General features: G+C 40.0%; 4 protein-coding genes across 4 annotated transcripts; 1 reads left to right on the top strand and 3 right to left on the bottom strand.

The window, feature by feature from the left end:
• Positions 1-56,321: 56,321 nt before the first annotated feature.
• GALNT5 (polypeptide N-acetylgalactosaminyltransferase 5) lies at positions 56,322-94,783 on the top strand. Its single transcript, XM_075180844.1, has 10 exons — positions 56,322-58,309; positions 70,171-70,337; positions 73,910-74,029; positions 76,452-76,587; positions 77,979-78,098; positions 79,351-79,468; positions 79,570-79,893; positions 81,727-81,807; positions 84,157-84,318; positions 87,089-94,783. Exons 1-10 carry the CDS (start codon positions 56,646-56,648, stop codon positions 87,227-87,229), a joined length of 3,033 nt encoding a protein of 1,010 aa, XP_075036945.1. The 5' UTR covers positions 56,322-56,645; the 3' UTR covers positions 87,230-94,783.
• Positions 94,784-96,743: 1,960 nt separating this feature from the next.
• On the bottom strand, positions 96,744-103,115 carry ERMN (ermin). Its single transcript, XM_075180843.1, has 3 exons — positions 102,612-103,115; positions 101,254-101,334; positions 96,744-97,184 (listed from the first exon to the last, which is right to left on the bottom strand). Exons 1-3 carry the CDS (start codon positions 102,829-102,831, stop codon positions 96,769-96,771), a joined length of 717 nt encoding a protein of 238 aa, XP_075036944.1. The 5' UTR covers positions 102,832-103,115; the 3' UTR covers positions 96,744-96,768.
• A 5,906-nt stretch (positions 103,116-109,021) lies between these two features.
• ACVR1C (activin A receptor type 1C) lies at positions 109,022-205,305 on the bottom strand. The gene is made up of 17 exons (XM_075180842.1): positions 205,101-205,305; positions 184,133-184,363; positions 168,527-168,766; positions 163,253-163,483; positions 160,303-160,470; positions 158,385-158,541; positions 156,280-156,404; positions 155,121-155,251; positions 151,368-151,489; positions 128,403-128,613; positions 125,343-125,398; positions 122,414-122,468; positions 117,197-117,293; positions 115,890-115,983; positions 114,862-114,928; positions 113,361-113,427; positions 109,022-110,711 (listed from the first exon to the last, which is right to left on the bottom strand). The coding sequence occupies exons 1-17, from the start codon at positions 205,171-205,173 to the stop codon at positions 110,236-110,238; spliced, it is 2,601 nt and encodes an 866-aa protein (XP_075036943.1). The 5' UTR covers positions 205,174-205,305; the 3' UTR covers positions 109,022-110,235.
• Positions 205,306-228,946: 23,641 nt separating this feature from the next.
• Positions 228,947-285,494, bottom strand: ACVR1 (activin A receptor type 1). The gene is made up of 10 exons (XM_075180840.1): positions 285,098-285,494; positions 254,301-254,376; positions 252,074-252,340; positions 248,462-248,679; positions 246,684-246,783; positions 243,972-244,118; positions 238,579-238,854; positions 235,644-235,841; positions 231,312-231,442; positions 228,947-229,882 (listed from the first exon to the last, which is right to left on the bottom strand). The coding sequence occupies exons 2-10, from the start codon at positions 254,365-254,367 to the stop codon at positions 229,748-229,750; spliced, it is 1,539 nt and encodes a 512-aa protein (XP_075036941.1). The 5' UTR covers positions 254,368-254,376; positions 285,098-285,494; the 3' UTR covers positions 228,947-229,747.
• Between the last annotated feature and the right edge of the window lie 2,864 nt (positions 285,495-288,358).

Here is a 288,358-nt window from a genome sequence, read left to right as displayed (position 1 = left end):
CACACAAATACTTGATAGCTTTATTTTTACACTAACATTAAAAGTTGATCTAGGACATGCCCTACCCCAATTATAAATCTGTCCTCACATTTTAAAGTTACCTCCCCCTCCAATGCAACATGGATTTGCCAGGGTTCAAAGTTACTCATTTTTTTGCTTTACTTTCCTTAATGAATCAGTCCCAGAGTCTATAGTGGAATCAGAGATTGGCCCAGTAGGTACCAACTGATGCGACCAATTTTAGAAATGTGAACAGTCAGCATTAACATGATATGAGATAGAAATAAGATTAAGATTGGCACAGGACAGGGGTGGGGAAGGGGAAGGGGAACCACGAGAGAGAGAGCCTAATGGGTATTCTCAGGATGAGTAGTGTGGGAATATCTGAGGATGCTTGTGGAGGAACATAGTGGAAAAGTTATCACCACACATGGGGCTCCGAGGAGTCAGCCATGGGGCGTGTTGGAGGGCTTTGTTCCATGAATAGCCAGGGAGCCCAAACTTGATTAAAAACATGACCACTTCTAGGTCAGTTTTTGAGTCTCATTTATTATTTTCCCCTTCTACAATCACACGGCAAACTAGTGATGTGAAGGTTTCTGGTGGTTGCTTTGTATGCTGGTCATCAGTTGAAGCTGTATTGTATACTGCTTTTCCTTTCGGGCTACAAAATATATTTTATCCTCCAATGTCACTACTATGTGTACAAGTCATCAGATGGGGGTCATAATCAGGGCCTGATTAAAGGATCAGGCCGCCCTAAGCTAATATGGTTTATTGCCCCCCTCGTCTTCTATAACATGCTAATAGTAAAATCGAACTCATCCTTAACTTAAAATTCGTCTTCTTTCACCTCCACATCAATGTTTGCATGTGCTTGGTTTCGGGATTCAGCTCCACTTGACTTTTTAAATGGTTTACTTATAGAGTTTTCATTAAAATCAGAACTGCATAGCGGAACAGAGTCATGAAAAGGCTACTGAGGAGGGGGTGGGTCTATTGCACTAAAGCGCTACGGAATATGTTAGCGCTATATAAATAATGATGATGATGATGATATTGCACCTGCGCTTATAGCAGTCCTTGTCTCACCTACTCACTTATCCTCAACTCCAGCTGTCTTGAGCCTTTACCATGAGAATACGGCAAGATTAAAGCCAACATTTCTCTTTCATGTTTTCTTTTTACTTCGGAGAACAACTATTCTCTTATATTTTGAAATAAATTTCAGTTTATACCTCTCCCTGTTACAATTTTGATGATGATGATGATATTGCACCTGCGCTTATAGCAGTCCTTGTCTCACCTACTCACTTATCCTCAACTCCAGCTGTCTTGAGCTTTTACCTTGAGAATACGGCAAGATTAAAGCCAACATTTCTCTTTCATGTTTTCTTTTTACTTTGGAGAACAACTATTCTCTTATATTTTGAAATAAATTTCAGTTTATACCTCTCCCTGTTACAATTTTACACCCCCAAAAAATCTTGGAGCCCCCTCCAAAGCCTTGCGCCCTAGGCTGCAGCCCAGTCAGGCTATGGGATAATCAGGCTCTGTTGGTAATGTATGCTAGTCATGTGATTGGGCTGCATTGTATATTGATTTCTTCACTACCAAATATCATACCATGAGCAGGGTCCTGCCTATCATGATACAAAGTGAGCATCTTGCTTCAGGCGGCACTTCTGCATAGGCTTGGAGAGGAGGCATTGTATGACTGCACATGCTGGCTAGAGCTCTCCATGCCTTCAGAATGTGGGCTATAGATGGTGGGTTCCAGCATTGTATACCGGTCCTGGGGCTGCACTGTGCACTGGGCATCAGGCTGTGTTGTACACGGCACACATAGGGCTCCGTTATATTTCACTGTAACCTTTTTGAATTTGAATGTTTTGTAAGTAAATTTCCCTGTGTAAAACCATTGGTATAAATGGAAATCACAATCATATTCCTGTAGGGCAAAATTGTGAAATCTTCTCCACAGACGCCCACAACAAGTCATGATTTCCCTGTGTGAGAAAATCAAGAAAAATTACCAGCCAAGCGACTCTGCCTAATTAATTTGTGCATGATTAAGGATTCCTCAGAAATTCCTCAGAAATTGGCAAATCGTCAGTTATTTGACACTTGACGGAATCTGCACCAGCTAATAAACTAAGGTCTAGTGTACAGCCCAGATCTCCGACACCCTTAGCTGTCCCCAATACTGGGTGCTCACTAATGTTACCAGTGCACCTCTCATCATATCATTATAAAATAATAATAATAATAATAATAATAATATACAGTACAGTAACATATATATATATATATATATATATATACATAGATCTGTACTATCACAAACTTTCGGCAGGATGACACCAGACGCCCTAACACTGACTAGACTAGACTTTTTCTGTCTACTCACCGGCCATTGTTTGGCATCGGTCACCCCGCATAGTAGCACAATACACGTTTTTATAGTTGAGACTCCTCCCACAACCTTAGCTTGATTGACAGGTGACACTCCCACCTAGTCTATAGAGAAGGAGGTCTCTTCAGGTGCTGTTTCTTCGGTCTCACTGCAGGCACGCCCAATCAGCTATAAAAGAAAATACATCCACCTCCACTATGCGAGTGGATCACACTTTATACTTTTACTTTGTTATACCTATGTCCTCCACTTGTTTATCTTTGGACTAGCTACACTGCTGTATAAGTGTGCAATGCTTGTAATGTCTTGCGCTGCAGACTGTCAGTGGAACAGCCATATTCCTCTCTTAGAGGCCTGTGACAAATCACTCCAATTGTGTGTATATATATATATATATGTATACAAACCAAGCAACACAAATTAATTCTACAGTAGTACATAGTACGTTTGTAAATGCCCTTGCCTTGCTCCTCGATGTTATTTCATGCATTACAATGATTTTGCATTTGTAAATATGTAGCTCCAGACAATCAAATTAAAGCATAATTATTTATGCCCTGAGAACCCATTTTAGCCTCCAGTGTCGTCAAAAGGTCAAACATTGCCTGAAACATTGCTCTGCATACAATGACCTGGAAGATCCATTGATAATGACCCCATGGCTGTGAATCTCCGTGGCTTAATCATCTGACATAGAAGCTGCCCTCAGGCATCTGTTCTTGGCATTTTCCTTATTGAAATGTACACATACAATATTTATTTTAAACTATTTCAAACTCAGAGTCCGAAGCAGACAATGAAAAGTGATTGCGTCTATATCCAACCTCACCCTGGCTTGGTTGGAGCTTTATTTTAACCATTATTATATACCAGAGGCCGTAAGTGCTTGTTCCTCTCTTCTTTCATGTGTACTTAATCTAAAAATTAGTGAAACGTATGTAGCAAAGAAAATCACTGAGACTCATGCTAATTAGGCCGTATATTCTTTGAAAAAAAAAAATAAGCACTAAAATATATTGGATTTACGCTCATATGTTGAACCGGAGGCACTCCAAGATGTATTCAGCTCTGCACCAGTAGCATTGGGCCAGGTATTACGTCAGGCGTACTTACACCCAGATACATTTATACCCAGCCAGGTCATAAGCACAAGAAAGGTTTGTTAACATTTGTTAACACATTCACTATTAAGTTTGATTTAAATAAATAAAAGTTTAAAAGTTCAGACTTTCACACAGCCTTCAAATCTTTAGACGCTCTTTGAAAACCCATCTCTTTTTTTTTTAGAGGTGACCTTATCCCCGATAACACTATTCACACTAATGCACCCTCACATATGTGCCAATCTCTACTGTGAGCCACACTCGTTCCTCTTCTTTCAGCTGCGCCCTCTTCCAATTAGAATATAAGCTCTGTAATGAGCAGGGTCCTCCATACTCTTTGTTTTCATGTCTGCATTTATTTTGTCTTCCTTGTATGCCACTGTTTTATGTATGAACTGTTTTCCCTACTGTACAGCGCTGCGCAGCACTGTGGCGCTTTACAAATCTACGATAATAATAATAATAACCTCTATAACACAGCAGGTGTAATCTTCCTTCTCACGTACCAATGAAAGTAGCTTAAATTTCATTCTAAAACACAAAATCATATACTATAGAATTAAATTTCAGAATCAGAAGTTTGTAGCTAGTGGTGGCGACTGTCACCATCATCAGTGTGTATCTGCACCTGCCCTCAGTCACCCCCAATTCAAACATGCCTTAGTCTGGGTACCCACTGGAGCATTTTCGTACAGTAATCGGGCAAATCAGTTGAAATGCGACTGTTCGGTCGAGAGTCGGATTAGTGTGTATAGTGACACGATGGTCGAAAATCATTCCAAAGTGTCGATTGTCGGATCATTTGATTGGTCTTACTGTTTAACCAATCCACCTAACGATCATGTAGTGTGTAAGCTTCCAATCGATCCACGAGCAACTTCCGATAGTTCCTCGAGCTGCGACCTCTTTTTTTTTCTTCCTGTCCACGGCGGAATACAGAGGGGGCACAGCGAGGGGGCACAGCGCGGATGCAGAGGGGGCACAGTGAGGGGGCAGAACACGGATGCAGAGGGGCAGAGCGAGGGGGCAGAACACGGATGCAGAGGGGGCACAGCGTGGATGCAAAAGGGGCACAGTGAGGGGGCAGAGCGCGGATGCAGAGGGGGCACAGCGAGGGGGCAGAGCGTGGATGCAGAGGGAGCACATAGTGTGTGGATGCAGGGGGCACAGAGTGTGTGGATGCAGGGGGCCCAGTGTGAGTGGATGCAGGGGCCACAGTGTGAGTGGATGCAGGGGGCACAGAGTGTGTGGATGCAGGGGGCACAGTGTGTGTGGATGAAGGGGGCACAGAGTGTGTTAGCTGTAAATTATTCTTTGACAGAAATATAATTGAAAAAAATATATATAAAAATATTCTTTTCCCTTGGATTTATGTGTATTATTTTTGCATACAACTAAATAAGTATCTCTGTCCTGACCTAAATACTTATTACGTTTTTTGGACTACTTATAAAACGGGACTGCTCGATTTTTTATAACACTACACCAGTGGTAACCACTGGTGTAGTGTTATAAAAAAAACTAGTACTATTTAACATGCTTTGCCCTTTATTTAAATTTATTGGGGATATTGTTACATGGACCTCATAAGTCGTTTCAGTGTGTATAACATTCTAATCTTTGCTCACGACAATATGGCTGTGGAAAGTCACTTTTTCGGACAGTCGGTCTTTCGTTAATCGTCTAAAACGTGTCTAGTGTGTACGCATTAATCTTCCGAGCGATCGGACCTTCGGTCGAAGGTAAAGTCGTTGTAGATAACACGTCAGTCTGAAAATTCTTCCTGTATCTAGCCTTAATGTACTACGTCTTTGTCTGCAACTTTCCTCCACCTAAGGAGGCAAAAGTGTCAGTTCTGCAAACCGATGTAGGAAGAAAATGAATGAAAAGAATGCTTTGTTATTTTAATGGGCAACAGTTTTTAAACATATTTTTATTTTTTATCTTTTTAATCTACTTTTTACAAATATTTATTTTACAAAGTGGAACTGAAAGCACAAGTCTAGGCGTTCAGTCCCACTGTACATGTGTGATTCGGCTAGCCAGGTCACGTATGTGCAGATTCCCTGAGACTGCCCCGGCGAAGCAATGAGATAAACCTCTGGGACAGTATTGTCAAGGCAGAATATCAATATGTTAATGATAGATTGCAGAGAGGTAATTTACTATCGCAGCAATAGAAAATCAGCCTTATTGCTACATTTTAATAAATAGACCCCCTTAGTGAATTATTTTAATAACATTTGCAATTTTATTAGTATTGGGAAGCACTGTGGCACAGTGGTTAGCATTGTTGTCTCACAACACTGGGGTCATGTGCTTGAATCCAACCAAGGCTCTATTTTTGTGTAGTTTGTATGTCCTCCCCGTTCTTGCCTGTGTTTCCACCGGGTGCTCCGAATTCCTCCCACACTCCAAAAGACACACTGGCAGGTTAATTGGTTTCTGATGAAATTAACCTTAGTTAATTTAATCATCCTTTATTAATGTGACATAACACCAGTAATTACTATACGAAATAAATTGTCTTTTTTTTTTTTTTTTTACCTTAAGTCAGTGGAAATACAAAGTAGAAATAAAACCTCAGCCTACAATCCATGTATTCTCTTTTAATAAACTGTGTGTTAGTTTCATTTACCCTCCACTTGCCTCTGGCACTCCGTGGCAGTGAATATTAGTTTAAATACAGATTGCTTGTTACAATAACACAGTTCTGCCTCAAGTTAAGGAATGGTTAGGATGGTATTACATCCGCAGTTTTCATCGGAAACATTTATTCAATCAAAGCAAAAAAATAGATGTGGCTCCTCAACTCTGTCAAGATTAAACTGTTATTGATCCTTTAAATGAAATTTGTTCATACTGATCGATCAAACACATTATCTTTTTTCTTCCACTCTATTACCAGCAATTGGAAACTCGGAAGCGTCAATACCAGTCTGACCACATGAAGGCTTAAATGAGTCATATGATGTTCTGGATTGTGAAATATTATATAACTCTGCTGCAGGCCTTGAGAAACTCTGCTCCGAGTCAGGGGAGTGCTGATGGTCAGGAATTAGGCCATAGCAGAGCTTTGTGGTACAAGGATGAATGCGTATATCAGAGAGATTCAAGGCTTCATCATCATCATCATCTATTTATTTATATAGCACCACTAATTCCGCAGCGCTGTTGTTAGGAACCCCTCTAGCCGATACAGCACAACCCGGAGTCTGCTCCGCCAGTCAGGTGTTCACTGGAGCCCCTAGTGGTGGGGACAGACTTGGCTGCAGACTGACAGAGGCTCGTGAAGTGTGTACCAACTAGGGAGAACCCAGGCAAGCGAAGTGGAGTCCAAGCAAGGGTCAAGGGCTGGCAGCAGACAGCAGATCCAGTAAACAGGCCGAGGTCAAGGGTCACAAGCAAACAGGAAGGTCGTAAACACGCCAGAGGTCAGGGTCACAAGAAACACAGGCAGGGTCCAAATCCAGGCAAGGGGTCATACACAGGCAATCAGTCCAACAGGATTCACTAATACAATGCAGGAGCAGGAGCAGGAGCAGGAGCAGGAGCAGGAGCAGGAGCAGGAGCAGGAGCAGGAGCAGGAGCAGGAGCAGGAGCAGGTTAGGCTGACAGGCAAACTGGACGCTATAACCGGCAGTGAGGCCCAGATCTCACTGCCTTAAATAGTCCTAAGAGCCAATCAGGACAGAGGAGGATAGGGCTGACAATCAGCCTATCAATTACTAGCTAGAACTAGCATAGGTAATAACATAACCAGGAAGCATGTATAAAAATATAAGTGAACCAGTTTAAATCATATGAGAGCTCCCCCTGGTGTTGGAGGATGTCCCTACACCCTCTAACATCTATGCCACAAGGATAATAACAGAGCACAGAAACTAAAGTACACGCCCGGCTGCTAGTTCACGCAGCTCGTGACAGCTGTACAGAGAACTCAATCAAATCAGTCCCTGCCCCATTGGAGCTTACAGTCTAAATTCCCTAACATACACACACACATAGACCGAGAGAGACTAAGGGCAACATAATTGCAGCCAATTAACCTACCAGTATGTTTTTGGAGTGCGGGAGAAAACCAGAGCACCCAGAGGAAACACACGTAAACACGGGGAGAACATACAAACTCCACACAGATAAGACCATGGTCAGGAATCAAATTCATGACCCCAGTGCTGTGAGGCAGAAGTGCTAACCACTAAGCCACCGTGCAAAAATATTGAAAACAAAGTAGAATAAATATGTTTTAAACGTTCAACAAGGGATTTATTAGTACAAAATGTACACAATACTACTTATTTTCACACAATAGGGGGTACTCAGCAAACATTTACCATCATAAAGGGTGACGTGATACAAAATGATTGAGAAACCCTGATATAGAAGGCGCTAAGAGGCTACAAGGTCCTAATACAAAGCTCTAGATTTTTTTTTAAGTCCCATGTTATAAAATAATAATGTATGTAGTGCATCAGGGATAAAATTAGAGTCAAAAACTAGTAAAAACTTTGCAAAATAATGGGATTAAACATATAAACACTTTCCTGTCCAGTAATTGGTGAACTGAACTCCGTTATGTTAATTTGTGGCACATTTTTATGGGTGTCATGGGATCCGAACAACAAAGTCCACCTGGCTGAAGACTAATTTAAGGTATTAGGAAACCTTATATGAACAAGAGAACCCCTTTAATTTTATTTCATATTACATCTGTAAAAAAATTATTTAAAAAATTGTAGTTTGACGACACATGTTCCCATGTAGAGTTGGGAGTAGATCCAGCTATAAGGTGCAAACTGTTTTCCTTGGCAAAGCCATGTTGACCTGCAGGGGAGAAAAATGCAAAATGCGCATACAGATATTGAGATGGAGGGTGCGTGTCCTAGCGTAACGCTAAACTGCAGTATAAAAATTGAGCTGTCCAGGATGTGTGTGTTACATGGAAAAGCAGCCAGTGTTTTCCCTGCATGCAAAAAATTGCATTTGTACCCCTTCCATCGCAGTATAGTTTGTCCAGGCGCAAGTTTGCACTCTGTAGCTGGATTTTCTAGAACTCTAATGAGATCCATAATAATTACCAACATTAAAAATGCTTGTGGGTCAAGACAATCTTGCATTCTTGAACATAATACTGACTATGCTCTAGGATAATCTTTAACAAACAACATCACTTAAGTGGTATAGAACTTCTATATATTTATATGAGTTCCAACATACCCATACATTCAGGGCCAGCAAAACGCGTACCGGGGCATCCCGCCAGCCCACCTGCTCCAAAGAAATATTTTGCTTTGGAGCGGGTACCTTTCCCCCTTTGCCTGCGAGTCCCCGCTCTGAGCAGAATAGACAGCTGGGTAAGGGAACCCCAAAGGAGACGACCCTGCATATATGCCCCAGTTCTTGAAAGTTAACCACAATAAGCCCACAGCAATATATATCCACAGTATCTAAATGTCAAATATCTAGGTACTTAAAAAAATAAATAGCGTAAAGCCAGGCTTACCTCTCCAAACCTTTATCTTAAAACCAGGAAGATGAAATTGGAAGGTGCAGTTAATTACATGCTATAGACAAAGAACTGATACAATGTATTTCATTCACACAATTTTATGAATGAAGAACATTGTATCAATGCACTTCATTTAGTCGCTTTTAATCAATCAAAGCAGCTTTCCTACACTTTAACCAATCAGAGCAAAGCCACTCTATTTAATTATAATGGCTTTAAACCAGTCATTTGCGCTGCAGTTCCTGTAAGGAGCAGTCGTTTCTTCGCTTATGTGGGTTTTTTATGTTAAATCCTTGGAAGACAGAAGCGGACTCCCTTAGATCTAATTATTAATAAGGGGGTTAAGGAGTGTATGTCTCGGGGAGTGTTTATCTAAGTAAAATAATTTTTCACGGTGTTGGTGTCTTTCATTTCCAGGATTTTTATAACAGGCGCACTACAAGTTGCAGCGGTCCCTACAAGTGCCAGCATGTTCTGGCAGCTATGGGGATGCTGGTACTTGCAGTTCTACAAGCGCTAGCATACTTCTCTTTAGTCCTGACAGGGCTTGCTGGAACCAGTAATTTGCCATTAAAAAAAAAAACACTTTGATCTACTTCGTAGCCATTACATGACCCCACACCCACCGCACCAGGGGCCAAGTGCAGGCGACTGGTATCTCCTACGGAGGAGGTCCACGTTTTTTTTGCAGGACTTATTCCCCTAGGGAATTCAGCTGCATGTTGATTGGGCTAGGGCTGACTGATATTATGGTAGTCCCACCCAGTCATAACCTAATGCTGGTAGCAGCTTTTTCATTGGGGGGGAGGGGGGCATGCTATTAGTGCTCGTATCTCTATTTTTTTGTGGAAGGGGGTTTCATAGTTGTTTTTGTAACACAATCTTCATCAGCACGTATCTTGCACCATTGGATGAGCACCCACCACAGATACGTCACCAGACAGGTGCATCTGCTGCTGGTTTCCATTAGGTGGAGCTCCCTCACTGTGTATGTAATACATACAAACACCCCTTCATTCCCCTGTTCCACGTCTGTAAGTGTAGAAGATAATAAGTGTAAGATGCCTCTGAGTCCACATGGGAACTAACACTTAAACATTTTTCATGGTTATGAGCAACAGGGAAATGCGTATTTTACACACACACGGTGGCTTAGTGGTTAGCACTTCTGCCTCACAGCACTGGGGTCATGAGTTCAATTCCCGACCATGGCCTTATCTGTGTGGAGTTTATATGTTCTCCCTGTGTTTGCGTGGGTTTCCTCTGGGTGCTCTGGTTTCCTCCCACACTCCAAAAACATACTAGTAAGTTAATTGGCTGCTTTCAAATTGACCCTAGTCTCTCTCGGTCTGTGTATGTTAGGGGATTTAGACTGTAAGCACCAATGGGGCAGGGACTGATGTGACTGAGCTCTCTGTACAGCGCTGCGGAATTAGGAGCGCTATATAAATAATTGATGATGATGATTTTACACAAATAAAAAGGACTTGTATAATACTACATAAGGTCCTATATGCACAAAAGATTCCTTGGTTTTGAACTAGTACCTACATAAATCCTTTCTGCTGGCACCATATGGGTGAATATAATGCATTAGAAACCTTATACGATAAAAAATAAGTAAATCGCAGCAACAGAGTCACATAATAGTCCCACTTATATTACAGGTACAAAGACGTCAGTTTTAAAGCTTAAAGATTATATGGTGGTTTGCAATCGGTGTACTACAGCTGTGCCGAGATGCAGAATTATATATTCCACGAAGAGGTGATTAATCACGCTGAAGCAATCCATTTAATAAGGATTTAATCCTTCTCTGGTGAAGTGTAATACAATGGCTCAATAAGACTACAAATCTTTAAAATGAACTTAATTTGGGATACATTGAACAAAACAAAAAGAAGTCTTCTTTCTCATAACCCACTGGGGAGTTTCTTTCTTTTCATGTCAATACCCTGCGAGCCAGTGTTCCGTCTTGATGATATCTAATATTTCTCAAACGCGGCAAGAGGTTGTTTTATTGCAACTATGGAAAAAAAAAACACTGAATGATAAGAGTGGACAGCATAGAGAAATCATTCCTGACATTGTATGCGGACATTGTATCATCAAATAGATACAATGAACTGCTTACAGGAATATGTCAGTCCACTTTTACGCAGTTCTGATATATATTTTTATATAGCTTAGATGAACGTTTCTCAAACTTCCTTTAAGATGTACCCCTGCGAGATATAAACTGTTTACTAGTGTGTTTGTTTACACTGAGTACCTAATCTAAGTAAATCAATTCAAAGTACCCCCTAATTGGAGTTAGTTCATACTAACCACTATATATGCATTACACTGTTTTCAAAGTACTTCAGATTAGCGTTGTTTATGGTTTATTCTTTTACCAGTTTATATAATGTTATTTCATTCACATTTAGCAGGCTTAAGGCTAGGTACACACTGAAGAATTTTCCGATTGATGTGTTATCTCAAACGATTGTACCTACGACTGAAGGTCCGATCAGTCTGATGATTCATACGTACACACTGACACGATTTACATTCAGATCTGTTCTCTTCATCTGGTTCTCTAGTCTTCAGAGAATGACAGCACAATATTCATTCATTCATTCATTCTTGTCACATTGTCACACTAATTAATATCACCTTGTTATAGCTATATACATGTCCTAATGAATTTCGTTAGCTTCTGTGACTCTGAAGCAAAATATTCTGTCTCAGAACGAACAAATGAATTATTCCTTCTACAGCAATCTCTACATTTATTCCCCGGGACATTCATCGCTAGCATCTGCTGAAAAGAGTCCAACTCTGTAAACTCTATAGGGATTGTGAGTATGACGCATACACACTACATGATTGGTCGGTAATTGGTCGGGAGATATTAAACAGTACGACCAACCAAATGAAACGATGATCGGCGCTTTGGGACGACTTTAGATCATTGTGTCACTATACGTACTCACACGAAATCTGACAAAACAGTCGAATGTCGACTGATTGGAGCTTTTTGGTGCAATCATCCGGCCAGTTTGTACCTGGCCTTGTTTATGAAAGACAGAGTTGGAAGAACCATCATTCATCCGAAACAATAGGATTCATTTTATGCAGACTTGCTGAGACGTAGTGTCAATGGATTAAAAGTTTGTAGCCACGTTCTTTGGCTGTGTTCACTCCAACCTTCAACCAATCCACGTCAGATACGACTTCCCCAAGTTCGGCCTCCCTGGCTAGTTTATGTGGGTCTTTTAAGGCCTGATTCATTAAGGAAAGTTAAGCAAAAAATTTTGGAAGTTTTCTTATTCAAGTTTTTTGGACAAAACCATGTTGCAATACAAGGGGTGCAAATTAGTTTATTATTTTGCACATAAGGAAAATACTGTCTCTTTTTTCATGTAGCACACAAATACTTGATAGCTTATTTGTACACTGAAAATTAAAGTTGATCTAGAAAGTACATACTAGTAGTTTAATTGGCTCCTATTAAATTGACCCCAGTCTCTCTCTCTCTGTCTGTCTGTGTGTGTGCGTTGGGGAATTTAGACTGTAAGCTCCAATGGGGCAGGGACTGATGTGAGTGAGTTCTCTGTACAGCGCTGCAGAATTAGTGGCGTTATATAAATAACTGATGATAATGATGATGATGAAATGCCCTACCCCAAATATTAATCTGGCATCACATTTTAAATTGACCTCCCCCTCCAATGCAACATGGTTTTGCCTTACTTACTTACTTTTGCTTAACTTTCCTTAATGAATCAGGTCCTTAGTGTGGACCCAGGTTTGATGAGCTGATTAGTTCAAGTTGAAACTAAAACATCTGTTGAAGCCTCAATCGTCGCAAAATGAGCGACTGTCTAAAGCAACGATAACAGATCTCTGAAAGAGCCTATGTTGGAAATATTGGTAAAAAGTTTGTTTGGTAATATTAAGGTTGTAGTAATATGTTGAATGGACTTGAATCTCAAAACAATAGCGTTTGTAACAGATAGAGAAGCCTCGGGGTATATTTACTAAACTGCGGGTTTGAAAAAGTGGAGACGTTGCCTATAGCAACCAATCAGATTCTAGCTGTCATTTATTTACTACATTCTACAAAATGACAGCTAGAATCTGATTGGCTGCTATAGGCAACATCTCCACTTTTTCAAACCCCCAGTTTATTAAATATAGCCCCTAAACAGAATGTTCATTTTCACTGTGTCCTATCCAGGATATAAAATGTTTGCCTCATTTAGTCAGATCCGATTTTATTTTTAGTTTCCATAGATGCCATTTAAACAAAAAATATCTCCAACATTGTTGGCATAAAGTTTGATCTTATGTTCAGTTTTTTTGCAATAAAATTATGAAAGTTATCTGTTTCTGGCGGGGATGAAGGCTCTAGGCTTTTATGGCTCCTGAGATCTCTTCCGCCCTAATATCTGCACTCAGAGGCATGTCCTTGTGTGATTTTTGGCAGCAGGGTTGAGGTAAGATACCTATTGATCTTGTCATTCAGCTTGACAGCTGAGAGTGAAGGCCTGGGTAAATTATATAGTGTACTGTAATAATCACTGAACTCCTCGAGAACTGAAGTTTGATCATATGTGACTGAGTGGAAGTTTATTTATAACACTGTATTTCATGTCGGTGGTCATCTGGGGGGTAAATGTATCAAGCTGCGATTTTCTTCAGTGATTTCAAATCGCTGCAAATTCGTTCCAGATCACCAGCGATTTTAGGCGCAAAGTCGTCATATGTATTACCCTGCAAATTTTAACATTCCAAAATCCAATCTGTGTGTCCATTTTAATACACTTATCCCGCCGGCGGTATAGTCAAACTCGCCCGAGATTGAACAGAAATAAAAGCATCCAGCTATCTGGCCATTCTTTACATAACAGGAGGAATAATATAAGGTTTAATTATGAGGGCAATCATAATTTCTTGTTAAGAGGGGCAAAAAGTATTATTAATATTAAGTGTTGCCACAACAGAAAAAAAATATTGGCCCCCTGGTAATGAAATAATAATAATATAATAAAATAAAATTTCCTCACATATAATCCTTAATTAAATTTGTCCCAGAGATGATTCTGACGATTTTGAGAGCAATCTCGGGCGAGTTTGCAAAACCGCAGCTTCATACATATGGCGACTTGTATTCTTAGAATGGCCAAAAGTAGGGACAGCGATTAGTAGTGTATCGATTTTGGTTACATGACTTTACTGCCGATTTGCTATCAACTCGCACTTTCATACATCGGCGGTTTCAAATTCGCTCGAGAAAATCGTGGAAAAAGGCAAATCGCAGCTTGATACATTTTGCTCCTGGTATGTATTTATTCAGATATACAGTATTGGTTCGTGCTGTCCAGGCACCAAATTGGAGCACAATCACAGTAATTGTAAATGGCATTACTCCAAAATCCATTGTCCTTTCAGAATATCTTACCTGTATTCTCTAGGAAGTATACAGAACAATGGAACCTAGCATGACCTAGTCATGGCACATTAGACCCTACCTGATCAGGTCTAGTGGTTTAGAAAAGAACACTTAATCTGGAATTATTATTTCATTATATTTTTGTATTGTCCATAATGTACATCTGATGATTTGACTTGTGTCAGATCCCATAAGGACACTTCATCTTCAGTGGTCTGTAACAGAAGGGAAGGTCCTACTTGTCAGGGTAACACAACTTGTTACACATACATTGTTCATATGTGAAACTTATGAGTTTCTTTCAACTCCATCAATTGTTTTCGTCAATGTATACAAACCAAAAATAGTGATTTTGTGGGACAGTCCAGACCTTCAGTCATCAAAAAGTTTGGGTGTTACCAAATTCTTTTCGTCAATGTATACAAACCAAAAATAGGGATTTTGTGGGACAGTTCAGATCTTCAGTCATCAAAAAGGTTGGGTGTTACCAACTTGGGGATGTAGTATCTGTACAATACGCCATGGGTGTGCAGATAAGAGTTGTGCTTAATTAGATCAGAGGATTTATGTCATTCTTGCCAACTTCTCCTCGTTGGCTTCCGGGAGATCCCGGGAGAGGTGGTCGTAAGGGGGCGGGGCTTGAAAAATTGCATCATTTTGGCCCTAAACGATTGTCGCAATTCTGGCCAATTACAACAGGGGGTGGGGCTAACACGACACAATATTTGCATCATTAAGCTCCCCCCCAACTTATCTTTTGTGGGGGCGAGAACGGGCAGATCTCCCAGATATGCGGGAGTCTCCGGGACGTTTCGGGAGAGTAGGCAACTATGCCTTAAAGAAAAGCAGATAATGAATCTCTAGAGACTGAAGTGTCTTTTACATTTCTGTCTCCATTACTGAAGTAATGTTATCTTGCCTGTCAGTTTTTCATGGAATCTTGGTCTCCATGAAAATAGCCACCTCCATAGGCATCAATACATGGACATAGGACACCATTTCTGAACTGTGTCATCATGCTACAGATGGCGAAGCCAACCACGTCTTGTACTGGCTCAGCATCAGGGAGAATGCCAGACTCTTCAGGGAGTGAGGGAGATCACCCCTGTTTCAGGGACTCTCCCTGACATTCAGGGAGAATTGGCAAGTATGATTTATGTCAATGGCTAATGCTGTACAGCCCTATACCACTTATTTTATTATTATTATTAATTTTTATTTATAAGGCGCTACAAAGTGTCCGCAGCACCATACAGGAACAAAGAGTAGGACAGTACAAGGTATAACAGTAAAAAAGCAGCGTAATAACTCAGGTAGCTCAGAGCTGATAAGAATGACTGAAAAGGTGAGTGTGAGGGAAAGTCAGCACAGCAGGAAACCTGTGCCCAAAAGTGTGGGCGCAGCTAACAGGTTAAGAACCACTGAAAAGTTGCAGAGAAAAGCAAGAGAGGAGTGAGTAGGCAGAAGGCTCAAGAAGTGGGAGGGCAGAGTAGTTGGAGAGCAGAGTTAAAAGTGAGGGAAACAGGAGGAGAGAGGGCCCTGCTCAGAGGAGCTTACAATCTAAAGCGAAGGGCAGACAAATTGAAGACATAAGGGAAGTGAAATGGGGACGCGGTCATATGGAGAAGGGGATGAAGGGGAGAGAGGGAGAGGTAATCAACAGGTGGGTATTTAAGCGGATGATTGAAAGGCTTTAAAGAAAAGGTGGGTTTTTAACGCCCATTTTTAATTCCTTAAAGCAAAACTGCCAACCATATGTCAATGTGTTGTGCAAAATTAATATTGATTAAACCATACAAAAAAAATGCATATTTTGACATACGTTTGCTTAACAAACCGCTTTTCAGTCGCAGACTAACCTTCTATTTCATATCACAGCAGAAATAATAACACTGACACACTGAGAACAATATGATATCCTGGAACTTAAAAATAAAGTCAAAATAAAATAAATACATTCATTGCTATCCTCTTTATTAGATCATTTGTATAATTAAATTATATAACATTTTATATAATATATTTAAATATACAATTTTTATGTATATTTTTCTTTAAAACACATCTTCTGCCGAATGTTTTCAGTGTGTTTTTATTTCAATTCACGCCTCAAGTTTCATGTTTTCCAAATAATTCCCTTATATTGTACCATGCTAAGGCAGGTACGATAATAAATATTGTCTTAGAACCTGGCATGCTAGTTGGTAATCTAGAAAAGGAAGAGAATAAAATCAGATTAAATTAACATATATCCCATATTTGCAACAGTTGCAGCCAATTTGTTGTTAATTACAGTTAATAAAACCGTGAGCAAATTTCTGACAAAATCATTATCGTGTATTTATCAATCTCAGAAACGTAGAGGCTGTGTTTATACCTGATGAATCATGAGTTCTATGATATATTTCTACCATTATGTCTGATATTTAATAACTGACATTGTAATAGAGGGTTATGAATTGACATTGTTCAAAGTTTAATATAACAATTCAACAATTAGCTTTTATCTGCCTAGTTCAAGTTAGACAATAAAAGCAGATGTCTGATAGTTAGCTATGTTTTTGTTTCATATATACCAGGGACAAACGCAGGATTTGTAGAGGGGGGTTTCCACACCACACCACACCACCAGTGGGCGTGACCAGCATGCATGGGGGCGTGGCTACAATATTAGACAGTGCTTGGCTGCTCTCCAACTCTTCCTATCCCTATAATATACATGGGCAATGCTGCATGCACTACTGTTAGGTGCAAGCAGCTCTCCCGTTTCAAGTAGAGCAGTGTGAAGCGGGGGCAGGGTCCAGCCACCTCAATTATACAGTGCCCCAGGCTTGGAGGGGGTTTCCAGGCACTAGGAAACACCCCCATCGGTTTGCCTATGTATACGGTATATTTATATATATATATATATATATAATAACACAAATAGATACAAGTGGCGCTATGACACTGCACCAGTAGATTAATATTAGAGTCCAATGTCTTGAAATGATTCCTTCTTAAGTAACACTTCCCCTGTGCGGGCGGCTGCCAATCCTCTGTAGCAAGCGGTGTAGCAGGAATAAATCTAAAAATAAAATGAGAGGAGGCGCACAATAGTGTAGTATGGCGGGTTAATTGAGCCAAGTGGAAAAATCCAGAGAAGGAACCAAACCACCAGAAATGGATAAGCCAGAGCTTCCCACCATGTGGATATCGACAGTGTCTGGAGTAAATATGATTAGTTCATAAAATGAAAGATCACACAAGGCCAAATAGCATTCAGGAAGATATATACACAAACAGGTCACACCAATGAAGATGTATGCGTACCAGAAGCCAAAAGTGTAATGGCTTATCTGTAGGATTATCCTGTGGACTGTGAGGGTGTAATCAATCTTCAGCCAACCTTGATTATCCAATTGGTTACCTCAATACACGAAAGGACACAGATGTAGTATCCAAAAAATTCAAGTTTATTAAAAACAGTAGTAACTTACACATCCAGAAGCAGATAACAAGCCTATCTGATCAGCGATGGTAGTGTAGCAGCAAATACTCAACGCGTTTCGTCTGTAAAACAGACTTCATCAGGAGCAAACACAGGTATAGCTGTCCAAAACAGCGTCTCTATATATAGTGCCTAGCGCCATTTTGCGCGTGCGCACTCGAAACCGGAAGAGGGGCATCCGCGCATGTGCAGAACTCATCTGCCAGCGATCTTATTAGGCACAAATGTACAGTAAAAACATTCAAATAAACAAATGTATTGCCCAGGTAACATTCTGCCAGTCAGGTGAACAACAGCCTTTAGAGACATGAAAGACAAATAGTAGGCATAATAATGAGGGAAAGATGTCATATGCGTGTAGAAAATACATTGCGCTGCTTCGCGCATGCGCACTGAAAACCGGAAGTGGGGCACATGAACAAGCTCCGTGACCCAACCACCGGCATCATCGTCTGCGCAACTGCAAAAATTCTATACCAAGCAATAGCACATACAAATGATATGAATCAGAGTCGGCAATATGCCAAAAAACGGACAAAGTCCATACTAGAGGCAGCGTTATCACGCTATGCATACATAAAAAAGTAAATACTGAACATTCTACTCATATACAGCCCACTTGGATGAGCCATAACCAACCTCATACAACATAACCAATACAGTTATACACAGTTAATAAATAACTATAATGAGTAGAATACTCTAGGAGCTAATTAAAAGAGATACATGATACATAAAGAGAGTTACAAAAAGTTATAAAAAAGGAGCCACTTCAAAACCTTCATTTAGTCCAAGTGGTGACAGCGTATTAAGTGTGTATATCCAATACATCTCACGCTGCGCTGATTTCTTCCCTAAGTCGCCACCTCTAGGACCCTGTACCACATGTTCTATGGCAAGAAATTTAAGATGTTTAGGATCTGATTGATGTGCATATATATATATATATATATATATATATATATATATAAGATCATACATAGGCATATATTAATTTGAACTCCATTTTTTCCCTTAATGTATAAAACAAGGGGCCTGAATCATTAAGGATCTTAACTTGAGAAACTTCTTATTTCAGTCTCCTGGACAACACCATGTTTAATGCAAGGGGTGCTACATGAAGAAACAGTCAGTATTTAACTTATGTGCAAAACAGAATACTAATTTGCACCCCTTGCATTGTAACTTGGTTTTGTCCAGGAGACTGAAATAAGAAGTTTCTCAAGTTAAGATCCTTAATGAATCAGGCCCAAGGTGAATAAGAGATTACGAAAAAAATTATGGGTGGGAAAGTCATTATTAACATTAAGTTATGACTTACTGTAGCCCATTAGGGAAGGTTAAGGGGGGTATTTTGGAGAGGGGTAAAGAACAGCAGTGAAGACAAAGCAAGAAGAGGGAGTGGGGAGAAAGGTCCATGAAGTCCATGTCTGCAACCCATAGTGAGCGAATAGATTTCTACAGTATTATCTGGGAAAGTGTCGCATAGAGTAGTGCAGAGATGGAAGTGGTCTTGACCAATATCCTCAGGTGTCTAAGAGGTTGAATTCTGAGTTGCCAGGTAAGAACCATTAAAGGGCAACCTTTAATTCCAACCACCTAAACTAAGTACCATATACAAGCATACTGCTAATGTATATGAGAGCACTGTGATGTGAGACTCTAGTTATTGTCTAGAAACATGTGATTGGTCAGATATCTCATTAAATGTTTGAAGGAGAAGGTGTGCTAGCTTGTCTTTGAATGTTTTACAGTATGCGATGGAGAAAACATTAAGGCCAGAACTCCTTTCTTGGGGCGAGGAGTTGACGACTTCCTCTAATTCTTGTAAGATGAAAGGTTGCTCTAGCGACTCCTGTGCTTCTGCCGAAATCTTCGAGAAGCCTATATCGTTTTAAGGTAGTCAGCTATCTTGCCCTATTTAGCCCAGCTTACCACTCTGGGAACTTGTGCTGAAATATTATACAACCTGGGGGTAAATGTATCAAGCTGAGAGTTTTCCGCCTAGTTTGAAAAGTGGAGATGTTGACTATAGCAACCAATCAGATTCTAGCTGTCATTTTTGTAGAATTTACTAACTAAATGATAGCTAGAATCTGATTGGTTTTTGAAACCTGCCGGAAAACTCTCAGCTTGATATATTTACCCCCTGGAATAATACTTGTACAAAGCCATCGCCATTTCTTTATCAAGATGCCCCCTTTCATCTCTAATTGTTTGAATGTACGTCAGAGTTTCGAAGGTTCTAAAAATCTTTCGCTAACATCCTACTTTGCTTATTTCCCCACTGGTGACCCTCATCTCTGCTAGCTCCTCATAAGTTTAAGTAAAGCTCTCATTACCTCTTAATCATCCCTGTAATAGGGTACGGTGACTTTGAACAACCTACTAAAAATGGTGGGCTACTCACATAATAATGACTGCTAAAGAATTTACCAGTTGGTCCACAATATAAATGGGGCAAGATAAAAAAGGGAACAGAGAAGAGAGATACACAGAACACAAAATACCCCCCCCCCCTCACTCCCCAGTCTGCTATCCTCCTGTTCCTCACAAGTCCTAGTTCAGCAGCATCTGAGAACTCAGACATTATGTCGCAAAGACATCCTCAATTAGTCATTGATTTAGTCACCAGGTCCAATGCGGAACCAACCCAGACTGCGGTATCAAATTAAGAACTTTAAGTTACCTAAAACACTGTCTACAAAGCAAAACCTCCAGGCTTTAGGCTGGGTACACACTACAGGGTTTTCAGCTGATTATCGGGCCAATCACATGATAAACGACCATTCAGCCCGATATTGCATTAGTGTGCACACTGCAACAATGAGCGATTATCGTTCTTAAGCACATCGTATCGTTTCATTTGATTTTTAAACCGGACTAAAAATGTTGTTCAACGATGGAACGATGTCATTCCAAACCTACAGTGTGTAGGCACTCACGATCAGAATCTCCATGGAGTTTACCGAGTCATGATCTTTCAGAGGATGGTTATGACAGATGGAGAGCAAAGATCTGGAGGTAAATCTTGTAAAGTATAGTGTGTACACATGGCTCAGCATGCTGATCGGGACTGGGGTATTTTTTTTTTATCAGTCGTTGGTAAAATCGTTATAGATAACACAACAGGAGAACATTTCTGTAGTGCGTACCCAGCCTTTGAACAGAGACTCCAAGATACAATGAAATCACAAGTCACTCTTTTTCAGTTAGACTTTACTCAGGGGAAAGCTAGGTTGTCCCGTTGGAGGAGAACAAGGAGGAAGTAGTGGACCTACCTGCCACTTGAACTTGATGCAATTTGTTACTGGTTCACTTCTCAAAGGCTACTGTTTGTGTGTTATATGGGCAGCATGGTGGCTTAGTGGTTAGCACTTCTGCCTTACAGCACTGGGGTCATGAGTTCAATTCCCGACTATGGCCTTATCTGTGAGAAGTTTGTATGTTCTCCCCGTCTTTGCGTGGGTTTCCTCCGGGTGCTCCGGTTTCCTCCCACACTTCCAAAAACATACTAGTAGGTGTGTGGTCAATGCCTGGGCATCTAAACACACTGCTATTACAAGATGTGTACTGCTAGGTACAATTGGAGGAGAAGCTACATGAATACATCTACCTGAATGACAATGGTGAAACTTTGAAGGTGAATGTATCCAGCTAGGTTTGTTCCTTAAAAGCAAGGAAGTGCAAAGAGATAACTGTTTTAGGGCAGATTTGCAACTGTGAGCAATGCCAGTAAATCGATCTCATTTTGCCAGCTGACCCTAATTTCTAGTTTCAGTCTCAGGTTTTAAAGATCTGCTCCTGGAATATTTTATTTTAGTGTCAACTATGTCAGAATTTGATATCTCAGGAAAACATAACTCTTAGGGAATCCAGGAAATATATAGATCATGTCTTCCCTTAAAGTTTAAATTTCCAAAACATTCCAAAGAGTACATATTCCTCAATCCAAATGACCATGTCAATAGGATTTCAACCTCTTACCAAAACTATCAAAAAGCACACACAGACTCTCTATGATGTTATAATACTCTATAACATCTATTAATGTATAAGCTAGGAGAAAAAAGGCACGTAAAGTGAGGAATTTGCTTTGAAAGTATACTGGGTCACTTCATAGGTAATTATAAAATGCGACACGGGAACTGATGATGGATTGTCATACTTGCATGACACTCCTGAGATACTTGTGTGGCATATCTAGCCTTGTATTGTGACATACAAGCATGTCCTGATATAGTATATTGCAATCACTGACTTACCATGTCATTAGAATCAAAAGTTAATGTATTTTTCATTTAGTTTGAAATTCTGCTCTTCAAAAATATCTATGTATCTATCTATCTATCTATATATATATATATATATATATATATATATATATATATATATATACACACACACACATATGTGTATATATATATATATATATATATATATATATATATATATATATATATATATATATATTAGATGACATGGGTTCCCAAGACATTTGGTACAGATTTATTTAAAAGGTAACTTCACACAAAAAACATTAATACAGGTATGGGAATGGATCGACCTAATATCCAGAATGCTTGAGTTTTCAGGATAAAAGGGTTTTTCCAGATTTGAAGGACCATGCTTAAAATATACTAAAATGAATGTAAAAATGAGCCCTGTATTCCCCACACTGTCCTGACATCCTTCTTATTATTACAGTATTTATCATACAGTATTTATTACCGCTCCATACAATGGCTTCAGAGAGAGGTGATCATATCTTGGCGTATAATCAAGTATCATCATCATCACTATTTATTTATATAGCGCCACTGATTCCGCAGCGCTGTACAGAGAACTCATTCACATCAGTCCCTGCCCCATTGGAGCTTACAGTCTAAATTCCCTAACATACACACACAGAAAGACTAGGGTCAATTTTGATAACAGCCAATTAACCTACTAGTATGTTTTTGGAGTGTGGGAGGAAACCGGAGCACCCGAAGGAAACCCACGCACTTTTGGGAGTCAATCTGAAATTGAAGAGTGTCCCATTTTTCCTGCTTCTCCCAGCACCAGAAACTTGATTATAAGTTATGAGTTATCAATTTTGTGTTTTATCCTTTTTATTTTATAAGAAACAATTGCATTATATTTGTATGCCTTTTATTAACTGTTTTATCTTAAGCATTGTGGATGTATTTTCCATATTAAATTACATTTAATAAGTTCAAGTCTCTGTGTTCTTACGAATTCACGCGACAGTTTGGTCAAGACACTACATAATTGAAACGAGAACATTCGTGGTTTATGTTAACTGATTGAAGTAAATTGTGCTATATTAATTCTAGGGAGAACTGAAGGCTTCCTAAGTAAGAGTGTTAGCTCTTTATAAAAAAAATCTTGGTGGTGGCATAGTTGGTACAGCAAAACTAGTGTGTGGCATAGATAGGGATGGATTTAATCATTTTAGACAGACCAAGTGGTTGTTTTTTGGTTAACCCTTTGTCACACACGCATCACGCAGGCTCAGGTGAGTGTTGTTCGTGACAACAATAATTTACCTTTTCCTGGATAAAAGATCCCATACCAGTAATAGATTTATTACAGCAAAAGAAAAAAAATTGAATTATTGTATATCACAATGAAAAAAATATATAAATTCTGACTTATCTATATAGTCCGACACACATTGGGATTCCTGGAATTAGGCAGCCGTTGATGTCACATTGTATAAAATCAGCCCCCGATAACTGCCTAGAATCCTAAACAGAGACGAGCTATATGTGCCAAGTGCAGGAACGTCAGATTTATATCTTTTATATATATTTGCTTGCATGAGTGATATACTGTATAATATATTTTTGGCTCTATATTTTTTTTTTTAGTTTTTACATTTTGTGATATTTCCATTTAATTATATATTTTTTTTATTAACACACTCCTTTAATCAATTGTTTTAAATAGCACAAATATTCTATAATCCATAACAAGGAAACCACCTGTTATGTAAGTGGAAATCAGACTAATTAAAAAGAACATCTAATTGGTTGCTGTGAATCAGGCTATTTTTGGCGTGTATTAAATAAACCTTGTTATAGTTTGACGGGATGGGAGAATTTCCAATAGCCTATGTTTTATGCTGGAGAGGACATTGAGTCATGGATTGCATATGTAAATCCCCTCATTATTCTGTAACTAAAGAGATATATTTTGTAGGAAGCTGAACTGCACCACTTTATACCAACATTATTATACAGCAGTAGATAAATCTCGAAGCACTTACAGGATACAACAAAGTTTTTCTCTACTCAGTATCTCTGAGTAGATCTAAGACACACAACTAAGATCAGCTCTTACATCACAAAGCACAACTTTTAATTGCTCTCTTCAGCATCCTTTAATCTCGGGCCTTTTGATTGGCTGCCTCCAAATTCTGCAGCCCATAATTAAATTATTATTTTTTAAAAAAAAATGATTTTAAGCATTAAGATGCACAAAGTTCACTTTGTCACTGCTTCTGTTACTATTACCCAAGCTATTGATAAGATGTCTAAATTTATTGCAGAATAATTCTGCAGGAAAGAAGATAAAAGGTTCCTGAATATAATATGAGTTGAAAGCTGTAAATTGTAGCAATGCATATCATTTCATTCAAATGTAGGAAGCAATTACCATCTGCTATATTCATCAGTTCCCTCCTTTATGACTTAATTATATGTTTAATGCTATCAGATCAAGCAAAGGGCAGAACAGATGAATGGGAGTGAGACAAAAGGTGGATGAAAAAGAACCTGAGAATAGAATTGATTCCATTTGTTGGGAGAGAAGTTAATTTAAATAGTATATTCTATCATCTCCCGTGCTTTGCGGAGATAATATAAATCACGTGTTTGCGAATTTGCTTCATACAATTTTAACAAAAGCATTTAAGTTTCTGAAAACCGAAGGTCTCCAGGTTTTGATTTATTTATGAAATGGGTAACATTTACAAAGAAAGAGCAGTGACTGACAAGCAACGCATTCAAATGGTTATTAAGCAGGAACTTTCCAGGGTACTAAGTGACAACAGAACATCTGACTATCTGCCTTTGTTTTATTTTACACTTTCATTTATGGGAAAACATTTATCCATTCGTGGCACCGGGGTATAGGTTAGACGTTGACAGTTACATCACCTAAAGGCCAGGAGTACATGCCAAAGTAAGTTTTTAACCAAGGCTAATTAGTGTAGAATTTGGCTTTTAAGTCAGTTGGTCTTGATTGTCCTCAGAACTAAGGTTACTGCCTTTCCTTAATAAAAAAAAGTCTTATATATTTTATACATGTGATTTTAGAGATGCAAAAAGTTTTCTTTTATGACGGTTACTGAACATATCAACGTATGAAGTTGTGCAAATCAAACCCATCTTTTGCAGAGCTTTCCAAATAGATTTTGTACTGAGAATTTGCAGATCCGATTAACATCTGTAAACATCTATACCAGCTAAGCTTTAGATATAGGAATAATAGTTAATAGTTTAAATTAGGCAAATAAATGTAATGCAAATTCATTTACGAAGAATAATTTTGCAAGTAAATGGTAAAACAATGAAATAGTCACCTAGCAGAAGAGGCAATTTACACCCAAAACTGAATTTTCAATAAGTAAAACCTAAATGTAAAATATTACTTACCTGTGTTTAGAATAGAAAAGCCAGTGGCAGAACTGCCAGAATTGGTGCAGCAGGTGCAGTGCACCGGGGCCCATGGAGAAAATGGGGTCCACTGCATGGGGAACTAGTGAGCTGTGGGTCCCAGTCCCCCCCCTACTTCCCTCGACCGGGGTCCACAGCTCGCTAGTTCCGTCTCGGAAAAAGGCCTCCAGTAATGCCGGTAGGTCAGTCCCTACTTGTGGTCTTCTCGGTCAGTCCCTACTTGTGGTCTTCTAGGTCAGGCACTACTTGTGGTCTTCTCGGTCAGTCCCTACTTGTGGTCTTCTCGGTCAGTCCCTACTTGTGGTCTTCTCGGTCAGTCCCTACTTGTGGTCTTCTCGGTCTGTCACTACTTGTGGTCTTCTAGGTCAGTCACTACTTGTGGTCTTCTCGGTCAGTCCCTACTTGTGGTCTTCTCGGTCAGTCCCTACTTGTGGTCTTCTCGGTCAGTCCCTACTTGTGGTCTTCTCGGTCAGTCACTACTTGTGGTCTTCTCGGTCAGTCCCTACTTGTGGTCTTCCCGGTCAGTCACTACTTGTGGTCTTCTCGGTCAGTCCCTACTTGTGGTCTTTTCGGTCAGTCCCTACTTGTGGTCTTCCCGGTCAGTCCCTACTTGTGGTCTTCTCGGTCAGTCACTACTTGTGGTCTTCTCCTTTAGCAGCCCCTTTCCCATGTATCTATGTGTTCATGCGTTCCTGGTACTCAGTTGCCCAGCAAGTCTTGTACACAGAGTTATAGTCATTGACCGATATGGCTGCAACCAGCAACAACAAAGGCAAGAGAGGTCAGGTAGGTTGAGTAGGTTGAGTCATAATCAGACAGACAGAAATTGTATGAATTCAGCAAAGAATCAAGCTCAAAACAGGCACTAAGGTTAGGGAAGTCAACAAGAAACTATGGTCAGGAACAAAACAAAGTTCAGAAATAATGATCCAATAAAACTATAGCTGCCACGGCAGGAAGAAAACCCTATAACGGATATTTAAGTGATGACCCCCCTGAACATATCGAGGCGCCCAGGTGAGATGTTACACTGGGCTCCCCTTCCCCTTAGTAAACAGTGTTTATAAAACTAATCTGTATTGGTGAATTACATGTAGCTTTGGCCTACAGGTTTTTAGATGATGACACCGTAGATTTATTGTTGTAATTGTCTTTATGTGAAATATATTTTATTGAATTTTAGTCTCACATATAGGTGTTGGGTTTTTATAACAAATTTATTTTTATTACTTTAGTGCTGTAAAATGTTATTATATGTGGGTTATTTTTCTTTTTGGTGGTAGCAACCTCCAATTTGATCGCTGCTTGTTTAGTTTATCAGGTTTTCATTTTTTAGTTAGCGCCTATAGGGAATCTTTTTGACATTTATGGCTTTGCCAAGGTAGTTTCAACATTCCCCACTAGAGTCCTAAGGGTTATAGAATCTGAGAGGTGGCAGACGCTGACAGGTGGCAGACGCTGACAGGTGGCAGATGCTGAGATGTGGCAGACGCTGACAGGTGGCAGATGCTGACAGGTGGCAGACGCTGACAGGTGGCAGACGCTGAGAAGTAGTAGATACTGAGATGTGGCAGATGCTGACAGGTGGCAGACGCTGAGAGGTGGCAGATGCTGAGAAGTAGCAGACGTTGAGAGGTGACCTCTTGCCCTGCGTAGTGCATACATCGTACTTTATTTTTCTTTCAACAGTACAAAACAATGATTACAGGAGATTAACTGATGGGGTGGGGTTAATTGTGCCACATTTTTCTGCTCAATTAGTGAATCTGGGAAGTGGCGAACAGGGCAACATACTACGAAAGATGTTACAACTATTCACATCATTTTGAAACGAGAAGAACCGGGATATCCATATGACCCGTAATTTTGTTATGTCACAAAAGTCTTACAATGCTTCTACTTTGGTGCAAAACACTACCCAGACTGACAATCCTGCATGTGCACCAGTGGGCCAGAGAGTATAAATGGGCAATTCTGGGCCTACCACATTTTGGCAATATGGGCTGGTTAGCATCAGTCTCTCTCAACCAGACCCTTTATTAAATAAATAGTCGCCTGCTACAGAGCCCTCTGCACTTGGCATGACTACAGCACTGTATTGGTGGTAGTGCCGTTAGATAGATACAAACTAGAGATGCTCAGGCTCGGTTCCTCGAGAACCGAACACTCCCATACTTAGGGGATCCGAGTATCGAGTCGGCTCGGTACTGTCGTGCGCCCTAGGAATTTAAAACGAGGCAAAATGTCATCGTGACATCGTCGGATCTCGGATCTCGCAAGTTTTGAATTCCTTTTAAAGATCCAACATCATGGAGGGTGGGAGGGCGGACTGCCATTTATCTTGTCTGCCACTGCTGTGTGCCAATGTGTCCTAGATGTGCCAGGAACTGCGGTGTGTTTGAGTCATTGCTCTGTCGCTTACCATCCAGCCAGGTCGCTGCAGTATTTGTTTTAAATTGTATGAAAATAATATTGTGACCTGTGAGGTGGTCTAAAATGACTGCAAATGACTTGAAATTAGTGTTATTGAGGTTAACAATAATGTAGGAACAAAAAAAGAGCAAAATGATGTGATTTTAGGATTATTTCTAAAAAAAATCCAAAACCAAAACCAAAACCAAAACACACAAGGGTGGTTTTGGTTTTGGCAAAAAAAATCACGAAGCTAATCCAGTTCACGGGGTTCAGTGAGCATCTCTAATACAAACATGTGCTGATGTGCATTGTATATCAGTAATGTTGCAGCTCGACCCTTTTGTAGAATGCTTACAGGAACTTAACCCACTTCTCTTGTTGATTTGGATGCATCAAGGATGCGTCTAAATTATACTAAAATTTACTTTATGAATGAACCATTTTGAATTGATAAAACAAAAGACTGTCCTGGGAAAACAGGGACAGTTGTGATCCCTATCTATAAGTGTTTTACTGCTTTGGGCATAAATGAAACAAAATCAGGGGCTACAGTTACAGGCTATACATCGTCATGCCACATGTATATCCTGGTTTTCTATTTTAAAAAAAATAGGTTCTATAAACACACAGCAAAACATAATGCAAAGATGTGTTAAGAATTAAATCAATGAGTGTTCAGTTGCTGCGCTTTCTGTTCCACCAATTGCCCCACTGACTTCTACGGTGTCATCTTAGTTTTTGTCAGTTCGTAATTCCATAATATTACTTTAATTGTAGGTATTTCATTAGAGCACTTCCTAGCAATGTCTATTAATTTATGCTCTTCCGAGTTTAACATTTTTGCAACCATCTGGTTAGTAAGTCATTAATGGGGTATTTTAGACGATCTGTTCTCTCAACACATGATTCTCTGACATTTTTCAGTGGTTGAAAGAACATATTTGCAGATGCATTTGGTAAAGGTATACAAAACAAATTAGAAGATTGATACTAATTTGTCTCATTTAATCTAACCAAATGTCAATGCAGTGTTTTACAGAAATATATTATGAGCATCTCACAAACTAAACCCCAGGCAGAAATATTATCCAGACATACTTGAAAACTTCGATGTTTTGCTACTTTTAAATTGGAGAGAAATTATAACTGACATTTAAGTTGTTCTATTATGCAAAACATACTTTGGGTTATAGTTACAAAGGAGAAGTATTCTTCATATATCAACACATAATAAATGGGAAAAATTAGACACATTTCCCCACACCCTCAATTACCCAGTTTCTGTCCAGACTGTGGGGTAAATGTATCAAGCTGTGAGTTTCCGGCGAGTTTTGAAATATGGAGATATTGCCTATAGCAACCAATCAGACTCTAGCTGTCATTTTGTATAATGTACTAAATAAATAACTAGAATCTGATTGGTTGCTATAGGCAACATCTCCACTTTTCAAACCCGCCGCTTGATACATTTACCCCCATGTCCCCAATGTACCTGTGTATATTAAGTACAAACAGCAGACTTTTGGCAAAGAAAAGGGGTGTGACCTTTCATCAAGGGCCTATCTGGGTGATTTGTTCCACATTTCCATTGTTGTTAGATATGGTCTAAGCACTGCCTTACAACCAACACCCGCATTAATTCTGGGTATTGTTAAGTGCTCATTTGACCCTCACTTTAGTATTAACTCCGGGAAAGAAGAGGACAAAGTGCCTATAAGTCATTTGTGTCATTAATGTTTAGTTTGTTAGTGTTTTTTGTGGACATAACATTCATGAATGTTGACCTGTTGTCTACGCTCAGTGGAAGCATCCATTTTTTTAAGCTATAACTATATCCATTGGAAGGCAACCTATGAATTCACTATGCACCGTAACATCACTGAGGTACCTCATGACTAATATTTATTAGGTCTGACTAATATTCATGAGCTACAGGCTCCTATTGGATAGACTGCTTGCATGCTCATGAATATTGACTCAGCATGCAAAATAAGTGACAGGTGCTCTCTGAAAAAGCAACTACTCACATTCTGCAGTTAGATTGAATACTACTTCTAGTTTATTTACATCTTTGTTTCACGCACAGTTAAGACACTTAAATCCTGCCTAAAATTTAACCCCAATAAGTGAGTTTAGCTCAGTAAAAGGTAGACCATAAATATTAACCTTCAAGAACATATGAATGTTAATGATGGACATTTTGCATTAAAGTACTGTACAATTAATTAAGAGAGAATTGAGTTCTCAAAACTGAGATATTGTCTTACTCGCTAATTCTTAAATTGATAATATAGAACAAATTTAAAGGACAAATTCTGAATTGGTAGCAGTGTACATTAAAAGTGGCCACAAACGCTAGGATATTGTCCTTTTAAGAAGGACATTACAATAGGAAAACAATGGGATAATAAGCAGTCCTACCAATATAACAACAAGCAGGCCATGCTCACATAATTGCAGCACAATTAGGCTAGATCCACCCACAGCTTTTAGGAGACATATCTCTTGCAGGTACTGGAAACCTGGTGTAAAGATACGCAATGATGTCTATCTACAGCGCTATTTAACCATCACTGTAAGTAATGTAAGTATTTACACTTACATGGGTGGAACACAGCATCACCCCATAGTAATATTGCCGGTCCATCCTCCCAAGGCCCCTGCTACGTTTGGGGCGTTCCTGCACATGCGCCAGCCCCCCAGTTCCTGCAGAGGGTGGACCGGAATTTCTGGGCCCCAATCACCTCTGAGCTCTGTTGTGGCTGCACCCAACTGCAATGGTGATAGTTCCACTGCACACTTGTATGCCTAACGTTAGTCTGGCCAAATATTACTGGAGGACGCATCTGGAGATGCGTTTAACTCAGCATATAATATATATTATATTATGATTATATTATATAATCATAAGTACTTTTTTTGCGTTAGTCATTTACTATGTTCGTTTGGTGCACAAATTAATTTCAAATCAGTGGTTGGCTAGCCCTTCCAGTGAGGCTTTCTTACCCTACTCTGACACAGCTCAAACACTGCTCAAAAACTCTTTTTGATGCACTGGTACTTACCGTATTTTTCGCTCCATAAGACGCACTTTTTCCCCCAAAAAAAGTGGGGGGGAAAGTGTGTGCGTCTTATGGAGCGAATACTGCAAAAAGAGTGCACGTTGGGGACCTTAATGAAGCCGTGGGGAAGCCTGCAGCCAGATCAGAAAGCAAGGACTGCATGGAAGGAGAGCGGGTCCAGGAAGGAAGGCTGCAAGCGAGGAGTGAGTGCTGTTGCTGGCTGTGTTATTGCCGCGCTGATTGGAGAAGAGTTTGTAGTAGGCGGGGTTTCCTAGTAGACAGCGGGAACAGCAGTGCGCATGCGCATTACTCCTCATTCAACGGCTGGGCTTGTCTGAGGTACTATGAATGCTGGCTGCAGGGGGCACAATTCATTAAAAAAATAAACTTTATCACTCATTAAATCTTGATTTACCCCATACATATGATGTTCCACTTTGAGCATTAAATATGGTTCTTAATGCCACTGTTAAATGCTGTTCACTTTACATGGTTCAAATGTTATTCTTTTATAGTTTATTAAATATTTTATTACACTATTTGGTTCAGAATATTTTTTATCCTGTTTTCCGACTCTAAAAACTAGGTGCGTCTTATAGTCAGGTGCGTCTTATGGAGCGAAACATATGGTATATCTATATATTTTTCTTTATTTTATGCAAATTGTCTATGCAATCTCTACTCTAAAGTGTGCCACTCTTAGGCAGACAAGTGACCCGGACATCAAACTGGAGTGAACAGATGAAGTTGTTTGGTCATTGAGTTAAATAACCGGGTCACCAAGTTCCATAAGCCAGGACCTACAGCAGGGGGGTTACAGGGACGTAACCCAGCCAAGCATTAAACTATTTTAGTTTACCTGATTTTTTTTTTTACAAAGTTATCAGTAGTTTGGAGCCAACAAGGTGTTTGAGTTGAAGGGGCGGGGGGCATTTTGCATTCTCTGTTGTATAATGTTTTGTCAATTACACCAAATCAATCCCAAAACAGTACAATTTTCCTGAAAGGAGAGGGGATATGCTGCTAGGCATTTATTAGGTCTGATCATCCTTTGACGCGTTGAATCAACATTGAGTGACCTCATCTGATCACCGCATGATGAGATAAGTTAGGAACCCATTATGCACTTAAGGGCTGATGCTTATTGTATCTTGCATTAAGTCGCTCTAAGTGAGGAACTAGAGTGAGCAAAAACATAAATTTCAGAAGACTTGGAGCCTGTGCAGCTTAGTAGCCAATAGTCAGCCAATTGTTGAAACCACACAGGCTGACCATTATTATTATTACCATTTATTTATATAGCGCCACTAATTCCACAGCGCTGTACAAAGAACTCACTCACATCAGTCCCTGCCCCATTGGAGCTTACAGTCTAAATTCCCTAACACACACACATAGACAGACAGACACACAGACTAAGGTCAATTTTATTAGCAGCCAATTACTCTACCAGTATGTTTTTTGGAGTGTGGGAGGAAACAGTAGCACCCGGAGGAAACCCACGCAAACACGGGGAGAACATACAAACTCCACACAGATAAGGCCATGTTTGGGAATTGAACTCATGACCCCCAGTGCTGTGAGACAGAAGTGCTAACCACTGAGCCACCGTGCTGACCATATCTACACACGCTAAAGGTACCACGTGTAAATCTCATTGTGACTCTTACTGCATTTATCTGTGTATACAAAAAGCTCTATAACGTAACCTATATGATACACAATTATATAACAACATCAAACCATTCATAGGACACAATCTGTCATTTTAGTTGAAAAGTTAACTTTAAAAGCCACTGACAGCTGACAGGTTTGTAAATCTCGAACAAACATGACACCAGTGATAAGAATATGAGATAGCTCCAGAAAGATAGGTGCGCAGTTAAAGGAAAGTGATAAACACAAGGTACAGGTCAGTAAAGTCACATAAAGGACACAATTATATTGTAAAGGACATTTCTATTAGTGCCAGTTAAATGTTTTATTAAAGACATTTGGTCTGTTAAGAAATGTCTGACTCGTTATGAAATGCTGAAAAGGGCGCCGTTTGATTCATTTATTTTTACAGAAATAAATCTGTTGTGAAAGAGGCCAATTTGTTGCACTATTAGCATAATACACTGGTAATTATCACATTACATAAATTATTTGTTCCTTTAGAAGGAGTCAGGTGTATCAATCCAGTGGGCTCGCTAGCAGTATAGGAGGGTTATGTATTTACGTGTGTATTTGTTACACATCCCTACATATCATCATCATCATCAACATTTATTTATATAGCGCCAGCAAATTCCGTAGCGCTTTACAATTGGGAACAAACATTAATAAAACAATACTGGGTAATACATACAGACAGAGAGGTAAGAGAACCCTGCTCGCAAGCTTACAATCTATAGGACAATGGGAGTTTGAAACACAAGGGTAAGTACTACATCATATTGCACACTGGACCAGCTAGATTACAAAGGTAAAAGTACTGAGTGGGCTGTGTGTGTGGCAATGTTGGTCAGAGGGTTGTTGTCTTGTGTTAGCTGTGTAGAGGGTGGTAATAGGGAGATTAAGATGGTGGTTGAGGAATATCATAAGCTTGTCTGAAGAGGTGGGTTTTCAGAGAACGCTTGAAGGTTTGGAGACTAGAGGAAAGTCTTACTGTGCGAGGGAGGGAATTCCACAAAGTGGGTGCAGCCCGAAAAAAGTCCTGGTACAATAACACGTTCGCTGAATATAGGCTGGATAAGATAGACAAGCAATCAGCGTTTCTTGACAGTTACGAAACTACAAGTCCCAGCATGCCCAGCCAAAAAGGATCAAAGTGTTATTTAAAAATCCTTGAATGCCATGAGTCAGTAAAAGGCCCATCATTCAGTAACTCTTAATGAATTGCAAAATATCCAGTTCAAGTAAAACAGCTATGAGATGGCCCATATATAGTATAGATTATAATTGTATTCCCAAAAAGCTACCCCCCCTTAAGTCCATAAAGTGTTTAGCCAAGGTAAGTGTTGCTGAAACATGGCAAAATACAGACAGTGGTCCTTAAATTAAGAAATTTCTTATTTAAGTCTCCTGGACAAAACCATGTTACTATGCAAGGGGTGCAAATTAGTTTTCTGTTTTGCACATAAGTTAAATACTGACTGTTTTTTCGTGTAACACACAAATACTTCATAGCTTATTTGTACACTGAAATTTACAGTTGATATTTGTGTGTTACATGAAAAAACAGTCAGTATTCAACTTATGTGCAAAACAGAATACTAATTTGCACCCCTTGCATTGTAACATGGTTTTGTCCAGGTGACTTAAATAAGAAATTTCTTAATTTAAGATCCTTAATAAATCAGGCCCAGTGCTTATAAGCTGAAAATAAAAGTATTCCAATTTGTAATATCTATTTAATAAAAAATAGTAAATGAAAGGAAATGTGGCAGAATATTTAAAAACAATAATAAAAAACAGGTTTCAATAGAACATTTAATAAAACACGAATAAGAATACACACCACTGTACTTCATGTTAAAATATTAATTATATATCTGTCTCTACAAAACAGGATTAGCATAATGCATATACCATGACTAGACAAAGTTAATAAAATTATAAGCACAAGTGCTCTTAGAAAATGTTCCAAATTTCCTTAAGTAGTTATCGCTTTGCAGCAGAGTGAAAATGGCTAAATAGCCTCATATATTTGTAAATATAAAGTGTCCGTAGTTTGTAATCAGCTGTGATTAGTGTAGCTAAACCAGTCCAATGATGAGAGAAGCTCAAAACTGAAAAAGATATGTAATGTCCAGGCTCAGATATTAACGAACATGCATGGTATATTGTATATTGTATATGGCATAATAGTCTGATATTCTCAGCAGGTATTACTGGTATTATAGGTAGAGGGGGGGGTGACTAGCTCATCTTGCCCTCACCCATAGTCCTAGGTCTCTGAATTCTGACACACGGAGCTTTGCTTATCTGCTTTTAGACAGGTAAATATAGATTACTGACGCATTTCGTCACAATAGTGACTTTCGCCAAGATATAGTACAACAGTGTCCATTTAAAGGTTAGATATCCCCTTAGTCCAAAATCTACCAATTGTGCATAATAGAATTTCAGCTGCATTTAATATTGTCATTCAAATATAAAGCATGTCTTAACGTGTACATATTGACCACATAATATTATAGAAAAGGAACTAAGTACCTACATTAATATAATAAGCTTCTCCAGAGTACAAAGAAATATAAAAAAAATGTTTTTGGACCATATATCATTTTAATTCTCAGCAACCTTGTCTAGAAGCTGATAAATTTGAAGGCACATAGCCTCATGTAGAGTTGGACACATTTTATGTGAAACGTACAATGCATCTAAAAAACAATGCAATTGCTTCTGTACGCTCAGCTGCATGCATCTTATAATACATGTGACTCAGCATACTACGTAAAATGCACGTGTTGCATGAAGACACATTTAAAGTGTATCGTACGTTCAAATCTGCTCAGCGACATTTTTTCATGTGCATGCATAATACGGAGATATGTTTTTTTATGCAAAAAAATTTAAATTGCGTCCAATTGTACGTGAGCCCCATGGTGTTCTAAAAATTTTAATGCTGCATTTAAAAGTTGAGAACCCGGCAATACCTATTTCCCATGCTTTAGCCCGTGCTAAAGGTACAGTAGATTGGTGAAAGTTAACAATATTCCCAGCACATGGGTGTGAACGCTAAGCTTAATGTCCCTTTAGCTCATAGTTGCCAACATTGGCAGGTTAAGTGCCGGGAGGTCAGGGTGGTCAGGTGTGTGTGCGGGGGCGGGGGCGGGGCTCAAAGAATCGCGCCGCTAGCCCGGCCCCCAAATCTGTCACCACAATGACACGTCCGTGACACCGATAAGCCCCGCCTCCTCCATTTACTTTCCACAGCCGCCCGGGAAATGGGAGAATTGCCCTCTCTCCTGGGAGCCCGGGAGACTGACCCAGATTTCGTGAGTCTCCCGGATATTCCGGGACAGTTGGCAAGTATGCTTTAGCTCCTATTGTTTTTCTCACTACCCCTCTGCCCTATGTCTCATGTGTGTCCATTTCCTGTTTTCCTTGTTTGTTTCTGTCATGTCTTATGCTGACCTGTTTCTGCATCCATGCACTTATTATACTGTTCTATATCTATGTACATGTAATTATGCTCCCTGTTTTACTGTATGTGATATCTATACAACTATGTCAGGCGCTGCAGAATCATACAAATAGATGATGATAATGATGATGATGATGTTGATGAACTATATGTTATTTTTAAAACATAAGTCTTTTTTCTAGCAATGAGGTAATTTAAAATTAAAGAATTCCACTTTCAAACAAGCAGCTTAAAGATATATACATACATATTTGCTGACACCAATGGTACCTGTGAGCTTAGTATAGAAGAGCCAGCAATGCCTGTGAGGAGATATATTTGTGTTGGTTGCTAAGGGTGACACACACTGTCTGGCCAGACCACTCCCTAGTCAAACTCCATTTTATACTACCTTCTCTGCAGGCGTTAGCTGTCTGTTAGCTTGGACCTTGGCAAAACCATGGTGTATTGGAGGGGGGGGGGGGTACATTTAAAATGTGAGGACATATTTATAATTGGGATAGAGCATGTCCTAGATCCACTTTTAATGTCAGTGTAAAAATAAAGCTATCAAGCATTTGAAAAAGCATTCCTGTATTTAACTTATGTGCAAAATAATAATCTCATATGCACCCCTTGCATTGTAACATGGTTTTGCCAAGATTCAAAGTTACTCATTTTGTTGCTTTACTTTCCTTAATGAATCAGGCCCAGTGGGGGTCTAACTCAGAGTTTCACATAAAAATGCGACCCAAAAGTACATGGAAACGGGTGCAATTCTACAAAATAATAATAATGGCTGCCATATATATATTTATAGTGTTAAAAAAAATATATATATAATAATATATATGTATTGGAACTACCAGCATGTCTGGCAGCCAATAACTGTGTGGGCACTGCAGTCTGTAACTTGTGGAATTGTAGCCATTGTCTGTTTGAGTACATAGTTTCACAATAGTATCTATTAAAAAAAAATGGTCTATAGAGATCTTTCAGTCATATCCTGGGCAACAACACCTTCAGGTTATGGGGGGAAGGGGGGGGGGGCATATTAACGAAAATCTAAAAGAGGAGGACTCCATAGACAAACCTATCATTTTTTTAACATGTACATGCAAGCTACAAACATGAATGTTGTTTCTGTACATCTAGGTGAAAGTTTTGTTTCAGTTGTTGCTTAGTAGTATCTCCAGGGACAGAACAGTGGCCTCTAGGTATATATAATAAATTCTATTTTTGCCCACAGATGATAAAAAGTAATTGAATTAATCACACAAACTCTTAGCATGAAGCGACATGTCAAATAACTGCTTTTGGCCGATCCTGTATTCAGTACTTACTAGAATCACTACATTACTAGCTTAATGCTATTCCCAGCCACAACCTGGTTCTCTGGCTCTAAAGGGGATATTTATGGAGGTATAAAAGAAGCAAGACTATGGTAATTTACTAACTGAGGCTCAATTTTTCACTCGCTGCTTCCGATCTCTTAACTACATATTCTGAATGCAGAGGAACTATTGTACATAGGCTCAGTTTATCGGTGCGGCTTCCGAACACTTCACAAATAAAGTTGTTGAACAGGGAGCTTTGTCGTACATTGACAAGGTTACAATCTAACATGATTGTGTTTGACATGCGGTGTCACTGGTGTTTAACGCAACACCGGTGGGTAATCAGCCTTATAAACTGTGAATAAAGAATGGGGCTTTATGTCTTGATAGCTTGCAAAGCCTGAGAACCTACTTAGCATTAAATGTAATATTTATATACCTTGTTTTCTACAAAAATGATTGTGCATCCATTCTACTGTCTGCCACAGTCTACCAGCCTGTGAGTGACAGCTCCATCGTAACATACTAATGGGGATGGCATCAGGATATCAAATATATTTCAGAGGAACAGATGAAATCGCAACTGTTGAAGGAACAACTTCAATCCTGAATTTGTCCACCTCCATTCCATAAACAATTGTGTCACTATATCCATAGCAATCCCATTCTTGCTAGCTTTGTAGGCATTTCAGACATGACCTCCATTGATTTTTATCTCTCTGCCTTCCTTCTATGTTTTTCACCAAGGATTTTATATCATCCTAGCAAACTTGCCTCGTGGCCTTTTAACTTGCAGCTAGTTTTCCTTCTCCCTGGCAGGAGCTAATGAGTACCTGCTTGTCACATATTGTCATCATTCATAATACATCTAGAACAGTGGTCAGGGAACAGGGGTAAATTACCCCAAATGGGGTAAAAATGAAAATCCTGGGGGTAATGTAGCCGATTCACATGCTGTCATTTGGATTGTAGACCCTTTTAAATGTGAAATTGCTGTTGAAGAGCCTCAAGGGTTGGCAGAGGCACTTCTTGAGCTTCGATGCAATAATGAAGCACGTATTGCATTTGAAAACAAAGCAGATCTGTCATATTCTTGGATGTCAACGGCTGCAAAGGCATCAAAATTGCACATGAGGAGGCAGTCTTTTGCAACAACCTACCTTTGCGAACAAGGATTGTCCACTCTAACGAACATAAAAACAAAGCATATAAATTGATTAGACGCTGAAGACTGTATCCAAATTGCTCTGGCATCAAAATGCCCCAATATTGATGCTCTCGTATCAAAAATGAAGCAACATCATTTCTCCAAAACCTGAAGTTTTGAAGTTGAAGCTTTCAAAGAAATTTTGAATAGATTAAATAAAATTTTGAATTCCAATAATTAATAATATATGATTTCCTTCCTTTCAAATCAAGGGGCTAACGTCGGCGCATCTAAATATATTTTGGGGTAAAAGGTAAAAAGGTTCCCTGACCCCTGATCTAGAAGATAGCTCCTGAAACAGTATTATCTACATAAGGTCACCTGCATTATAGTTTAGCAGCTATCCCCATGGAGCGTCTGAAAACATACATGACAAGCCTTAGTTTGTATGCCTGCTGAGAAGACATGTTGTTTATTATGGCTGGTCTGTGAAAGTGTACAATACCCTGAGTTTCAGTATCAGTATACCATTAGTACATGTGTCAAACATATACAATTAATGGATACATAAGAATATTTTGGTAGATTTTTTGTAAGAAACAATATAGTTTAGCTACTACTTTTAAAAACGATTTAGCAGCATCGACAAAGATTGTTACTGCAATTATCAGGAGGTTTCCGATATTTAGTGCTTCAAAACAATTTAGTCATGAAATGTTGAGTACGCGCATAGCACAAACTAATTAGAAAAAAATATGATCAGATCTTAGAAATGTCTTAAACGGGATCACCAGAGAACTGCTGTAATTTTGCATTCAGAACAAAAAATGTTTCAGAAATGTGACTCAAAATATTATATGCATATTGTTCATCAATGATCAATTTAAGGTATGGAGTGAATACAACTTAAAACCAAATATGTGTGATGTTTTTATTCACAACAGAAACAGATGTGGAAATATATTTATCTATGGCACTGTAGTGACATCCAGTGGTCACAAAACAATGGTGAATTACATTGTTCCCTAAGATATCTGTAATATCCCTGTTTATATTGTGCTTGTATGGATATACAGTCAGTATCCCTTGTTTTTAGTGGAGAGTTTAACTACATATGTTCATTTTGCTGTAACATGAACAGCTGATTGGAGTTTATTTATTAAAGCTCAAAGGGCAGGTGCTTTAAAGTATACAGCAAAATGTAGCCTGCACCTCCTTACTATGAAAAAGTGTCATTGTCTTGCATGTATATTACAGGTTCAAGGTATATTAATTCCAGGTTTTTAACATTGTACTTTCTGAGCATTTGAGTAAATTGTATTTTAATTCTACTGTTCATGGGTTTATTTAAAAACAAAACATAAAATTGATGTATCCAAATATTTAGTAGTGTTTGTTTACTTTGAACAAACAGCTGGTGCTTGTGGGGTAAATAATGTATGTATGAATGATGAATATTAACTTAAATGAAGAAAAATATGATTTTATCCCAGGTTAAGGGTCGCAACCCGAAGGATAAGGCACTGTAAAGCCTCAACAATATCTGGGGGGAAAACATTTTTTAGCCAGGGGGAGGCATAGGCAAACCGAGGGGGGTTTTTTAGTGCCTGGAAAGCCCCCTCAAAGCCTGGGGCACTGTATAATTGAGGTGACTGGACCCTGCCCCCGCTTCACACGGCTCTGATTGAAAAGGGAGAGCTGCATGCACCTAACAGTAGTCCACGCAGCATTGTCCATGTATATTATGGGGATAGGAAGAGTTGGAGAGCAGCCAAGCACTATCTAATATTATAGCCACGCCCCTATGCATGCTGGTCACGCCCACTGGTGGCATGGTGTGGATACCTCCCTCTACAAATCCTGCTTTTGCCCCTGGAAGGGGCGGCAAATTTTAGCCCGAGGGGCAAGACTTGACTCAACAGCCTATTAGGAACATTTTAAAGGAAAAAAAATGCATATGGCCCAGCCCAAGGTAGCCCACTATGGGACTGTCCCGGGGGGCAAATGTCCTCGTGCCCCCCCCCCCCCCAGCCCAGCCTGCCCCTGCTTCTAGCGCTGACCTAACACTGGGAAAAAGAGCCACTCTCAGCCAATAAAAATCACTAAAATCAATTTTAATGCAACAATAATAACATAATACTACTCAATTAAATAACACTGATCACTAGACAAGACATTCATACATATGTAATCTCCTGTATTACCCAAAAATCATAAATTCAAATTACTGATCCAATTTCAGGATATAAAGGTAAGAACTTTTCACTTCTCCTGTTGTTAATTTTGCTTTTCATCATGCAGATTGTTTTATCATCAGTCCGTTATCTGTGACGCATGCTTAGGTGCTCATTGGAATACAGAATGACCTGACACTATTTTATTGATTGGGGTATTTGTTACTATCACGCTTTGGATAATAAGCTATATTGACTTGCAAATATATACCAGCCGGCACTGAGTCATTTGAGGGTATATTTACTAAACTGCGGGTTTGAAAAAGTGGAGATGTTGTCTATAGCGACCAATCAGATTCTAGTTGTCATTTTGTAGAATGTACTAAATAAATGATAACTAGAATCTGATTGGTTGCTATAGGCAACATCACCACTTTTTTTAGTAAATATACCCCTTACACTTGCAACAACTGATAACTTATTGATAAAATGTCAGTATGAGACAGCTGGTTACTCAAAGTTAAAAACTTAATGTACGGATTATGCAATTGTCATATTTACCTCCCATGTAATATATGTTTTGCTCTAAAATTAACACATATTAAAACTTTTCGCTAAAATATGTAACCAATGAACAAGTAATTAATGAAAGTGTAAATAAGCATCATATTATGCTGAAATAAATTACTGAAGCATAATGTTATGCAACAAATTACAGTTAACAATTATAGAAAATGACCTACTTACTTGCATAGGGCTAACTAGGTTTTCTTACTCTTCTGTCCTAATTAATTTGTTAATTATTTTAATGATCACTTTATGCATAATTTGAAATTTAAAAATGTCACTGTGTCAGATTCTACCATTCGCTTTTACATGCTGTTTCTACAAGATACATATTAACAAAACATGACCTCTATGCAAATGATAAGGACCTGCTGGTTTTTTAATTCACAGAGCTGATGAACATGTTCTAAAGAGATCATTATTCACAAAGAATCATTCATGTTTTTTTTCTGCAGAGAAAAGGAGAATTATAGAAGGATCACTGGGTAATTATTACTATAAAACAGGCAACAGGCAGAATGTAGTTATACTCTAATAAAAACACTCCCCGTTTGTCCCGATTTCGGCAAGACAGTCCCGAATTATGGACTTTATATGGGTGGAGGTTCAGCCAAACATGGGCGTTTTGGGAAGGATCTTGGTTGGTTTTGGTGAAGAGGAGGGGGGGCCTATTTTGTCCAGATTCTGTGGGGGTATTCAATTATCAGCGAGTTGTTGTTTTTTTAGCGTGTTAAGTCATTTTAACGCTGTTTTTTTTATAATTTTCGAGCGGGTTAACTTTACCCGCAATTCAATTCCATTTTTAACGCTACATTTTTTTTTCATGAAACGCTCCTCTCGCACTCCAGTAGATGGTCTATTGTAAGCATAGGGTGTGCGACAGGCAGCCGCGTTAAAAGCTATTCAATTGTTTTTTAACGCAGCGGGTAACACAGGCAAATGTGCTGCTTTATCTGCTTGGGGTGTGTTAAAAATAAAAAACCTCTGAAAAGTATTTGAAATCATGTAATAATGTTGAAAAAAGTTAAACTTATGTTTATCACTAATGCCTGACTTGTGTAAGTTGATTTTCTTGTGAAAAAAATAATGGGAAAAAAAATAACTAATTATTATATTTATGTATGTTTTTTGTACAAATATGAAGGTAGTAATGTGTTTTGACATGGTATAGATGATTGTATGTTAAAAAATAGTTCAATTAAAAAATATGCTAAAGAAAGTATTTAAATGTAGATATTATCAATGTGTAATGCAATCTAATGTATGGAAATATATGTAAAACCTTTTTTTTCGTGTTATACATGACAGCGTTAAAACTCCCCTTCACTCCCCTAAAATCTCGCAAACACAATTTTTAACCCGCGGGGGCAGCGATTCCTCTTTTTCAATTGAATTGTACGAGTTTTCCCGCTGCGCTAACTTAAAACAGCCGCTATTGCCGGCAAAAAAAACGCTTACTAGTCCCATTTTATGATGAGGATCATTCCCAATTTCCACCAAGCCAAAGTCTATCAGGTCAGGGTGGTGGCCTGGGCAGATCGAAGGCATGTATTTTATGTTTTGATTATTCTTCAATTTTGGCAGGTATGTACCCATAATACACAGAGTGCAATTAATTTGACCAAACAATTAAAAGCAATTAATATAAACATTCGTGCACATTTCAATATGACAGTTTTATTTGAACTCAGCGGCCACTTTATTTGGTACACCTGTACATCGGCTCATTAATGCAAATATCTAATCAGCCAATCATGTTGCAGCAACTCAGGCCCCTTAATACCAATTGAGTATTGTTTAAATGCCATAGCCTACCTAAGTATTGTTAGTGACCATGTACGTCTCTTTATGGCCACATTCTGCCCACTTTCTAATGGCTCCTTCCAGCAGGATCATGTCACAAAGCACACGTCACCTCAAGCTGGTACCCCAAATATGACAATGAGTTCAGTGTACCCCAATGGCCTCCACAGGATCTCAAACCAATAGAGCACCTTTGGGATGCGGTGAAACAGGAGATTTGCAGGATGAATGTGCAGCCATCAAACCTGTAACAAATGCATGATGCCATCATGTCCCCATGGACCAGCATCTCTACGGAATGTTTCCAGCACCTTGTGGAATCCATGCCACAAATAATTCAGGCTGTTCTGGGGGCAAAGGGGGGTCTACCCAGTACTAGGAAGGTACAACAAAGTGGCCATTGAGTATAGATACCTACATTGCTGAGAATTATCCCTATGAACTAAAATTACAATGCTTTAACTTTCATAATACTCTCAAGCTTAAAGTTTATATATAGTGAGCACAGTGATGATTTTATATAACTAATTGATGTAATTTATTCTCACTCTGCCCTCTTCGCTGTCTTGGTGTCATTCTCGATTTCACTCTCCCCTTTATTACTTACATTTAAACAATCTTGAGATCATGCCGCTTCCACCTCTCCAGAAAGTGTCCCTTGCGCACACAAGATGCCACCAAGCTTCTGATCCATGCCCATATAATTTCCTGCCTTGACTACAGCAACATCCTTCTGCCTATTCTGCCAATGACAAGACTATAATCATGAATGCTGCTGCAAGACCCATCTACAGTTCCTGCCATTCGTCATCTACAGCCACTCTCGGTTAATCCCGTCATTGGCTTCTCATAAACTTTAGGATAAAGTTGTATTGAAACTTGTTTATGAATCTCTCCACGACTACTGTCCAAACTATATTTCTGGCAACATACATACATACTCTCATAGGTGCCCTCTTTGTTCCTCAAGAGACCTTCTAATCTCTTTCCCTTCTCATAACCTCACCCCATGCACAGACTCCAGCAGCGTCAACCACGTCTTGTACTGGCTCAGCATCAGGGAGAATGCCAGACTCTTCAGGGAGTGAGGGAGATCACCCCTATTTCAGGGAGTCTCCCTGATATTCAGGGAGAGTTGGCAAGTGTGCCCTTCATGTTTTACAGTTAAGTGCATAAAGTGCATAAACCTATTTGTTATTATGAAAATTATACTCACTTTACCACAATTTTCGTATAGCCTAATATTTTAGTAAAATGCAGTTTAGGCATGATAGCGTGCCAACAGTAGGCTATTTTATAAATGTCTTTAATATGTACATTTGAAAAGGCATAAACTGATGAATTTAAGAACATAGAAGTGATCTGAGAACGTCTTATTTCAAATTCATGTTTTCAAAACCTATTTCCCTCATGAGAAGTGAATTCCTACTGCTTGTTTACATGAACATTGGGAGTCATGTTCAGCTATCTAATCTCCTGCTGCTGATAAATGATATCACATATGGCACAACTAGCAACAGCTAGACAACTGTCTGAAATCTATTACAGCTAAAGTACAATAGGCCTTCAGATAAGCTGCAGAAAGGGCCACATTAGTTATTCAGAACATAGTTAAGGAAAACTCTTAAAAGTACTGGTCTGTACTCTGCAGTAAATCTAGAGTAAACAAGTCAGTTAGCTAAGTGGAGGAATGTGTGTTTAACACTTCATGGCCTGGAGCTAACGAAGCTCAGTACCAACCATCTAACTTCTTCAACCGGAACTCTTGAAGTTCCATTATGTCAATGGAAACTTTTTTTCCAAAGGATTCTGCCGTGAATGAATGTGGCTCTGATTTTGCCAGCCAATTTGTCCGACGTAGACTGAATTTGCCCAATATCAGTATGTGGGTCACAACCAACCAACAAAGTTATTTTTATTTTGAATTTCAAATTAATTATTTTCTTGCTGAAAACTGTGACTGTTGCTGTCATAAGTGTGTCTTTGGTCAAATGTACTAATATATCCCAATAGACAATGGCCGTTCAGCCTGGGTGCTGATTGGTTTTGTTGCAGCAAGCCCCTCCCCATTTGGTGATGTCATTCATTCTGACAATGTTGTTCATTCCCATATTTCCTGCGAAAGACATTTCAACATTATACTGTAGTCCACCTAATGGGGGGCTTGTCCCCTATTAGAGTTTGCTAAAGTGGTTGCACTGGTATGATGTGGCCTAGGCTAATCCACATAGATTTATTTTAGCTATGAGAGTATGTTGATAGGTGATGCTGCGCAGGCTCCTTAATTGTTCATTTAAGCGACTGCTGAGAAACAGATTCTTCCCCATAGGTCAGTCTATGATTTATGCCAGGAAAATGTCTGGCTCTTGATATAGATTTCGGGTGGGGTGAGAAGATGTGTACCCTTAGGCTGGGTACACACTACAGAATTTTATGACCAATATGTTATCTACAACGATTGTACCAACGACTGGAAAAAAAGAATAAGTCACGATCAGCAGCCGATTCATTCTTACACACTATACATGTTTAGAAGACTTAACCTCAGATATGTGCTCTTCAACTGTCATAACCAAAAGATTGTGACTCTGTAGACTCTATGGAGATCCTGATCGTGAGTGCATACAGACTGCAGGATTGGAACAACATTGGAACGAGATTTATAGTTCTGCTGAACAATCAAATGAAATGACGATCGGTACTTTGGAATGTCTATCGTTCATTGTTTAAGTATAGACACTAATGCAATATTGGCCCGAATGGTCGTTTATCATGTGACTGATCCAATAGTCATCTGAAAAACCTGTAGTGTGTACCAAGCCTAGACAGTTATTTCTCAGCAAGGAGACATGCATGTTTTTACAGGGGACTTGCCTAGGACAGTATGTTGCAGAAATACTGGGATATCCAGGGCTCCAAAATGTAGGGGAAGAGTCAGATCTGGATCAAACTAATCTCTGCCTCTCAGACACTTGCCCCTGACAAACTGATGTTTACAGGGGCCATACTGGGTAACCTGGTATGGCCATACTTACCTACTTTCTTCAGCTCCCTTCCGGGAGCCAGCCAGTGGAGGGGGGCGTGAAGGGGCGGGGTGGCCGAAATCGCGTCATTTCGGCCCCGCCCCCTGTGACGTCATGACGCAAATTGCGTCATTTGACAGCGGGGGCGGGGCCAAACGCCGCGATTCACCGGGAATCGCGGCGTTTGGGATCTAATTCTGCCCACTTCACTAGGAAGTGGGGCACTTCCTAGTGAAGTGGGCAGAATTCGGGAGATTGCCACACTCGCCCGGGAGTCCGGGAGACTCTCACAAAATGCGGGAGTCTCCCGGACATTCCGGGAGAGTTGGCAAGTATGGGTATGGCCCCTGTAAACATCAGCCCTGGCCAGAGGTGTGGTCCAACTTCAGTCAAGTTCAGTGTTTGAATTCCCAAATTCTTTATTAGTGTAAATATTGCATAATCATGAAGTTTGTTGTCCTCAATAACTTCCACGTCCTGGACAGTGTAGACACCGAGGTTACTATGAATAACTTTACCAGATTTTCATTAGTGTTGGAATAATTTATGACCCTAATCTTCTTGATAATCCAATATGGTGCTAGGGTGGGGACAGATTAACTGCTTTAGAGCAGTTTGTCAGAGGGAAGTGTCTGAGAGGCAGAGATTAGTTTGATCCAGAACTGACTCTTCCCCTACATTTAGGAGTCCTGGACATCCCAGCACCAGTTTACAAAAATGGGCATCAGACTATTTAAAGAAAGTTTTATATGTAATTAAAGCTGGGTACACACTACAGGTTTTGACTCAATTATCTGAAGCTAATTCTTTAACCTACTATGGCCATTATCAAACATATGGACAAGTCCATAGGTTCAGTGTACACCCTGCGTCTGTAACACAGCACATGTTAATTGGATGAAACTGTATTCATCATGAAATGTAAACAGATGTACATATATGTACATAATCTCAATAAAGTCTCCTTATTTACTGGTGTGTTATGTGTACATTTATGTTAGATTGTTTCATATACCTCTATGTGCATTTAATAGCATGATATAGATATATAGATATATATATATATATATATATATATATATAATTGTCACACATCAGACTCTCAGGATCTGTCACTTACCTCTTCGCTGCCTTTCCAAGTTGTCCCTGCGGTTCTCAGGCTCTGCTGGTTTCAGACCTCTCTGTAAGACGCTGTCCAGTCTGTATCCACTCCGGAGATCCCTCCAGAATCAGAGTATGGGCGCGTCCATCTTGAATTCGGTCACATGATTCCTCCCGGCCAATCAGGTGATAAGAAACTTCATTTCAGATTCCCTCTAAAACCAGTTCATGGGAGCTGCCATCTTGGATATAGTCACCTGATCTATTTTAGCAACTCAGAGTGCTGCTTCTGCCCAGCTGATTGCAGTCTCCAATCAGCAATCAACAATTATAAAAGGACTTCCTGGAGCCCTTACCTGTTGCCAGTGCAACGTTGTATTCCAGACGCCAACCTGGTTCCCAGCAGTTTGCAGTCTCACTATCTTGCTACAGTCTTGCTACTATCCCAACTCTGACAGTGCAGTCTGCATTCTGGCTCCAGTCCATTCCAGCACTCTGGTTCTTTACAGCATTCCGGTTACAGCATTCCGGTTACAGCATTCCGGTTCCATTCTGGTTACAGAAATCCTCTTCCAGCATTCTGGTTACAGCAACCCTCGTCCAGCATTTCGGTCACAGAATTCCGGTCACAGCATTCCTGTTCCATTCCGGTTGCAGAAATCCTCTTCATGCATTCTGGTTACAGCATTCCGTTTACTGTCTGGTCTAATATTCCGGTTCCAGTCCGGTCCAGCAATTCAGTTCCTGTTTGCTCCCCCCTGCTAGTGTAACCATCATATGCACCAGTCCATTCACTATATGCAGAGGGACATTATCAGGCCACCCAGCTTTGTCCAAGTAGTCACCAGTCCAGCTCCAGAGACACAACCCAGTCTGGGTGCAGACAGATCCTCAGGCATGACAATAATTATGTAATGTATATAAATATGTATAAATATGTCATATATATATATATATATATATATATATATATATATATATGAGATGCTCGGGATTGGTTTTCTGAAAACTGAGCCCACCTGAACTTTGGGGATCCGAGTAGGTTCGGGATCCGCCTCGGTACCTCCGCGCGTCCTCGGATCTGGATTGAAACAAAACATCATTGCTGCGTTGTCGGATCTCGCAGGTTTTGGATTCCATAAATGCCTCCTTCCCCAGAAGATCAAGTGCCATTGCTCACACAGAAACAGGAGGGGTAGCAGTGTTCTTGTCACTTGACAAACATTGACTGGAAATGACTGGAAATTACTGTTATTGAGGTTAACAATAATGCTGGGGGAAAAAAGAGCCAAATTATGTGATGTTAGTAAAAACTAAAATCGAGATTTTATAAAAAATAAAAAAAAATCGGGATGCAAAACCAAAACCAAAACACGCGAAGGCGGTTTTGCCAAAACCAAAACCAAAACACGAAGTTAATCCAGATCCAAAACCAAAATCAAAACACGGGGGTCAGTGAACATCTCTAATATCTATATATCTATAATATAAATGTCTAGTGGCGTGTGTTAGTCTGTCTGTGTGTGTGTGGGGAAAAAAAACAACAAGCTGCAGCGCCACCTGCTGGGCAGAGTTATACACTGACCTATATATTTCTTGAAGGAGAAGTGACAGTTGGGAGTGGTTGGTGGTTGCCGGGGGTGACAGTGGGGAGTTTTTAACACCTTAAGTAGCTTGATTTGATTAAAATGCATGAGTATCATGCACGGGTTAACTGACCTACTAAATTCTTAGTGTGTGTGGAAAAAAAACCTCAAAAAGGGCTGAAATTTGGTATACTGACATTATTGACGAGTTGAGGGGTCAAACTCATTTTCGTGAGGTAATTTTACTTCATGAACACACATGTGTACAGTGGCGGATCCAGGGGGGTGCGATCGGGGCAATCACCCCCCCCTAACAGGGGCTTGCTGCCGACGGCTGCACAGTATGTGCAGGTCCGTTTGGCAGTGACAGTGTGCTGCCCGGCTGCTCTGATTGTGTTTTAAACACAATCAGAGCAGCCGGGCAGCACACTGTCCCTGCCTGTCACTGCCGTGCGGACCTGCACATACTGTACAGCCCCCGCCAGCCTCAGAAGTCGGAACGGGGGCGGGACCTAAATCACCCCGCCCTAACATCCCCCCGGGGAACAAACATTTTCTAGATCCGCCCCTGCATGTGTAGCGACGTGTGTTAGTGTGTGTGTGTGTGTCTGTGGAAAAAACTATTTTCTCAGAAAGGGCTCATCCGAATGACCTGAAATTTGGTATACTGACATTATTTGACAAAAAAATGCATGAGTATCATGCACGGGTTAACTTGTGTATATATATATATATATATATATATATATATATATACACTATATGGACAAAAGTATTTGGCCACACTTGTTAATTATTGAATTGAGGTGTTCGAAGGTGTTCGGAAGACGGTTCGTGAACTTTCATCCTTGCTGCATATTCCACGGTCAACTGTAAGTGATATGATTATAAAGTGTAAGCTTTTAGGAACAACAGCAACTCAGCCACAAAGCAGACCACGTAAAGTCACAGAGTGGGGTAAACAACTGCTAAGGCTTATGGTGCGTAAAAGTCGCCAACCCCCTGCTGATTCCAGAGCTGAAGAGTTCTGAACTTCCACTGGCATTAATGTAAGCACAAACACTGTGTGGTGGGAGCTTAATGGAATGGGTTTCCATGGCCGAGCAGCTGCATGCAAGTCTCACATCACCAAGACCAATGCCAAGCGACGGATGGAGTGGTGTAAATCACACCGACACTGGACTGTGGAGCAGTGGAAATGTGTTCAGTGGAGTGACGAATCACACTTCTCTGTTTGGTAGTCAGATGGGCGAGTCTGGGTTTGACGGATGCCAGGAGAACATATAACAACCTAGCTCAGCCCACAAAATGACTGCCACACCCCAGTGTGTATCAGAAATGGGTACACACTGCATTAATGAAATATTTTATGTTAATAAATGATTATATCATGAAAATACTCCAAAGTTATAAAACAGTACAAACATTTTCTAGTCATGCTGTAGAACACATTATTTTGTGTTGTCCCTGTGGAGTGTCCCAAACACTGGCACTAAATAAACTCATTCTTCATGTGCATATATGATGTGAGAGATTGACCTGGAGTTCCAGCTACATCAGCTTTGGCACTAACCCAGCCATGTCACTGATTACACAGCAATATTTCTCTATGCAGGTTTTCAGTGACAAGATCTGGGACCTCATTACATGTAATATTATGATACATTTATAGGACAAATCCTGAGCACAAAGTCACATTATAAGCGTTTTCCTCCAATATTCACAACATCATACATGCCAACAGTCCTGATTTTCAGCTGCCAAAAGTGTGTGTTGTTTCGGGAAAGGGGTATAAATTTGTCGCTTCTGGGTGTGGTTCTGGCAGATTGGGAGTCGGTATATTTTGCCCAAATTTTCCAGTATTTGTGGATATGTGCAGGTCAACATGTCTTGTTTTATACCTCCCATTATTACTAATGTTGCATAAAAAAATTGTAAAATTATCCATCTAACAATCCACAGAGTGTGTATAAGCGATAGAGTGTCTGTAGCTAGGCTGGTCTGTCAACTTTTTGGGTATTTTATTATTGTGGTAGAAAACACTTAAGATTCATACTGAAAAAAGTGTGATCTTTCTTGTGGCTAAATTTATTTTTGTCTCAAAAGCTTGGATCTAGATATAAATGACATAGTTTGAATGCATTTAAGGTTTGATTCAGTTTGTTTTTCCTTTAATCTATCTATACTTCACTTAAAGTATGGATAATAAATGTGTACTTATTATTAGAGATGCTCAGGCTCAGTTACTCCAAAACCGAACACACCCGAACTTAGGGGATCCGAGTACCGAGCTTAGCCGGCTCGGTACTTTCACCCTTTTTTTTAATCGAAAACGAGACAAAACGTTATTGTTACGTCATTGGATCTCGAGAGTTTTGATATCTATAAATACCGCCCTCCATAGCAATCTAGCGCCATTTGAAAGAGAGACACAGAAGGGGTAGCACACTGTGTAGAGCAGTTGGTCAGCCAAATAGATAGAATTGAAAGAGGAGGGGGTAGCAGTGTTCAAGAAAGTCTACAGTGACATTCAGGAGAGCTCCATTGCTAATTCTCACTACAGAAAAATACAAATACTAGTGTTGACAGGGTTGGTGTAATTCTGCAGTCAAATTCTACTATGTTATATAGGTAACACACAAAAAGGAGAGCTCAATTGCTAATTCTCATTGCAGAAAAACACAAATACTAGTGCTGTCAGGGTTGGTGTAATTCTGCAGTCAAATTCTACTGTGTTATTTAGGTAACACACAAAAAAGGAAAACTCCATTGCTAATTCTCATTGCAAAAAAATACAAATACTAGGGCTGGCAGGCTTGGTGTAATTCTGCAGTCAAATTCTACTGTGTTACATAGGTAACACCCAAAAAGGAGAGCTCCATTGCTAAGTCTCATTGCAGAAAAATACAAAATACTAGTACTGTCAGGGTTAGTGTAATAGTTTATTAGAGTTATCAGGTGTGTCTCTCTCACCTTATAGAATTCCCCAAACTCTTGGGTAAAGAAAACTTTGAAATCTCTGTCAATATCACCACATAAACAATTAGCAGTTGTGTGCAGTTTGGAGGATAAGGTGGGTTTAAAACTACATAGAGCCAAGAAAATGAACTCGGTGCACAAACAATAGGCCTACTGAAGGTATAGAAATAGTGATAACATTCTTATGTCGACATTGTATATACTACTATAAACATGCATGATGTATTGAGTGGGATCTGGCTAAAGATCTCCAGGCATTAAGAAGGCACATTGACAAAAGTCCGGGCGACTGACAAAACGCGTCGGCGTTATCACCATTGATCCAATAACGGAGGTTTGATACACCAAACACCGTTCACATTTGTTTGAACATATGCTTATTATGGGCAGCACGGTGGCTCAGTGGTTAGCACTTCTGCCTCACAGCACTACGGTCATGAGTTCAATTCCCGACCATGGCCTTATCTGTGTAGAGTTTGTATGTTCTCCCCGTGTTTGCGTGGGGGTCCTTCGGGTGCTTCAGTTTCCTCCCACACTCCAAAAAGAAAAACATACTGGTAAGTTAATTGGCTGCTAACAAATTGACCCTCGTCTGTCTGTCTATGTGTTTGTGAGTTAGGGAATTTAGACTGTAAGCTCCCATGGGGCAGGGACTCATGTGAATGAGTTCTTTGTACAGCGCTGCGGAATTAGAGGTGCTATATAAATAAATGGTGATGATGATGATATATGTCTATGTGAGAACAGTGGCATAACTTTACATTTCTTGTGCAGTCCTGAACCTGTCAACCATTACCTGCTGAGGATTCTACCCACCCATCTGTCAAAGAACTGCGATCTGTTAGGTACATAGGGGTATTTCCCATTATCATCAGGCCCTAGTTCTTGCCACAACCTTTGATCTTTGTTATGCGACTATATGAATGGGCACATTGTTATGTCCGTTACTATCATCACCAATATTGTCCGATGCAATCAGTGTGGTTCCAACGCACAAAAGAGATATAATAGCAATAAGCAGCAAAATAAAATAAAATAAAAACGTTATAAAGTATATCCGATACATACACAGCGCACCCTGGATTCAGGAACAGTCATCAAAGTTGAAGTCTGTTTTGGCAAAGAGGCTGTTCCAGTACCAGTTTATGTACAATGTGGTTTGAAAAAAAACAGTGATCATGTCACAATTATACGCAGATAACACTAAGAAGTTCTTCATTGGTTCAGGCTTTATGATGTTCCAGTAGAATGCTGGCCATAAGTCAGTTCAATCGATCCTTTTTCCAAAGGTGGGGGCAACTCATTCCAACAGTTGCAAACGTGTCTTCCCAACGAAAAGCTGGTTTAAACTGACCCCTTAACAAAGTGCTTTTGAGAATTAATCTTATACTATTCATAACTACCGATCTCTATATGCGATCGCTCCGCTGATGAACCGCTACCGGATTCTAAAAAACGGGCATTGAATATCGGGGGTGGGGTTTATTTGCGTCATTAAGCCCCGCCCCTGCTATTCAATGCCATGAATTTAGGCATTTTATTATGGGGGCGTGGCTATGGTGACACAAAGACATCACCACGCCCCTCCTACCCCTGTCATGTGGGCATCTATGCACTAATACCATGAATATTCATGTCTCATTGATTTCACATGCCAAGCTACATTTGGCCATAAAGGGTTATATGGAGTTTTATGAGGCTATAATGTACTATATAAGCAGAGCTTACATCATTTTAAAAAAATAAAACAGGGACACTTATGTGACCTGAACTTTGCTCAGCCCGTAATTTATCCTTTGTTTTCCAAAGTAAGTTCAAATAGTTACAGGATCCTATTTCAGCTTGTCCTGATAGTTTGTGCTCTTAGGGATCTTAAATTACTGTAAAATAAATATTGTGAATTAAAGATTTTTGACCTTATCTGTTTAGAGTGTGCTCAAGTTTCCTTGCACACTCAAAAAACATACTAGTAGGTTAATTGTCTGCTATTAAATTGCCCTTAGTCTCTCTCGATGTGTGTGTGTGTGTGTATGTTAGGAAATTTAGACTGTAAGCTCCCATGGGGCAGGGACTGATGTGAGTGAGTTCTCTGTACAGCGCTGCGGAATTAGTGGCGCTATATAAATAAATGATGATGATGATGATAACCTAACAATAACTCTGAACTTCTGTGCTACATGAAAAAACAGTCAGTATTTAACTTATGTGCAAAACAGAATACTAATTTGCACCCCTTGCATTGTAACATGGTTTTGTCCAGGAGACTGAAATAAGAAGTTTCTTAAGTTAAGATCTTTAATGAATCAGGCCCTAGATCCCTATCTCCATTAACTTTTCCTATAGTATTCCTCATAACCTTTCCCTCTCTGTCTGTGTGTGTGTGTGTGTGTGTGTGTGTGTGTGTGTGTGTGTGTGTGTGTGTGTGTGTGTGTGTGTGTGTGTGTATGTTAGGAAATTTAGACTGTAAGCTCCCATGGGGCAGGGACTGATGTGAGTGAGTTCTCTGTACAGCGCTGCAGGATTAGTGGAGCTATATAAATAGCTGATGATGATATTTTTGGCATATGTCATTCTGTTTTCCCCTTGTCAGGTATATATTCTTTCACAGTAAACCACACTAATTTAATAGACTGTATACATTGTGGCCTGGTTCATTTAGGTGCTTAAATGCTGATATGTACCATATTTTGCTTAAAATCACACCGCGCATGCCCATACCCTGCGCATACGCCAGAGAACGCAGCAACGTGTAAGGGGTCTGGGTGTAAGCATGTAGTCATTCTACAATAAAGGCATGCCACGCTCGAGCACACACAACCGATTCAAGCGTTGGGCATTTCTAAGGTACGTGATTTTCTGTTGTATCATTTGCACCAGCGACAGCTCTAGTGTAAGTGCCGAGTGATAGTGATGACTGTCGTGTATGCTAGAACATGTGTTTGCAATTAGGAGCAACTGTAAAAATGCATTTTATCTACAACAGATATTAAGAAAATCCTAATACATGTATATTATGGGGGGGGGGGGATTACAAAAAAAACTTTTTAAAATTTTTTGATGTTTGTCATTAATGACTATATTATGAACAGGTGGCATTAATTGATTGTTTATTTTCTGTGCGTTCTTTTGGGACTTTATATTCCACATATGTATCGGACGTATCCTGCAGTGTCTGGTCTGTTAGAGCAGAGCGGACCTAGACCGATATTCAACAAGAGACGTATCTTTACATCCGCTCCTTGTTGAATATGGACGTGCGTATACCTGATGTATGTGCGTTTTAAAAAGAAAAAAAATGAAAATTACGTTTGTTTTGCGTTTGTTAATGAATCAGGCCCTGTCTGTTTTCCTTATTTATTCTCTGGAATCCAACTGTAAAAAAAAGTTGGCAAGTCTGAATTATTTAACTAGACTCAGGATACTGAAATCCAAAAATAAGTTGGACAAAGAGTTGTAGCGTAGGTGAAATTGGCAGTATTGTAATATAATAGATAAAACATGTCCTTCATCCACATCAGAACTAGACTTTTAACATTCGCCATGACATTTTAATAGGAAAATAGGACATTCTGACTCTTAGGGGTATATTTACCAAACTGTGGGTTTGAAAAGTGGAGATGTTGCCTATAGCAACCAATCAGATTCGAGCTGTCATTTTGTAGAATGTACTAAATAAATGATAACTAGAATCTGATTGGTTGCTATAGGCAACATTTCCACTTTTTCAAACACACAGTTAATTTATATCAGCTGGGACACATAAGGGCATGAGAGGAATAAACAGAAGTATTGGAATATAAGTAGTGTGATGGTAAATACTCTTGTGTCAAAAAATACAAAAGTATTATAGGAGTGATACCTTTATTAGCTATCCAAAAAAATGATTATATTTGCTAGCTTTCAAAGCACAGAGGCCCCTTCATCAGGCAAGTTTATAAATAAATGAGGAATACTTTTTGATACTTTTGCCTTTTTTGACACAAAAGTATTTAACATCAAATAGATTTTTCTGGCTAACACGGTACTGCAATAATAATAATAATAATAATAATAATAATAATAATAATAATAATAAAAAATATATTTTTGCTACACATTTGGAATATAAGTAGTAAATACATGTGTTCACTTAACTAGATAAACATACAGATCTTAGATATGTTAACAGATTTGACTACTAGGTTGTCTATGTACAGAAATGACAGATTGCTTTTCAGTGCAGATTTGTGTATTGGATTTTTAGGTCATTGTTGCAGTAATAACTTCTCATGTTATTCCTGCTCCACATGGCTCTTCCTCCAGCAAGGAAGGAGTTACACCACCAGCAGCAGCAGATTAAGGTGAGGGCTGCTCTCACTGCTGGCTCTCACACCAACACAATTTCCTCATATGTGGCGGCTTCTCAAGTTTCAATACAAGCTAAAAGAAGAATGGGTGGGGAGTGTACACCACGTCTGCTCTGCAACCTCTGAAGTGTCCCCCGATCAGCAGGATATGGGATGTGATAAGATGCGGTGCCCTAAAGTTTACCCCAGCGTGGTGCCCATGTGTCAGGAGCAGAGGAGAGCAGGACGGAGCCCAGTGTGTGTCTGAGATGTGCCACGCAGGCAGGAGTGAGCCAGGCAGACTTACCCATGTGCAGGAGCAGCTGTATGATCAGTACCTGTAGTAGTCCTGCAAGCAGCACTGAGGATGTACATGGCAAGGAAGTACTTTCGTGGCAGTGGCAGGGCCCTGGCATTTATCTTCATAGCCTCAGTCATCTGGCTGATTTTTGACATGGCAGCGCTGAGGTTCTCCTTCAGTGAGGGTAACAGCCAGCGGCAAAGACAGGAACTTGTCCGGAGAGAGAGAGTGGGCTTTGCAGCCTGGAATCCTGCACAAAGAAGCAATGTGGACAGTAAGTGGGCAGAGGCACTGTACCCCCTGGGCAATGAAGACACCACTAAACTAAAAGGCAAGTTTTATCCCCCATCTGATGAACTAGCCCCACCAGATAATGCACCACAGAGTGACTCTAGAATGAGGGCTAGGCAGAGGAAGAGGACTATAAAGCCTTTAATCTTTAATGAAACTATTTCCCCAGACGCCAAATTGCTGACTCCCAAATTTGTGGCTCAGGGCAAACAAGAGAAACTGGACCTTTTAAATGTCACAAACCTGCTGGTGGCAAAATCGCATTTGTCTAAACCTCCACTGAAAACAGTGGCTGCTGCAGAAGACAGGCTAGTGATCAATACAAAAACTTTTATTATAGGGGTGGGGATGGTGCAGAATCTGGGAGACCCTGTGGGTGCTGGAGACTTTAAGAGTAAAGTGGAGTCTAAGGGTGCAGGGGAGCAGCCTAATGTTGCAGGGGTGGAAGCAAAGGATGCAGGAGCAGCCAAAAATGTACTTGAGTCCAAGAATGTAGGGGACTTTAAAATTGCAGTGCAGTCCAAGGTAGCAGGGGCTTTTAAAGACACAGTGGAGTCCGAGGATGCAGGCGCATCTAAAAATGCAGTGAAGTCCAAAGACGTAGGGGTCTATAAAGAGACAGTGAAGCTGAATGATGGGGGAGCCTCTAAAGAAGCAGAGAGGCCCAAGGGTGTAGTGGAGTCTGAAGTTGCAGTGGAGTCCAAGGAAGCAGGAACTTCTAAAGACGCAGGGGAGTTTAAGGGTCCACTCTCTGTCACTATAAAATTAAAGGGGTCAAAAGAAAATGTGGAGAAGTTAGAAACAGAACATCTTAACAAACTACCTCAAGTTAACGTTGTTTTGGTCAATAAGTTAAACTTAACTAATGACAAAATGAATGCACTGCCTGCAAAAAATGTGTCAACTGGGATTATAAATAAAATTGCAGCAGCTAATAGTAATGTATCTGCGGCCAAGGTACATGACCCATTGAATGTGACCATTAAAAAACTGAATGATTCTGTACGCCCCATATTGCCCGTTGCCCATATCACCACCAAAGTGAAAATCTCTAATCCGCTGCTTAGTTTCAAACAAGGGTTTTTAGGAAACTCTGAGAATAAAAGAATCAAAGGCGTCAGCAGCATAAAGAAGAACATTACAAACAAGCTGGCGAACGCAAACTTTAGTCTTCCTATCAAACCCAATGCAGAAAGCAAGCAGTTCATTAAGCGGGATAAAGCAGCACCAGCCGGTACTGGGATGCACAAAGTACTTACTGTTGATACAACGCTGAGTCCAAGAGACCTGAGAGCTCCTGGGCAGTTGGGGAGGCCTTTGGCCGTCCCTAAAGACAAGGAGGAAGAAGCCAACAGAAGATGGAAGGAAGGAAACTTCAATGTCTATCTCAGTGACCTGATCCCGCTGGACCGAGCTATCGCCGACACCAGGCCTAAAGGGTAAGATCCTTCTCTGAATCTGATTGGTGTGGACAACACCTCCATTTTTCCTTGTTAGAAGTTTTAGTAAATATTCCCCATTGACTCTAACAGTGTTCTTGTTTATTTAATATTGATGCAACGCGTGTTATCACTTCTCTTGTTTTGTATATTATATGAAGTTTGAACATTTTAACACAGTGAATCCCAACTAGTTTGTTCAGACACATCGATGCTGCCAATTGTCGCAACGGACCATGCATTCCAGACTCCAAATGCTGTATTTATTAATACAGTAAAGCAGAACAAACATGGTGCAGGGCTTAACTTTCCGCTTTGCTGGGCAGACGGAGAGCATATGTGCATGCGTGACCAGGCTAGCCGCTTCACTCGTGGGCAGTGGAACTGAAATCCCAGACTTAGCAATAAAAAAATAATAGTTGTCAAATAATAGTTAAAAATGATCTAAAAAAAAAAAGTTAAAACTATTGACCATTGATAAAAATGCTTTATTCAAAGAATAAAGTATGATTTTATTGATTTTTCATCTGTTATTGCAATCCTCAGAGAGAGATAACAGATTAAGTATTGCGGTAGTACATGTACTGCTACAATGTTTGTTAAATAGACTTTACATGGAAAACCTATCACCCGGTGAGACTCAGCAATCTAAAGAATTCCCCCCTTCAACAGAGAGCCCAATTAGGAGTTGGGCGAATAGCAGAGACCTGTGACATCGTTACCACCTGCTCCAGTCATCATGGCCCCGATTCATTAAGGATCTTAACTTAAGAAACTTCTTATTTAAGTCTTCTGGACAAAACCATGTTACAATGCAAGGGGTGCACATTAGTATTCTGTTTTGCACATAAGTTAAATACTGACTGTTTTTTCATGTAGCACACAGATACTTGATAGCTTATTTGTACACTGAAATTTAAAGTTGATATTTGTGTGCTACATGAAAAAACAGTCAGTATTTAACTTATGTGCAAAACAGAAAACTAATTTGCACCCCTTGCATTGTGACATGGTTTTGTCCAGGTGACTTAAATAAGAAGTTTCTTAAGTTAAGATCCTTAATGAATCAGGCCCCATGTCACTAGGCAGCCCACATAGTGGATCCAGCTCGTTAACTATTGGCGCTGGGGCTTTGCAAGTTATCGGTCTTAAGCAGCATGATCGTGATAGCAGGAGGTGGAGCCAACATTATGGCTGTTACTTGTGGCCCTCTAGCATATTGGCCCTTCATTGTGGGAGCCTGATATCAACTTTGACTGTTAATCACTCGTCGGGCATGCCCCTAGTCTGTTGGAAGTGCTAAGAAAAGGTTGAGAAACTGATATTTTAATGTAATTTTAACAGAATTGCATTCCTATCAACAAGATTTTCACCCAATATTCAATACTCTGTTCTCTTTTCTTTCTATTTTTTTTCTCCAGTTTCAGTTACTGGTGAAAAACAGTGTTTAATAAACCACACTATTGACAATGAAAATGTTAGCATTAGCTTTAGTATCAGGAGAAAAGAAGATATACATATATGTATTGCCAACACCTTGCCTGACATACATGCAGCTAATTTGGAGCCATAATTGAGATATATGCAGGTATTATAAAGCACCCAGTGACCTACTTCTATTGTTTTTGTGCCATGTCTATTTATATCACCTACTTATGTACACTGGGAAGATTTGACACAGTGGCAGATAGTATTTGATAAGATAAAGTCTGTTCTCCTCTTTCCAAAGCCAGATAAGTATTGAAATAGTTTCTGATCAATTTAGTTTATTGCGCTGGGATAAGGTGTTTTTTTAAAAAATAATTTTGCAGAACTAAAATGTACTGGCATTGGAGTTTAACAAGCCTGGCACATTGGTGAGCCCTGGCGCCAATCCCCCCTCCCCTCCTCCTAAAGTAACTTAAAATTTCCTCACCGGCGATAGGAGGCTTTGACCCATGTGTGGCTGTTGCGCGTGCGCAGCTAAGGTCGCACGTGCGCCTGGCGTTGTCACCCAGTGACGGATGTGGAATGGCTATGGAGTCATACGGACTCCTGAAAAAGGTAAGCGTTATGGCGTTAGTTTTTTAGGGCTGGGTCAAATCGCAGTCCCCATAGAAGTCTATGCAGTGACCAGCGTTAAACAGGTTAAAGCAGGAGATATATCTGCTTTCTTTTGCTTTAACTCCTTGATAAAGGGCTGTGATGACAATTCTCAGTTGTTTTCTCCAGATTTTTGGCTCATCGCAGCTTAGTAAATAGGGGCCTGATTCATTAAGGATCTTAGCTTAACAAACTTCTTATTTCAGTCTCCTGGACAAAACCATGTTACAATGCAAGGGGTGCAAATTAGTATTCTGTTTTGCACATAAGTTAAATACTGACTGTTTTTTCATGTAGCACACAAATATCAACTTTAAATTTCAGTGTACAAATAAGCTATCAAGTATTTGTGTGCTACATGAAAAAACAGTCAGTATTTAACTTATGTGCAAAACAGAATACTAATTTGCACCCCTTGCATTGTAACATGGTTTTGTCCAGGAGACTGAAATAAGAAGTTTCTTAAGTTAAGATCTTTAATGAATCAGGCCCTAGATCCCTATCTCCATTAACTTTTCCTATAGTATTCCTCATAACCTTTCCCTCTCTGTCTGTGTGTGTGTGTGTGTGTGTGTGTGTGTGTGTGTGTTAGGGAATTTAGACTGTAAGCTCCAATGGGGCAGGGACTGATGTGAATGAGTTCTCTGTACAGCGCTGCGGAATTAGTGGCGCTATATAAATAAATGATGATGATGATGATAACCTAACAATAACTCTGAACTTCTTTGCGTTTCATAGTAAAGTAACTGTATCAGTATAAGATTATGTATTGCTAGTTATTGTAGACTAGAGTTACAGACACGTGCTGCCTCTAACCAATACTTTATACTAAGACTAGATTTATCCAAAATTCTAAAAAGGAAAAGTATCAGTGTTTCCCATAGCAACCAATCATAATCGTATCCATCATGTATCTAGTACATTCTAAATTCTATATGATAACTAGAATCTGATTGGTTGCTAAGGGTAACGCATCCATTTTTCCTTTTTAAAAGTTTTGAGAAATCTACCTCTAGGTATCCAAAACAACCAGGAAGTATTGTTTCGCTAGCTAAGCCTTTCAGTACATGTAACTCATACTCACCACTCTTCCAGAATGTCCGAATATCAGGTACTCTCCTGGAGCATGCTGGGAGCTGTAATTTAACAACCCACAAGTAGCTTGCTTATGCTAAACTACTGAAAGTGATAAATCGCAAGCTCTTATCCACTGATTTACTGTGGTTACAAGGGCTGTAAGGACGAAGGGTTGAACATGATGGATGTGTCATTTTTAAATCTAAACAACTGTTATGTAACTCATACGATTGGAGATCACAGCTCGTAGTATTAGTCAATTCATTTAACCAGTGTTGAATATTTATAGGATGACTTTCTGCATTGTTTCGACATGTGGAAACAATTCCCAGGGAGACTTTGCTGTCAGGCAGGTGAGACAGCATCTGTTCCATGCAGAACATAGGGTGGAGATTTAGAAGCAGGACCAGTGTTTTGGGGGCAAACGGGATAATTGTTAGTGGCCCAATGCTTTTGATGGGCCCATAAGCCAAACAATTGCATTGATTTATCATGCTTGCTACTGATGCCTCATAGTTGGGAGGAAGGGGGGCAGATGAGCACTGCCCAATGTGTAGGTGCCCCTGTGTCCTAGGGAGGCATAGGCAAACCGAGGGGTGGGGGGGGGGGGGGGGTCCAAGTGCCTGGAAACCCCCCTCCAAGCCTGGTGCACTGTATAATTGAGGTGGCTGGACCCTGCTCCAGCTTCACACGGCTCTGCTTGAAAAGGGAGAGCTGCGTGCACCTAACAGTAGTGCACATAGCATTGCCCATTTATATTATGGGGATAGGAAGAGTTGGAGAGCAGCCAAGCACTGTCTAAAATTATAGCCACGCCCCCATGCATGCTGTCATTCCCACTGGCGGAGTGGTGTGGAAACCCCCCTCTACAAATGTGTTTGCCCCTGGGAGGACTATCATAATGTCTTTTTCTTATACCCAAACCCCATGCCTGAAATTCTTCTTCTTCAAACCTGGCCTCTAGATCCTTATTGATTATCTCCTCCGTTAGCTCTCAAGTTGATCTGTATGAATCCAAAATGTGTAATAGAATCCTCACTGTGTGCTGTAGCAGGTATTGCATCTACTACCCAGCATGCTTAGGGCTTTGATTTTCCCACACTGGCTGGCTTTCCCGGTCTATTTTGATTTAGCAGTGCTCCTCACAGTGGCTCTAGGTGGTATTTGGTGATCCTGGTTACATGTATGACTTTTTCACTGAGCAGCAGCAATTATTTACCCCACACCTGTATATATTTAGGCCTTTCTAGTATGCATAGTAAGGGGCATTTATGAGTTTACACATGTGTATATTTACATGCTCAGCTTGCTTTAAAAAAAAAAATTGTCATAAAAGCTGAATGAGTTTATAACTTGTGCAAACACTTCCTCTAACTCAGCAAAATTAAATTTTTACGAATGTTTTGTGGTTTTTCTTGTTTTTCTAGTTGCGCTGATCACTCAGTAGCTGTGTTCACATTGTCTCATTGTGCAGTCTGTTTACTTTCAGGGAAGTCTTTCCTACCAGTAAATGGTGCTTAGAGAATACTGAAAAAATTGTGTTGGTTTTCACATATTCGCACATACTCTATGGGTGATAAAACCAAAAACAAATATTTATAGTGTAGTGATGTCTTTGTACCATAAATGCAAAAGCTTAGTTATGATTGCAGTTAGTTTTGTATTGCAGTTAGTTTTGTATTGCAGTTAGTTTTGTATTGCAGTTAGTTTTGTATTGCAGTTAGTTTTGTATTGCAGTTATTTATGTATTGTCAGCTTTTGCTATCAGTCATCAGACCTCCTCTTTCATCATTCTTCCCTCCAGGAGGCAGGTCCGAGGGTGGGGTGCGCCATGAGGCGATTTGCGTGACTTAACGGCTCAATTCGCCTCATCGCAAAGCAAGCGGTGCTGTGATGAAGCAATTTGCTTTCAAAGTTGTCATCAAGACTCTGCCCAAACAAAATGAAAAAAAATTACAAATGCAGCAGGATCTGGGAGGGAGACCTGACCTCTTGGGAGACCGAGAGGACTCTTTGAAATTCGGGCGTCCCCCAGACATGGTGGGAGAGTAGACAAGTATGTTGTATAGTTATTACTGTTCAGTTTGTCTTGTTATTTGTAAGGTGCAGTACACAGTGCGTTGGCGCTATCTAAACAAACAGCTAAGGGGTCTAGAAAGGCTTCACTTGATCCCTTGCTGGGTGAAATCCATAGCACCTTTTGCATTCAATGGCAGCACTAGGCTGTCAGAGGGGTCTTCACTCCTTTAGGAGCCCCCGGCATAATAAATTACAGCAGTATATTATTATTATTAGGGAATGCTGGGTTGGCCCCACTGCCTTAGGGCCCTGGCCCCGATGTATATATGGGTTTAATGGAGGGGGAAGTCGGTGGTTGTAGGGCAGACTAGTCATGCTTTCTGTTGACTACCCCCTTTTGCTGGATCACATATGTGCAATGGAACATAACTTCCAGTTCAACTTTCAAAAAAAAAAAAAATTAACAAAAAAAGTAGCAATGAAGCTGTCATTCAGGATTCCAAAAAATATTTATTTAAATAAAGAATTGTTTATATAATATCTTTAGGATTATGAGGAATGTGGAGAAGCTTCTCTTGGAGAAACCTGACAAAACTCTGGCCATCAGGGTCTGCCACCGGCATTAGTCTGCAGTAACCCCTTGATAGGGGAGATCCTGGAGGGGAGGTCAAAAGCGAGGGGGGGAGGCATCATCATCATCATCATCATCATTTATTTATATAGCGCTAACATATTCCGTAGCGCTTTACAATTGGGATAGCAAATAGCAACATTTTGGCCCCTGTAATGGCAAGTATATTCTAGTGGCAGGACTGGCCCGTGCCTGGCCGGTTTAGAAGCATGCTCATTCATATATAAATCCTAAGCATTATTATTCATTAGCGTTCAATGCTGTGCAGTGTGTTTCACTTGTGAATGTAGTCACGGTTCTGTTTGTGAATAGGATTTTGTGTAACCATTTTTGGCATTCCCTAAAGACATGAACGCTGAAGGGATCACATACAAACAGCTGTTTGAAATACAATGAAGTGAAACGTTATCCACCTATTTAAAAAAAAAACACACATAGTTAAACACTGCAGAGGAATTGGATATCTGTGATGTAGGACAAAGCCTCCATTCTATACCAGCGCTTTCATGCATCATTTGGTTACTTAAATCTCCCAAGTCTATGCTGTCATCATACAACGGTACTAAAGCTAACATGACAACAGTATAGCGGAAATTAATATCCCCCAGCAATTTGCTTTGGTGAATACAGTTTACGCGCCATTAAACACATTTTATTATGGGTGGATCTTATATTTTTTTTATGTGTCTAATTATATGCCAAAGTAAGTCTAATTTTTGATTTTACTAATGAAGTGGAACAGTTGTGACCCAGATTGTTCCCACGATTCACCCAAAATGCAGCAATTTCATCAAAACGTAGATGTGGGTAAAATGAATGCAAGTTGTCATAAACCTATTGAAACATCAGTTGCTGAAATTGGCCTATCAACCCCACAAAATAACATTGTTGTGCCTAAAACCCCAAATATAGATGTATCTAAGTCAGTGATGGACAACCAGCCGCATGGTGCGACCCTCTAACCTTCAAAAGGGAGATGATGCCTATAGCAACCAATCAGATTCTAGTTATCATTTATTTAGTACATTCTACACAATGACAGCTAGCATCAGATTGGTTGCTATAGGCAACATCTCCACTTTTTGAAACCCGCAGTTTAGTAAATATACCCATTAGTCTCAGTAATAAGTTAAAGCAATATATTTAATCAAATAAAGAAACACCTCTCTGTAATAACATATTAGCAGTTAGTGTTACAAGATATAACAAAAGATATCTGACAATAAACAGATTGGAGCCGGGGGACACAGGTGACGGCCCGGGGGCCATCACTGATCTAGGTGATTGTGTGTTAAGTAACCATCTTTATTTTTACTCTTTGTACATTTCAAATAAACATGTTTTCTCTTGCTATTTTGTATAAGGTTCCAAAGGCATTATGGAGAGGCTGGCAGCAGCTAAAGAGATACATTAGGTAAAAAAAATATAAAACGATAAATACATAAAAAAGAGAGTAGTGGATTTACAGATATGTTGAAATTTGTGCTGTGTGGTTACTACCGGGACTGAACGGCCATGACCCTATTAATTTGGCACAGTATACATGACCTCATGGGGTATAGTTTGGGCACAGTATCCGTGAACCTGGGGGGCATTGAGTTCCCCGGAATGCCCCTCTCCTTAATTTAGTTAGATTGTTAATTTGTTAATAAAGGCTGTGGCCATTTTGGCTCCACTGAAGGTGTCATGTGACTTTTATGAAGGTGTCATGTGACTTTCGTGAATTATTTCAGTTTCTTTGGCGGGATGGGAGATTTTGATTAGTTGGTTGTTAGAGGGGCAGGAAGCTTACCCGTCTATGGTCCTGTCATTGACTTATGTCCCGACTGATCACTAGTCCACCAATCGTCTGTTTTTTTGTTTGTTTTTTAATCAGCGCTTATCGATTCTGGACTGAAGTGGTAAGAGATCACTTACCTCTCCACCGGGATAGTCTTTGCATATGCGTTGACCAGCTTCCCATCTGGGCTTAAATAGACTTCTTCATGCAAGCCACCCGGAAGACTTTGATGACAAAATCCGATCCTGCCACCAACAGGGTTATGACACTTGTACGGTTATCACCGGCAGTATACCAATAATGTATAGGTGTTATTGCCTTTTCTTCAACAAAAGGGCCTTTAATAAACCATCCTGGTAGCCGCAATACCCGCTAAAACTCCAGTGTTGTATCTCATGACAATATGACATATGTCAGCCTGGGTATGCTGGTCTGCCTCTATTATTTCCTAAATATATCCAAATTGACTTATCCAGGACTAAATAAAGTAACTGATGTGTTAAAGGGAAAATAACACCTATAACATAATTTATTGAGATTTATTATTTTGGGGAAAATAAGACTGTTGAAACAGAGCATTAAAGTCCCAGGTAAAATGAGTTGTGTTAGAAAGTATATGACATACTTATCAACTTTTGAAAGTTGGCTTCCGGGAGCCTACCGGGGGAGGTGGGCATGATGGGGGGGGGGGGCCTTCAAAATTTGCATAATTTTGGACCCGCCCCCGCAACGTAATGACGCAAAGGCGTCATTTTGCAGCAGGGGCGGGGCCAAGTGTCGCGATTCATGGTGAATCGCTGCATTTTGGACCTAATTCTGCCCTCTTCACTAGGAAGTGGGCAGATGCGGGAGATCCCACCCCGAGTCTGGGACTCTCCCGGACATTCCAAGAGAGTTGGCAAATATGAGGTATTGAATACCAACAATTGTTAAAACCTTGTAGTTTGTCCTCGTATAAACCAGAATTTTGTCCAATCCTCCTTGCTGCATAAAGTGCTACGTGCTTAATAAGCCCCCATAGAACTCCATTATATTGTACTAACATACCTCCCAACCAGAGGCGGAACTAGCAAGCTAAGGGCCCCGGTGCAGGGAGGCAGAGAGAAGGGAATCGGGGCCCCGACCCTCTGCATCTGTCATGCAGTGGGCCCCATTATCTCCATGGGCCCTGATGCATGACACCTGCCCCACTAATGGTAGTTCTAACACTGCTCCCAACATGTCTGTCCCCGACAAGGGTCACGGCTACGGTGCTACAGGGGTGGCCACGCCCCCAGAGGTCGGCCTAACGCTGTAAAGCACTAGCATGCCCATTACATACCTTCCTCCCCTCAACATTCCCACCCAGGGGACAGGGCATTAAAATTGGGACAGTTGAGAGGTATGTTTTTGTGTTGATGTTTGTATGTTTTTCATGCTTAGAACAATTATTGAATGCATAATAATGACACCAGTTGGAACCCCCTGGGATGCCAGTTCACAAATAGCAGATGTGTGTGTATGTATTTTCTTTTAAGCAATAACTCTGTAATAAAACTATATACATGCTTATTTCTTTGCGCCATTTCTACATACATGCGTTACCCGTGACTGTTATAACCTGTGTGCATGTACATTTCTACCTTGTGGAAAATGTGATTACCTCATGTTTGTGTGCATCAGGTCATTGCTTAATTTGATCTATTGTATCTCATATTGTCTCTGCATGTAACGCCTTTATATATCTGGTACCTATGGTTAATATTTTCAGTATGACTCAGTACATATCTGCGTCACGTAAATCCAAACCACAGCCTTATCACTCACATTGTATGACGTCACGGTGACTTCAGTGTATGGTGACACATCCAATCACACCTACTGCGAGAGGCAACTCCTTGTAGCTGCTGTATACAAAGGCCAAACAATCTCTAGATCTACAACAATGGGAGTACCTTGAGCTGCCCAGAGAGTAGTCATCTTCAGAATAGAATTTTGATTTGTATTACAGATTTAAAGCACACTTGTCCCCTGCAGCTATATTGTGGCTTGAACCAATATTCACGGTTTTAACTCTCTGCATTGTGTGCATTTTCGGTCATTTGTGGACTAACAGGTCCACAAATTTAGACGCAGGTTGATTTCTGGTGGCTGTACCAAATACCTGTGACTGTGCTAGGAGGACATTATACCATACTTGCCAACTCTCCCTGAATGTCAGGGAGACTCCCTGAAATAGGGGTGATCTCCCTCACTCCCTGAAGAGTCTGGCATTCTCCCTGATGCTGAGCCAGTACAAGACGTGGTTGGCTTCGCCATCTGTGGCATGATGACACAGTTCAGAAATTGTGTCCTATGTCCATATATTGATGCCTATGGAGGTGGCCATTTTCATGGAGACCAAGATTTAATCAACGACTGACAGGTAAGACAACATAACTTCAGAAATGAAGACAGAAATGTAAAAGACACTTCAGTCTCTAGAAATTCATTAGCTGCTTTTCTTTAACGTATAATTGCCTACTCTCCCTAAATGTCTGGGAGACTCCCGCATTTCTGGTTGACCTCCCAGGCTCCCGGGAGAGCAGGGCAACCTCCCGGTTGTTGTCCCAGCAATAGATAAGTGGTGGAGGGCAGGGCTTAATGATACAAATATCGCATCATCTTAGCTCTGAACCCTGCTGTAATTGGCCAAAATTGTAACAATCGTTTAGGGGGCGGGGCCAAAATGATACGATTTGTCAAGCCCTGTCCAGACACGCCCACCTGCCTCGGGTCTCCCTGAAGCCAATGAGGAAAAGTTGGCAAGTATGCATTATACAGAAATACAAATGCTCTACACATTTACACATTCATAAATGACCTTTGCTGTCTTTTATTATCGTCATAGAGAGATGAATTGCAGGTGCAACACAATCCTATGTCACATAACTTGAGTTCTGACACGTGATAGACACTTTCATGTTGATCTGTAAAAGCTACACGAGCGTCTTTCACAGAAAACAACAAATATTTAGCTATAGTTTTCCTTTTTTTTTTTTTTAAAGCATTAGTATATGACCTTGTGTGATCCTATGCAGTGTAACCATGCCTTAAATTCTAATATGTCAAACCATGCCTACAGCTAATACTAAAGCTATTATTGGATATTTTTGTAAATGTATTGTAGTGTTGGTTTTATATGCAGTGAATGTATGAAACAGTTTAGTCCCTAAGGTTATTGGGAAAATTAATAAGTTTAGTTTTGCTCAATATTTACATATAGGGGCCTATTTAACGAAAGGGATAATGGTTCTATTAGGTTTTATAATGTGACAAGCACAGATTTAATACATGAAAGCGAATGTGTGATTGACTGCTATGAGTTTCAGCACATTTAGATACCTCCAAAAATTGTAAAAAAAAAATTCAGGACACAAATCAGCCAGGCCTCTGACCCACCCATGACACGCCCACTTATGCCCAAATTCCCACCCACATCATTCAAGGCCGCACCTCTTTCTGCCAAAATACGGAGATATACATTGGTGCACATTGCATCATGTTATCCGTCACAACTGTACTGATATAGATGGTTGGGTTGTGATTTGTGGGCCCTCAAAGGGGCGGTGCTTGCAGGGAAGTGGGCAGGGCCCCTAAGAAAGTGTGTGCGGTTGAATGGATTAGGGTGTGTTTCGTGGGAATTGGGGGTGTATCTTGCATGGATTGGGGTGTGGCGTATTTTGTCATGATTTGGCTTGTGTAAATTGTGGGAGGTATGCCATGTTATTAATTTGGCTCCATTAAGTAATTTATCAGATATCCCTGCTACTATTAAATAACTGTCAGTGGTATGTCCATTTTATTTCTGTTGGAATTGATTCATTTACTGAAATAATTGTTATTCATTCAGTTTAATATTTGATATTATATTAAAGATTATAATCATCATCATAATTTATTTATATAGTGCCACTAATTCCGCAGCACTGGACAGAGAACTCACTCACATCAGTCCCTGCCCCATTGGAGCTTACAGTCTAAATTCTCTAATCACACTCACACACAGACAGAAAGAGACAAGGGTCAATTTTGATAGCAGCCAATTAACCTACCAGTATGTTTTTGGAATGTGGGAGGAAACCAGAAAACCCACGCAAACTCCACACAGATAAGACCATGGTCAGGAATCAAACTCATGACCCCAGCGCTGTGAGGCAGAAGTGCTAACCACTGAGCCACCGTGCTGCCCTTTTTATAATAGATAAATATGGTGGCGTTGTCCTTAGTAACCCATTGTATGTTTGCTTTCAGGTGTTCAGACCAACTTGTCCACGACGATCTCCCTAACACCAGCGTCATCATCTGTTTCGTGGACGAGGTGTGGTCCACGCTCATCCGCTCTGTTTTCAGTGTCCTCAACCGGTCTCCAGCTCATCTTATTAAAGAGATCATTCTGGTGGATGACTTCAGCACAAAAGGTGCAGTGAGTGTTGTACAATGTAACGTCATAGACCGCTAACTAGTGGAGAGAGAAAGATGACCATGAGTTAGAGTCTCATAGAGAGATTTATCCAACAACATAGTGCAGAGATCACATATGAGCTGTAACCCATAGCAACAAGATTTATTGGTCATTCTAGTGCTGTGATTGTAACAGGTGGCCCCTGTGCTATACGTGGCCCCCTGTGCCATCACTTGCGGCCCCCAGCTGCTTCCTGCTTTATTGCATACTTACCAACCTTTTGTAAGTTAATTCCGGGAGATCCCAGGTAGGGGTGTGTGGTCGGTGGGAGGGCAGGACGCGTTAATTCGCGCCGTGGCTCCGCCCCTCGCCAAAATGCTGGTTTTGTCATGGGGCGGGGCCAAAATGACGCGAATCACGTCATTTTAATGAGCAAGATGCCATATGCGGGATATTTGCCTGCTCTCCCGGGGGACTGGGAGACCTACCCGTATTCGGGAGTCTCCCGGACATTCCGGGAGAATTGGCAAGTATGCTTTATTGTCAGATTTGTTAGTTACAGCTTGCAGCACTAGTTTAAAATGACTGTTCTTATGTTGTTCTAGACATGTGCCTTTGTCTTTGATTAAAAGTAGTGTTATTATAAACTTATTAGTAAGATTAAGGGTAGTATATCTTGCAAAGGTTACAGGGCTGCCCATGTGGTGTACAAAGTTACTTATGAGTGTTCTAGTGTAAGTTAGACCAATAAAAGCTAATTTATAACATGTTATAACTAGTTACAGCTCGTGTCTTGTGTTTGAACTCTGCCCTTAATAAACCTGTTAGAGGACAATTGTTAATGTCATCTCTTGTTATACAGTATATCCATTGGCAGTTGTGAGTTGTGAAACACAGTAATAACCATACCTGCAGTCTCTCGGGTCTAACTAAGAGTGAGAATTGTAATTACATCTCTGCTATAACTGCCAGGGTTCTTCTGGTTTTTAAGATGTGACCCTGGAAGTATTTGTGTCTGTTTCGATCCCTATATATTTATTTTTTTAAACTGGGGATTGCAGATTATTACCTGAGGTAGAAGTAACCTTAATGGATGGGATGGGAAGGTTGGGAGATTGCGCAAAGAGGATTTAGAATTTATGGATTTAGAAGGACTGATGGACTGACCACTGGAAGGAGTCACAACAAGAGTCAGACAGGCCAGGAGTTGGGAGTGGAAGCACTGGGTTCATTAGTTCGATTCCTGACCATGGCCTTATCTGTGTGGAGTTTGTATGTTCTCCCCGTGTTTGCATAGGTTTCCTCCAGGTGCTCCGGTTTCCTCCCACACTCCAAAAACATACTGGTAGGTTAATTGGTTGCTTACAAATTGACCCAAGTCTCTGTGTGTGTGTGTGTGTGTGTGTGTGTGTGTATGTGTGTGTGTGTGTGTATGTTAGGGCATTTAGACTGTAAGCTCCAATGGGGCAGGGACTGATGTGAATGAGTTCTCTGTACAGCGCTGCGGAATCAGTGGTGCTATATAAATAGCTGCTGCTGATGATGATATATAAGTACCAGGATTCAAATTAAAACATCAACAGGACACAAATACAGCAAAGACTATTAGACAAGACTGGGGGCAGGAATGACAGAAATGGACACAATGGGGAGGTTGGGAGATTATACAGGAAGAGTTTATGATTTATGGACATATCAAGTAAACATACACAGTAACCGAGGCAAGGTGTCACAGCAAGAGAATAGTCAGACGAGTCTGCAGCAACTAGTATCATATCTAAGGGTCAAACCATAGTAGTCAGATTGACTGGGGTCAATTCCAGGGGGTAAATTTATCAAGCTGCGGGTTTGAAAAAGTGGAGATGTTGCCTATAGCAACCAATCAGATTCTACTTATAATTTATTTATTACATTCTCCAAAATGACAGCTAGAATCTGATTGGTTGCTACAGTCAACATCTCCAACATCCAACCCGCCGTTTAGTAAATATACCCATAGGACTCAAATAAAAGCAAACAGGACATAGGGAGATATATACCAATGGACAACTCTCTACAGTGATAATGATGAATTTTATATCACCACTTATTACAGCAATAAAAAAATCCTTATCTCTGGGGTGGCTGGGCAGTACTAGCCCCCCTCAGTAAGGGTTGACCTACTGTTTTGCCTGGCCAGTCTTTATATATATATATATATATATATATATATATATATATATATATATATATATATATATATATATATATATATATAGTTTAGAAGTTTCATTCTCTCATATTATCGCCATTAATAACAGAACCAGTATTGCAGCGATATAAGTGCCGCCACAATACTTGATAAATAGGCTTACCCATGCCGGCAGTAGCTCTATGTTGTATTGGATGCAATGAGATACAAGTCCGTAGTTGAGTAAAATACATGTCTTCACCACCAGTAGGGCTTTGGACCCTTTAATAAATCTGACATATAGACACAAAGTACATTAAATAAGATTGAGGCAACAATAATATAAGGGAGGGGAAGAACCTGTCAGTCAAACCTCTAGTGGATAAGAATTCCTGATCTCAGCATGGTCCTGAGTCTATAGCAGTCGCCTTTCCCAACAGAGGTGGGTAAGGTATTTAACTGCCCCCAGCACTTGGAATAACAATAGGGACATCAGAACCACAGGAGAGGATAATAGAGAACCAGAGACAGTAGCAACAATAACAGAGCAGGGCAGGCACAGGCTCAACAATGGGGCAGGGAAAACAGAATACTTGGACACCAGAAGGCACAAGGACAGGATTGGAACTAAGATGCAGCACTGGACTCAGGGACTGACCACAAAATGCTTCTCAGCCTCCAGTTGCTGGATCATTTATATACTGCTGGAGGTTGCTGGTATCTCATTACATGAGGAGAGAAACACCACAGCTCCTGCCCTAATAACCTATAGCAGGCTTGGCTAACCTGTGACACTTCAGGTGTTGTGAAACTACAAGCCCCAGCATGCTTTGCCAATATATAGCAGCTTATTTCTGGAAGGGTGTGCTGGGATTTGTAGTTTCACAACACCTGGAGTGCCACAGGTTAGCCAAGCCTGACCTAGAGTCTAAGGAGCCAACAATTAATCACAGTGGTCCCGGGTTCAAACCCCAGCAGAACACTATGAAGTAGATTTACTAGACCTTCTAAAACAGAACACTGGAGGTGTTGCCTATAGCAACCATTCAGGTTATAGCCATCATTTTCTTGTATATACTAGATAAATGATAGCTAGAAGTTGATTGGTTGCTATGGGCAACACCTCCATATTTACTTTTCAGAAGGTTTAGTAAATCTACCACTATGACTGTACTGCAGTTCTGCAAGATGTATTAAACTCATATGATCTCTTCTTACTCTCTGTGATATGTTAGTGAAAGTGTTTTCCACCCACCACATCTGTTTTTGTGTTTTTTTTTCTGCTCTCTGTGTTTTGTGAAGGGCAACTTGACATTAATTCATGGGAGTATTTGAAAGTCAATTACTCATTGTTCAGTTAGAGCCGTAATTACGTCCTGACGTTTTTCTTATTCTACTCTGTCCCTTGCTTTGTTTAGCCTACCTCAAGGACGACTTGGATAACTTCATAGTGAAATTTCCTAAGGTCCGAGTTCTTCATTTAAAGGAAAGGCATGGGTTAATTCGAGCCAGGCTTGCTGGTGCAAATGTTGCAACAGGTAACAACAACACTTTGCTTTTTGTTTCTTGGGGCTGTTTTTAGAAATTGTTTGTTTTAGCATTTGGGGGTGCATGTGGTCCAGCATGACTTTGAAATCTTAAATATATCAATTTAATCCAGGGATGTGCTCAGAATCTACTGAAATTCTGCATCAGATTTTTTTCTGATTAATTTTATGTTTAGGATGAAAATAATCCGACTTCAATATTATTGAGTGGTATTTTGGAACTGAACCCAAAGTGAAATCTATATAAGTGGAGCATAATAAAAGTGCAAATTGTGATACATTAATAAAGTGCAGAAATGGTGGAAAGACATCAGTGCATTAGCCACTAGGAGAATTACTTCCAAACACTGTATTGCTCAATAGCGAAAGCGCATTCTGGTGTTTTTAGTAAAGATAATCTTTGCTAGAATGTTGCAAAAGGAGCAGAATGTTTGCTAAATAATCTATACTGAAAAATAACAAATAAACAGAATAGCAATTTCATAGACTACAGCAATTTAATACACACACAGAAAACAAAGGCTCTAAATAAAAAGTCTAGCAGCACATTAGGATATTTGTAAAGGATCCGATCTTCCTTCCCTGGCAATCACTGGCACAATGAACTACACCCTGATAATACGGGGAGAGGGGCATAGCTAAGAATAAAGGACCCCCATAGACCCAAGTGTTGAAGGGGCATCGATCTTAGTCTTCCCACTAAAACCGACGGGAACACCAGTCAGTGGGTTAACCGCATACGGGGGCTTATGGTAGCCATGTTTATTCATGGGCAAGGCCAAAATGACCAGGAGACAAACCTGGAATTTGGGAGTCTCTCCTGCCCATAGCTGGGAGTGTAAGCTCTGTACATCTGACACATTAACAATGATTTGTTCTGTGAATGTTGTATGTCAGGAACAGGGCACTTATTCTGCTGCTATGTGCAGTAAAACAGACTCACAAGTGTAAAAGCACAGAGTTCCCTAGGCTAGTATACATGGGTGTGGAAGTTACCGCATACTTTTAGCTTTAGGGACCTGGAATTTCCCGTGTCCTGTAGCAAACACAGGGCCTACTATTGCTATTGTTACGCCCCTGTATGGTTATTATATATCTAGTATAATGTGTCAGCAATTGTCGGAGTAGAAAGAACCTTATACAAATAAAAATTTATAAGGAGCTGAAAAAATATTTCCTATGATAGGCTTTATTATACATCACAAATCAGACGTCCTATCACTAACCATTTTAAAGTATTCTACAGGAAAAGATTTTGGTCCCTTTAATGGCAGATTAAAGGATAAAAACTTGCAGTAAAGAAGATATGATGGTTACTTAAAATGTCAGCTCTTGTCAGGGAACTTTTACATATATAGTTGTGAATGATAATGCAGGACTTTTCCTCTAGTATCAAACCGTGTTTAATTTGAATTCTCTTATACACTTTTCCCTGCCATCAGCACCGTTAGGAGGTCCCAGAGGTACCTCCTAAGTCACATGACATTATCCCAATGTTCTAAGCTGCAGCTATTGGCCACAGCTTAGGAGCTCGATGAGTTGTGTCTTAGACTGGGATGCCTATGTCGTCTCAGCCTCTGGTATTGTAAGTTAATAATACTATGCTGTGGCAGGTAAAACTTAATACAAAATAAAGAGAAGTCGAAAATTAAAAGGATAAAAAATGTAAATATTATAGTAAAAAACAAATACAAACAAAAAGTGGAAAAAAGTGCACATACAAATACATTTTGCATATACATTTTATTGTGGACGTCAACAGACACCAAACATCCACTAAAGAAGTGTTTCTCAACTCCAGTCCTCAGGACCCCCTAGCAGTACATGTTTTCCACATTTCCTTGCTGGAGCACAGGTGTAGTCATTACTGACTGACACATTGTAGCAGGTGGTATAATTATTTCACTGGTCACCTGGTAATCCTGCACTGTTAGTGGGTCCTGAGGACTGGAGTTCAGAAACACTGCTCTAAAGGGCACATCCATGTGAACGGTACAAGTCACAGAATACAGATTGCAATATTTCGTTAGTTGAATTCATCTTGTGATAGTAAATATTTGAAGAATGAAAAAAGTGCATTTTTTCTTAATTGTTATTCTCCTATTTTTTCCTATATAATGTTCATCAGTTGAAAAAAGCTATTTACAATGTAGCCAAATTAAAAGAAAGCCCTACATTATCTGTCCCAAAGAGACAATATAAGATGTGCTTGGCAGAATTATCATTCTAAAACAGCTATTCCCGGCAAAAATGCAATAAACTTCACGGCCTTGTGATGTACTACTTAGGCACAGACCACTTATAGCAATAGGGAATAACAGACAGTCCATAGTCTGGGCCATTTAGGGCAGATAATTCATGATTTAGTCTATAAGTGGTATCGGTGCGGTCTAATAATCTTTGATTCTTGTAGGGGATGTTTTGACATTCCTGGACTCGCACGTAGAGTGCAATGTTGGATGGCTTGAACCTCTCCTGGAACAAGTTCGAATAAACAGAAAGAAAGTGGCTTGCCCAGTAATTGAAGTAATTAGTGATAAGGACATGAGGTAATGTTTAATTTTCTTCTTTTTTTTTTTGTTTAATATTTGTTTCTCTAATGAAACTAAATAAGATTTATAAATCAACTAAAAGGTCTGTATAACAATTATCCTAACAACTGATTATTCTAAGGGAACACAAGCACTTTAAAAGATTCTATTTCAACATGGCAACATAACGTAAATGGACATATTACTCATCTATAATAATTAATAACTCGGACTATTTATCATGGAAAATGGTAGAACACTTACTTGCTTTTACAAAACATATTTTCAATAGAAGATATCTTACATATAAGAACATTTTTATTGTATTTCGCAAGAACGACTCTTAAGGGATGATTTAATTAAGCGTGAGGTGTTATGCTCGCTGTACTGGTAATTATGGTACATAAATCTGCGCTTATTTTTGCTCACATCTCTCTGAGGTACCAGCAAAAATAAACAAAGATTTTATCACTGAACATCCCACGGAGATACCTTGTGCAAGGCTCCTATGCAATATTGCTCTTTATTAAATCAGTCACTTGCATAGTGCTGGCAGCCATTTTGTAAGCTAAATTAATATTCATTAGAATGCAGCCAATTAACTGACTAGGAACTAGTGATATCATTGAGGCATGAGACACAAAGTAAGCGTAAGGTTCAGCTGTCGCTTACAAACGATGGTTGCAGCCATTTAAGTGAGCTGAACATCAATGCACTAGTTAGTTGATAGGCTGGGGAATACAAAATGGCTGCCTAGAAGATACTCAGTGATGTAGTAAGTTCCTATTAAGTTCATAGGCTACATTCAGGGGTGCCAAGACTTATTCATGGCCCCGTCTGAGCCGCATTGTGGGTGGCAGAAAGTGACTAGGAAGCTATTGATCCAGTCACTTACACCCCCCTACAAATATCATCTGCTGCTGACAAGACTACGCTCACAACCTAGGAGATGGGCTCACAGGAAGTGGCCACATCAGGGTCAGAGGTTACTCTTGGCGCCCTGTCTGCAATCTCACAAAAAATTTTTTTCAGAAACACATGGCTGCCTCCACTATGGTGTAGTACAATCTAAAATCAAATAATGTCTTCTATTTTTAATAAGAAATATGTTTTGTAATGTCCTTTAAAAGCATTAAACTCTCCATCACCCGTCTGCTGTGCAATTTCACCACTCCCTGACTTTTAGCTGCCATGGTAAATTATCACAGTTCTGTACAGCTTATACTCGGAGTATTGTTCCCTTGCCATAAAAGTGCCATTATTGTCCCCCAGAAAATAGCACAATTTGCAACAGCTTCAATGCATACTGCCCAGTGCTGTATATAATATAGATCCACTTTCACAATAGAAATCTTGTCAAGCTCATGGTTATCCGATGCTTATGCTGTCGCTGTTCCGTTTATATCCAGCTACATGACAGTGGACAACTTCCAGAGAGGTATTTTTTCATGGCCAATGAATTTCGGTTGGAAGCCGATCCCTAGGGAAGTACTTCAGGAAAAGAAAATAACAGAAATGCATCCAATACGGTAAGCAAGATTCATAATCATTTTATCCTACCCACAAAAATATGATGATGTGTTCTGAGAACAGAAGTATCTGAACATTCCAATACTGGAAACCATCCTTTACTAATGAGTCCTGATAAGGGTGGAGCTTACATTACAGGCAGAGCCTTTTTAATAAATGCAAAAAGGGAATTTGCCTTCGGCCCACCAGACCGGGAGGGATGCCCCCATGAAACCACAATATTCTTTGTATTTTAGCCCCTGGTATCCTAGGACAATAAAGACCCTTGTTTTAAAGAGGAGAATCACCTTGTTGTAAGAGAGTTGCTTGTCCAAGGTGATCTGAAGACATACAAATATTTGTAGTTATTAACATCTTTGTACTGAGCCCAATAATGGCCAAGAGCTGACCCGATTATAGGTGCACATACATACCTGTGGTCACGATTGGCGGACAACTGATTAAATTGAGGGGCATTTTGGTCAGAGGGTTCATAGTTATAAATAAAATTGATTTATTTGTAGAAAAAACAGTCAGTATTTAACTTATGTGCAAAACAGAAAACTAGTTTGCACCCCTTGCATTGTAACATGGTTTTGTCCAGGAGACTGAAATAAGATACCTCTTCATTTAAGATCCCTAATGAATCAGGCCCCTAGTTTGGGAACATCTTCCGAGAGCTGAGAATAGTACAGAGAAATGTCCTAGATGGACAATGCAGGTACTCCAGTTCAAAACCAAAGTAATTTGCAGCAGGCTTCATAAATAGATTCTATGTGTGCTTTTAGGGGGAGGGGGGGTTGTTTATAAATATAAAAAGCCCATTGCTCTCAAATCGTGTCCTGTGTCCCTTGGCAAATAGTGGGGACTACACAGCTACCCACTGTTCCCACTGACAGCTCCAGAACAGTTATAACCTCAAGCAAACAACAGGGTGGTCTCTGTATATAGTGGACGGGGGTGGAACTAAGGTGTAGCCAATCCGAGCATTAGAATGTTAGCAACAGCCCAAAGTATTTAACCCTCGTGTATCCATGTGTAGACAAGTTTAACATAGGAAGAGGTGGGTCAGCATCTAACCATTAACAGCAGCACAGAGTGCTGTAAACCTGGTTTGGGAAGATTGGGTGTAAACCTCACCTTTTATATGAAATAAAGTTCATACATATAATTTGTTTATGTATTTTTCAGTTATGGGTTATCTTTATTATGCAGCTACATTATATTACTGTATCATTTATGCTGTTATTTTTTCTGTTTTGAATGTTTCAGGTGTCCAGTCATGGCCGGGGGACTATTTTCCATTGATAAGAAATATTTCTATGAACTTGGTACATATGATCCCGGTCTAGATGTTTGGGGAGGAGAAAATATGGAAATATCATTTAAGGTATTCCTAACAAAAGTAAAACATTGTATGTACCCTGTTGGTCTGTCTCAAGTATATAGTAGACCAATATTACCCTGAATAAGTATATCCTATATCCTTAGGTTTGGATGTGTGGAGGAGAAATTGAGATCATCCCTTGCTCCAGAGTGGGCCACATCTTCAGGAACGACAACCCGTACTCTTTTCCCAAGGACCGGGTGAAAACGGTAGAGAGGAACCTGGCTCGCGTGGCCGAAGTCTGGCTGGATGAATATAAGGAGCTTTTCTATGGTCACGGTTATCACCTCCTACAGGAGATTCCAAACATCGGGGACCTGAGCGAGCAGAAGGAGCTTAGGAACAGGCTGCAGTGCAAAAATTTTAAATGGTACTTAGACAACGTGTTTCCAGATCTGGAGGCCCCACTGGTCAAGGCCACTGGAGTGGTAAGTATCAGCTCAGAAAATGAACCTAAGTCTGATGGTTAATGGCGTGCAGGGTCTAGTCTAGTTCAGTATCAGATGATCACTGTTTCTGCCTATAGAAATCATTTGATTGACCGTTAGGCCTCTCCATTGACGTCCATTGAAGCCATACCATGTTCAGACTATAGAACATTGTTATACATATGTTTACCAGTGGCACAGAAGATTTATTGGGTAATTCGATTCCTTTTTTTTTCAAAGTGTGTATATATATATATATATATATATATATATATATATATATATATATATATATATATATATATATATATATATATATATATATGTGCGCATGGGGGCTTGCTCAATTGGGCCCTCTCCAAAAGGAGAAGGACCCTGTTCCTCCACATCCCCTAGGAGACAAAAGACGGCGAGAGGGACAAGGGTCTTCAGGCCCACCTTCGATGCAAGGCTCAAGTGAGCCCCTTTTTCCAGGGGTCAGCCGAAGCCTTCCTCTGAGGCTGGAGTCTTATTCCCCCTGTATGGGGGGGGCATTCAATGACATGAGTACCATGGTGGTCCATAAGGGTCCTACCTTCCACCCCCCCCCCAAAATAAAAACGGTGCCGCTTACCTTCAAACGTGCTTCAGTGCAATGTGCCTTACTCTGTGCATGGGGGTGCTCCATCACCAGTGCATTTTTGGACACCCCCCAGGGGGCACACAGCACCTGGGGCTTCAGGCAGCGAGCCTAATGACCAGGTAACGGCCCATCACCTACAGTTGGCACCTTTAAGCCTCCCTGCGTACCTAGGCATCTACTCCTAATCTTATCCAAAAGGCAGAGAAGCTGCCATTTAAAGACGGTGTGCTGTATTGATTTACCGTTTCTGTCTTCTAGAACCGTCCGGTCCCAGAGAAAATCAGATTCATGCTGCAGCCCTTGGGCTGAAGCGAGACGTGATGGGGCACCTTAGGGAAATATCTTCCTAAGTGGTAGTGCAGCTTTAAGATTCAAATAAATTGAATCAAATCCCTCTGTGTCCCCTGTGACCATGTAACAGTGGAAGCTTAGATTTCTTTTCACTTATATTTTACTGTTAAAGCTTTTACATTTCTAAAATATGTTATTGACACAAAATGACTTTCCTATGCTTATATGCATTGTGGATGCTCATATCATCATCATCATCACCATGAACATTAATGTAGCGCTTTACAATTGGGTAGTAAAAAAAGAAAACCGATTGCTGTATTTTAACAGCTTCCATAGTGCAAATACCAATTGCGTCGGTATTGACACAATGCAAATATTATAGATTACAAGAACATAGTGATAGCGCAGAGGTAGTATGGGAGGAACTAGACAGATTGGGGATGTTCGTTGTTGTTCGTGGGCTTTTTGCATCCACAACAAGAGTATTTAAATGAGAGTCAAAGGGTGGAGAACATGAATTTATAGGGGTGGAGAACATTTTTCTTCCTGAAAACAAACAAATATTTTTTCTGCACATCCACGGAGACTAATGAAGAAGGTGGTCCGTTTCCACTCGGACGTGCAGTTCTGCAAATTGATTGATTTTGATTGATAAGTAGCGGTTTCCAAATCTGCAACATCGGAGGGCATCTGTTTAAGCATAAGGCGGACAGATAGACGCATTTGTGCACAATTAGAGCAAAGAACATCTGCAAATCACCTGTTCTCTGCAGTTTGCTCATTTTTACAACCTGAATTTCTCAGACTTTACCACTAGAGTGCACCAGAGTACAACTTTGTTTAATCAGTAAGATCCTATCTTTATTGTACAGGTGATATGTGTAAAACTTTTAATTGTTCATTTTTTTCTATTTTAGATTATAAATACTGCATTGAACAAATGCCTTTCTTTAGAAAACTCTAGTGTGGTCATTGACTCATGCGATGCCAGTAAACAGGTATGATATTTAGCTAAGATATTTTGCAGATTAGTGGTTTGGAAGTTATATGGTTGTGTGACTGTTGAGATCATTTGCATGTTCGTGTAGTGATAAATGGGTTTTCCCCCATAGAAAATTACTGGGCAGGTCAACCTTGTTTTGTTGTACCAAAAACACTCAAGTTTATAGTTAGTTATGGTATTGGGGACATTGGGAGATTAAGTGACTTTTTTCCAAGGTCACTCAGAGCTGATAATTAGATTTCAGCCAGTTTCTCCTTGTCATTGCTTTAGAATCGTTGTAATATGCAGCAGCTTCCTTAAAGTGTACCCATCAAAATCACACACTGGAAGCAGCCATTTTATGGACGGAACCAGTTTTCATGTTCATATGTTAATTGCTAGAAAGTAATGATATCACTGAAGCATGACACACTAAGTGCCTCAAGGGCTAATGACATTTTTTAGCAATATTTAAAAACAAAATATTCTCTGCCCCCTTAACCTCCTTTCCAGCTTTGGCCACCTCTCACTGCACTGTTCGGGCCCTTGAAGAAATTGGGCCCCCACCCAGGAGGGCCGGATATGCCAGTCAGGGCCATCTTAACAAGATTATGGGCCTCCGGGCAAAGCAGTGCACCAGGGCCCATATATATATATATATATATATATATATATATATATATATATATATATTAGTCGAATCCTCTTCTGTTCTTCATCGCTGTTTTGCGCTCCTCCTTGCTGTGCTCGCAGTGATTGTCGGGCGAAATGACATCACGTCCGACATTCACTGTGAGCGCATCACGGAAGAGGGGACCAGGGAGTGAGCCGGATCGTCACCTGAAAGATCAGGTGACCGCAAAAGGTAAGTTTTTTTGTTTGTTTTTATAGGAGTCCTCCTCGGGCCCCCTTGTCCGCTCGCCCCCCGGGCACATGCCCATCGTGCCCAGTCGGAAAGACGATCCTGATGCCAGAAGGCCACATGAGAGTTCTGTGTCTCTCCCACCTCTGGCCACATAATCACACCTCCTCTAAGTTTCAAAGTCCCAGCAAGTTAACTATTGTCATTAGAAGTTTGAAAAATAGCAACCTGGAGCGAAGTGATGATTACACTGTGATTGTGGAACCAACGATTGGGACTGTGGGTTCTGCGGGACAGCTTGAAATATTTTTTACCCAACTATGTTTGTGAATATGGTCGTCAGTTCTACAGAACCATGAGAATATATCCTTATATCCCTGTGTCCTACGCATTATGTATCAGATTATTAGCTGATTGGGTATAGTGTTTGTTACTGCTCCATAGCAGAGGTGCAGGTCATGTGACCACTATGAGGCTCACCTGCCCATTATACAATACTGAAACCTGTGTTTCTACATTCTACCTTGTACATTAATAAGTGCTGTACTGTGGTATCGTATATCTTGCCCTGCTTAATCTATTGTCACGTGCTGCTCACACATTCCAGAGTACAGTATAATAATTACACAAGTGATAATACTCATATGTTCTGAAAATCTGAAATATTAATAGTATTAGATTTGTATTTATTTGCATAAATATAACCAGCTGGTATATATCAAACCAGTTCAGAACACTCCCATAATTTTCAGTAATCGTTAGAAACCATTTTAAAACTCACCTCATAAACCACTTACTATCCATTGCTAATTTATTCCCATGCATGTATACATATACATAAATAGGGTTAAGATGTTAATGTCGGGTTCCTTATAGCTCTTGCAGGCCAGTTGTGTTTTGGCCTTAACACAGTGACTAGTGCTATAAGCACACTCACGGGGGTAAATTTATCAACTGGCAATGTTGTCTATAGCAACCAATCAGATTCTAGTTATCATTTATTTAGTACACTCTACAAAATGACAGCTAGAATCTGATTGGTTGCTATAGGCAACATCTCCACTTTCTCAAACCCGCAGCTTGATAAATTTACCTCATGGTACTGTAACCTCTGTTAATTTTGACATTTCTTGCTATTGGTTACAGCACATTGATGTACTTTTCTCCATTTAATTACATATACCTCGTGGTGTTTACATTGAACAATACAGGACAGTTCTACAAAGTAACATCTCTCGCTTTAAACATTGCCACTTCCTGTACTCCAGAGCCCACATCTAGCTGTCTGGTCTCAATATAGTATGTTGTGTCACATGGACAATAATTTGGGACATTGCCTGAGACATAACAAAAGACAATCTGCTGTATCGTCCCCTCGTTGTTCTGTCCTCCATGTCCCAATCACATACATTAGTCCTCAGTGTAAGAAAAACATCTCCAAACAGCAGAATAGGTTCTGATTAATCTAATATTAATACATATTTTGTGTGATTCTTACCACAGAACCAGCAATTTAATTTCACTTGGTTAAGATTGATTAAACAGAAGGATCTCTGCATTGCACCCGCGGATGTGAAAGATAAACTGACCGTACGAGCGTGCGACAATATGAACAGTGACCTCCGGTGGTTACACAAATCCCTGACAGCCTTCCAGCCATCACTGGTAAGTAAATACCGCTTAACGCCATGTATAAACAGATAAAGGAGGAGGAAGAAGGGAATCCACCCATCTAGAGTATTTGCCTTATGTGCCAGAACCTCTTTGCTCACCTTGTGGCTGGTAATCAGCTGAGCTATAATCTGGCTGTATCACCGTACACGCTGGTATCTCAGTCCCTCAGTTTATACTTTTGGTGGTTGAGTTGGCCACCAATCTCGCCCAGCTCAGCTGTGTGCACAAACTAATCTTCTCTGCTCTGTTTTTCCTTTTTGATAGACGGCATTTTTTATAAAGATATAAACTGATCGCAAACATGAATATAGCACCAGTTCAACATGTAAATCGCATAAGCACTTTCTACCATTGTCCCAAAAACACTGGAAAGAAATAGCCGATAAACGTAATGGGAGTGCAAACCAAAGTAAGATTAGAATTGTAACTCACTGATATGTAATTATTACCTAACTGGCATGTATTGTTGGTTAGGTACACTCTCAGAGAATGTATCTAACAGCTATTCTTCCCCCCTCGGTGTGCAAATTGCTTCCATAGTAAATAATTTCAGAGGTGCAGTGCCAGGTACCTCATCATCATCATCATTTATTTATATAGCGCCACTAATTCCGCAGCGCTGTACAGAGAAGTCATTCACATCAGTCCCTGCCCCATTGGAGCTTACAGTCTAAATTCCCTAATATAGACACACACTCACATACAGACACAGACAGACAGAGAGGGAGAGACTAGGGTCAATTTTGATAGCAGCCAATTAACCTACCAGTATGTTTTTTTTGTGGTTTTTTTGGAGTGTGGGAGGAAACTGGAGCACCCGGAGGAAACCCACGCAAACACAGGGAGAAAATACAAACTCCACACAGATAAGACCTACCTGGGACTTGTTTACAGCTGTGTTATTTGTCTTTCAACGCCGGGGCTTCAAACAGGCAGCGCGAACAGCTGTACATGCTGGGCGTTTGTGTGCCCTGTGATATGGGGAAAATCACGCACATGGTGGTAGGACCTGTATACCTGTTCCCCACAGTTCAGTTGGTTTCCATATAATGTAAATACACTAATAATATATAGGGTCTGATTCATTAAGGCAGGTAACGAGTTGTGCATTTGTTTTTAAATGTAAATCAGGCATACGTACATCCGTATTCAACAAGGAGCGGATGTGAATATACGTCTGGTGATGAACACGGGACTAGGTGCGCTCTGCTCTAACAGACAATACACAGCAGGATACGTCCAATACATAGTTGGAATACAAAGTCACAAAAGAACGCGCAAAAAAACTATTAATGTCACCTGTTAATAATATAGGCCGTGATTCATTAAGGATCTTAAATTAAGAAGTTTCTTTTTTCAGTCTCCTGGACAAAACCATGTTACAATACAAGGGGTGCAAATGAGTTTTCTGCTTTGCACATAAGTTAAATACTGACTGTATTTTCATGTAGCGCACAAATATCAACTTTAAATTTCAGTGTACAAATAAGCTATCAAGTATTTGTGTGCTACATGAAAAAACAGTCAGTATTTAACTTATGTGCGAAACAGAAAGCTCATTTGCACCCCTTGTATTGTAACATGGTTTTGTCCAGGAGACTGAAATAAGAAACTTCTTAATTTAAGATCCTTAATGAATCAGGCCCTTAGTCATTAATGACAAAACATTTAAAAAAATAAATACTATTTTTTAATTTATCCCCCCCCATAAAATACATTTATTAGGACGTTATTAAAGTCTACTGTACATAAAATGCATTTCTACAGTTGCTCCTGATTGCAAACACATGTTATAGCATGTATACACAGCCATCATCACTAGTAATCGGCACTTATGTACTTTAGAGATGCCCAGAGCATGAATCGGACACTGCTGTGTGTGCTCAAGCTTGACACGCTTTTACTGTACATTGACTACGTGCGCACGCCTATTCCCCTTCCATGAAATATAGGCTGAGTTAAGGGTCCTTTGCACTTAAATATGAATTGGATGTTGCTGCGTTCTCTGGCGTGATCTCCGATTCTGGGCATGCGCAGTGCGATTTTACACAAAATACTGCGTGTACGGCATTTGCGTTCCTTGATGAATCAGGCCCATAATATATATATATTTTGAGAGCAGTGATGTCGCTTGTGTTACATGACAGATACATCCAGCTTGTGAGCTGAAGCAATATGTAGTCTATCTATTTGCTAAGGAACCAGTGACATCACAGAGGCGCTGCCTAATATTCATGAGTCCTCACTTAATATTCATGAGGCACGGGATCCTAATGAATTGATAGGCTACATTCTCATGAATTATTAGCTCAGCCCCCAAAACGGATGCCTCCAATCAGTGAAGGTGACAGGTTCACGTCAAACCTATTGGGAGACGTAAGTGAAACCGGTTCTACCAGTAACTATGAAGAAAACGTCCTGTAGCCTATAGCAACCAATCAGATTCTAGCTTCTACTACAGGTTAGGAAATGAAAGACGATTGGTTGCTACGGACAACACCACCTTTTCTTCAGAGTTCTCTTTTGGAACTATTTTCATAAATGTTCCCCATTATATTTTATTTTTATTTATATTTTTATTTATCTGAGGTACCAGTGGTGCAGGATAGGCCATCTCCTGACTTTATAAAAAGGTCCAAGTTAGCCGATACCTCGTTTCTGTCTTTCCACCTTAAAAGGAACCTAGTGATCTACAGTACATAACTTTATTTCCCCTGATAATTACCAATCACTGAATCTTGTGTATGTTTTTCTGTTGTAGGCAAACCATTTTGTTGTAGAAAACATTCAGCAGCCGAGGTGTCTGGAGGTGGATCCTTCACTGGGAAGAGTACAAATAAATGCTTGTAACCCCGAAAATAAACTTCAAAAGTGGCAGTTTGAGAAATACTTTGCTGAGTGAAGACAAAGTTATCCCAGAGAGAGTGGATATATTTTTTTTAACACGGAGCGTCACCTGGACAAGATCATGACTCAAACCTTGCCCGTTTTTTGGGATTTATATAAAAAGACTATGGTTCCCATAATTTGGAAGTTAAAAATCGGCACACCCCTGTTGACCTCAGGATTGCTGGGGCCATAAAATCCACCACGTACAACCTTTTAGATGCCAAGCAAGATGCCAAACATGTACAGGAGCCTATTCTACACGTTCCTGTTCACTTGAGTTCATCAGTTGCAAATGTGGGAAAATAGATATTTTAGATTAAAGATTTTTGGTGGAAAAAAGGGGACTATCCTAGGATAACCAGGAAACGTGGAAACCGTCATCACAGACCAAGACTTGACATAAGACTATGGGGAGAATCTAGTAAAGTTCCCCAAAATTATACCAAGATTAAAGGGGGGGAAGGGTGCTGGAGAATTTGTAATAATGAGGGTTGCCAGGCTTTCATAGATTTATGTTTATGCTAATGAGTACATTCTTGTTACAGTGGGGTTTTATTTTAGGGTAGTGATTATATGTCCTTAGCCACAGGGAAATTATTTATTTATCTATGACAGTTGTTGTGTAAGTAATAACACTCTCGGGGTAGGTTCATCAAACCTTCTAAAAAGGAAAGTGCAGGTGTGACCCACAGCAACCAATCAGATTCTAGTTGTCATTTAGTTAGTACATTCTACAAAGTGACAGCTAGAATCTGATTGGTTGCTATAGGCAACATCTCCACTTTTTCAGACTCGCAGTTTAGTAAGTATACATTTATTGTTTAAATGTAAATCAAATTCACACTAATTGAAACTGTTTAAGCATTTTTTGGAGAGGTTTAAATACTAAGACTGTTTTTTTTTAAACTTGCTAATGTTACCTTGTTTAACAGGAAGTAACCGATGATCAGAACATTGGTTGTAGACCTTGTTATCCTCAGTGATAAATATTAGCCAACTATCCTAATGTCCACGACACGCTCATATTGTAAATATTTGATAATGGAAATGTTTGTCCCAGCAAATATCCTTGTTTGTCAATACTGACAACTGTACTGTATAGTACTGATTCTGTACAAGGGAAGCAATACTCATTATCTTTTCTTTTTCTCTGGGTTTCTAATGTAATATTTATGGAAGAGAAGAGTTTAAAATGGAAAATAAGTACATAAGAACTAGAAAAGTATAGTGGGTGTGACGTGTCCAAACAAGTTATAGGGTCCAGCAAGGCAGATGCCCCCACCGCTGAGGGCCCAGCAGGAGACCCACCCCCAGGTCCCCTAAATTACTCTGCAGGGCAATCGCTCTGCAGGACAATCGCTGTGCTCTGCAAAGAGCAGAATCCTCTTATGAGTGGGGCACGTGCGTTAACGTGTCCCTGGAATGATGTTACAGTTTTGGCACCAAAAATTATTAGAACATTCGTTAATGAAAATGCACTTATCTTGCTGAATTAGTAATAATGCAGACTAGTATTGTGGTCTGCTCAGTTAAAAAAGTGCTCTGTAAAAGAAATCAGAAGTTAGCACCCTCTGTTTCTAGGAATGATATCTGAATATTATTTATGTAACCTCTATTTGTTTTTAATGTGCATCAAAAGACCCAGGGGTATATTTACTAAACTGTGGGTTTGAAAAAGAGATGTTGCCTATAGCAACCAATCAGATTGTAGGGGACATATTCAGTTGTCAGCGGAAACGCTGAAAATCTCGCGCTCCGCGCACTATTACCGTAATAACGGTAATAGTGCGCGGAAAAAATGTTATTATGGTATTTTTCTCGCTGGATTTCAGCTCGCTGCTCCCTGAGCCGCGAGCTGAAATCCAGCTAACTATTACCGCAATAACGGTAGTAGTTTTTATGCAGCTGGAAAAATAAAGAATTGAATATGCCCCTAGCTGTCATTTTGTAGAATGCATTAAACAAATGATAACTAGAATCTGATTGGTTGCTATAGGCAACATTTCCACTTTTTCAAACCCGCAGTTTAGTAAATTTACCCCCCCAGTCTCTTTTAAAGGGAAAATATACATACGTCCCAAGCTGCAGGTTACATCCACAGTACTAATAGAAGTTGCATGGTTATTGTTCAGATACTAGAATAACACCAATAAATGTCAGTACAGAAGTGCACCCTGCCCTAGCTTAGGAATGGATGGATGTGTACAATTTGTCTTCCACATGTGTGCCAAAATTCCTAAAAAATCCAGCCATTCAGCTATCCGATTGCAACCTACACGGACAGATTTTAGTTCAGCTCTTGCCTACACAGAAAGGCGGTAGCCATTTGGTGGGTTGACCAAATACTTGTGATAATGTAGCCCATCAATTCATTCTGTTCCTAGTGAACAGATAGGCTGACATAATTAGTTTATTAATAAACGATAGCCTCATGTTGCTAATTCCTAGTGCATTGATAGGCTGACTTTGCTAGTTCCTATTTATTTCATAGACTGATGTCACTATTTCCTAGTGAATATCATGAAGATTGGTCCAGCCAACAAAATGGCTGCTCTCGCTGTGTCTGGATGAGGTGATCTTTTACCATTGGTCCACAAATGAGGAAAAAGTACATAGCTTCCATTTTCAAACAATATTTAACTTCTTACAAACTTGTTTGCCTTGGGAAGAAAAGGGTTACCAATATATATATATCAATTTGATTGATTTGTTTTGATGTTCCTCTTCCCAGCACTTTTGGCAGACAAATTTCAGCAGTACAGCTAATGATATGTTTTGAAGCACTAAGTACAGACAGATGTCTATTATTTAAACATGTATTACTGTAAACAAGAAATGTTTCAGACCTGAGGCTAAAAAAGGGAAACACCAAAATCTGGTAAAAAAATACAAAAAACTGGAGAGAGAATATTAGAAGAAAAAAAAATTGTCTTTATTGTGGCGTGCCAATCTATTATTTACATATTTTATAAATTAGTTTATTTAACAACAGACAAACTTTTTAATAGCACAATAAAATAATTCATCCCTTGGCTTTATGATGCAGCTTTAAACCACAAGGGGTATATTTACTAAACTGTGGGTTTGAAAAAGTGAAGGTGTTGTCTACAGCAACCAATCAGATTGCAGTTGTCATTGTGTAGAATGTACTAAATAAATGATAACTAGAATCTGATTGGTTGCTATAGGTCATAGTTGTCTACTCTCCCGGAATGTCCAGGAGACTCCCGAATTTATGGGAGTCCTCCCGGACACTCGGGAGAACAGAGCAACCTCCTGGTTCATGGCTACTCATTAGTAAAGTGGTGGGGGTGGGGCTTAGGACTTCAGGATTCACGCATCATCGTGGGCCCGCCCCCTGCTATAATAAGCTAGAAATTGTGATGTTGGTTTAGGGGTGGGGTCAAATGATGCAATTTGCCTAGCTCCACCCCCACACAGCCACCTCCCCCTGGATCTCCTGGAGGCCAAATTGATAAGATTGGCAAATATGCTATAGGCAACATCTCCACTTTTTGAAACCCGCAGTTTAGTAAATATGCCCCCAGATCTCTCCCCAGAAACATTCAGCCAAACTGGACTCAAATCAGCATCCCATAGAAAAATTATTCATATTTGCATAAATTATCAAGTTAAAATATATTTTATTTTAACAGGTGCTGAGTATAACTGAAATGACAACTTATTTTAAAAATAAACTTTTTTTTATTTTTTTTATCCTATTCCCCAGTTGATATTTATTATAATAATAAAACATTTCTACTGCCTTCTTGTGGAAAAATGAGCACATATTAAGTTGTGTCAAACCTATCTTCATGTGGGTTGAAGAATTCAGCTGACATGTATCAGGTGAGTTTGAAGAGATAGTTCTCTATGCCAGGGGGAGCCCAGACTTAACCACCCCAATAAGTACAGACTATACCCTCGCATTCCTTTCGCTTTTCCTATTCACGTGGCAGGCAGTCACAACTACTCTAAGGGGTATATTTACTAAACTGCGGGTTTGAAAAAGTGGAGATGTTGCCTATAGCAACCAATCAGATTCTAGCTGTCATTTTGTAGAATGTACTAAATAAATGACAGTTAGAATCTGATTGGTTGCTATAGGCAACATCTCCACTTTTTCAAACCTGCAGTTTAGTAAATACACCCATAAGTTATTTTTTGCCAATTTGTTGCAAAACTGTTGCTGCTCACTGTGTTATTTTTCAGCTATAAAGCCCCATTCCCACTGGTGCTTTTTAAGACTAGTAAAAGCATGTAAATGGTGATAGAATCTATTGGTTTCAATGACCCTGTACCCGTAATATGGCTGCTTCCACCAACACATATACACATGCTGAATGTAAACAATGTATTCTGAGGATTTTGTGTCCCAAACTCATTAGGTGCATTGAAAGGACCATATACCAAATAATTACTTATTTTAAAACACATCTTTTTATGGTTCTTCAGCAAATCAAGGGTGCAAAATAAGGTGTTGGCAAATAATGTATTTTTTCCCTTTTAAATCAATGATCTCTTCCAACAGGTACAATACAGTGATTATTAAATGTCATAGACTATTGTTTAATACAACTGGATGTCAAATTCTAGAGTGCTTTCATTTACCTTTTTTTTAGAATGTTTGTTAATTAATATGTAAATTGGGGAAAAGTTGCAATAAATTATTTTTGACAATAGAAAAAAAATAAAATTGCTTTGGATGTATAAAATGTAACACAATGTATCACCTGTTTGGTGTTTAAGATAACAAAGATTCTACCAGTACGTAGTTGGTGGTTTGACATTCAGGGATCCCTGTCAGGTTCGGAAGCAGGAAATCTACACTGCACAATGGACTTTTACTGATTGGCTAGTTTTCCAGGCTACCAATATCAGAGTATATAATTAACAATGAACGCTTGCCCAATAAAACCACACCCACCCTATCTCTACGACACCTAATTTTGCCAATGATGTTCTTTGGAAATGTTGGGAAGTACCGTATTTTCACCCAAAAGCCCAGTTAGTTATTCAGACACTATTGAAACTAAGTTTGACATTTACAATTTTTTGTGGAATTCTTTTTTTTAACTGACTGCTTCTACGGTATATACACCCAAAACCCTAGAGTTTAGGACAGCACGGTGACTAAGTGGTTAGCACTACTGCCTTACAGCACTGGGGTCATTAGTTCAATTCCCGACCATGGCCTTATCTGTGAGGAGTTTGCATGTTCTCCCAGTGTTTGCGTGGGTTTCCTCCAGGTGCTCTGGTTTCCTTCCACACTCCAAAAACATACTGGTACTTTAATTGGCTGCTAACAAATTGACCCTAGTCTGTCTGGCTGTCTCTGTCTGTCTGTGTCTGTGTCTGTGTGTGTGTGTGTTAGGGAATTTAGACTGTAAGCCCCAATGAGGCAGGGACTGATGTGAGTAAGTTCTCTGTACAGCGCTGCGGAATTAGTGGCGCTATATAAATAAATGGTAATAATAATAATATTAATAGTTGTCCTCTGCTCTAGGCCTCATTATCCAGCCTGTGTTTTTGGTCCAATCAGACATTTGCTTTAATTTTTAAGGTGTGTTTGACTATGGTCTGACCACTTTGTTGTTTTCCATCTTTGTTTCCTGCTCATCTGTGTGTACCTTGCTTATTAGCCAATCAGATCACTAGAATCTAGTTCCTTTCAGCAGGAGATGAGTGTTCTTTTCTTAATGGTGTGATTATGTTAGTGAGGACAGGCCTGTATATGGCACAACAGGAGAAAAACACAGACTACGATATAGGTGGTGGAAGGCTCCTGTAAAACTAATATAGGAAAACATAGTTTAGAATACACTTGTCTATAAAACAAGGTCATACATACAACTTCCAAATGGTACTAGAAAATTACAATTACTACAAATTATAGTACTTTTTATTTAGTTCTTAACAGTTACAAGTGCACCGGTTCTTGAATGTAATACAAATTCAGAGCACAGGAGTAGAAATATTAGCAGTATGCAATCGCTCAGCATACTCCCCACTCATATTTTCCATAGCCTGCCACATCAGTACCAAGATACTGTAAACAAGCAGCGAATACAAACAAAGACCCTGTTGTCTTGCCAGCAGAATGCAGAATTGTCCATTCAATACAGCTTTGTAAAGGTTTTTGAAATAAAGACAAAAGACTTGTTTTGATTTTTAATGGCGTGAAAAGATAGATTCTTCTTACTGGAGAATAGAAGACAATTGCCATCTCTCGTTTTTATGTTGCTAGTAATTTTTGCATAAAGTTTTAGCTTTCAAAAAAACTTAATCTGCAATAATTGTTGTCCTGATGAAGCTGATGACTCTAATCTGAACAAGCAAACCTTCAAGAAATACAATTATGGTTTAGGGTATTTAGTAGTTAGTAGATCAATTGTTTACCAGTGCCAATATAATCAGCATACTGTATGTAACAGTTTCACCTATATTGTATACAGTATATCATAGCATATTTTATATTATATATAACGTTAATAGATTAAACATCAGGATAACTGGCTACACACCAGATACTCTTAAGCCCACATTCCTTATTTTATAAGCTGTACCTATCTTACTGGGGGTCTGATCATGGTAAAACAGGGCTAGTGGGAAGTCAGTCATGTTATATGCATAGTTTAGTATGTAGTGACCGTGTAAATATAGTTTGTCATTACCACTGCTTTTAAAATGTATCTGTGATGAAATACTTAAAGATAGCAAGGTCTTTTAACAGATGTGTAGCACAGTAAACATAAGCACTAGTGTGTTTGGGTGTTAGCAGTGGGATTTCAGATGCCTACTCTCCACCTAAAGTTAGAAGCAGTAAGGGTAATTTGCAAACTCAAACACTGTAGATCTGCAATGCTTATTTATGCGTGTAAATGTGCTTACTTATCCGCCAAGAGTATTTCAAGATCACACCCTCTTTATGGTTTTTGGAATCACCCCTTTAAAATCATTCTCAACCACACATTGTGAGTTGTGGGATGCTTCAAATAATGTGTAATCTGTACACAGTAAAAATGTCACATCAGAGTCCAACTCCACCTACTACCCCCTTTGTTTATTTTAACGTTTTAGTTTTATTGCTAAAATACTGCTCAGAGAGATTCATTTTTGTGATGTTATCAAGCAGTTTTACACTTTTGCAGGTCGTAAATGACTATTAGTTTAATAAAATGCTAAAGAATGAAATAAAAAAGTAAGTACACATATAATGCAGAACTTCAAAACTATAAATGATCTGTAGTTTAGATTTTGCAGACTATACTAGAGCAGGACCCATATATAGCCAATCTCATGTTTCTGTTATATGTCTACTATGTGTGTAAAAAATGTAATGTGGTATGTGTAGTAATGTTGGCATAGCACCCATGAACGTCATGTATTCAATCTGTGATTGTTCCCATTCTACTATATATTTGACTTTTGGGATCCCTCTTTCCCCAAGAAAAATCATGTGCCCCCCCCCCCCAAGAAGCTATTTTGGGTCAACACCATCACTGATATTAGGCTTCATATCAACCTGCAGAATATGCAGACACACCATTTAATAGTATTTTATTATAATGTTTTTATGTATTACCATTTTTCCCATTTATTTGCAAGTACAACACAATCTATAAAATAAGTGAAAGTATGAAACCCTATCAGGTAAAGGTAAGCAAATCAATATAAAGAATATATAAACATATACAAATTATATGGCTAATACTGATTCATGAAGGACAAATCCATTTCTAGGAAAAATAAAACCTGAACCGCCCACAGATTAATTCACACAATTTTAAACATGTAACAGAAAACAGAAATCTATAATTAGTTCAGTGAGCAGACCACATAAGTGAGAAATACGTGGGACACAAAACACAATTGTTCATTTGTTCACCTGTATCTGACTAAAGCAGTCACCACAAAATGTCTTATATTTGGCTCCTGTAAATAAATGGCTTGAATGGCAAAATATATTTAGTTGCATTTCTAGGCAGTATAATGGTTATGTGGATATTTTTTAAAAACAATGCTGTATGTCCACACAGAAATAAAAAAATTGTTACCAGGCCCCTCACCGATGAAAAAATGGGGTATCATGCCAGGGAGTAGGGCTGCACCCACTTTGTGGAATTCCCTCCCACGCACAGTAAGACTTTCCTCTAGTCTCCAAACCTTCAAGGGTTCTCTGAAAACCCACCTCTTCAGACAAGCTTATAATATTCCTCAACCACCATCCTAATCTCCCCTATTACAACCCTCTACACAGCTAACACAAGATAACAACCCTCTGACCAACATTGGTACACACACAGCCCACTCAGTACTTTTACCTTTGCATTCTAGCTGGTCTATTGTGCAATATGATGTAGCACATGTCCTTGTGTTTCAAACTCCCATTGTCCTATAGATTGTAAGCTTGCGAGCAGGGTTCTCTTACCTCTCTGTCTGTATGTATTACCCAGTATTGTCTTATTAATGTTTGTTCCCAATTGTAAAGCGCTACGGAATTTGCTGGCGCTATATAAATAAATGATGATGATTATGAGTATGGGAGTACTAAATTTTGCGGTATTCTATCTGGCGCCAGTCCACTTTTATATACCTATCCTGAAATCTGGGATTGTATTATTATTATTATTATTATTATTATTATATATGCATTTTTATCGGTAGCCCTTTGGTACTTATTAAATAACCATAATATTCAGCTATACATGTATATTTTAAAGCTTACAAATTTTGCTGCAAAAAATCTACACCTTGGCAGTAGCTTCCTTCTTCAGAAAATACTTTTTATTTTTTTATGTTCACATATCACAATAATGGGTGTGTACTACAAGAAGATATGTGTGTACATGTATATATATATATATATATATATATATATATATATATATACACACAAATCTCAGCAAATATGTTTGTGTTATTTTTGTAGTTTCCGTAAATGATGTCCTATAACATACAAATACTTGTGTTATCACTTCAAACAGGAAGTAACATCGACCACAAAACCATTGTTAAAAATATTGCAAACTAAATACTGTGTATTGTATATGGGGTTTTTCTGTTATGTTTATATATGCTGAATGGAAGTAAAATTTCCAACAATTAGCCATGTAAAAAGGAGATTGCGGGTGAATTCCTGCCAACAGTGCAGGTTTTCATGGGATAGTGCTTAATTTTTTTAGCCGAAAGGGATGTGGCTTGTCAGATAGGGGTTAGGTTTCCCTAAAATGGGTGAGGTTTAGGTGAACCTGGGTGTGTCCTGGGAAAATCAGGGTGTGGTCTATGTTGGCAGGAGTGCTGGAAAGTATATGGAATATTTGATGCTACACTAAGATCATACCTCCCAACATGTCTGTCTGGAGGCCTGGTCACGTTTTGACGGGGAAGTGGCCATGCCCCCACTGGGCTGCCTAGCTCTGTAAAGCACTAGGCTGCTCATTACTCCCAACATCCCTTACGCCAACATTCATACTTGTGGGACAAACATGTCCCCAGGCGGGAAATCCCGACAATGCCCTAAAATTGGGACAGTTGGGAGGTATGCTAAGATTACAAATTCATCATAGACTCAAACTCATCGATCCTCTGTTTTGTGTTTCCTTTTCTAATCTTGCGGTATGAAACAGTGTCATATCTGGAATAACTGTGTCTGGAGATGTCAGGTTTGTTTCCAGACTGTTCTTCATTTGAACCAAGATGGCCACCACCTGGACTGACTGAACGGAATCCATATTCTTGTTCGTCATGTGACCCCTCTCCATTTTCGTTGTCGGTCTCAATGGATGTGTTTTCTTCCTCGGTCTCAGTCAGCGTATCTTCTGGACTAGTTTCATCCAGGTGTTTCCTTTGGCTATGCAGCAATATATCTGGTGTTTCTGTTTTAACTCCCTCATGGTCCCCGGATGGTTCATCTAAATCTTCTTTACCAGGAAACGTACACGCTGGAGCACTGTCAACCTCCGTTTCTGCATAAAAGTTTTACATAGTCATAAAATAAGCATATATTTAATTTGTTATATATTCAGGTACTAATATGACATTTGTGATGATTTGGATCTATGCAAAATGTACTATAAAATATATCTTTATATTTGGTGAATAGGAATACTGTCACTTATGTTTGAAGAGTAGTAATATATAGCATATTACAATATACTACTGTATTATATATTATATTAACTTATATAACATATCTTATATTTGTAGACTAGGGATGTGACTTGACTCCAACATGTTTCATGATGGAATGTATAACTGTCATTGAAGGTAAAACAAACATACACATGAAATTTCCGCAAATAAGTAACTTGCTCTGTCATCAAATTGAAACATGTATTATAATGTAACCCTTACTGCAAATTAAAAAGATTAGAAGTCACCTTGAAATTACATGACCTGTATAAAAGCACTACATAATATAACAGCATTATACCCATATTTACCAAATATATACTGTTTCCCGAAGGGAGATTCCAGGGGGGGAGGAGTGTAAGGGAGGAGGAGGAGGAGGGGGAGGCGGCGCCGCAAATCACGTCATTTTGACCCCGTCCCTGCAATGCATTGACGCAATAATGCCACTTTGCTGCCAAAATTACGCGTTTCACCGCAAATGGTGTCATGGAGATGGATGCGGGAGAATAGTCTGCTCTCAGGGAGCCCTACCCTGGAATACAGGAGTCTCCCAGACCTTCTGGGAGAGTGGGCAACAATGATTATACTTAGCATTGCAGAAAACACTACTCACACCCCTGGGGGCCGTGGTTATGCTACCCATAATGATGTGGCCACGTCCCATTTGTAAGGTGGCCACTCCCCCTTTTCTCAGGCTCAACGTTCCCAAGATTGCATGTTGTGGGGTATGTAATACTGCTGAACGTATCAGGTGCAGGGTTTGGTCTCTTGTAGTTCTCTGGATGCTGTGTGGTAGTATTTGTAGTTCCACAACAGCTTACATTAATAATATCACTTTTTAATAGATGACATAGTGCAAAATATTTGGATTAGTAGTAGCCACCAATACTGCCTGTTACCCTAAGACCTTAGTAAAGTGCCAGGTGTCATCTGAAATTGAAAATGCTGTTGATGCTAACAAAATATAATAGTGAAACTACAAAATCGGGTGTCAGTGTCAGATGTTATTTTAGACAGTTATTACACTAACAATGATTGACAGTCAGATGTTATGTGTCAGCGTTAGACATCAGCTTCAGAGCTAATTTTAAATGAAATATTAGGTTAACTTTGAAAAGTAACAGTGAAGACTATCTAAGGCAGGTGCCGGGGTCAGTATTTAACATCATGTGACGTTTCAATCAAAGTGACAATGAGTATCAGGTGTCAGCTTTGGTCAATTTTGAAAATGAAGTTGCTCTGACATTTGATGTCTGCATATGGACGTTGTACAGGGCAGCACATAGTATGGATGCGGTACAGGTGAATGTTTTGAGGAGTGAATACAAAGTAATAAAGGGAGGACTATAGTCAGAAATCATTTGCAGACCAGCTGAGCAGGTGTATAGAGCATAAAGAAAAAATGTAAGTAGGTGCAGGGTACTAGATTACATTATCTCTAGACAAATACCTAATATATATCAGACAGTGTCAGAACTACTATTGGTGCTGCAGGTCCAGTGCACCGGGGCCCATGGAGATAATAGGGCCCGCTGCATGGCAGATGCAGAGGTTTGGGGCCTCCAAAGGCTCAAAAAAGTTGCATCATGTGAGACCCAGGAAAAAATTTATCTTTTTTATCTTTTACCAGTTGCAGTTTACCCATACTTGTCAACTCTCCCGGAATGTCCGGGAGACTCCGCATTTTGCGAGAGTCTCACGGACTCCCGGGAGAGTGTGGCAATCTCCCGGATCTGCCCACTTCACTAGGAAGTGCCCACTTCCTAGTAAAGTGGCCAGAATTAGGTCCCAAACGCTGTGATTCCCGGTGAATCGCGGCGTTTGCTTCATTATGCCACGGGGACGGGTCCAAAATGACGGACATTTTGGAGCCCCGCCCCCATCACGCCCACCTCCCCCCGGCTGGCTCCCGGAAACCAACTTTCTAAAGTTGGTAAGTATGAGTTTACCAGGGCAGAGGGATCACATGCTCATGCTCTCCCTCTTATGATATAAACCAGCCCAGGTTCTCTAGTTCTGGGGCAGGTTGAGGATTTGGGGAGTTGGGGCAAGTTCTCTTGGGCCAGCTGATGGTGATTATTTGCCCATCCAAAGGCCCAATATGAGCCAGATTATGTGCGGAGGGAGTGACTGGGCAGAGCTATTTTTCACAATATCAGACACCTCTGTGCACACGGGGCTCTGCCCGGTCATACCCGCTAGACTGTGCACAAGAATAACCTTTGCCAAAACTGTGTGCGCAGACCAGGGGAGCCACCAGGAAATGGCCACAAGGGGGCACCAGATTCCTCCCATCGGCCCTGATTGCAGCACACCACTAACACCCCCATTATACTAACACAGCACAGAATATTTGCATTTTAGTGTATAATTTCACCTGCCATAATTTGTCTGCAATAAACTAATATTGTTATTCAGCTTTAGGTAATAACACACAATGACAATGAGCAATTACTGACTTTGTGTGGCATTATGTAATATATCAAATATGATTTATTATCTATAATATAAATGCCTAGTGGCGTGTGTTAGTCTGTCTGTGTGTGGAAAAAATAAAACCAAGCTGCAGCGCCACCTGCTGGGCGGAGTTATACACTGACCTACTAAATTCTTAGTGTGTGTGGAAAAAAAACCTCAGAAAGGGCTGAAATTTGGTATACTAAGATGTTTTTAATTTGTTAATTTAATTTGTTAATTGTTAAAAGTGTTTATAAAGATTTAAAAAATATATATATATATTTCTTGAAGGAGAAGTGACAGTTGGGAGTGGTTGGTGGTTGCCGGGGGTGACAGTGGGGAGTGGTTGGTGGTTGCCGGGGGTGACAGAGCGAGAGGAGTGTGATACTCAGGACCGCTGAGAGAGATCCCTGTGTCTGGATAGACATCTGGATAGATGTGGCGATGAAAATGAAGGATGAGGTGATGGAGAAGAATGATGAGGTGGTGACATGTGGACAAAACCACGTTAAAAAAGGGCGCTTGCGTCGGGAAGTAACGCTCTTCCCCTGAGGAGGCCTGGGCTAGGGCCCAAATGCATGACAAGAACCTTTTTAACACCTTAAGTAGCTTGATTTGACTAGAATGCATGAGTATCATGCACGGGTTAACTTGTATAATATATTAACGTAGAGTCAGAGGGCAATGTGTGCAAGCGTTACATTAGATACAGAGCATACATTAAAGTAGTGTGCACTTAATTCACTCACTGATCTAGCATTAAACTAGATTGCATTTCTCTCCATATGGTGTCCATGATCATAATTTATTTATTAATGTCATACACGGACGGACTCCTCATGGACCCGGAAGAGTAGACAAAACTCCCGAAATTCGGCGAAGTTCACGGCAGTGAATGGAGGGTGCGGGGCATAATCGTGCCGTGAAGCTCCGCTCCCTCCATTCAATGCCGTGAATTTCGGCTGTTTATAGTGGGGGCGGGGCTATGGTGACGCGAAATCTCACCACGCCCTCCGCCCTCCACCCTCCTCCTACCCCGTGTCACATGACTTATAGATCTTAAAAGTGGGCATGTATAATTAATGTTTATTTGTATAGTCCGCCGGAATTGGACCAATGGCTGGTGTGTTGTGGGGCAACAATGCTAACCACTCTGCTACTTGCTGTTGATCTCATGAGACAGTGAATACCCCTCATGCAGATTTAGTGCACCGCATGTCATGTGGCTTAGGCCCAGTCACGCAGTAAGTCTAAAAGACACACACTTCATCTGTACGGGATAATCCTCATAGCTAGGTTAGTTCACCATAACTCTCTGCGTATACAATGCATTGTGGACCACTTTCAGGATAACAAGAGATGCAGGGAAGTAGTACACAAAGTCAAGTAAGTTTTAGATAAGTTATTTCATATCACATAAACATTTGGAATCATGAATTGTTCTACCTCGTATCAGTTCACATTCTCCTTTCTGTGCATCAGATCCTGTTTGGCTCGTTGACGCTGGATCTGTTTCTCCCTTTTGCTCTAAAAAAAGAAAATTAATCACTGCAGCATCTCTGTGTATTTTGTGTCTCTTTAATAGGCAGTCCCCAACAGCTCATGTTTTCAGGATTTCTTTAATCATGCACAGGTGACCTAGTCTACTTGTCATTAAACTTTATCAGACTTGTTACCCCATCCTTAGGGGATGGGGCAGCAACTCCAGCAAAACCAGCACAGGCCGGAGCGTTAAGGCGCATTACCAGTACAATGGATTATATTTGTAAACCACAACACATGAAAAGTACATGGAGAATGCATAAATGCACTGCAGTAATATGTATTTAAAGCGCAAACTAATTTAAATGGGTTTTACCAATTTTCCAGGACATGCATGGGAACAAGCCCCGAGTGTTCAGTACAGTACAGTAATCTATGTTCTGGTAATCTCATATATATAGTGTACAGTATACACTGACTGGATGTGTTTGCTCAGAAATGGGACAAGCTTTATTTTATTTTGTATGTATGTGCTTTTATCTGTGTCAACCTGCTTAACAACATTAAACAATGATATCAGTATCAATTACAATTACTTGAAATTTGGAGTGTTTGCAGACTTGAGATAGATAGATAGATAGATAGATAGATAGATAGATAGATAGATAGATAGATAGATAGATAGATAGACAGACAGATAGATAGATAGATAGATAGATAGATAGATAGATAGATAGATAGATAGATAGATAGACAGACATATATGAGATAGACATATACAAAAGGGAAAAAAAACATCAAAAGTATCAACCAAACTGTTTCCACTAACACTGCTAAACTAATGGCCTCATTTACAGTTAGGAGCAAACAAAAGATACAAACTTGTTCCTGGACAAACCATGCAGAGCGTACACATACATGTATTTATTTTGTATACTGTCTGCTTTGTTTTACACTGCAATGTACAGCTGACCTAGGACACGCACCCTCTGTCACTTTCTATACCTGGGTTTGTTGTGCTCCTTTTTGGCTTTGCTCCTATCTCTAAATGAGGCCCTAGACGTGCAGGTTCTGCAGTAGTGATTAGGACAGGGGGGCGTCCTGCTGGAGTGCTAAGTATTATCTTCTTAAACTCATGATACCAGGTGATACCTGTCAGCAGAAAACTCCAGCACTAAGATAGTCAACTTCTACACAAGGTTAGCACACATGTATTTTCCTTCAGAGGCCAACATTACATTTAATAAACAAAATTTGCATTATTATCAATGAAGCCATATGAATAACGTTTAATGGATAGATTAATTGAAAAGCTAGAATACCTTCCTCAATTGTCTCCTGATTTATATCCAAAATTGGAGTAACAACTTTGTCTGCTAGATGGATACCGGTTCCTTCTGTAATTTTGCTTGTAAACACTGGATCACGCGTTTTGCATACAACAGAGGTGTCCATTTGATCTATAATATCAGTTATCTGCACTGGAATTATTTCAGGCTGGGCATTTCCATTATGTTCAGGGATCTCTGTTTCTTCTGACATTGTAACAGTCTTCAAGATAATTGTAAATCCCAATAGCAACAGCAAAACGCGACAGTATTAGATAATTTTCAGCTAGTAAAATACCAGTTTAGAAGCTCTTTGTCATCTTAGCATCTTCTTTTGGAGGCTCAGGGCTAAAACAAAAATAACTCAATGACATTATGAGAGTTTGTCATATCTTCAGCAATATTGCCTTTTTCCAGAGACAGTTCCCACAAGTTTCCTGGAGTATTTGTTGAAAAATAGCAGACACATTTGCCTTTCTTATAAGGGAACAAATAGCGCAATCAAGCCTTTGTCTAAGCAGCCAGTAATTATCATACAACGTTCAGGCCAATGGCATGAGAGATTTTCTATTCTTTCAAGAATAGCCCTTTGTGCTTTCATTGTAAACAGCAGCAACAATTGTTCCTAATCTTTAATCCGTAGCAAGTGACCATTGCTAGTCACATTAGATCACGGCAACAAGCTTATAATTCACACTAGTTATTTTGTTCTTTTAATCCTCCTAGGAACGTCATTAAACAAGTGCTTCATATTTGTAAAGCTTATCTTACCCTGTAGTCACATTAAACTTTTGACACAATTATACACGAGATACACTTTATCCTGCAGTGGTTTGTAGATTGGCTACATTATAGAATAATCTTTTCTAAAAGATGTATTACATTGCTACATTATTAGAGAACCTTTTATTAAATAGTTTCTCACAATATAAGAATTGATAGTTTATTTGTGTAGTTGTAATGTTTAATATGTTGCTGCCTGTGGTCATTGAGGATGTTTCACCTATGATTAGTAAGAGCAGATTTCACATTCATAGAATGTGTTGGTAATTACAGAAATAACCATTTGATTACTTAGGGGTATATTTAACAAAGTGTGATGGTGCACTAACATAGAATCCATGCCCCGATGTGTCCCCCGCAAATTTATTAAAGATGCATCGCAGCAGATATCGTGGATATCTGCTGCTTTGCATTCTGCTTCGTTTTGGGGAGTAGTCACCATTCAATAGTATGGTGACTGCTCCCTCTTGCAATCTAACAAGTTCCGAAAAATAGATTTTTTTCGGGAACTTGTCTTGATAATGTTCACCAGCTGAAGCTGGCGTACATTATCATTAATGAGAAATCTCAGTGCTGTCAGCTCTGCTCCGACGAGCAGAGCTGGACAGCGCATGTGTGGAGGGATCACATGATCCCTCCCTGTCATTGACACTCTCTCTCTGCAAACTATAATTGCCGATAGAGAACAGAGATGTTTGTGCGCATGCCCGAGGGTTTCACTCGGCGCATGCGCACTGGAGTAAGAACAGGACCCCCGTTGACCACATACTGCTTCGGGAACGAAGCAGCTGTGGTAAGTATGATTTCTACTTCACAGGCACAGCAGTTTTTCGGAACTGCTGTTCCTGTGTTGCTTTTTTAATAAATATGAGAAATAGTTCAATCCTTATCAATGCGATAAGGATTGAAAACTATTTTTCATATTTTGCGAGTGATGATAAATGTGCCCCTTAGTCTGTCCAAGTGAATTTATATATTTTCAGGGACAAAAAGGGCTTTCTTTTAATATCGTAGCAGAATGAATAAATTAGCTTCGGATTACATAGGAGAACAACAAGCATAAGTGAAAGAGTGCAGACACAGCTCAGGATATTAGTGTGCTGTTACCTAAATGAACGTATTTATTTATTTATACTAAAATGGAAATGAATATGAAAAATTGCTATTACAGTACTAAAAGATTATGAGCAGCAGCAATAAAAAATAGTTTAGCAAAGATATCGGTATGTAAGTTAGCCAGAGTGTTTGTCTTAAGTTCTTTAGTTTAATATAATAATGTTTTATTAGAATCAGAGCATTGAAAATAAATTTAGATCAAACAGAATATGCCGCTCTTGTTGAACATCTAGTAGGGTGATTTGGGGGCATATTCAATTAGCTACCGGGATCGCTACGCACGGCTGCTTCCTTCCCAATACCGCTACACCACCAATTTCCCTTTGCACCCCATAGGGTTGCGAAAGGAAATCTGCGATGTGGCGGTATCGTAATTGCACTTTTTTGGGGCATATTTAATTAGCTGCCAGGCTCGTGGCATCGCTGCCGCGCACATCAATTGCAATTATGGTACGTCACATCGCAGATTTGCCTGTGATGTAGTGGTATCATGGAGGGGGTGGCTGCGCATAGCCGCAATCACGCAAGCTAATTGAATATACCCATATGTGCGCTGTCCGCGCAATGTCGCTATCACGCAAGCTAATTGAATAAGCCCCTTAGAGTTGTACGTCAAAGTTCCCCTTTTGTGTACATGAGTGTCTGCACACTTGCTCTTTCATGTCTGTATTTTGAGTAAGACTCGTCTTAGGATAAGTGCAGCCTTAAGCATAGCACAGAGATGTGTGCTGTGCAAATTTGTGGCAGCAAGGTGTATGCTTTGCACCCATCTTGTGCAGATGCCAAATTTACACTTTATAAGTAACGAATTTATACAGATATAAGGATATGTGTAACCCAAAATATCCATGCATCTCAAAGGGCTTAACTAAAGTGCACATCCACACCTATACTGCATTCCACTTAGAAACGAACGACCCTGAAAGACTGCCGTAAGTTGTGCACATACGCAGTGCAACAACATTTTGCATGAGATGCATATTTATTTCATGCAAATACACTTCTGTACATCTCTAAATCACGTTCCATTTTGTCAGTAGCGCACGCAGGTGGGGTTACTGAGTCTCTCGAAACACCCCCTCCCTGCGCTAACTTAGTGGCCACTGTCCTATACAGCAGCCGCAAGGCTGTCAAAGACGCGTCCGCGGCGGTGCTATTGTATACAGCACCGCTGCAGACGCTTCTTAGACAGCGCCGCGGCTGCTGTATAGGACAGCGCTGGCGAAACGGAGCTGCTGCGCATGCGCAGCAGCTCTCTCTCAGGTTTTTTGTTTTTTGGGGGGTTGGCGGGGGGAAACCCCCCTCCCCCGACAATCCTCCGTGCGCCGCTGTTTGTTTATTTTTATTTTTAATGCAGCAGCATATGTTAACACAGACTTGGATATAAGTGTTATATAAAGCCTATGTTAGAGCATTTAGACACTTGGTGAGGCATTGTGGGAGAGTTATTTCACAACACTTAGTTTTCACAATATCCAGGAAGTGGTTCCTGCAACAATATTTTAAACAATCAGCTTCTTTGTAGATGTAAGGGTTAAGCGCTTTTCAAAGAGCTGCAAAGATGAATATTTGAATTTCTCAGGTTGTACCCTGTCCCTGCAAACAATTTCTAACAAGATCAAATGTTCCACTTTACTATTAATTGCTTTTCTTGCGGACAAATACTGTATCCAAATTAATTGCGAAACTGGTAAAAGTACAGCTATTCTTGTTGGTAAATTTTATGATATATAATAATTCTGTCTTCACTCATCCCCTGTGAATCATTATTATATCATTAATGAACCATTACTTATGTTTAAATTGCTTATTGCTTTTATTGGGAGCTATCACACCTATTATTATAGTTAATTAAATAAATACATTTTAACAATTAAAACACAGAACTGAATGCCAAATTCACCTTAAAAATTCTCCTTAAATATGTATACTAAGTAATGTCAGATGATGACTCATGGAAGGGTGTGAATCATGATTAATATATACATATAAACTGTATGTGCAAACACTGCATATGGAGAAAGATGTTTGGAAGTACTGTATTTTCCTGTGCTCTCCAAGTGACATTTTAACGTTCGTTACCTATGAAGACATATAGCGGATGTGCTCCCTCCCTACATAAAATCAACATCATCTTGCACTTAGATGGTACTACACTCAAATAAAATGTTTATGTACATGTGCATAACCTTTAAAACATCATATGTCACAACATTCTAGAACACAAAACAGAGACAAAATCATCATGCCCATGATCTACCCAAACGCGCCCAATTTTGTCAGGATTCATGGGCGCAGACACGCTCTGCCACAAGCTTCTGTTCCTCCTGCTGACTTCTCGGATGCTATTGATTGTCCTCAACTACTAGAACCGCTTCTCAAGATGTTTGTTTTTAACAACCCCCTTTCCGAGGGACTAGACACTTTCCACAGTACCCAGTTGCCCCTAGAACTTAAGCTCAGGTAGTAGTAGTTGTTGATTTACAATTGCCCGGTGGAGTGAATAGAACATGGTAGGAGGTAGTGAGCAACCAGATGGTATAGTGTTGCAAACTGACAATCTCACAGGCAGGGGTTAACATGGATTGATCTGGCACTTGCCTGGTGAAGTGGACAGCACATGGTAGCAGGTGGTGAGAAAGCAGATGGCGTAGTGTGGAAACTGACAGACAGACAGGGGTTAATGCAAATAACAGACAGGCCACAGTCAGGAGTAGAGAAGACAGCAGTTCCTATAAACAAGCCAGGGGTCATGGCAGGTAGAGATATTTATGCAGATCCATTAAACAAGCCAAGAGTCAGAAGTGGAGAAGACAGCAGAATCCTTCAAACAACCTGGGTTAAACACTGATAACAGAACAGGTCAGGATTAACGGCACACTAGGTCAAGCAGGAACTATCACCAGCATTGATATGCTGCCAGGAAGAGGTTTACAAAGTCAGGAGCACCAATCAGACCTGCAGGAAGATTAACTGCATGGGTGTGGTAAGTGATTGTACAGCTGAGCTGCCAGACTGAGAGCTGAAAGAAGCCTGTAACTGTTTACATAGCAACCAGCTGAATGAGTGAACTGCAGAAATGATCCTACATATGGTAACTGCAGTAATTGCACATATGACACATCAGACAATGAAGAGAGATCCTTATTACTTAACATTCATGCCTTCAAGCAGCTGAAAGGGTAGTTTATTTATTGGCTGTCTGCACCTTTATAGTGCAGTAAGCTCCACTCCTCACTGCACAGTACAGATGCAGTGTAGCTACCCTGTGTGGGTCCGTTTGTTGCCAAATTTTTATTCCTGCATCCTGGTTACCCTGGACACTGTGTATGTTTCCCTTTGAACATACACATCTGTGTATTTTCCTGTGGTGGCACCTGTCTCACAATAAGCCTTTAATAGCAAATGCACAAGACCCGTGGGCAACTGAGTGCCAGTGAGCTCGTCCAGCTCTAAGGGAAAGCTAATGGCAATGACCGAGACTAGCCAGGTTCTAGAGATTTATTCTGGGACTTGGGGATTTTTAAATCACAACTCATTTGATAGACCACACCTTTTAGATTCTAAGAATTGGGACAGCCCTTTCATGATCAAGACTATAAGGAGTAATGGAATAATATGTTTTTCAGCTATGGGAATACCCTCATTTTCATTAGCAAAGCAAGCCATATTATGAAATGCTCCTATAATATTATGAATTATAAAATGTACCTATTTTCCATTCAGTTTGCAGGAAAATATACAAATAAACGGATTTATTTATTTTTAGGTGTGAAAAGATAACTTCGCTCACTATTTGGGGCCGATTTAATTTGATGCAATGTTTGGCCACACACATTTCCAGATACCTATGGGGTGCGAGGAAAATCTGCAATGTTACATCGCCGCGGAGTGTTGCCACAATCGTTCTGGAAGCACCCCACGGCACATTGCCGAGAACTGAATCGACCCCTTTGTGTTAAAGCACCACTAAGCACAAAATACAAATTGTATCCATTTATTATAATTGTTTATTTCTATAGCTCCAATCATATTATGCAGTTGTGTACTGAGAATATTAAGTTATCAGTGTGTTTTTGGACTGTGTGGGAAGAAAAGAGACTAACTGGAGTAAACATACGCTAAGTCAAGGAGAACATACAAACTCCGCACAGGGACATGGTAGGACTTAAACCCATGATCCCAGCACTGAGAGGCAGCAATACTAACCACTGTGCTTTCTGGAGTTACTTTGTGAGGGTCAGACAGTGGCTTCACAAGCCAGTGAGATTCCCCTTGATGTTTAATGTGATGTCACAATTAGTAATAGCATAGCAGGACTTTCTAGTGAGCCGTGCCTAACACAGTAACATTGCAAGTAATATATATGTATATATATATATATATATATATATATATATATATATATATATATATATATATATATACATATATATATATATATATATATATATATATATATATTATGCTGTAATATTAAATTCACAGCTACTAAGATGTGTTAGTGTGGTAACTATAAAGATAGTTTTAGCTTTTCCTGCCACAAGTTAAGCGTGCTTTATTATATTCAAAAAATTAAGATACAAAATTTCAGATAAAGACTTTTGGAAACTTGACCACATTTAAAAGTATCTCTGTACAAAATAAATATATATAGCTGCCAAAGCACTGACCTATTTCGTATTAGTACACATTACAAACAACACAAAAAAGAACATTGTAGGAAAGATTTTAATCTGTTTTGACCATATCATTTGACGAATTATAAAAAGACTTTTAAAGTGTATCTGCAAAAATCACCTGCCTGGGAATGATAAAAGGAAAACGATTGGTAGTTTGTAGTGGAAGATAATTGGAGGGGAATGGGGGTAAATTTGTAGAGGAGAAGGGTGAAACTAGAAACAATTAAAGTGTACCCATGGCCTGTGTGCAAGGGGGCAGCCATCTTGTGCTCATGAGAAATCAGCAGGGGCACTAATAGGAGCCAGTCAGGCCTTCATTTGGGTCCTGACAGTGTCAGATTAGGATGTAGGAGCTCCTTCTGGGACCCCAGCTAAGCCACATTAAAAGCTGGGTAAAACGACTATTGGTCCCCTTGGTCACAACCCTCATAGGCCGTGTGCGCAGATTCAGCTTTGGCCCATGCTGTGCCCATGGCCTGGTGGTGGCCATTCTGGCAATCTGTGCTGACAATCTCAGCGGCCCTGGTTTGGGGCTGGTCCCATCAAGGTAAGAGCAAAATTTTGGCCCAGTGATGCTACCGGTTCCCTAAATGAATTGATAGGTCGTACTGTGTGAATATTGATTACAAAACCTAGGTTGAACCTGCTTGGAGTTAGATTATTATTATTTACTTATAAAGCAACAACATCTTCCCCAGCGCTATACAGAGTGAGTAATACATACAGGTCATGATAACAATAACATGAATCTAACATTTATACAAACATGAGACAATAGGAAGGAAAGCTATTACTAAAAGATATAACATGGACGTGCAAAGCCAAAGTAGGGGACTGTTCAACATAATCTGGCTTTGGCCACCAATAGACCAGACTAATATTCCTATTTATATATCAGATTGTGCATTTAATAATAACACTTTTGCCATCCACTTTGTGTCTCCCAATGGTACAAAGGATTCATAGAAGTTCTGTACATTACACAATTTTTACAGATCCTTTATTAATGCTGTTAATGTAGAACGATACCGTAGCTGTTACATCGGGGTGTCTTCTTCTTCTACTGATCTGTGCAAACCAGGGATGAACTTCAAGAAATTTTTCCTGACGCTTCCTCTTCTTCCTTTCCGTGGCAGTGTCCCGAAAATGTTTGAAAGGCTTATGGAGTCCCAGTTTGGTGACATTGGTTCACTATCACTACTTGTTACGCTGATGCTTCTATGGCGAGTTAGTGAAGACCTCAGGAAAGAAAGTCCATTGGCCTTATTAAGGATACAGTCTTCTTCTATGCTAGATTGACGACTCAAAGTTTCAGCTCCCGAGTCTTCGTCAAACTCGGACATTGATCCCAGCCCGGCCTCGCCGTTGAGAAACACAGAGCTAATCCAGCTTTTACTGCTGCTTGAGCTCGACAGTCGGTGTTTATTCAAGAAAGAACAAGTTGATGGGTTCTCAAATATCTTGGAATGAATGCAGTCCAGCTCTTCCCGTATTTTGGGTTCGCTTATTGTCCCTGCAGAAACGGCATTAAAAACATGATTAAACAATCATCACCATTTATTTATATAGCGCCACTGATTCCGCAGCGTTGTACAGAGAACTCAATCACATGAGTCCCTGCCCCATTGGGGCTTACAGTCTAAATTCCCTAACAAACACAGACAGACCAGGGTAAATTTTGATAGCAGCCAATTAACCTACCAGTATGTTTTTGGAGTGTGGGAGGAAACCGGAGCACCCGGAGGAAACCCACACAAACACGGGGAGAACATACAAACTCCACACAGAGAAGGCCATGGTTGGGAATTGAACTCATGACCCCAGTATTGTGAGGCAGAAGTGCTAACCACTTAGCCACCGTGCTGCCCCTAACAATGGATAATAATTTATTCTTACTATATCTCCTTTACGCTATGTAAAGGGGCACTAACCATTTTTATTTTCTATTTATATGCATGTAATGTAAATATGAATGAATGGATCTATAGAATATTCTTGCAATAGGACTTGAAGGTGATAGAAGTTTTTACACAGACTCAGCATTCAGTGGAGATGCCATTGTCTGTTTTCTTTTACCCATAATCCTTTATATTCCCCCAGAGCTCTCCTGTCATTTAAGGTGTGACAGTTATCTCACAATGCAATAGCTTGGGGGCATGGCTTAGTATCAAGGGATATATATGACTTCTTTGGGGTGGAATATGATGTCACTGGGGGCATGACTTTGCCTGGAAAGGACCCAAAGTAAGATAGACAGCAGGCAAAGGTGTAGACGGGCAGAGTATAAAGTTAGGTCCAGTGCATACATTCCCCTGTGCTATATGCAATTAATCAAACTAAATTGTGAGGTTACAGTCCCTTTAAAAATAAATTCCATGCAAGAACAGTCATAGATCTGGATAAATCCCCCCCCCCCCCCTCCCCACCCCAGTCTCTGCATCTCTGTGATACTCCATGGATTCCAGCCTGGAATTTGCATGTGAACTGCTGCAGATAGAGGTTGTCGATGCGACTTGTACAGTCAGATGTGTCACACTCACAACCAACCGTCTGCAGCAGCTTATAGCAATTCTAATGCTGTGAACCCTACAGAAGCCAGTAGGGTAGAATCCCCCTTTAAACTCCCACTGCAGTCCTGCTAGTTGCAGGAATCATTCTCCTTTAACCAATTTATAATTAATTGTTACTTTGCATATATATTTTGCCCTTATGAGCAGTCATTATCTTTTGTTCTTTGCCAGTTCTATGTCTAAGTGTACAGGCAGTGTGGTTATAAACCACACACAGGTGAAAGCGGATGGGGGCATACTGTACACAACTCTTCAATATTTTAATAGCTGTTGTCTGGTAGAAATTGGGGAAGGAGCTGGGGAAGCCACACAAACAAACAATCAAACCTTCTTACAACATTGTTTTCATGCAAAGAAACCAAGGACATCTCGTTTCTGCACTGCCGGCAAAATGAGGTGCACCAATACACTCCATACTTTACTATACAAATATTATCATTAGATAAGTAAATGTGTACATATAGGAGCTTGACACATTTACCCCCTGATCTTCTGCCAGGTCTAAACTAGTGCAAGATTTAAGTCCTTTTGCAGAGTAAGAATGGCACTGCGAGGAGCCCTTCTGAAGATGCACCCCTCCATCACTTTATCTCATTTGAATTATCTCACTTTCACTCCAGTGGCAATAGTACACCTCTGCAAAATGAGTTGCACCTATGCACATACTGCGTACTTCAGTAGGAGCAACCTCACTCCATCCAATGCCTCCCCTGTCATAGGCAAACCAAGGGGGGGGGGAGGTTCTAGTGCCTGGAAACCCCACTCCCAACCTAGGGTACTGTATGCTTGAGGTGACTGGACCCTTCCCCGGGACCAGCCACTTTGCAGATTGTGTGCAGATCGTTTCTGTCTGCACTGTTCACAGCCATCTCTCCCCAACAAGTATTGAAAGCAGCAAGAACAGGTAGGAGAGAGCAGGACAGTCTGTCAACTGTTCTGTCACACTCAGTCAGGACGATGTACTGATTGTAGGGACAGTTGGGAGATATGTCCCGCTTCACACGGCTCTGCTCGAAAAGGGAGAGCTGTGTGCCCCTAACAGTAGGGCACGCAGCATTGCCCATGTATATGATGGGGATTAGGAAGAGTTGGAGAGCAGCCAAGCACTGTCTAAAATTATAGCCACGCCCTGAAGCATGCTGGCCACGCCCACTGGTGGTGTGACATGCAAACCCCTCTCTACAAAACTTTGCCCTTGCCTGTTCCTGATCAAACGTCTCCTTCTCTGGCCATTGTGTTCTGCCGACCTATAGGACCTAGCAGAAATCTAGTTGCATTGTGGGTATAAAGCGACTTTTGCGCTGAGGAGCAGCCATTATGCCATTCGTAAATGACCTCCTCCAAGTCTGATATTACTGATAACAGAGAACAGTAGCTTGCACTCAGAGGCATAGCAAATACAATACAAATATCTCTGCTCTGTCATATTACATAGACATTGACGTATATCTGTGAACGTTACAAGACGTATTTTCATATTTACTCAATTTGTAGAAATCTTTTAATAATCTCTGCATTACGGCACTGATGTATAAAATGAAGAAAGCAAGATAATTAAACAAATAATTATAAAATGTGATTATGTATTTTACCATGAAGCAGCTGATGTTCTTTTCTTAAAGTTATTTGTAACTCTTTCCACTTTGACCGGAAATCTTCCTGTAGATAATAGAAATGATTTAGCTTGTTTAACACCAGCTTTCAAAGTTAAAAAATACACAAATGAAAGATTGGTTCAACAGTAAACGCAGTAACTGTCGAATTACCACAGGAAACCGACCTCTCACAGATTCCTGTACTGTGATTCGGCGCTATGTATGGGTGGAAAGTACCTAACTAACGAGATGTTTAATCTCTTAAGAGCTACACGGTGAAACTATACTTTTTTTGTCAACCTTTCATTCTCCCCAGTTATGTAAAGCAACAACAGAGTTAGACAAGTTGTGCACTCTGCCACAGATGTACCACACACAATTATGTCCTACAGGGGAGCGAGTCTTTTGTTAACACTCTGAAATCTTTCAGACTATCTAGAAACCACAATGCCAGGAAATGTAAGTAGACTAAATGTTTCCGTTAAGAAGAGTTTTGTCACGCAATGCTACAAAGTAGACTAAGAGCATGCAAATTGGGGGGCTTTGTCTTACTGTCACAAATCCCTTTGATCAGACTGTTGTATATTTGCCCACTGTCCCTACTTTCTAGGGACATGTCCAGGGTTTGAAGATTTATTCCTAAATTATTTTGTCCCAGATAATATTATCCAACTGCAGAGTACTCTTGTCCCGTTTGTTAATTACCACTCTAAATATACTATACTAATTACTATTTTAGATTATCCTTAATTTATGCAATACCAATATGTTATGTATCATTGAAGAACCCATGTCTGAGGGGACTTGGGGTACACAGGGGAGAATGCTGGGGAAGCAGTTGTCACATATGCTTTCTCCACTATCCTACTGTCACATAGATCACCCCACCATTATCTCCTATATGAGAAAGGGTGGGTTTGACAAAGAGCCATATCTATGGCTGAGAGGGGCAGCTCCCCAATAAATTCATATTTTAGGTTAATTTGGTTAAACTTAAAAGCAAGGTGATGTCAGTTTCCTTTCTTGCCACAAGAGCTAACATTTCTAGATACTAAATTTATAAAACACCCTTGTGTGTAGGCTAGAAAAATCGTACTGCCACGCAAAGAGAAGCCAGAGAAATGGTGGGGGAACCTATGTGATAGTAATAGTAATGGTAATACAATAGCTTTTATTCGAATTCTAAAGAAGTCCATCCATGTTATTTAGCTTATAGATGCGATTCCAGACATTTCTAATCCAGCCCAAAGCTTCCTATGGTGAGAGCATGAGTATCATAGGCAATCATCCCGATTCCACCAAACCAGACCCGGTTTATGTAAGGACATGGCCTTTCTACAGTGATTGCTCTTTTTTTTGGGTGCCACAAAAAGTGGGACTGTTGGCTTCTGTGACTAGATGGGAATCTGGAGCACTTGCAGCTTGTGGCTCTAGGTGATAATATGAGTAGTTGGACAGTTTATCCATGTCTATTCTACATAGAAATACTGTAACTTACCTTTAGGAGAAGCAGTTTAGCTTGTAGCGCTGACAGTCTAATTTTCGCACTATTTTCTGTTTCAATTCTACAAACATAAAAAAGTGTTACATGTGAGAGACTTCACGAAACAGCTCACAGACACCGGTGAGTTCTGAATTAACGCGTACGTACCCATCGACTATACAGAGTACAGGGGCTTAAACAATAGTCATACAGCCTATCAATTTATTAGGAACTTGTGACTGTGTTGAGGTGTGAGGTACAGAAGCTGATTAGGTATGAGACTGCACCCTATTCATTCACTAAGAACTAGTGACATCACTGTGCCTCATAGCTCAGTCATATGGCTACTTCCTGGGGAATTGATTGGCTGTTTCAAGGGCCGGATTAACCATAGGGCTAACTGGGCTACAGCCCAGGGGTCTATGGCATCCAGGGGGCCCTTGAAAGTGCTCAGCAGCAGTATTGATCGGTCGGGGGCAGGGGCGCCGCCGGCCTGATCAGTGCTGCTGAGCACTTTCACTGCGGTCCTTTCCCGGCGCGCTGTAGTCTCCTTACTGAGGAGATCTCGTGAGTCTCACTCTCACGAGATCTCCTCAGTAAAGAGCATACAGTGCGCCGGAGAAGGAGGTAAGTGCCGGGGAGGGAGGGGAAGGAGGGTGCGGGCAGCTTAGATCACAGGGGGGGGGGCGTGGGCAGCTCGGATGACAGGAGGGGGGATGCGGGCAGCTCGGATCACAGGGGGGGGGCGTGGGCAGCTCGGATCACGGGGGGGGGCCTCACGGGGGAATGGAGGCCCCCTTAGCCCAGGGGCCTCCATTCCCTTAATCCGGCCCTGGCTGTTTCTCATGAATGTTCTCATGAGTTCAGCAATGGAAGAAAAACATCTGAATTTGTATCTATTACATGCTAATCACATTTGTTCGTACATGATACGATTCTAACCTTGTCACTAGTTACTTCACTGCATTAGAATTGTGAATAAAGTTGTGTTATACTACAATACCAAATGTCTCTTCTTTGACCTGATCCATTATCCCACTTACCTGAGAAAGTTCCCCGATGATCGAATTAGTTCAACTGTCTGCTGGTGACTGAAGCCTTCTGTGTTCATTCCATTAACATTAGTAAGCATATCCCCTAAACACCAGAGCAAAACAACACATTATACAGTATATTGATGTAACTCCATACAGGAAAAGTCAGATAGATGTAGAAATATAAAATATTTTATCTGTTTAGGGACAAATGGTTTACTGCAGGAAACACAGTTCCCATATTACCCTCTATCTTAGCTAAGCCTCTTATAATATTTATATTTTATCGAAATTAGAAATGTTTTACGTGACCTAGAGACAAAATATTCCTGGGAATGTTCAATAATTGAGAAGAGAACAGCTGTCCACAAGGTGGTGCTACTGAGCCTCATCATTGGCTCATTTCTGTATAAAGTATTTTAAAGTCTGTTACAGACCCAAGTTTATATTGTCTATGTTTAACATTTAAAGGTCACATCATCATCACCATGTATTTATATAGCGCCACTTATTCCACAGCACTGTACAGAGAACTCACATCAGTCCCTGCCCCATTGGGGCTTACAGTCTAAATTCCCTAACATACACACGCACACAGACAGAGAGAGACTAGGGTCAATTTGATAGCAGCCAATTAACCTATCAGTATGTTTTTGGAATGTGGGAGGAAACCGGAGCACCCAGAGGAAACCCACGCAAACACGGGGCGAACATACAAACTCCTCACAGATAAGGCCATGGTCAGGAATTGAACTCATGACCTCAGTGCTGTAAGGCAGAAGTGCTAACCACTGAGCCACCGTGCTGCCCATGCTGTCACATTATAAAAACCCTACATCTATCCTTCATCATATATCTAAATATATGAAATATTGGTATGCAATAAAATAAAGAATGTGATGGTGGCTTAGTGGTTAGCAATTCTGCCTCACAGCACTGGGGTCATGAGTTCAATTCCCAACCATGGCCTTATCTGTGAGGAGTTTGTATGTTCTCCCCATGTTTGCGTGGGTTTCCTCCAGGTGCTCCGGTTTTGTCTCACACTCCAAAAACATACTGGTAGGTTAATTGGCTGCTAACAAATTGACCCTAGTCTCTCCCGCTCTCTCTGTCTCTGTCTGTGTGTGTTAGGGAATTTAGACTGTAAACCCCAATGGGGCAGGGACTGATGTGAATGAGTTCTCTGTACAGCGCTGCAGAATTAGTGGTGCTATATAAATAAATGATGATGATGAATCCTATTGTATAAGGTCAGCATTATAATTATTACGTTAAGTAAATGTAAAATAGGGTCAGTGGAAGAGGGAGGCACTGACCAGCTTTCAGACCGGCATGGCTGGACGGGCTGTCTTCATGCACTTTGCACACGTACGTCCTCATCTCTGACCCATGTTCATACTGTAGTTTGTAAGTCTACAGGCAAAAATATGGAAAGAGAAGTAAATAAAAGGTCCGACATTGAAAACACTTTGCTATTATGTAAAACAGTTTTTATTAAAAAATCGTAAGGCCCAGTCAAGTTCACAATCCTTTAAAAAGCCAGGATTACATGGAGACAATAGTCCGCCACTTGTACACTTATATACCGCCACTTCTACATTTCCATACAGCCACTTGTACACTTACATACTTCCACTACTACATTTCTATACAGCCACTTCCACACTTAAATATCGCCGCTTCTACATTTCCATACAACCATTTCACAATTACATAACTCCACTTTTCCATTTATATACACTTCTATATTTACATACCGCCACTTTTACATTTGCATACAGCCACTTTTACATTTATATACCATTACTTCTACATTTACATATAGCTTCATCTACATTTACATGCAGCCACTTCTACACTTACATACCTCCACTTCTACATTTACATACAGCCACTTCTACATTTACATATAGCCACTTCTACATTTACATATAGCCACTTCTACATTTACATACCGCCACTTCTACATTTACATACAGCCACTTCTACATTTACATACTGCCACTTCTACACTTACATACTACCACTTCTACATTTATATACCGCCACTTCTACATTTACATATAGCCACTTCTACATTTACATACCGCCACTTCTACACTTACATACCGCCACTTCTACACTTACATACTGTCAATTCTACACTTACATACTGCCACTTCTACATTTATATACAGCCACTTCTATATTTACATACCGCCACTTTTACATTTGCATACAGCCACTTTTATATTTATATACCATTACTTCTACATTTACATATAGCTTCATCTACATTTACATGCAGCCACTTTTACATTTCAATACCTCCACTTCTACATTTCCATACCTCCACTTCTACATTTCCATACCTCCACTTCTACATTTCCATACTTCCACGTCTACATTTACATATAGTCACTTCTACGCTTACATACCTCCACTTCTACATTTACATATAGCCACTTCTACGCTTACATACCTCCACTTCTACACTTACATACCGCCACTTCTACACTTACATACCGCCACATTTCCAGTTGTATACCGCCACTTCTACACTTACATACTGCCAATTCTACACTTACATACTACCACTTCTACATTTATATACCGCCACTTCTACACTTACATACCGCCACTTCTATACTTACATACCGCCACTTCTACATTTATATATAGCCACATATGTACTTGAATTGCATTAGTAGCTCTTTTATCTATATCAACGTATATTTCAGGGGTTACTATATGATACTATGCGGTAGATTTATCACTTCTAAAAAGGAAAAGTGGAGGTGTTGCCCAAAGCAACCTATCAGATTCTAGCTATCATTTTATAAACTGTAGTAGATAAATGATAGCTAGAATCTGAGTGGTTGGTATCTACCACTAAATCGAAATTTTGCCTTTTAAAATTTTTGCTCTACCTATTGGGAATAAATTGTATTAGTAGCTCTTTTATCTAAATAAAATTATATTTTAGGGATTACTATATGATATATGATTGCTATGTACAAATCCATTAAGAGTCAATACAGAGAGCTTTCATGGGAACTTTCTACCCCAAGGACTGTACACAGAACATGCGGTCATTCCCTAAGGTTAGAGGAGAGGAAGTTTCACAACCAGCAAAGGAAGGGGTTCTTTGCAGTAAGGGCAGTCAAGATATGGAATTCACTGCCAGGGAAGGTTATGATGGCAGATTCAATAGATATGTTTAAGAAAGGCTTAGACAAAAATTTTTAGCGGAACCCAGGGTTATGACCATTAATTAAAATGAAGGATAGTAGTGCATCCTGGGAGAAATACGACTACAATATTGGGTCAGGAGGGATTTTTTCTGATTGAAACAGATTGGCGTCCTTTATCTGGATCAATTTCAAATATAAGTGCAGGATCGCAGGAGATCCAAAATAGGTTGAACTTGATGGATTGGTGTCTTTTTTCAGCCTCATCAACTATGTTACAATCTAATCTGGATGCTTCTGTGGCTAACCTGGTTGTTTCTGTGCCCATCTCCTTGGATGCTTCATCGACTCCCTCGCCCTATTTTCTCCCCTTTCACTCCGTCCTGACCTCCATCACCTGTTGCCTCGTTTGCCCTCACCCCCCCCTCTCTACTTCCACAGTTTTCACTAGACCTCCCACCACTTCAACTCCCGTTTGACCCACTTCACCCTTTGAACACTCATAGACCCTCACGCTGCTACCCTCCTGGTCATACATCCACCATCCCTGCCATTCTCAAATACCTTTGCCCCTTGTGCTCTGCCCTGGACTCACCTGTTCTCTGACCTTGACTCACCTGTTCTCTGCCCTTGACCCACCTGAACTGTGCCTGGGACACACCTGAACTCACTTGTGCTCCTGCTCACCACCCACTACCACCGCCTGACCACACCAGCTCCTATGGTTACTCTTGATCCGTCCAGATTCACCAGTTCCTGTGGTTTCTCACCATATGTTTTTCAGTACTCTTTCCTCCCTGCCTGTTATTGTCTCACGGTAGCACTACATAATTGTCATTGCCTTGCATTTTTATTTTTATCTTATTTGAATTCAATTTTAATTTCAATTTTTATTTATTTTATTTGATTGTCATTGCCCTACAGTTTTACTTTCTTTCAATATTTGGTCTGTTTCACTGCGGTTTGCCTTTTGCTTCCCCTCACCTGTTTTACTCCCTGACCCCTCTTCCTGTTTCCTTCTGTCCCTGTTTTTCTCCTCAACCACTTGTCTCCCGGTCTCTCACCATGTGCCTTCTCTCTCCTTCTCCTCCTTCAGAGTGCACTCTAACCGTCTCTTCTACTCCATCCATCTCCGTGTCTCTGTCATTTATTGCCACCCTGGTCCCACTTCTCTTTTCCTTGACAACTTAGCAGCCTGGCTTCCACAATACCTTTCCTCTGACCTCCTCTTCATCATACTTGGTGTTTTTAATATCCCTATTGATAACCCGTCTGACCCTGCCTCCATCAAAATTCTCACCCTTTCTTCCTCCCTTGACCTCACTTTGTGAACCTCACCCTCCACCCACTGTCTTGGTCACTCCCGTGACCTAGTCTTCTCTCATCTCTGTGCTCTCTCTGACTTCTTTAACTCTCCCTTCCCACTCTCTGACCACCATCTCCTCTCCTTCACTCAGTCCTCCTTCCCTGCTTCCCCCTGCCCTAAACCACCCTCACTAGGCACAATCTTGATGCTATTGACCCTACTTCTTTCTCCTTCTCTCTCAAAACACTCCTATCCTCTCTTCCCACCCTGATCTGTCCGGACCATATGTCCTTTCTCTATAACCACTCCTTCACCACTGCCCTGGATGCTGTCACCCCTGCATCTTCTGTTCGCCGGCATCGCTTAATTTCCCAACCCTGGCACTCCAAATTCACCCGCTTCCTTCAGAAGTGCTTTTGTGCTACTGAACACCGTTGGAGGAAATCTTGCTCCCTGGCTGACTTCCTTCATTTTAAATTTATCCTCTCTTCCTATTGCTCTGTCCTCTCCCTCACTAAACAATCTTTCTTTAAGTCTCTTATTTCTTCTCAGTCCTCCAATTCTCGCCGCCTCTCTGCCACGTTCAATTCTCCCACCCTCCCCCTCATGTCCCGCTCTCCCTCTCTGCTACTGACTTCGACACCTTTTTCTCCTCCAAAATTGAGGCCATCAGACTTAATATCTCCTCCTCCCATCCTTCTCCTGCCACCCTCCACTTTCCTCCAACAACCAACCGTGGTGCTCCTTCCTCCCTACTTTGGGTGAAGAAGTTCACTCAATTATTATTTCCTCTCCCTTGTCTACCTGTCCCCTTGATCCCATCCCCTCTCATCTCTTTCGCTCTCTCTCCCCCACTGCCTGCTGTTACCTAGCACACATCTTCAACCTGTCACTCTCCTCCGGCTTCGTCCCCTCCTCATTTAAACATGCCCTTATCTCTCCCATCCTCAAAAAACCCAATCTCAATCCCACCTTACTTGCTAACTACTGCCTCATCTCACTTCTCCCCTATGCCTCTAAATTACTTGAACAGATTGTCTGCAACCGTCACACCAAACACCACTCAGACAATTCCTTCATCGATCCTCTAGCCAAAGTCACTAACGATCTTCTATCATCTATTCTATCTCGTTCCATATTCAACATGGCTGCGAGACTTATCTTTCTTTCACACCGCTCATCTTCTGCCTCCCCTCTTTGCCTTGCCTTACACTGGCTGCCATTCCCCTACAGAATCCTTTTCAAATTCCTCACCATCACCTTCAAGGCCCTCTCCCACTCCACCACCCCATATATCTCTAATTTCCTCTCTACCTCCCGCTCCCTGCGCTCGACCAATGACCGTCGCCTCTCCTCCACTATTATCACCTCATCCCACTCCAGAATATAAGATTTCTCCCGTGCTGCCACCCTTCACTGGAACAATCTCTCTCGCTCCATCCGTCTGTGTCCTAATGTGTGCTCCTTCAAACGTGCACTTGAAACTCACCTGTTCCTTAAAGATTACCAGCCATCCACCTAACCCTTTCTCTTCTTCTCCGCTTGTTCTTATCTCCTCTCTCCTCCCAGCCCTTTTCACTCCTCCCGCGCTATATCCCGTCAACTGACTCCCCTCTGTGCCTGATGTTTGTTTACCCTCCCTTAGGATGTAAGGCCCTCTTCTCTCCTGTCTCTATACTTCTTCTTCTGCTCCAACTTCTCTACAACAGCCATGCCTGGAGTTTCTGAAGTCTTGGTATTATTTGTTTATTGTTCTGTACTGTATCACCCTGTATAGTCGACTGTTTGTATAATGTACGGCACTGCGGAAATCTTGTGGCGCCTAATAAATAAAGGATAATAATAATAATAATAATAATAATCTAATTTGTGATTTAGAAACATTTTAGAGCAAATGGTTTAAGAGAAGAGATCATTAGGAAGATTTAGAGGACAGAATAACACTTAAATAGTTTACTAAATCTGAAAACCTTGCAAGCTATCTGGCCACCTACACCCTTTTATCAGGCAATATATACATGGATAGGTACAAACAGACGTCTTATGTGATATGTTACCTGAATTTCAAATCCAAAGGGTTCATTATCCTGTTTGGTAATAACCACTATCCTCCTGAAATACAAAATACACCATGTATAATAAGAAAGCTAAGCAAATATACAACTAAGTAAACACGTAACAAACATTAATGACATTTTCAACACTTTCGCAAATTAGTGAATTGCAAACAGATTACAAATGTGTAAATTAATCGCTACAAAAGTGATCTATGCAGTTTATGTAAAAAAAATACAAATATATTTACTTGGTCTCGGTTTAGAGACGGCAAATTGTGGCTAACCGGCTGTTTAGCTACTCCCAGCATGCTCTGCAAATTCATATAATACATACTGGGGGCTGTACTTCAACACTAAATAGTGCAATATATTTCATTGCAAAGTGTTCATGAAATATTTACTTGCTTACTAGTTTTGCAAATGTATTAAAAGACATCACAAGTTGATTAGTATCTGATGCCAGCAAGTCAGGAAAGACAGATGAGTAAAGCCGTGGAGCCATGTACTATACCAAATTGATATCTGTCAGTAAAAGAATGTACAAGCATGGGATGTATCATCTCAAAGTCTAGGGGCTTTCCCAGATAAGGGGTTTTTGTGTATATTATGAGTACCATATCTAAAATATAGTACATTACACTTAAAAATTACCTCTGTCTTTTCCCACACTGGATGTGTATTACTGAGATGAATGACATAACATGGGATGATTATACTATAGCTAAGTATGGCCACAACTCTCTGTATCATCATTTTGCAGCAGGATGTGGTGTTAGGGGGGAGGGGCTTCTCTAACTAAACACCAGACAATGACTGACAGCTAGCTAGACTTGCTTTACAGAAATGGACAGTGTGGATTGGCTGATTCCTACACAGGAGGCAGGACCAGTGATGTCACAGCAACTCAAATACCTGCAGAATAAGCTTTTTGTTCACCATAATATCCCATCAGAACACTGTCCTATCGGAAAACACTGTCCTAAGTATATGCTTCAGCTATCTGTACTGAAGTGGGGGAGTTAATTCTTTACAATTAACAGAGCTGCAGAGGAACACAAGATAATGTATTTTATATTCATGATTTATATCTGAAAGGTTCACTCGTTTAGTGGACCTTTGATCCGATCAATTAAAATGGCCTTGGCAGGACAAATATGGAACATCACAGAGAGCAACTAGGAGGCCTCAGGATTTTACAGGGAACTTCAGAATGATGTTGAAGAGGTCACCAGATGGCGCTCATTCTCTGTATAGGTGGCTCAGTGGTTAGCACTTCTGCCTTACAGCTCTGGGGTCATGAGTTTGATTCCAAGCCTTGGCCTTATCTGTGTGGAGTTTGTATGTTCTGCCCACGTTTGCATTGGTTACCTCTGGGTGCTCCAGTTTCCTCCTATTGTCAAAAAACATACTGGTAGGTTAATTGGATGCCATTAAATTGACCTTAGTCTCTCTCGGTCTGTGTGTATGTATGTAAGAGGATTTAGATTGTAAGCTCCAATGGGGCAGGGACTGATGTGAGTGAGTTCTCTGTACAGCGCTGCGTAATTAGTGGCGCTATGTAAAATAAGTAGATGATGATGATGATGAAAGGTAGTGTGACACCATGTCAGGACACCTGGTGGACTCTGTTTTGCATCTATGGTGAGCGTGGTAAGTAAACATTAGGTTCTAGACGTTTTCTTCATTTGTTTACACAAAATGGTTGAGAATGTAGACGTGGGGTCATTGTTTCCTTGTTTCTGGAAGCAGGTCACAAATGAAAAACTTGGACACAAATGATGTCCAGAAGTGGACTTGGGCCATAGAATCCACCTCCTACATCCTTTTAAGTTCTAAACATAGTAAAACCTGTATCAGAACCTATTTATCCATTTATCCTGTTAATTTGGATGCAGTAAATAGAAATTGTGACTTAAGGATTTTGATGCGGATCTACAGTTGTGCACAAGTCCATTTGTGCATCCTAATTCCTCAGTGAGAATATAATATATTATAATGCACTGTTAATACAATAAGATGTAGTACAAGGAATAAATTACTGACAGCACTGATGTCCCACCACAAACAAAACCCACCTATAGGTGTCACCGAAATTTAAAGGTGTTATGTGTGAGATCTTATAAAAAGGTGAAGAAGTTTTATAAGGAATATTAATTGTGGTTATGTAAAGAAGAGAAGCCAGAAGCGGCAGAGTCACGTTATAATAACAGTGACACTAACATGTGGTTTTGTGAACCCCCAATTTTTGTGTGGCAAATGCGGGTCACTGATTATGCTCCCATTGTGAACTGAATCCACCGATAAGAAGCCGTAAATGTTGTCACCTAATATTGTATTCAAATCTGCCAACAGTCCTGATTTTCCAGAGACAATGCCGATTTTTTGGCATGGACTGCCAAAAAGGGGTGTGGTCTTGTCCAAAATTGTTGTGGTTTGGTTTTTTTAAGTTTCGGTAGATCTGAGAAGATCACAGGTGTGGTTTATTTTGTCCCAGATTTTCAGTAAGAATTGGTATTAGGTGTAATGTCTGTACAAGAATTGTGATATTTGAATCCTCTCCAGGTTCAGCTATTAGGTGCTCGGTTTTATAAGACTCACTCTTACTATACCAGAGATGTGATTCAGTTAATAGCTTATTTACAGTCTCAGAGATTAGTTACCTGGGAAATGGCAGCTAAGGTTGAACTACAGAACCCAGCATGCTCTACCAGCAAAAGTAACAATTCCAGTTCTCAGCGGCCTGGAATAACTTGTTCATTTTAGGCTTCTGAAGCTTAAACGATGACTTTTATATGAATGATGCCATCAGAATTCAAAATAAGTAATTAGCAAAGAGTAAATAGATCAGACACTATCAGCTGACATAACAAATCTGCAATTATTCAGCACAATCCTTATATATGAATTATGAAGAGACCACAGCACTAACCTGTTTGGTTCTGATCCAGTAGAGTCAACCAGTGAATTTGATCTTGACTTGACAAGCTGTGAATAACGGGATATTATGTAATATGCACACATCTGTTCAAATTTCACTGACTTAAACAGGCAAAACACTTCTAAGTAACCCCCCCCCCTGCCTCAATGATGCCACTAGTTTCTAGTGACTGGATAGGCTGCATTCTCATGAATTGTGGCTCCGCCCACAAAATGGCTGCTGCCATTATGTGTTGGTGACAAGTCCGCCTAAATCCTTAGTTCTTTTTACATTTAGCAGCTAGATCTCTTTTACAGTAAAATGTTTTAGTTTATAAATCAGTCTTAGGTCCTCATTTCTTGGTAAGTACCTCCAGTCTATGTAACTAATGTTTGTTTCCTCTATAAATGATGTTTGCTACCTCTGTAAATCCTGTGTAGAAAGCATTTTACTAGGATTTTCCACTGTTTGATGTGTTTATGGCTTAGACATGTTCTTATGCAAGTTTTATTCAATATATAGAATCTTATTTTTGAAGTGCATTGAACATGCACTATGATATGTAGCACATCGCCTCCTGCTGGTTGCTTTACAAATTGAATTGTGAAACATCAATAAAGGCTATGAACAAATCTGTACCATGTATAGATGAAGCAGTGTAGATATACTACGCAGCCTGTAGGAGGTCACATTTCCTTCTGTTTTCAAAGAAAACAATTGCAATGGCATGTGACGGATCTGGTATTAGAAGTTCAATGCCAGAGTGGAAAAACAAGCCAAGGTCAGGGCAGGCAGCAGCGGAACATAGTTAAACAAGGACAAGTCAGTAGATGGATATTTAGGCAAAGACTTAGTCAAGGCCAGACATAACCTGCTGAGATCACATTTACTAACCACAACATTCAGGGCAGATATACAGGAAGGGTTTAGTACCCCGGTGCTTCCTCTGATTGGTCACTGATTAGAACCAGTAGTTAGTAATCCCTTGGAATAGTCTCTGAATTGACACAATAACTGTCAGTGGCAGAGGAACTATGTACTGGATCTGCAAGACAAAGTCCAGTTTTAGGAGCCTCTGGTACGTTCAGCTCCTGATGTGTCTCCAGCATGATAGCAAAATAACAATTTCAGACAATAATAATATTTTACAGTTACACATTTGCAATGTCCCCTAACCCATCTTTTTTTATTCTTTCAGCTCTTTGTCAGCTATTTAGTCGTAATTTTATCTCCTGTCAACATGTATTTCCTTGTCACATTAATTATACATTTAGTGCTGTCACTGCCTACACAGTTGGCAATTACATTCATTGTCAATGCATAGTAGATTTTTAAATTGCTTTGTCTGCTTGCTGGTGAAATCATGTCGCCAGGATGTCCCCACATGCCCGTCACATAGCGAAAAGTTATTTCTTTAATCTTTGTGAATTGAAGGAAGTGTTTCCATAAAGCAGCACACATAAGGGATTATTATGTATTACCTGGTCATATATTACATATGTACCATTGTTTCATTTTAGAGGTATATACCACAGGCCTTTTAAATGAGACATTTGATCTACCAAGCAAAAACTTTGGAGTTTGGTAAAACTATTTCAACCATAACCGAATCAGTGATTTCACCATAAAAAAGGTCTGAAGTAGTTTCATGACTTAAATTCACTTCTGGGGCCTGATTCATTAAGGATCTTAATGTAAGAAACTTCTTATTTAAGTCTCCTGGACAAAGCCATGTTACAATGCAAGGGGTGCAAATTAGTATTCTGTTTTGCACATAAGTTAGATACTGGCTGTTTTTTCATGTAGCACACAAATACTTGATAGCTTATTTGTACACTAAAATTTAAAGTTGATATTTGTGTGCTACATGAAAAAACAGGCAGTATTTAACTTATGTCCAAAACAGAAAACTAATTTGCACCCCTTGCATTGTAACATGGTTTTATCCAGGAGACTTAAATAAGAAGCTTCTTAAGTTAAGATCCTTAATGAATCTGGCCCTTGTTTCTTATTATATACAGCCTTTGTAGCTGTATAAAAAGCAGGCACAAAATATCTTCCTTTCCACCTCTGCAACTTCGAAAGCTTGGAAAAATGTTTTGTTTTGGGTTTTTTATTAAATAAAAGAATAATGAACTTATTAATAGTCCTAGTTCTTGTTTTTGCCGGATAGATGATAAAGGTGATAATGTGACTGTGATTACTATTTGTCTACCTATCCTTTTCCTTACCACCCTATTTGTTTGATGGCAATAATAATAATTAGAGATCAAAAATAGCCCATTAACATACTGAATTATTTAACTCATTTTTTTACGGAGAAAAAAAAATGTTACATACATCACTGTTCATATCTGGAATTAAAATCATTTGTAAGAACTGACAAACTGATTAATGTTAGGACTATATGCACCTCTTTTCTAAAAAGATCTGCAAGGGAATATCATAAATATATCTCTCTAAATATATATTTTTGAGATAGGAACTATATGGACACATACCTCAAATATTTTCTTTTATTATTTGCGCTGTGTACAGAAAAGTAAATGTGAAAATATCGTCTATTTTTTGCCTTTGGACAAAGACGTTTTTATGGCACAATAAGACTCATTTACTAACATTGCATTTAGGTGCAACATTTGCACAAACCATAGCAACCAGACATCTGATTTCATTGTTGTTACACTACACCGACAAAAGTTATCGCTGACTTAGTTGATGGGGTACAGTGCAAATTTTGTACCTAAATGCAGCAATAATGAACTAGGGAATGATTTTGCAGAGCAATTGTCATCTTTATTTGCATTATTTATGTTACATTTTTAACATATTTTATAAAGTGAAATCCTATTGCAAAATTCTACATGTCTGAATGAACTCCTGCCTCTGTCTACATATTTGTTTGGCACGATATACAACAACAGTAGTTAGAAATGTTCATTTTTCAGTATAAGCTTTTATTCAGTAAATAAATTGTTAACTAAACTAGGTGAAGCGCCATATTAATAAAATGTTTAGCAAACAAGAGAGCCACAAATAATTAACAAGACAATGGTTAAATAAGCCACTCACCTGCTTTGCCCTTGGTAGCGTTGCTAGTGATCCTGCAAGACTGTGGATTCTCTTACCATCCAAACCATTTCTGCCCAATGTTTTGGAACAAGCTCCAAAATTTCTAAGGACCAGGCTCTCCAGCTGGTGGGCATCGCCGTCCTGCATGCTGTGCCTGATTGTAGACATTTTGATTGTCTCTAAACTCATTTCTTTCACAGATAAGACATGTCTGCTGAAAAGAAAAAAATCTGCATTGCCTGCTGTAAATGGGAGCGGAAATATAGTGTTTGTGGTTTCCTATGTAATACACTTAAACCTTTACTGATACCAGGGAAACGTTGTGTGTGTATATTAACCCTTGTGCAACACAATCTGCCCAGACAACACATTATGGCTGGGTCTGTGAGCATTCTGTAGCTGTACAGGGTCCATCCAAGGAAGTTTGTATCCCTTAAAAATATACCTGTATTTAATCTGGTTCAGCTGCACAGCACCACTTCTCTCTGTGTAGAAATGAGCAAGCCGCAGTTGTACTAGTAACAGAGTATAACCCGATTCTGGAAATTAAGAATTTATGGGGTGAAACAAATAATTCTTTTTTTTTTTTTTTCCTGGTTGCTTAATGTGAAAATATGCGCAATATATACATATTTATCTTTTGATGGGTAGCTGGATCAGGTCAATCTTGCACAGAGGTTTTAAGAGGTTACTTGATTAACAATATGCTAATTATCGATTCAAAAAATACAATGGATGGGACTAGGGGCTTGGTAACTGATGGCTCTGACAGCTTAAACTTGGAAATCTCACTTGACCTGAGTTCCTGAGTCGGTTTTGAATACCATTGCTTACCACAGAACGAACTTCTTAATAAATGTTACTTACCTTCCTCTTACCTCTTTATCTCTCTCTGTCTCTCTCTCTCTCTCTCTCTCTCTGTATATATATATATATATATATATATATATATATATATACAGTTGGGGAAGTAAACAAGAATATGGTAGTATGCCATTTCCACTTTGACCACTACATCTATCTATCTATCTATCTATCTATCTATCTATCTATCTATATAGGAAAAGAGATGGGGGCTCTATAGTGCAAATTAAACATATGTATTCAACAGTTAACCAGCTTCAGTAAATTGATTCATACCAGATTAAATATAAATGCACTTTGGGTTAGCACAATGGATGAGGACCCACCAGTAAAGTTCATAAAGCCAAGCCGCACACCAACGCATTTCGCCTTAAGAGGACTCATGAAGTCATGATGATATAGGTTACAGCTGTCATTGAAAACAGATTAGTATATGTCATGCCACGGTTGTACAAATTCAGGCCTGATAATCTTCCTCTGACTCTCCCCCCCCCCCAGCACTTGATCAAAGGTCAAATCTACCAGAGGAATCAGAAGAAATTTGAAATAAAAGTGTTTTAACACCTCGCTACTGTCTTGTGTCTAGAGAAGCAGCAGATCAAACAGTGATACGAGGCAGGGGGAGGGGGGGGGGGGGGGGCTTAAACTTCAAAACTCTTTCCATTGTCAGAATTGACCTGTGACTATATGAAAGAAAGTGAAGGCCCAGACCACAGATTTTAGTGATTCTGCTTGCTGGAGCGGGGGGTGTTTCTTTAAAGTTTTAGTTACTTAGAGTTGTTGTACACTCACTCCTTAGTAAATACTGAGCCCTGTAAAAGCTAAGTGATCGAACTTTTGAAAACTGCGATATTCAATGCCTCCTGATTGTCTACACCCAAAACAATCCTTTCCTTTATAAAAATTTATTCGGCTGATCCCTGTAAAAATGAATGATTCTCCGTGTAGTGAGCTCTTCCCCTGGCTGGTGCGGTGCACTGCCGGCTAGTGCCCGTTCGATAGACTTTCTATGGCTTCCTGTAGTTTGGATCGCACCAGCCGGGGGCAGAACTCACTACACGGAGTCCCTGGATGTTTGGAGTGATCCTTCGCTACCGAAACCACTACTAGAGACTATATTATGAGCATCATCACTTATGTGAGTACTTTTGATTTTTGTTTTTTGTGCATGCACACATCAGACTTTATTTTTGGACTATACTTTGTGTTTGGCCTTTCCACACACCACCAATGAGTGGGAGTGCGGATTGGGATTAACCCTAGAAGTCTAACCTGGACCATTGGATATAGACTTTTAGGTATTGAGCTATTGATTTATTTTTACCTAACAGAAGGCACCATTTTGATGTGACCATGCTCTATATATTATTCATCGTAATACCTCATTCTTTGATACACTAAATATTTTTTTATATATTACTGCTCAATTGAAATGGTTTCTATGAAAGGGGTTTGTTTTGAACAACATCAAATAGTGAGTTTTTCAGACCTAAATTAGGTTTATACCATAAAATAAGTTTCCAGTTGTAACATGCAATACATTTGCGCCGTGGGACAAGGATTGTTTTTGAGTTGTGCTTATAGATATACAAACAGGTCTTTTTACTTTACTTGAAAAAGAAATAAAGTTAATTTCCATAGTCCACTTCAACAGTTGATATGTAAATATAATATAGTGACATTGTTACATTTCTTATTCACATTGATAATACATTTCCCTGTAATTATCAGCAGCAAAATCAAAGATGTCATGTTGTAACCATTTCAGTTACCGTAGTTTTCTGGGGATATGAAGGTCAAATTGGCAAAAAAGTGTCTAGCACCCTATATGTCCTGCTTTTCCCCTATATACTCTTCTTACTATATACCCTCAATACACAGGGGTCATCCAATCAGATACTAGCTCATGTACTCAGCCACGCCCCTGGATGAAACATCTTATCTAGGGCTGCACCTGCCTTTGTAAGGTGACATCCTGTTTGAAGCTGCCATGCGTATGTACAGTACAGAGTGTATTCTGGGGGGAATCAGAGAAGAGGGCAGGTGCATTGGATGCTGCTTGATGTTAAGTTACAGGGGCAAACGCAGGATTTGTAGAGGGGTTTCCATGTCACGCCGCCAGTGGGCGTGGCCAGCATGCTTCAGGGCGTGGCTATAATTTTAGACAGTGCATGGCTGCTCTCCAACTCTTTCTACCCCCATCATATACACGGGCAATGCTGCGTGCACTACTGTTAGGGGCACACAGCTCTCCCTTTTCGAGCAGAGCTGTGTGAAGCTGGACATACCTCCCAACTGTCCCTACAGTCAGGACAAAGTCCTGACTGAATGTGTCAGAACAGTTGACAGACTGTCCAGCTCTCTGCTACCTGTTCTTGCTGCTTTCAATGCTTGTTGGGGAGAGATGGCTGTGAACAGTGCAGACAGAAACGATCTGCACATAAGCTGCAAAGTGGCTGGTCCCAGGGCAGGGTCCAGCCACCTTAAACATACAGTACCCCCCCCCGGTTTGCCTATGAGTTAAGGGAAGGGGGTTATAACAATTCTGGTGCATAAGATGCACAGGGGTGTCTTATGGTAACAACAATATGGTAGTGGTTTCTGTCTCATTGACAGTATGTTTATGGGAGTTAGTGTAAGAGATGAGAGAAGTAGATACTCAGCTGTTGCCTCAGGCATCAAAGTTACCGGACTCCGGATGTCATTCTTGTTTAATAAATATCAAATGACTACTATGGCTGCATAAACTGCCTGAGATGTCTTCTACATTATCATAAGCCACAATATTGTACCTAAACCTGCTTGTTCTACACATTTTCATCTTACCAGAATCAGAGTTTCAATAATGAAATGAGGTCATTTCCTAGATTAAGATGAAGCTTTTTTTTTCTAGTTAATGCTAAATCCTTTTTATGATTAGGGGACCGAAAAACCCCGTCTCATCAGCCTGTGTTGTTGAGTCATTATTGGTAAAATATAGGTAGTTATTCCAAGAACTCAGTCTTATTTTTATAACTGAAGTGCCCAGATGATTAGGGGACCTGAATGATAGACACAGGAAACAGGGGTTAGAGTTTATCCTGGTAACACAATTTGTGGGGAGCAAATGATTGAACCAGAGACAGATGAACACAAATGAACAAGTGAATTGTGTGTCTGAAATGTACAATAGAGGTGTTTCCACAGAAAACTCCACCACCGGCATTGTATTCAAGTGATGCTGATGGAATTTCTGTTTTGCAGTGATTATGTCATATCTACATATCGCTTCTAGAAATCACATAAGTTTACTAAGCTGCAATTTCAGCTTCTACGAAGGAAATGTGGAAGTGTTGCTCATAGCAACCAATCAGATTCTAGCTACCATTTATCTAGTACATTCTAGAAAATGATAGCTAGAACCTGATTGGGTCCTTTTAAGAACATTTGATAAAGCTCCCCCTAAAACACTTTGGACCTTTTTCACATCTTTTGAGACAGGGTCAAGCAAATAAAATGTATTGAACATTAAGTAATAAAATGAGCAAGTTTTAATGTATTTATTTTGATTCACTGAGAGGTAGATTTCACATGTATGCTCCAATATGACATCTCAGACATCCTGCCCACTTCTTAGTGAAATAGGCGGGGCAGTGGCCTCAATAACACGATTTGCTGCAGGGGACAGGGCCTAAAGGGCCCAATTTTAGAAACCACGTCCCCTTGCACTTTTCACATACTTGTCTTAAAGTAGGCAAGTATGCTGTAAGTCTATGTACTACATGATACCTGTTGCAGCCTCATGAAGTCACGGGGCAGGCAGGCAGTTACAATGAAATAGAGGATGTCACAATTGCACATCACTGCTGTCCACCTCCCAAGTTATAGAACCACAAAATCTGGGCCAAAATAAGCCCCACCCTGTTCCTACCAAACTCCGCCCACAAATGGACAACTTTGGGTAAAGCCACCTACTTTTTGCTACGTACCCCCTATTTTGCAGCCTGTAAATCAGGTTGTCCTGCCAAAATCTGGGCGGTTGTGAGGTGTACAGGCTGTTCTGTGGCTCCCGCAGTCACAAGGAGAGTCCAAGAAGGGCCTTGGTTCTGCTCTTGCTCCTATTGTTGCTCCTCTCCATAGGCTAAGGTGCCGAACTAAGTCCTCGTCTCCAAACCCATGTTGTGTGCCCATAATTTTAGCAGTCTGTATGAACTAACAGCCAGAAATATATCCTCTGTTACATGAATTGCAGGTCATTTTCAGTTATTTTGTTATTAAATGATGTGCTCCTGCCTTCTTACAGACATATAACTGCTCTTAAATATTATTAAATTATTATTATTATTATTATTATTATTATTATTATTATTATTATTCATTCCTCTATATAGCACCAACATTCTATAGAACTGTGTAATCAATATAACTTTATTCAATGACATCACTCACTGTCCCAGTTCTGCTTACAATTAATCTCCCTACCACAGGCACACAAACAGTATACAGCCAGTTTAGTCAGAAGCCAATTAACCTCCCAGTGTGTGTGAGCTCCCAGGGGAAAACCCACAAGGATCACAGAGAGAAACTGGGTCGGAATTAAAATCTATTATGAAATGTAAAATAAAACAAACTGGTGCAAGCACCAGTGTCTCCTACGGATGCGACTCATCTCTCGGCTTTTGAAACTAGCAATTTCTTGATGATGTTTCAGGGGTTAAAAAAAGTTTGATAAATTCTTCAGTCTGACTGTCTGTGTTAAAATCTCCGCTCTAAAGTACATCTCTGGGGCGCCACAATTTACAGCGCGTGCTCTCCTAACACCTAATATTAATGATTGACTTCAAATGCCAAAATTGTTGGGAAATTGGCCCATAAAGGAAGTGCGAGATGGTCTCTTTGTGCTGAAATATTGGAGGCTTTCATCCACCATTACGTTTGATAAATCTTACCATCTCAGACATAAATTCAACACTAATTATTAGTCTCTAGTTCCCTCCCCTGCCGGCTCATCTTATTCATCGACCCCTTTCATTATACAATCTTCTGGATGAACGGTTTGATCTCTCCCAGGGTATACTATGTCTGGTGCATTATGAATCTCCTCTTCTTCTTTCTTTTTGTTCCACTTTCAACTTATGTTGCTTTTATATATTTCCAATTACAATTTATTACTTATGAGCTGACAGTTTTTAGTGATGCATGCTAATGTTTCTTTCAACAAAATTGTGTTATATATAATGTATACTAAAACGGAACTATCATTTCATATAAAACTATATTGATGCCTTTAAATCATCTAAAAAAAAAAGGATTTATCTACTTGACTGTAAGTTAAACTTGCATTCAATCCCCACAAGCCACAATAACAGCAGCCATTTATTTTTTTATGCATGTAACACTAGGGTGTGAGTGCCTATTGTAATCATCTTCAAGCTCAATGAGTGTGTATAACTACTTAGGAACAACTGCAGGTGTAGACATTAAAGTATGTAATGTACTGGTTTCATACACTTTCCATCAGTAGTATATATATATATATATATATCAGTCCTGTCCACTTTGTCACTTTGTCACACAACATATACTAACAAAAAAAGTAAAAAAGAATATCAACAATTATACAAGAAGTCCCAATTAAGATAAAATAAAATAGGCCCATCATTGTATAGCTCAATGGTTCAAACCTCCATCACGTCCTATAAACTATATGTAAAAAATAACAAAGATGTATTTTGCTTGTAATTGAAATTATGATACCTTTGTTACACTGGTATGTATGGTTTAATAAAAAAAAAACAATGTGATACAATGATGGAATTGGCCTGGGTCTATTTGGCATTTCCACAAATTCAGCCCTGAATGGAACGTTAATTCCTATTGAATAGACATAACGTTTATATATTTTGAAAAGAAGAAAGTTTTTTCGATAGCTTCTTCTTGAGTAAAACAAGATTTCACCAAATTCCGAGTTACGCTGTTCTCAATCTCTTGGGAAGTTTAGATCAGCCAAGCCCCTGATCAGCCAACCCATGTCAAACCCCCCTTCTGCTGTGGAGATCGAGTCCATCCTACCAAAATTGGGCCTAATGCTAAAATTCCTACCTAATGCTTGTATCTTGCTACAGTTTCCCTTTAATGTAAGCTCTGCCCTTAATTTGCTTTGTATTGATATTTAGCATGTGAAAAATGCATTGAAGTGTGCTACATATTCACACTTTATTGAAGAGAAACCACAGTTTCTCTAGAAAACCCTTCTCTGAACATTACTACTGAGAATGATCAACACAAGCTTAGCCCCATAGCAGGAAGTGAAGATTCTTCTTCTTCTCTTCAGATATCTAGCAGAGCAGAACTATTAATCTGGTGCATTGAAAGCCGTGGTACACAACCGTTAGTCGGCTTATTCAATCACATGTTGCACAAACCCATATCAACAAATCAGATGTCATCAACATTTCATCAACATCATCAACATTTATTTATATAGCGCCAGCAAATTCCGTAGCGCTATACAATTGGGAACAAACATTAATAAAACAATACTGGGTAGTACATACAGACAGAGAGGTAAGAGTACCCTGCTCGAAAGCTTACAATCTATGGGACAATGGGAGTTAGAAACACAAGGGCATGTGCTACATCATATTGCACAATGGACCAGCTAGAACGCAAAGGTAAAAGTACTGAGTGGGGTGTGTGTGTTGCAATGTTGGTCAGAGGGTTGTTGTCTTGTGTTAGCAGTGTAGAGGGTGGTAATAGGGTAACCTAGGGAGATTAAGAGGGTGGTTGAGGAATATCATAACCTTGTCTGAAGAGGTGGGTTTTCAGAGAACGCTTGAAGGTTTGAAGACTAGAGTAAAGTCTTACTGTGCGTTGGAGGGAATTCCACAAAGTGGGTGCAGCCCGGAAAAAGTCCTGTAACCGAGAATGGGAGGATGTGATGAAAGTGGAAGAGAGACGCAGATCTTGTGCAGAACGGAGGTGTCGAGTAGGGAGATATTTCGAGACAAGTGAGGAAATGTATGTCGGTGCAATTTTGTTGATGGCCTTTTATGTTAGTAGAAGAATTAACACATGTTTGTTAAAGTGCACTAGGAGAATGTTAGAATATGATTGGTTAGTATAAGTCACTACATATTTATGCTCATGGACCTATGTTATTAAATAAGCCCCGTTTACTTTACGTACACATTTGTGACTGGCGATGCACATAACTAATATCTAAGGAAGAGCTTGTCTATCCAGTGGATATTTTACAGATATATTCATATAAAAAATATTTAGAGCAGAGCTGGTCGTGCTGGATAAAACATGGTATCACAAAAAGCAGCACTTTATCATGTGTTATTCACATTTGGACACTAGTGGCATTGTTCCGTTATAGTTTATGGATTATATATTTATTATATTATTATATTATATATTTAATTTGCCTTTTAAATTTGACAAAAAGCTTCAAATTCCAAGCAAATATAGAGACAAATTTTGATGCCTGTATATGTTGCTGCATGTCTATGTAAGAAGTGGAAAATAATTCCTACTTGCCTATTAGGCTACTTATACAGACAAACGAAGAGATTGATGGGTAACAGGTGTCATCAGCCAATCATGAAGCTTAGAATAAGACTGAACTTAACCAGCCAAGTCCACATCACATGACCTCCTTTACCATGCAGCGCCAGCAGCAGTATACACACCTTGGGCTTCCTCCACAGGAAAGACCTTCATTAAACCAAGGTAAGGAATATTTTTGTGGAGTCTGAGTTAAATGGAGTATTTGAAGGGTTAATGGGGGGGGGGGGGGTGCCTATGGGGTGTCTCAGTTCAAACTGGAGGTATAAGAGGCATTTTGTGGTAAATGAGGTTCTAAAGGACATGTTTTGGGTTAGAAGGCACTGTGGGGGGGGGTCTGAGGGGTGTTTTGGGACGGAGGAGTTTGAGTGGCATGTGGGGAAATCTTAAGGGTATTTTGTTGATGAAATGTATTGTTCTAACTTATTACTGAAATGAGGGTAATGTGCGGCCCTTTTGAAGTTTAGAGGACCATACATGCTTCCTCGAGGTGTATCAGGCGAACCATGACTGGGCTAGGATTGGTTAGTGGCAGTGGCACGTGGCAGCCGTTGAAATTGAATGCTCTTTCTGGCTTTGGCACGGTATGCGTTTGTAAGCACCGTTTAGAGGACTGAAGCCCGTGGTTCAGAGGAGTGGAAGTACCACCCTTTGGTTGTCATTGACTGTTAGCGGTGTCATCTGTATATTTAGAAAACCTCTTTCCAATCCCAGGGAGCTGCCGCTGTACATCCATCATGTTCTTAATAATCAAGTACAACTAAAGTCTGAGGGGTATATTTACTAAACTGTGGGTTTAAAAAACTGGAGATGTTGCCTATATCAACCAATCAGATTCTATCTGTCATTTTGTAGAATGCACTAAATAAATGACCGCTAGAATCTGATTGGTTGCTATAGGCAAAATCTCCACTTTTTCAGACCCGCAGTTTAGTAAATATACCCCTGAATCTAGTCCAAGTTCAAACAGATCTGTATAGCCTGGACCTTGCCTACTAGTAAAAAGTTTATTTAAGGTCTCATAGTTGATCACTACTTTTTGTTAGATGTAGATGTGTTTATCTGGTCAACTGAAAATAAAGTCAGACAAACTGAAAATAAAGACAGACAAATTGAATGTAAAAATGAAAATTGTACAAAGAAATTAATAATAATAATAATAATAATATATATATATATATATATATATATATATATATATATATATATATATATATATATTATACACTACAGATGCTGCTAAAACATGCATGACTGTCTTTTTGTCTGTGAACACAGGAAACTTTTTGTTCTCAGTTGTCGCACCCACAACTTCAGGGTAGGTGCAAAAATTTTGAAGCCTGTTTTTCAAGAAGATGGCTCTGTGAATTAGTTGTGGGTAAAACCACATAAGTAGCAAGCTGTCGTTATATTTTCTTTTAACAGAAAAGCTGAAACCCCACATACACATTTTTTGTTGCTGTGTTTTGTACCTGTTTAACATGAAGCTGAATAATTGTTTTAGAATGTCCACATATCATTCGCTCTTCTCTGTGCACAGTTTCTGTTTCAAAGACTGATATGCCTACCTCTACGAGGCAAAGTCTTTCAGCTGGAAAGCATTTACATCTCAGTACTCAAGCCCATTACCGAGGAAAGAGCCACCTGATCTTAAAGTCAGAGCCCTCCCTCCATGTACATGATGGCAGAGGAAGGGGTGAGGGTTGTGCTGTGAACGAGCATGCTGAGAAGAGGGGTATCATGTGACTGTGGTTGCCATAGTAGTAACATGGCACTTACCAATCTGTCAACCATTAATTGCAGCTTGGGAAAAAAATGTAAAGAAAAAAGAACATAACGTCTCCACTTGAAACCAGTGAGTCATTTATGTTAGAAAAACACATTTTTTCCATAGGATTGCAGTTTTCATGTCTTATTTATTACTGGAGAGTATAAACGGAGTACACTTTATAGGTCACTACACACTAGTGTAGTGTATTATTTGGCAGAAATAACCGATAATACTGCTCACACTAGCAGTATTCCTATATGTATATCAGGAATGGGGCTGGTCACCTTCACAATGCTGTTCCTGCCTATATATCTTGTCTCCATTTATTTCCGCAACTGTATGTTCTATACACCTGTTATCCTCCTTTGTTACCTCAAAAATGTTCCCACATCCAAGACTTCCTCCATTCATTACCCATACATACAGCGTTTTTTCAATCGGTTTAGGAGATCATTGAAATTTTGTAGTAGCAAAGAGGTTTATGAGAATACCCAGGCACTGTGCCATATGTTTCATTAATCCCACACCTTCATTATTCTACTTAACTTAGTCCCATTCTGTCTGTGGTCCTCAAACATTCAACATCTGAATCCAAAAGCACTAGGGTTGGCATGCCGAAGGTCAAATTTGGATTTGGATGTGCAGATGGAGATTATGGTTAGACAGCTGGAGGGAGCTTAGGGCTATGGTTTGGCTGCAGGGCGGATGTTAGGGTTTGGATCTGGGGAAACATTAGGGTCATTGACTTTACCTTACAAGTTTCAACAGTGACAGAGGTCACATTCAAACAAGTGAGTAACATGCAAATATGATAGGCAAGATCAATGTTCTTTTAGGACTTCATGGTACGTCTAAAGTTAAGTTCAAATTTACATTTTAGGCTAATGACAGTGCTATGTAAGAGTGGGGCTTAAGACTATTAGGTTAGTATGAGAGAACTCACATGAAAAATAACCTTTAGAAAAAGGTGTCTTCTTAGGACTCAGTTAGTAATATGGACTTGTCAGATTCATATGCCTTCTCATTTCAAAGCCTGGGATATTCAAATGTTTCTATGTGGGGGAAATTAATCCCAATAAAACTGCACTACTGCTATATTCTGGCGCTTTTGTTCCGTTATTCTCACATCTGACAATCGGGGGAGGGACTAGCAGTCATGGGTGATGGGGAGGACCAATCACAAGCCACAATCAATATATTGCTCTTCTGATTATTCCCCCCACTCACAGACCCGCAGTAATATAGGCTGCATGTACAAGCCCCTTGAGCTGTAAGTGGCAGTGGACAGGGCCATCTTTTCCATTGGGCACGATGGGCAGCTGCCCGGGGGCCCCACGGGCAAGGGGGCCCCATAGGCACGGCTCTTAATGAGAATAAATAATCCTGCAAAAGAAAAAAACCTGCAAAAAAAACCTTCAAGGGTCACTGAGCAAGTACATCTATCTATCTATATCTCTATATATCTATATCTGTATCTGTATACATCAATATATCTATATCTATATCTAGGAGCCCCGGTGCACTGCTTTGCACGGGGGCCCATAATGTTGTTAAGATGGCCCTGGCAGTGGAGCTTTAAAGAAGTTCTCGGCACATACTTGTTGCCATTGTTTGTGTTCCACCTGTACATGCATTAAAAGTATTACATACAATTATGTGGAATTCTAGAAAAACAACATATACATTATAAATACAGTTTTCATTTTTTTTATTTAAAATATATATATTTTTATTTCACTGAACACTGATAAGATTTGACTATAGATACCACTTTACAAAACAATACATGTTCATAAAAATAATGCTTGAAAAAAAAAAATACATTAAACAGTCCAGAAACATCTAGAAAAGCCATTGAATACCTTGTAAAACAATATACGCATTTAATAGCTTTGGTTATGCTGTGCATTGCCTACGAATTATGTTGGTATATAGAATGAACATACAATATACATCACAAAACAAAGATACATAATACAGTATAATTAGACCTCATTATAATCGCAGCTAAATCAATGTAAAAACAAAGCTGACAGAACATTTCATGTGGTAGTAGTGTGTTTCATTTGTTTAAGTGATATTGCTTGTGGGGGGACGTTCATAATTCAGGAAAAGGAGGGCAAGAATGGGGTGGGGGCTTATATTTTAAATCTTTTAACATAAAAGTGGAATTATCCTTTCAGCTGTTAGCAGGGCCGCCTTCAGAAATTATGGTGCCCAGTACAGGCCCCACCCTCCCGATGAGCACCACCCCCCTTGATGAGCGCCCCCCCCCCCCCCCCCGCAACACATACTTACCTGGGGGCCCGCTGTTTTGCAGTCCGCTCTCCGCTACTCTGTCTTCATCCTGGCTGTTGTCACCGTGACAGCCAGACACCAGAATGCGAACGCAGGGGTGGAGGAATCATTCATGTGATCTGTCACAGGCAGAGCACATGATCGCAGGGGGAATGATTCCTCCACCCCTGCGATCGCATTCTGGTGCCTGGCTGTCACGGTGACAGCCAGGATGAAGACAGAGTAGCGGAGAGCGGACTGCAAGACAGCGGGCCCCCAGGTAAGTATGTGTTGCACTGTTGTACCGGGCCCCCTGGTGAGCCCGGGCCCGGTTCAACAGTACCCCCTGTACCCCCCTGATGGCGGCCCTGGCTGTTAGTGTCTGCCGGCGAACCAATCATTCATATATTAGCACAGGTAATATGGACAATGAGATCAAGGACAACATACCCCGGAACTCATTTCGTTACTATACAATCATGGTCTATTACTCCAGATTAGATAAAGTTGTCCATGCAATGTATGGTCTTTTGGGTCTAATCAAAGAATAGTCATCAACATCATCATCATCAACATTTATTTATATAGCGCCAGTAAATTCCGTAGTGCTTTACAATTGGGAACAAACAGTAATAAAACAATACTGGGTAATACAGATAGACAGAGAGGTAAGAGAACCCTGCTCGCAAGCTTACAATCTATGGGATAATGGGAGTTTGATACACAATGGTAAGTGCTACATCATATTGCACACTGGACCAGCTAGAATCCAAAGGTAAAAAGTATCGAGTGGGCTGTGTGATCAGTCACACAGCAATGTTGGTCATAGTGTTGTTGTCTTGTGTTAGCTGTGTAGAGGGTGATAATAGGGTAACCTTGGGAGATTAAGATGCTGGTTGAGGGATATCATAAGCTTCAGCGAAACAAAAATAGATCAAGGGCCCCCCAATACCCACAGCAGCTTTGAACAAATCGAATGGAATACCACTAAACCACTAAATCAATTTGAACATACAATGGTTTGTACAATGGCGCTCAGTAACATGTCATACAAGGTGCAAACTAAATGTCAGAAAAACATATAGGAAAATTCCCCATAGACACATATAACATATATAATGAATTGAATCAAAAAAGTTCCATAAAATCTTTAAAACACTCCCGTGTCATATCTCCTGAAAGGATAGGTGTCTGCGATCCCCCTAGGTGTTATGCTTTTCAATAAAGGGTACGTTCTTTCTTCTCTTGTATCCTCTTATATTGATGAATCAAGAACATCTCTACATCATAGATCCAGATGGTCTCCCATCCAAGTATTAACCAGATTGAATTCTGCTTAACTTCCAAGATCAGTCAAGATTCGGCTTATTCAGGGTAATGTGGCTAACTTCAATCAAGGGTATCCTCTTTCTTCTTACTCCCAAATATTCATTCATGGAATAGGAGACAAAAGAGAACAAACGCTGAATCTAACAAAAGAATCAGAAAAAGATCTATTCTTAGGTTGAAACGCGTTGGTATTTGTTTGGTATATATTGAACTGCCTTCTGTTCACCAATACCCTGGAGCCACTGTACAAGCAACATTGGATGTAGAAAATATTGGATTCTTTTATTATATGCGGCTGAAAGGAGAGATTCTGGTAGGAAGATTGGCCGTTAGCAATAGTACCTTGTAAGGGATGTATTTTGTTTTTTAAAGTTTTAAAATATTTTGCAATAAAATTTTTAAAAGGGTAATCCGTCTTGATTTGGCCCTTTGTTCTCTTTTGTCTCCTATTCCATGAATGAATATTTGGGAGTAAGAAGAAAGAGGATACAAGAGAAATAAGAATGTAAAGAGCCTTGAATGAAGTTAGCCACAATACCTTGAATAAGCCTAATCTTGACTGATCTTGGAAGTTAAGCAGGATTCGGTATGGTCAGTACTTGGATGGGGGACCATCTGGATTTATGATGTAGAGATGTGCTTGATTTATCAATATAAGAGGATACAAGAGAAGAAAGAACTTAAAGACCCTTTATTGAAGTTGATTGTCGTCTGTCTGTTGATGTAAGCATAACACCTAGGGGGGATCATCAGACACCTATCCTTTCAGGATATATGACAAGGGAGTATATTAAAGATTTTATGTAACTTATTTGATTCACTTCATTATATATGTTATATGTGTTTATGGGGAATTTTCCTATATGTTTTTCTGACATTTAGTTTGCATCTTATATGACACGTTACTAAGCGCCATTGTACAAACCATTGTATGTTCAAATATCATAAGCTTGTCTGAAGAGGTGGGTTTTCAGAGAACGCTTGAAGGTTTGAAGACTAGAGGAAAGTCTTATTGTGCGAGGGAGTGAATTCCACAAAGTGGGTGTAGCCCGAAAAAAGTCCTGTAACCGGGAATGGGAGGATGTGATGAGAGTGTAAGAGAGACACAGATCTTGTGCAGAATGGAGGTGTCGAGTTGGGAGATATTTTGAGACAAGTGAGGAGATGTATGTTGGTGCAATTTTATTGACGGGCTTGTATGTTAGTAGAAGAATTTTATATTGGATTCATTGAAAAACAGGCAACCAATGTAGAGACTGACAGAGTGGCTCAGCAGAGTAATAACGGTTTGCAAGGAAAATCAATCTAGCCACTGCGTGCAAAATAGATTGTAGGGATTCAAGTCTGATTTTGGGAAGACCAGTAAGGAGGGAATTACCATAGTCGATGCAGGAGATGATGAGTGCATGAATTAAGGTTTTGCAGTGTCTTGTGTGAGATATGTGCGTATTCTAGAAATGTTCTTTAGATGTATGTAACATGATTTAAATAAAGAGTCAATGTGGGGAACAAAGGACATTGTGAGTCAAGGATTACACCTAGGCAGCTAGCATGCGGGGTGGGATTTATGGTCATGTTATCAACAGAAATAGAAATGTCAGGCAGGAAGCTTCTGTTTTTGGGTGGGAATATTATTAATTCAGTTTTTGAAAGACTGAGTTTGAGTTGGCGAGGAGACATCCAAGATAAAATGGCAGAAAGACAGTCGGTAACGCGAGACAACACAGATGGTGAGAGATCAGGAGAGGATAGATAGATTTGTTTATCATCCGCATAGAGATGATATTGCAATCCAAAAGAGCTTATTAGTTTTCCAAGAGAAGTGGTGTAGATAGAGAACAGCAAAGGACCTAGGACTGAGCCTTGTGGTCTCCAACTGATAAAGGAAGTGGAGCAGAAGTGGATCCAGGGAAATTAACACTGAAAGAGCAATTAGATAGGTAGGATGAGAACCAGGATAGGACAGTGCCTTCAATACCTATGGATTGTAGCGTTTGTATGAGGAGAGAGTGGTCAACAGTGGCAGATGCAGCAGAGAGATCCAGGAGAATTAGAAGAGAGTAATGGCCTTCAGTGTTTGCTGTGATCAAACCATTGACAACCTTGGTCAGCGCAGTCTCTGTGGAGTGTTGAGAGCGAAAACCAGACTCAAGGGAATCCAGTAGGTTGCTGGCTGTAAGAAAGTATGTGAGGCGAGTGCAGGCTATTCTCTCGAGAAGCTTGGAGGGGCGTGGGAGCTGAGAGATGGGGCGGTAATTTGAGAGATAGTTTGGGTCAGAATTTTGTTTTTTCAAAATAGGAGTAAGCAATGCATGCTTGAATAGTGATGGATGAGAAGAGAGTAGAAACTTCCTCTTCATTTGTCGGATCAAATAAGGAGAAGGTGTCAGAGGGTGCTACAAAGAAATTAAGCTGACTGCTTGTCGAGGGAGATGGTCTCATTTCAAGTCTGATCTTATTTATTTTGTCCTTGAAATAGGAAGCAAGATCCTGGGCACTGATGGTAGTCGGAGAGTTTGGGGTGGGAGGGTTTAAAAGAGATTTCAATGTGTTAAAAAGGCGTTTGGGGTTAGAAGCCTGAGCATAGATGAGAGATTGGAAGTAGGTTTGTTTTGCAGTGTCCAGAGCATTTCTATAGGAGAGGTAGATACCAGTATATGGGATAAAATCATTAGAGGTACAAGATGTACTCCAGTGACGTTCTACTGTACGAGAAAGTTTTTGTAGAGTTCGTGTTACGGATCTGGAGGTACTTTGAACACTCATGGGTGGCCGAATTGCACAGATCTGGCACTCAGGCTTTGTGTGGAGTGATCAGATTGCACAGTGAATCTACACAATTGCACTCGTCACTTCAGACAGATGGTGAATCTCACCATGACTCATTCATCGGCTCTCCAGATTTAACGTCTTCATGGATAAATTGTAATCTGACTGGTTCATATTTTCATCTGTCAGTGTTGGGCCACAAGAGGTGCAATGCCTGGCCAATTTGGTCACAAATGATCACATCTCTACTTGTTGGGGCAGTTTAGTCACCTAATTCACCAAATTAGCCCAATATTGGCACATAAAAAGTTATATTATATGTATTGGGGCCTGATATAGGCCCAAAAACAATCAGTGTGCATGAGAACGATCCAATCAAAATTGATCTGATCATTTTCAGGCAATAACCAGTAGTCAGGACTGGGATGTTTGTCTGGGATTGGGATGTGTGGGCGGGACTGGGATGTGTGGGTGGGACTGGAATTTATGGCCGGGACAGGGATGTGTGGCCGGGACTGGGACGTGTGGCCGGGTCTGGGACGTGTGGCCGGGTCTGGGACGTGTGGCCGGGGCTGGGACATGTGGCCGGGGCTGGGACGTGTGGGCGGGACAGGGATGTGTGGGCGGGACAGGGAAGTGTGGGCGGGACTGGGATGTGTGGCCAGGACTGGGATGTGTGGTCGGGACTGGGACGTGTGGGCGGGACAGGGAAGTGTGGGCGGGACAGGGATGTGTGGCCGGGACTGGGACGTGTGGCCGGGTCTGGGACGTGTGGCCGGGTCTGGAACGTGTGGCCGGGGCTGGGACATGTGGCCGGGGCTGGGACGTGTGGGCGGGACAGGGATGTGTGGGCGGGACAGGGAAGTGTGGGCGGGACTGGGATGTGTGGCCAGGACTGGGATGTGTGGTCGGGTGCGTGATCAGGACTGGGATGCGTGGCTATGACTGGGATGTGTGGTCGGGAATGGGATTTCAGGGAGTGGCAAGGATAGTGATGCACAGCCAACTATGAATGGGAATAGTACATGTTTTGTTCAGTACAGTTCATTATGCTTTATTAATAAAGCACCAATATTTTACACCGAGTTGCCAATTTAATTTTAAAAATGGCAAATTAAATGTAGCAATGAACCAGCAAGACCTGAAACTATACTACTGTAATTTAAGTGTTTTCTAATTCTATTTTTGCATTACTAGTGTGTCTGCTCTGCAGGAGATTATTTCTGTTGTCTCAAATTAATCCAACACCTGAGGCATTTGTTAAATAAATTGTGATCGCAGATAATTAGTGCATCTGACATGGTTCATTGTGCTGATATAACAAATATAATTAAAGTCTTGATTGTTAACTAGAGAGCTACTGTAAACATAAAGAAGGTAACAAAATATTATTACGTTAAGAAAAATTGGAATTAAAAGCATTCATATTCAACTGCCCATACCAAGCATACATGCAAATATATTTAATTATATACCTTTCCGTAAACTGCACATGTCACTAATTCTGGGAGTAAATATATCAAAACTTCTAAAAAGTAAAAGTGTAGGTGTTGCCCATAGCAACTGATCAGACTCTAGCTATTTTTTTCTAGAATGCACCAGATAAATGATAGCTAGAATCTGATTGGTTGCTATGGGCAACACCTACACTTTTTCTTTTGAAGATTTGATAAATCTTCATGAAATCTTCATGGAAATGGCTATTAAAAGACAACGGTTACTATAAGTAGAAGCAGATAAAATAATTTCCTTAGACATTCTAGGAATAACTAGTTTAGTACATTCTAGGTACACAAAAATAGTTTTCAATATATGTAATAATCAGCATTGGTATATCTAGCACAGTAAGGATTATTTGGTTGATTTCAAGTACCGCCAAACCTAAAATGCAAGTTGTTTTATATCCTAGCTCGAACCATCACACAGTTAAAATATTTAATTTAACACTGAGAATTGTGAGGGAAGTCGATTAAAGAACAGATCAGAACCCAATATATAAATTACATTATTTAACCAACTTAGTCTAAATTGTACATTCCTTTTACGGAAATTTTACTAATTACAATTCATCAATCTGTGTTTTAGGTTTAGTTTCCTGTAAGGAGCCCAGACTTGACATTTGTTAAACATGAAGCTAGCCACTTTCTGGGCAGGTAAAAGTATTGAGTATTAGGAATGTACTGCACTCCTAAGAATATATCTATGATATAGGAAGTCTGCCAACTTTCATCCCTTTGGTTCTAAATTATTCCAGTAGATTAAGGATCTAGGGCCTGATTCATTAAGGATCTTAAATGAAGAGGTATCATATTTCAGTCTCCTGGACAAAACCATGTTACAATGCAAGGGGTGCAAACTTGTTTTCTGTTTTGCACATAAGATAAATACTGGCTGTTTTTCATGTAGCACACAAATACTTGATAACTTATTTGTACACTGAAATTTAAAGTTGATATTTGTGTGCTACATGAAAAAACAGTCAGTATTTAACTTATGTGCAAAACAGAAAACTAGTTTGCACCCCTTGCATTGTAACATGGTTTTGTCCAGGAGACTGAAATAAGGTACCTCTTCATTTAAAATCCTTAATGAATCAGGCCCCTAGTTATTATAGTGTGAGAAGGACTTAGGGCTTGTCCCTAGTTAATAAAGCCCCCAGGCAGTGAAAACCGTCGTCGGTAGCCTGCACCAGGGAGGCCTTCGGCAAAGCTTGCTCCTGCTAACGCATTTCTTTTTCCAGAAACGGCCAGCAGAGGCAAGCAGGGCAGGGTTAGACATCTGCAACAAGCCCATCGCCCCCAGGTAAGTGAACTTTTCAGATCTGGTTTTAACTAGGACATTGAACCCAAAACTGAATTTTCAATTTTGTGTGTAATTATCCTTTATTAGAAGTTGACAAATGAATGATAGATCACTAGTTAAAAATATTTATGCACTAACAAATGGGTAATGGACCATTGATGCAAACCAATTATTTTTTGCATCCACTTAATCTGTTTTACAAAACAAATAATAAGTATGCGCAGACTTATTTATTTTTTTAAAGGGGGACCCATGTTCCATTCGTCACCACAGCAGCAGCAACCAGACGCACACTTTCTTTGGACTTAATTTACAAAGTGCAATGAAAACCCAACGCGAATGACTATAGGGCCTACTTGATCTCACAAGCGCATTTCGCTGAAAACTCTGACGAAACGAGTTGTGCAAAAGTGTGACTGTCACATGCAGAAGGCACAGTTTTGGTCTTATTGTGAATGACCCTTTGTGATAATAATTAAGCATTGATGCGTCAGATTACCCAGCCCTGTACTGGTTCCATACCTTATATGACAAATATATGAACAGTGTGACCATGCAGCGATAATAGCTATAATAAATGGCCTTACTGAAGCTAATATTTTGCTTGAGACACCGTTCCCAGTGTCATTTTTGTTTGCTTAATTGCAAAAATAAAAAATGATCATAGCTTCTGACCCTACAACTACCTTAAACCTTATTTATATATATATATATATATATATATATATATATATATATATATATATATATATATATAATAATAATATATATAATAAAACAACGGGGTAATTTTTGGGGACTGGTAGAAAAATAATTATGGGAAGGACTCAGGATGATTAAATATTGTTTTTGAATATGTCAATTTTCTTTATCTAATAGCCATAAAATACAAATATATATAATCCAGAGTGCTGCTCTATAAAAATATATATAAATGTTGCTTAGTTTGCTGAAGGCGAGCAGCATGCTCACACTGGGAATAATGCTAATTAAGCATCCTACAACAGCTGTTGGTAAAATATCAGACTCATCCCAATGTTGCAAGAGGAAATTTTAAACCTATGGGGTACATTACATTAAATGTCCCTGTGGCATCTCTGCACCCAAACCCCACAAAAAGAATTCCAAACTAAATGGGTAACACTATTAAATAAAATAGATGTCGGCATATTAATAAAGTAAATAGGCCGTGTTAAACAAACGTGAACCCTTATCATGGGTGGGACTAGTAATATGGGTAGTAATTCTGAAACAGAAAATTAGAATGTGGTCATGTACCAGTCCTCTATAAATGTTAAATCTCCTTTGGTGTCTCAGCAATAATGAGCTAATCCTCAACTCTACCTGGTTGCTGATCACGGGCTTGGGGTGCAGAAACCTTTTGCGGCTTCTCACCCGCCCACTAGCAATGTCAAACGTATCAAGGAAGCGACCATACTCTCGCCGTTCAAAGGCAGCCACTTTTAGTTTTCTTATATTGAAACAGTATCTTTATTAGCAGTGATAGCAAAAAAGTAAAGGGTACAATTCAACTCAGCGGTAAGGTGAAGCGATGTGTCTCTGGAACAGTCCTCCGAGACACATCACGTCGGAGTTTTTACTAAAATCTCCGCTGGTTATTCCTCGCGTCCCATAGAGATGCGAAAGAAAATGATTGGAGATGATTAGAGACTTCTGTTCTGGAGGCGATACCTGGTGGCACCTTACGGCTAATTGAATCTGCCTCTAAGAGTTAGTAGGTGGAGGTCTAGTTAGCTTTGTGCTTGGAATGGCCACGTCCTCAGAGGTATGGACCCTTTTTATGCCACTTTATCCTTGATACGTTTTTTGCTACTGTGTCAATATAAGAGGAACAACAGGCACGGTGTGAGTGCTTTCACTTCTTTGTTACATCTTCCAAAATAGAAACCATACAAGCGTCTGAAGACACATTCCTCCCTCACCTATTTATAACAGACTGTTAAATTCCAAATATAGTTTTTTGTTCAGAATACAACAATCTCCCCTAACACCACCACAACAACAAAACATAAACAAACTGTATGAAATGCTTGAACGGACCCTAACCTCAGCACTGTTGTCTCTTTGTGTTATAAGCAGTAACGGAAATATGAAAATATTGTTGTAGGTTTTTTTTCATTCTATCTTTTGGTAACAAAAAATTTAAGCGGGAGACAGTGAGTTTGCTTAAGCCCTGCAGGCAGCCATGAGTGGTTCTTGGAGCTCCCTCCTATCTCTCCCTTCCCCCATGATCAAATGTTTGATGAGAACAAAAGGTACCTCCACCTACAGTTGGGAGGGGCAGTGGTAAAACGGGGGTCAGAGTGAGTGGTCATTTTTAACAAACAAACCAGAGAAAGACAAGCACAATGGTGGTGCTTCAAGTGGGCTGTTTAAGTAAAGGAATATACCAAAAGCTGCTGCCATGGAACGTACCAAAAGCCGCTGTTATAGAATGTACCAAAAGCCGCTGTTATGGACAGTACCAAATGCCGCTGCCATGGAATGTACCAAAAGCCGCTGTTATAGAATGTACCAAAAGCCGCTGTTATGGACAGTACCAAATGCCGCTGCCATGGAATGTACCAAAAGCCGCTGTTATGGACAGTACCAAAAGCCTCTGTCATGGAATGTACCAAAAGCCGCTGTTATAGAATGTACCAAAAGCCACTGTTATGGACAGTACCAAAAGCCGCTGTCATGGAATGTACCAAAAGCCGCTGTTATGGACAGTACCAAAAGCCGCTGTTATGGAATGTACCAAAAGCCTCTGTCATGGAATGTACCAAAACCGCTGTCATGGAATATACCAAAAGCCGCTGTTATGGACAGTACCAAAAGCCGCTGCCATGGAATGTACCAAAAGCCGCTGTTATAGAATGTACCAAAAGCCGCTGTTATAGAATGTACCAAAAGCCGGGGTCATGGAATATACCAAAAGCTGCTGTCATGGAATATACCAAAAGCTGCTGTCATGGAAAGTACCAAAAGTTTTTCTGTACAAATCCTTCTATAAATATATTTCTTTATAACTCCATTAGATAAATTATGAGAAAGCTTTTTAAAAGTAAAAAAAAAAAAAATAGGGTTAGTGTGCCTTTAAGTAACTGCCAAACCTGTTCCCTTAAACAAAACACAGTCATGTCCTTGATAAATAAATGACTATAGACATTCAACAACATTATTTTTTCATATAACTCCATTATCTTTCTATGTAAATACCCAGCTGATCTGGTTAAAAAAAGAAAATGCTTGCAAAAGTTAAAAAAATGTAATAATTAACAAATTTTATATGCTTATACTGTTCAAATAGTGTATTTCTGTCATTGTAAATATATAATTTCCTAGCAAACTTGAGCTGACTTTAAAAAAATGTGTAGCCTTCTCTTTTTGTGGGCTAACGGAAATATATACATATTAGACCTCGATATAAGGGCCAGTTAGTCAGCAAAGTCATTTGCAAACTGCTGCCGTCAAGAAGCTTTTTTTTGTTCTGAATCTTCCAGTCTGGCCCTTGTTACGTTTGAGGTAGAGCAAACACGGCTACAAACCAATCCCAAGTACAGATTGTGACTGTTGTAGACTTATAAACGCGTAATTACAGCTTGAAATCTTCCTCCACACAGAGCTGAGAGATGGTCTTCTTTATACGCAGAGCTGTCAGACGGGCTTTGTCGTTGGCGTACCAGCACTCTCGCATGATCCGCCCTATAACTCGAAGAGACTGAAAGTAAATGAGAATTTACAACATATTTCTGGTCCTTTAACATATATGTTCAATAAAATATAAGTGTAAATAAAATAATAAAAATTAGATCCAAGAAAACTATTGCCACATTTGATTTTTACAATTAAAGCATGAAATTTTTAAATAATAAAAATCTTAGTTTTGCATAAAGTGGGCCTGACGGGTCCATCAATTCAATAAATAATGCCCATAATAATACAAATATAATTAGCCCTATCCTTATCTAATCGTTTACATGATTACTTCTGCTCGTGCCATTGGACAATAAATGTAAATATTTGTTGATGATCATTTAAATTATTATATGAGTGGGGAAATACATTAAAAATTAAATCTTTGTTTCACATATCCTATATATTTTATTGCTGTCTCTAAGTTGACTAAGTTGACTTTTGTGTGCTGAACATTGCAATGATTTGATGATTTGATTGTCTACCCTGGTTCACAGATGCCCATATCATTCTACTCAATAAGGGTCTAGAATTTGCACCAGAAAATAAAACAAATACATTTGAAGTTTATTTGGATTCTCAAAAATTCATGAGGAAGCTCCTTTTAAAGAAATTCTTCATGAACCAAACTAAGCTTCATCATGTACCAAACACAGAAAGGCCCTGATTCATTAAGGAAAGTTAAGCAAAAAAATTTTCTTACTCAAGTTTTCTGGACAAAACCATGTTGCAATGCAAGGGGTGCAAATGACTGTGGTGTTTTGCACATAAGGAAAATACTGGCTGTTTTTTTTATGTAACATACAAATACCTGATAGTTTTATTTTACACTGAAATTTAAAGTTGATCTAGGACATGCCCTACCCCAACTATAAATATGCCGTCACATTTTAAATTTACCTCCCCCTCCAATGCAACATGGTTTTACCTTACTTACTTACTTTTGCTTAACTTTCTTTAATGAATCAGGCCCAAAGATACCACCCTACTGAACTAAGACCAACATCCAATTTCTATCCAAGTTATCGAACATTAAACTTTACTAACACATTCGAGAAACTAGTTACAGATGAACCAGATCAACTGAAAATAACCAACGGGGACAGAAATTCCAACCTCACAAAATTAGAATATGACACTTTGAGGGATCTAAGTGAAAACAGGGACATAGGGCCTGATTCATTTACAATACATTTACTACAATTCCTTCATTCATAATATTCCCAGAGGAACTCTTCAAACGGTGGTAAATACAGGTCAAGTACATTGTTTACAACGAGACTAAAAAGAGATGCGAGACGGAAGATTTCTATTTTTACATAGGATTGGAACACATACGAGACGAGCAAGCGGTACATAGTTTTCTTCATTAAAGCGCTGCACAGCTTGGATTAATTACTGCAAATACAGCATTATGGCAATAGCTTATGGTTTTCATAAAGCCACCACAATATTTATATTACTTTATTTTTTCTGACAAAAGAAAATGCGCTTTGGCCAAAAATCCAGCTACCTGGTAAGAGATCGATTAGCAGTCTAATAACTTTATTGTTCTTATTGTGGATCCACAAAGATTTTGATTGTATGTTGGATTGTTTATTTTGTCATTTTATATCTATCGCAGCTGATAATTATTGTGTCTTAGCGTTTCAAAGTGAACATAAATTACAGACCTGTGCATCTATTTTTACTTTTTTGCTATTAAATGTCTAGTTTTCAACATTATTATATACTCCATTGCCCCGACTCTCTATTCAGCCATTTACATTTTGTAGACTTGTAATGACGTGTGCTCAGGAATATGTGTTAAATTTTAACTAAGTGTGTTTGTGCGCCACTTCACCTGCCTGCTCTATACACACTTCTTCACCTATGTATGTGTGAGGACACTTGTGTGTCCACTCTGACCTGCACGACCCTCAGGTGAGAGAGAGTGAGCTGCAGATGAGTGGCTGACCTAAGGGCGTTACCAGGAAGATGGCATGGGAGATCAGCTACCACAACACACACTTACAAAATGGTGCCAAACTTGGGGCAACAAAAAAGAAAGTTGCATACCCTTAAAGCTTATGGCCCAATGAGCTTGGACAGGAAAGTGGCATAGTTGAACTTGGGCAGAGAGACACCTTTTTGGTATTCCGTTAGGTCATTTTAGGAAATTACCAAACAACATTGAAGGTGTATTTAGTAACCCTGTGATAGCCTCCCTGAAAATGGGGGGAGTGAAAAGGAGAGTCACTGTGAAAGAGGCCTCCTATTACTTGACACAGTACAGTAGGCCTAGACAAGATGGAGGCTACAAGTTGCCTTGTAGGTAAGGGGGCGTCCAACACCATGTACAAAAAGGTTGGAGAAGTGTTGTTCTCCCAGAGAACAAGGGGGCAGGGGGAGGGGTGAAGACTCCAGAGAACTCTGAAGAAGGCTTTATCTGACTAGACTAAATACAACCTGCCTATCCAAGATGGAGGCAACGTTTGACCTTAAGGAGTAGTCTTCAGGTAGAATGGTGGAGCCCACCAAATTTTACATTGACGGGCAGTGCTGACCTTGCCCACTGGACATATGGGGAAGAGAGGGTCAATGGGTGATATGAGAGAGAACCCCACCCAAAAAATACATTTGCTCCATACTATAGAGTGAGAAGCTATGCCATGAGGAGCAGAGATGACGCACAGCCTACACTGTGGAAGGTGAGGTCTAGTCCAAGGAGAAAAGTTCTATAAAGTCTTTAAAGTCACTTAGTAGGAGTCATTATAGAGATCTTTTCCAAAGGGAGAACATTTCTGTAGGTGCTCAGTTTAAAGTGTGGTGAGTCAAGTGTGCTCTTTGTTGTAAAAGTCCAGTGCTAGCAATGTGGTTTGAAGATGATACTGTCTAAAGGAGAGCATGAGGCAGCATGGACTATCGGCCAGGGCTGGTGGTGGAGGTATAAAATAGATCGCCATCTCCTGAGAAATAGGACACTAAGATTAGGTCAAAGCATCCACTTCAGGGGCGCACGGAGGATTGTCGGGGGGGGGGGGGTTTCTCCCCGCCGACCCAAAAAAAAAAAGAAACAGAGAGAGAGCTGCTGCAGCAGCTCCGTTTCGCCAGCGCTGTCCTATACAGCAGCCGCGGCGCTGTCTAAGAAGCGTCTGCGGCGGTGCTGTATACAATACAGCACCGCCGCGGACGCTTCTTTGACAGCGGCGCGGCTGCTGTATAGGACAGTGACCACTTAGTTAGAGCAGGGGGGGGGTTTCTAGAGACTCAGAAACCCCCCCTGCGTGCGCCACTGCACTTCACCTGTTTGTACTGTGGAGAAAATGAGGATAGCCAATCAGCAAGGCTATCCCTGACAAGAGGGTCAAGGTCACTTCAAGCCTAGCACCCTTGCTTTAAAGTGCAGATGATCCCACAAAGGATACAATAGTTTGGTCCTGTGTGGCCCATTATGTGCGCATTAGCCTAACGTTCTTAAGGGGTGTGGCCCATCATGTGCGCATTAGCCTAACGTTCCTTAGGGGTGGGGCCCGTCGGATGCTAATTGGGTAGAGTGTAACAATTCATGTGGAATAAGTGGTTATTTAACGTATATTGTTCAGCTCAGCAAAGCACAGCACTTGATATACATTAATCTTAAATAGTTTTCATATTTAAATATAGACATCACTTACCTCAAAACTTTGCCACTGGTTTGGTATGTTGGGTCGAAGTTTCTGTTCACAAACGGCCTTTCTCATGTCTTCCAATGAAGGATCAGAGGGTACAATGTCATAGTAAGGCAACTGGTACTCATCCACAACACCTGTGAAAGGATGATATGTAATATACTGTACATACATCTATCTAAAATGTCGTAGACTAAGTGCTGTTACTTGCATCATAAATATTTTTCTATCAATTTCCATAAAACTGAGAGCAACGTAAGCAGAAATGGCCTCGAGTGAATTTTAAGACATGGCGAGCCTAGCCAGTGGTACGACAATATATGGTGGGGGTCCCTTCTCTGGGACCCCGAATCTCTGCGTTGTGTGACCACTGATAAAATTAGTAGCCAAAGTAGATTGCACCATGCTATATGAACCCCTGCCGCATTATAATACCGCTTGAGCTATACAACGTAATACCTTGTGAAAGTACAAGCATGGTTACCATTGGTGTTGGGGCTCAGACATGCCATTATATTGGCCTGTTGAAGCTGATGCAGGGGTAGAACCACCATGCTGTAGTCTATTCTGCCCAATAATATCATTAGTTACGCAGCACAGAGGAAGGTGGGCACAGGGATGGACTCTCACCGAAACAGTTACCAAATTGTAATAATTTCATGTAATAAAAAACTTTAAAAAGTGGAATTTTCCTTTAAAGCTTATATAAATACAGATTTAGGTCATGGGTCATATTAGGATTATGAGTAACACTATACTGTTTAAGATTACTTTGGGCAACTAGTCCCCTCTTTAAAACTGGAAGAGTCTTGACTATTTAGCAAACCAGGCAATATAAAGTGTTATTAGGGTTTCGTCAATGAAGGCCCTGTTAATGCTGCCCCCCCCCCCCCACACACACACACCGAACCTCCGTAAGGATGTTCCCAAAACAGAAACCATATTTTGTCCTGTTATTAAAATGGCGTAGCAGGAATATCTACATTTCCTATGTTAATTTATCGAATGCTAAAACTCTGTCTTCACAGGTCATGGGGAAAGGGCATTTTAAATAAATCAGTCATCATATCTCGGTAGCTTTTATGAGATACAAATAAACAACAGGAACAAGCTAGTAAATATAATAAAAATAAACTAATTTAATTCAGGAAAGAAAGATACTAACCGCCCACAGAACATCTCCGTGCTATTTCCCAGTACACTAAGCCCAGTGAGTAGATGTCTGCGCATTTGAATGACTCAAAGTGATTTATTTTTATAGAATCGTCGAGCAGCTCTGGAGCCATGTACCTTTTTGATGAAAGAAAAACAACATATTTATTGAGATCAGGAAAAAGAACAAATCTGATAAGCGCAGAAGGAACATTGTTAATTCAAACAGTCAGTAATGCTTTTAACCAGTCAATGGGTCATGGGTTGCTAGTGTTGTAGCTATATTCCTTCATTCCTAGCATAACAAAATAAATTTAGCAGGTTAAATGTTAGGAAAATTTGTTGTTCTTTACAATATGATTGTAACCTGGGCCCCTGGGGGCTCTTGTGACTGTGTAAGATCCAGGGTGGCTGGCAAGGTATGATGGGACTTTTAGTCGAACATGTTGAAGAGGAGCGCTGTGCTCCGTCTCCGTTGCCCTGGTGGTCTAGTGTGGCACCGCCGGGCTCCGGTCCGCAGTTGCATTCTGCACATGCGCGGACATCTCTGCCCAATAATCCCTAATGCGCATAAGTGGACCCTGTGTGAGCGATTCCCAGCTCTCAGTTACAGAAGCTAAGCAGCATGTAAGCTGCGGTGGGGGCAATAATAGCAGAGCTTGCATGGAGGTGCAGTATGTGCAAGCAGGCTGCCCTACATATGAACATATAAATAATACATGTGCTACATAGCTGTATACAAGCTGTGTTCACCAACTGTAAATATACTTCAAGGTGTATGTATGTATATACCTGCATCCTGCATATAATATACATCCTGCGAATAAACCAACATTCCTGTTTAAGTTTATAAACTTGTCACATTCCGCTGACACCTATTACAGACACCTGCCAATAGGTTATCGCAATAGAACAGGGCATCATGGGACTTCTAGTTGAACAGCAGGTCACATAAGCCTGCTATATACTTATACAGAGTAAATAAAAACAACAGAAGTGATAGTTTATGGTTCAGGATACCTGTGAAAGTGTTACATTTGTTTACAAAGGTTCTTTACACTATGATCTATTTCACTCACTGGTGTATTATGGGCATTTTGGGGTAGTAAGCCAGGGCCCAGTCTTGTACTGGTAATAAGGGGAAGACATAATTAGCATATGAGGAGAGGGAGACACAATCGCCAATCCCTGAGCGTGCGTAATCTATAGCGTTTCGGAGAATTGTCTGAAACGCTTTGATATTATCTTTTAGTCATTGTGCATTGGAAATGCACCTGTGCCCCACAGACAGGCCAGTGAGCAGAGAAGAGGGTGCTATATTGACCTAATTTAGGAAATTGTTAATACCTATTATTTTGTGACTGAGAAGTATTGGATCAATCCTCCATGTATACATAGTAATATAGGGGGGGGGGGGGGGGCGGCTTTAAACTGACTTATTAATACTTCTAAAAAGGAAAAGTTGAAGTGTTGCCCATAGCAACCAATCAGAATCTAGCTATTATTTTCGACATTGTAGTAGATAAATGATAGCTAGAATATTATTGGTTGCTACGGACAATACCTTCCATGTTTCCTTTTTAGAAGGTTTGATGAATCTACCAATTGTGGACATTGAATTCACATCATCGTACTGTTACTCCTTTATATCTATACTACACCAAATTAATAAGAAAAAAACAGTTTTCTGTTGATTTGGATTTATGGCTTGTAGCATCCCACCTGTATCATTCTTAGGTTTTTATTTGCTTCATGTCGGCCCTTCAAAATAAAAGATAAGGGGTAAAAAACAGAAAAATCTGTCTTTTTATATCATTTTTTGTTTTTTAAAAATGAGAAAATGTTTTTTATATTTGCACCAAAACATAAGAATACAAAATACATATCATATGTACTAAATATGACAGCTAACAAGAAAAGTAAAAGATGCATATTCTGCCCAATGGTCAGTGCAGAGCCCAGGCTATGCATGTCTCATGCCTCCATGATGTCACTAGTTTCTAGCAAACTGATTGGCTGCATTCTCAGAGGTTCAGTCAACAAAATGGCTGCCCCCACTGTGTGTAAGGGATACTCGCATATTAAAGTGACACAAACTGTGCATATATGTCTTCTTACCGTTTTGTCCCCACTCGTGGATTTTGCGGTATGTCTATGGTGTTTGTTATTGAATCGTGTTTTACTGCCAGACCCAAATCAGCGATAGCGCAGGTCTCATTCCTCTTCACTAGAATATTTTTGGATTTGAGATCCCTGTGTGCTATAGCTGGCTTACCTGGGGACATACAAATGTAAGTGTATTAGTATCACAGCATTCAGTTTAATACTTTCTAATTAACTCTAACATTACTAAACATATGTTCCAGAAACAATTAAAATTATTCACATTTTCATTTGTTACTTCTATCTCCTTTTTCTCCTTTGCCACTGCCCAGAGTACCAAGCTACTATATCTATGTCCACTTTGGCCACACATGGATGTGACCAAATTGAACAGATCCAATTGTTCAGTGCTCGAAGAAGACAATGGTTAGATTACAGTCAGAATACAATCCTATTTCCTTGGACTAAAGCTGGGTACACACTACAGAAATTTCAATCAACTTTTTATGCCGAGTGATTTTACATATGATCGATGATCCGATCGCTCGGTCCATGGACTGCATACACACTAGCCTTGTTTAGGACGATAAAGGGAAGAGCGGACGTCCCTTTAGCGACTTTCTACAGCCATGTTGTCGTGAGCAATGACTGTAATTTCGTACTCACTGTTGTGGATCGGTCAGAAGTTTATACACACTACACAGCGGAAACGAGATTGGAACGAAAATATTAAATGGTACGACCAACCAAATGAGGCGACAATCGTCCATTTGGGCAGACTTTTGACCATCGTGTCACTGCACACACTGACCCGACTTTTGAACGAGCGGTCGTATGTTGGCTGATTGAGCCGATTATTGGATGAAAACTGTGTAGTGTGTACCCAGCTTAAGTAAGTATGCAGGTCATTGATTCCTGAAACTTGTATTTTGACAGCTGATTATTTCAAAAGAAATAGTTTTGCTAAAAAATAAATCGCAGTCCCCCAATAACACTATAATAATCTAATAGATCCGTAAATCTGAAATACCAGTAACCTTAGAAGACAGAGTAACATTCATACAGTTTTAGAAATGTATCAGAAAGGAAGGTATTTGAGATAAACAGCTGTTATCATGGGGGAGGAAATTTTTGTATGCACACTAAACTTCCTGCCTGTAAGAATAATAAAGAAACCAGACACAGGCCTCTCAGAGCCTAACTTGCTGAAAATCAAGGACAATGGCAGCATAGCAAGGGCATAAATAATACTGTTCAGGCTATGTTATGGTAAATGCATACTTGCCAACTTTTCCTCATTGGCTTCAGGGAGATCCTGGGGGAGGTGGGCATGATGGGGCGGGGCTTGACGAATCACATCATTTTGACCTCGCCCCCTAAACGATTGTCACAATTTTGCCCAATTACAGCAGGGGGCACTTATCTATTGCAGGGTTGAGAACCGGTAAGTTGCCCTGCTCTCCCCGGAACCCGGGAGGTCTCCCAGACATTCCGGGAGAGTAGGCAACTATGCGTTAAAGAGAAGCAGCTAATGAATCTCTAGAGACTGAAGTGTCTTTTACATTTCTGTCTCCATTACTGAAGTCATGTTGTCTTACCTGACAGTCTTTGATTAAATCTTGGTCTCCATGAAAATGGCCACCTCCATATGCATCAATACATGGACATAGGACACAATTTCTGAATTGTGTCATCATGCCACGAATGGCGAAGCCAACCACGTCTTGTACTGGCTCAGCATCAGGGAGAATGCCAGACTCTTCAGGGAGTGAGGGAGATCACCCCTATTTCAGGGAGTCTCCCTGACATTCAGGAAGAGTTGGTAAGTATGGGTAAATGGTCTATAAAGCACACATTTGTAAATAGCACAGGATGAGTTTTCATTGTGTACTTCTTGTATCTTAGATTCTATGTTGATTTAAGTATTACGTACCTCGAGTGCCAACTATTTCCATGTGAAGGTGTGCCAGCCCGCTGACAGTGGATAGCGCCAGTTTCATCATCCCCCCGATAGTTACTGTGTTGCGGTTCAGGTAATCATACAGCGAGCCTTGCTCATGGTATTCGGACACAAGCCAGAGCTGGGTCCAAGTGCCGTTATCTACAAAGGAGGTAGCGGAGCATTTAAAGCACACGTCAGTCATTGCCTAGAATGTTGGGTAGCAAGAATCAGCCAAAATTGTTTAGAAAAATGCAGATGTAACTTTTCTCAACACGATTAATGTTCAATCTGACGTGTTCCCAGGGATGTACTAGTAGATTAATGTGAGTAGTGACCTCTAGTGCAGTACAGAAAATAAAAGTCCCATATCTCACATTATAATACTAAACAATATTTCTATCTTATACTTCTTATATATATCTCCTATATCTGTTCCTGTTTCCTATATGCTTCCTTATGACTGCTCCCTACATCTCTTACATGCTTTCCGAACCTGTCTGTTATGAACATCTCTTATATATTTCCCATATCTGCTCCCAATGTTTCTTATAGGCTTCCCCATGTCTGCCCCTACATCTCTTATGTTTTCCCCTGTCTGCTCCCCATTTCACCATGCTGGATGCCACATCTCCTTTGTATCCTCTTCCACTGTGTATCGCTAGAGCATCCTCCCTTGTAGGGCACCTTCTCCTCTTGTGTCAGCAGTGCAGCTCGTCCTGTAAGTATAAAAGCTTTTCATGTTTGTTTTTTTAAAGGAAAAGTTATCTTATTGTGAATTCTTTGGGCAGCACGTTAGGCATTGCTGCCTCAGTAGAGATGAGCCGTACGGATTTGGAGAAATCTCACAGAATTTTTGGGGTACCGCGTTGAACCGAGCCATGACATGGAATTCGGATCTGAAAACGAGGCAAAACGTCATTTCTGGGAAAATATCAAATCTCACGTGTTTTGGATCGAGCTCTTTTACATATCTTTTCCCTCCTGTTCTCATCTTGCTATTTTAGAATTAATAGCATGTGCGGAGGTCCATTGATGGAATTGTGTTCTGATATAGTGGGTTGGAGATGGTTAAATAGACAATCAGTGTGTACTGGACTGCAGAAATCTTTACAGTTTATTTACAGATCAGAGTCTGCTGGAATTGTGTGTTAAAGTCGGTGTGAGGAAGTAAAGTGTAGACAATCAGTGTCTACTGGTAGTAATATTAGTATATTAGTAAGTGAATTAAGAGTGGGCAAAAAAACACCCCAGAAAAACAAAGTGTTTATTGATTTTAAAACCCAAGTGTTTTCATCTGAATAATATTGTGTGAGGGACAGTATCACATCTGTACTAGCAAGTGGCCAAAAGACAGGGTGCTGTGTTTAACTATGAGCAGCACATCCCCCAAAAGAGTTTAAGGTGAAGACTTTTTTTTAACAAACCAATTGTATTCATTTATATGATATTGTGGAGCAGGGTCTGAATTGCACTGGGAAAGGGACTGATGTTAATGACTTCATATTTTCTGTACAGCGTTGTCTAATATGATCGGCGCTATATAAATAAATGATAATAAATAATAATTCTTTCTGCTGTCTAATTATCACACAACTACCACACTGACAACATGATCAGCTCCTCTGCGTACAGGATGGACTGCACTGATCACAGAAGAGGAGGAGGTGCCCATGCAGTGGATCTGGGTCATGGACTTAGTTGCAATGTAATCCGTGTCCCTATAGGTATCCTGTCACCTAATAATGTCTAATACGCCCCCATCTGCAGAATCCGCACACTTATTGTCTAAACCCTGCAAGACACAAAGAAAATGAAAACAATAAGTAAACCAAGTCATCCTGGGCACTATAACCAATCAGGTGCCACCAGGGCATGTGCCCTCCAGTGCCTGTTACCATGTTACTGTGACAGAAAGTGACAGCAGAGCATTACCTGAACCTGGACAAGACAATGGTCTGAAGGACTCATCACCATTCTACAGGCGACAATTGAATTTGTCAGATCTTAATATAGGAGGAGGGAGCACATAGTTCAGGAAATATGGTAAAGATGTAACTAGTGTGTTGGCTTCTCCTAGCGCCCCACTGAGCAAGGAATTACCCTGGTTACAGCGATAGATAGATAGATAGATAGATAGATAGATAGATAGATAGATAGATAGATAGATAGATAGATAGATAGATTCGATTTGAAAGAGATGTATAGATATGACATAGATTGATGGATGGATAGATAGATGAGAGATAGATAGAAGAGAGAGAAAGAGAGAGAGAAATATGACATAGATTGATTGATAAATAGGAGAGATAAGTAGATAGAGTGGAGAGAGAGAGATAGATAGGTAGCTAGATAGATATAGATAGATAGATAGATAGATAGATAGATAGATAGATAGATTCGATTTGAAAGAGATGTATAGATATGACATAGATTGATGGATGGATAGATAGATAAGAGATAGATAGATAGGAGAGAGAGAGAAATATGACATAGATTGATTGATAAATAGGAGAGATAAGTAGATAGAGTGGAGAGAGAGAGATAGATAGGTAGCTAGATAGATAGATAGATAGATAGATAGATAGATAGACAGACAGACAGACAGATAGATAGATAGATAGATAGACAGACAGACAGACAGACAGACAGACAGACAGATAGATAGATAGATAGATAGAAGAGAGAGTCATAGACAGATAGATAGATAGATAGATAGATAGATAGATAGATAGATAGATAGATAGATAGATAGATAAAGTGGCAGAACTACCATTGGTGCAGCAGATTCAGTGCTCTGGGGCCCATGGAGATAATGGGGCTGCACAGAGAACTAGCGAGATGTGGGCCCCTGTTCCTTCCACCCTGATTCCTTGCACCAGGGCCCACAGCTCGTTAGTTCCGCCTCTTGTCACAGTCTTGTCCTATGACATATGTATCTTACCTTTATTGTCAGCTGCTATAAAACCCAGGATATTCTCATGCCTCAGCATTACAGTCTGGTAGATCTCTGCCTCACGGAACCAGGACCTCTCATCTCGGGAGGAGAAGATCTTTACAGCGACATCTTCTCCACACCATTTTCCTCTCCAAACTTCTCCAAAACGCCCTTTGCCAACTACTTCCTGGATGATCACGGTCCTTGCAATGGTTCTCTGAACAAGTAAAGGTAAACCTACCAAGAGACAAGAGATGCCCCTGAGTATAAATGTCCAGCGGGGGCCACAAGCTTCCATGAAACCTTCCACTGACTGCACAGCATCCCACTCACAGATCCTAGACACATATGTACCCCTGATACTGTTTTTCATTTTGTTTAAATCAAGCATTTTTATTGAATTTTTGCATTAGACAACAAACAGAATCAAACATAACACAACAAAACAACAACACCTGAGGTACAATTACAAATGACCAACTAACCCAAGGTACCTAGGACGGAGTCAGGTAATAAGTGTCCATTACAAATTACTGCCGTAATGATTATCAAAACACAATGAAGGGATAATACAAGAGTCAGGTCAATTTTAAAAAGAGTTAATGCTGTAAGATGCATGTGAGATTATGCAGCAACCTTGATACTGTTTACATCAAGTTACAACGCTTAGAACTGTCTTTTTAATCACCTTATCCAGCTGTCGAGGTGTACAGATGGAGAATAGTTTATTTCAGTGAATAGTGTAGCATGACACAAAAAGCTTCACATAATTAAAATATTCTTAGCTAATCAACCCCTACTACATCTTCAAACTTATGCAGAAATACTCCACTAGCATAGTGCCGGGGAACCCCCATCCAAGTCTGGGGCTCTGTATAATTGAGGTGTCAGGACCCTGCCCCCACTTCACATGGCTCTGCTTGAAAAGGGAGAGCTGTGTGCACCTAACAGTAGTGCACGCAGCATTACCCCTGTATATAACAGGGATAGGAAGAGTCGGAGAGCAGCCAAGCACTGTGTAATATTATAGCCACGCCCCCATGCATGCTGGTCACGCCCACTGGTGGCGTGGTGTGGAAACCCCTCTCTACAAATTCTGCGTTTGCCCCTGTCTAGACTCCCACTACATTTTGTCACCTCTCCCCCTCTCCTAACACCACCTCACACTCTAGAATTCAGGACTTCATCCGCGCTGCTCCCAACTAACTTACATTCCTTAGTGGAATGCTAAACACGCTCTGCTAGAGAATATATATCAAACACGCTGAAAAATGTATATACAGGGAGATTCACTGGAAAAATTAAAATGTGATAAATAAATTAAATTTCTACCCCTGCAGCCACCACCCCCCCAACAGTCCTGATTTTTATAGGACTTCCGATTTGACTGGAAATGATTGCACAGATTCATGTGTGTTTTGGGCTGATTTGGGAGTGACCTATCTTGCCGCCATTTTTCCCCCGGGAATGTGTTGTAAGGTATGCCTGCACGTCACAAAAAAAGACAGCACACCCCTCTTAATAAGTCCAATTTCAATTCTTGGAATGGGGCAGTTGACTATGGAAAATCCCTTCAAGAATAAAGACAAAACAACAAAACCAAACAGCACACTACCGAATAACCAGTGTGTGAATAACAAATAATTATATCAGGGTAATATAACGGATTTAAGTAGGGATAAGAAAGGAAAGCCAATCAAAATAAATTATATATTTATCATAAACTCAAGCAAATATAAACCAATAAATGCATAAACATAAAGGATTAATCCTCATAGCAATATTTTAATTGCGACTCAAATGTAGTCAGCGCACAATATCTTGTATAACTGCGTCTATGAACATTGTGTAACATGAAATAATCTGTAATGATCTAAATACGTTTCATGAGTAATATCAGATTATTCTATATATACTCTATATCTATGTCTCCAATGTATAAATAAAACCATGTATAATTTATAGATGGCGGCAATGTAAGATATAAGCGATAGAGAATAAAAGTGTATCTAAGAATAACACTTAATTATCTGATTATATGCTGGAGCGGTTTGTGAGATCGCTTCTTGCAAATGCTTGTGAGCATCCTCCTTCTTATCTAGATTATTCAGACACGTTTATATTTGTTTCTCAATAATAGTTCAAACACTTATGATATAATTGTTTCTCAATAGTCACTTATTGATCTCTATTCCGGTAACCAAACAGGAATATATACACAGATAATGCTATACTGCTTTGTGAATAGGCTCGATACTGGTGGCTTTAATATATTGTGGATTATGAAAAGCCCTAAACTGTGTAGAGATCACAAGTCCCTACTTTTTGTATAATGTTCCGCCTGTGTTCCAAAAACCTGGTTTCCAGCTTGTGTATATTATAGGCTATATATGACCGCACGTACATCCCAATAAACAGACAACATATTTTGCAAGTGGTGAAGAGCCAAAACGCTACCGGCAAAACGCTCTTTCACCACTTTTTGTTAGTTATAAAAGGGTTAACGCCGGAGAAATTATAGATTTTTCTGGCATTAACCTAATTACTGGTTACTGGCATATTTAAATGGGGTCCAGCTGAAACCTCTCTGGCTTTGCAGGATCTTTCCCAGGAGAAAACGCTACAAGAATGGGCATAGTACTTTCATTCACCGGCAGTGTTAGTTTGCTGGTCAACAGAACATAATCTTCGCTGAGAACGCCGATTCTCCTAGATCAGTGGTCAGGGAACAGGGGTAATTTACCCCAAATGGGGTAAAAATGAAATCCCTGGGGGTAATGCTGCCAATTCACATGCTGTCAGTTGGATTGTAGACCCCTTTAAATGTGAAATTGCTGTTGTACCAGAAGAGCCTCAAGGGTTGGCAGAGGCACTTCTTGAGCTTCGATGCAATAATGAAGCACGTATTGCATTTGAAAATAAAGCAGATCTGTCATATTTTTGGATGTCAACAGCTGCAAAGGCATTCAAAATTGCACATGAGGAGGCAGTCAAAAAGTTGCTGCCTTTGTGAACAAGGATTTTCCACTCTAACGAACATAAAAACAAAGCAGAGAAATCGATTGGACGCTGAAGACTGTATCCAAATTACTCTGACGTCAAAATGCCCCAATATTTTTTTTTGTATAAAAAATGAAGCAACATCAGTTCTCTAAAACCAGAAGTTTTGAAGTTGAAGCTTTCAAAGAAATTTTGAATAGATTCAATAAAATTTGGAATTCCAATAATTAATAATATATGATTTCCTTCCTTTCAAATCAAGGGGGCGCATCTAAATATATTTTGTGGTAAAAGGTACAAAAGTTCCCTGACCCCTGTCCTAGAGCATCCCTGGTACAGTAAATTGCAGCCCCCATAGTTTGATTCTGATAAACATTTTAATATAACATTATCCTTTTGCAACATCACAGAAAGTCATATAGTTGTTGGAAATATATTGGCAAGCAGTGCAAACAGTTTTATCGCACCTAGAGCATCATGTGGGCTTTAGTTTAGGCAACCAAGTGGTGGTAGATAAGACCATGGTATTACTTTGAAAAGGGACATAAAACAGCCACTTGTTTAGCTCTATCTAATGAAGACTACCTTATCTGATTTTGGAGGTTAGGTTAATTGTTTCTGAACATTGTTTAGTTCCTATTGTGAATGATGCTGCCATTGTAATTGCTGTGTCTGCGATTGTAATCTACAAAAAAGCAATGTATGTAATTGTACGTGAGTCCTACCTAGAAAAGAAGCTGTTTTACAGTGTAATCACCCATTAAGTGAATAAACAAAAAAATATTTGGAAATATCAACTGAAAAATTGAAACCCACATTGTGGTTATTATAGGTAATGCTCATCGATTGGTATTTCTTATTTATATAGTTGAGTATATAATGTCAGAATAAAGTATTCATACAAAATGCCAAACATACAAATATTTATTAAATACAAAACTACTGCAATACATTATTATGTGAATAGGTATAATGACAGTCCAGTGGGGATACGGGACAGTATTTATTATGTGAATAGGTATAATGACAGTCCAGTGGTGATACGGGACTGTATTTATTATGTGAATACTTATAATGACAGTCCAGTGGTGACACGGGACAGTATTTATTATGTGAATAGGTATAATAACAGTCCAGTGGTGATACGGGACTGTATTTATTATGTGAATACTTATAATGACAGTCCAGTGGTGACACGGGACAGTATTTATTATGTGAATAGGTATAATGACAGTCCAGTAGGGATACGGGACAGTATTTATTATGTGAATAGGTATAATGACAGTCCAGTGTTGATATGGGACAGTATTTATTATGTGAATAGGTATAATGACAGTCGAGTGTTGATACGTGACAGTTTTTATTATTGAATAGGTATAATGACAGTCCAGTGTTGATATGGGACAGTATTTATTATGTGAATAGGTATAATGACAGTCCAGTGGGGATACGGGACTGTATTTATTATGTGAATAGTTATAATGACAGTCCAGTGGGGATACGGGACAGTTTTTATTATTGAATAGGTATAATGACAGTCCAGTGTTGATATGGGACAGTATTTATTATGTGAATAGGTATAATGACAGTCCAGTGGGGATACGGGACTGTATTTATTATGTGAATAGGTATAATGTCAGTCCAGTGGGTATACGGGACAGTATTTATTATGTGAATAGGTATAATGTCAGTCCAGTGGGTATACGGGACAGTATTTATTATGTGAATAGGTATAATGACAGTCCAGTGGGGATACGGGACAGTATTTATTATGTGAATAGGTATAATGTCAGTCCAGTGGGTATATGGGACAGTATTTATTATGTGAATAGGTATAATGACAGTCCAGTGGGTATACGGGACAGTATTTATTATGTGAATAGGTATAATAACAGTCCAGTGGTGATACGGGACAGTATTTATTATGTGAATAGTTATAATTACAGTCCAGTGGTGATACGGGACAGTATTTATTATGTGAATAGTTATAATAACAGTCCAGTGGTGATACGGGACAGTATTTATTATGTGAATAGTTATAATAACAGTCCAGTGGGAATACAGGACTGTATTTATTATGTGAATAGTTATAATGACAGTCCAATGGGGATACAGGACAGTATTTATTATGTGAATAGGTATAATAACAGTCCAGTGGGAATACAGGACTGTATTTATTATGTGAATAGATATAATGACAGTCCAGTGGTGATACGGGACTGTATTTATTATGTGAACAGGTATAATGACAGTCCATTGGGGATACGGGACTGTACTCACCAGATCCAGATCCCGATGTTGTCATATCATAAATGAGATCTTTCAAGCATTTCCCGTCAATGTCCAAGTTACAGTCAGTGAGCGGCTCCTCGATGCACTGCCGCCTGGTCTTCTTGTATGCGCCATACCGCCGCTGACAGGTGTAGACCGTGAGCATGATGGCTAATGACAGGACACATATCGGAATGGTCACCATTACCGTCAGTTCCACATGGCCGAAATGGGACGCACCTGGAGATGCTGCAGTTAGGAGAAGAAACTCAAAATTATTACCAAATTAATAAAGACACAGGGCCATTGCTGTGGAAAACAGTGTATAATACAAAACACGCACAGCGGTAACATGTGCAGCCATTTTGTGGAGGTAGCGGAGAAATTGTTGAGGCACCAATTTAGACAACTGGCTTCCCTAATGAATAAGCCACGAAAGTCCTACTAAATGGTAGGATGCTCTGTACCTTTCCTTTGCATGAATAAATAATACAATAATGCTGTATGGTACTATTGCAAATGTAAACAATAGGGGGAGCACGGGGGCTCAGTGGTTAGCACCTCTGCCTCACAGCACTGGGGTCATGAGTTCAATTCCCGACCATGGCCTTATCTGTGTGCAGTTTTATATCTTCTCCCCGTGTTTGCGTGGGTTTCCTCCGGGTGCTTCAGTTTCCTTCTACACTCCAAAAACATACTAGTAGGTTAATTGGCTCTTATCAAAAAAATTGACCCTAATCTGTCTGTCTGTGTCTGTGTAGGTGTGTGTATATTAGGGGATTTAGACTGTTAGCCCCAATGGGGCAGGGACTGATGTGAGTGAGTTCTTTGTACAGCGCTGCGGAATTAGTGGCGCTATATAATTAGATGATGATGATGATGATGAATAGGTACTGGACCGTAACTAGGGCTGTGTGAGAGAGGTGACCGCACTGAGGCACAATGCTGATTAAAATAGAAGGCTAGGGGGCGGTAGTTTTCATTGACAGAGAGCTCTCTTTAGACCACAGTTTTTTGATTGACAGAGAGCTCTCTTTAGACCACAATTTTCATTGACAGAGAGCTCTCTTTAGACCACAATTTTCATTGAAAGAGAATTCTCTTTAGACCACATGCCAAAACAGTTGCTAAAGTAGGTTGGCATTAAAAGGAGGTGACTTATAATGGAATTAATACATTACAGTGAACTTCTGTCAAGTGGTATTAATACAGGGTTGATATAAGCAAGGGGCACTATGTATGTATACACAGAAAGCAATCTCAGGTCTTACAGTTGCTGAAACAAACCAGGTGTGTTTTATTACAAGATCCGTCTCTCTCTCTCTCTCTCTCTCTCTCTTTCTCTCTCTCTCTCTTTCTCCCTGTCTCTGTAATCTCTGGCTCTGTAATCAGTCTACAAATCCTACTGTAAACTACAAGGACTTTAGATGTCACCAAAGAATTATGTGATCATATAATGGTATAAGGCTGCAAGCGCAGTGTTTTACGTACGTCACAAAACTCTGAGGTGACTTCTAATATCCTGAATCGTTTACAGTACGAGGTACGTTATTCCTTATGAAACAAACGTTTTCCTAACGCACACTGAATTCATGACAACATCACTCACTTATTATAAACAATAACATCAGAACTCACTGTTTGTAGAGATAATGTTTACAGGTGTTTATATAACTATTAGCATCAGTTGTGTATTATAATATATTAACATGAATCATAACATACAGTAGAACAGAGCAATCTCCTATTCTTTCATTCTTGAACAAGAGCACCCTCTACTGGATAGGGAAAGGTAGTGCTTATGTGGTTCAATACTCTAGTGATGGTATCAAGTCTAGTTTTTGCAGCTGCCGTCATGTAGATCATACATAAAGATATTGTATGTCTCATGTAGAGTGACTAGAAAAAGTATTTTTAGAAATAAATAAGGACCATGGGTATTTTCATATTTTATTTTCTAATATCTTGGTATAAAAATTATCAGGAATTTTTACCACTAAATAGCACAAAACACAACGGAATGTTAAATAAAAACAGCTGTGAGGTCTCCTTCACACCTATCTGCTATTTTTGCACTTTCACATGTTAACAAAACAAATGAAAAGCGTATAAAAATAGACAAGTGACAGTCACTGGTACCTTTTCCACCATCCTATAGATTGTAAGCTTGCGAGCAGGGTTCTCTTACCTCTCTGTCTGTATGTATTACCCAGTATTGTCTTATTAATGTTTGTTCCCAGTTGTAAAGCGCTACGGGATTTGCTGGCGCTATATAAATAAATGTTGATGATGATGATGATGATTATGTCCTAAAATTATTGGCATATTTGAAATATCAGCCCCTTTTTCTCCTGCACTAATGTGTAATTATCATTACAATAGATTGGATTGGTTAAAAGCGCAATGCAAAAAAAGCATGTGAAAAACACTTCACTAATGTGCCAGTGTGAAGGAGCCCATCAGCTATTGCTCAATTAACTGCCAATAAAAAGGCAGAAAAAACTCATTGATTAAGTAGTTACCCCCTTGTTTCATTACTTGATAGAAAGACCTGGGACTGTATTTACAGATGTGAGTCTATTGGGTAAGTCTCTACCAGCATTTTTTCATCCAGAGTTCTACAGAAAAGAAAGTCAGAGAGCTTGCATTACGTTACGTTGGTTGGGGACCGTTGGTGAACAGCAATTTTGAAATATTGCCACAAATTCTCCATTGGATTAAGGTCCAGGACATAGATTGTTTGTGTTAAAGCTACTCCAATGTGTTTCCCTGTATGTTTTAGGTCATTGTCCTACTAGAATTATAATATTCTCCGTATCTTGCAGTCTGCAGTGGGACTTATTCCAGGATATAACCATATCTTGCGCCATCTGCTCTGCCCTCTGCGTTGACAAGCTGTGCAGTCAGTGAACCAAAGAAGCATCTCCATTGGATCATGCAGCAGCCACTTCAGGGAGAGTGTTCTTGGGATGATGAGTTGTGTTAGGTTTGTACTAATCAAAGTGCTTAGTGGTAGCACAGTGACACAGTGGTTAGCATCGCTGCCTCACAGCACTGGGATCACAAGTTCGGTTCCCGGCCAGGGCCTTATTTGTGTAGAGTGTCTATGTTGTCCCCATGTTTGCCTGGGTTATTTCCCACAGTCCAAAATCACTGGTAAGTTCCAACAAAATCTGACCCTAGTCAGTGTGTATGTGTGTGTGTGTGTGTGTGTTAAGGAATTCAGACTGTAAGATTCAATGGGACGGGGACTGATGTGAGTGAGTTCTCTGTACAGCGCTATGTATTATGTTGGTGATATATTAAAAATGATCTCATCAGACCATAGAATTTTCCCCCAATTGAAAAGTGTGTTTCCCATCTACTTTACGGCAAGTTTTCAAGTGATCGTTCTTCGTTTTGCCACCATCCCATAAAGAGCGGATTTTCGAAGTGCGCAAACAACTATTTTCCCATGGACAGTTTCTCCCAACTCCGTCATGGAAGATTGTAGTTATGTCAGAGATTCCTTTGGATTTTTGGTGGACTCATTCAAATTGCCCTTCTTGGAGAATTGTATGTTCTATATAAACTCTCAGATGTAATTCTCTCCATTTATTTTTGATGAGCTTAACAATGTTATCTTTCCCCTGATTGGTGCTTTTCAGTAACATTTTCTCAGATTTTCTTTGACTCTTCTTCATGATGAAGCTCTTGCTTGAATTAAACTAAACAGAAGTGGGACATCTCATAGACAGGTGTATTTATTGTGAAATCAATTTAAAATATTAGATGCACACAGGTGGACTCCCATCAATTATGTGACCTCTGAAGACACCAGGGTTTATTTATGTACATCCATCCCAAAGAGTTGAATACATATGTAAGCAACTATCATCTGGTTCCCAATTGTATTTCCTTCCTTTAATTTAGAGCAATTTTGAGAAAGTGTTCAAACTTCAAATCGTTCTTGAAAGTAGCTGCAATGATACAATACACCAGTAGGTGTCCCTGTTCTATCATATGGAGAGCACAGTGCCAAAACTATGGATTTCATTGATACATTTTATGTTCCCAAGTAAGAGTATTCCCCAGGGAACCTCTATAGGTTGACATAGTGGGCTACATTGGGCTGGCTCACTGGGCCATTTGCATTTTTGTCCTTTAAAGTGTTCGTAATAGACTCCTGGAGTTTACCCCCCCCCCCTCCCCCTCCCCCAATTTGCCAGCCCTCCCCTGTATATCCTGTCTTGTCTTTCGCTAGATTCTATCTGAGAACCCATAGAATTACTCACGCTCATCTGTGCTACTTATGTGTATTCTCGTAGCGTATCAATAGAACTTATGTGTATTACCTCGTCTGTTTGTGACTTGCTTCTGTATCTGGCACTACGGAATCTGTGTCGCCTTATGCATTAATAATAAAAAAAATAATAATAATGGTTTAAGCGCCCCTTAGCCATTGTCTAGGATCTCCTAATGGTAGCACCAGCCCTCCGTTTGCAGTTTGCTCCTTTTCAAACAAGCCCAAAGACTAGAAAACTGGGCTTAGGATTGATTAAGGGTTGGTGGCCCAAAAGTTGAAAAGTCATTGAATTTTAATTGGACATTGCAGTTTTTTGCATTAGCAAATAATGTCTAATTATATGGGGGGTATTCAATTGTCAGCGTTAACGCTGAAAAACGAGCGCTCAAAAAATATTACCGTTTATACGGTAATCGTGCGAAAAGCGTTAATACGGTAGTTTACTCGCGGAATTTCAGCTCGCCGCTCAGGGGGCTGCGAGCTGAAATTCCGCGAGTAATTACCGTATTAACGGTAAGATTTTTTGAGCGCTAACAATTAAATACGCCCCTATGTCTTGTTTTTTTCTTCTTCTTCTGTATAATTTTTGTAACTTTTATATCCTATTGGTGTACTTGTTGCAATTGCTGTCTATGGCAAGCATTTAGCCGATCTATAGAGTGATTCATCAACCTTTATGACCTAAGCAACCTTCATGTAACATGGGTGTCCCAGTTTCCTGATTACAAATACATGTACTGTATAACTGCATCCTGCATCGTCAGAGGTTGCGGGAAATAAGTGATGGAACTTATAACAACGAATAGCGACCGTAGTCTAAGACACTGGGCTGCATTTGGACTTTTTCTTCACATGTCATATGGGTCTATGTAACAGCCACCAGGCGCACTAGGTCAACAGCCAATATTGCATAATATTATTATTATTATCTTTAGTCATAAGGCGCCACAAAGGGTCCGCAGCGCCGTACATAACATACCAAAAACAGTGAGCCATGGCACAACACGATACAGAAAGAACGCAAATTAAATTTTTACTGGGACAATGAGTGAAAGAGATGGTAGAAATCAGCTATGATTGCCGCTATATAAATAAATGATGATAATAACAGGCATGCACTAATCTGCCGTTTCATAAAAAGAGAATTTGGTGTTAAAAACGTGTTTGGATACAGCTGTCATTTCCTAGTACAGTTTAGAATATTAAATCTCTGGTTGCTATGGGAAACTTGGGGGGAGGAGTCAGGAAGTTGAGACAATTGTGTGAGAGAAGGGGGGTTATTAGATGGTCAAGGGCTATTCTGTTTATCTTTAATAGATGTGACCTGGAAATATGTTGTCATCTGTGGTTTTTATATTAATCGTTGATATTAATGCTCGGACTCTCAGCAGTTATTACAATTTACATATTTGTTTTACCATTTTTGTATGTAATATTATCAAGCACGAGATACCAATGAGGTCAATATTTTATATGGTTTAAAATGGTTATCATACTGGGCCTGATTCCTTAAGGAAAGTTAAGCAAAAAGTTGAGCAGGTTTTCTTACTCAAGTTTTCTGGACAAAACCATGTTGCAATACAAGGGGTGCAAATTAGTTTATTATTTTGCACATAAGGAAAATACTGTCTGTTTTTTCAAGTAGCACACAAATACTTGATAGCTTATTTGTACAGTGAAATTTAAAGTTGATCTAGGACATGTCCTACCCCAAATATAAATCTGCCATCACATTTGAAATTTACCCCCCCCCCCCCTCCAATGCAACATGGTTTTTCCTTACTTACTTACTTTTGCTTAACGTTCCTTAATGAATCATGCCCACTGTGTTAGTTGTTATTCCTCAGAGAAGGTCCCCCATTTGTACTGTACATAGGTCTATAGAATCAATGTATTTAAAAACTAAAATGTATGTTTTTTTTAACATGGAGTTATTTTCCTTTTTAATCTATATTTAATCATCATCTGTTTATTTATATAGCGCCACTAATTCTGCAGCGCTGTACAGAGAACTCACTCACATCAGTCCCTGCCCCATTGGAGCTTACAATCTAAATCCCTAACACACAGAGAAAGAGACTAAGAGCAATTTAATAGCAGCCAATAAACTACTACTAGTATGTTTTTGGAGTGTGGGTGGAAACCAGAGCACCAGGAGGAAACCCACGCAAACACGGGGAGAACATACAAACTCCGCACAGATAAGGCCATAGTCAGGAATCAAACTCATGACCCCAGTGCTGTGAGACAGAAGTGCTAACCACTAAGCCACCGTGATTTTTAATTGCATTCATCCAGGGAAGCCGTCTCCACTATTATGGGTTCCCGAATCAGGTATAGCGCTTGAATGCTTCGTTTGAGTGAACAGGCACACAGTTATACAGGGAACACCTGAGGATAAACTTCTGATAATTACTTGTTTAATTATATATTTCTGGTGGTGATTAAATATATTGTACAATCACTGGGATCTTTCTCTGTGTATATACATAGGAAGCAGTTATCACCACTTGGTATTTCACAATGATTCCCTAGATGTTATCCCATTTGTTTTGGCTACATTATGTTCTGTTATCAGTAAGAACCATCTCCAGCAGGTTTAAACTGGTGGAAATGTCAGCTCATCTCTTTACAAACATGATTTCTAACATCATGGCCTTAAATGCTTGACCCCTGCTGCAAGAAAAATGCACTGGCATCCAAGGGAGATCTCTATGGAACGCACTCGTTCAATGTGTACAGGATAGCACTGACAGGGGTACAGCAAATCTGAGTCTTGCTCCTAACACAACACCACAAGATTCCACCCCAGAAAGCTCAAACCTTTATATTTTATGTAATTGTGACAAGTCTCAGCTCGTGGGCTACAGCAAACTGAATTGGGGGCCATTCCTAGAAAAATTGATCATTATTTTTTAGGTGTGAAATGAGAATTGGGGGCCATTCCTAGAGAAATTGATCATTATTTTTTAGGTGTGAAATGAATGCATTAAATTCTGGGGTGAGAAATAATTGCAGCAATTCATGGAGAAATAATTATATATTATCCACAACATAGGAGACCTGGGGGTAAATGTATCAAGCTGCGAGTTTCTGTCGGGTTTGAAAATTGGAGATGTTGCCTATAGCAACCAATCAGATACTATGGCCTGATTCATTAAGGATCTTAAATGAAGAGAATCCTTATTTCAGTCTCCTGGACAAAACCATGTTACAATGCAAGGGGTGCAAATGAGTTTTCTGTTTTGCACATAAGTTAAATACTGACTGTTTTTTCATGTAGCACACAAATACTTGATAGTTTATTTGTACACTGAAATGTAAAGTTGATATTTGTGTGCTACATGAAAAAACAGGCAGTATTTAACTTATGTGCAAAACAGAATACTAATTTGCACCCTTTGCATTGTAACATGGTTTTGTCCAGGAGACTGAAATAAGGATCCTCTTCATTTAAGATCCTTAATGAATCAGGCCCCTAATTCTTATTTATTTAATACATTCTACAAAATGACAGCTAGAATCTGAGTGGTTGCTATAGGCAACATCTCTACTCTTTAAACCTGCCGTAAATCTGCAGCTTGATACATTTACCCCCTGGAGGGGATAACGCTTCCGCCAGTCTTATGACCACAACAAGCCTATTCCAAAGGCATGAAACGTTTACTCTCCCTTCACTTCATCCTGGCTGTGCGCTAACGGTGAATAAACCGCACAGAAAGCGGAAGCATAAATAGCTACAGCCACACACTCCGTAGCGCATGTAAACACTTCAATGAGATGACAACAGAGCAGGTTCCTAGTGTGTGGCCCAAAGTGCAAACAATGGATGTGTATATTTATATTTCTCTTTTTTTATTACGGATATTTCTGCAGTGATGGTATTTGCATATTTTCACTTATTTATTTTCTGTTCCATTAGCTCCAAAAACCATTAAAAAAAAATGTTGCTGTAAAAAAAGAAAGAAAGTGGAAACAATAGGAGAATTTGCCATAGGGAACAACATTACTATGGCTGCTATAGCTGCCTCTGGATTAAATCGGCTTAACCTCAATTCATACATTGAGGTCAAATGCATATTTGGTGCTAATATGTTAATAGAGCATTTGTCTGGTGGTTAATAAAATAATTAGAGCATCATTTCTCGCCCTTCGCTTCAAGTATAAAAACAAGTCAGGATGATCGTATGCGGAATAATTGCTCCAGCTCCACCGGCCCCATCCTGTTCCCATCTTGCCTACGACATCAACTCATAGATCCCTCTCCTCTGGTACCTTCCCTTCCTCCTTCTAACATGCTCTCCCTAAAACTGTCCCTTGACCCTGCTTCTCCCTCTAATTACCATCCTATCTCGCTCCTTCCTTTTGCCTCCAAACTTCTTGAACGGGTTGTGTGCAAGCGTCTCACCTCTTTTCTCTCATCTCACTCCCTCCTTAACCCTCTCTAATCCAGATTTAGCTCCCCCCACTCCACCAAAGCTGCCCTCACTAAAGTCACCAACGACCTTCTTTCCCTTAAATCTAAGGGACATGCCCCTAGATTGTACATGCACTTACCTACATATGACACTCAGACCTCCCCACATGCTCCCACCGGTGGCAATTATTTTCACGATTAACACCATTTCCGACACCGAGGAGTACTACACTTAAATTCCAAATGTGGGAAAAAACGATTGTAATATAAGCAGACTCACCTCCAATCCGACGCTGTAGATGTCCGAGCGCAGCAGGATGGCGACTAGACGTTATTTCCGACTAGTCAGGTGTCCGTCAGTAGATTTTCACGTCATTGCGACCTTTATCACTTTTAATTTAAAGCGGCAATTTGGAATTTAAGTGTAGTACTCTTCGGTGTCGGAATTATCCGCACCGTTAAAGAGTACCCAACCCGCTCCCACTCACCGGTGATCACTCACTACTAATTTAGTAACCCAATTACACCAATCAAATCATTCATTTAAATTATTTTTATTAATGGCAGCCTAATTACTTACTTTCATTCCAGAGCCCCCAGTGAAGGGAGGCAGACCACAAGGTAAAGAATACCCTGCACCCCCCTCTTCCTCGGACTGTGATCGCCCTGTGTTGTGCAGAAGTGATCAGGTGAAATCGGCTGCTCCCATTCATTCTTATTCTCTGCTTCATGACAGAAGGGGATTCCAGCCCCACGCTGACCGCCCTAAGGCTGGATGCCGCTATAGCAGGGGGTGTCCCTGCTGCAGTACCCCCAGCCCTGCTGGCATTGCTGGTTGCTGGTTCTGGTAGTGTCAGGGGGACCTCACTCTTAGTGTCCCTCTGATTTTGTCAGTACCCACCCACAAAATGCTAAGTTCTGTCCATTTCCACAATCTAGAAATAAGGGCACACGTGAGTATCTTACAGTATGGGTAAAGGCCACTGTGTGCAATGGATTTCACAATGTCTGGCAACAGCTAGAATCACAGTAGCGCACAGTTAAGTAATCAATATGTTGCAGCATGTTCTGTCTACAAGTATCAGCACTTCACAATGTAATTTATCATTATGTGTGTTCAATTAGATGTAAAAGTCATATTGTGATTTTACAATTGAATGCTTTATCTAATGCTACATACTTGAAATGCACCAAATATCTTTTTTGACAAGGACTGGAAGAGCCACATGTTATGGGGGGGGGGGGGGGGGGGGGCAGAGTAACGTGTTAAGGGGCCACTACAAAAAAAATTGTTTGTCCAATACTAAAAGCTTTGTTCTAAGTTTCACAAGTATATTTAAAGATCCTCATAACTGGAAAAACATGATCGTCATATACATTTCATCTAGCTATGGTGATCCACCAGTGTGAAACTGTTAAGGAAAGGGTTAAATGGTAATGTAAAAAAAAAAATGCTTTGAGTTTTGTTGGGATCTGATATATGGCATTGGTGCCCATCCCTTCTAATGTGTTAAGCTGGGTACACACTACACAGTTTTCATCCAATAATCGGCTAAATCAGCCGACATACGACCGCTCGTTCAAAAGTCGGGTCAGTGTGTGCAGTGACACGATGGTCGAAAGTCTGCCCAAATGGACGATTGTCGCCTCATTTGGTCGGTCGTACCGTTTAATATTTTCGTTCCAATCTCGTTTCCGCTGTGTAGTGTGTATAAACTTCCGACCGATCCACAACAGTGAGTACGAAATTACAGTCATTGCTCACGACAACATGGCTGTAAAAAGTCGCTAAAGGGACATCCGCTCTTCCCTTTATCGTCCTAAACAAGGCTAGTGTGTATGCAGTCCATGGACCGAGCGATCGGAACATCGATCGCATGTAAAATCGCACGGCATAAAAAGTTGGTCGAAATTTCTGTAGTGTGAACCCAGCTTTAGGCTGCTGATCAGTGAAGCACAGTTTATGACACCATTCAGTCCTTGCTTTCCCCTAGCCTTACTTAAGCTGGGTACACACTGAAGAATGTGCCACCAACTTTTTATGCTGTTCGATTTCACATCCGATCAATGGTCCAATCGCTCGGTCCATGGACTGCATACACACTAGCCTTGTTTTGGACGATAAAGGGAAGGGCGGGCGTCTCATTAAGGACTTTTTACAGCCGTGTTGTCGTGAGCAAAAATCGTACACACGACCCCCAGGTCGAGGAAGTATTGGAGGATTGTCATGGATCGGTTGGAAGTTTATACACACTACACAACGGAAAGGAGATTGGAATGAAAATATTGAACGGTACGACCAACCAAATGAGGCAACAATCGTCCATTTGGGCAGACTTTCGACCATCGTGTCACTACACACACTGACCCGACTTTCGAACGAGCGGTCGTATGTCGGCTGGTTGAGACGATTATTGGACAAAAACCCTGTAGTGTGTACCCAACATAATTTTTTTCTCAGATCAGCTGACCGATTAGCACAGATGTAGCTAGTTTGTATTCTTCCCAACTATATCTTAGTATTGACTTCTGCCGCTCATACTGGGCTTACCGTGTTGCGTCAGCCCTGAGTGTAACATACAAAAACATCCTCTGATGCTGCCAACAACAAACTTCACATTCTGCAGCAGCCACTACACTTCTTATTTCATATTCCTGGACATTGTAACTTGTAACGGTGATTATATATTTGTTTTCTCTGTTTATTTCCCTGCTTCACTCTCACCATCCAGCTATTCAACTCCTGCACTCTCTCTCTCTGACCCCTACTCCTAATTAAAAGATAATAAGAAATAATAATATCATGACACTGCCAACATGTGTCTTGTACTTACTCTTTGCTATCAAGGCCTGATTAGCCAATAGGCCTACTAGGCTGCAGCCTAGGGCACGAGGTTTTTGGGATAGTGCAACATTTTTACGGGTGCAGAACCATTACAGGAAATGGTATAAACTGAAATTCATTTTAAAATATAAGAGAATAGTTGTTCTCCAAAGCAAAAAGAAAACATGAAAGAAAAATGTAGTAAGGATTTAATCTTGACGTAAACCCATGGCAAAGGCTGAAGACAATGAGACATTCTCAGGCGGACACGTGAGGATAAGCGAGTAGGAGAAACAAGATGGCGACAGGCGCAGCTGTGACAGTAGAGATGTTCACTGATCCCCGTGTTCTGGTTTTGGTTTTGGTTTTGGATCTGGATTAATTTTGGGTTTGGTTTTGGCAAAACCACTCTTGCATGTTTTGGTTTTGGTTTTGGATTCCTGTTTTGTGTTTTTTTTCTAAAATCCCTATTTTATTTTTTGCTAAAATCACATATTTTTGCTTTTTTTCCCCCCTACATTATTATTAACCTCAATAACACAAATTTCAAGTCATTTGCAATCAATTTTGACCACCTCACAGGTCACAATATTTCTTTCATACACTTTCAAACAAATACTGCAGCGACCTGGCTGGATGGTAAGCGACAGAGCAACGGCTCAAACACACGGCAGTTCCTAGCACATCTAGGACACATTGGCACACAGCAGTGTCAGTAAAGAGAAGTGGTGCAAGATGGAATTGCCCTTGGATCATGAAATTAGCTATGGTTCATTTGATCACTCCACCCGTTCCTTGGATAACTGTGGTAATTCTACAGCTAATACATGGCGACGAACGCTGCCCCTTCCCCCCCCCCCCCAGGGAAGCATGCTTTTATCAGACCCAGACCAATCCAGGGTGCCAGACAATGCACTTAAAAGAGCCATTGTAATTCACAGCAAAAAGCAAGTTCACCACCGAGCTTCGAATCAGCCCCAATTCCCCAAAAAATGTAATATAGTTAGGTACCTTTTGAAGTGCAGATTACAAACACTTTGTGCAATACTGATGAAACAGCAGCAAAGTGGAAGGTAATACATATATATATATATAATACATATATACGTCTATTTAGACATCCATGCTTACATTGCAAAGATTTCACTATTTCTGGTCAATTCTTTTACAGATGTCAAAATGTTGTGCTGAGTCATCTGCATCATCAATAGGTGCCTAAGATTTTTGCAAAGCACACAACAGTATATAGCACATGTAGGTAACATTGGCACACAGCGGTAGCTGAAAGGAAAAGTTGCGCAAGATAGAATTGTCCTTGGGCCCTCTTATGTTGAAGGACATGCACACTTTAACAAACCAAGCACTCCAGCGACATGGAGTGCCACTTTTGAGGCTGATATGCTTGGTTTGTTTGGGCCCCCACAAAACAAGGTAACAATGGCCTTAAGGCACCTAAGGTAACAGTGCTGTCAATGAACTCTACTGTGGCAAGATGTTGTTGTTGTCATCATCCTCAGCCTCATCATCACCCGCACAAGTTTGTACATCATCCTCACACATTATTAATTCATCAATGGCTGGAATCCACCATTAAAGAGGTCTTCCTCGTGGAAATTGAAGTCATTTTTTGAACATCATCTTTTCCACATTTTCAGGAAGTAGCCTCCTACGCCGATCGCTGACAAGGTTCCCGGCTGTACTAAAAACTCTTTCCGAGTACACACTGGAGGGTGGGCAGCTTAGACAGTGCAAAGCGAGTTGGTATATGGGTCTCCAAATTCCCTTTTTTTTCTCCCAGTATGTAAAGGGACTGTCTGATGTGTCTATTTCTATGCTATCCTTGAAATAATCCTCCACCATCCTTTGGATGTTGATAGTAGGATCGGGTGGAGTTACGGCAGCTGTCATATTTTTAGGTCAATTCTTTTGGACCAGACCAGATGTCAAAATGTTGCACTGAGTCATCTGCATCATCCCTGGGTCTTTTGGAAAGTTTTTTCCTAGCAGCAGTTCAGTGAGAAACTGAAGGAGGAGACACTGTCGTGTCACATAACACTTGAGCTTTCATCTTGCTCACCAGGAGCTCCTTGCATCACTTCAGATCTGGATCAATTGGAAACAAAGAGAAGACATAAACCGAGGATCAAGCACAGTCGCCAAAATGTAGTGATCTGATTTCAAGATTTTGATAACTCTTGGACCTTGGCGAAGTGAATAAAGTACTTGATCTACAAGTCTAACATACTTAGCGTAATTGCTTTGTTTCATCTCCTCCTTCAGTTTCTCAAGCTGCTTTTCCAAAAGTCTAATTAAGGGAATCACTTGGCTCAAGCTAGCAGTGTCTGAACTCACTTCACAGGTGACTACTTTGAATGGTTTCAGCACCTTGCACAACACAGAAAGTATTCTCCACTGCGCTTGAGTAAAATACATCCCCGCTCCTTTCCCAATGTCATGGCTTGTGGAGTAAGCATGGATGGCTTTTCGCTGTTCCTCCATCCGCAGAAGCATATACAGGGTGGAATTCCATTGATATCCCTTAGTTTTTGTAACAGATTGTCAGCTGTATGCCCCTTAGTGAAGCCGGTGATACACAGAGTATTCTGCCTCTGACAAAGGTGACGTACTTAGGTACATACTCTGCTGTTCCTGCTGGTGAAGGCGAATCACCAACCCAGTGGGCTGTCACAGTCATATAATCTTTAGTTTAGCCAGTTCCGCTTGTCCACATATCTTTGGTTAAGTGTACAGCGGGTAGAATGGCATTTTGTAGCCCAATAATTAAATTTTTACGAATCTTCTGGTAGAGGTGAGGAATAGCTTTTCTAGTAAAATGGTGTTGTGATGGAATTGGTAACAGGGACACAAGACCTCAAGTAACTGTCTAAAACCAGCTGCATTAATAGTGGATATTGGACGCAGATCTAACACTAGCATAGTCGCCATGGCGTCTGTGATCCACTTTGCGACTGGGTGACATCTTTCATACTTTTTTCCTCTTGCAAAGAATTGTTTGACAGTCGATTGTTGTAAACTACCATTAGTCTTCTTCTTGGTCTGTTTCTGGCATGAAGATTCACCCCCAGCAGCAGCAGTGGGACTAACGCTCAAGAATGTAACCTATAATCAATTGCTAGCAATAAATGCACATCATTGGTTAAGTGTTTACTCCCCCCTTCCCCAACTGTCCTAATTTTCTCAGGACAGTCCAGATTTTCAGGGGGGTGAAGATTTATTGCAATATGCTGCTAATGGAAAGATGACCTTTCAGTTTCTGTTCTGAGAGATTTTTATCTCATACATAACAAGTTGATTAACACACCTATTTTAGACTTATCAGAGTTACTAGTCCAGTGTGGACCTTTTTCATAGAATCCTATCACCCCCAACGATGAACTGTGGCTATAGCTGGAGGACTGTCAAGCAGTTTATCCAACGTCTGCTAAACTTAATGACGACTCAGCAGTGCTTTGGGTATCTGTCACCCTCCTACGGCCTCGCTTTTCACTTTTACCCAAATATTGCTGCTTGTGAAATCAAACAAACAACAAATCAACTATGACAATTGCTAAGGGAATTAGTGAGGCATTTCATCAAATGAGTAGGGCAAAAGGCCTAAAGCAGTTCGTGCAATAGAAGAAAAGAGATCTGACTGCTGACATCTAGAAAAATGCTCTTTTTATTGAAATATTGATGTTCAAAAAAAGCAGAGCGTGGTCTGCGGGAGGAAGGAGAAAAAAAACTGTTGCGGGACCCGACGATGTAGCGCCCCTTGATAAAATTAGGTAGCAACACTGTTTTGTAACCCAGGGCACCAGAAATACGCAAGACTGTCTAATTATATTACCTGGCCATTGGACACATAGGCAAGTGTCAGTAAAAAATAATGTATTTGGAAGTATGTGTATAATATAAATCAGTGTTTAATGCAAATGCTAGTAGTGGCAATTGAGCAATTTCATATGTTGCCGACCCCAAGGGCGACAAATATATTTCAATTATTCCATACAATATGTGAATTTCTGCAGCACTCCTAATAGTGAAACCCACGTATTATTAAATCACAAGAGAGAGTTAGAATTGACTCACCTGTAGGCAATCGGAGTGTTACATTGTTACAGAAATCGGAGTGGCAACATTCCGTCCTGGTGATGTTGTTTGAGCTGTGACAGTAAACTTGAGCCTTCAACTCAATAACAGAGATACAAGATTTGGTCACTTCCTCTTTCCCATTCGTAAGCATCACTGACGTCCAGCAAGCTCCTTCTGTCTGGCAGATGAAGTTGGTATTTTCACACATCAGACACACACATTTGAGACCTGGAAATAAAAAAAAAAACAAAAAAAAACATAATTTGTTTTATTACATCACCAGTGATGTGTAGTTAGGATCAGTTCTCAAGGTCATGGTGAATCCAGTTAGAACTGAGCTAAAAATACAGATAATAGATACTTATGGAGGAACACATTGACACTCACAATACTTATTAAGCTCATAATGAATAAAAAATAGAATAAAGAGGATCCAAGGTCTGTCGCGCATGAGTATTACTAAAGAGTTTCTTCATAAGGATCTATTGTTGCTATTTTTAGTGCAATTTAGTTTATTTATATACTCTTATTTATATCCAATGGAGCAGGGACTGATGTGAATGAGTTCTCTGTACAGCACTGCGGAATCAGTGGCGCTATATAAATAAATGGTGATCATGATGATGATACTCTTATTTTTTTACATATTTCTATATTTTGTATTTTGTTTATATGTATTTATTTTGCTCCAGTTGCATACAACCAGACATTTATTTTAAAAAACAGGCACACAATACTTTCTAGTACTTTGACTGACAGATACAGAGATCGCTTTGGCAAAATGTGTTTGAAGCAATAAGTCATTATAACAACTGTGCCCCAATGGGGGTAATTTCTGACAGTGGAGTAAAACAAAACTGGAGTAAAAGATCGAGTTATTGCAGAATTTCAGGTCAGTGATGGTTGTGAGAGCACAGGACACATTTTTCTTCTTGAGCAGAACAGCTTAGTTTAATGAATGGGATCCGCTCGGCAAATGAAATATATGATTTGGCTGTCTGATGTTCTCTAAAGTAAAAGGGTTCAAAGGTTACTACTGTCATTGACAAAAAAATGAAACTAAAAAAAATCGTTCAGTCAGTAGGCTTATTTTTATCAATAAATTCATCTTATGCTTTTGTGCGTATTGTACGTAAAATTACTCTGCGCATGCTCAGAATCATACGCAACTAAACGCAGCAACGTTCAATTAATCTTCATACGCAAAGGACACTTACTACAGCCTATGATTTCTCAAACGGAACAGGGGGGGGGGCGTTCGCCCATGGTCAATGGCACAGTAAGGGTGTGCCAAACTTGAGCACACGCAGCCACGTCCGAAGCAAACTTTGAGCATCTCAAAGTTACTTGTTTTTCTGTCACTATCTCTTGCTCCAACTACAGGTCTAGTTTAAGTCCTTATCTCTAGTGATGACAGTCTTGTATGCATGCTATAACATGTGTTTGCAATCAGGAGCAACTGTAAAATGTATTTTCTGTTCAGCTGACATTAAGATCAGCCTGATAAATGTATTTCATGGGGATGCACGGTGGCTCAGTGGTTAGCACTTCTGCCTTACAGCACTGGGGTCATGAGTTCAACTCCTGACCATGGCCTTATCTGTATGGAGTTTGTATGTTCTCCCCGTGTTTGCGTGGGTTTCCTCTGGGTGCTCCGGTTTCCTCCCACACTCCAAAAACATATTGGTAGGTTAATTGGCTGCAAACAAATTGACCCTAGTCTCTCTGTCTGTCTGTGTGTGTCATGGAATTTAGACTGTAAGCCCCAATGGGGCAGGGACTGATGTGAGCGAGTTCTCTGTACAGCGCTGCGGAATTAGTGGCGCTATATAAATAAATGGTGATGATGATGATAGCGACTAGACTACCATAACAAAATACTTCAGTAACTTCAGCTATATTTTTCAGTCCATTAAAAGTGTCTTTTGAACACACCCGTTTAATATAACCTTTCCATGTATCAGATAGAACCCCCACAATTCCCCCTCTGTAACCTAAGACCGAGAGCCTATCGTAGCTAAAATCCATTGTGTCCTTCAGCAATGTGAGCCGCGTTTTGGCTTCAGGTAAGGTAAGGCATTTTACGTTAATATAATCGCTTTTGTTTATCTAAAATAAACCTGATAAAGACAATCTGTGGCTCAAGGAGTAAATGTGACTATATACCCTGAAGAATGATGAAGAAACAACTCAATTCCTTTTTCATTCATGTAGTCAGAATCTGCCTGAATTATTTTGCCAAATTAACCCAGAGGAGAGAGAGAAAATTTGAACATTATGAATAATGTAAATAAAAATAATAATAATTAAATGTCGTCTGCCTTTCTCATGTAATAAGTTCTAAGAATGAAAAGCTGTATTGTAAAGTCTTGTGTTTAGATAAAACAGAAATAGAATAGATATGAATTTCTCCATGTGAAAGGCTAGCCATTAGTCTGGGAAATTAAATATATTTATGTTGAATTTTCAGATTCAAACATTTATACTTGACAATTGTTTGCATAAATGTGTTTAGAGCAGCCGGCATCTGACATTGCTACTCTAGTATTAAGTAAGTTAATGGATCCGCTCTGCCAAATTGCTTTTGAAAGCACAAGAGATAATTTTTTATCTGCAAAGTAAAGTATAATCAGGCAATAGTTGACACAATTAAAGGCACACTAACGTGTATTTTTTTTTATTTTTCCTTGTTTCTGTCAAATTTAAATATATAGATGAATGTATACTAAAATACTTAGACCTATTTTGTAATAGGGTGTCACTAAGATTTATCAGACATTCTAAAAAGGAAAAGTGGAGGCGTTGCCCATAGCAGCCAATCACATTCTAGCTACTGTCTAGAAAATCATAGCTGGAATCTGATTAGATGATATGGATAAAATCTCCCACTTTTCTTTTGTAGAAGGTTTGATAAATCTACCCCTAAGTCTGGTTGTTGTGCCTAGTGTCAGTGTACTGTCATTGGTTTTGTCTCAGTCTTTTCATCTCTTCTCCAAAACCCTCCTGCCAATATTATTCATGTGACATAATCCTCTCAGGGGCAAATGCAGGATTTGTAGAGGGGGGTTTCCACACCACGCTGCCAGTGGGCGTGACCAGCGTGCATGGGGGCGTGGCTATAATTTTAGACAGTACTTGGCTGCTCTCCAACTCTTCCTATCCCCATAATAGACATGGTCAATGCTGTGTGCACTACTGTTAGGTGCACGCAGCTCTCCCGTTTCAAGCAGAGCTGTGTGAAGTGGGAGCAGGGTCCAGCCACCTCAATTATACAGTGCCCCAGACTTGGAGGGGGGTTTCCAGACACTAGGAATCCCCCCCCCCCCTCCTTGGTTTGCCTATGCCTCTTCATACAATAGGGGTATTGTTTAGTAGTGAGAAATGCGAATTACTTTATTGGTGGCATAATTAAGGTGTACTCCAAAAATATGACATGCACAAAAAAAACATAGAAACATAATTTGGCAACCCAAAATAACCTACAGGTCCATCTAGTCTGCCCTATTTTTGTATTTGTGCATATATATTTTTAATATTTTAACAATGAATAAATGACTATAGCGGCAATTTAACATTTACTTATAGCTGTGACATCTGTAAAATACACAGCTGCCACGGTAAAAAATGTCCAGATCTTGCTCTAGAGGAGCGTTGCTCCTGTGAACGAGTCTGGGGGCCCGGCGCAGGTATGGAACTGGAATCAATTTTACTGTTCCACAGTTACAACAAAACCGTATATTTTACAGCCTAAAACATGTATTGCATCAATAAATTATTTTTTCAGGCTATTTTTTTCTGTTAATGTCATCCTGAGATGGTACCATGGCAGTATAAGTAGCATCACAATAATGGAAAGAATCACCAGTGGGGGGTGGGCGATACCCACGTCATTAACGCTGGTGATAACCCTATTAATAGACTGGACTAAGCAAAGCCATTTCACTGGAGAACACACAAGTTGATTAATATATCCCTAGTTCTTTAAAAATATGCAAGTGCATCCTTAAATTCTTTTAACGTGAGTTCCCACCGCAACTGCTGGGAAATTATTCCATAGATCTTCAAACCCCTCTACTTTTTATTACCATTCAGTCTTCCTCCCTCCAATTTCAATGTTTGTTCCATTATTTTAGAAATCCTCTTATTTATTTATGTTTTATATACTCTTTCTGAACTGTAGTAACAGTTTTAATATATTTGGATGTTTCTATCATATCACCTTTGACCCTTCTCTAAGCTGTACATCAGGGGTGTCCAACCTTTTAGCTTCCCTGGGCCACATTGAAAGACGACGAGTTGATTTGGGCCGCACATAAAATACACTAACGATAGCTGATCATCGAAAAACCATAGAAAACATAGTTAACATATTAAACTTACTTGGAAATGAAGTTAGTAAGAGTTAGGAAACCTGTTGCAGAATCATGATTAAAGCAGTAGTCCCATTACCAGCTACAATTTAACTTACCTGCATCTGTCCCTTAGTGGGGTTCGGGGAATTAAATGCCAAAAACTTTTTTTTCCTCTCTTTCTGCACCCATGAATCATTTTTTTTATTAACCAGTTTGAAATAGTCACCGATATAGGTAGCATCAGGAGGACTAATAGAAATCTACAGAGATTTAAAGATAGGGTGGCTGGAAAAATGGCTCATGGAGCAGCCTCCGATGAGGGTAACAGTAGGTGATATTTTCACCCTACTCAGCACTGCACATTTAAAATGGTTTAAAATATTAAAAATACAATCAATATTTTCTTAATATTTATATTAGATACATACAGAGAACACAGTTAGTTCATAATTGCATGGTGCAGAAAGTCCAAATTCAGAGTAACAACAATAAGATACTGGATAATCTTTCACTGCTGCTGATAGTTTGCGCGGGTGACTCCTCTGTGCTGCGCTACGCAATGGATGTCGGGTGTGATGATGTCACCCCCAACATTCACTGCGAGTGCCACACGGAGGAGGAGACCAGGGAGGGAGCCGGAGCGCCAGCTGACGTGACCGCAAGGTAAGTATTTTCTCTTTTTTTTTTTTTTTTGCAGGATTTTTTTTTTCAGCGCTGCCCCTTTGCCACAACCAAAACTCCTGCTGGGCCACATTTACAGGCATGCTGGGCCGCATGTGGACAACCATGCTGTACATGATCTGCTCTCCAGGTCTTTCCTGATAAATTCCTGATTGGCCAATTATCGGGCCAATCACACGATAAATGACCGTTCGGCCCGATATTGCATTAGTGTGTACGTTCAAATGATGAACGATCATCATTCCAAAGCATATCGTATCGTTTATGATTTTATAAATGGACTAAAAATCTTGTTCAGCAATGGAACGATGTCGGCCCAATCCTGCAGTGTGTATGCACTCATGACCGGCAGTGTCCATAGATCTCTATGGAGTGTGCAGAGTCACCATCTTTTCCAGCCGATGGTTATTATTATTATTATCATTTATTTGTTAGGCGCCACAAGGTATCCGCAGTGCCGCACACAGTACTAACAGTAGACTATACAGGGTGAAACAGAACATTGAACAAAAAGTACCAATACTTCAGAAACTCCGGCCAGTCATATGCAGTAAAGACGGAGCGGAAGAACTTTGGCTACTGCTGGCCCGGTGTTTTCCTTCCAGCCGTCCTATACTGAGGACAGAGGACAAGATACTAAAGAGGCAGAGGGACTACCTGATTGCCTAACGTTTGAGGAAAATGGCACTATTGTACTATTGTGCATGTATTTTTATAAAAAAAATAGTTTTATATACCATTCATTTGATCTATTGTGGGCTTATCTGACGGATTTATCACCTGTCCCTTTTCTGTGATTCTGCATCTTACTTGTGGCTCTCTCATTAAACAAGTGAATGATTCCTTTTTTTGCACTAATATTTGCACTATACATTGAGACTCATTGTCATATGTTGCTGTGGGTAGTGCTGACTTTATAACATGACTAAGGCTGGGTACACCATACAACGACCATTCGGCCTGATATCGCATCAGTGTGTACGCTCCCAGGGGCGCACGCAGGGGGGGTTTCTGGTTCTCCAGAAACCCCTCCCCTCCACGAACGAACGGTACAGCGGCCTCGGCGCTGTGAAAGAAGCGTTCGCGGCGGTGCTGTATTGTAGTACAATACAGCACTTCCACGGACGCTTCTTTGACAGCACCGCGGCTGCTGTACAATTCAGAATCGCCGAAAATGGAGCTGCTGCGCATGCGCGTCCGCATGCAAAGCAGCTCTCACTCTCTCTATTTTTTTTTTTGAAGGGGGGGGAAAGCCCCCCTTAAAAATCCTGCGTTTGCCCCTGGCACCAACGATTGTATGGTTTGCACATTGTATGGTTTGATTTGATTATTAAACCAGACTAAAAATCTCGTTCAACGACGGAGCAACGTCGTTCCAATTCTGCTGTGTGCATGCACTCACGTCCGGCAGTGTCCAAAGATCTCTGGGTTTTAACACATTTTAAACATCACCTGTTCATTATACACTGATAAATCATACATTTTGTGGACCAAATCGATATTGATGTGCAAATGCGCTTAATTGTCAGCTACCGCCAAGGGCAATTTGAGGGGCATACCCACTCCCGCGTCTTTGGATCCACCCCTGTTCCTACATTTGCGGGTTTGCGGACACTGGAAAATGAACATTTTGGAAAGAGTAAAACCATCACTACAAAGTACTTCCCATTTAGGACAACCCCCTTCATTAAGAGGCTGCTCTAGGGCCCCACGTCGCCCTTGGAGCAGCCACCTACAGCCCCCAGCTTCTTCTGACTTTATTGTCTATTATGTTATTACAGATAGGTGTCTCTTTGTTTGATTAAATGTTTTGTTTTATCTTGTTACTAAGATTAAGGGTAATATGCGGCCCTCTAGAAGGTTAAAGGGCCGCCCATGTGGCCCACAAAGCGTAAGACTGATCCGGAGACTCTATCAAGTTCCTACAGTCAGGATGTTGCTAACATATAGACGTTTGCCATTTAAACTACAAGTTACTATTGTTTGTCTGGAACAGAATAGTAAAAGTTAAACTGAATACAGAGGACTTAAGACTTAAGACTTTTTGACAGCCAGTAAGACCACATGAAGCCGAGATGCAGCTTGGAAAACGCTGTCTTAATGCTCAACCGCACCCTCCATGAAAGATGCCGGGGAAATCTATTGTCTTTAAACATGTCATTCCTAGCTCCACTAATGCAACTTGTCTGATACATAGCTGTCCCCCGTCATGTCTTTATGACCAAACACAGGTTTAACTGTTCTCAATACAGGCGTGTCGTTACATAGCTGTTGAAAAGAGTCCTTCAGACTGAAGCACTCATTACCTCACTTGTCTGATGGGAAATAATAGAAGTGATGGTCTGCTTCCTATAAGCATCCTCAGCTTTGAACAAGACTTTAGGTTACAACTTGTCTTTCAGTGCAAGTTAATGTTCCAGCTGCTACTGATACTTGGGCGTGTGTCCTTTAACCATAATAGCATGGATTCTTTTAAGGCAGCCAATGGTGGGACTATAGCAGTAGTGGTCCACGTGGCAACTACAGCGCCCTGATGCAGGGTGGAATCTGGACTTCCTAGGGGGACTGAGGCGTCAGGAAGCTTTGCACTGTGGGACGTAGGGCTCTGTAATGTGTGGGAGGTATTTGGTCCCCTATAGAGCCCTCGCACAATTTCATCCTTCGTCTTCATTATTTCAATTGCTAATTTCCAACACAACTAGAGAAGACATGGATATTATTCATTACCAGGAGTCGTTTGCAACATAAATACACATGCTTTATTTGCTAGAGTGGTTGTACCTTTCATGGGAGCCTGCACAACGTGGGCTTGTGACAATGGACAAATCCTGCTAAAGACACATGCCAAAATGGGAATTAAAGTGAGGTTTTACATTGAAAGTAACATTGACATATATATATATATTTTTATTATTTTATTTTATTTTTTCCAAGTGCATATTTGCATCCTCTAACTGGGCTTACTAATAACTCATTGCCCTTGGAGATACACACAGCGCGGGCCAGTTCTTGCTCACGTTTGTTTTATGACAGTGTTTAACAGTGTTAAACGGACACTGCAGTCCACAATTTTTGAAAAAAAATGTCACACATAAAAGCTCCCTCTCTTTTGGTCTTATTTACCAATAAATGGCTGGTTTCCTATCACAGCTTATCCCTGAAATGTTTTTAAATATAGATAAAATAATATTTTTTTTCAAGAATTCCCAGTTGAAAAAAAGCTTTATTTATATATAAAAAAAATGTAATTGTATTTCTTCTGCAATCGTCATCCTGCGATGGCAATAAAAGAAGGAGGATTGCGGTAGCACTGGTACCAGGGCCATCTTAACAACATTATGGGCCCCCGGGCAAAGCAGTGCACCGGGGCCCCTAGATATAGATATAGGTATATAGATGTATATAGATACAGATATAGATATGGATATATAGAGATAGAGATAGATAGATGTACTTGCTCAGTGACCCTTGAAGGTTTTTTTTGCAGGTTTTTTTCTTTTGCAGGATTATTTATTCTCATTAAGAGCCGTGCCTAAGGGGCCCCCTTGCCCGTGGGGCCCCTGGGCAGCTGCCCCTCGTGCCCAATGGAAAAGATGGCCCTGACTGGTACTGCCACGATCCTTGATTAATAGGCTGCGCCTTGCAAAGCATGAGGCCCAGCCAATCTTTTCTCCGCCAGCAATATCACTGGGGATATATAGGACGAAGCCAACGGGTTTTTTCGCCAGAGATAGGTATTTTTTCAGCTCGATAAATAGGCCGCTTGTCTCTTTCTTGGTACAGTATGTAAGTGTCTTGTGTGTATAGTAATACCTGATCTTATGCAATAACCTGTAACAGCGTTCCCGTGTGATAGCGCCCCCTTCAAAATTCTGGAGTCTGCATCACAGTTCAGAGCCTCCCATACCAACAGCTATTTTGTGGCACGCTAATGTGCTTTAATGGTAGAACAAAAATATTGGAACTGAAATCAGGCTCACGGGTCTATAATTTCCTGGTTTCAAATTAGTTTCAAATTTGTTATTTTTAAAGATTGGTACCACATCTGCTTTCCTCCATGGGCCAGGATATCAGGAAGTCCATAATGATAGGAAATTGTAATCCATTAAATACTGAACATAGTTCATTTAGCACAGTCTATGGACTGGCAGGCCATAATGGGACCTGTAGTTCCACAACATGGAAATCCACATGTTGCCTACTTTTGGGCTCATATTTATAAAAAAGCATCTTTTATTCTCACTATCTGTAATGTTCAGTATTACAGCACCATTATTACAACCTTCCCTTATCCTAATCAGGCACATAGTAACTGAGCTGTACACAAGGATTCAGATCATATCATTTACACATGGATGTTAATTTTTAACTTTTAACAAGGTCTTTTTTTATAATTATAGCCTTTTGCCCGTTTCATAAACAGAAAGTTTATGTGCTTCTGGTGCACAAATGAACTTAGATAAACAAATGTAATAAGATAAACAAACATTCTACAACATTAAAAGAAAAGTACATTATACCAAGCACCATTTCTCTTCGGAACCTTCCCAAAAACTGTATCAACTCATGATTCCTGCCCATTTATAATAATATATTTTATTACGACAAAATGGAAAGATGATACTGTAAAATGATTGGAGTTTGTATCATTCAGACATATCAGGCAAACCGTTTTATTACAAAAGTCCAATTCAATATTTATTCCACAGACGACATACAAGTTCCACTTTTGTTGAGCTGGTAAACAGCAACTTTAACAACAATTTTCAGACATTAGAAAACTCTAAAACCCGTGTTTCATTCCGTTCCTAATCACAGCTTTATGGAGAAATCCCTTTATACAGGTGAAATGTGTTGGTCCTGTTAACAGGCTGCGGTTTAGAAGATGCCGTACGGACACTATACTAGCTGCACTTTTAAACTTTAGAGCTACAGGTACATGAAAATATTCTCCAGGCTGTTTACCCAGGATAATCATCCAGCTAAGGAGCAGAGATGCATGGAATTACAGTTTTTGTTATCCTTTAATCTGTTTCAAAATGCTTATTTGCATAAATAGCCACAGGCACGTGATAGAAGTTGTACAGAGACCAATAAATATGTAATAATTCTGGAACAAATTAAGACAGATTGACTCAAGAAAATTATCTTAAAAGTAATATGTAAAAATGTTAGATGATATTAAAATTAATTAGACAAACAAAAGTGCCTTAAGCTGGGTACACACTACACGGTTTTTGTCCAATAATCAGCTCAACCAGCCGACATACGACCGCTCGTTCAAAAGTCGGGTCAGTGTGTGCAGTGACACGATGGTCGAAAGTCTGCCCAAATGGACGATTGTCGCCTCATTTGGTTGGTCGTACCGTTAAATATTTTCGTTCCAATCTCGTTTCCGTTGTGTAGTGTGTATAAACTTCCGACCGATGTGTACGAAATTGAAATCATTGCTCACGTCAACATGGCTGTAAAAAGTCGCTAAAGGGACGTCCGCTCTTCCCTTTATCGTCTAAAACAAGGCTAGTGTGTATGCAGTCCATGGACCGAGCGATCGGACCATCGATCGCATGTAAAATAGATCGGCATAAAAAGTTGGTGGAAAATTCTGTAGTGTGTACCCAGCTTTAGAAAGTGTAAAATAACTCAACTACTGGAAGGTATTTTCTTTCAATACTTTGTATTCCTATTATATGGGAGCTTTTTTATATTAGAATTTCTAAACGATGGTGTCTTCCATTGAGCTGGCTGAGTAGTAAATGTGGATATGAGCAAATGTGAGGACAGAGGCGTCCTGGGGCGTTTATTTTGTTTCACACACGTGAGGGCAATACAAACAATGGAGTAAATATATGTGCACAGCATATATATATATATATATATATATATATATATATATATATATATATATATATATATAAAAATAGATATATATATATAATATATATACTTGCTGCACAGTGTATTTCAGTGCTGTGTGTATTCCTGGGTGCATGCTCTCTCTAAACATCTAGGTTCTGTGTAGACCTTAGATAGGATTGTCATCCTGTGGTGCATTGGAGATAGTTTATGAGCTCAATATCTATCGCTGCTGAACATAGAAATGGAATAATCTGATAATAGCGCATGGGTCGGGTAAACTCCAATGTGGACAGCAACAGTTTGGGAGTTGAGAGAAGGATGTATCAGGGGTTGCAGAGGAAAGAGAAGCACAGATGGTGTCTTATCATAAATGTACAGTAGATGATGATGATGTAGCATATGTACAATGTTTGCATGATGACAAGTGAGATAATGAATGCAATCAGCAATGGTAGACTTCTTGCAGGACATCTGGAATTGGGTAGGCACAATCTAAATCAAGTTCAAGAGCAAGAGTATCCATATCTGGCTATTTATTATTGCAAGCCCTTGACTTCTATTATCTGTGTTCTTGGTAATACAGAAGGATCTAGCAGGGGTGTAATTATTCAATGTACAGAGTAAAAGTACCGTTAACTAAGGGCTCAAAAAGTTTATGTTGACTAACTGTAGACACTTTTATTAAACCACAAATAAAAAACATAAAACCAATGAGTAAAGGATAGGATACAATAAACAATTTCCAATTGTAAAGCGCTACGGAATTTGCTGGCGCTATATAAATAAATGTTGATAATGATGATGATACAATGAAATTAAAACATTTTATACAGCCTGCTTCCTCAGGTGTAATATATATGTATAATGGACGTGGTTTGGGGTGCAAAAACAAGATGTAGTGTCTGATTGTGAACTGAAGGGAGATGTAGATGGAGTGCTCTGTTGAGGGGGGTGGAGTGCTCTGTTGGGGTTGGCTGGGACATGGGGTGTGGAGGGACACGAGGTGGCTGGGACAGGGGTTTTCTGGAACATGGTGTGTGCTGGGACAGGGGTGTGTGCTGGGACAGGGGTGTGTGCTGGGACACGGGGTGTGCTGGGACACGGGGTGTGCTGGGATAAGGGGGGTGTACTGAATACTGTGTGGCTGGGACAGGGGGTGGCTGGAACACGGTGTGGCTGGGACAGGGGCTGGCTGGGATAGGTGGTGGCTGGGACAGGGAGTGGCTAGGACAAGGGGGTGGCTGGAACACGGTGTAGCTGGGAGAAGAGGGTGTACTGTAACAAGGGGGTGTTCTGGGACAGGGGGGTGTGCTAGGGCAGGGGGGTGTGCTGGGGCAGGGGGGGTGTGCTGGGACAAAGGGGTGCCTGGGACAGGAAGTGGCTGGAACATGGTGTGGCTGGGACAGGGGGTTGTGCTGGACAGGGGTGGCTGAGACAGGGGGGTGTGCTTGACAGGGGGGTGACTGGATGGACATTATTTGAGAAAGAGTGAGGTGGGTGTAGAGAGTGGATATGTAAGTATACAATGAAAGTAAACAATGAAGTACTCTTTGTAGTGCAGTGATAAATGCCTCAGTAAATGTATTGTCTGATTCTTCTGCTTGTTCATTTAATAGTGTTGTATCATGATTATAGAATAGGTCACTGGCCCTGCTATAAGCAAACGTCATAAGAAGTTCAGGATAGCTCTTCTTTAGTAGGCTATTCTTAACGATAGATGATTGTAAGTCAAAGTCAGAAACTAAGCCACACTTACATTGTATATTTTTAAATTGCCCATATAGAATATTGTTTTTCCATCTATGATTGTTTCCACTTTGAAAGTGTAAACAGTGTCAGTAGCTTTGAAAAACATTTTAGTGATAATTTGATCTGTTTTACTCATAATAGAGAGACTCAAAACATCAAAGTGATGATAAGATTTAGAATAGTGGAACTGATGTAATCGAGGAACAAAGTAGTGGATTTTGAGAACTTTTCAAAATAATAAAGATGTTATCTATATATCGACCACAGAAATTCAGATTCAACCCATAGGGGTTATTGATCCAAATGTTCACTCTACCTTTATTTATTCATCATTAACATGGCGGTGCACCACACATGGGCGTTATCCTGGGCAATCAGGAAACTAGTTATTACACAAGGGCCCCTCTGTCTTCACAACTGTCTGTTTTAGTATTGTATCTTGTTTTATTAATGTATAATAAATATATTGTTTTATAAATGGGCTCTCCTTGTAACAATTAGGGAATAGAACGGAGCTGTATACCAATAGTTGCTTTTTCCAAATTCTGTATACTGCCCTTTCCCTTATAAATTACTCCTGGATATGTGCCAAATATGTCTAGTTAATGTACTGGCTGATGTTTGCTGTTTGGCACCTCTGAGGGTGTTATAAAAATGAAGTTGTTCCAAAGGGATATAAAGGTTCTGCCCACTGAGACAGGAATGTTCCCTAAATGGACCGTTTCCACGGCATCAATCTCGCTTAAACGTCTCCTCCAGCAATACATGGGTACAATGGAACAGAAATAGGTGCATGATTTCAAAGAAGAGGAAAAAAAAAAGAATTATCTGCTCTGTGCTACCAAAATCTTGGAGAGTCACACAGTATGTCTCTCAGTTTAGCAGAGGTGCACTGAAACACAATACTGCATTTAGCTACATTTTTAACACAAAATATTTCCATGGAGTTGGGTTTGTTTTGCATAAATTAAATTGTGAAAAAGGAAGAAAATTAGCAATTCAGGGGTCTATTTACAAAACTGCAATCAGCCATAAACCTGGAGGGAACAGCTGAGAATGTTCATTGCATCAAGTTACACCATTTATGAGATCACTTCTGCATTAACCTACATTTCATGGGTTTCCCCACTCTAAGGGGACTACAATGTTAGTAATTTATGAAGAGCGAAAAGCACTGCAAACCAATGCCATCTCAGGATGGCGTTAGCTTATCTGTTCTTATGGGGTGCCCTGAATATGGAAAGGCTACGCTTGAACCCCTGCCGAGTCAAATCCTATGCACATACTTGCCAACTCTCCCGGAATGCCTGGGAGACTCCCGAAATTCGGGTCGGTCTAACGGAGTCCCGGGGAGCTGGCAAATCTCCAGCATCAGGCAAATTGCGGGTCTAAAATGACGCGATTCGCAGCAAAATGGCATTTGTCGCGAGGGGCAGGGCCAAAATGATGCAATTGGCAGCGCCCCCCCCCCCCCCGTCCTCTGGACACACCCCTCTACCAGATGTAACTTCCCAAATGGAGGCAAGTATGCCTATGCACAAGCGCGGACTCTAGCTGCACACACGCATTTTACTTTCTGCCTCCACCAGCAGCGTCAGGTAAAACGGGTCATGTAGGATGAAGGTCTTTACTGGAGCCCCTGAGCAGCCCAGGCATAGTAAATAGAACCTATATTTTGAATCTATTTTTATAAGCTTATTTTCGCACATTCATTCAGCTATCATTGTTGTTAAGTTCTAAGACGTTGTTACATGATAACATGCTTGCGTAGTTTTCTCAGGAAAACAGCAAAATAAGAACTTCTGAATTGGCTTTTACGACTAAATAATGGTTACAACTGAAAATATGAAAATATGTTTCAAAATCAGCATGTATGGAACAGTTGCAGCTGTTAGAAGCTGATAAGTAACTCCAGTTTATTAGCTCTTGCAAAGTTCTCTTGTGGAGTGCAAGGCTAAAGGTCAGGGGTTCAAACAGTATGCAGCCTGCCTGTCACAGCACAGTTATATTACTCTGCTAGGAAACATTTCACACACTTACGCTCACCACGGGCAGATCTAGAGGTTTGGCACGGTAGCCTAAAGAACTATTCACACTGTAGTCTACATTGTACAGATCTGGCCATTAAGCAACCCCACGAGGCCCATTTGCTGTCAACAGCTAATGTCTGCACATACATGCAGACCACGGTCCCTTGGTCTTGGGCACCCCACAAGGAGCGATGCCGGGAGAATTTGGTCCAGCATGGCCCAATCGCCCAACCTCGTTGCCCCATGTGCTTTCAGCAATACAACGTACTGTTATTAATTGTAATATAGAAATTTTCATGTAACTTGATAGCTATAAACAAAAAACAATTCAAACTATCAGCAGTTACAACGAAACACAAACAGTTATCTCTGCTACATTTTCTAACTGCATGCAGTGTTGACATATGCTGTGGTTAATAAATGATTAAACCGCTTCTCTATATCATATCTACATGGGTCTAGTAGAAAAAAGAGTCATTGAAGAAGTTTTCATAGAGGTAACTATAAGATAAGCTTTGACTGACAGCAATACAGGTTCTAGGAATGTAATGCAATTAGTAGATTATTGGTGTTTGCAACAGAGTGTTAATATGCTACTTATAAAAAGGAAGCTATTAAAATTGAATTAAAAAATTTGCAAATATATATACTAATACAGAGAAACATTATACCAGGGTACAAGAATGCATTTAGCTTAACATCATAAATACAATATACATCAGGTAAGTTGATTGCCACAGTGTTTCCATAAGATATGAAAGAATTCTTACCGAGGACAACTTGATTTTCTAAACATATTGCCCTATCTTCTATTTCACTACTCACTCAATTTTATTACCCATCATTTTTAACGCTTGTTACGCTTGGATACAAAGCAGAAACCCTCTGGATAAAATTGTATCTGATGCACAGACAAATAAAACATACATATCTGCCTGGATGATGTGAAGTAAATGGTGAAAAACATATCTTTGTGTTCCAAAAAACAATCTCGAGTAACTATTGATGCTCCACAGAAATAGCCTTTATAGAACGGTGATGGAATCAGTGGGTACAGTAAAATCTGTACAGATTGTGTTCTAATATCACTATGTCAGATTGGGCAAATCTGTGTATGTTTGTGTTCTTATGAACTCTGAAGGAACTTGGTCTCTTGAACGTTCCAAGAGGTCAAGCACCACAGTCGAGCTCAGTAAGCTTTCGGCTACTAACTTTGCCAGGCCCTGGAATCTAGCTTAAGATGTCCTGGAGTCAAATTCAGATCAGAGGTGGTGCAAGACCCCAAGGACAAACTCCTAGAATTAAGTCCCAGACAAGCAAGCACCAGTCCCGAGTGGGGGCCTGGCAGCTGTTTGCACAAGGACAAGGGGGCAGGCACACCCCCTTTGTCACTATGGTAAATGTCAAGTGAAAGGCTGACCCTTGTGTACAGATAAGAAGATCAGCCTGGATTGGGTAAAGGGGCTGGGGACTGGTTGTCAGACCTGTGTAAATGAGTATAAAAGAAGGGCTAGTAGCACATGTCTAACACTACATGCTTGTGGTATGTGCATGCACTAAAAGGAAGTTCTTGAGCCAGTAAATACCATTACAATTAGGACTGTGCTTGTTCCTGTGAATCACCTGACCCTGCTGTGTCCCTCTGACCAATAGCATAAAGCTCACACTTAACTCCATCCACCGGCTGTCCAGCAATGAGTCCAGCTCTCCTGTGTCAGCACTCTGCCAGAAACCCAGCAGTGTGATCCACTATAAGCAGTCAGGGTGGATAAGACCACAGCTGCTGCAGCAGGAACACCTTTCCCCAATAACTTTGAGCAGTTCCAAGTGACAGTGGAGGAGGCTGATGGTGGCAGTGACAGCCCCTCCTGGTGGAGTGGAGGGGCACATTACACCCATCCTGGCCAACAGTGGCTGGATAAACTCAAGCACCGTCTTAAGACAACAGTTACAGTAGTGCCAATTACTCAGGAGAGGAGTGACTGCAGCACAGGGGGATGCACAGGAAGCCCAACTACAGCAGGATGTCCAAGAAGGACCCCAGGGTTCGGTGACCAAAACAAGCATTGAGCCCCTCCAAGGAAATGAAAGGGGATATGTGTAAGGTGCTAGTGCGCTGGGAGATCTCTCCTTTGGTAATGTCTGCTCTTAGCTTCCTTCTAAAGGGGCTCCTGACAGAGGTGGAGTGGCCCCATTAGGAGGAACCTAAGAGCAGACATTACAAAGGAGAGACACCAGAATAGTACCTACAAGGACTTACCAGATAACCATCTCACAGGAAAATCCCCAATGTTGGAACTGAAACCGCCGCCTCCTACAGCCTTTAAATGAGGAACTGGCGACTTCGCTAAGGAAGCAGATGGAGGTAATAGGAGTCAGTGTGACTGACGCAGAGCTTGTTGTCCATGCGTGGAACAACAAGGTGGTGCCACAACCCCCAGCACCCAGAGAACAGGTACCAGGTGCTTTACCCAAGGTTGGGTACTAGACATTTCTACATTTGAGGACAGCGTTGGAGACATTGATGATCATCTGCTGGTTGTGAAGTGATTTGCAGACCCCATGACTTGCCAAAGAGGAATGGAGTGAAATATTAGATCTTCACGCTGCAGAGACATGCAGTGGAGACCTATCATGGAAGACTGCACAGACTATGATGTAATTAAAGGGGCCCTCACAAAACATTACACCATCACCTCACAGACTTACAGGCAAAATCCCAGAACAGCCAAAGGCAACCGAGAGGGCTAAACATTTCTATTCAGCTACAGCAATCCCCAATTTAGAACAACAGTGCTAAGGGGCCCGGTGACATGTTCTGCCCCTGATAATTAACAAATAATTTTTTTCATAATTAAAAAAAGTTGTCCAAAAATACCTGTAGAGCAAGATTTAAGGTGGCCACGCTCAGGCAGAACTAGTCAGACAATCTGGTTATTTTCAGCCTAATTCGCGTAACTTCCCAATGTGTGTGTCATCCTAAACTATCACAATCCTTATTTTACTTTGATCTGTGTTGACCCTTTAGAATGAAAACTCTGTTCGTCCTGCAGCCTCAATCAGCATGGGCATCCCATCAGGGGAGGGCTGGCAAATGTTAGCCCGGGGGCAAGACTCAAATCAGCAGCCTATTAGGAACATTTTAAAGGAGAAAAAAAATCAGGTGGCCCAGTGACCCAGCCCATAGTAGCCCACTATGGAACCGGCCTGGGGGGCTGATGCCCCCCTTGCCCCTCAGCTCAGCCTGCCCCAGCATGCCATGCTCACTGCAATCTCTACCAACCTTTACTGTCACTCTATTAAAAAAGAACTAAAATAAAGAGAACATCCTTATTGGGAGTTTTAAGCCCATTTTCATTCGCTGCTTCCAGCTCTTTTTTGAAACGTTATGTCCAGTCCGAAACCTACTGTGAGAGAACCTTCCCACAGGCAGCTCACTTCCAGGGGCGACAGAGACAGTTCTTGCCCCCTGGCTCCTACATACATACTTTAGTCCTTTCCTCAGTGCTAGTTGCTGCTTCCCTCTGACAGTGACTGCAGGAGAGATATCACTGTGTCATACCCCCCCAACCAACCAACCAATATGAGGACATTGGAAGGGGCGTGGCTTACACTGAAGCGGGTGGAGTGGGCATGGTTGGTTGAAAAGTGAATGTGATTGGGCCATCGGGGCATGGTTTGCGTGAATTGATGGCGTGATTTGTGTAGAATGGGGAGTGGCTTCTTTTGTACAGATTTTGCCTGGATAAAAGTTTTGAGGTCTGCTGTGTGCCAGTTCTTAGAGGCGCTATGTAAGGAGCATGGTGTCCAACAGCAAAAGGGAAGGAAGTATGGGGAAGGGAGGAGAACTTACTTCTCTGCACACACAACAGTGGCGCTGTTAACCATTGCGCTCCTCATATAATGACCGCAGGAAGAAGCGCACCATGCGCCTTCTCCTGAACTCACTATACAAGGGTAGCGGTGACCTATGCGTTATTGACCAATGCTTTATGACGCAAGATCCCGTTATTTTAGTAGTGTAGTGTAGAAAATAAAAGCTAACATTTGATTGGTTGCTATGAGCAACAGCACCTTTTCCATGTGCACCATTTTTCATAAATCTCCAAAATTGAGTGTTGGAAAGAATCCTGTTTTTCAAATCGACCAGTCACCAGCAGTTTATAATTTGCAGGTTCAATAGTTATATATCATTCCAAACACTTGTTCAAACTCATTTATTTTTAAGTTTTAATTTTACATTGTAGTTGCCCCGCACCCCTCTTCTTTAACGGTGTTTCATCCCTAATGACAAAGTTATTCTATGTGTACGATATGGTAGATTCAGCAGGCAATCTGATAAAATTCAAACTAGAAAATGGATCACAGTCTGCCAACAATAAGGACATTTGTGAAAACTGGTGTCCAGGTGACTGTAAAAAAGCTGTTGTAATCCATAAAATTCAATCAGATTTTCTCATTTTTCTAGTGCAGTTTAGAAAATGAAGACCAGACTGTCTATATTCATGCCGCATTATTATTTTATTTTATTCTGTATACTAATAATTTTTTATTTACATGTTACAAACTTGTGACCATGGGCTATATGAGAGCAGATTTATTTAAATCTATTTATTTTACACAGCAAGGAATGGTTCCATAGACAACCACAGCTATACACGTAACTTAAATCCAGGTCTGGAGGTACAGCGCTGATATCTGTACAAGACCTTACTATTTATATGCCAAACACAAAGAACACAAATGCCTAAATTTGGTCTGGTTGCATTGGCAATAAACTGCCAACTATATCCATCAATCAAATGAATTTGCTCATCTGTAAGTGGAAACACAGACAAAGACAAGTTTAAATTCCATGTCATAAAAATGTCAGAAACACAGAACACTTTATAATGTTCTAACAACACCCTCTATCATTTACAGTACACTGGTACAGGAAAGGTTGTAAAATGTCCTTCTAGGTATTCTGTACAAATACACATCTATCAACGATATATACCGGCAGGGCTGTTTTGTGACCTTTTTTTAGAAGCTCTCTCCCTTAAGAAGATTAAACTCGGACTAAGAGTTCACCCAACAACAGCAGATTTAATCGTGTATAGCTCTCCCTCGCCAGCAAAGCCTCAAACACAATGTATTATTAATAATTATATTCAGTATTAACACGTTTTGTTTAGACAAACCGTTCCCGTTCCCTGTGGAGTGTATAAAGGAGAGGATCCACCATAATTGCCTGCTAGGATCACTCTTTTACCCTCACTGGGCATGAACGCACCAAGCATAAGACTAATGACTTGAGTAATGCCAGCTAGTTCATGCTAGTCTGCACTGGCATAATACAACCTTGTTCTTGTGGTTATGTAGTTGTTATAATTTTCATCAAACAATATGACAATCAGGTAGTACAGTGTAGGCATACCCAGATTGGTGAACTTAAAATATATATATTTAGTTTAAAATAAAATTGTCAAATCAGGGATATTATTGCCAAAATTGCCAAGACGTTGCAAAAGGGTGATCAATAATGCTAAATACGAAATCATTTAAAACTAAGAAATATAGATGACAAAGCTTTTCAGTACAATGGGATTATTGCTGGTCCAGTCCACAATCCTAACGAATAAATGTCTCTCAAAACTCACAGTAGTATAGTCTTTGATGTAACATTGTCAACCAGTACAAAAACTGCAAGTTGATACAGTAAATAATTGGTTAAGACTATTTGGCAATATACTGTAAACTTTTTTTTTCTCTCTCTCTCTCTTTTTTATAAATCATTAGTTACAAAGCTGTTTAAATGTTCTTCCCATTTAGCCATTAAAATTTAAAAACCTATTTTATTAAATACATTTTAATATTGCTAATAATTATAACAGTTGTTCAAATGCCATTCCAAAATGCTAGACTCAGCACATGTGGAGTTGAAGGTAGATTTAATGGCTGTATACTGCAACTGATATTAAACTTTTCAATGTTTCTGAATGATGTTCCCTGGATTAGCAAAGTGTAACTGATATATAATAATACTATGAATATAGAATAACATATTGTCATTCACATACAGTCATCACACCTGCGGTGCTCACATGGCCCTGTTGATATCTATGCTATGGCCTGGGAGCTGGTATAGTTATATACCTATATATATGTTGTATATACACAGTTATATAACTGTGTTATCACACAAACCCTTAGGCTGCCCCCCTTCATCTCCCATCCTACCCCAGTCACTGGAGCACACAGCGCGGTAACCTTATCATGCAGTCCCTGAAGTTGAGAAGAAAGTCCCAGTACCTGAGCTGAGAGTGACAGCTCCCAGCAGCAGCAGCAGAGCCCGGGGCAGGGGAAGAAGCCCGGCGGTCAGCATGGTGCACACTCATCTGCAGGCTCTTGCCTTCCCCGGCTGGGTTCGGGACCTTGGTCCCCTTCCACGGGTTGAGATGTCCGAGCTTAGGGGCGCAGGAGGCAGAGGCAGCAGGAATGGAGCTCCCGGGGCACTTTCCAAGCTCTGATCACATCCAAACAACTCCGCCTCCAGCCTGCTGTCACTTACTATACCAAGTCACATGGGAGCTGTCACTTGTCAGACAGCCCCCTCATTAGTTGGGCACTGCTCACACTTGTTATTGCTAATAACAAAAATAAAAGCATTGCTAACAATAATAACAGTATATTATTATTATTAATATGAAATGCTTAGAACAGGACTTATGTTTATATGTTTATATTGATTGTTATATTTCTATATATGTGTGCGTGTATAATATATATATATATATATATATATATATATATATATATATATATATATATATATATATATATATATATATATATATCTATCTATATATATATATCTCTCTATCTATCTATCTATATATATATATCTCTCTATCTATCTATCTATTTATATATATATATATATCTCTAGATAGAAAGATAATAAGCAAAAGGCGCTTAGTGCAATATTAAAAAAACACCAAAATGTGTGACAATGATTTACATATATATGTGTATACCTCATATACCATATAAATATAAAAAACATACAAATTTGCGCAGCAGGCAGCTCCTCAAAAACAAGCACTCATTTGCAAGTGCTCAAATAATTCTAAAAGACAAAAGAAGAGAAGCGCCACGCATAGAGTATTAAATGACCAACAATTAGTCTTCTCAAAATGGCAAACAAGTGAATTGGCCTCGTACCAAAAGACAAATAATAAACAGCTTATCTGTAATTAGATTCCCGACATCCTATATAGACTCCTTGATGTCCAGTCTTTATGCTTCCAGAAGTTCAGATCACTGGACTTGAAGACATTTTTGTCGGCACACTGTTTGTTCCCTCTTTGTCTCCTTATCTCTTATCTTTAGCAGACTCCTTTCTGAGGAACTTGTTACATTTCACGGTACTCAGTTGCCCTCGGGACTCAGGCTCAGGTAGTAGAAGTTGTTGATCTAGCACATGGTTTGAAATGTTCCTCCTCACAGCAAACAGTCAGGGCCTTTTTGCACTGACACAGAGAGGAGTCTGCTAAAGATAAGAGATAAGGAGACAAAGAGGGAACAAACAGTGTGCCGACAAAAATGTCTTCAAGTCCAGTGATCTGAACTTCTGGAAGCATAAAGACTGGACATCAAGGAGTCTATATAGGATGTCGGGAATCTAATTACAGATAAGCTGTTTATTATTTGTCTTTTGGTACGAGGCCAATTCACTTGTTTGCCATTTTGAGAAGACTAATTGTTGGTCATTTAATACTCTATGCGTGGCGCTTCTCTTCTTTTGTCTTTTATATATATATCTCTATCTATCTATCTATCTATATATCTCTCTATCTCTCTATCTATCTATATATCTCTCTATCTATCTATCTATCTATCTATCTATCTATCTCTCTATCTATATATATATATCAGGGCGGCACGGTGGCTAAGTGGTTAGCACTTCTGCGCTGGGGTCATGAGTTCAATTCCCGACCATGGCCTTATCTGTGTGGAGTTTGTATGTTCTCCCCGTGTTTGCGAGAGTTTCCACAGGGTCCTCCCACACTCTAAAAACATACTGGTAGATTAATTGGCTGCTATCAAAATTGACCCTAGTCTCTCTGTCTGTCTGTCTGTCTGTCTGTCTGTGTATGTTAGGGAATTTAGACTGTAAGCTCCAGTGGGGCAGGGACTGATGTGAATGAGTTCTCTGTACAGCACTGCGCAATCAGTGGCACTATATAAATAAATGGTGATGATGATGGGTAGAACAGTGCTGGACATTTACTGTGCAGAAGAGTGATGGTGGTTTTCTGGGTGGCAGAATGGTGTCATTATTAAGTATGATGTGTTATGTTATGCTGTCCAGAACGTGTATACATACTTTTAAAGGACAGTCCCCCAAATAAAGTTTACTCAATTCTCCACTGTTTTCATAACTAATTTCACCTACAAAATACAAAGCCAGGCAACCAATTTCTTATTGATGTGTCTTACCGCAAAGCTTTTAAAGTCCGATGGCACTTAAAAATAATTCAACATGCACAAATAGCAAAGAACTTATTAAAAGAATGTGACATGCCATGTTAGGTCAGAAGATGCAGAACTGTTATAAAATTATAATTAATTTGCTGCCTCGACATTCCCCATAATCCTTTGCTACTTGCAAAGGATGTCATTTCCAATAATGCAGGCTCTCAACTTGTATTCATCCTCGTAAATGAATTGATGTCACTCTAACAATCTACAATAAGTCATTATGACCTGTCAATGTATTCAAAGCTCTCAATATACCAATAGTTCAAAACAATTTCCAGGGACACTGACGGATGAATACTGTATGTCTAAACTCACCACTTACAGTGTTGTCTAGGTGAATTTGACAAACTATATTTGTAACCATTGTATGCTTTCTGAACTTAGAATGCAGAGGGGTATATTTACTAAACTGAGCGTTTGGCAAAGTGGAGATGTTGCCTATAGCAACCAATTAGGTTCTAGCTGTCATTTTGTAGAATGTACTAGATAAATGACAACTAGATTCTGATTGGTTGCTATAGGCAACATCTCCACTTCTTCAAATCCACAGTTTAGTAAATATACCCCATAGTCTTTTCATCTCTTCACATCTCTTTCATTATTATAACAGCAACATCAGTATAGATAATACTGAACATCTCAAAAAATAAAGTACAGAGAAAGTATTGTCATACACAACAAATGTGCAATGATCATGCATGTGAGACAGGAGAACACGGCAGGTGGACATGGATCAAGGAACCACCTTTGGGGGGTTTCATATACAGGATTATCGCTGGTTTAATGAATATAGAAAAAAGGGGGAGACCATGGAGAAAGGGAGGTGGGGACAGGGTGAGAAAGAAGGTCACAGTGGGGGCATCAGGTATAGTGGTTTCTCACTTAAGGGTATATTTACTAATCTGCGGGTTTGAAAAGTGGAGATGTTGCCTATAGCAAATAATCAAAATCTAGCTGTCATTTTGTAGAATGTACTAATTAAATGACAGCTCGAATCTGATTGGTTGCTATAGGCAACATCTCCACTTTTCCAAACCCGCAGTTTAGTAAATATACCCCTTAGTCTCCAGGTAGGGGTAACGTATTATATTGAAACCGTGCATTCCAAACTTTTTGGACTTTAGGACAACATGCTTGAGGATATGAAAAAGATTCGGTTCAACACTTGATTTCTAGTGGGAGGGGCTGCTTTTTTCATATTTTGGCAGTTTAGAACCTAGCAGCCTTATAAATATGCATAATGAGCTGATTTAGAGACGCATTCAGTGATGTTATGGACTTATTCAATAGTAGGATAAGAGGGTCAGTATTAGTAACCTGTTCGATCAAGGCAAGAATTATTTTCCAGAAATTTTAATGTTTGTGGTATTCCCACCACTTGTGTCAGTTTGTACAAATTGCTCCACAGCCTCTCCACAAGAAATTAATAGTTTGGTGAAACTTTCTATGAAATCTGGATGGGACCAGGTACCACCTGGTATAACACTTCGTAAGAATTTGCTCTAATTGTGACATTAATGGAGGATTCAGCTGTCCATTATCTTAGGTTTCCCCAGTCCTCTCTGTCCAATGATACTCCCAACTCCCCTTCTCAAGCAGCTTCATGTGTTTCTAAGGTAGAGCATCCAAGGCTGAGATTGTGTTGTATTAAAGGTTAGATCGCTCCACTCCTTTTTGCAAAGTGCAAAGACAATTCAAATTGTGATAAGTATCTCAACTTGCTCCAGGTCAAGCGAGCATGTGCAAAGTCTTTTAGTTACATGTATTGAACATATAAAAAATGAAGACTATGGATTATCCCCTGCAATGCTGCAAATGACTTTAGTCGAAGTTCCATTTATATGGAGAAGATGCCTGATACCCATCCTATTCCAAGGATACAAGTATATTTTAGAGTTGTCTGGGGCATAGGACGGCGGAAGAAATACATTTTCAGTGTCCACATATTTATTTGTGTCATGATATGATTTAGCTGAACAGCATGGTAATATTTAGAAAAAAATAGGCAAGCCCAATCCATGGATATTTTACCTCGCCGTATGGAAAAGTTGCAATGTTGCGTTTTATTCTGCTAATTGATGATAAAGATCCCAGGACCCTACATCATAGTAGATATCATTATTGATGGAGGAAAATTAGCCTGATTTACTTGATTGTAATCTTTTGTGATTTAAACTATTGAATAGAGGTCTTTCTCAAGGAGATAAAGTATAGTTTGTATCAGTGCTTCATCATCATCATCATCATCATCATCATTTATTTATATAGCGCCACTAATTCCGCAGCGCTGTACAGAGAACTTATTCACATCAGTCCCTGCCCCATTGGAGCTTACAGTCTAAATTCCCTAATATAGACACACACTCACACACATAGACATATACATACAGACAGAGAGGTAGAGACTAGGGTCAATTTTTGATAGCAGCCAATTAACCTACCAGTATGTTTTTGAAGTGTGGGAAGAAACCGGAGCACCCGGAGGAAACCCACGCAAACACAGGGAGAACATACAAACTCCACACAGATATGGCCATGGTCCGGAATCAAACTCATGACCCCAGTGCTGCGAAGCACAAGTGCTAACCACTTAGCCACCGTGCTGCTTGATATACACTCCCAAAATCAGGTGTTCCACTGTTAGTCCCCGCCCATATTCATTAACCCCTGATGCACTCAACTACATATAACGGCATGTTAATATTACTTCTCATAATCCGCTAGACAGGTACCTGTATCCCCATATATGTGTACTACAATAATATAATCAACAATGGATACAATTAATACAGTTGACCTCCAATATCATACTTGGCTGAGGACTCAATCTGTATGTGAATTATATGTTGTCAGACATATGTATACTGACTTGAATAGATAAATGTTCTCACAAATATATCTCACCCTATGTACAGTGGGTCATATTGTGGATAGGCTTTATCTAAAATCTCCACCTATTCACTTATAACCTATACCCACATAGGTATCGCTGTTAAGATTCCATGAGAAAACACAAACCCATCTTCACACCTTAAAGATATACAATAACTGTTACTACAGGAAATCTTTAATTCCCCCTTTGGACACTACATGTGTTCTCCTATTCTTCAAATATTGCATATCGCATGCTGCTATTTTCTTAGCGCTTGTTTCACATTGAAATCTATATTCAACCCCATAGGGCAGTGGATCCCAAACTTTTTTCAGTTCAAGGCACCCTTAGGGTTTCCATAACTTTTTCAAGACACCCCTAAGCCAAAATAATTACCAAGTAGTCCCCCGCCTTGCCTACCACTAGCCCTGGCCGAGGCACCCCTGTGAGATCACCGAGGCACCCCAGGGAGCCCAGGCACAGTTTAGGAACCACTGCCATAGGGTGTAGTGTTTTCATTTTGTATATCCAAGCTGTCTCCTCTCTCTTAATTTTCTTCAGAAAGTCCCCCCCCCCCTCCAGTTCTTACTTACTGTCCTAATTGCTACAAACTTTAATCCCCTAGGATTGCAGTCATGTACATCTGCAAAGTGTTTAGAAACACTATATTGGGCAAATCCATTTTTTATATTGCGAATAAGTTCCCCAATTCATGTCTTAAATTTCCTAATTGGTCGTCCAATATACTGTTTGGACATTCAAGAAGGTAGATTATATTCTCACTGTCACATGTTAAAGAGGACTTAATAGAGTACTTTTCATCCATTTGATGAGATTTGAAACTGTCAGTGGGTTTAGTTGATTGGTAACCTAGTGTCTTACAGTTACTACATTTAGTGCAATGGTAGAAACCTTGCTTCATATTTGCCTCTAAACATGTTTGCCTTTCCTTATGCATGGGTATATGATTTTTGGCCAGATGTGTCTGAAGATTGGGGGCTTTCCTATAAACTATTTTTGGCTTTGATGGTAATAAGTCTTTCAAAATGGTATCCTTCATTAATACATGCCAATGTTTGATAACTATTTTCCTAATTTTCCCTGCTGAAGAGGAAAAAACGGTACTGGAATAAGGGTAATCAGGCTGTTCCAATTTAACGGTCATGTTATTGGTAAGCAAATCTTCCCTATCTCTTAGCTTAACTTGATCAAATTCTACTTGTACCTTAGATGGATCGTATATTTTATCAATAAAATGATGCTTCATTGTTTCACCCTGTTTTATATAGTCCTCCATATTGGTGCAATTGCAGCTAATTCTGGTAAATTGTCCAACGGGAATCCCTGGTAACCAGGTTGTATGGTGATGACTTGTGGCCAGGATTAAACTATTGACATCCACCTGCTTATAATGGGTTTTGGTGTTGATCATTCCCTCTTTAATGTAAATATTTAAATCCAAAAACTGTATTTGCTCTTTACTATATTGTGTGGTGAATTTCAAATTCCTATCATTGAAATTCATATATTCTAAAAAGTTTGATCACCCTTCCAAATAAACAGAATATCATCTATATAGTGCTTCCAGATTACGAGGTTGGCCCCTAATTTGCCACCCATCCATATAAAATCCTCCTCCCACTTACTCATGAAAAGGTTAGCATAACTCGGGGCGAACCTCGTACCCATAGCTGTCCCCTGGCTCTGGAGGTAATGTATACCTTCAAAACATGCATAATTATGATGCAATATGAACCTGACACCTTCCAGTATAAATTAATCCTGTACTAATGATAGTGTGCCCGACTTATGCAAAAAATGTTCTGTGCTGTCCAATCCCTGCTGATGGTCTATTATCATACACAATGCATTGACGTCTGGTGATACTAACCAAAGATCATCAGACCATGTTACGTCATGTAATATATTAAGAACCTGTGTGGTATCCTTCAAATACGATAGTTGTGTTTTGACCAAAGGTTGCAAGTAATGTTCTATATATTGGGACAAATACGATGTTAACAAATCTATCCCCGAGATTATAGGATGTCCTGGTGGATGTTTCAGGTTTTCATGCAGTTACGGTAAAAAGTAAATTACCGGATGGACTGGACTCATATTATTAATGTACTCTTATTCATTCTTGTTAAGCATACCCCGATTCCATCCCCTTTTCAATAACATCCTAAGTTCTTGCTGGAACTCTTTTTGTGGGGTCCTCCTTTAACGGAGTATAGGTATCTATAGCACTCAGAATCTTATGTGCTTCTTGCTTGTGATCTCCAATGTCTAGTATAACTTGACCTCCCTCCCTTGTCCGCCGGTGTTATTACTATCGATTTGTTGTCTTTCAATTGTTGTAATGCATCTCTTTCCGCCTTACTCAAATTCCGGCTCTGTTGTGTTTAGTAATATCGATCTTATCTAAATCAGCAATCACCAATTTCTCAAATGTCTCGATGTAATTGCCTTTTACATGAATAAAAAGTAAAGTCAGGTTCCAATTGTGTGTGTACAAACTGATCATTATCAAAACTCCTAGTTAGCTGTGCCTTAGAACCTTGTTGTATAAAGTTTTTAGACACAGCTTCCTAATGTACTTGTGAATGTCCAAGTATGTTTCAAATTTATTCATTTTAATTGTGGGTGCAAATTTTACACCTTTATTAAGGAGGCTGGTTTCAGCCTTAGTCAGTATATGTTTACTCAAATTGAAAATCCCTATGGGTCTTGTGTCTTGCCCACTATGGAAGTTTTTTGTCTTCTCTGACCTCTTCTAACTTTTCTGAAATGTCTAGTTTCCTCTTGTAATTCGGAGTTACTGCCATGCTCTGCGGATCTAATGTCAATTGGTTTAGTGTCCCCAGCGCTAAAAAACTTTCGCATTGATGATCCACTGTTGTTTCATGACTCTGTTCCCGCGATGTTAAGGCTATAGGGGTTGGCATCCCCAATATACTGATATTTGCCTCTCCATGATTTTCTACAACTATATTGGGGATATTGTGTTGGTTTAATGTTGACTGCATATCGTAATAAGTTTTTGCCCCTGCAGGCAAATACTGAGGTTCCCCACCCTGCATAACCTGGCCCATGTCAGACAATGTTGCATCCTGTGCAGCATTGGATATAGTATTGCTCTCTTGAATGCTAGTAGATAAATTCATGTCTAACCATCCTTTCTCAAAAATGGCAATGTTCTCATATGAGTCATAAACTGAGAATGAATCATCTATACTTGATTCTAATGTTGCCACACTATCCTCCCTCGCAATAGATGGTACATTCTCTCTATAATTGAACCCAACTGGACTCTTTCTATGTGTTTTACTCATGAATTGCTGCTAAGTGTAACCAAGTTTCTTGTAAAGGGGGCTATTGATTGACCCTCTTCCACTCTTAAATGCATCAATAGCCCTATGGGAGTACGGCTTTCCTGATGACTTAGTAATAGATCCTGTTTCTTGTTTTTGACCTGCCTCCACTCCATACTTATCCCTTAGAATTTTCCTCTTTCTCTAAGAAGTGTCCTCATCCTTAACCAATCTGCCCTTAATCATGTTCTCTATCTTAATAAAGTCAGGTTGTGTTTCATAATACAAAACTGCTTCACTTGAGTTGCAGCACCAGTAAACTACTGGCAGGGTGTCCTGGTAATTCTGGACATAGGTCCTGTTAGTTGCTGCTTTCTTAGGACATCTGAACAGTCGACTCCAACAGATGACTTCTCGGTCGGTATTAGGCTTACTCAATGATTGTGAGACAAAAGCTCCAGCCTGGACATGTAGACACTGTCAAATAGGCTCCATAATTAGTCTAATGAGGCCAGGGAACACTCAACAATATCTAAACTTTGCCAATTGTTTTTAAAATGGGGATATGGGGAGTCCAGGTACTAAATCTGGTGGATATATACTTGTTTATGCAGAAGGTAACCCCTAGATCGACAAAGATTGAGCACATGGAGAGTACTACCTTCACGTTTGGCTTAAGAAATTTGGATGACCAGTGCCACACCAGTAAAGAGCCACACCGTGTAGAGTCTCACAGTCCCAATAAACAGTCAATAAGGAATGGGAAGGTCTCCAGTGTCTTTCGGCAAACGTTGTTCAAATATCCCAAAAAAGATCTCTTGGCACAGAGTGGACTGGAAAAGATATATAGTATCCGAGTCATTAACGAACGTGTATGTATGCTAAAGCATGTATTTGCAATCCTTAACAACTGTAAAAATGTATGTTGTGTACAGTACACATTAAGAACAGGTGAATCACGGATGGTTCAATTTTTAAAATGACATAAGGTGTCCCTCACACTTTGACGTGTTTCGCTCACTTCCTCAGACTTCTTTATATTGCACTATATATTGTTATTTCTTTTCTATATATGAACTTGGAGGAAGAATCACACATGAAATAGTGATATCAAGTTCTTGCTAATGGGTTGTTATTATTATAAATCTTTATTTATTGGGCGCCACAAAATTTCTGCAGCGCCGTACAGAAAACAAACAGTGGACCATACAGGGTAATACAGTACAGGACAGTGAACAAAAATACCAGTACTTCAATAGCTCCAAACATAGCTAGCATAAGAGAAGAAAAGGTAGAGAGACAGGAGGGAAGAGAGCCCTGCTCATAATAGCCTACATCGTAAAGGGAGGGTAAACAGACAGAATGCACAATGGGGAGTCGGAGGAAAGAGAAGCGAGTAGCGGGATGAGAGGGGAAGAGATCAGGAGTAGGGGTAATATGCTTTGAGGAACAGATGAGTTTTAAGTTGCTCGTTTGAAGGTGCATAAATTAGGGGAAAGTCGGATGGAGCATAGAAGGTCGTTCCAGTGGAGGAGGGCAGCCCGGGAGAAATCTTGGATTCTGGAGTGGGATGAGGAGATCAGATTGGAGGAGAGGCGACGGTCATTGGCCGAAAGCAGGGAACGGGATGGAGTGTGAATGGAGAGGAGGTTGGAGATGTATGGAGCAGTGGAGAAGTGGTAGTCAGCATATCGATGCTGACTACACTGACCAGATTTACCCCTACATCTTCAGTCCAGATGGCTGCTTCCTTCGAAGAGCCACAATGACTCTTCTGTGAACCGACGTCAACCAATCCCGAAAAAGGAAGACGCCGGCGCGACTTCGTGAAGTCACTGACATAGGCGACGCTGTTAACGCCGCTCTAAAGGGGGTAATGTAAGTATGCGGCCATGTACAATGTAGTTTACAAAGGGTTCTACATTGTACATGGCCGCATACTTACATTACTCCCTTAAGAGCGGCGTTAACAGGGTCGCCTATGTCAGTGACGTCACAAAGTCGCGCCAGCGTCTTCCTTCTTCGGGATTGGTTGAAGTTGGTTCACAGAAGAGTCTTCATGAATCCTAGTCAGGAAGCAACCGTCCGGAGTGAAGATGTTGGGGTAAATCTTGTCTTTATAGTCAGCACCGTTATGCCGTACCCCACCCCAGTGGAGTGGGAGAGGGCCTTGTAGCTCAGGGTAAGGAGTTTGAAAAGGATTCTGTAGGGGAAAGGGGCCAGTGTAGGGCAAAGCAGAAAGGCGAGGCAGAAGAGGAGCAGCGAAAGAGGAAGATGAGTCTCGCAGCCATGTCGAGTATAGATTTGAGGGGGGCGAGGCAGGAGAAGGGGAGTCCGGTGGGAGAAGGTTGTAGTAATCAAGACAGAAAATAATAAGAGCATGGATGATGGTTTTCGCTGCGTCCTGAGAAAGGAAGGGCCAGATGTTAGCGATATTGCAGAGGTGGAAGCGACAGGATTGGGCTAGAGATTGAATGTGGGGGGCAAAGGAGAGAGAAGAGTCAAGGGTGATGTCAAGGCAGCAGAGCTGAGAAACAGAAAAGATTGTAGTATTGTTAACAGAGATAGATAGATCAAGATGGGATGAGGATGTGGAAGGAGGGAAGACAATGAGCTCAGATTTAGCAATGTTAATTTTGAGAAAGAATGAAGACATCCAAGAGGAGATGGCAGAAAGGCAGTCAGATACACAAGAGAGGAGGGTGGGGGTAAGATCAGGAGAAGAGATATATAGTTGACTATCATTGCCGTAGAGATGATATTGGAGACCGAAAAAGGCGATTAGATCACCCAGGGAGTTAGTGTACAGTGAGAAGAGTAGAGGTCCAAGCCCTGAGGAACTCCTAGAGGGAGGGCAGAAGGAGGGGAGGAGGAACCAGAAATGGATACAGAGAAGGAGGGGTTGGAGAGGTAGGAGGAGAACCAAGCGAGGATAGAGCCAGAGTGGCCGAGAGAAGAAAGGGTGTGTAACAGGAGGGGGTGATCAACAGTGTCGAAGTCTGCGAAGAGGACAAGGAGGATGAGCAGGGAGAAGTGACTCTTAGATTTAGCCGAGAGAAGGTCATTGGTAACTTTGGCCAGCACGGTTTCAGTAGGGTGAAGGGGACAGAAGCAGGATTGGAGAGGGTCGAGGAAGGAGTTGTTTGAAAGGTGCCTAGTGAGGCGGTTGCAGACTACCCTCTTGAGTAATTTAGAGGCATGGGGAGAAGCAAAATAGGGCGGTAGTTAGCGAGAGAGGTAGGGTCAAGATTGGGGTTTTTGAGAATGGGAGCGATAAAGGACATGTTTAAAGGAAGAGGGGATGATGCCAGTGGAGAGAGACAGATTGAAGAGGTGAGCAAGAAAGCAGGCAGTGAGCAAAAGGTAGAGAAGGAGGTGAAAGAGGATGGGATCCACATGGCAGGTAGAAGGGGGAGAGGAAAAAATGAAGGAGTGGATTTCTTCACCCAAGGTAGGGTGGAAGTAGGACCAGAGTTGGGTGTTAGAGAAGGCGGAGCAATGAGGGAGGCAGGAGAAGGATCCAAGGAGGAGATGTCAAATCTAATAGCCTCAATTTTGGAGGAGAAAAAGGAGGCAAAGTCAGTGGCAGAGAGGGATGGTGGGATAGGAGGGGGGCAGGGAGAGGAGAGACTTGAACGTGGCAAAGAGGCGGCAGGGATTGGAAGATTGAGAAGAAGGGTTTAAAGTTCACTTCAACTTTTTGAGGTGAGATTTTGATATTTAAGGAAACTTTTTTTCTCAATTTAATGTGACAATTTGAAAACATTGAAAATCTTGTAAAAAGTTTTAAGAACATTAAATATTTTTTTTTTGGTCTGGGGTTGGAGGCCAAAGATAAATATGGTCAACTTCAAAGTGTACAAAATGACATGTTTTGTTTTTTTTTCATTTTTAATATAAAATATATTGATCTATCCTTGGTGTACTTTGAAACTGATTTCTATTGCTAATCTGTATCTGTATTTTTGCATGCTATGTGCATTTTAATCATTGTCTCTTTTAGAGGAGAAAACAGCCTTCGTAGTTTGTGTTTTGCAGTTTACGCATATTAGGAGAAGGTTGTTTCCTTGGTAACTATTACCTTCATGGAAAAGCTTTTACTTCATTTGTTAAGCTGAATTATCTGTGTTATTCCAAACAACACCCAAAGTTCCCAGAGTACACTTTTACATCAATATTTCAATTAAAGAGATATTTGTTTTGCAAGGCAAAGCCCATTACTGTGGTGGCTTCAAACGTATTTATCTTAAGTCTTGTCTGATTTCAATCACTAACACTTAAGACCCAAAAAAGTTTTGAAAAGTTTAAATAATTCCATGGTTGATTTCTCCAGATATGGATTTAAATGTCCCCAAGCATAAAACATAAGTTGATTCGATATTACAAATGATCTTTTAAAATGCATAAATATGTATGTAAACATACAATTACAGAATTAAATATGTTAACAATTGTATGTAAATTATCTAGTTGCCCCTCGTCAGTCGTTTTAAATGCTAAATGACTCCAAATTCTGATGTCTTAAAATATACATAAACTGAACACACATATTACAATATGGTTGTACAATTCGGTCTAATCCAACATTCTAATATGTGATCCCAAATAGACCAATTTATTGAGTCCGATTGGCTGACACTGTAACATAAGACTCTTTTTTTTTTTTTAACAGAATCACTTTAGAAATTAAAAGAAAAAGTAATTAGGCTGGAACAAGGGAGCGGTGAATGAGACTAGGTAAACTTGGATTTTGGAGAGATTTATAAGTTCAATGTAGGCAATGGAAAATCCAGATGATGATGATTGTCCAGGAATGGACAGTGGGGAACAGCATAAATAATAAACAGGGATATGGCTTCAAACAAAATGAGCAGATGTGGAATAAGACTCAAGACAGTCCTCTGTATTTCTAATGGTTTGGGGTGCAAGTCTGATGTCTTCCTGGTCTACTTCAGAGGACTTGAAATCCACTGTAAGAAGAACACAGGTCACATAAAGCCCATAAAGTAGCCCCACAAGGAGGCTGCTGAATACTGGAGATCAAGATACTAAATCAAAAGACAGCCTAGGAAACAGCCCAGGGGGTATATTTACTAAGCTGCGGGCTTGAAAAAGTGGAGATGTTGCCTACAGCAACCAATCAGATCCTAGCTGTCATTTTGTAGAACGTACTAAATAAATAACTAGAATCTGAGTGGTTGTTATAAAATCTCCACTTTTTCAAACCCACAGTTTAGCAAATATACCCCATGGGGCAGATTACAAATGAAGTCACAAAGAGAAGCCCGAGGCAGGATCCAAACATCGAGAAAATGCCGATGTCTTATCCGTATGATGTCAAGAGCTATGGAACATGTGGTGCCATATAAAAGGATTATGATGATGAGGATGCACTTTTGCATAACAAACAAACCTGTTACACAGCCAAGGGACAAATAGTACATAAGGTTAATATAAAAAGCCAATTACCTTGATTGGTCACAGACGGGGTGGTGTGGCCATGGACATTACTGGAAGACATCCCGGTAGGCTAATGGCCCCCGTGTAATGTTATGGGGCTACTTAGGGCAGGGCATCTGGTAGGCTGCACCGTGCGCTGTCTGATTTACAGAGACAGCGCCTGGTCATTTAGACAGGCAGGCCTGCCTATTGGTGACCCGTATTCATCACCACACATATCTTTAGATCCGCTCCTTTTTGGACGTGTGTATACCCGATCTACATTACGTTCAGTATGCATCCCTTAATCTATCAGGCTCTAGAACTTCATGTGTATAAAAACTATGTAAGTTCGCCAGATAATTAGGTGGAAACAGTAACCACAATGAAGGGTATATTTTAATGATTAATACAGTGTCACAATTATAATTATTAATTTATTGTAGCAATTATATTATTAATTTGGTGCAAAGATTATAACCATTACTTCATTTAATATGAACGCCAACGATAAACTCCTCTGTGGCCTTTCCTACCATTCCCTTCTCCAATCACTATCTTGACAACCTTAATAAATGTATTTCTCATAAATGTGCCCATTTCATTGGTGTCTCGTTCTGGTTGGGGTCAACTGCATTCCCTCTCTGCCAGGGCACCAACCGTAGTCTCCAAGCCGACTAAAGAACTCGTGGATATCACATATGCTAATATGTAATCGAAGTTAAGTAAATATTTCTTTATATGATATCTTTGTGTCAGGTGTCATTCCCACTTTGTATAAGAATTACATGATTGTAAAAGCCGTAACCTAACAATCACTTAAAACAAAGTCGACCTTGTGACCTTGATCGTAAGGGTAAAATGGATACATTTTGCGATGCTTGAAACACATAACTTCAATATATCTAATTGTGTTGAAGGACCAGTGGAAAGCCTCCATTAGTTTATAATGCTCTAGAGTCTAGAGGCATATTTGCATGTGTGCTTACAACTATGGACAAACCTGACACCACTTGATTCAATTATGATGCATGATGTAGCACAGTATTTAATATAATACTATAATTAAATAATAATTAAAAATTAGATCAGTTAGAAAAAAGTGTTATAAAGTACTATATTTGTATGACAATATGGCAATGCTCAGGAGACAATGGTAAGAATAAGCATAGGACTGCCTTAATGTAGAGAATGATGAAAATAATTATATTTTAACATGAGAGACTAAGTTAGGAGGATATAATATTTGGTGTGTATAGATGTTTATGAGTTGACAAGGACACGTATATTATAATTGCATGTTTGTTCAGCTGTTTGTTTACCAGAAAAGATGTTTTTTTAACCTGTGATATTGATGTCATCAGATGGAACTGCATGTGAGGAACATAAAAGAAGGGAATGTAGCTGAAATATAACTTTAATGAAGTTCATAAAGGTATCTGCACGCTTCAAAGGAAATCGGTTTAGTTTTCGACAAGAAGCAGACGTCATTGAGTGAGGACGTCTGTGTCCTCATCGTACACTGTGCCAGGGGTGTGTATTACTTAGACACACATTTCTAAAAGTCTTTTTTACATATTAGACCTCATTGAGCATGCAGCAATTTTTCAAATGTGTCTGTTAGCGATTGTATCTAGATTTGTGTGTGTAGTAGATTTGCAACCTTTATGCCTGGAAAGGTGGAACAAGGGTAGGAATGTGTAAGCTAAATACAGTAAGGACAGGTACATGAAAGTGCAACAATATTAGGAGCCATATCTCTTGCAGATACAGGAGGGCTGGTGCAATCATCATCATTTATTTGTGAGGTGCCACGGATTCCGCAAGAAACGAACAGCCAGCAGTAGACAGAACAAACAATAGCCGAATACACAACTCAGAACATGAAGAAACCTTATATAATATACATGGGCAATAATTCATGCACTACCGTTAGGTGCACGCAGCTCTCTCTTTTCAAGTAGGGCAGGGTCCAGCCACCTCAATTATACAGTGCCCCAGGCTTGTAGGGGGTTTCTAGGAACTAGGAAACCCCTTCTCGGTTTGCCTATGATGGGAGAAAAATTATGGGGTGATGGGAAAGTAGTGGAATGAGCAGGTGTGAGGTGGGAATTGTCTTAGGATGAGTCCGGGTAGGCAAGAGTGAAGAAGTGAGTTTTAAGGGATCGGCGGATGTGGGCGAGTGTGGTCAGGGGGAGCAGGAAGCTCCAAATGTGGGGACCAGCACAGGCAAAGTCCTGCAAGCCAGAGTCTGAGGGGGCGATAGGAGAGGAGGAGAGGCAAAGGTCACTGACAGAATGGAGTGGGCGTGTAGGGGAGTGTTTCTTGACAAGGTCGGAGATGTAGGAGGGTGATGCCTTAAAAGGGGCTTTTTATAGGTGAGGGTAAGCAACTTGAATTGTATCTTGGATAGATATCTGCTTCTAATTGAAAATCCCCAGTAGATTTGTACAGGAGTAACAACAGACGGGTGGGGAACGGCATATCGATGCCGAGCACCCCGACAACACTTACCCCAACATGATGACTCCGAAGGGCTCCTTCCCGACGATCAGCGATGATGACTACTCTTCAAAGCGACTTCAACCAATCACGATAAAGTAAGAAGCCGGCTCCACTTCATGACGCCATTCACCATGGTGACGGTATTATCGCTGTTAAGGGGGTAATGCAAGTATACGCCCATGTACAATGTAAAAGGCTTAAAAAAAAACAAAAACATATTACGTTAGTTTTGCGTGCCTTTATTGATCAGGGTAAGAGATCAGGGTTGGTTGGGGCTCAAATAAAATCCTGTTCATGTCTGCCACTGAGCTACTTATTCAAATAGATCATTTCATTTTCTAAGTAACCATCGAAACACTTTTATTTCCGACAGTAATGTAGCGTTCTCTCTCTCTGTGTCCTTGTGCTACCTTTTACTTTCTAAACTCTAACTTTGTATTGTTGTTTTTTTTTTGTCTTTGTAATGTAATTGAACCTACTGGAGAGCATTTCACTAAGTTCTGTTTTGTCAGCTAAATGTTCTTTTTCCAAATTGCCATTTGTTTTAGTCCATTGTTAAAACCAAACTGAAGATTATATACCTTGGATATCTCCCAGCTTGATCACTGTGTCACCCTATGAGAAATGTATGCCCCTATTAAAGACAATTTAGATAGACTTTGAAAGTGACTATTAATCTGATTTTTTTTTTTTTAATACTGTTTGACATGCAACAGTGTTCTAAAGTGAATATGTAGTGTAAGATAGTAGGTATTTTTTCTCCTCAATAGCAATTACTTAACCAAATAATTTCACAGGTAGCAAGTGAGATAACACGATTGGTTTAAATATGTTTCTCTACATAATATCTTATTGTGAATGTGCGGTAACAATGGCCTCTATTAGTGTTGGATGATTCTTTAGTGCAATGCGAACCAAAAATATGTGTACACACAGCCTATGCAGGCTTTTGTGACGTTGCGTCTCTTGAATCTCTACACCTGGGGAGGTGGAGCTGGGACGGGAATGGATAGGTAAACGTACACCAAGTACAATAACGGGATACATATTTTGCAGGTGGTGTAAAGATACGTCATAATGATGATGATGATTAGTAACAGCGGTATCTAGCCACTTCTGATTGGCTGACTGCGTATTGACCTGTACACCGGATAGTACTTTATTCACTAGCATTATGTGTAGTTGCCGCTGTCTATTTTCCTTACTTAACTAAATTCAATTTGGACTATTGCAAGAAAGATTACCATCTGCTTTTTAAAAGGTGAAAACAAAAGCGGTTTGTATTTATTTAATTTAATATTTATTTCGTATTTGTGTTGAATTACATTTTATATGGAACATGCAACTCACATTTATTAAGAATACTGTCAAGACAATATTCTCCAGAGTCTATGACACTTCATTGTGTTATTATATTGTTTATAAATAGGATAACGTGGCTTTAGTATTTACAGCTACCAATGACCCGGCGCAGCTCTACGCTATCTCTACGCTGATTTGGGGCGCAAGTATACAAACCTGTTATGTTTGAAGTTTTCTTGGTGCAAGCGTATCTTTTCCCTACGTACGTTATCAGTGCATATGCATCCACCTCTAAATAAGCTCCAATATCGCCTTGTGCGCATCGATGAATAGGCTGCATCCAGCTACTGACTTGGCGGTAAGTAGTTCATTCTGAGCCTTGTGATGCCCTTCACTCAATTTGTATTAAGTGTCCCGCTGCCAGTGATTGAACTACATCCTCTGCAGGTGTGCGGCTGATACAAGAAGGGGAAAGGGAGTGGTTTAAGAAGGCCTCCTGAGTCCCCCCCCCTCCCCCAATCTGCTCTTATGAGCATGAGTCCATGAAACGGAGCCTATACAATAAAGCCACGTACGTAAGTTCAGAAGAGCATTCCTGAAGCCAGAGCATGAACAGGAAAATTATCCCCATACATGCGCCCCCAAAAGTCTCGGAAGTCCGTCAGTGCCCAGGTTTTGTTATTTTATTCAATTTAAACGTAAAACATTAAAATAAGTTAGAATTAATGGTATTTCCCGATTTCACAGAAATTTCACAGGCAGGGCCTAATGTCCCAATAATAGGGAAAAAGAACAGTATGTGGAATAGCGGGTCTGAAGCGCTCAAGCGGTCAGAGCTTGTTGTCTCTCAAACAGCTGAGCTTGAGTTGAAGGGAGCCTGAGATCAAACTTCATTGGTCTTCAGCGGGGCAGCAGGAGGAGGCTTGTCACATGTGGGTCAGATACGGTCACATGACTCTGAAGTTGGCTGCCCCCATCCTGTGAAGATCAGGAGTAGCCAGCTAGGGGGGGCCACAGATGAAGGCTTGGCCTTCCACCTGTGCCCACTGTTGATAGTAGCTGCCCCCTCCCCCACCTACTCAAAACACTAATCATCACAGAGCACTCTTATTTGAATATCAAATTGCTCCTTCAAGCGGGCTCTTAAAACTCACCTGTTCCTTAAGGCCTACCAACCATCCACTTAACCTCTCACCCTTCTGTTTCTCCCCTGGCTCCTTTTTACTCTCTCCTTTGCTTCACTGGCTCCCTCTTGTGCCCGATTTTGTCTACCCTCCCTTAGGATGTAAGCTCGTATGAGCAGGGCCCCTCTCCCCTCCTGTCTCCACACCTGTTCTTCCGCTCCGTCTTTACAGTATTTTCCTGCCTGGAGTTTCTGAAGTTCTGGTACTTTGTGTTTATTGTTCTATTGTTCTGTATTGTTTTACCCTGTATAGTCTGTTTGTATCATGTACGGCGCTGCGGATACCTTGTGGCGCCTAACAAATAAACGATAATAATAATAATAAAATACAATAGATTACATTCCTTGACTACTACTGAACTGATATATTCAGCAGTTAAGTTACTTTGAAGGGGACTACATTTACACTGCTCAAACATTAACCTATAAACAGGAATTGTGCATGTAGTGTTGTCACATATCCCAGGATACAGGAGAAGAGGCACTATGCGTTTGTCATTATACAAAGAAAAACCAGAGGCAACCTCACAATGTGGATTTCTCTTTGAATTGTCCTGGTAGCCAACAAAGTACCAAACCAATGATACCATTCTATTACTTTTAAGTGCAATCCTCACCTTTGTTTTATTTACATTAAATTAATTTGCCCAAACTAAACCAAATATTTTTGTCCATACTAAAATATAGAATTAATTGTTTTACAAATACTGTTGAAATTAAATTTTATGTGTTTTTAATCCCTGTGACCTGAAATCTTAGAAGCAATAAAAAAATAAATCAAATTACATTCTGTATTTTTAAGTTGCGTTTCGCAAGGAGGATGATGGTAAGCCAACTACGTATACATGCTGTCTAAAAAATATCATTTCTCAATACACAAGAACTCAAGATGAGTTTCTTTTGCAATAAGCTAGAACGGTATCTTTGGCCACACTAGAGCCTATTAGTAACAATTTGCTGTCTGCTAAGACGCCAGTCAGTGTTCAATTCTTTATGACCAGAAGTGACCTTTACAAGGAAACCATAAACAATATGGCAATTTATTGCCATAGCGGGACAGCTTTTAGGAAGGCAATAGGGGGTGGAAAACAGATTACTTCCTAGTTGAAGACAAATATATCTTTGGTCATAGTCTATTTTAGCATAAATAGATCCTGTTTGTTTCAAGTAACAGAATGCAAGATATTCAAGCATAGGTCTGGTGTCATCTACCAACCGCGGGCCCCCGACTCCTCTACCGCACCGTTACACCAAGCACCGCTCTGAGGCTACGGACAATTATAACGAGTATAATTACTAACGGAAAATGCAGAAATGATAATGCAATATGCTGGTTCTATTCATGGACTGCCAAATTTAATGTTACATGGGAGTGATCTATATATTAGAATTGTAGGGGAGGCTGTAATTACTGTCTAAAGATCAGGATTGCCCTGTGTATGGCTAGCTGTTGTCCTCGGTTACATCATTGTCCTGAGAATCTTTAGTGCACCAACGAAGGAAAAACACTGGATTGTCCGATACTCCCGCATACGATTCCATCTCTACGGAGAGGTCTAGCCCGTTACTCTGAACCACGTGTATTTCTATGGATTCCAGATCTTTCAGGCATTGTACTTTGACTATGAACCTTTGCTGTGGCTTCAGACCCAATGCTTCAAATAACTATTATTCATGAAAAGACAGCTATCTACACTTTCAGCACTTGCCTATTCCTGGGCAATTTCAACTCCAGCCCAGTGGGCTCAGCTTCCTAACTGCAGATCAATGGGAAACATTGAGTTTTATTGTAAATTTTAACAGGTATCCAAATATTATAGAGCAGCGGATCCCAAACTTTCTCCGTTCAAGGCACCCTTAGGATCACCATAATTTTTCCAAGGGACCCCTTTTACCAAAATAATGACCAAATGGTCCCCCCGCCTTGCTTAGCGCCGGGCCTGGCCGTGGCACCCCTGTAAGATCGCAGCAGCACCCCAGTGAGCCACGATGCAGTTTGGAAACCACTGTTAGAGGTATTTTCATAATAATAATTTTAAACAACAACAGAGGGAGGTTATAATTTACTATCCAAATCCCCCTACAAAATAAAATCTTGACTGTAGAAGTTTTCCTCCAAGGCACATGCCAACCCTTACATTACATAACAGAGATATTAGAGAATATTGAGTTTCTTCCTGTAATATTCCAGGATCACAGTGGCTCAGGTCTGCATGGTTCCGGGATGATCTTGATCTCTTTTGTAAATTCAATGACAATGGTGGTTCTACATCGTGAGAGTTTGAGGGATCTTGGGCAACCTCAAAGGGCGGTTCATCCTCTTTAAAATGAAGCAACATCTCACAAAACTGATGTCTTATATAGAAGAGACCATATTGCCCCATTTCCCTTCCCAATGTCAGACTTTAGAGATGTTATTAGTGTTAAGTCAAAACATGGTTATAAGACTATCCTTCTGCAAGGAATATCACCAATAATGAAGCTGTTACAATTACCTCTTCTCTTCTACCATTGTAGTTACTGACTCTCCACCTAGACACTGCAGGTTCTTAAAGACCAGAATAGACTAGTGACTGGTGTCCTTGTGGCTAGCTGCCTCTGCTAGTATAACTGTAGAGTGCCTTTATCATGGATGTCAAACTTATGAGTATATATATATATATATATATATCTATATATATATCTATATATATATATATATATCTATATATATATATCTATATATATATCTATATCTATATCTATATCTATATATCTATATCTATATATATATATATCTATATATATATATATATCCAGTTATCACTTAATACTCTCAAACAGAAACACAAGTGGGACTGGTATGATTATAACCTTAACTACATGAACTACAATCCGTTAATTAACAATTAAAAAAGTATATTGCACGTTTAGCAAATGTAGAGCTATCGAGAGTGGTCAGAATGGCAACTAATAATGATCCAACCATTAAAACCAGGTCTCACAACCCCTTCCCAAAAAAACCCCAAAATCTTTTATGGTCACTTTTTTTTTTTCTAAATTCTTCTGGAAGAAGGAGAAAAAAAAATTTAAACAGAATTTCTGTATCAATACTCCAGAGATCGAAAAAAAAATTAATATACTTGTGTATCTGCCCCACACATAGAAAGTTACTATAATGAGCCTTTACAGACAGCTATCAAAATATGCTTCTACAGATCAAATCGTTCGCACTGTATTTACAATAGGTTTTGTGCAAAAAAAACAAAAACAATGTTTTTTTTTTCAATGTGTGAGAAATATAGAAGTACACCCAACAAGAGATCGATAAGGAAAGATTTCACCATCCCTTTCTATAACGTTGTACCCCCCCCCCAGTCGATGCCATGATAGCCCACTAACCCAGGCAAACTGGTGCATTGGGCCAAAATAAGCAGATGACCTCACAAAATGGCATTTGCACTGTGGGCATTTTTGCAGATTCATATGTGACTTCAGTTTTATTTTTCTTATGTAGCAAAAAACATGGAGTACAGTTGACATGCCGCTGCATTCTGCGCATATAAGCATTGCAATTAGTAGACCTCTAAGAACACATTTTGTGTAATTCAAGGTTTAAAGTATATTAGTCTTGGAAAACATAACCACAAATAAATAGGTGGTCATTTGTAGAAGGCAAAAAATGTATACGGACAATGAAACCACACATCAAATACAAACACAACTGTGTATAAACATCACTTTACACAACTGCATAGGTTACACACTGGTAACACATAAAGAAGCCTTAGTCCTATCTCACATGGTGAAAAGTTCCAAGCAAACGCATATACGTTGTGTGAGTAATGAGCGGTCACATGTTCTAACGGAGATGTGCAAGACATTACTTCCAGTAATTCTATGTCCTTGTGCAGACAAACTTGTTTGTGCAAACTCCTACTAGATGTATATAAATACCAAATATAAAAACAGCAAAAACATCACTAAAGCAGCAATAACCAACCACCGATTTCACATGAAAAAACGGTAAATGTGGCTAGTGTGATTGCGTGATACACATTAAACTTTAATTACTCTTTTTTTAGATGGTGAATTTGTTTTTATACAAGTGAGCATTTTGCTCATCTCTCTAAAAGCACATCGCTATTACTAAACGCGCTTGACTTAAAGGGGTTTGCCAACGTTACATACAAACTTTAATTTACTGGCTTGTACCTTTTACTAAAATATATATATATATATATATATATATATATATATATATTTTTTTTTTTTTTTTATTTTCATTTTTTTTTTAAATTTTTTTTTTTTAAAGCTTTCCGGTGTGTTTTCCAACCAAATCTTTATCTATTAGGGATCGTTGCTTATTTTCGTTGTCCTTGGATAAAAAACACAGCTCGGCGTATTGAATACAATTCAATCAACGGAGCTTTCTGCTGGATTCAAAAAATCATTGAGAATTAACATACCTCTACCCAAAATAAATAACATTTTTGGTGAACAACATGGAAGGAAGCTGGCAAGGCAAAAAATATTTCACAAGGGCGTTCACAAACCTATTAACTAAAAATCGTCTAAATGTGGAAAAGTCCATTAACTTTTAAAGTCATAGAAAGCACCTGAAATAATTGTTAAATATGTTCTGTTTTACAGAAAGAAAAAAAAACAACTTTTTTAGACTTAAAAACATTCTATTTAATTTATACAAATAACTACTAAATACAAAAAGTAGATTAAAACAAAATAGTTATTTTCTGGCAGAGTTTACATTGCAACAAATTAATATAGCTTAAAAGGCAACTCCACAGTTTTTTGTTTTTTTTGTGAAAGAGTCTCAGGAATTTTGTCTGGAATTTTGCACACAATGTGACTTCCTATGTCAATAAAATGTGAGAACTGGAAACTGGACAGATTACGTTTAGAACTCTAAATTCAAATTGATAAATCCACACAAACTTTTCAGTATGGATGAATAAGAATGTGACGTCTCAATGTGATCACACAGAAGAGAAAGAGTCTATTCCTTATAATGTTTTACAAAATTAGTTGTGTAAAAGTGAAAAAAAACAAAAAAAAACAACAAAAAAAAAAAACACACAGACCACAAAATAAAGCGGTAGCCTTTTGCACTGTTCAGTTATTTTCTTTTTTTTTTTTTTAAACGTTAAGTGCGCTAATAATAAATAAATTGAATTTTTTTTTCTTAGATAAAAAAAAATTCTTATGTTCAGCATTATTGTAAACATCAGTACACATGTAAAATCCAGCTAATGATGAAACTTGTATTTCAGGCAATTTTTTTTTTTTTTTTAAAGGTCTTTTCCAAATTTATATAGGTGTAATTCATAACAGATCCGTACACAGCCAAGCATATATTTGGCATCCGGCGTAAAAAATTAAAACGATACAGTGCAAGTAAGGAATGCAAAGAATTTCTAGTGCAATAGAACGGAGAAGCACACGAAATATTGCTAATTATAATCCACTAAGATCCAAGTGATGAGTGAATAGGGTAGTCATGAAAACTGCTTAATGCCCAGATCGGTCCTGGAATTGCCCTGTGCTCCTTTGGCTCCAAAATCTTTGCAAATATTCACCCAACCGTTGCCTTGAAAGCCAGAATTCGATAATCTGACCATTCTTAGCCACGCGCCAATATTCCATAGTGGGATTGTCTTCAGACAGGCGGATATGTATTTAGAAGTTCTGCTTTTAAAAAGAAAAAACTGTTTGAAACGAAAGTTCTAAACCTCGTCAGGCAAGCACTGTATTTTAATTTCTGTTCTTATAATGAATTATGCACGGATATTATGGCAGACCTTCAGCAGTCAGATTTCAGTTTGTCTAATGAATTGTCAATTTTGGTTAAAGTCTTTTTGATGCGCAAGGCGGTGAGTCTTGCGGATGGGTTTTGATACCAGCATTCCTTCATCAACTTAGCAAGCGATGTCAGTGTCTAGGAAAGGAAAAAGACAAAAACAAACAAACAATGAGTATGAAGTATAAATCAGAAAGAGTAACTGTAATATGTGCTTAAAAATGCTCCTATTCAAAAATATAACATATAATACCTTTATTTAAACATAAAGGGAGTCTATAATTATAATTTGAATGACGGCTAAATGCATTTTATATCCACATACTTTTATATATTCTACAAGAAAAAAAACTGTGGTGTTAAGATAACTAAAAATAGTATTAGTTATATAGACTCATAAAACTTTCAATCTCCCCTCCCCTTGTAAAAGAGCTACCCCAAGGGGTAAATGTATCAAGCTGAGAGTTTTCTGGCGGGTTTGAAAAGTGGAGATGTTGCCTATAGCAAACAATCAGATTCTAGCTGTCATTACGTAGAATGTACTTCAGGGGCGCACGGAGGATTGTCGGGGGGGTTTCTCCCCGCCGACCCATAAAAAACCCGACCGTCTCGCAAGCGCTGTCCTATACAGCAGCCGCGGCGCTGTCTAAGAAGCGTCTGCAGCACCGCCGCGGACGCTTCTTTGACAGCGCCGCGGCTGCTGTATAGGACAGTGGCCACTTAGTTAGCGCAGGGAGAAGTTTCTAGAGACTCAGAAACCCCCCCTGCGTGCGCCACTGTACTAAATAAATGATAGCTAGAATCTGATTGGTTTTTCAAACCCGCCGGACTCTCGGCTTGATACATTTACACCCAAAATGGAAATCAAGTAACTTGATAATGACTTTTTAAAAGACATTTTTAAATTAAATATGACAATTTAGAAGTATTTTAAATTGTTATTTTTACTTTTTTTTTATTTCGGAAACCATTTTTGAATAAGCTTTATTTAGAACATTATAAACACAACTTTTTATATAACTGATCTATAGAATGATTTAAACTTCAGAACACATGACAAAAGACAACATCGAAAGATTTTTAATCGAGGTTTTCTTACTGCTAATTTTACACTACATTTATGTTTCAGCATATTTGAGTCCACTTTTAGCCCACAGTCTTTTTGTATAATAACCATAATGACGTTGAATCATTACATTTACATTACTTGTATAGAATAATGTTTGGCAATACCTAGAATTATGTGCATGTTCGTCAGCACTGGCGAACGATTGACATTTACAGAGTTCTAGGTCAAAGATATTTGGAACTTGTTTTAGTAGAGTTAAAAAAAAAGGCAACACCTAGGAATATATTTCTATTCTATGTACTGTGTCAGTGTTGGCTAACCTGTGACGCTCCAGCATGCTTTGCCAATATATAGCAGCTTATTGATGGAAGGGTATGCTGGGACTTGTAGTTTAACAACACCTGGAGCGTCACAGGTTAGCCAACACTGCACTATACCATGCCGATTGAGGATTAGATTCTTATTCACATACAACATAAAACCCTCTGCAATACATACTGGGTCTGAGAACCATCTATTGGGAATGTTCGGTCTTTGTTGATCCACACAGACAACTTTCTTCATATCTTCAAAGCTAGGATCATTCGGAACGACGTCATAAAACGGAGGCTTGTAATCTTCCACAATGCCTAGAAAACAGGGGACTTTTCTAATTAACAAAACCAGAACATGCATTTCACTTTAGAGAAAGAGAAATGTGTTAATGCACTATAAGTGTCTATCTTTTGATCTTTTTCAGTCCAAAATAAATAAATAAAATTGTAAATACTGGCAAACAACTTGCATAAATGTGTTATAATAAAAAATAAAAATCATGTTTTAAATCACACACAAAATAAGTTTGCTTTTATCATTCTAAAAAAATAAATAAAAAAGAAAATAAAAAAAAAAATCCTTAGAACAGCGATTCCCAGACAAGTGTCAGGACACGCGCGTGTTAAAGACAGGATATGTCCCAAGACTTTCTAAAAATAAGTGGAAAACATGCAACACGGGATATGTCTACTTTATTTTAACTAAAAACCAAGTCACAATTTCATTTATTATTCTGGTTTCTATTTTGGTTTTGTTATATTATTTTAGCATTATTTTATCTCAGACAAAATGACTTGTGTGAAAATAGATGGAAGCCAGCGATTTAAAAAAACATAATAAACCAACAATGAGTGTTTGGTTTTGTTTTTTAGTTCTGTGTGTTATAAAGAAAAGTCATTTCCCAAAAAACGAGTCAGCAGATCTTTCAGTAGGACACTGAAAACTTGGATTTGGGTTTTCTTACTTAAATGTGAGCATGTCACACGGTATTACCTCTGTCAGAATGGTAGTGCAGATAATATATAATGTGCGTTTATAGCCAAAACAATAATTACCCTTCCCCCTCCATTTCCTTTGATACTTTAAGGGGTTGACACATTGACAGAAAGCTAAGGGGTAGGATTTATCCCCAAAAAATTAAAAAAGGAAGAGTGTAGATGTTGCCCATTGCAACCAAGTGGAAAGAGAAAAGAAAATGAAAATAAAAATTAGGATTTTTGTTTCTCAGTTTAGCACTAAAGGAAAACCAAATAGGTTTCATGTAAAAATAGAACATTTCAACATCCTATAGCTCTCAAGCTAAAGAAATGTTTTGCAAAACCAGTAAAGAGTCTAAACCTGGGGAATAAATTGCAATTATAATAGTGCTAATTGCTTACATTAACCACTTGTAAACTTCTGAATTTTAACACTTCACATCTTTTAAACTAAACGTTTCCTTTTAAATAAGGACAAAAACAAAAATTTAAAGCAACAACGTGCACTAACTTGTCATTAACAGAACACTCATACACACATTTACAGGGAGATAGTGTTATAAACCCGTAACTTAAGAGCTGGGTAAGGAGTGTGAAGCCAGTCGGCTACTGGGACTGCAGAACTGTTTTTGTATGAATACTAGTTTCAGAGAAAAAGTCAGTTTCTAGTCTCACAAAGCTGTACAGGAAAAAGTGCATCTGCAATCAGAGGCAAAGTTCACCCTGCCATTATCTCTCTGAAAAAACACTCAATATGGTTAACATTAGTAATCCCATAACTGGCCCCGTCAGTAGACCAACAGCAGTTTTCAATCTATATACAGTACCCAGAACATGTCTATATGACAGCAATAAAAAGCGTATTCTTCAATCCCCAACTTCTCAAAACTCATTACTACACGACTCTCACCAACTATACTGATTATCATCCACATCAGCCTATGTTCACATCAGTCTAAAAAGTGCATTTTACAGCACTATTGTAAAATTGCTTTACTGGCTATTAAGAGCCTTAATTCAATATTCTGTAATTATTTACCATGCATAAAATGTCCTTCTTTAAAATGTTCTAATTTCTTTTTACAACAATGGTGATAAAAGACCGTACAGCATTAAATAGAATGAGCAAAGCTGCATTTACTCTCCGTCTCTGTAGTTGGGCTGTCGTTCGTACAGAGGAGCTTGCACTCCATGGAGAAATTTCTCGACTACCTCCACATTAAAATATCCATTTAAGAATTAAGACTGTCTCCAAAAAGAGTGCTTGTTTTTTGTTTTGTGTGCTTGATTAATTTGTCCATATTAAAATGTATTTGGTCGTCTTCTTTTCTTCTTAAAATAAAATATAACATGGAAAAGTCACTGAGAAAGTCACAAGGCTGCATTACTGGGTAAGAAGACACCTGAACGAACTGCAATATAAGCTTGTATTCTATATGGGTAAGGGTCACCAACCTGTTCTGCCCATTGCAACAATCAAAGTGCTTTCTGTGACACGAAAAAACGGTTATTTCATAATAATGTCTAATTTATGCCTTTAAATCACCCATAAGCCTGCACTTGGGAAATAAACCATACTTAGTATAGGTGCTGTTTTGTGCACTTGCAACCCCTACTTAATTCGATGAATGAAAGTGCTCACTGCATCAAAAACCAACATCCCTGCAAATGTGCAGCTCAAAAGCCAGGATACATGGACATCACCAATGTGATAATGATTGCAATAGGCACCAATACCCTAACTCAAACATGTAGTATTATACACCGATCAGGCACAACATTAAAACCACCTGCCTAATATTGTGTAGGTCCCCCACGTGATGCCAAAACAGCTCTGACCCATTGAGACATGGACTCCACAAGACCTCTGAAGGTGTCCTGTGGTATCTGACACGTTAGCAGCAGATCCTTTAAGTCCTGTAAGTTGCGAGGTTGGGCCTCCATGCCTTGGGCTGGTTTTTCCAGAACATCCCACAGATGCTAGATCGGATTGAGATCTGGGGAATTTGGAGGCCAAGTCAACCCCTTGAACTCTTTATCATGTTCCACAAACCCTTCTTGAACAATGTTTACAGTGTGGCAAGGTACATTATCCTGCTGAAAGCAGTCATGGTCATCAGGGTATACCGCTGTCATAAAGGGGTGTACCTGCTCTGTAACAATGTTTAGGAAGGTGGAACATGTCAAAGTAATATCCACATGAATGCACCAGAACACTGCCTCCACCGGCTGCCTTCATCCCATAATGCATCCTGGTGCCATCTCTTAATACAGGTAAACAGTGCACATGTACCTGGCCGTCCACAGGACGTAAAAGAAAACATAATTCATTAGACCAGGCCAACTACTTCCATTGCTCCATGGTACAGTTCTGGTGCTCACGTGCTCATTGTAGGTGCTTTCTGCAGCGACGGGGGTCAGCATGGGTATTCTGACCAGCCTGTGGCTACATACCAAGCTGCGATGCAGTGTGTGTTCTGACACCTTTCTATCATAGCCAGCATTAACTTTTTCAGTAATTTGTGCTACAGTATGTCTTCTATGGGATTGGAGCAGACGGGCTAGCCTTTGCTTCCCATGCGCATCAATGAGCTTTGGGCGCTCATGACCCTTTCGCCAGTTATCCATCCTTTGAACCCTTTTGGTCGGTACGAACCATTGCATACTGGGACCATCATCACCATTTATTTATATAGCGCCACTAATTCTGCAGCGATGTACAGAGAACTCACATCAGTCCCTGCCCCATTGGGGCTTACAGTCTAAATTCCCTAACATATACAGACAGACAGAGACTAGGGTCAATTTGTTAGCAGCCAATTAACCTACCAGTATATTTTTTAGAGTGTGGGAGGAAACCGTAGCACCCGGAAGAAACCCACGCAAACACGGGGAGAACATACAAACTCCTCACAGATAAGGCCATAGTCGGGATTTGAACTCATGACCCCAGTACTGTAAGGCAGAAGTGCTAACCACTGAGCCACCGTGCTGCCTACACCCCACAAGACCTGCCGTATTGGAGATGCTCTGACCCAGTCGTCTAGCTACCACAATTTGGCTCGTCAAAGTCGCTCATATCCTTACACTGGCCCATTTTTGCGGCTTCCAACACATCAACTTCAAGAACTGACTGTTCACTTGCCGCTTAACAAGATTAATGTTATTTAATTTCTCGGTGGTTTTCATGTTGTGGCTGAGCAGTGTATATAGTTAAAGCAAACAGACTAAGATTTTTATTTACACCTTTATAACAAGCCACAAATGCAAGTTAAAAATCGGAATTTAGTTGGCACTTTCCTTTAAGCCCTTCTCACCACACGCTCGCAGAGTGTGCCAGACAAACACTGCAAAAAACATGAACAGCAATGCAAGCCTTAAATATGGGTGATAGTTCAGACCTAAATAAGACGAGGAACATTTAATAAGATCAAAATAGCTGCCTGAGCCAACAGTTCTAAGAATATCTATGTCGGGAGGGGGAAAAAATAAATAAAAAAGCCAACATGTGGCGTGGGAGTGAAAACAAACAGCTTACCGTTGCTAACCATCCGTCTGGCAACTTCCCACAGGACCAGACCAAAAGCATAAATATCAACTCTTTTGTAAGAGTCAAAACAATCCACCTGGATCGTCTCGTCTAAAACTTCAGGAGCCATGTAACGCTTCGTTCCTACACGGGGGTTATTCCCGACATCCAGCTGATTGGTTGATTGCGAGTGCATCACGGCCAATCCTGAAAGAGAAGCAACCTGAAGGTTAGCACTGTAACAATAGAGAACAATGGCAAAACAAAGCGAGCAATATATAAAAAGGCAGAAAACAGAAATATGGTCTATAGCAGTGTTGGCTAACCTGTGACACTCTAGGTATTGTGAAACTACAAGTCCCAGCATACCCTTCCAGGATTAAGCTGCTATATATTGGCAAAGCATGCTGGGACTTGTAGTTTCACTACAGCTGGAGTGTCACAGGTTAGCCAACACTGGTCTATAGCATAGTCACCATGTCTGAGTACTGCAAGTTATATTTATGATATTGAGCCCTTTGAAAGTCAGCTTGCATATGCCGTTTTCTAAAACCACACGTTCTCCCCCACCCAAAAAAAAATAAAAATATATACTATATAACACACACACACACAATAAATTATAATATATATATATATATATATATAATGTTTATATGTTACAGTAACGACTAAATAAAATAAGATCAAGCTCTATTCTCTATTCAAGATCGCTTCTCGGCCTTTTGGCTAAGATCAAGTGGAGTTGTGGCAGAGCTGCACTTGGTCCTCTGGCCAGGGGCTGGGTGAGCTGCGTTGAAAGCCCGGGACTATTGTGCTACCAGAGTGGCGATCCGGGGGTGCCAAAAAATCACAGGTCAGCAGCACCTTGAAACAGATATAATGTGATTATGTTGGCACCGAGCACTTTAGACCACTTTCTATACGCACCGCCTTTTTATTCTTTGCCCCGGCCTTATGGCTGGGCGAGAAAATTTTTATAATAGCCCAGCCATGAGGCTGGGGCCGTAACCACTCGGCACTTTATTATTTTTATTTATGACACTTCTTGTTTGTCACTTTCACTTTTATGTTGATTGTTTCACGGATTTTTAGGGGTGCGGGTAGGCCCTTTCTGGGCTCTGCGTCCCCTAAGATCTAGGGGGGGTTGTGCGGCCTTATGGCTCCTACCCCCCTGAAACCCCATCGTTGGCTCACCCTCCCGGGGGTGAGCTAGTTGTCGAGCCCTGGGTGAAGCCTCAGTGGATCCCAGAGCCAAAGGGACCCCCCCTAGCCTTGCAGCGAAGGGGGGTCTGAAAACCCTTGCCCCCTAAGGGTTCTTCTTATGGATCCGGGGGTCGGGGACTAGGGCCTATCCTTTTTTGAGGAGGGCCATGGACCGCACCCTAGTACACGTTTTTTTTAAGTTTCGCACTTTTTTCCGTTTATTAGGGCACGAAAGCACTGTTCCCGGGCTTTCAATAAAAAAAAAAAAAAATCAAGCTCTATTTATTAGCCCTCCCATACGGCTGAGAGGACAGATGTTTATTCCTAAATTTCATTTTGGACATGCATAATGTCTTGAATATGTAGAGAAAGCCAAACTCGTGAAACTGCAGCCTATCAATCTACTAGGACCTAATGACATCACTGAGACAGGAGCTATTCTGTTTCTGGTGAAAGCAGTCTTTACAAACTGCATCCGCCACGTTCAGCTCCCAGTTACAACTGTCCCATGTAATATTTCTGGAGGCTGCAAAAATACTGGAACTTTTTGCTATAATCTATATTGAGAAACTTCGATAATCTGCGGTTCTAAAAAGAAACAACATTTACGGCTTTGCTTGTTTCAGACATGTTGAGGGGGTTAAACTGTGCTCGCAACGTGTTTATCTGTGTTTATATGTAATCTAGTAGATGCTTCTGCACAAGACGTTAAAATAATTTGCTCTTTCAAATAGGATGGTAACAAAGGCTGCCACCTTCTGGACATCTGTGGTATAAAAACTAGGACATCAGGAGACAATCTTCAGCCACTACACCTGCAGGCTAAGCATCAAGATGCATATAGTTCATTATCGGTTGACGGGACATTAATGAAAACTGGTGCATACATAACTGTGTAAAAAAAAAAAAAAAAAAAAAAGGGTCTGTAACCCCTAGCAACCAACCAGATGTTTGATTTCATTGTATAACCTGTACCAGATGTTTGGAATCTGCTGGACATCTATGGGCTATCTATATAGCTTTGATCTCGCTATGGCGACAATGAAAAGCTACAATGACGTCACCAAAAGCAAGTCAGAAAATCCTGCACCATGGGGATTTTTAAGGATTACTTAAACAAGACATCTTGACGAGCTTCGAGCGCTCAACGTTCGTTATCTGTGAATATTCTCCACAAGAGCTTTCACACTGAAGATCCTTTATTGTTGCGCTTCATTGAAGAACCCCTTTTTCTTGCCTTCACTTTCTTTCTGACCTACATTGATTTAATTCTCCTCTTTGTCTCATTAACTACCTCCCAGTTTCCGCTTTCTATTCCAAATGCTATAGTCATTTGTTTGCCCTTCTACAAAGACACATGACGCAGCCTGGCATCACTGTTCACGCTGGGAGATAAGAGAACGCTCGTCTCTGCTAGGTCTGAGAGGTAAAAATAGAACACATTTCAGTATCCTAAATTAAAAATCCAAAGTGGAGTAGAGGTGGATGTTCTGCAGTCAAGTACAGTTGTCAGCCCCAAAAATAATTTTGTATTACTGTAGTTTTTTTAGGGCCATCAACTGTTAAGTTGGCAACACAAAGATATTTTAAAAGGCGTTATCCACCTGCAGATTACTTTAGTTTACTGGCTTGAATATGTCGCTTTATCTTTCGGCCATGTCTTTGCAAACATGTTACGTTCCCGGTTCACAAGAACATGGCTGTTAGAGCAGTCAGCAACTGCTACAGATGAATTTACCTAGATCGGCTATACAGCACTGCCCGTTCTTCCTGACAAGAATGTTCTTGCTCTTTAAATCCCGGTGAGCGATGGCAGGCTTTCCCTGGGTACCGAATATCTCCACGTGTAAGTGTGCCAATCCGCTGGCGATGGACAGGACGATTCGGAGGCAGGTGACGGTGTCCAGCGTGGTCACTTGCAAGTAATCATAGAGAGATCCCATTTCATGGTAGTGAGTGATTAGCCACAACTGCGTGCTGGAGTTTCTGGAAGTCATGTCCGAGGCAATGAAACCTTGAAAGACAAAAACAGATATATAAATACATAAATATCAAGCAGAAGCATTAAAATATTAAGGTATCTAACAAATTTACCTCATTAAAGGTGCTGTTCTTAGATAACTACTCTTTCTAATAACCCCCCCACCACCTCCACAACTGATGCAGCATGAGGGTGGTCCCCCATCAACCCCGGACACTTCTCATTACTTGACGCAGTATCTATTTACCGCAGTAGAAGGGGACTGGATAGAAAAAGTTCTCCTGTGCTCGCTTGGCAGTTCGATATGACTCTTGGCTTCAGGTAAGAGGAAGGGTTTCCGAAAGACCACTCTTACATCGCCAGTCATATCATACAGAGATGTGGTCTGTCCAAAACTGGCTTCTCCCATTAAAAGGAGAACGTCATGTAGGAGCTATATTTTGCCGATAAACCCTCGTCTAGACCCATGTGATTCAGGAGATATTCATCACTACCAGGAACGGCCATGGAGCTCGCTGAAAGGAAGCGTTAGACAATCAGCTCAGCAACAGCTGTCCATTGGCTGCAGTTTCAAATTGTCTGTCAGTCGGCAGAAGTTACCGTTACAGGTGCTGCGGGAACGGATCTGCTTAATCTGATTGGACCAATCTGAGAGAACGGGCCTAAGCGGGGAGTTATTTGGCAATTGGAGCTAGGAGAGGCTTTCAACCAAAAGGGAAAAAAAAATATTCAATTAACAAGTCTATTTAACATTGGGGCTCTTAAGACAGCAAACATGAGACATTTAAAAGGAAACCCCACCTTTAAAACAGTTTTATGTTTTAGGTAGATTTTCTTATTTCCTTGTACACAAACAAATGAGCGCAGGTCTTTTTATTAGAACCAGTTTATCTGTTGCTGTATATAAGAGCAAGGAAAACAAATAAATCTGCCTGGAAAGCAATATAGTCTGGGGGTGGATGACCTCTAAGGACACTTGAGCACATGGAGATATAATACACAGCATGTGGTCCTAGGATCAGGTGAGAAAATGTGCTCATAACAGGGTGAAGGGGAGATGCAAGTGGAGCAGTGGCTGTCGGTGGGGAAACAGCAACAGCAAATATCATAGAACGCACATAACATCTGCCATTGTGAGCATCAATCTAACGTACTCTGCTCTAGACTGGAAGTTACAGTCTGAATTACGAGTGTGACATCCACAGCACTATTGTGTTCAGCCCCGGAGCACCAAAATACTGGAACAAGTGTGCCGTTTACAAAGTCGGAGCATAACTCTAGTTTATTCTAATAGATGCCGACTTAGCGACAAGCGAGTTTTTGTTGTTACATTTTCAGGCACATTTATTTTTACAGCAATAACTTATAGGGGCATATTCAATTGACGTCGGGATCGCCGAAAATCCTGCGCTCGAAAATTATTACCGTTAACGGTAATCCTGCGCGTAAATACCGTTACTACGGTAATTTACTCGCTGGATTTCAGCTCGCAGCTCAGGGAGCCGCGAGCTGAAATCCAGCGCGATATTACCGTATTAACGGTAATATCTTTCAAGCGCGGGATTTTCGGCGATCCCGCCGTCAATTGAATACCGCCCATAGTGAAGCACACTGCCCAAGATCACCTCGATGGCGGCACTTGTGAACAATTCTTCACTCAAGCATCAGACCGCAACAGGATCTAGCATCAATTCACTATGCCTGAAAGACCAGATTTATCTGTACACAAAGTAACGCTTATAGAATGTTGTGACTCACAGTGTCTTATTGTCAGAGTGTCTTCATATTTGATTGAGAATTCTCAGTAAGAATCGAGCTAAGGCCTTATGTAATAATGGATGTTATCAGCTTAACACCCTTTTCCTTATCCCGTTATTTCTCTTTATTGACTAATTATTATTACTGTTTATTTATAGGCAACGGTCATATCATACTGCGCTGTACAGAGAACATTTAAATCACTCACATCATTCCCTGCCCCACTGGAGCTTACAATCAATCTCTAGCACACACACGCGCACACACACTAGGGTCCACTTTTCCACAAGCCAATTAACCTGTTTTTGGAGGGTTGGGGGGAACCAGAACACAAAAAGGAAACCCTCACAATCACGGGAAGAACGTACAAACTCCACATAGATTAGGACATGGTTGGAATCAAACTTACTGTGTGGCAGCGATGCTAACCACTGTGCTAATACATTTATATTCAAATCTATTTTTATTTTTTGACACCAGGGCTGGGTGGTGTTTAAGTATGTATATAACTAACAAAATGCAAATGTGTAGTGATCCATAGCAATCAATCAGACTTAATCAACCTAATGGAAGTTATAAATGAATAACCATACCCGATTGATTGTCCTGGACGTTCTGTTTATTTATAAATATCCCCGGAGTCTCTTTTACAGATGCATTATCATAAGCCCACGTAAGACCAGACCTGCTGGACGCAGGGACAGAAGATAGGTAATATACTAGGCATTTCTACAATAAAGGGCTCGTATGGGTTTTTTTTCTTAATGACCGGCCTAATTTAAGAGAGGCAGGGAAAGGGATTGTGTAAATAGAATAGCAATGTAATGGGGCATAACAGAGCGGAGCCCATTTAGTTTTAGAATGGTAGTAGTTAAGGTCAAATTAGTCAACAAAGACTTTAAACCGTGTGCACATGGGTTTGTTAACAAACAAAAACTAACACCTCTCGCCTAACAATTTGTATGCATAGTACACACTATTCTTAGCACACTATTTATAAAAGTGCTATAGTACAACAAGCAAACGAAACTCAGGGGAAAAAAAGGAAGAGAAACCCATAAATGTAACACAGAAAGAACAAGCATTTTATTCCTTAGAAAGCTTTAATCCAGCATCTAATCTCCGTAGCTCACTGCGGCATCTCTTACAGAGTTGTGAGATACATTGCAAGTAGTAGCTTATTCTCCTGTTTACTGGTGTTATGTGTAATCCAGCTATTACACAGTGAGAACCGCCAGCAAACTAGGTGCTTGCCTAAACAGCGAGAACCTGCTTGTAAAACAGTCAAGGTGCTTCACGTCATCAGATTTCTAGGGCGATGTATCCAGAATCCTCTCATCCTGCCAGGGGAATATCTCGCTCTGCTGTCTGAACATGCCGACGTATTTACAGGTGTAAAGGATTGTAAAACAAAACAACACGCCAGGAATGCACCAATTGCAGAAACAAAAGGAGGACAGAACGTGGAAAACTCTGGGAGAGGAAGGATTCAGTAAACCAAGCTTTCTAAACAGGCAGACTTTAAAGAATTTAACTTATAAAAGAAAAAAAAAAACCCAACACTGTTGTTATGGGAGAACTGTAGAGCGGCTTCTAAAAACAGACACTGCCGACTGCTAATCAAAAACATCAGTCTCTAAAGAGAGACTATTGGTATTCTCAGAAGTCACGGGAGCCTGAAAGCAATATAGATATAGGATGCACTTTGTTCTAAAGTTTTAAGTCACATGTGCAAGGTCACAAGCCTTTAAATTGGGTCACCTTATATGGAAATGCTTATTGGCCTACAAGTGCGGTGGCCCAAACATGTTCTGCGGCTTTCTAATTTACAGAAAGAAACAGGAAAAGGCTGTATACACCTGGACGCTTCACCTGCACCCATTGAGGGTTTATTTGTTTGTTTGTTTTTTATTTATAATTTGTATTAAATTTTTCTCAGAATTGTACAACCATGCAAAGAAAAACAACAACGTTAAAAACAAACAAACAACAACAGGGGGGTGGGGGGGAGTGAATAACTACAATCATTCAGTGTTGTCAGATGTGCTCTAACTGAAGAACAGTAAACGAGCATCAGACATAGATCCACAAGTGATGATGTAGAGCAGTGATGGCTAACCTGTGACACTCAAGGTGTTGTGAAACTACAAGCCCCAGCATGCTTTGCCAGTAGATAACTAGCTGATAAAGCATGCTGGGGCTTGTAGTTTCATAACACCTTGAGTGTCACAGGTTAGCCATCACTGATGTAGAGCACTCACAAGGTCCTGGGCATTATGACAAACTCAGACCAGCGACATAGAACAGTAAGCAAAACAAGAGTCTAGTCGAAAGGAAGGACAGGGACAATGAAGGTGTTAATGAGGGGAAAGGGGGGGGGGGGGGGGGGGAGTGTTCCTGGCCAATATAAAGAGAAGGGGGGGCTCCACCTTATGGGCAGAACAGAAAAAACTTATCAACCTCGAAGTGGGAGTGACAAGGGCGCCACGCGGTGTGAAATCTACTGGAACGGTCATTTATAATAATTTTTATGATATATTCACACCTATAAATTTGCCAGATTCTGTTAATCACTAACAGCAAGGAGGAAGGGGGGGATTCGGTTGCTTCCAGGCGGCCACAATAGCACGTTTGGCCACATTAATGGTCTTGGCTAATTAAGGTCACCTGCAGCCATTGTACTAAGGTTGGGTGATCCCTATGACAAACGTGACAACAGGTGTGTTTAGAACGAGCACTGGACAGACACGGACCCGTGTTCCATCAATCAGTCTCTCTGATCACTCACGGGTACAGTCTGTGCTTTATTCATAATGCCGACTATGTATATGAACTATAAGACAAAATATTACCACGTGAATCATTAATTCTGTAGATCTACCAACAAGGTAGAAACCATTAATAGGTCAGGATAGAGCCCTAATTAGGCGACGCACTGGTTTACTTTCTTTTGTCTCTGAAGAATTTAATGATCCTGAACGGTACAATTTGCTGTGTCCTTGTAGATCAATAAATAAAACATCTTCAGGCACCCCAGACGGACACAGCCAGACCCCGCAGGGCTGCGGACTGGTACTTTTCCATTAACACTAGTTGCTATTAAACAGTTACTAAAACAAGTAGCAGTCTGACATTCCCATCAGCTACAGCCATCTGGTAAGAATGCAGGACAGGCTTTCACTAATTAAATCCTCACTGTCCCAAACTGAACATTTAACTGTGTTCCCGAAGGACGGGCCAAGAATTCCCAGACACTCACAATAGCCCAGTTCCATCAACAGCCAGTTGGAGAATTCCGGATGTCACGGGCTTAATGCAGCAAATCCTTTAGGTCCCACTAGGCTGTGAATCTGCGTACCAGGATGTAGGTTACCACGCTGGGAATTGCTTACCGAGAATGTTTTCGTGCCTCAGCAGCACCGTGTTGTATAGTTCAGTTTCCCTGAACCAGGATTTCTCGTCTCGTGATGAAAAGATCTTCACAGCAATACTTTCTCCTTGCCAGAGACCGCGCCATACTTCACCGTACCGACCCTTACCTAGAAAATAAAACGCACCATCTGTATCAGAAACGTCACTGGGCGCTTTGGAGAGATAACTCTCCCAAAGGGACAATCACACATTTAAGACAAAAAAAAAAAAGAAAAATATTTGGGTTAATTTCTTATATAGAAATTTTACTAGCCACCTGCCCGAAGTAAAACACAAAATATAGTAAAAAGAAAAAAAAAGCCCTTTAATTCAAAATAAGAATATATATTGCATTAACTCACAAGCCAGGGGCACTGATAAATACAAGTAACTATTAAACACGTTTAGGGTAGGACTATGGTATATCCTATGGATGCAGTATTTGTGCTGTCTATGCATGGAGGATAATCATTTTGCAGACTGAGCCAGCGATACTGTAAACGCAGCCCTCTAGGAGCTAAATATCCACTTCCACTATGGTTAGACACTTCAAATATGCAATACCTAAAAAAACCGGCAAAATGCCTGGAATGTACGGAGATATACGGTACAATTAAAAGGACTGTTTGTTATTGTGGCATTCCCACTGCTATAGAATACTGGTGACCATTACCTGCATAGCTCTATGCCCTGCTTTAGACAGCCATCTCTGGGCAGTGTTATCGCTGGTCATTGTGAGACCATCTTTCCCATACAGGTAAGGAGAGGATGTAGCACATTACTGCATGCACCCTGACTACCCTGCACAGATATGATTGTCAGCTGCACAGGAAAAGATCAGCACTACATGTGACTGCTTGTAGAACAGGATGAGCATAATATTATATATATACACACACACACACACACACTAGAACTATGTGTAGGACGACCCCATTAATAGCACAGTCCTAACGTCTGCGTTTAGTGCAGCACGTGACACAGCAGAGTGAATTTTTGCCTTGATCCGTAGAGGACACATGAAATCAAAACTCAGTTTAATATGAACAGCTGAAAGACAATTCCACTAATGGGGAGACAACATTGTAACCCGAATCTCTTGGCACAATCACACCACTTCTAAGAGGCGCTGAACGGTAATGCATCTTACATTATCACTGCCTGTCGGTAAGCCGCCAGCCTTTCTGCCAAAAATGTTCTACACTGACACTTACTAGAATGTTGGAGCTTTACACAATAGGGGGAATCCCTGCAGGTATGGACAAGGTGACAAACCTGAACCACACCAGGATTTTGCCACAAGACTACCCAGGATATTCTTTCCAAAGCAAGATAATATAATGCAACTTGTGTCAAGCAGACTTTCTAGTCTAGGCTAAAATGATCTGTTTAAACCAGGAAACTTGGCATTGATTATTTTGAGGAATACAAATTAATTATGTAAATGTAATATGCATTTCAAGAAGAAGCCGGCACCATCTAGTTCTATGAATCACTTTCTGCATACACAGTGTAATGTATACACCTTTTTAGCCTGCATGTGTGAATGGCTATTGCAATCTATAGAAAGCATTTGTGCCATGGCTAGACAGCAGTGGAAACAGCGACACCTACAGGCTAGAAAATAAACTTTACATTTGAATGACGCATCACACTGCAATGGTAGTAACAATGTTTAAATATGTGGAATTAGTTATACAATTATTTAAAATGTTATTTATTTCATTTTTTTAAAAATAAAAGTCACACAACCCTTGTAAATTGTATCAGTCATAAAATGCATTTTTTTTTAGTTTTTGGTTAATGCTACTACTGCAGTTATTTTACTCACTATGACTTTCTCTTTGGTGGGCACTTTAGTTTGTGGACAAGGCATAAGATGTTGCCGTCTGTTTTGATTGGTTTCATCAATGCATTGCTGTTTGCAAACAGCCAGCTAAAAAAAGTTTCACCAAAGTCTAGTTTTGTGTTGTTCATCTAGGGTCAGGTGCTAAACTAGCCCCTGAAATCCTGGGTGACCCTGGCAGGACCACAGTCAGTCAATCCAAGTGCAAATCAATTTCTGCCACACGAGTTACACATTTATAATCAGAAATAATCAGAGTCAATATTATCGCTGCTTTCCTGTCTGTATTAAATGTTGCCTACTTATTGTCTGTGTACCTGTTATAAAAACGGTACAGTTACAAAAAATGTTGGCACTTTATGAATACTGAAAAGCAATAATAAATTAGAGGACTTAAAGAATGACACAATGTTTTTATTATTAATTTTTTAACTTTAAGTAAATTAAAACAAACTCCCCCAAATAGCATAACCACAGGGCTACCATGCCTAAGACTCACATAATCCCGATATTCACACCCTAACCTCTACTAGTGAGTCAGTAGGGCAGCTTCCACAAGTCAATAAAATAAAAAAAATAAAAAATAAAAAAAAATAACAAAAATTAGTTATTTTAAAAGGTGGTGTGGGGAGGGACTTTGGATAGAGTATAAGTCCTTCCATACTTCTGCTTTCTACTCTTTGAAACCCCTTGGAGTCAGCTGATTGCTGAATGTTCTAATATTGGGATTGGCTGGAGGTTTGTGTCGAGAATATTCTGCTCCCCAATAGGCTACAGTTTGGTCTAGTCTCAACCATGGCACACATACAATCAGAAGAGCTCCTACATAATCAAATGGAATACTGACCTACACACTCCGCTAGGGTGATCTGGCGAGCCACGGTTCTCTGTACCAGGAAAGGCAGCCCAGAGCCACTGCCAGATGTACAGGAGTGATCCAGCAGATCCTAGGAGGATAGGGTGGAAATATTACTTCACATTCAGCATTATTACAAAGCCAAGTCGAGCTATATTCAATCTGTGAGAATGTAACCATATGTATATACTTGTCATTTTACACTGAACCAGGAGACCACATAAACAGTAATAGTAAAAATTAATAATAATAATAAATATTATTATTATTATTATTATTAATAAACACTAGGTGGCAGCACTTTGCTTTTTACTAGTAGAACGTAATGTTTGCAAACATTCATGTAAACATGAATACATTGTGTGCTAAATGACATTCTTGAATAAAAATAGCATAAACATAAAAGTTAAAAAAATAAATAAATATTCGACTGGCACCTATATTTTTACATACCCCTGATATATCAAACAAGCTGCATAGATTCCAATTTTTTTTATATTTTTAGCAATTTGCAAACAATAATATAAAACCAAGATGACTACATTTTGCTCTGTGGGTTAACCTGTGGGTCTCTGGTTGCAGAACTATAAGTCCCAGCATGTACTGCCAGCAATAATCACAGGTGTAAGCCCACTGAGATGCGCAACGCTGTTATTTTTTATTGCAGTTTACACAAGTGCGGACTGGCAGCAGCTGCAGACGGGGTACAGGGGAATGTCGTCAATTAATTCTCCCTCCCGCGTATCTCTTTTTGCCCATTTGTCTACGACCACTCAGAGTGGCTGTATCACTGTGTGCTCACGGCTGCCGTCATTGTATTAGGAAGCAAGGTAGAGAGGTGAAAATATATTCTAAGCGCCTTACGAGAGGTTTTTTGTTTTTTTTTTGTAGAGGGAACACCTAAAAAAAACACTCCAAATGTAGAATTGCTGTAAGCTGTGCAAATGATACTATATATATTATTTTAAATTTAGCAATAGCTATACTTAATATATTGGACATTGCGTGTATGCTTGCTATGCAATCAAAAGCAAATCACTGCACTCTGCCACCAGCCACTTTAGGCTCAGAAAGGTTTCCTGCATTATAATTTAACAGGCTAAACGGACAAGAGATGTTAGGTGTTTTGCAGGTTTACGCATCCTTTAAGCCAAACCCCCCTTTCAGATGCATCATATATATAAGGGTTCTCTACAAACCAGTTCTCAACATAGGAGTCAAATTTGCCTTGTAAAGCAAATCTGTATTTAAACATTAATATATTTGGAAGGCTGTATATTACGGAGGCTGAAAATATACCTGAAATAAATGGAGAGTTTATACTTAATATGTCCAGTGTTCTCTTTCATCCAACCCTAGCAGATTGCCGTGTTAGGGGGGAGGAAGCGTTTCACTGACTGCGCAGGCTCAGTGTGAGTGACAGCTTTGCAGCCTTGATCTGCAGACATGCATTGTGTGTGGCCTAATAGATTGATACATAAAAGCAGGGCCAGTAATGTCACAGCAGCTCAACTGACTGCAGTCTCACCTTTTTAACTCGTATCAGATCCCTTTAATATACTTTCCTAAAGATGTGGGAGGGGCTTAAGCATTCTGTAACGGACCAAGGAGGGAATACTTATCCTTTTAGTAGAGCTACAGGGGGATATTACCTTAATACTGAACAATGTCATTTACTTCATATCTAAAAGATCTCAGATGTGGGATTTAGTGCCCCTACGACATAACAACGAGAGGCTTTCCTGAACAAGGAGAAGTCCTCAACTTACGGCAAGCGTGCTGTCTCCCACATTGGATGCGATGAGTCCATCTATAGTGCCGTACTCCGCGTCCCGTGTACTCAATCTTTCCATGTGACGCTGCTGAATTTTCCGGAAGACCAGCAGAGCCACAGCAGACAGCACGATCAGCACAATCACCGGGGCCAGGATGAATATAGCCAGAGTATCCACACTGTAATTTAATACCTCTCCATGGAGTGACCGCCCTGTGTAAAAGAAGATAACATTCAATAATTGTGGCTGAGGACACAACTACCATTGCAGATCGCTCTATATAGAGCAGGCCTGTCCAGCCTGCGGCCCTCCAGATGTTGTGAAACTACAAGCCCCAGCATGCTTTGCCAGTAGACAACCTGTTGATAGCTGGAAGGGCATGCTGGGACTTGTAGTTTCACAACATCTGGAGGGCCGCAGGTTGGACAGGCCTGATATAGAGGCACAGCGCCCTTGAAAAGATTATTCACCGCTCAGCTACTACACTTATCCGACCAATTACAGCAACATCAGCTTGTGCTGCCAAACCAAATATTTAATACCTGTTGTATGAATGGAGCTGGTCACAACCAGTCCTAATCATGTTGACCCCACAACGAAAGCACATTTCAGAATATATAAATCTCACAATAGCAAAGTGATAATAAAAGATATAGGAAACTTTGCACTATTTATATTAGATTGTAAGCTCTCTGGTATAGCATTTGACGAAAAGAAAAAAAACAAAACAAAAAAAACAAAAAACAAAAAAAAAAGGAAGATTTTGCCTGTTCTAATATATTGCAAAATGTTCTCTCTTCACAATGGATGTAATTATAAATGAAGACTGATTTTGCCTCATCCGCTGATGCACATGGGACACTAATGACCTGAATTGGGGTACAGCAATGTAGGTGTTTGCTTAAGTCTCAAGTGGACAAGTATGAGACACAGACACAAAAGGTGTCCATTAAAATTCACAATGGAGTCTTGTGACCCTATACAACGACAGGGCTGCAGCCAGGGTGCTTTTAAATAGGACAAATAATTCCAACGTGACTTTTACAATCATTACACATTATATCCGCGTTAATGCGGTACCGTAATACCCGCAAGAACGCGCACTTTTCGCGGCAACGCGCGTTACCGCGAATCCAAAAGCTAATTGAATATGAAAGTATTTGTTTTTGACAAAGTTAGCATCTGGGTTGGTATCTTTTCTGTTTATTCTTTAGAATTAAAGAAGGGAATTAAATTCCGGATTTGTGCTGTGTAAATGGTTTAGCTTTCTCTATGCTCAGGTCAACAGGGGTGGGACCGAGGCTCAGGTTGAGGGATGGCTATTATAATTGTAAGACCACTCCTAGGTATAAAATTGATGTGGTGTCAGGGCTTTAATAACCAAGGAGGAGGAGGTAGGTAGGAATAAAGCAGAACTGATGGAAACATACCGGAGACCAACTGTGAAATATATCGCTATCTTTGTCATTCTCTGAAATGAGCAAGGTATTTTCCTAAAATGTACAGCTCTGTGAAGGATAATGTGATCTTTGTCACAGTGACACAGCTAGAAAAGAATATATTCCACAGCTGTTTATAAAAGTATTCACACCAGTTCGGTATTACAGCTCCTGCATAAACCATGTTCGGTATATGTTCTAAAAGTTTGCAGCCTAATTTTAGTGGCATGAATATGCAAATGAGAATTGGAGAATTCCAGTACATGGAAACAAATAAATGAATTTGAATGAAAAGAGATACATCCTGCACTTATAGCATACTTCCCAACATGCAAGTCCCTGGCAGTGGGACAGGGACCGTGGTCATGTCTCGATGGGAGCTGCCTATCGGTGTAAAGAGTTAGGCTGCCCGTCCCCAACATTCACACCTGCGGGACAAGCGTGTACCTGGGCGGAACAGAGCCCTAAATTCAGGACTGTCCCACTGAAATCGGGATAGTTGAGAGGTAGGTTATAGTAAAGTTGTTAGCAGCAGATAATTCCGAACATTGTCCAAGCGTGTTGCAATTAGCCATCATCTTGGTAGTCTCACAGTATATACACACACACACACACACACACAGTCTCATCACGCTCCACTAGGTCATACAGGTGGTGATTCTAGCATTGATTTTCTCACCAGTTACAAGCTTGATACACCCTTGGTTCTCTTTGTATGTCACTGTTGGTGGACCATTTGGCTCTCCAATAACTTCCAACAGCTGATACTACCAAATCACCTCTTGGCTAGCATGATATGCTGGGCTCTAGGCTAGTTTGATGAAGTAGTGGTATTACAAACATGATGACTTGCAATAACAGGTGTCACTAGCTCAATCTGTGTCAACATAGTCAACTTTTTCCAACAGCTCAGATTCAAGCGCTGAGCCTGTTTACGATATTGCACGACTCTTATCTGCGTCCCAATCTATTTGTCGAGGTTTGCTCACACGTGTACAGCTAATTACCACTGTAGCAGACGTGCTCGGATCACCGGGGGGGGGGGGGGGGCAGCTCGGATCACGGGGGGGGGGGCCCTCACGGGGGAATGGAGGCCCCTTTAGCCCAGGGGCCTCCATTCCCTTAATCCGGCCCTGGGTAGGCATCTTCTGTTATAGCACATTTGACCTTCTATGGATTACGGTGCTGAATCTATAAACTCAATCTTGAGTCCTCAATGCCAATTTTGCTCTGGGCACACTCCCATGGCTGGCACGCGCTTCCTGTTCGTCTGCACCCATCCACACACTTACTGTTGACATACTAAATTGAGCCCGTCGCCTGGTCAAGCATCAAATGCAGCCACACACATATCACAGGGACTTGGACATGAAAGACTTATTACTTCTCTGGTATCACCCAGACATTCTACCATTTCTAACGTACTCCTTATGTAGTCCTGCATATGTTGGCCCTGAGTCAGCTTCGTTTTCTATAGTCGTCTGATTAAACATAGTTTATTCCTGAGATTTGCTATTTTTAGTCCCTTCCACATTTTGTTTTTTTTTTTTTTTGCAGTTTCCATATGGGCATAATTTAACCGTAACCTACACCGAGAAGGGAAATGGTCCTCTGGGCTTTGTGATCATTCACAACAAAATTAACAGGGACTATAACAGCCCTAGCCTTGTGTATATTTCCATGTATATCCCTATATTAGCAGCAACGTTGCATTTTTATGACGAGTGGTTTGTCAGATTGGCCACTCAGAAATTAGAGCTGCTATTATCAACAATTTTTCTTAAGTTTCAGACTTTTGCTGCTGTCCTCCCATCCATAACCTGTTAGCAGCAGATGATTTTGAACTTTGTTCAGAACTGTTGAAATTAAATGTTTTTATTACACAGCAAAATTGCAAATCTTACTCGCTGCTTTTTACATTGCCAACCATTCCCGATTTCCTGTGTTAAGCATAAAAACATAAGAACAGAAGGTCTGTGGTCCAATATTCATGAAATACATTATATCAATGAGGGATAACCCAAAATTGGCCTTCTCTGCTGTATAGGTGGAAGATACTCTTTAAGAACCCCAATAACACACAAGTAGAGACAGTTCTGAAGAGTGTTCTAAGCCTCTCTAACAAAACAAAGCGACACACTGTGTAGTGAAGAGATGGTCACATTACCTTTACTACTTGGCAAGAACGCCGTGATGTTCATGTTACAGAGGTCACTCTGACAGCACTCCACCGCCTGGTCAGGGGACGGAGGGGTCTTACACGTCATCCTGCCTTGTTCGTAGACTTGGAAGCATCCTTTCTGATACATCAAGACACCGTCATTTATGCTGAGGGAGGAGAAGCACTGCTGCCCGTAACAGTGGTTTCCAGCGCCGCAGGAGACGCCCTCGCACACACATTTATACTGCCCGGGGGTCACCTTTACTTCCTCATCTGTAAACAGAGGTCAGCGGTTTAATACACAGCACTCCCACGCCCGACGTTGTAATAGACGACACAATCTTTACATTTGTCACAAGAAAAACAGATGACCATATTAATTCATAATGTAGTAGCTTAATAGGACTACCTAAATATATACCGTATTTCCCCATGTATAAGACGCACCTTTTTCCCCAAAATTTTGGGTCTAAAAATTGGGTGCGTCTTATACAGGGGTAGTAGCGCTTACCCTGTCAGATGCTTCCTCTGTCCGGTAAAGTCTTCTTTCTTCTGTCCGTTCTGATCCTGATGCTGGAAAGTCGCTTACCGTCCTCTTCGCGATGACCGGATGTGGCGCGTGAACAGCAGTTTGAACGCACACTTCCGGTTTCTGCATTTGGCGTTTTGTCCAATCAGGACCTTTTCAATGTCCTGATTGGACATCCGGTCATCGCGAAGAGGACAGTAAGCGACTTTCCAGCATCAGGATCAGAATTGACAATAGCGTTAGAATTCCGTCTTTCCTCTGTATAAGCTGCACAATTACTCTGTGAAAAAATTGAGGATAATGTTTATCCTCAATTTTTTCACATGATTTATATAGGTGCGTCTTATACAGTGGAGCGTCAGATACATGGGGAAATACAGTATATCTATGCATAGCTTTATGCTATCATGCCGAGAACACCAATCCAACTCAGGGGAGTCTGTGCTCCTGTTACCTCCTTGCCAAGTTATATCCCATCCACACATGTTCCGTTGAAATGGGCCATGCCTACTGGGGGAAGAGACAGACAGTGGCAATTCGACAAGAAGGCTTACTAGAACCACCAGAGAAAAAAGGTAAAGTCCAGAAAAATTATATTTTATACATCCATGCCTCACAGTAGAAGATATAATATTGGTATTTACTAATTTTTCCTCATCAGGCTGCTATTAATGATTATGGATTGCCATGGTAACAGACACATGATGCAGGGAGCAGAGATGCTTTGGAACGCTCCTCTCAGCTCTGTCTGCACTGAGACTCCGCCTTCTCCCCCCCTCTCTCGTCACATAACATGCAGACAGTCTGTGATCCGGTGTGTGCCTTTCATTTTGCCAAACAGAGCTATTTTGAAATGAACATGATAATTTGTAGGATGATGGCTAAGAAAAAATTACTAACAGATGCATGCTTCAAAAGATATTTAGCTTGCTAATTAAAGAAAAAAAAAATCTGTCTGGGATTGCCACATTAATATTTACATTAGAAATGAAATAAAAAAATATAAATGTAGTATAACATTACCTTTAAGTCTCCTTCACACAAATCCTTTTCATGAACACACTATTCTTTCTTAAACAAAACCAGCAGCACATGTCACTTATTTGCACACGAAGTATGCTCGTCTGTTTAAATGGCCCTTATTTTCTCCAGACAAGTTGGGCCCAGACATAACAGTGTCAGCGGAGCGAGCAGTGCGTAACCTGCCCCAGGGGAGGGAGGGAGGGAGATCTCTCATGCTGCGGATTCCTTACCTGATCATCAGCCTTTATTTTTGAAAACACCAACATGCTCCACGGCACGAAATTTTAAAATATGCAAAGCTTACAGATGAGGCACAGATATTAAGCAAATACTATCAGAATTCTAGTTTTTATTTTTACGTCATTCTGTCCAGCAACATTAAAATGACAAATTTAGGACTACAAAATATGCGGATGACAGGGGGGAGTTTAACAAGCCGTAAATGTGATGTGTGTTACAGCTTGGCAAAGCGTTGGAATATAACGAGGTCATGTGAGATTTTTCAGATGTTGAGACTAGTTTCTGAATAACAAGCAAATTAATTATGTATCACTCCTGACGATTTAACACTGTAGCTGTCAAAAAAAACCAAAAAAACAAAAAACAAAAAAAAAAAGGAACATATGTAACCTCTCAGGACCATGAAACAAAACACAGGAACAACACAATTCGCTCACTCACCTTCCATACTTGGAGACAATAAGGCTACCATCACAAGTAGGGGAAGAATCATACCACTATCCACCATTGTACAGTTCTGGGGGGGAAAAAAAATATCTATATTAATACAAATAGGCAAACCTTACTTATGTTTGGAATTATCTTCATTAAATAAAACTACTCAAATATAGACTTAGTTGAGCAAGTGAAAACAAAATGACATACATATTCTACATGGCTGATTTTACTCATGTGCTACCCTATAATTTTAATTTTAGCAGACATAATTATGGTCAGCTTTAGGATTGCTGCCCTACAATAGCCGCTTGTCTTCGCAACGCCAAAGCAAAAAAAAAAAAAAGAACAGTTTATTCCTATCAAATAAACGTTGCGTTCAACCGATTTAAGAAGAATTTCTAAAAAGGAAAACATTTCTGTGCATCGTTCTTTAAAACATATTGGTAATCTATTTTTTATTGCTTTGGACTCCCAGTTTGCCGGGATAGATTTAATCTGGACATCCGTCCCAGTAATGAAGATGTTGGAAACTACTGGGGAATAGCGTACTGAACATTTTAGGGTGGGTTTGTGTCTGCGTGCTACTAGAAATTGTCTGCTCTATTAATATAAAATAGATTATAAATACAGATTTGCGAATCGCTACTATTTTTCTCAAATAAGTACCAAGAGGAGCTGGGGATTCCGCCACAATGGATATACTCTGTTATATCAAGTTATTTTGCTAGTCGACACATTTCATCATTGCCCAAGGCTGTGAAGATAGATCTCCATTTGAAATAAGATACATGATGAGCCAAGATCCAACATCCCGTCCTTAAAAATAGGCAGATACAGAGGACAATTGCTAAGTAACACTCCTACACGAATTGAATGACAAAAAACTGATATGAACTCCACAACAAAACAAATCAGCCTGAACAATACAAAAACAAAACTATCAAAACAAACCACACAAAAGCTTTCACAATGTTATTACAGTAGAATGTTGACAAAATCTTTGGGGATATTACAGTGTTCTATAAGAGCTACATATAGAATCTTATGGATACATATGACCCAATGATCATGTTCATCCATATCAGCAGACAGCGCTGAATATGTAATGAGTGAAACAACTGTAGACGGAGCTCCAGCAAAAATACATTTGCATAAGTAATGAGTGAAGTAATTTAATTGCGGCAAAAGAAACATTAAAATGATGGGGAGCTTGTGAGAAATTGGGTCTGTGAAAATTTTCAAAACAAATCTGTACATAATTAAATCTGCCGAGAAATCTCTTTCTTTCTGGCCCAAAGTCTGTAGAGACACAAATGCTAGAGGATCAGTATAAAAGGAATGGAATCACATCCACTATGGTTATTTACATGAAGGCAATCATTACATCTGTGACACATTGCTCATTATACTGTAACCAGCGAGGAATATTTGTTATTACGGCTCACATGACTGGTTACTGGACAGAACGCAGCGGGAATAAATCCTCATACTTCAGGCAGACATAAGTTACAGGTAATAACCACAGGTTGCTTTGACCTTGTTTCTCTAGTAGTTTTGGAACCACAAATCCCAGCATGCACTGCTTCAACAGCTGTCTAATGGATATCAAACCTCCCAAATGTCCAGATTTTGGCGGGACAGTGCCGAATTGCGGACCTCATAAAGGATGTGAGTCTGTAAAAATAGGCGGTCTTAGGGGGTATGGGTGTGGTTTGATCAAAAAGGGGTGTGGCTTAGTGTGTCATTATTCTCAGTGTGTTAGGAGGCATGGGATTATTACCATTTATTTATATAGCGCCACTAATTCCGCAGCGCTGTACAGAGAACTCACTCACATCAGTCCCTGCCCCATTGGAGCATAGTTTAAATTCCCTAATACACACACACACACACAGACTAGGGTCAATTTGTTAGCAGCCAATTAACCTACCAGTATGTTTTTGGAGTGTGGGAGGAAACCAGAGCACCCGGAGGAAACCCACGCAAACACGGGGAGAACATACAAACTCCTCACAGATAAGGCCATGGTTGGGAATTGAACTCATGACCCCAGTGCTGTAAGGCAGAAGTGCTAACCACTGAGCCACCGTGCTGCCCACAAGAATCACAATGCACTCCCTATTGTAACTGGAACTATATAAAAGCTTTAATACAGTTCTCAAATTCAATGGTACTTCTAATATCCTTATAATTTACAGCAGTGAATGCATTAGTCCTGATAACATACAAATATTACTAAAAGACAATAATGTCTTGTCAATATTTATACAGATACATGCAAAAACTCCTATAAATAATATTAATTTCACTTGTGCATTTTAAAACCATCGACGGTTGACAGATAAGGCGTGTTCGATCAAAATAAAATAAAACAATATAGTGTCGCTCCCTCCCCTCCCCTCCATTGTACATTTATGCTTAAATCCATTTCTTTTTTTTTTTCCAGGAACCAGCTAACCTGGTCAGAGACAGTGAATAAATGAACGGTTTGTTCGTGGTTTTCTTTGTAGCGAGCTTGGCACAAGTTACAAAGAGCCTCTTTTTTTGAGCAGCAGACGTAAACACTCACAGACAGACCACACTTCCAGTGCAGATGACAAAGGCTCATGCTGTACTTAATCTCATGGCACTAAAGTATGTTCTATAGACAAAACATAACATCCCTCGTCTGCATAATATAAAAGGATCTCTCTCTCTCTCTCTCACACTGTCCTGCAGGCTTCTCCAGTTACAAAGACGTCCAACGTGTATTAGCGGCTATAATAAACGAAACAAATATTCTTAGTGTTGCTGCATATTAGCAACTAGGAAAAGGTCTGGATTCCATTTTAAATAAGCTGCTAAAACAAAATAGTCATCATACATGAACAAGCCGCTAGTGGCATAAAGTATTTTATTTTTAGAACTAAAGATATTGGACAGAAGGCTGCCCACTCTGGACAAGCTGGGGGAGGCAGTTTATCCCCTATGCACACCTCAGGTTCCATACTTTGCTAAATGACAACTGCCGTTTCCCTGTTAACTAGAATCTGTGACTTAGACATAATGCTCAAAATATCAGAAACCTTCACCAGAAAACTCTAAAATATAATAAATGACATTTAAAAATGAGCCAAGTCTTTCACCACACTGATCACTCTACAATCTCCCCTCATTAAAAGGACCCAATTTAGGGTTAAGATGAAACCTAGCTCGTAAAAGCTATTTCGCACCTTGGTAAAGCCATTTTATGCAGCAGTGGGCAAACATGAAAAATGTGAGGGAAATTGGGGACATGACCTAGATCAACTGTAAATCAAAGTGTAAACAAGCTGCCAGTATTGGTTTGCTACATGCAAAAGCAGCCAGTATTTTTCCTGCATGGAAGGACAAATCAGCACCCCTGGCATTGCAGCACGGTTTTTTCAGGCACATGTAAATGAGGCCCTAAATTGTTTTGCAGTGCCCCTCCCAGTGCTTGTTGGAGAAAGTGGTTTGTGATCACGTATGTGTATATGACATCACTGAACAGAAGTAATATTTTATCTCCATTCTACCCCCTGCCCCCTCCATTCCCGGTTACAGGACTTTTTTCGGGTCTATGGAATTCTCTTCCTCGCACAATAAGACTCTCCTCTGGTCTACAAATTTTTAAGCGTTCTCTGAAAACCCACCTCTTCAGACAAGCTTATAATATTCCTCAACCACCCTCTTAACCACACATTACCCTATTGCCACTCGTTACACAATTTCACACAAGACAACTATCCCCTGACCAACATTGTTGTGTGACGGGATCATTTAGCTTATGAGTCACTTTTACCTTTGCAGTCTGACTGGGCCGAAATGCAAAATGTAGACTTAACCTCATGTATCAAACTCCCCTTGTCCCATAGATTGTAAGCTTGCGAACAGAGCCTTCTCACCTCTGTCTTTTTTACCCAGTTTGTTTATTAGTTTACTGTGTTTGTCCCCAATTGTAAAGCGCTACGGAACATGTTGGCGCAATATAAATAAATGAGGATAATGATTTTAGTGTTCAGATCTCTCTGGATAGCAGATCCCACGCACGTTGTGGACTTGCCGAAGATATATTTTCAGGACTTTGATGTAGTATTTCAATGGGTCCCAATTACATGATATGGCTTTTACAGATAAACCTTTTAAGACAAATATGGTGCAGATATGGGGCCTGTGGACAGTTTCAACCTGTACAGACCGCATCCTGAATTGTGTGATGTCACTAGGAATGTCCTCCAGGTCTGCAAAGCTGGGACCTCGCTTATGATCGCTGAGTCAGCTACCCTGTGCAAGGAGTCACTACTAGTTACAATGCAATCTGCATCCATGACAAGCTTCAGTGACAATTAGTCAAGACTATGTCAGCATGGATCCACTAATAAATAAATAGAGCCTTACTGTAATCACTGATGACTCCTAAAAAAGGGTCTCATGGTTTGAAAAACAAACAAGCCACACATCACGCAGGAAATGCACAGTTATCGGAGATTACTCAGAATACTTAAATCTAATAATTTATCTGTTTTCCCTAGTTATTGGACATAAAGTAGTCCGCTATCTTTCTGTAGGAGGTTGCTACATTGCTTTTAGACTGTTGTGAAGCGGGATGGGAGGATTAGGTGGGTACAAAAGGGACACATGTCTAAGTCGCAGTATGACTTGCACAATTTTCTTAGGTTCTCTGGCCATGAAACAAATGGAGAACAGAACGGATGTCTTTTATAGAACACCTAACCAGCTACACAACAAATCCAGTCCCAGCTTTCTCCTAAATCTCTTCCAGTCCAGGAATTTGGTTTAGCTCGGAGTAGATCTAGATGAGGTTCTAATTGGTACACCCGATCCAATAGAAGTTCCTTTATATTCCACTTGCAGAGTGTCAGTGCTTTTCCTTCCATAGACAGCAAATAAACTGCATTACTTAACAAAGGGACTTGTCCGATACATGACCCCCTGAAGTGCGAAGTATCAGTCCCACTCATTCTCTGCATATAGGGATCACTTCCGACCACAATCTGTTGGTTTTTGGACTCTGCCGAGGGAAAGGACTCCTTCCTCTATTAGAACTGTGTGTGCGCATCACAGCCCATCTTTTAGAGCAGTTACCTCCCTCCTGAACCCTGACACTGAGAAAGCTGGGAGTACCCTTCTTTGAAAGAGGGAAGGCCATATGCCAATACCTTGTATATTTATTACTTGCTGGTCATTTTTGATTAGCAGGCATTAAATATGTTAGGAGCCCAAAACTGCTCAACACAGGGGTGAGAAACACCTCTGTGGCGAAGGGGTTAAAGATCAAACATTGTAATTTAACTGGATATTGACATTGAGTTGGAGAAGACTCAGCGGCAATTCAGTTGCCAAATGTATATTAAGCGGTAAGATTTTAGTTTGATTTGTACTGCAGTCCCATTGTTTGGGAAAATAAACCCAATTCTTAATTCTACACTGAAAGGGCTTTAACAATAACTACCGAAAAGCGTAAAAAAAAAATAAAAAAAAAATAAAAATATTTTTTTTTAGAAAAAGCTCACACATATTCTAATGTCAAAATGTGTAGACAAACCGCTCACGCCACAATACTTTACCACAGATTTAAAAATAAATGTATCTACCGTCAACATTTTGTTTGTACATTATTACAGTCAGAAGACAAAACAATGAATCTCACAAGGGATGCAAACTGTAATAAGAGCCTTCTTTATAAAACACAAGGTAGTCACAAGCTCACAGCCAGTTTATAACAGATTAAAAGCCATCCTAGGAACTGTGGGTAGAGACAAGCAAGCTGCTTCTTTGGTTTTATTGGCAAAAAACAAACAAAAAAAAATAATAAAAAAAGCAGGCGAGGATAAAGAGGATGAATAACTTTGCATGCACATCTGATTATCTGATCACTTAGACAACTTGTTTGAACTTAAATTTCATGTAACAGAGTATAAAACTACAAACAGCCGCTTGATATTGGAATGGAAACAAACTGTGCAAACATTCTAAAAACTCAGACTGGGAACAGCTTGGTCTTGGCCCTTATGCTCCGATTGGGTGTTTCAAGTGAGGGTTTTGTCAATGAACAATGTGCTTAACTGGTCATGTGAACAAATATTTAACAATTTGTCTACTGATGTATTGCAGGAATAAAAAGAAAATGCTAACACAACAGTCTTTAAACACATCTATTGGGGAGCAGGATGATCCAACCCATTTTTATAAAGTCTATTAGATTGAGTTTTCACACCTTTGACGCTTATGTCAGGCAGTCAACTAAACAGTTATTCAGTTCTATAATACCAGAAGTCCTTAGTGCTTTAAAGAAGATAAACATAAGAGGTATTGTTCTTATTCCACACGCCCCCCTGGGGAACACTTATATAATGCCCCCAAAAACCATGGAGAAGGAACTTATTAATTTTTTTAAAAGGTGGAAATTCCATCAAATTCAGTTTTGGGTTGACCATTCTAAGTGGAGCCTGGTCTCAAAAAGTTACTTACTTTGTTGTCCAAGTGGTCTGGTTGGTCCACCGACATCCTGCTACCGCTGGCAATTTGTTGTCAAAAGGACAACATGCTGCTTTGTCTGAGCAAAGACCACTCAGCAGGAGAATCCAAAAATATCTGACACACTCTTCCCGCTCCCGATGACCCAGTTTTTATCAGACAGGCAGCACATTGACTACAGATAAGATGCTGCCTGCAGAAGTAATAGAGAGCGGGCGCAGGACCCGACGGGGAGCTTGAACGCGAGTCTCAGTTAAATAACCTTTAGGGATCAGGTTTCACGTCGGACAGATATTTTTTATGGTGGAATTGTTTCTTAAAGGCTTTGAAAAGCACTGGAAGTTTTGCAGAGTTAGAATCTCACCGTCAGCCACTTGTGACCTCAGATAAATCACTTCATATTGTCTATGATTGTCTAGGTTCAAAGTAAGGCTGGGTACAAACTACAAGCTTGTCAGCTGATTATGGTGCCAATCACACATTTAACGAGTGTTCAGCCCGATATCGCACTAGTGTGTACACCGAAACGATGACCGATGGTCGTTCCATCGCTCATTGAGTCGTTTCATTTGATTTTCAAAACACACTAAAAATCTCGTTCAACGATGGAACAACATCCTTTCAATCAGGATCTCCACAGAGTCACAATCTTTTCAGCAGATGGTTATGACAGATGAAGAGCACAGACCTGAGGGTATAACACGTATAGTGTGTACACATGGCATGCTGATCGGGAATTTTTTTTTTGTTTTCTTAGTCGTTGGTAAAATTGTTACAGTTATGGCATCGGTAGAAATTTTCTACAGTGTGCACCCAGCCTAAGAGTAGTCTCGCTCACAGAATTATTCGACAGAGAACTCTACTCTCCTAAGAGGATATTTAAATAATGTCAGTTTTCTGCAAGGATTGGACAGATTTGGTTCATTTTACTTTGCTCAGTAATTCATAGATTTTGATCTGTATGTACGTCAAAACAGTGGCTATACCAGTATTTATTGAGAAAAACAAAATCATTAGGCAAATGCCTTCTAAACTATTTCATAAAGTTTAACAACTCCGGGCATGGCAGTAAATACAAGGGAACACAAAAATACAAAACGAAGATGTGTTGGGACCTGTAGGTTTGAATGGATGCAAGAAGTTCCCATAATCACAATGTTTCATAGCTTAACGGAGTTAAGAGTAACGTAGGTTAAAGGCACACTAACCCCATTTTTCCCGTAGACGAGTTATAGGAAGATTTGCCTGAAGACTTTCCGTATGTTCTGTGGCAGTTTCCGCTACAAACAGCGGGTAAACAGCCCACATGACACCACCATGGTTTTCACAGATCTTTTCTTATTTGTGGATGTTAATAATTCCCACTCCCCACCTCTATCTCCTCCCCACCCCTTCCACACTGCAGATAAATGTACTTTATTTTTACACCAGTCATTTGTTTGAGAGGGTGAGAATATGGGGCCTGATTCATTAAGGATCTTAACTTGAGAAACTTCTTATTTCAGTCTCCTGGACAAAACCATGTTACAATGCAAGGGGTGCAAACTAGTTTTCTGTTTTGCACATAAGTTAAATACTGCCTATTTTTTCAATACTTGATAGCTTATTTGTACACTGAAATTTAAAGTTGATATTTGTGTGCTACATGAAAAAACAGTCAGTATTTAACTTATGTGCAAAACAGAAAACTAGTTTGCACCCCTTGCATTGTAACATGGTTTTGTCCAGGAGACTGAAATAAGAAGTTTCTCAAGTTAAGATCCTTAATGAAATCAGGCCCATGAAGAGAACGGAGGGGCTGAGGAACTACGGCTATCCCTGTGGCATGAGGCAGCTTGTGCCTCGACAGTCAAACAAAAAATATTTTCTTACTACATGGGAGCATTACAAATTGAAAAATCATTTACATTTACTCCCATTTCATACCCCAGATGCTCTCCACAAAAAGTAATTGTGCCTGCACATTAATTCTATCAAATGTGCCATTCAATAAGCCAAACGCCACATTCAGGGGGTGTTCCTTCGCTGGTGTCCTAACCCTTAAGCTCCAAGAGCGGACTTGCCTCAGTTACATCAACAGGTCCAAGTGAACGCATAAGACAGATATTGTTTCAGAACACAAAATGGCTGCCCCCAATGTGTGAAGGACACATATACACTGTAAGGATTACATTTTTGTTCTACATCTGTAGCCATCAAGCCATCGCTAGGCCAGATAAGCAATAGAGCAAAACACCACATAAGCCTACAATCAAATTATATATGTAGTATTGTATTATTTATACATCGCCAATATAATATTCAGCACTATACAATCACATAATACTTATTCATGCACAGAGAAAATAAAGGAAAATGTGTACAGCACACAAAAGGGTTAAACACAAAACCATAAACTTATTTTAGTTTATATTTTGGGTTATATATTTTTATTTATAGCATACAAAAGGCCTAGACAATGTGTTTTTGCAGTTTGTGGGGAAACAACAGCTACCAGCAGCCATCGACCACATAACGGACATCCAGGGAAGGGAAGTAGCTGTAAACCCTTAACATTGTCTATCGCATGATTAAAAGTTTTAGGCAAAATATAATTAAAAGTTATTTCTATTTTAATGCTGTATTGCAGTAAAGGATTAAACAAGAAAATACAAAATCAATTTTCCCCTCAAGCTCTGCTATTCTAGGCGTGTACCAAATGGCTCAGATCGCTGAACCTCTGCCAAGGAAGCAGTAAGTGGTGTCTGCCTCTGTAGACGGACTCCATTTTCCACAACCCCTGCTGTAATTCAGTGAGGTAAAAATAAACTTTAATCATTTTAATGTGCAAACAACAATACTCCATAAAATGCTGATGTCTGCTCAGATAACCGCCTTCCCACTTAACAGGTCAGTGCAAACATGATAGTTCATTAAAGCTTTTCCTGGTTATCGTTTTTATTATTTTTTTTAAACATGTCAAAGCAAAACTGAATATCAGGTTCTTTGTCAACATATTTTTTTGCAATTCCCACTTCAGTGTTTAGAAATGTCTGTGCATGCAATGACATCACACTACTGGAGGACAGATCGTGCAACTAGAGGTCACAGTGGAGGCAGCCATTTTGCAGGAGTGGAGCCTATCAACTGATTGTGACAGAGGTGTCCAGGCAGTTTGTCAGGACCCCATGTGTGGTGTCCATCAGTACGCCAATTCTATTAGAAACCACTTCTCATGGATTCCAGAACACTGGCACACAAAGATTTGGGATCCCAGCTGAGGGAGATTATTATTATTATTATTATCATTGTTTATTTGTAAGGCGCCACAAGGTTTCCGCAGCGCCGTACATGGTACAAACAGTAGACTATACAGGGTAAGACAGTACAGAACAATAAACACAAAGTACCAGTACTTCAGAAACTCCAGGCAGGCAGATACAGTAGAGACGGAGTGGAAGAACAGGTATGGAGACAGGAGGGAAGATGGGCCCTGCTCATACGAGCTTACATCCTAAGGAGATGAAAAATAAAGGACGCCACTAATGCACACAGTGGGGTTAGCCACTGTGGGCCTTGATCCAATATTCATGAGAATACAACCCATCGGTACACTAGTCATAAGAGTTTTGATGTCATTGGATCCTAGTGGACTGGTAGGCAGCCTGCCAATAAACACTGATTCACCTCACAAAATGGCTCTTCTGTATGCAGTCCTGCCTCAAGCAATAATAAAGCAGGATGATAAATTAGACTTGTGCCTCTTTCTATAAACTCATCATTTATTATTAGAAAAAAAATATATATATTATATTGTATACTTCAAATGACCTGCTGTTACATTCATACATTGGTCACTACCTGTATAGCAATCAAAGCTCTGATGAAGAGCTGGAATTCATCTAAAAAGGAACAATAATTGCTGGGCCACCAGTGCAACCTTATAACAGTCCCCCCATAACACACAAACATGAAGATAAAATGTGAACATGTGGTATTTGGAGAATACTAGCTAGATCATTATACGATTGACAGCACAGGACCAAGTCTCCAGGACCATACGTTAGACTAGAAGCTAAACCTGGCCACACACGGCTGTTCCTGAACCCTGGCCCGACTGTCCGAATCACTTTCCTGCCATGTTAGCCAGAAAAGGTAGCATGGGCTGAAGAGGAGGCTAGAACTGTAGTCATGTTTACATCTGCAAGAGGTAAATACACATACTGAGAAGACCAGCTAAGACCCTTAATAGCATAAGAGACCCACCTACACATGTTACACAGTCCATCATCATCAGCTATTTATATAGCGCCACTATTTCCGAAGTGCACAGAGAACTCACTCACATCAGTCCCTGCCCCATTGGAGCTTACAGTCTAAATTCCCTAATATACACACACACACAGATAGACAAGGGTCAATTTGTTAGCAGCCAATTAACCTACTAGTATGTTTTTGAAGTGTGGGAGGAACTAGAGTACCTAGAGGAAATCCACGCAAACACGGGGAGAACATACAAGCTCCACACAGATAAGGCCGTGGTTGGGAATCGAACTCATGACCTCAGTGCTGAAAGGCAGAAGTACTAACCACTGAGCCACCATGCTGCCCATGTCCATGACTCACTGAACAACTCTATTGTTGATGAGCCGCGAGAGATTTTTTATATTTGAAAAGAAGATCAGAGACTATATTTAAACGGATTACTAACTGAGAAATTTTATGCTTGAAAAGAAAATTAGAGACCATATTGAAACTGATCACTAATACGATAAGGATGTATCGAAAAGGGTTCTAAGAACGGACTATGCTCGAATGAAATAATCGTGTATCATATCTTTAGTGTGTTTTTCTCTTAGCGCCTGTGGTTGACACAATATCCTTGTTTTTAACTATCTTTTGAGTGAAACTCTTATTAAGGAAGAAACTTCTTTTTCTTGTTAGGCCCCTTGGGGCCCTGTGTCCTGATATAGAGCGTCTAATATTACGCGATATTAACCAATAGTAGCTGGTTATCAATAGCAGCATCTAACTCAAACTCACGCGAATGACATCAGAAATACTCCATTGGATACGTGCGGTTTCTGGACCCTTCTCTTTTATTTATAAGGCACCACAAGGGTTCCGTAGAGATGTAAACATTCTTTTCCCCCAAGCACCTTACTAGTAAAAGACTCCACACAATAAAATGTTTCTCCCAAAACGACAGGCAGTGTCTAAAATGGTAAATGCTTTACATTATATCAAGGTACGGTGCTGCGTAACCCTTCTGTGCCTTATAAACCTAATAATAATAATAATAATAGTTAGAATAATATTGCACAGAAATATTTCCAAAAACTACAAAGTGCCTTATCATCTGTTAGCAACTTGTACTTAAAGTGTAATTTCCGGTGGATACATATAATAAGACACAGAAACATATCTGTGTTTACATACATAAAGAGGAATTTTCGAAGCACGTTTAGAAATTCCAAACATTCCTCCCTCCCCCCGCCAAAATAAAAAAAACAATAGACAAGATGTACAGAGACAGTTATTCTGCACTGCAGCGGTAGACAACCTGGGTCTCACCAGCTAGTGTGGAACTACAAGTCTCAGTACGCCTTGCTCTGCCACTTGTCCAAAGCTGCCGCGTGAGTGACAGACAAGTTAAAGAACAGCAGAGGCCATCGTCCCAAACCTGAGGCCTGGCAAAAGTTTCCACTGAAATTATCTCCCACGTCAGACACATGGACAGATAAGCTACTCTCACAAGCCGCTTTCTTTCCTTCCCTATTTCACCAACTTTCCAAGTGACGTCTTTCTCTCCTGACTTTAGATTAGGCCCGGCTTGCCGCTAGATAACCGGCACAAAAGCCCTGCTGTTTAAAAAATCGTGTCAATCTTCGGCACTGCAGGAGAGAAAGAAAAAAATTAAAGAAAGAGAAAAGAACAGAAAAAAAAAGAAGTAGCACTTTTAGTTTTCTCACCTGGAAAGAGCAGACGTACTTGTGGTTTGACTCAACATTTGTGGGTTCCATCTAACAAAACTACACCCTCTAACTAGAATGAATCACTTCCAACTCCCACGGCTGCACCTCTGCACGGAGGTAGATGTCAGACTATTGTATGAAATTTTTTTTCTTTCTTTTTTTTGTCTATTGTAAACAAAAGGACCAACTTGAACAGGTCTAGGATGTGTTGTAAATGCAGTCTTAAGTCACATGGGGATGCGTTTTTTTTAAAAACCATTAAAGCAGAAAAAGCACAATGATTTGAAATATTTCTGGAAAGAGTAGGTGGCTCAGATTTACATGCTACACATCCACTGAACAAAGTGTTAGCAAAGACTGCAGCACTATCATCAACTGCTAGAAAATAGTGTAAGAAATGACAAAATAAAAAAGGGTGTTATGCTATAAATCAGTTTTGCCTTACAAACCCAACCACGTTTCGTTCAATAGTTACAGCTGTTAATGACCGGCAGGGGCACAGTTGGAACGGCCAAAAATATTTCAGCTCACATTGGAAGAACCATAGTTTCGTTCCATTAATAAATAGAATTCTATATGGCCAGAATCATTTATTCTTGTGTTTCAATGTGCATTAATAGAAAATATAAATGGCACTTATGCATAGGATAAAAGAAAAATCTATCACAACTTAAGCAGGGCAAATAAGTTATTCATATTAATGAAATTGTAATCAAGATCCCCATTCAATCAAGTAACCATTTTAGTCTGTTGTATTTATCTTGTTTTGAGGGATGACATTACATCATTAATCACAGCAAAGGATTGCCATCGGATCCCGGACTTCAACATACATTGAAACCCTTTACACTTCTTCCCAGTAGAGTCATTTCCCAATACTTTTCCATGGCACCACCACAAAATGTACCCAGAAACACTGCTATTTTTAAAGTACTGTACAGTAGTTATCTGTAGGATATAACTGCAAGAGTTGGCAGGTAAAAAGTTTCCCTTTTGACTCATTTTATTTATATATGTGTTTTGGGTTGTATTATTGTGCATGGAAGGGTGTTTACTTTTGCTTTTTGAAATATATTTTTATAGTAGTGTGTATAAGCAGGTGTTTATTAGCGTTTAAACCAGTACGCATGATTTAGCTTAGTGTGTGTTTATTAGGAGGTGTGTCTGGATGCAACGTGTGTGTTCTGATTGGCTGATAGTTGTGCGAGGCGGAGGTGCATGAACATTCTAAGGTGTTGTTCATGACGAGACACCTGGGGGTATATTTAGTAAACTAGGAAAAGTAGAGATGTTGCCTATAGCAACCAATCAGAGTCTAGTTTTTATTTATTTAGTACATTGTACAAAATGACAGCTAGAATCTGATTGGTTGCTATATGCAACATCTCCACTTATTCATAAAGCAATGTAATATCTAACTACAGGAGGGGTTTGTACCAGTTACCATGGGATACACCTTTGACTAAAACATAACTTAGTTTTACGATCGGATGAACATTTTATTTAAACTTCTTTACTTAAATTATATACCAAAGGGTCTTCTATCCTGGCCATCAAAACGTAGCTTTAATGGTTTTATATTTAGCAACTGCATTAAAATTTCAAACTTTTTCCACTTGTCCATTTTGATTTCTCTGTCCGCATTGGGATGCCTGCAGTTACTGACCAAGTACGTAGCAACCCTAATCTGGCTTCTGAATCAATACTTTAGCTTCCTCCTGAAATAAAATAAGTTATCTTTAAAACCAACGGAAAAGAATAAAGCTGCCTCGCGTCACTCCGGTTATTTTAAGGCCTGGGGAGCACAGAAGGTTTCAATCTAAAAATATCAATAGATTATTTTTAAGGATTCAGACGGCGTAATGCACTCAAGCAGTGTCCTCCGTCCAGACATTAACAATGCGACATTTCGCCAGCATTAAACAATGTAAGACGGGTGCGTTTTAAATTCGTCCAAAAATTAGAAAAACTATATAATTAACATTCTACATAGCGATCTTAAATTATCTGCATATTTGCATTTTGAAAGAAAAGTATTGCTGACTTTTGGAATGTTAAGTGCCCCTCCCCCACCCACTCCCTATTCAGCGTCCCATCAGGATCCCACCCCACCAGGACTACTGACCCTTATGCGCACAACGCGTTTGACTGCTTGATGAGCAGAGGAGTGAGCACAGTGCGCGACCTTTAGAAGGAAATTTAAACTGGGGTAAAGGTGTATAAATTAATTCCCTTTAAACACAGCCAAGATACACCTAAAGTCATTATCTTTTACTGAATAATAGATGGGGATTAATATACCCCCTAGTGTAGACTATAAAGATATTATATGTTACTAAGGAGTTTCATGACTATATAAAAGGACCTAGCACGATTTTACAGAAAACACCTACATACCTCCCAAGGTTTTAAAAAAAATTGGGACAATATGTGTGTCACAAGAAGGGGGCATGAAAATGCATCAAGGAGGGAGAGACCACGTCCTACCAGGGGTGTGTTCAGCTCTTCCAAGTTCTAATCCGCCCCCTGCCACCTTTGAAAACACCCTTTTCAGCGCTGCGCGCACCAGTGGAATCCGGTACGCAAAGCAGCAGTGAACGGGATACATCTCCCAGATTTCCCAACATGGGACAAAGCTGTCTGCCGGCAGGGCACCGAGACGCATTCCTTAAATCTGGAAATTTGGGAGGTATGCTTTTACTATCCATAAAAAGTTACAGTACGGGAAAAATTATTCCTTAGAATTCAATCGTTTTCCTAAAGAACACCGACCTTTAACATAATTCAGCGATTATAAGCAATAATATCATAATTGCCATTTACAAAGATATTAGTTACAGGAATTTATGCAAATGAGTGTACAGCATCAGGGGTATTTATTTAAAAGGTAATTTAGTATATTGCAGGCAAGTTACAGGAAACCTCTTACACTGAAACCCAAACATATTGCATAACAAAAAAACACACCGGCATTTCCCTTTAAACGAGATACCCCAACTAGATGGGAAAATATAACACGCTCAGATTGCATGCGGTTTTCATTTTCCTTTAAGCTGAAAGCCCATTAAAAAACAGTCAGACTGCTGGCTGCTTAGATCATATCAAGGAGAATTGTATCTATAAGCACTCTGGGTGTTTTTTTTCCTCCCTTGGTTTTTAACAGGCGTCTGGGTCAATGTGTCTAGTCATGCATATCACCTGAGTTGTCATGAAACTATTTCCTAGCGACTAGATACGTGTTGCAGTGTTTCACAATCTGCAGACACACCAACAAGAACACAAGAGTTATGGCCCGATCTAATTTTGAATATGTTGCCATCTATTTATAGAAGGAAACATATTCAGCTTGTACATTGCAATGATAGGACGAAGGGTGATGGCACCACCAACGTCTCACTGGCCTGTACTTGTGACTTTCACAATCTGGGGGTTCTATGTTAGTATTGTACCTATTGCATGCAGAAAGTCACTTACCAACAATGACCTTCTGTCCCATTAAATAAAAATAAAAAAAAAATATAAGGACTTCTGCTAATTATGTTCTCGGCAAAATGTTAGAAACTTCTGCTACTATGAAAACATATTTTAGTAAAATACTCATGACATATCTGCTCTTACATTTGTCCTTTAAAAGTGTTTAATAGAGCCCCTTTTGCTGGCTAAAATAAGTTAAGTCTTACATTTGGCAAATGGGATTTCATTGAAAGATAGCCCCCCCTAGTGGACAAATATTCATGAAAACAGGGCAGAGGGATTGCTGTTTACACTGGAGTCTATGGATTCCAGTGTAAACAGACTAATTCCACAGCGCTGTACAGAGAACCCACATCAGTCGCTGCCCCATTGGGAATTACAGTCTAAATTCCCTGCCACAAGACAGACTAGGGTCAATTTTGTTAGCAGCCAATTAACCTACTAGTATGTTTTTGGAGTGTGGGAGGAAACCGGAGCACCCGGAGGAAACCCACGCAAACGCGGGGAGAACATACAAACTCCTCACAGATAAGGCCATGGTCGGGAATTGAACTCATGACCCCAGTGCTGTAAGGCAGAAGTGCTAACCACTACGCCACCGTGCTGCCCACAAGAATCACAGGGTGTGTAGCTCCACAATTTCCTCCGTATATTCATTTAGCTTGGCTCATGTTATATTGATAATAGACAGCAATATCAGCTCATTTCTGATACTATAACCAGCTGGTTTTAGCACTATGAAATGTGGCCGAGGGAGAACAGCGATAAGGATAACCGTAGCAGCTTTAAAAAAAATACAATTTATTTAGGTTGATAAAAGGTCTAAAATGTATAATATATAGTATGTAGTCCTTGCAGGGCTCTACCTCTTTCAGACAACCACTTCTCAAAATTAAATATGCCCTCGCCACACAACAAATAGAGGTGGGGGTGCCCTTTACCTATAGCCAGGTGCCAGGCCGCACTTAATGCTGCAATAAAATCTATTGCATTACAGGTCATTCACAGCTCTACAACGGAGCTCTAATGGAAGGGCTTCCATACAGGTGTATTGGGTACTATGGAACACTTGGCTTCAGTTAATTAGTAAGCTCAGGTATTTTTTGAGAATGAATCGTCAGCAGTGATCAACCCCTTTTCATGTTTAAGTATAAATGTGTTACACTCATTGTTTTTTCTTTAAATAGCTGCTTATAAGTTCCATTATTCATGTATCTCAACTGTGGCTTTATATGAAATAGTCAGACAATAGGTCATACGACTGCTTAGCGTGAGAAACTTCAAGGAGGGATGGCAGAAGGGAACCCGTACCTTACAGTGATGTCTTTCAAACAATACAAAGTAAAAATCTATTATCACGATGTACGAGTTATAAATCTTGTCTCTCCCCCACAGAAAGCTGGGATCTGTTCAATGGAAAGAACCATTAGTCAACGTAAAACATGTTTTTCTTACAAGTTATTTTTGAAGCAACATCAAAAACTAATCACGATTTGGCTCAGAAATTAAATGCACAGCTGCTTATTTAAATAAAATTAAGCCCAAAAAAAACATTGATACGAGAGACTATGGCAGCAGGGCGCACGTCACCCGGAGTCTGTGCAAATTAGGGAGTCTAAAAAAATGGGGATATTTGTAGCGTAGCAAACGCTTGAAACATAGCTTGGTGGTTTATACTCCAAATAGAAAATTTCCCAGGACAGCTGTGCTGGACTTCAAAATAGGACGTTGTTCGGTCACTAGATTCAACAATTCAAGTAAAAAAAAATGGAAATCTCAAAAAGGCAACAAAACATTATTGAGATTTAACATTAACTGCACAGAATTCCTTTAGACTATTTACTCTGTTTGTTACTATTTCTCAGGGCAGATCAACAATTTTTAAAGGCACTGTGCCATTTTGTGGATACAGACAAAAACTATTTTAATCCCTTTGTATTAAATTGTGCAAATTCTCAAACGAGGATTTGTACCGTAGATCGGATTTATATTTCTTCCATTTGTAAAACTGCTATAATTAGCAGACGTACTTGTCAACTCTCCCGCAATGTCCGGGAGACTCCCGAATTCCGGTTAGGTCTCCTGGGAGAGCAATTCTCTCCCATCTTTTGAGCCTCCATGATGCGATTCTCCGAGAATCGCATCATTTTGGTACGTCCCCCAGGTAAAATGACACACTTGCATCATCACGTCACGGGGGTGGAGCTCAGCAAACGCGTCAAAGTTTAGAGTCACGACCTTTACAGCCGATGGTTATGACAGATGAAGAGCAAAGATCTGAAGGTAAACTGTGTAAGAGTGTACTCTCATGAATCTGCATGCTGATCGAGAATTTCAATCGTTGGTAAAATTGTTAAAGATAGAGATAAATTTTCTATAGTGTGTTCCCAGCCTAAGTTATAGACCACACTGAAGCTTTAGGAGAAAACAGCTAAAGCTCTATAATGTACAGTAGGCACATATATTGCAACAATTGAGTGGTGACATATGAGATTTGAGCAAATTTTGATCTATGCATAAGCGAGGTTTCAACAAATTATACACAATTAGGAAATGGTTGATGAATTTTGTACGCATCAAATTTCTCTGAGGACTTACAATAGAGTCCAGCTATTGTATGTCCAATTCAATATAGTTCTACTTTTGTTTTGTCCTTCTGCAATGTATTTGAAAATTCTAGAGTTTGCAGAATTTAAATAAATATAGCTGGGACGAATGTCAATTCAATGTGCTCGGTGGTGTGTTTGGGGTATATAGTAGGAGAGAAGACCAAAATTATATCAGTTTTGAAAATTTGAAGCTGGTGTCCATAGTGTCATTGGCATCTCGACACAACAGCAATTATAGACAAGCAGTGGGGAGATTTTATATTATTCTTAAATTTGGTGGTGTAGGTTCTGCCCACTTGATAGTGAAGTGGAAGCCTCAATAGCGCAATTTGCAGCTAATGATGTCTTTTTGACTCCTGCAATTGCCACTTGACCTCCTCTCTGGGATATTAGACTTGCAAGTTTGATACAGGTTTTAGTTAGTTACTTATTTTGTTTCCCCCATTTAAGCATAGTTGCCTACTCTCCCGAAATATCCGGGAGACTCCCGAATTTTTGGGAGTTCTCCCAGACTCCCGAGAGAGCAGGCAAAAATCCCGGATCCAGCTGTCGCTGGTGTTTAAGATGGTGGGGGCGGGGCTAAACACAGCGTTGCAGCCCTACCCCCTACCGTTATTTGTCAAAATTGTCTAAGCTTGACAGGGGCAGAGCCTAATGGCGCACCACAAGTGGCCACGCCCCCTCGACGGACCCCCCTCCTGGAAAGCTGCCTACAAAAGTAGGCAAGTATGCATTTAAGTGAATTCAAGAAATATTAGGAAATAATAGAGAAACCGACCTATTGCTATAGGGACCTTCCGACCGTACGAAGATTTTGTGAGAAATTATATGGAAACAAATTACAATTTATATACAGTAACTGAATGACGATTTTTATTCAGTACAGAAATAGTGTTCAAGATACTGTATATAAAATCCAACACAGCAAGACCTGAAGTAGTCTCCATATATAATATTGGTCCACAAAACAGTCTAACTTTCCGAGTATGGAATTGCCCTTTCATTTTATATCATTGTATGTTACTATATTGCATATGCAAGACAAAATTTCATATAAACGTGTGCATTATAAATCCTAAATTATATGATTGCTGAAAAAGTTTTGTAATGAAAATTAACAACAAAACAAAAAAAAATTGTTACCAGCATATGACACTACATTCCCTCACATAAAAACAGCTGAGATAGAAAGGACCTTTGGGTCCCAAAAACAAGCAGTGTTAGAGATGGTTCATAGGTTAAACGGATTCAGAAGAAGTTTAAATGTGCACAATACATAAACTGTTGTCTGGAATATTAAAGATTACACTGGTTATCACAAACACAGCCCACTCCTACAAGCAACTGAACTTGGGAGCCAACAGTGTTCCCATTAGTTGACAGCAAACAATAAATCATACTTTCCAACTTTTCATCGAGGCTTCAGGGAGATCCCAGGGGAGGTGGGCATGCGGGGGCAAGGCTTGATGAATTGCATCATTTTGGCTAAGATGACACGATATTTGCATCATTAAGCCCCCCCCCCCTCCCCCCCACACCACTTATCTATTGCGGGGTTGAGAACCGGGAGGTCTCCCAGGAATGCAGGAGTCTCCCGGACATTCCGGGAGAGTAGGAATCTATGCGTTAAAGAAAAGTAGCTAATGAATCTCTAGAGACTGAAGTATCTTTTACATTTCTGTCTCCATTACTGAAGTCATGTTGTCTTACCTGTCAGTCTTTGATTAAATCTTGGTCTCCATGAAAATGGCCACCTCCATAGGCATCAATACATGGACATAGGACACAATTTCTGAACTGTGTCATCATGCCACAGATGGTGAAGCCAACCACATCTTGTACTGGCTCAGCATCAGGGAGAATGCCAGACTCTTCAGGGAGTGAGGGAGATCACCCCTATTTCATGGAGTCTCCCTGACATTCAGGGAGAGTTGGCAAGTGTGCAATAATTTTCAAAGCAAAATTGCTTTATTATTTTTTAATTTTCTTAACGGGGGAACATATCTTATGGTAGCACTGTGTTGTATTATTTTCCTATGATGTAAAACAAATAGGCTAAAAACTTTAATGTAAAAGTAAGCTATACTACTTACCTAAAAACCATCAAAAATAAGGTAGTAAAAAAAACAAACAAACAAACCTGTGAACACTATAATTTGCATAAATTGACCAAACCACCTACATAAAATAAAGGCAGCCATTTTGTGCCTCTCATGACTAAATATTAGTCCATAAATTTAGGGGTATATTAAATTTACTACACACAAGACAACCAACAACTTAAAATAAGAAAACACATAGGTTTGAATGTGTGTGTGTTTATGGTTTGTTACGAGGATGATTCTCTTTAGTACACTGCTGTTTGGTGAATTTTTAGCCACAGTGAGAATCTCTTCAAGAACAACAACAGGCAGCATATTCGCGGGTTATAAAAACAGAGTTAAACATTAAACAAGAGTAGAAAAAATAATTCTTATTAAACAGATGACAAAATCAAATTGACAGTCACAAATTGTATCCCAGAGCAAGGCAGAAGAAGAGACGTTTGATATTTCATTTACATTTTTATGCAGCTAATCCAAGCGACTATTTTGCGTTCTTGGCCATCACAGACTCTTCCTAAGGCTAGTGAATAAAACTGCCGTCAGTATCTAACAAGATGCCTTCAGTACATGTGGCTCACTGGTTAGCACTTCTGCCTTACAGCGCTGGGGTCATGAGTTCAATTCCCAACCACGGCCTTATCTGTGTGGAGTTTGTATGTTCTCCCTGTGTTTGCGTGGGTTTCCTCCGGGTGCTCCGGTTTCCTCCCACACTCCAAAAACATACTGGTAGGTTAATTGACTGCTATCAAAATTGTCGTCTGTGTGTGTGTGTGTGTGTGTGTAGGAATTTAGACTGTAAGCTCCAATGGGGCAGGGACTGATGTGAGCGAGTTCTCTGTACAGCGCTGCGGAATCAGTGGCGCTATATAAATAAATGATAATAATAATCATAATAATAATGTGAACAAATATTCTCCCAGTCATAACTTATTCCAAGTACTACATAATAGAATATGGCATGCTGGATATAGTGGTCATTTAAGCCACTCAGATATTTCAAGCAAACCAACATTATCTTTTTATCATAAGTAGTAGTAACAGCAAGTTCCAGGTGTAAACACAAATGATATAACATATAGTACATTTAGTATAATACTATTGCAGTCTCCGCAGCTGTCGTCTCCCACACTTGGCACAAATCTGCTGGTCTATGACACATCTAATGAACACGGCATTGTACTATAGGCTACTGAGGTTTTGCAGAGCGCCATTAGTAGTCTATCACCATTTCCTTGTTAAGACAATCAGTCTCAGTGACACTACCCTTATCTGCGGGGAGCCTATGGTTTCCATAAACAATGTGCCTAATCTGAACAAAAATAAAATTACTCAAATTAAGTCAACTGGAAAAAAAAAAAATAACAACACTACAGGTTAACCATCTAGCAGCCGACACATGGTATTGTATGTAATAAAAACACACACCCCCCACATCAGCTACGTATATAGCGCCACTAACTCAGCAGCGCTGTACAGAGAACTCACTCAGATCAGTCCCTGTCCCATTGGAGCTTACAGTCTAAATTCTCTAGAGACTAAGGTCCATTTAATAGCATAAAACAATTAACACACAAAACATGTTTAATAAAACTTTGGGCAACCTGGGAACAGGAAGAACACAGGGTGAATGTTTAAGGCAGGAGAGCAGCTCATCGCAAAGGATTTAATGTTAACTTAGGGGTAGAGTTATCAAACTTTCTAAACGGGAAAAGTGGAGGTGTTGGCTATAGCAACCAATCAGATTTCATCCATCATTCTAGAATGTACTAGATAAGTGATAGCTAGAATCTGATTGGTTGCTATGGGCAACACTTTCACTCAAACTCGCCCACTGTTCCGTAATGTATAAGAGACACACGAATTCTGGGTTGACCTCCCAGACTCCTGGGAGAGCTGGTCATTCACCTGCATGCTGCTGCAGCAGGAAAGCCTCGATGATGCAATTTGCGGCGACTCACGTCATTTTGGCCCCGCCCTGAGACAAACTGACGCTTTTGCATCACACCACCGTGTGGATGCCAAAAATGATGCCTTTCACGACGATCAGGTCCCTCCTCACCTGCAACTAACCTCCCCTCTGGGCTGCACACAGTAAGAGTTTATGGGGCATATTCAATTAGTTTTCTGGTTCGCAGGAATGCGCGTTACCGCGGAACCTGCGCAGTATTGCCGATAATACGGTACCGCAATAACGCAGATTTTCGTACGCAACCCTAGGGGGTCCACGTTATCGCGGTACCATGGATTGACTTCGCGGACCGGAAAGCTAATTGAATGTGCCCCTATAATTTAGGTGAAGTTTTTCTTTAAGTTTTACACTGTAAAATTATTTTGAACAAAAATGATATTTACTGCTTAAAAAAAAAATAAAATAAAAAAAAAATGTTTTTTTCCTTTCTATGGATTTGAAAAGTGACAAATACGTGAAATATTTTAATCAATGGCTCATATGTGCACCATTACTGAATAACCAATACCTTCATTTCTACAGTTAGTTATCTGCAACGATTAGTACAATAAGTGGCCACACTGCAAAATTAAAACTAGTGTTCCCACTGATAAACGGGCTGTAAAATGACACCATAGTTGCAGAACACACAAAAATTCATATTAAACTAAATATACAATAGAGCACATTATCATCCATTGTGAAACAATAATTCAATTTATGACATTGTCGGATTAAAAATGATCGCATTTAAAACAATCAGATTGCAGTGTGTATGCCCCAAATGAATACTGATGTAACTGTACAGAAATGCAACAGTTTGTTAAATGAAATAAATTATAGTTTGTGTGTTTATGGCTAACTTAACGCGTTTCTCCAAACAACCTACACTAAAAAGAAACAAATATAGAACAGTATGTACATATATATATATATATATATATATATATATATATATATATATATATATATATATATATATATATATATAGACTTGCATATAGCAATAGCACTAATTTAACCATATATAATTTTAGTTGGTTACAGCATGGCATACAGCCAGCACGGTATTAAAGGGCACCTTAATTTTTTGGGGAGACATTCATTTTCTTTAAAGGACATCTATAAATGTGCATAACTTTCTAGGCCTGTTTTGGTGACTTTTAGATTTTTATAAATGGTTCCAAAAATGATAGATAATTTTGCCCTTTCCTGCATTAAAAAAATCTTACCAAGATTCGGTGACAGTATTGAGGAGGAAGGGGGCTTTCTGGCGCCATTAAACAAGCACAGATATGTTGTGGCGAGATAGACAGCTGTCTCCGGTGTCATTTAAGTAAGCCTTTTATCATACATCGCAGATCACGAGAATCAATAGGAGGAAAACCATGGGCCAGACGCTTCCAGATAAAAGCCATCTGAAAACACTGGCTTTCCGATAGTCACACTCCCGTATAAGCAAATAATTACACTGTAAAATTCACCTGAACAAACACTGCTTATACTTAATCACTGAGGGCTATTTCTGTCTAGACAACGCCATGCGTGGTAGTCATCTTCAATGCTATGTGAATAACAAAAAAAAAAAAAAAAAAAAAAATGGATTTCAAATTGGGCATGCATGCATGCAGTCGTGTATCACAACACATTTATAGCTCCAACGACATAAACCGGAGTTTTAAAAACGATATAGCATTGATGTACAGCTGCAGAAAGTTTTCAAACTAACAGGAAAAATTATTTCTTTCCAACAAGAATTAAATTCATTATAATCCACAAGAAAAAAAAACAAGACAAAACACCTGGGGGCATATTCAATTGTTGCCGTTTCCCACGGTGTTTAAAGTATTACCGTTATTACGGTAATACAAAGTCAGATTTCAGGTCGCAGCTGAGTGAAATCCAGCGTTAAAGGTACCGTAATAACGGTAATTGCACGCACTATTACCGTAATGACGGTAATAGCGCGCGCACCACTTTACTTTTCCGTGTAAGGCCAACAATTGAATATGCCCCCTGGAATACTGTTGCAATCAACATTCAAAAGAAATATGCAAGAAGTGTACAGGGCTCCTGAAGTGATAATCAAAACAATTCACTATTTTTAAAAGCAGAATAAGACCACGAAACATGCAAAATAAAAGTGGGATGAGCCCTCAAAATATCATCTGCCTAAAATGCCAACAATTACTTAGACTATAACGGAGGTCACGGAGAATTGGATAGAGTATGGGCAATGTCTAGGCTAAGTTCAAGCCTACCAAGATAGCACCCTCTAGGGCCTAATTATCCAGTAGGATAATAAGTGACAGGGAGAGGTATAAATAAATTAAATTTTAAACAATATAAGAGAATAGTTCTTCTCCAAAGTAAAAAGGAAACGTGAAAGAAAAATGTCAGAAAGGTTTTAATCTTGACATATTCCCATGGTAAAGGCTGAAGACAACGAGTCATCCTTGGCGGGCGTTGGGGATTAGACCAGTGGTTCCCAAACTGTGTGCCTAGGCTCCCTGGGGTGCCTCAGCGATCTCACAGGGGCGCCTCGGCCAGGGCCAATGGTAAACAAGGAGGGGGGACTACTTGGTAATTATTTTGGCTTAGAGGGTGCCTTGAAAAAATTATGGAGACCCTAAAGGTGCCTTGAACTGAAAAAGTTTGGGATCCACTGGATTAGAGAGTAGGAGAGACAAGGTTGGCTCCCCCCTTCACCCTCAGTAGCGCCCGCTCATTCCTCTGTTCCGCTATACAGTTATGATTTTAAAGAAGATGAAATTAACAACAGACCTTTTTCCATTTCATGGTTTCTTTTGCCATTTAGCTAATAAAACCTAGTTGTCGGGAATACATTAAAAGTAAAGTAGAGTGTTCGAGACGTGTTTACGAGGAAGAAGGTTTAAAAATTAAAATACAAGGCAAACTGATGTCTGCAACTACTATATTCAGGCATGCAAATCTGTAAAGGCTTTAATGTACTATGACTTTATTTTGCTCAAGTTAAATTGTGTTATAATAGTTTATATTTGGGGAGGGGGCGGACACAGAGCCATGAAAGCCCAAAATATATGCAACACAACAATGTTTGAGATAAGTTTGATAAAACAATACTATATTTATGTTTGATTAGCCATTTAATTTTAAATTTCGATACAATACGATACAATCCATGGATTCCGAACGAAACCCTTTGAAGATTTTACAAGACTGAATTCCACTTCCCAGTGGTAGAATTCCTGCCTTCAATCCTTCATATGACAGCAATTACTCCCAAACCCCAGCAGAGATTAGGGAGGGAGGGAAGCAATAAAATAAATATTTGCATAAAGCAATTTTGATACAAATTAGCACTTGGCGTTACAATAACAGACACGTAAGGAATGCTCTGAAACAATGAAATTGACAAACAAAATATTAAGCTTGCTTGATTTCAGTAGGAGAAATGTCGGCAGATATTTGCTTACATTATCAAATCTATGGTTGCACCTCAGAAAAAATAAGTTACAGAAGTGCCTGTTCATAGTCAACAACCCAAAGGAATAGGGATTGTGTGACAAAGATTTGAGGGGTTATGATGAGATTGGACATGGGGAATTGGTGGTAGAGTAACATGTTTCCATAGTAAAAATAAATATGGACCGATACCGGCAGGGCAGACGACGGGTAAAAGGCAAAATAGGTAGAGGAGGCAAACTATAAATTGTTGAATAAAAGAAAAAAAAAAAAAAAAAAGGGGGAGCAACAACACAAAAAGGGTCACCAAACCTAAAATGACAATTATTTGATATCAAAGATATTAACAAAGTTGACAGATCTATTAGTACAAGGAACTTGTCAGACCCAAAGTTAATACAGGCCCGGCTGTGATCCTGTGATTTTCATCCATACACACAAGAGTTCCTATCAGCCACTTTTGAAGTGGCTGATACTAGACCAGTGTTGGGTAACCTGTGACACTCCAGGTGTTTGGGAAACTACAAGTCCCAGCATGCTTTGCCAATATATAGCAGCTTATTGCTGGAAGGGTATGCTGGGACTTGTAGTTTCACAACACCTGGAGTGTCACAGGTTAGCCAACACTGTACTAGACCATGACTTGCCCTCAACTGCGCGGCAAACGTATATAGATTCTGTCATTGTATTGGAAACTTAAGCTGGTGAGACAGGCCAATTCTGTCACTCGCCAAGAATGCCTGAAGAAACGTGCTATTCGGTTACATACAGTGGCCATATTGGAGGAGATCCGGCTATTCATCCTCAGAGCCAGGACCCCTTCCGCCATGCCTTGGTCCTGCAATCAGAAGGACACTACACACAGTAACCTTCCCATCACACTTACCAACAATGAAATTAAAATAGTTCTACCTGCTAAAAACTCAATCTTGAGTTGGAAAAACATGGTCTACTGATGATTGCATCAATGTGTGCATACAGACACCAGTTGACCATGCAATGCTGCAACACCTGCTGTGCCAAACTGGCTTTGCATCGTTTCTCGAATTGTCTCACACCACGAAACAGCTTCCGTCATTGTGTGTTAGTGGCAGGTACGCCTGGGGTTTGTCTCCTCTCAAAATACTGTACCTCATCCTCATTCCCTTATAGACATCATTTATGCAATGACTCTTTACACACCCTTGTGCCACCAATTGACAACTTTTGTCCAGATATTAAAACATTCTGAAAACATCCCAATTTCCGCCAGCCAAGAACTAAACTGTCACTTGCCCATCTAAGCACCATGTCTGGTAACACATAATATAACTGCTGGAATGCAGCGCTTCAAACACCTTCCACTCCTTTTCTACCCTATAAATTGAGTGAGGGGGAAACAAGACTCCATTTGTAATACTTTCCAGGCAATTTTCCAAGATGCTGACATATTGCAGAGTAGAAATCCTGGAGCTTTCTATGGACTTTTTACGAGCTGAGAGGGTTTGCATATCTTTTACTGTTACGGAATTATTATTTTCCCCTCTCTCAATGCTAAAGGTATTCCTGGGAGAAAGAACCACATAGGATGATAAACATAAAAACCAAAAACATCAGCGAAAGAAGACATTGCCGTCATTTGTGACAGTCTTTAATATATAAATCTTATCTCGTCATTTGAGGAATTGGTCAATGAAACTCTCATAGGCAGAAACCAATACATATGCCACAATAATGGCAGCGCCACCATCTGGCTAGACCATGACAATTACACCAAAAACACATCTTTACACTTCATATCTGTTAAAATCTACTCCTACTTGTAGTTTTAAAGCATTCTAATGAAAATAAATAAAGCATGTTAGTACAATAAGAGTTAGAATGATCAACTAGATATGACATTGTTAACATAAGGGCATTTAAAAAAGAAAAGGTCAAAATGTAAATATTACGATGTATGGCTATTTCCAGAAATGTGTTCAAATAATTTCAGGAGTTTAACAATGGACTATAACAAAACAAAAACAATAAAGTTTCAAATGGTGTCCAGATCAAATCTGATTATAATTGCACATACCATATCCCACTTAATGGAAACATGGAATAATCCACTCATTTAATTCATAAAAATGTTTGACAAGCTAGTCATGAAAGGGTTTGATGTCTAGATTGAATAAAAAAAATCCAAATAAGAATTTGGAGAGAAGAGGATGGAGATGCACAAGTTAAAAAAAACTAATGTACTAACTACACGTTTAGATATATCACTCAAATCTGTGTCATATGCGCATAACATATGGAAACAACTAAGGTGGTAGACATAGACAATAGTGGATTGGATGCACTTCACACCCGCTTCCTATTCTACATTAGGTCAATTTTACAAACCTATCAATCTGTTTGCTCTATATCCCACTGTTAATCCCTTTAACGCCTGTATATTGAGTTGAATTAACTAAAATTAATGCTTTCAGCAAACTGTATGTATCCTATGTCAATGCCTAACTAATATATCCATACCATGCGATTTCCATGTTTTTCAAGTGATAAGCTTATTTTTAAGGTTTATGTATTTATTTGTTTTAGTTTTTTTCTAGTTAAATTATAGAATCAGCACAAGAAATAATTAGGCACTGTTGTATATTGGAGTTTGTACTGAATAACAACTTTACAACAACAGAGAAGGAGTGGGTAGACATACATAATTATTAGAGATTATGCATAACAGGTTCCATCTATATTTAAACATTAAAAATAAGTTTTATGAAGATTACCATAACATTTTAACAATTGGCAAGTGGGGAGTATTACTAAACAATATTTAGGAATCTGTACTCCAGTACACAAGGAGCAATTAAAACAGTGTCTCAATCCCTCTACCCACTTTCCTCAAACTTGAGACAGCTATAAATGTACGCCATATTGTCACAATATTAGCTTTCCATTCCATTATAATTTTGCCTGGTCTCCTTTTAAAATGACCATCAATGGAGGACAGTGCACAGACCGAAGGCAGCCATTTTGTGGTTTGAACCAATGCTCAGCCTACCAGTTCACTAGGAACAAATGAAATCGGTTTAGAACGAGGTAAAACAAAAAATGTCACTAGCTCTTAGAGAATTAATTGGCTGCATTATCATTATTATGCATTATTCTTGCATTGATGTACTTTTGCTGTAGAATCTGTGGCGCCATGTAAATAAATGATAGAGAAGATGATGGCTAGATATCATTCACAACATTGCCAACAAAACCCCAAAATAAAACTAAACAAATAAAAGGTCTGGCAACATCAATAGGGTTAATAAAATAAATGCATGTGGAAAATTAAAAAAAAAATAAGTATTTTGTGACCTTCCAATTAAAACATTCTCCAGCTGACAATGCAGTGTCAGACTAAACTTTATCTGAAATCAATTAATGTCCTGGTTTCAGACCAGCCAGTGGTGGGTTACTTCAAAGGAGAAGTGAAGTAGACACACTGTCTATTGTATTGCTTATCTCTCAGTATGTCTGGGCTCAAATCAACAGGAAAGTGCAAGTCACGTTCACAGCCCAGTCTGCATGACAAAGAGAACCCTTTACAGCACTGATCACCTCTGCATAGAAAACCCCTCTGACACCTTCCCTGCTAAAACAATCTGAGGCAAGAAGACCCACTGGGATAGGCTTATGCACACACACAATGACTGCAAGTGTAATTAAAATGGAAATGCATAATGCTCACCATCAGAGCCCCAGGGGATATGGGGGCAGGGGGTCGCCTATAGGCTTCCCACCCCCATTAGTACATGCATTAAGTCATGCAACCCATTTTTTGCTTATCTTCTGGACACTGCAAAGTAATTAAAGACTTTCAGCAGCTGAAGTTATAAACTTGCCAGATATTAATCCCTCACTGAATGGAAGCTATTAAAAAGAAAAATCACCCAATATAAAATGAGTTTTACAGTGGGGCAAGAGGATAAATATGTTTCTGTACTCAAGTGTATACCACAGGCATATTAGAGCATGTATCTCACAGGTGGCTCTCTCCAGCTGTTGTGGAACTGCAAGTCCCAGCAGTTACTTAGCAGTTGCACAACAAATAGGAAGCTACAGGTTGCCACCTCCAATGTAGACACATCATTAGCATCTCATATAGGAGTAGTCTACAGTCCTGGCAACATAATAGTATAATAAACAAAGGTCTGGGAAGCATCATATTTCATGGATGTTTGTCTCCAGTCTACCCAACCTCCATCACATCTCTTGCAAAAAAAAAAAAAAAAAAGGAGGACAGCACCAAAAATATATTTGCCTAGTAGTTCATAGACCTCCATCCACCCACACAGATAAACATAGCTAGCAGACTAAGAATATTCCCGGGAGGAACTCTGGCTCTCTTCCCACAACATGTTTGTATAGTATTCCAGCTAGCAGGGGCTGTCTCTGAGCTGCAGTGTCTATAGCTCTGCCCCAGGCCCCATAGACACAAACCTGATCACCCAACTGATCTGTCACAGGGGCTGGGTGGAGGGGTCCTGCCTGTACTCCCCCCAACTCCACAGGACAGCAGAGGCAACACACACTGCAACCAAAGCCAGCCCGGTCATGCAGTGCAAGATGCCGCAGCTGCTGCAGTACCTCCAAGCAGACCTGTCAATCAAAGCTCTGCAGATGGGTTTTTTCTCCAGGACAGGGCTTGCTGGACAGCCAACCCCGCCTATTGTGTATATACAGTGGAAGTGTGTTTGCTGCTGGTTAACATGCACCCCCCCCCCCCCCCTAAATGCTGCTCTCTTACCTCTGGTTGCAACAAACGGTGCCGTTGTCTAAAACGCCGGTTTTTGCGGACGACGATCAGACGCTGGCGTTTCTGTTAACGCTCCGCTAAACTGGCCATGGGGGCTGAGCAAATCACAGCCACTTCCCGCAGCGGGTAGGAAGGAGGATTCCCCCTGCAGCTCTCCTCATCTTCCAGGCAGGACACCTCCCTCTGCACCCAGCACAAGGAGATCTCCTCCTCCCCCCAGCAGACACTCACTGGGGGAGCAAATACAACCCCGCTGCAAATCCAACGCAGGACTATGATGGAGAAGGGGGGATAAAAGTTCTGTCCAAACACCCTGAGACCGCGTCTGCGGGAGGAGGAAGTGGCCGCTCCAATGGGTGTCTGGAGCTGTAATTAACCAGGAGTTACCACATCATTTCCTCCACAGTCACAGAGGGGAGGGGAGCGCTGGGAGAGGGAGGTACAGAGGGAAGGGGAAGGGAACTGGAAGGGAGGCAGCGCTCCCTGGATGAGGTGTTGGAGGTGAGAGAAATGGGAACAGGTTCAGTTACCAACACTGGACACTCATTAAGATGCAAACACGTTTGTTGATTGGGATGTTGTGACTTTATTGTGCAGATTTAATGGGATATATGGATGTTAATTCTCTGCTAGTTTACCAAGATAAAGATAGGTTTAGAAATGTGAAGCAAAAGTGTACAACACTATGCATATTAATATATATCATGAGCAGTCTGACAGAAGTATATTATGGGCCTCATTCATTAAGGAAAGTAAACAAAATGAGTAACTTTGAACCTTGGCAAAACCATGTTGTATTTGAGGGGGAGGCAGGCGCGGGCTGGCAATTTCAGCCCGGGGGGGGCGCACAGGCGCCTGCATCTCGTGACACGGGATGCGCATCGCGTGTCATGTGATGCGGCCGCCTGTGCACTGACGTGGCCGCATCCCGTGTAATGAGATGCGGCCACCGGTAAAAATCAGCCATTTTGAATCCGGGGGGCGGCCCTAACATCAGTGAATCTGAGCGGCGCTGGGGGCTAATGCCTCCCGGCCCAGCCCGCCCCTGGGGGGAGATATATTTAAAATGTGAGAACAGATTTATAATGGGGCAGAGCATGTCCTAGATCAACTTTTAGGGGCATATTCAATTGTTGGCATTACTGCCTAAAGTAACGCAGCGTGCGCACTATTACCGTCATTACGGTAATAGTGTTATTACGGTACATTTCACATTTCGCTCGGGGAGCTGCGAGCTGAAAACCGGCTTAGTATTACCATAATAACAGTAATACTTTTTCCGCGGCGGAAACCGCCAACAATTGAATATGCTCCTGTATGTCAGTGTAAAAATAAAGCTATCAAGTATTTGCGTCCTACATGAAATAAACAGCCAGTCTTTTTCTTATGTGCAAAATAATAAACTCGTTTGCACCCCCTTGCATCGTGACATGGTTTTACCAAGGTACTAAGTTACTATTTTTTTTGCTTTACTTTCCTTAATGAGTCACGCCCTATATGTCCAGAATACACCTTAAGGGCCTGATTTAGAGTTGGTACACAAATCAAACTCCCAGCTGCAAAAACACGTTTTCTTCTACTGCGCATGCAAAGTGAAATAAAGTGTAATTCTAATTTGAACGGAACTTGCACATGCGGTTCCCTATGCGTGCAAGCGCTAGTTACTTACAGTAGTGGAGTGCACACATAGCGTAAGTGTTGCTGTCTACCCTAGTGATGCGGCCAATTTATAGTAAGCCACGTCTCCAGATGCAACTCTTAGGTGGTGCAAAACTTATTTCTCTCTTCTGCCTGATTTTATGTAGTTATATTAATATAATAACGCTTTTCTGCCTTTTGGCTAAGATTAGGTGTAGATGCCCATGTATGCAGTGGGGCTTAAAGGCGCCAGCTGTAGGCAATGGGCCGTCCTCTGGCTAAGAGACTGGCTGCTTGAATTCCGGGGTGCTATGTCCCCCAGGTGTGGTCTAAGCTGGGGAGCCTGAAAATGTACTTGGTGACACGGGACACCTGTGCACAGCGTACGGCACTTTGCACTAGCACTTTTAGGTAGCACCATTTCTACTTTGCCCTAGCCTTTTGTCCGGGGCAAGGGCAGCTTTTTATATGAGAGACTGGGGCCTTATTGGTACTATTTATTGAACACCAGTACTTTTTCCAAAAAATTTTCTTTGTGTGTGGCACGTATTGTTTTTTGGGGTTTGGGTGTAGACCTGTATTGTCGACCTTCCCCCGAAGTCATTGAAGGCTCCCTCCTTCCGGGGGGTTAGCTAAAGAACCCAGGGCTGTCATCCCCGCTGGGCAGTTGCCCGGGGGCCCCACAAGCATAGGGGCCCAATAGGCAGGGCCCAATAGAAAAAAAAAATCTATTCACACATGTATCAAGGCACAGCAGTACAGCATGTTTTTTAATGTTTAAACACTGATTTTTGTAGCAGGTACAAATAAAAATAACCTTATTTTTATTGATAATTTACATATTTATTCCTGTGAGTGGTTGTGTAGGTAGGGGCCCAAGTGCACTGCTTTGCCAGGGGACTCATAATGTTGTTAAGATGGCCCTGAAAGAACCAGTTCCCCTAAGGAAAGCTTCGGCTTATCTAGGGGAGAAAGGGGCTTGTCCGAGCATTGCCGCTTGCACTCTTTATGTTTTATTCACGACGATCTAGGGGAGGTGGTGTGGATCTAGTGGCTCCCATCTCCCTCAAACCTCTGACGTCTGCCTTTCCGGGAAGGAGAAGATGGGGGCAGAAGATTTGGTGCCTTGGGGAAAGCAATGGCAGCAACCAGGGCAAAAGGGACCCTCTAGCCTTGCAGAAAAAACCCTTGCTTGGTCGGTGATAAAGGGGCTCCTCCTTTTTAGAGCCTGAAACCGTAGCTCTGTGCACGTTTTTGTGTTTTTGCCCTTTTTTGGGGCACTCAGATGAAGAAAGCACTAATAAACAAAGTAATAAAAATTGTCCTTATATTAACTTGTTAAAAAAAAAGCTTAATTACATGTAACCAGCACCCCGTGTTTATAGCATGGAATAGTTACCGCTAATGCTGAGGGGACAAAGAGCTCTGGGTTTCCCCTGCAAATGCATCAAACAGTTTTATAACATGTAGCCCCACTGTCATAATATGCGCTAGCCTCAGCCTGGTTAGCGCGGAGCAGAATAACTTCGGGATAACAAGCTTTCAAACAATGTGTGGGTGCCCACCAGTGAGTACCAGCTCTGTGCTACATTAATTAGGTTTGTGAAACTATAA

The sequence above is a fragment of the Mixophyes fleayi genome, chromosome 7 (genome assembly GCF_038048845.1).
Source record: "Mixophyes fleayi isolate aMixFle1 chromosome 7, aMixFle1.hap1, whole genome shotgun sequence".
Classification (NCBI taxonomy): domain Eukaryota; kingdom Metazoa; phylum Chordata; class Amphibia; order Anura; family Limnodynastidae; genus Mixophyes; species Mixophyes fleayi.
This window is presented reverse-complemented; position numbering and strand designations above follow the sequence as displayed.

Excerpts from the sequence above, each read along its gene's own strand:
- GALNT5 (XM_075180844.1), top strand. The coding sequence starts at position 56,646 with ATGTACATGGCAAGGAAGTACTTTCGTGGCAGTGGCAGGGCCCTGGCA. Across the intron at positions 70,338-73,909 it reads GGATGACTTCAGCACAAAAG|CCTACCTCAAGGACGACTTG; the intron begins GTGCAGTGAGTG and ends TGCTTTGTTTAG. Across the intron at positions 79,894-81,726 it reads TGGTCAAGGCCACTGGAGTG|ATTATAAATACTGCATTGAA; the intron begins GTAAGTATCAGC and ends TTTCTATTTTAG.
- ACVR1C (XM_075180842.1), bottom strand. The coding sequence starts at position 205,173 with ATGCTGACCGCCGGGCTTCTTCCCCTGCCCCGGGCTCTGCTGCTGCTG. Across the intron at positions 160,471-163,252 it reads TATAGCAGCTGACAATAAAG|ATAACGGCACTTGGACCCAG; the intron begins GTAAGATACATA and ends CCTCCTTTGTAG. Across the intron at positions 113,428-114,861 it reads CTAAACTGCTTCTCCTAAAG|GAAGATTTCCGGTCAAAGTG; the intron begins GTAAGTTACAGT and ends TATTATCTACAG.
- ACVR1 (XM_075180840.1), bottom strand. The coding sequence starts at position 254,367 with ATGGTGGATAGTGGTATGATTCTTCCCCTACTTGTGATGGTAGCCTTA. Across the intron at positions 248,680-252,073 it reads GTTCTTGCCAAGTAGTAAAG|GGCGGTCACTCCATGGAGAG; the intron begins GTAATGTGACCA and ends TCTTTTACACAG. Across the intron at positions 229,883-231,311 it reads ATAGATGGTTCTCAGACCCA|ACACTGACATCGCTTGCTAA; the intron begins GTATGTATTGCA and ends TTCCTTTCCTAG.
- ERMN (XM_075180843.1), bottom strand. The coding sequence starts at position 102,831 with ATGTCAGAAGAAACAGAGATCCCTGAACATAATGGAAATGCCCAGCCT. Across the intron at positions 101,335-102,611 it reads TCAGGAGACAATTGAGGAAG|AGCAAAAGGGAGAAACAGAT; the intron begins GTATTCTAGCTT and ends TTCTTTTTTTAG. Across the intron at positions 97,185-101,253 it reads AGAATGTGAACTGATACGAG|AAACGGAGGTTGACAGTGCT; the intron begins GTAGAACAATTC and ends ACTTTTATGCAG.